The sequence below is a fragment of the Eurosta solidaginis genome, chromosome 1 (assembly GCF_040869045.1).
Source record: "Eurosta solidaginis isolate ZX-2024a chromosome 1, ASM4086904v1, whole genome shotgun sequence".
In the NCBI taxonomy this organism is placed as follows: Eukaryota; Metazoa; Arthropoda; class Insecta; order Diptera; family Tephritidae; genus Eurosta; species Eurosta solidaginis.
The window spans coordinates 252028878-252300257 of record NC_090319.1 but is presented as its reverse complement, the minus strand read 5'-3'; the positions used below and the strand labels follow the sequence as shown (position 1 = coordinate 252300257).

The window sequence follows — 271380 nt, the reverse complement described above, 5'->3', positions numbered from 1 at the left end:
GAAAATTGGACTTTGTTTATGGCGATGATGCCATAGTTTCATATTTTATTGACACTTTTTCCCCGTGCTCTGGGATGTCTTAACAATTTTTGTTGTTATATCGGCCTACTGATTTGTAATATCGCGAGTTAATATCGAGCTCAAGGCCTTCTTCTATTCTAATTTAAATTTTTTTCAATTAAGAAAAAAATATATTATAACAATAATAATGATAAAATAATTATTGTTAGGCCTTGAGCTCGATATTAACTCGCGTTAACACATATTATTATTAACTTTTCGATAACGACTTCAACTTTTCCCGATGCTTGGAAGATAGCAAAAGTTACTCCTATTGCTAAAAAGCCATCGGTTGTTTTGCCAATAGATTTTCGGCCGATAAGCATATTACCCGCTCTTTCTAAAATCTGGGAAAAGTTAGTGGTGGCCCAAATCACCGAATACCTCAATAAGAACAACCTTCTCTCAGAATGCCAGTCCGGTTATAGAGCGAGCCATAGTTGTGCGACGGCTTTACTCAAGGTAACTGAAGACATCCGCCCTGCCTACGATAGGGGTGATTTGACTGTGATGGCACTTTTAGATTTTTCGAAAGCCTTTGACACAGTAGATCTTTCCATTCTCTTAATGAAATTACGACACTACTTTGGATTCTCTTCTAGCGCTTCAAGATTGCTCGAAAACTATCTTACAAATCTTTGGCAGAAGGTAGTAGTTAAAAGTGGTTGCTCAGAGACGAAGTGCCTGTGCTCGGGGGTGCCTCAGGGATCTATACTTGGACCAATTTTCATTAACGATATTACTCATTGCTGTAAGAGTGTTTCAATACATCTATATGCTGATGATGCACAAATATATTTATCTCGCCCTATTGGCTTATCTGAAGATTTGGTTTGTAGGATGAACGAGGATCTCGGAAGCATCTCTTCGTGGTCAAGTGATAATAATTTAAATCTAAATGCGTCTAAAACAAAAGCTATTTGCATTTCGCACTCTCCGCAACTAGTAGAGAATTTGCCATCGGTTATACTACAGGATATTACTATTAAGTATGAGTCGGTCGTTAGTAGTTTAGGGTTCAAACTAAACTGTGTTGATCATATTAACTACGTTTTATCAAAAATTTATTTTGTGTTAAGGAAATTGTGGTACACAGCTGCTTTCATTCCTCCAAATGTCAAATTAATGTTAGTCAGATCACTAATAGTTCCTTTCATTTCGTTGGGAGGGTTAGTGTTTGGTGATATAGACTGCAGGTCTAGAAATAAGCTACAACTTGCATTGAACAATTGTGCAAGATATATCTACTTGAAGCGTAAATTTGACCACATATCAGAGTTTTCGTTTAAAATACTTGATTGCAGTCTTACTACCTTCCTAAACTATCGCAATCTAATTTTCCTGAATAAATTAATTTATAAAAAACAACCAGAATACCTATTCCGAAATTTATGTTTTGCTAGATCTGACAGAACTTGTAGCCTCATCGTTCCACGCCATAAATATCTCTCATCATCTAGAATGTTCTTTGTCAGTACTATCAAAGTATGGAACTCATTACCTAATTTTATTAAAAATGAGCCCAATGCATCGCGCTTTAAATTGGCTTTGTCTGAATTTTTTGATATACGAAAAACACTATTCTAGCTATTTTCTCGAATCTACATTGTCTATTTCTGTTATTTCTTTTATATTAATATAAATATTGTTATACTCACATTATTATATTGTACACATATCCAAATATCGATGTACTTTAAGAGACAATAGTCTCACTTGTACAAATGTGTTAAATAAATTGAATTGAATTGAATTGAATTCTAGTATAATCCGAAATAACATAAAGGTCCAAAGCCCTTTTCCCAATTCTTCCCACCTATCTTGCCACCTAACTAATGTTCGTCGCCTTGCGATTTTCTTGGCATCTTTAGATGGACCACCGATTACAATACCAAACAGATCGGCCATCTCACTTGAATAGATCTGCTACAGCTTCGTTATATAGTGCTTGGAGCAGATCCAGTTTCTTGGCCACTGCTACTACGACAATATTATCTGCATAACCGACAATTTGCGTGCCTACGGGAAAATCAATTTGTAGCACACGTTCATACATCGCATTCCATAGCGTTGGCCTTAGAACAGATCCCTGAGGGGCACCGCCGTTGTTGTGCTTTCTTGATCCCTCATGCATATTAAAGAGGAGTACTCTGTCGGCAAAATAACTACCAGTTGTTCTGAGCAGGTAAGCAGGTGTGCCAAAGTTTCGTAGCGTGGTCATTATCTGCATCCATTTCGCGGTGTTAAAAGCATTTTTAATATCCAAAGTAATCATTTCAGACAGCTTCCTTGTATTTTGGCCTCCGATTATGGTTCCACGGGCTTTATTAACATCTGTTAGTATTGCATCTATGATGGATCTTGATTTTCGAATCCCAAACTGACTATTACCTATGTAGCTTTTATTAGCTTGGGTTGTACATAATAGAGATATACGCCGCCGCCGCCGATTTTCGTCGTTTTTCGCACGCCGTCGCCGAATGTCAAACAATTTTTTTTTTCTACTGTCGTTGTTGTTGTTGTTGCGATAAGGACACTCCCCGAAGGCCTTGTTACTGATGGTCCTTTTCCGGCTGCAGATCCGGTATGTTCCGGTAACAAGCACCATAAAGGCACCAGTCCGACCATCTCGGGAACGATTTAATATGACCACATGAAACCTTCAAGGCCATATCGCCCTCCCAACCCCTAGGTCCGTGATATCGCCAGAGCCTCGGCTCCTTAAGTAACAGGATTCTCCACGGGTAGGTGAGGTTGACAATTGAGTTGGAGAAGCTATATTTTGCGCTAGCAACACCTTGAAAGGGTTGCGCTACACAACCCCTTGAGTCAATTTGGTAATTTAGTCGCCTCTTACGACAAGCATACCTGCCGTGGGTATATTCTAGGCCCCTGACCCTCTGGGGGTGGTGGCCAAGAACTGCCAACCCCCTAATACAGGGTGTTATGCGGACCGTGCCTATTGGACGATTAGAAGCCAGGAGATAAATTCGGCTGTAATCGAACGGATCCTTCCCGATACAGGGCCACCTCGGGAGTATTGATGGCCTTACCACAGTAAGGGGCGCTGCTGTGGCGGACGGTTCTTTCCCCGTATATAATACTGGACCGCTGAGCCCGCCTTGTCCGGCAGGTGGTCGTATGACCAAGCCGAACGACTCATTACCTAATTGTAATAAGGACGATGATAAGAGGAGGACTGGGTCGCAAGCCAAGGACGACAAATACGCATTAAGCGATGCGCCGGAGTCGGGGAGCGAGAGTAGTGCTGATTCAATGAACTCCGTTTTGGAAAAGCATACAAATGAAAACAGGGTAGAAGAGTGGAGAAGGGTATGGAGCAGAGGAACTAAAAGAGCTCTCTCGCAGTACCGTGCATCACTAAGGATTGTCCAACGCCTGGGAGCAGTGGTCGATCCAAGAGAAGTGGAGATCGAGCGCTTGAAATGGGCTCATGAGGCGGTAGAAGTAGGTCGAAGGTAGTTCAAAAGGTTTGCTGCTAGAAACCCTTGGTTCTGTGAAGATGATAGCGTGCGACAACATCACGAGCTTGCGGTGGCTGGAGAAAGTGGTTCCAAACCTCCAAAGGCAAGGCACGAACGCGCGGTTTGAGGTGGTTGATAAAGCGCAAATACCCACGGTACCCAAAGGTTAAGGTATGGATACCATGCGTGATGAAGTCGGAGGATACACTGCGACTATCCCAGCGGGTTAGGGGGTCAGAATATACCCGTGGTAGGTATGCCTGTCGGAAGAGGCGACTAAAATACCACATTCAAGGGGCTGTGTAGTGCAACCCTTCAGGTTGCCAGCGCAATATATAGCTACTCCAAACAAAATTGTCAACCTCACCTATCCGCGGCAAATCCTGTTTAACTAACAGACGAGGCTCTGGCGACCCCAAGCTCCTCATGGAACTTGGGGGTTGGGGAGGGAGGGGATGGCCTAAAGGTTTGATGTGGCCACATAAATCGTTCCCGAGATGGTCGTGTTAGCACCTTAATGGTGCTGTGGTACCGGAGCGTACCGGATTTGTATCCGGCAAAGGACCATCACATCGAGAACACTCCCCAAAGTCTTCGGGGAACAACCTTATCGCTACAACAACAGCAACAGCAATACACTGCGAGTTCTGAAGGATCTGAATCCGAACATACCGACACAGTATTGGAAAGTACTTTCTGTATCTCGGCCTACGGAGGAAGGTCAGTTCTACATCTTCCAAATAAACAAGCAGGCGGATGATACATTGTACACGCAGCTTGGCAATATGTCCTTTGGTAGAGGCAAAATTTAACAGCGACTCAGGAAAAGAAATCCCGAGGATAAAAATCCTAACAAGATAGAAGTGGGCAAAGACGAAAAGGCCTAAGAGAAAAAAAACAGGTAGAGGCAGCCGACGTAACCACGAAGGTGTTAGAAGACCAACAACCAAATGGTGCTGCGATTCGCATAGAGGAACACCCGGCACAGCAGTTACGAGAGACTGAAGGGGGCAAGGGAAGGACGACGACGTCACGATGAAGGTGTTGGAGTGCTGCAAGTCCTACAGATAAACCTCCAACACAGTAAAGTGGTGTCGAGCGAACTCCTCCTAACCCTTGAGGAGGGATCGTTTGACGTGGCGCTGATCCAGGAGCCGTGGCTCTCATCGGGAGGAAAGGTTTCTGGACTTAGCGTGCGCGGTTTTGGCGTTTACTACGCACAAACGGAAGGATGGGTGCGAGCTGTATTAATGGTACGAAAACAGCTTCATTCATATATGCTGCCTAATTACACTACTGAGGACCTCGTAGTGGTGGCCGTTGAGCAAAAGAATAAGCAGGCATTTATCCTGGCATCCTGCTACATGGCCCATACTGCGGAGGTTCCACCGATGGAGCGAAAGAGGCTAGTACAGGACGAAGGGCGGTTGGTCATAGGCGCGGATGCAAATGCGCACCACAATGCGTGGGGGCTCCTCCCCCGAACGAGAGAGCGAATCTCTAATTTGTTACATTTTGCAAACCAATTTGCCGATAGCCAACAGGGGAAATGTCCCTACATACATTGGTCCAACATCCAGCAATTTTCTGGATATTACATTGAGCTCCGAACGTGATATATCAAGGTATGATTGGATGGTTCTTGATAGACCATCCTTCTCCGACCATGCGTATATCAGCTTCAGCATCCCCCTAAAGAGGGTAGAGAAGGGAGGAACCTTTAGAAAGCCTAGGTCAACGAACTGGACTAAATTCCAGAAACAGGTAGAAACAAAACTGGGACAACCCAATGAGGCTGCCAATGTGGAGGAACTGGAGGAGTCTAGTGAATTCCTAAGAAGGACGCTTATGGCTGCGTATAACAATGCTTGCCCTCTAGAAGATTCAGAGGAAAAGCAAAGCCGCCATGGTGGAGCAATGAGCTGTGTCTTCTAAGAAGACAGGTAAAAGAAATGTTCAAGCTAGCAAATACCGCGGAAAGCGAAACGTATCGGGACGCGTACAGGGATCTACTGAGTATCTACAAGCGTGAAATTTCCAGGGCGAAGAGAATATCATGAAAAAGTTTCTGTACGGACATAGAGTGCTCCAGCGAAACAGCACGGTTGAAAAAATGCCTAGCAATGGGAAACATAGTTCAGGGACTAATAAAGAAAGAGAACGGGGAATGGTCACGTAATAGTGAGGAATACCTTGAGGTGCTTTTCGATACACATTTCCCATCGAGAGATGGTTTAGAAGAGCCACCAGACAGAACTCACACTTCGATCACGGAGCGGGTAGTGCCGAGCTTCGTGGCCGATACCAAGGTCGAATGGGCAGTGAAGACGTTCTCTAAGTTTAAATCGTCGGGCCCAGATGGTATATTCCCGACCATGCTACAAGTTTCAAATAGAGCGGTCGTGGAATGGCTTAAAAAATATTCGATGGGTGCATAAGACTGAATCATGTACCGCACTCTTTGAGAACTGCTCGTGTAGCTTTCCTACCCAAGACGGGGAAGATCGGTCACGTGTATCCCAAAGTCTATAGACCCATTAGCTTAATATAATTTCTGTTCAAAAGCTTTGAGAGGCTGATAGATGTGTACATACGTGGATGAAAAGCTTCTCTCCACAACACAACATGCGTACACCAAAGGTAAGTCGGTAGACACCGCATTGCACAGGGTGGTAATAAGCATAGAGAAAGCCCTAGAATATAAAGAATATTCTCTAGGAGTCTTCTTAGACATTGCCAGGGCTTTCAACAATGTTTCTAAATGGGCGATTATGGATGGTCCTAATTACATTAAAGTACATCCAGCCTTAACCAAATGGATCGGCTGCATGTTAAATTGCAGGAAGATTACATTACAATGGGGATTGTACGAGGCCACGAAATCAGTGAGCAGGGGCACACCGCAGGGAGGGGTACTATCACCTCTGCTGTGGACGCTGGTCATCAACCACCTCCCCATCGATTCGATGTGGGACCCGTAAAACGTATGGCTTAAGCAGATGACGATGGAAAGTGCCTTCCAACGATTAGCTCTTTGGTGGATCGGGCGCTTCGGGATATTCATACCTGGGCATCTAATGTCGGGTTGAAAGCCAACGCGGAGAAGACGGATATGGTCTTGTTTACAAAGAGGTACAAGGTCCCAAATTGTCATGGAAGCTCAACGTGGAGGAGAGGGTGAAGAAGGCCTCAGCGGCACTTTATGCATGTAAAATAATGCTGGGGTGTACGTGGGGCTTATCGCCCTCTCTTTCTCACTGGGTTTTTACATCGATCGTGAGCCCTATTCTATACTATGGAGTTCTTGTTTGGTGGAAAGTCACACAAAAAACAAACTACCCCCAAAAATTAGAGGGCGTATGCAGACTATCAATGCTCAGCATTACGGGAGCCCTGAAAGCTACCCCGACGGCTGCACTGTATGCCATTATGCACATTCCACCTGTAGACCTGGTAGCAAAGAACATAGTGTTAACAACTGCAACCAGGCTCGGTGCCTCAGGGCAGCTTGAGCGCCGACCATACGGCCATAGTAGTACCGTCGTCAATCACAAGACGAGAAGACTACCTGATTCCCTATCTGCGCTTCCAGGGAGATGATAGGGCCTCAATAGAGGTGGACGGTTGGCGCAAGGGTGCTCAAATGGCGGACGAGGCGATACATGTGTACACAGATGGTTCCAAAATAGTGGAAGGAGTAGGGTCTGCGGTATGCGGAGCAGAATGCAAATTCATAAAATATAATAACAAATTAAAGTGAAGCAATCCTGTTTTTAAGCGGTTTTATTTAGCTTGACTTGACAGGCAGGCTGCATGCACGGCCGTTGTGAACGAACTTTGTAATTGAAATTCAAATAACTTCCTGATTCAAATTCCTACAAGCTTGAAACTTGGAATATAGTTCAGAACCCGATGACAATGCAATAATAAGAAAAAAATCGCCGCTAGGTGGCGCAAGGATCGAGATATTCACAAAAATCGTATTTGTGGTCCGATTTGGCTCATATTTGGAACACATATACATACGAGAATGGAAAGCGACCTATGGAAAAAAATCGCCGCTTGATGGCGCAAGGATCGAGATATTCACAAAAATCGTATTTGTGGTCCGATTTGGCTCATATTTGGAACACATAATACATACAAGAATGGAAAGCGACCTATGAAAAAAATCGCCGCTAGGTGGCGCAAGGATCGAGATATTCACAAAAATCGTATTTGTGGTCCGATTTGGCTCATATTTGGAACACATAATACATACAAGAATAGAAAGCGACTTATGAAAAAAAGTCGCCGCTAGGTGGCGCAAACATCGAGATGTTCAAAAAAAAAATCGTATATGTGGTTCGATTTGGTTCATATTTGGAACACATAATACCTACGAGAATAGAAAGCAACCTATAAAAAATCGCCGCTAGATGACACAAAGTTTGAGATATTAAAAAAAAATCGTATTTGTGGTCCGATTTGGTCCATATTTGGAACACATAATACATACAAGAATAGAAAGCGGCCTATGAAAAAAATCACGGCTAGGTGGCGCAAGGATCGAGATATTCAAAAAAATCGTATTTGTGGTCCGGTCGGTTTGGCTCATATTTGGAACACATAATACATACAAGAATAGAAATCTACCTATGAAAAAAATCGCCGCTAGGAGGCGCAAGGATCGATATATTCAAAAAACGTGTTTGTGGTCCGATTTGGCTCATATTTGTAACACATAATACATACAAGAATAGAAAGCGACCTATGAAAAAATTCACCGCTAGGTGGCGCAAAGGTCGAGATATTCAAAAAAAATCGTATTTGTGGTCCGATTTGGTCCATATTTGGAACACATAATACATACATGAATAGAAAGCGACCTATGATGTCCGATTTGGCTCATATTTGGAACAAATATTACATACAGTCCGGTAGAAGTGACATCAAAATATTTTGGAGTTGGAGGAGGGACAAGCATACGTGGCGCAAAGTCGAGTAAAGTCTTCGGAAGGATTATGTATTGAGGACTTAGATTGTAACAAATTGTCAGGAAAGAGTCGTTGTAATAATGAGTCAGGCTAAAAACTTCAAAATAAAAGAATTTAAACAAATTTTTAAGTTAAACGGTTTTATTGAAAACAATACTTACATGAAGTAATAATAATACTAAAAGCTAGAAAATAATTAGGTAGGTCCTAGGTACTAGTCATCACAATCCTCATCAATCTATGGCGTTGATCAGACAATTAAATTAAAGCGTTGGACGCGTCAAATTTCTATTGATAGTCATATATAAGACCAATTGAACCTTAATATGGTTATGCTACGCCTCACATTTTCAGAAATTTCACGCGCCCAGCGTATTTATATAATATTGTTTTCAATAAAACCGGTTAACTTAAAAATTTTTTTTAATTATTTTATTTACATTATTATCGATATTTAGACCACCAACCAAAATTACAAAGCGATTGAAGATTCAGCCTCAAAAAAAGCAACCACAAGTTCGAGACACGCAAAGGAGCACTTACACTTGAAAGGAACCACCCCATATTCCAGCACCCAAATTACACCATTCGTTAACGCTAAGGCTCCATCGCTAAATATGAGCACGTTAAAAAATATCTAACCCTTTCAGACCCATGGGTAAACTACTTGCGCGATTTTTAAAATTTTTGCTTATATTATTGTTTGTGTGCTCCATAAATAGAAATAACTCATTTTAGCAGTTAATCCAATGACCTTCCTACACTTTAAGGATTCGCACAATTGATGCACGTGGGCCCATCTTGCATTAAAAAAACGTACACTTTACACTGATACACTTACCTCTATTTTTCATAATCTTTCCAGTAGCGAATATTCCCTTCGCCAAAGGTCGATCTAAAAGAGGCAGAGTTGTAAAATACTGTAACGAATTTTGGGAAATTCCGCTTATTTGCAACCTTCTACTAACGTTCGAATCACTAAACTGTTGAATAAATAACTCCACTATTCAATAATGCAAAATGACCTTTATTAAAGTACTTCACAATAACACTTCTACTTCTCGACAGATAGCGTGCTTAAATCAAACTGATTACGGATTCTCAGCTTTACCTCCTTTTATACCCTGTGATTTACTCGTTTGGATACATCTAGGCGTTTCTAGAATTTAACTTAGTTACCAGCTATAAAATTACCAGCTATAACTACAGATGCGCGTGCATATGTGAGTGATACTTGCTCAAATTATTGCCTACTTTTGTGAGCATCTCAGATAAGATATATGCATGTGTTTGTGCGTTTTCTCTCCGCTCAAAAAATACTTTGGAACCTTTAGGAAGAGTTTGTATAAGTCGCAAAACAAATGGTTGGCCAACTTCTAGATCTTCTTTTGTAATCGACGTGATATATTTTAAAAGCCAGCACCATCCTTCTGATGTTGGGAGCTCTTCATTTTTCAGTCCGATACCTTTTGGTTTATTTGGTAGGCTTTGTTTGACCGGGCAACGACCGGTAAATGGAATCATTTGTTCGTCAATTGGATACCGACTATGCTCGGTCCCAGGAATACGGTTCGGAATTTTCTCTGTCAGTGCTTCACACGGCAAGTAATTTTTGTCAGCAGCTCGTCATCACTGCTGAAATCTTCCAAACCGGAATCTAATAAAGCTTCAAGAATATCTTCCTCTGGCAATATTTCTAAAAAAAAATGTATATACTTTAACTGACATGAGGCCCAATGAGCACAATTGATGCGCTTAAAAAAGTTATGATCGAAAACTTCACTATTAGATTAAAAAATTAAACATTCTTTTTTTAATACAAAATTTAGTATATGTTTAGCTAATTAAGGCATAATTCACTTTAAAAACACCGCTAATTAATTTTTAATTAATTTGACAACTTGAGCGGCTCATATTCACGAATAACGAAATCACAATTACCACGATGTGATTTGCGAGCCAGCGGTACCTTACTGGCCAGAACGTTTTAACAGAGAATTTATACACAATGAGAAGGAGTTTCTTTGGCATCCACTGGTTACGATCCATTTGCATGTGACACCAGGAGACACGTGTTGCACTTCACCACTATTCCCCAAATTCATGTTAACTTAACAGGGTGCAAGACGTAACAGAAAATTCTCTTAACGATTTTCTCTGTTCATCTCTTACCAAAAAATTCTCTGATCAGAGCAAATATATTGCAAATTTTAATGATCTGATTTTTTGAAAGTAAATTATGATGATTTGTATTGTTTAATTGTAAATTGACTTACCCCATTAAGTAAGGTCTTAGGAGGCAATTATTCAATAGCATGTTTGGTGCAGATTGTTATGGAATCGCATCTACGATGGAAGCAGTAAGGAAGGCGTTCGGCATGATGTGTTGGTGCACATTGGCTAGTCATTGTCGGCTGGGGCGGGTCCTTGCCAACCTTACTGTTCCTGCGCCATAAACAGAAAAAGTTCCTATCATGCCTATCAAAACGAGCAGCTGTCAAATTCAAAACAAACTGACAGAAGCGCAGAGACCGACTCAAAACGCTTATAATTCAAATTAAAACGACATCCGGTCGAACCAGATGCCACGGACAAACCGTTAACATTCCAACATTTAAAAATTCAAATTCAAAAAAAAAGACTGACGCAAGAAAATTTACCGAACCGGACATGGCCGGTTACTACTCTGAAATCAAAATAACCGCTGAAAATTAAAAGAAACCAAAAAGGAAAATAAACGGGCCGAATATACATAGGGGCGCCGCGGGTGGTGTTGCGACGCCCGGTGCTATGTCCCACCCTCAAAAAAAACCATGGCCACCGACGCACCTAAATTTCGGTGGCCCCTTACCTGTTCACCCTACGTGCCTTCTAAATGAATGGTGACGCCAGCATTCCCATATTGTTAACAGATTTATTCAATATTCATTATTACTAACATAGCTTTTCTTTTTCTTTTCTTACTGCAAGGTTTTTTTGAATATATTTATGCTTATAAATAATTTTATAAAAAAATAGCAATCGAGAATGCGTGCCTAATTGAAGAGGAACTCTATTCCTTTTTGTAATTTTTTAGAAAAATTTATTGTGAGCTGCGTTTCGACGGTTCATTGAAAGTAATAATTGGTTTGTTTTATAATCTAATATACTATATACATAATTAAAAAAATCCTTTTTTTTTGTAGAAATTTCGTTAAATGCCCTTTTCTCTTTTTTCTTTTTTACAAACTTATCTTAGGGCTGTACAGTTTGGATACACTTCTGATAATTGGGGCCCCCTTACAAAATTAATAGGTTGTTGTATTAGACTTACTTTGAGTTTAACAGAACATCAATTTGGTATTACACATAGTCTAATGACACTAATATGTACTATGCACTAAGAAATTTGTTATAAACGCAACTAGGACTAAACTTGGGGTAAATCTTACTCCTCAAAAAAATATTGTTTCACAAGTTCAAGTAAAACGTAAGCTTTTAAGTTCATGGAAAAATTTACCGGAGTCATTCACCTGTTCAGGTAGAACGTGAACTTTTAAATTTATTGTAAACTCAACGAAATTGTTTTACAGGTTCAGGTAAAACATTAACCTTTTAAACTTATAGTACAATTAATGAAATCGTTTTACTTGTTCAAGTGAAACGTAAACTGTTTTACATGTAACAGTCAGGGTTGGTATTGTTTCGGGTTTAGTTCAACTCAGTCAAAAAAAAATGTATACAAAAAAAGTTTTTTTTTTGATAATGTAAGCTAATCCGCATTACTTGTTATTTGCGTCTCTTAATATAGATTTAATGCATTTTAACTGATAATGCAACTGAACTTGAATTACCAATAAAACTTTATTCCTTACCGAAACAATATCAATACTTTTTGCTCATTCCAAAATCATATCCGCAACGATTGCATCAATTAAAAAACGTAATAGTAAAATTCTACCGTAACGCAAAGCAAATTTTAATGCCTGAAACACTTTTTTTTTTGTTTCACAGGTAGTATAAAATGCACACCTATGACCATTAAGATATGCTTTGTTTTTTTGTTTGTTAATTTTTTCAGTATGCAATAATTTCGAACGTACAACAAGAATTGCTTTTTTTTTTGTTTACTTTTCATTTCCTTCGGTCATTATGCATATTGCATTCGTATTCACATTCGTTTTAATTCTACACTAGGGTGATAGCCTTAAATTTGAGTATGTTGGTATATTAACATTATATAATGTTGCAGAGTCAAAAATATAATTTTAAAAGACAAGGTTAAGGCTACAAATACATATTTTTAGTTCAGTATTGAAACGAACTCACCGCTTTAACCGCTGATGTTCGTTATCGCAATTGGAATGGCCGCAGGCCTATATTCGCTGCCCTGTGGTTGTCATTGTAGCTGGTTTATTGTAGCCCATATGGTCGTAGCTGATAAGGGTTGCGCTAGTATTGTTATAGCCGGTATGGACGCAGCTAATAAAGATGCGCTAGTAGTATTATCGCCGGTATGAACGCAGCTAATAAAGATGCGCTAGTAGTATTATCGCCGGTATGGACGCAGCCGATAAAGATGCGGCTAATATTGGGGTCGGTGGTACCGCCGGTTATAGGTGTTAAGATTAGTGGCCTCGGACCTATGTTCGCAGCCCCGTTGTGTGCGTTGCAACCGGTGGTGGCGTTACGTCTGGTGGTTGTTGCGCTCGCGGTTGGCGCTAGTAAAAGATTGGGGAAGGTACTACCGATGGTGATGCTCGTAATAATAGTGGGCGCCGTTGTGGTGGTTGGCGCTTTATCATATGCTACTGCGTATGGAGGTTGTGGTAGTTTTGGGGTACTATGCAGTCAGCGCAGACCACGTCACAATAGTAGGTGGCCGTTGTATGTTGCCATAACGAAGAGTGAAATTGCGGTCAATAGTAAAACAGTCGGAATGGCTAATGTCGGTAAATTAAACAATTTGAAAAGGAGACTGCGGAGCTGATTGTTGCTACATCTCCTTCAGTCGGGTTACGATTGCGATTTAAATGGTATTAGCTGTGGCATATATTTCTTCAGGTGGCATAGTAAGTTGAAGGCGATGCTCCCTACATCCACTGCTATGCGTATTTTTCCAGGTGATCGCTAGTCAATGTATCGGTCGTGTAATTTAAAGTACGCTTGGCCACAGCTAACCACAAAACCCAGCTCAAAAAGGAGTATTGGGTTGTTTCCATAGGCACCTTGCTTATTGACTTAAAACAATTCACTTTTAAGTACCTTTGCCCTTTACCCACTCCGCTCGGAACAAGGAAAAGAAAGAATTTTTTCTTCCTCCGGAACTCGTGGTTTTTTCATTTTTTTTTTCTTTTTCGTTAGCGATTGCCCGTCTGTCTTTTCCTTGTTTTTCGATACTTTTTATCGCAACTTTCGCCACATCACTAGGTGTGTTCGCGTGCACACGCTCCCAAGTGGATCGTAGCCGTAGACCGTAGCAGCAGACCGTAACAAACCTGCTTCGCTTTGAAGACCTGACGATGAAGCGAACAGGAAACCGGATCATCTGTGGGAAGCTACTGGCAGGGATCTCCGACGACAAGCAACGTGGGGCACGACTCACCCCCGAGATAAGAGTCTCAAAGTCCTACTACGAAGCTAGCCGGGCAACATAGGTCTATCAAAAAAAAATTAAGTCAAGTTGAGAATAATTTCTGTTTCCTAGTTAAAAGGGCTTTGCGGCAATTAGACATTTGTTATGGAGAACTCGTCAAAACTCCGAAAGATGATTTCTAGTGGGTATCGCTCCCACAGGAATGCAAAACCAAAAAAAAAAAGGTGTAGACATTTTGATCTGGAGAACTCGTCAAAACTCCGAAAGGCTAGTCCGACCTAAGTGTGGACTGCCAGGGTGTTCACGGTTCTCGGTGAGTACGCGCGTGAACATCCTATGAGGTCAGTGCTCGGGGAGAATACTGGGCGAGATGTCCCCGACCGCCAAAACGCCCAGACAAAAAAGTCCAATTGGTAGGTATATAAAAAAAGTCAAATTGTAATTTGGCAAGGAAACGTTTTCTGGTTCATTGCGGACGAATGTCCGAAGCGTGAAAGCGACCTATCAATTTCCCGTTTAAGTCCTCGAGATCATACAATGCATTGCCTATTTTTCGGAGCACACGACACTTAAGGTATTTCGGCAGGAATTTGGCGTTAATACCCTGTTTAAAGTTACTTAGGGCAAAGTTTCTTCGGAAAACTTCCTGACCTTCCTTGTAGTTGACTTGCCTAGAGTGCTTGTTATAGGTGGTTACTCCCCTATCCTTAGCCTGATCTAAATTTTTACGGATTTGCTCACGAATATTAGTCAACTTGTCAGTTCTGCTTACTATCGTAACTTGGTCTTCCCGAAGGCTGCCGAGCTTCGCTAAAATTTTGTACGTTGCGGCATGTTGGACCATATTTTGGCCATATAATGCAAAGTATGGAGAACACTGAATCGCCGTATGAAAATCACTTCTCAAAACTGATAAAATTTCGGGTATATGCTTATCCCAATCGGTGTGGTCAGGCTTATCCTTCAGGAAAATCCTAATCTTAAAAACAATTTCTCTATAGACGCGTTCGGATGCGTTCGTTTGGGGAGAATATAGCCCCGTCCTCACGTGCGTCACCCCGTAATTTACTAAAAATTGGTTCATTTCCTTCGAGATAAACTGTTTACCATTGTCACTATGGATAAATTCAGGAACCCCTACAGTCGGAAAAATTTTCGGAGGCGAAGTAATTTATAACGCTAACAGTGGTGGCTTTTTGCATGGGCTTTAGCCAAACGTATTTTGAAAGATGGTCTAATACTATAAAAAGAAATTGATTACGCCGCTTAGATCTTGGATACGGCCCTAGAAAGTCGCAATATAACCGCTGAAATGGCCTTTCGGATTCAAAGGTACTCCCTATAGGTGGTCTCGACTGCTGATTGGTGGGTTTTACCGTTTTGCAGGTGTCACAAGGCTGGACGTAGTCCCTGACGTCCTTAGCCTGCTGCAGCCAGAAGTACTTCTGCCTAACACGTTCTAAGGTTTTCTGCCATCCGCCATGGTAACTCCGGTTAGCGTCATGTGCTAATCTCACTGCTTCCTCAGTCAACCCTTTTGGCAACCACAAACGCCACAGCGAGTCTTCTTCCCCTTCCATTCCCTTACGAAATTTAACTCGCTTGAAAATTACCCCGTCCACAACTCGTAAATCCGGCAGTGATTCCTCGTTTTCGGCGACGGTCCGAATCAAGTCTATATACTCGTTGCTGCTAAATTCGGGAGAGACTAAATCTATTTCTCCGGGTGTGGTAGTGAAAGTTAACTCGTCAGCATCAAAACGCGACAGCGCGTCTGGTACTACATTCAGGGTGCCCTTACGATGTTCCATTCTAAAGTCGTATCTTTGCAGTAAGAGTGACCATCTCGCCAACCTCCCGCTCAAGTCTTTTTGTGTCATCAACCACTTGAGACTGGAGTGGTCCGTAATAATCCGAAAAGGTAATCCTTCGACATAGGGTCGGAAACGCTTCACGCTGATTATGGCTGCAAGACATTCCAGCTCGGTTACTGTATAATTGCGTTGAGCATTATTCAGCTTTTTCGACACGAACGCGATTGGATGCTCAGCGCCCTCATCATCGACCTGGAACAACACTCCGCCAACAGCTATTTTGGAAGCGTCGCATTGTATTACGAATTCTTTGGAAAAGTCTGGTTGGGCCAAGACAGGCGCCGAACTCAAGGCTACTTTTAGTTTTTCGAATGCCTCTATAGCTTCAGGGGTAAGCTTAAACGGGCCTGCTGACTTGCGGAGACAGTCGGTCAAGGGACCTGCCAAGTCAGCAAAATTGGTAATAAACGCTCGGTACCAATTCGCCATGCCCACAAACCTACGCACATCCGAAGGGGCTTAGGGATCGGGAAGTTTTGCATTGCTTCTATTTTTCCCGGATCCACCTTCAAACACCCGCTGCCTATCAGGTACCCTAAATAGCGTATTTCTTTCTGGCAAAATTTACTTTTCTCGACGTTTATTGTCAGACCTGCGTCTCTCAAACAGTTAGCCACTTCCGCCAGCAATTCCAGGTGGTCTTCAAAATTTGTACTACACACCATTATATCATCTAGGTAGACGAAGACATTCTCTCGCAGACGCGAAGGGATTGCCTTGTCCATCAGCCTACTCATAGTCTGCGGTCCATTGCACAGACCAAATGGCATCACCTTGAAGTGGTACAGAGGCCTCCCCGGAACTGCGAATGCTGTTTTTTCCTTAGAGGACTCTGTCAATTTGATCTGGAAGAACGCGTCCTTCAGATCAATGCCACTAATAAAATGCGTATCTTTCAGTCTGCTCAATAAGCCGTTGATATGAGGCAGGGGGTACGAGTCTTTCTTAGTCACCGCGTTGACCTTCCTGGAATCTATGCACAGCCTAACTTTACCTGGTTTCCGGACCAGTACTACAGGACTACACCACGGGGAGTTGGATTTTTCTATAACTCCTAATTCGAGTAACCTGTCTAGTTCTCTAAAAGCTTCGGCTTGCCTCGGTGGTGAAAGAGGGAAATGTTTGCTTTTTAAAGGTACAGCATCACCGGTGTCGATGTGATGCTCCACTAATTTGGTTTGTCCTAGGCCTAATTTCTCGTATGAAGGAAACGTCTCGATGACCTTTTGCAATTCTAATTTTCGTTCTGGTGACAATTCATGGAGGTTAGGTTCCTCTTCCTTTTCAAGTCTAATCTCTATGCACTCTACGCTTGGGAATATTTCGGGAGCTAACGCAAATGCTCTCCAAAAATCTACCCCGAAATACGCTTCTTGGAGCAATGAGGGAACAAGGTAAAAACGAATAACCTTTGTGATATTTTTGAAGGTGACTGGTAGGGATACTGAGCCTAAAATTGTTTGCTTGTTGCCGCCCGCGGTATATACGAACGCATGTAGGGGCTGATATTCGAAGCCGTTATCCTCTAGGAATTCTAATCCATTTTTCCCTAAGATGGAGACGTTGGCTCCCGAGTCCAACAGCCCTACAAAAAAGCTATCTCTAATTTTAGCCTTTACTAGAGGCCTTTTATCCTCTGTAAGCGTTAACGTGGTGGCTTGCAGCAGTCTACGCTCCTGTACTCTCCTGTGGTATCTCTTCCTACACTTCAAAATATTGTCCGATACCGGGTATTGTTCGAAAATGGTATGTCTTATTTGTTCAGACCTATGTTCCCTGTCTTCTAGGTTTGGTGGAAATTGCGTTTGGCAAGCGACATCCCTATGCTGGCGTTGCAGTATCTTGATACGCTCGCCTATCGCGGATGAGGACGTTTGACTCTCGGATTCGGAACTATTCGAATTGTCCGTACTGTCAGGGTAAGTTATTATCACGTTTGAGGGCTAGGGCCAGGGTACTACTGCACCTCGGAAGCGTATCACCTCCATGCAGAGATTCACCCTCTGGTTCGGTGCACGGGACGACGCCTCGAGCACTGGATGATGTGGGAGCTATGAAGCCGAACGAGGTTCCCCCGCCTTCTCGCTCGGGTACTGGTTTCCCTGCCTGCGATGGTCCCTAGGGCATTTAGGAGTAAATACACCCTTATACCCACATTTAAAACAAAAAGGATTTTTTATGGGTTCCTCACAATATATATAGGAGTGGCCCATTGCCTGGCAATTCCAGCATTGGATTCCGGAATAGTCCGGTCGCCTGCTGCGTAGATATTCCAGCACCTATATGTGCGGATCCATCTCGCCGTCTTCGCTTTCCATCCTCATGCCCGGGGTTGCCACGCGTGCTTCGCTTACATGCCGTCCTGGGTAAGTGGCTCCCAGCAGCTTGCTTTCTTTCAGCACTTGTTCGCCTCTGCGTGCTACATCGCGTAGATCATGAAGGGTCCTTACGTCCGCATTAAAAAGCATTAGCTTAAGGCTACTGTTGACGTTCCTTTTTATTATGTCAATCAGTAAAAGCTCCGACATTGGCTCTCTTAAGCGCGCGTTCAAGGATATTATGTCCGTGTGAAACACGTCATAACACTCACTTGCTTTTTGCTTCCGCATGGAGATCTCCATCACGATCTCGTGGTCAGTCTTCGAAGTACTAAATTCTCTTTTTATTGAGTAGCACAAACAGGCATATGTCGCGTTAGGGTTTTGTTTGGTGAATAGCCAGTACCACTCATCGGCTCGTCCAGAAAGGAACAAGTGGAAACTAGCCATTATTTGTTCGTCAGTGCATTGTGTGCGCTCACACAAGGTGTTCAGTTTAAACAGGAAATCGGCTACGCTCCCAGTGCCGTCGAACGAGATCTTCCACTCCTGCGGTTTCACTGCTATGCTGTTCGGAGTCGGGTACATTGGTGGTACTACCGATGGCAATGGGTTACGGTCCATCCTACTTAAGTTCCTGTGTTGCTAGTTGGATTGCTGCGCGTATTCGAGAGCGGCGTATAGCTGGTCCATATTGCTTCGAATTGACCCCATCTCCCTCCGCATCTCTTCCTGTGAGGTCCTGAACAGTTGGTGCAATACTTCCACCCACGAGTCTCCCTGATTAGCTTCGTTACGATTTCCTGCGGTATTTGCCCCATCGCTTGCAGCGTCTCCAAAGTTTCCAACTTCATAATTTGGTAGTAAAGCACCAGCTCCATCTGGTGCATAGGTCGACACATTGGTCATTGGCCCCGAGATGTCCTGTGCGTTTAGTAGCGGCGCATTTAAATTGCTGGTGCTTACAGGTCTGTCCAGTTTCTCGCGAGGGTCATTCAGGTCCGAGCTCATGTTTATTAACGCGGGATCTCCGTATTGTCCGCCTATTGGGGTGTGCACCACCAAGGGACGCCTGGCCTGAGAGAAGGCCCCTCTATTTTTATTACCCCGTTGCTGGTTTCTTCGGGGATTCCCCGTACTCCCGAACGGAGTGTTCCGGTCCGGTTGCCCGAATGACTGGTCGCGCGACATATTCAAAGAAAAAATTTGGTCAAGCAAAAAAAACTTTTGCCACGTAAGGCGCTTAGGGATACAAAAAAAAAATGTATATATAGAAAAAAAATTGAGCGAAAATAATTGCGGAAAATAATCGATGCTCGTATCGACAGACAAAAAAAACAGCTGAAAGCAAGTTAGTAGTTACGTTAAATATTAAGTGCAAGTGATCAATGGGAAGCTGGCAAAAAAAAAAGATTACATGAATTCATTCATACTTGTCCCTAGTGCTCCCAACCGCAATGCGAGGGGGTCTTGAGGCCCCCTCCGAGACTGGTTGGTGCCACTAGGGTCGGTTCCAGACACTCACGGGTTGGTCTCAACACGCCCAGCCGCAACGCAGGGGCAGTCTCCAGGGGCTTGCCCCTGGGACTGGTTGGGGGTGTCGAGGCCTCTCGTTCATTCTTACCGGACACCCCTCCTGCATCCGCCGCAATGGGTGGAGCGGTTTCGGAACCGCTCCCCCAGTCTGGTGGGACAGGAAGGAGTGCCACTCTGAATCCCAGCTCAACCCGTCACAGTCCAGGTGGTATTCGAAACTACCACCTGGGACGTGGGATGAGTTGGGGTTCTTTCAACACATACACACACACACTCACTCTAATAACACAAATTCGGCAGATAAACTAAAAAAAACTACTTTACAAAAAAAACCCAAGTTAGCGGACACATTTATTTCCAAGCCGACTAACGGACCACATTCCGGGAACTAAAAACCCCACTTACAAAAAAAAATAAAGTGCGTGCAGCACTGCCTCATCGGGTGAATACAAAAATCCGGAGGACTTGACGTTCAATCCCGTGGCTCCGTCAGCTACTGCCCCCGAAGGCCAGCCCGGACAGCCTGATCCGTCCAACCATCCCACCGCAACGTAGGTGGCAGCTCCTGTGGCTGCTCACTCGGACTGGTGGGATGGTCAACTTCACAGGTTGACCCGACTGACCCTCGCGGCCAGCGCCTCGGGCGCCGCGTTGGGCGCCATCAGTTATGGAATCGCATCTACGATGGAAGCAGTAAGGAAGGCGGTCGGCATGATGTGTTGGTGCACATTGGCTAGTCATTGTCGGCTGGGGCGGGTCCTTGCCAACCTTACTGTTCTTGCGCCATAAACAGAAAAAAGTTCCTATCATGCCTATCAAAACGAGCAGCTGTCAAATTCAAAACAAACTGACAGAAGCGCAGAGACCGACTCAAAACGCTTATAATTCAAATTAAAACGACATCCGGTCGAACCGGATGCCACGGACAAACCGTTAACATTCCAACATTTAAAAATTCAAATTCAAAAAAAAAAGACTGACGCAAGAAAATTTACCGAACCGGACATGGCCGGTTACTACTCTGAAATCAAAATAACCGCTGAAAATTAAAAGAAAACAAAAAGGAAAATAAACGGGCCGAATATACATAGGGGCGCCGCGGGTGGTGTTGCGACGCCCGGTGCTATGTCCCACCCTCAAAAAAAACCATGGCCACCGACGCACCTAAATTTCGGTGGACCCTTACCTGTTCACCCTACGTGCCTTCTAAATGAATGGTGACGCCAGCATTCCCATATTGTTAACAGATTTATTCAATATTCATTATTACTAACATAGCTTTTCTTTTTCTTTTCTTACTGCAAGGTTTTTTTGAATATATTTATGCTTATAAATAATTTTATAAAAAAAATAGCAATCGAGAATGCGTGCCTAATTGAAGAGGAACTCTATTCCTTTTTGTAATTTTTTAGATAAATTTATTGTGAGCTGCGTTTCGACGGTTCATTGAAAGTAATAATAATTGGTTTGTTTTATAATCTAATATACTATATATATAATAAAAAAAATCCTTTTTTTTGTAGAAATTTGGTTAAATGCCCATTTCTCTTCTTTTTTTTTTTTACAAACCTATCTTAGGGCTGTACAGTTTGGATACACTTCTGATAATTGGGGCCCCCTTACAAAATTAATAGGTTGTTGTATTAGACTTACTTTGAGTTTAACAGAACATCTATTTGGTATTACACATAGTCTAATGACACTAATATGTACTATGCACTAAGAAATTTGTTATAAACGCAACTAGGACTAAACTTGGGGTAAACCCTACTCCTCAAAAAAATATTGTTTCACAAGTTCAAGTAAAACGTAAGCTTTAAAGTTCATGGAAAAATTTACCGGAGTCATTCACCTGTTCAGGTAGAACGTGAACTTTTAAATTTATTGTAAACTCAACGAAATTGTTTTACTGGTTCAGGTACAACATGAACCTTTTAAACTTATAGTACAATTAATGAAATCGTTTTACTTGTTCAAGTGAAACGTTAACTGTTTTACATGTAACAGTCAGGGTTGGTATTGTTTCGGGTTTAGTTCAACTCAGTCAAAAAAAAATATATACAAAAAAAGTTTTTGTTTTGATAATGTAAGCTAATCCGCATTACTTGTTATTTGCGTCTCTTAATATAGATTTAATGCATTTTAACTGATAATGCAACTGAACTTGAATTACCAATAAAACTTTATTCCTTACCGAAACAATATCAATACTTTTTGCTCATTCCAAAATCATATCCGCAACGATTGCATCAATTAAAAACGTAATAGTAAAATTCTACCGTAACGCAAAGCAAATTTTAATGCCTGAAACACTTTTTTTTTTGTTTCACAGGCAGTATAAATTGCACACCTATGACCATTAAGATATGCTTTGTTTTTTTGTTTGTTAATTTTTTCAGTATACAATAATTTCGAACGTACAACAAGAATTGCTTTTTTTTTACTTTTCATTTCCATAAAGCACTTGTATCAATTTATTTTTTATTTCTTCAACTTGCGGTTCAAATGCCGCTCGTTGTTTTATTATTTATATATTGGTCCCATCCATTCGTTACCATGAATCAGGAAAGGTGCCCATTTTTCCCAAAACAGCCGATTTTACCAGGCCATCGGAAAAAGGGAACAACATATTTGCTCGAATAATATTACCACAAATTCCCCACCCTCAACTAACTTTTGAATATCGAATTTCCATATTGTCATCTTCCTCACCTGCAGACAATTCATGTTACCGTCTTATTCATTTGCATACAATCTGATACAATTTTATTCATATCGAATTTCCGCACTTCCTATTGTTTTGTCACCTTCCTCATTTGCATACAATTTTATTTTTCCCTCTTCCTCCCTAACATATCCTTCGTCTTATTTATCGAAATCATATGGTATATGGTTAATTGCCTTATGCTGCGCGCACAACTTTTATAAACTCTGAGTTCGACTACCGCGTCAACTCCATGATATTTATTTATTTTTGTATTTTTTCTGCTTTGTTGGTTGAAAATCAATCAAAAATCAATAAGCAAATTTATAAGCTACAGAGGAAGGCAGAAAATTTGAAAAAGAGCCCGATTCACAAGGCCATCATAAAAATTTGTAGGGTTACTGGTTAATATAAATTGCATTTCGCATCTCTAATGAATGCTGCTAAGTAAAAAGTACTATACAAACCATTGAGGATAATAGATCTATCTCCTTTGTACAAAAAATAAACGAGTTTTCTTACAATATCAAAGCAAAATTTTTTGCAAGAATATATAAATGTGCTAAAACCATTCGACAAAATCAAAAGCTAACCAAATTAAAACAATTTTTGAATTACTTTCAATTGTTAGAAATTGTTCTCAAAGCTAAAAAGGGCATTTCAAGACCATTGAAAGCTGGCATGGTAATAGGCGACCATATAAAATAGCAAATGTCGCTAAAATGTGCAAGCATTTTTCTTAACTCCCATACCCGCCTTCGCCTCATCAACAAGTACAAAAGTCAAACCAGCGACAAAATCTTAAATTTTGATTTTGTGTCGATTCCTATTACCAACACATTTAAACATTTCGTCCGGGGACAAGAAACATTTTTATATTACCAGGCGCTCATAAAAATTGGGGCGTGTGTGAAATGTATGAAAATAGTATTTTGGCTTTCGTATGCACACATGCCATTCCTTTTACGCATGAGACTATACCACACAAAACTTCATATTTCCATTTCTTTTCTGATATTTCGAAGTTTCGAATGAGGGGAAAATCTTCTTTTTCTTCACCGCCTTCACCTGACTAGCAAACAAAATAACAAAAGCGAAATATTTTTGAAGTCGTTCGCACTTGCAAGCGCAATGTATTTGAAATTATGCATGGTCAGTTGATAAGGTCCGAACAGAGAATTAATAAGGTCAGAATAAGAGGTAATCAAAGATTTTAAACGCAAAGTAGTCAGAAAGGGAAAAAATTGCCAAAAATCGGCGGAATTTTTTAGGAATTTGACATTTGCATTTTGTTAGGATAGAATTAAAAGGGGTATAAAATTGTATACTTGAAATATTATTTCAAATTACAGAAAAAAATTCAAACTTAATAAATATAATTAACAAAACTAAATTTTTTCATACATTTGTATTTTTATTTTATTTATATATGCTTAACAAAAATAATTTAAAGAAGCCTGAAACACGAAAAGAGAAAATAAGATACAAAACAATTAGAAAAGGGATGTAATAATAATTATTTAAAAACCTGAAAGGAAAACAAGAATAATTAATAAAACAGCTGGAGAGAAAAAAGAATTATTAAAAATCTGAAAAGAATAAAAAGGAAAAATTAATTAAAAATATTTAATCAATTAATTGCAAATTGGTATAAATAGACACGATTTACGAATTCGCCAGACTCTTAATGGCGAATTCTCTCAGGATATAATCAATTAAGATTAAATCAGTTCTCAGAGAAGCAAAAGTGCATATTCTCTGATTTTTTCACCTGGTTTACAAAAACGACTAATATAATCGATTTTGAAAACCTAGGCTCGTGTGTCAAATGTTTATTTTAGAGATTTTTTAAAGGTATACACGATTTGCGAGTTCGCCTAACACTTAAAAGCGAACTCTCACACGATGTATCAATGAAGAATACATCGTTTTCACCTGACACCAACTCGTCTAAGCTCGTGTTAGCTGAAAAAAGAAAATAATACATAATTTAATAAATGTTTTTTAAATTGATTTTATTACCACAAATGAAATAAATAAAAATTAATTTTTTATACTAAATCTACGAAACTTATTTAAATCTACATCTACGAAATTAATTTAGATCTACATCTACGAAATATATTTGCATCTAAATTTACGAAATTTATTTAAATCTACATCTACGAAATATACGTGTTAAGAAAATGATCTGAAAAGAAAAGAAAAAAACTGTATCAGTATTTTTATTAAACATTTAAATATACATTAAACTTACTATCCGATTGTCCCTAGCAACTACTACTGTCAATTACGCTTGGCTATGGATGAGCTAAATTTTCCTAGGTTGAGCATCTAGTCGTTTTAATTTATTGCTTTTATGGCGCTCTCGAGTAGTAATCAAGTCATCTCTAACCATCCATCTCGCATTTTTAAATAATAATACAACAACTAATGAATCTAAAAAAGGCCTTTCTTCCATGCCATGTCAATGCCAACTGACACGGAATTACTAAGGACTTGTGTCGCCCGAGACACACTCATCTTTTCAAAACAATTCCGATCTATACGAGTAGAAGTTAGTTTTGGGCATATTTTAAAATTGGGATTTTTTTTGTCTTCCTCATATAACTTCCGAATGACAGCGAAGCTGGCTAATCCGTTTCCAGTAACGAGATTGTACTTATGTAAATTATTTCGTACAGATTTAATCAGATGACAATAGTCATACATGAAATAAATTTTTTTTCCTTACAAGAATAAACGGATGATCCTTTGTGACATTTAGACCTTGGTACATTGAAACATTCGTCTTTGCCTGGTCACAAATTACTGCTTTAAGAGATAGACCTACATCCTCAACCGCTTGAATATTTTCAAACAAAATTTCACGCAATTCTTCTGCCTTTAGACCATTTTTAACGCTGTTAATTTTGAAAGGCATGATAGGAACTTTTTTTGTTATGGCGCAGGAACAGTAAGGTTGGCAAGGACCCCGCCCAGCCGACATGACTAGCCACTGAGCACCCTCAGATCATTCCGACTGCCTTCCTTGCTGCTCCCGTAGAAAATGCGTTATTCCATAACAATAGAGCTTTTCGTTTAATTTAAAAGTTTTGCAAGCCGCGAATCAAATCCCGTCGATATCACTTTGCAATTTGACGTAAATATTGTCCTTGGTATTATATATTTATCTGAGGGAAATCGGATAAAGATTAAAATTTGGTAAGTACATAGTTCATGTTTATGATAGGAAATGTTGTATAGCCTCTTACGAAACACGATATTTGAATATGTATAGCTAGTTTTTTTTTAAATCATTTCGTTCGTAAAGTTTCCGTTTAAAGTTATCCTTAAAACATGGGTAAAAGCAGACAACTGGGTATATAATGTTCGGTTTTGTCCAACTTTAAACTTCCTTACTTTTTTTCTTCTAAATTCGAAACATACGGTCTCGTTTAAAAATAGAAAAGAGGTTCTTCACTTTTGGTAAAAATTCGGAAGTACAAACTTGGATCTAATATACTCGATACCTTTTACTGAGTATGAGTACTAGGATCGATACTTTGATCCGAGTATTTTAAATGAGTGCCGGTATCGACACTTTTTCTAAAAGTTCTATCACTATACAAGCATAAAGCCCCCATTACTGATACTTAGCATAGACTTGCCTTGGCGTAAACTTGGCAACTTGGCCACGATTATACTCCACTTGGCACATACAATCTAGCATCATAATCAGCGTTGAAATTTATTTTTAAATAAATGTCAATTTGTATGACAAAATGTCAAAATGAAATGGAAACAAACAAATGGCATCTCAAAATGTAAACGTCACTAAGAACTTACATAGAAAAACAAAATTCAACAGACTTCTAAGCCAAGTTAAATGTTGCCAAGTTTTGAGTAATCAGTAACATGTAATGTTCATTTAACAGAACTGTAAGTGACAGTTCTCAAGTCCAGTCAAGTCTATGCTAAGTATCAGTAATGGAGCTATGATACTTAGCATAGACTTGACTCGACTTGAGAACTGTCACTTACAGTTCTGTTAAATGAACATTGCATGTTACTGATTACTCAAAACTTAACTTGACTTAGAAGTCTGTTGAATTTTGATTTTCTATGTAAGTTCTAATTGACGTTTATATTTTGAGATGCCATTTGTTTGTTTCCATTTCATTTTGACATTTTGTCATACAAATTGACATTTATTTAAAAATAAATTTCAACGCTGATTATGATGCCAGATTTTATGCGCCAAGTGGAGTATAATCGTGGCTAAGTTGCCAAGTTTACGCCAAGTCAAGTCAAGTCTATGCTAAGTATCAGTAATGGGGGCTTTAAGACCGCTGCTATATTGTGTGCCGGTGTTATTGGTGACTTAATCCAAAAAATGTGAAAAATCATGAAAGATAAAAACAATATGAGGGAGCATTTTAGAGTGGTAGGTAGGAGGAATTCACCATACGTTTTGCCCCTGCTTCGTTGAACCCCAAACCCCCCCTCACCCGATATATCCGCAAATTAAAAAATATACGGCTGTACTAGAATAATTACTCTATTCACTTTTAAACCCCCTTTTAAAAAAATAGCATTAATAGCAATAATGAAAATGCGAAAGAATAAAATTAAATAATATTTCACACTGAGAGAAGTTATTGGTAGTCCTTTTAAAATATCGAATTTCGCATTATTTTCATGCTCAGTCATCTCATTTTCGTATGTTTCACCTGAGTAAAGCCACGTCAAAACCGCCAATGTAATTTCATTGATCTCTGCTATTTCAACAAAGACTGCAAAGATATGTAGGAAATGCCGATACAAAAATACACTTGAGCGATTTTTCGAGATTCCGCTTCGTTTGCAAGATCCAGTGTTAAAAAAAAAATAAGGAATATTGTGACTAATATTAGTGACACTAAGTGATACTCCCATCACTAATCTGATACTAAGTAAATAAAGCCACAACAACAATGAAGCAAGCTGCTACACTTGTATGTACGTAAACGAATAAATCATTATGTCTACACATATGTACGTACACGCAGCACAGAAGAGATGCACAAACACATGCAGATATCTTATCTAAGATGCTCCCAAAAGTATGCAATTGTAATTGTGGAAGTGTCGTTCACAAATGCACGCATATGAGAAGCTATGTACGTGCATCTGTAGTTATAATTATATGGCGGTAACTAAGTAAATTCTGGAAGCGCCTAGAAGATGCCACGACGAAATCACAGAGTATAAAACACCAGCGGTAGAGGTGCTAGAAGCAGTTTTCAGTTAAGCACGCTATCTGTCGGGCAATAGAGTAGTTTCATTTAAGCTATCAGTCAGTTTGATTATTAAGCAAGCTAGTTGCAAAGTATAAGTGTTATTTTGAAGTACTTTAATAAAGGTCATTTTCCATTATTCAATATTGGAGTTATTTATTCAACAGTTTAGTGATTCGAACTTAGTAGAAGAATGCAAATAAGGGGAATTGAGGTAAATTCGTTACAATATTGTAATGAAAAGTTAATAACTCACAGGCTTTTTGCAATAAATGTATAACATTTTTTTTGAGAGTAGGCAAATGTTTTGTCTACAAAAAGAATTTACAGGCGAGTTATTAACTTTTCACTAAAGTGTTCCATTAAAAAAAATGTTTTCTTGCGAACAAAGAACAGTCTCGAAAAATGTAATTTTGTATCGACATTCCTATACATTTTTGCTTCGTTGTTGAAATTCTAGAGATCAATTAAAAACATTTGCCGTTTTGACGCGGCTTTACCCACCTCTCATTAAAAATGCAATGAAAGAAATATCTCATCAAGTAAATCAAATGAAAATATGATCAAGAATATTTTTTTTGTATACGTCATAATAAAAAACATAGCAAAACTTTTTCAGGCATTGTTTGACAATCCCAAAGGAGGAGCGACCAAGCACGCTCATTGATGCATTAACTAATTGTTCCGTGTCTTTTTTCCCTACGGTACATCGATATATCTCTGGCAAATTAAACGATGCACTAACTAATAGTGGTACCTTTGCGGCTGTTTGTTCTACGTCACCAATGTTGATTTCGCTGGACTCCCCAATTCATCCTACACCTCCACCGGTATTTTTAGCTCCAACAATAACAGTTACCGATACTGGGGTTGTTGTTAGCGATACAAGTGTACCTGAAAAAAATAGTACGGGCTCGATAACCAACGCTATAACGGCCGCACCTTCCCAGCTCTCTGGTGCGCTATCCGCTACTCCTTTGCAGGTGACTGCCGTGCCACCTCGTAGGGCTGTATTTGTCCCGATTACACGCCTCGCTTACCGAAAATGACATTGCTCATTACGTTTGCTCTAAACTTGGTGTTGCACCCACTAGTAACATCAATGTGTATAAATTTAACTTTAAATATGAGAGAGACATCTCCTCATTTAAAATATCCCTTTCAGATGAATATTTCGATAAGGTACTTGATTCCTCTTTTTGGCCCAAGCATACTGTGGTTCACTTGTTCACCAGAAAGGCGAGGGCCGAACCTGTTTTATTACAGCCATAAAACGGTATGACGAACACAGTAATAACAACACAAAGGTAATTGCTGATCTGTCCCGTCTTCTCATTAATTATCAAAATGTTCGTGGTTTACGATCAAAACTTGGTCCATTCTTCCTTAATTCTTTCAGCTTTTCTGCACAAGTTGTAGCTTTTACGGAGACCTGGCTAAAGCCTGATAATTACAATTCTGAGGTTTTTTCAAATAAATATGCTGTTTATCGGCGTGATCGCATCTCTAGAGCGGGAGGTGTCCTTATTGCTGTTGAATCTAACCTATCGTCTGAGTTGATTTCGCTGGACAATATCTCCCATATCGAATTCATAGCAGTTAGGCTTTCATTCGGTAGCTATAGCGTAATTGTTTGCTGTTCGTATATACCACCTCTTTCGGATATGGATGTTTATGCTAGTCATAGCTCGGCCATCTGTGATTTGCATTCGCAGTTGGGAGATAACGATCGACTTGTTGTTGTTGGGGACTTTAACTTGCCAACAGTTAGTTGGGTTAATATAAGTGATTCAAACTTTTTAACTCCCACTGCTCAACATGAGTTTCTCAATTGCTTGTTAGACTCATCTCTTTTACAGATTAACAATGTTCCAAATAGTAGAAATAAAATGCTGGATTTAGTATTTGTGGATGGCTCGGTGGGTACTGCCCTTACGCAAATACCACCTTTATCCCTTCCAGAAGACCCTCTTCACCCTACGCTAGAGATAACACTTGATATCAGCCTACCCCGTAGGATTCAAGTACAGTCTCGTCCCCGATCTAGATGCTTCTACAAAGCGAATTTCATTATGCTCAATGATCTGTTGGCTTCCCATGATTGGTCGGATCTCTATGCTTGCACTGATGTCGATTCGGCTATCTCTATATTTTACAGTACGCTTGATAGCTTCTTTGATACCTGCATTCCTACTCGCTATACCCTATGTTCGAATAAGCCCCCTTGGTTTTCAAGGCAACTTATCAGACTTAATAACATCAAATCTAGGCTTTATAAGAGGTTCAAGATCTCGAGCATCTGCTGACCTCTCTAAATATCTAATAGCTCGTTCTAAATTTCACTGTCTTAATCAGCTTTGTTATAAAAATTACTTGAGTTGTTGTAAAGCCCATTTTTTTAGAAATCCAAAAAAGTTTTACAGTTTCGTAAATTCAAAGCGGAAAACTTCTGGGTATCCTTCCTCATTAACCTTTGGAGGTAAAAAAGCTTGCACTGATGACGACGTTGCTTAACTATTTTCTGAGTTCTTTAAGTCCACGTATTCATCCAGTGGTTTTCATTCTGGTCAATATCCCTATCGCTTAGATAGCTCGAATTACAGTAGGAATCCTGCTATTGATGGTAATATTGTTCTTCAGAGTCTTCAATCTTTGAAGCCCACCTTTTCTCCGGGAGCGGACGGTGTTCCTAGCTGCGTGCTTAGGTACTGCGCCGAAAACATGTATGAGCCTATTTTAAAATTATTTGAGCTATCTCTGGGATCTGCGTCATTCCCGGCACTTTGGAAACAGTCTTTTATTATACCCCTGCATAAAAAAGGTAGTAGGTCAAAAGTTGAAAACTACAGGGGTATTGCTAAACTTTCAGTCATTCCTAAAGTCTTTGAACAGATTGTCACTAATCAACTGCAATATCAGTGTTCTAGTCTTTTATCTCCATGCCAACACGGTTTTATTCGTCAAAGGTCAACCACTACAAATTTGCTTGTATTCACCTCTATAGTTATGGAAGGATTTTTAGCGAACAAGCAAACGGATGTCATCTACACGGACTTCAGCAAAGCATTTGATACCGTCAACCACGAGTTGCTTATTCATAAGCTTGATTTACTGGGCTTTCCGTTTCACCTATTAATGTGGCTGAAAAGCTATCTTTCTAACCGGACCCAAAAAGTCCTGTTCAAGTGCAATCTGTCGGAATCGTTCGGAGTTTCCTCCGGCGTACCCCAGGGAAGTCATCTAGGCCCTTTGCTCTTTGCCCTTTTCATTAATGACTTGCCACAGACAATATTATATTCCCATACTATAATGTATGCGGATGATGTAAAAGTTTGCTACACTTACTGTCCTACCGATTTGAGTTCCTTGGATCTTCTTCAGGCCGACTTGGACTCGTTCCAATGTTGGTGCACAACAAATTTATTAGCTTTAAATGGCTCTAAATGTAAGCATATGACATTTCACCGAGTGAAGCCAGCATTGAAATCTTATGTAATAGATGGTACGCCTTTGGAGCGTATATCTATTGCAAATGATCTAGGTGTCCTTTTTGATCCGAAATTGAATTTTAACATGCATATTTCATCTATAGCCAACAAAGCGTTGGATTTACTTGGATTTGTTAAAAGATGGGCTAAAGAGTTCGATGATCCGTACCCCACTAAGGTTCTTTACACATCGCTGGTTCGTCCAATACTCGAGTATTGCTCATGCGTTTGGTCCCCTGTTTCTCAAAAGCATATAAAGCGTCTTGAGTCAGTTCAAAAGCAATTTTTGATATTTGCATTGCGCGGCCTTAATTGGGACTCAAGTCTCCACCTTCCTCCATACAGAAGTAGACTTCTTCTTATTAACTTACCCACTCTGGAAATCGGAGAATATTACTGGGGGTATTGTTCATCCATAAGCTCATTATTGGAGAAATTGATTCCGCGGACCTCCTTAGCCGCTTGTTTTTTGCGGTTCCCCCTAGAGTATCCAGACACTACGTTCCTTTCTATTTACCCCTTTGTCGACGAAACTTTGCTAAAAATAATCCTCTCCTTATCTGGTGCGCGCACTACAATGACTTGTATAGCTGCATCAGTCTTGAATGTACTTTTGCCACTATACGTAATGCAATACTTGCCTATCTAATTTAAGAGATACAAGCTAATTTAATTTGCCGGCATTTTATTCCTTCGATAAAAAAACAGGAACTATCTCGCTTAAGGATGGAGGAACATTTATCAACATGTCTCATTAAGAAGGAACAAGACAGTACTGTGTTGATTGGAATCTGGTGCATTCCAACAACGTAAAAAACATGCTTTTTCAAGAGTCACTGACCGCAATCGTATGCATTCCGGCAGTATAATCTTATGGGTCAAGCATCGAGCTGATTGGAATCCGGTGCATTCCAACAACACAGGTCATGTTACTTTTTTATGCCTTGTGATGGCGTATCCTCATTACACTACTCTTAGCACTGCCGGATTCCCATGACATGCTGATTGGAATCTTGTTGCATTCCAACAGGGAGATTGGAATCCACTGCATTCCGAAATCATGCTGAGCGGAATCTGATGCATTCCGCCAGTATAAGATTTCGGCATAAGATCTTATTTCTGCTCATATTTCTTATTATTATTATATTCTGAAATTAAATAGTAATGTTCATTAATATTTCTTTGTTTGTAATATAACATTGTTGAAAGCTCGATATATCTTAAATTTTATCTTTTGAGTTGTATATTTATATATCTTTTATATTATGCAGTCGACCATAGTTTGTCGTCGACTTTAAATAATAAATAAATAAATAAATATAAAAATTGCGGCGATGCTTCCAGTTTCCGTTGGTCCTAGCGAACGCTCTTTCTCTTCCCTTCGAAGGTTAAAAACTTATATAAGAAATACAATGGGCCAGGAGAGGCTCTACTCAACAGCCACTCTACTATTGAAGTAACTCATGAAGAAATCTTAAACAAAATGGCAAAACAAACAAGAAAAATAAATATTGTAACGAATTTACTGCAATTCCCCTTATTTGCAATCTTCTCCTAACGCTGGAATCACTAAATTGTTGAACAAATAACTCCAATATTGAATAATGGAAAAATGGCCTTTATTAAAGTACTTAACAATAAATAATACTGCTATCGATCGTCAGATAGCGTCTTAATCAAAACTGCTTGCAGCGCTTCTACTGTTCATGGCTTTTATACTCTTTGATTTCCTCGTTGCATCTTCTAGGCGCTTCTGTTCTAGAATCTACTAATTGGTTATCTGCTATAATTATAACTACAGATGTACGTGTATATCTCTCCTATGCGCGTGTGTTTGTGAGCGAAACTTCGACAATTATAATTGCATATCTCAGATAAGATATCTGCATGTGTTTGTACGTTACTTCTCTGCTGCTCAAATGGACATGGGTGTAGACATAATGATTGAATTATTGATGTGCATACAAATCACTGTTTAGCATCGGCTTAGAGATGTCAATACCCCTTAGTGTTGCTAATATTCGTAACACTGCCCTCCACCTAAGTCCGATCGTCCCGATCAGACAAATCTCTCGATCTAAACACCGCTAACATCTCCAAATGTACCACTCTTCTACTTCGTGGTTTCCCAATGGTTTGTATGCGGTGGATGGTGTCACTGATCTTCTTCACAACTTTATAAGGGCCTTCCCAACTGTACCGAAATTTGGATGGAACACCTTTCCGCCGGTGAGGGTTGTATAACAGTACCAAATCTCCCTCCAAGAAACCTTCCGAATTAAAGTTCTTATCATGCCAGTGTTTGATCTTACTACTCATTACCCTGGGCCGTTCCCTCACACTCTGTCGTTTGGCCAATGAACTACTTCGTAGAGCTTGCACTTGACGGATTGGCTTCGCATAATCAGTATCGTTCCCAAGTTTCACAACAGTAGTGCGCTCCCGCTTTGAAACTACCCTCGCCTTTTTTCTGGGAAATTCGTTGCTTCGGTTTTGTGCGTCCATTAGATTTTGTCAATGCCAGTGTTTCTCTCGCAGGTACTTTTGATTTTGCTTTATTTGGCCCATTCGATCTATCAACCTTTGCCTTTGAATTTCGTGGTCTTTGTCGAGTCTTCTCCACCAGTACTCGATTACTACTGACCCTTTCTGCAAACTGAAGTTAAGTGGTATATCCTGTTTCTTATAACGCATCACCCTTCTCTGCATATCGATCTTGATGTCATGGTCGACCAAGAAGTCCACTCCCAATATGACTTCATCAACGATCTCCGCCACAACGAATTTGTGTAGAATTGTGACCTTTCCAATCAAGACTTCACATACCACTTCTCCCTGGACTTGGTTATACTCGCCAGTGACCAAACGCAACCTTGCTCCAGGTAACGTTTTTACTCTCCTGTTGACCAAGTCAGATCGAACTAAGGAATGAGATGCGCCGTATCTACAGTCAGTACACGTTCTTTGCCATCCACATTCCCTCTGACGGTAAGACTGCTCGATTTTGTACCAATTTGCGACTCAGATATCACAGGCTTCAATAGCTGGAGCTAGCTCTCGATCTCTACATCTTACTCGCTCTTGCTCATCCTCTCCAGCTTTGTTATTAAGACCACCCATGCTGTTGAAGCCACTAGGATCAAGATCGCAATGATGTGCAATGTGACCGGGCTTCCCGCATTTGATAACTTTTTCACTCCGCTTTTGCGATCCTTTCAGCGCCTCCAATACTGCGTCTACCCACTCTGGCCTTTCTATTTTCACACGGCGTGCTTTGAAAACATGCTTCATGCTTACACAGAAGCGACGCTGTTTCCTGAATCAGAGCATGTGATACCGTTTCTGCGAATGTTGGCTTTGGGTTTGCGTATGTAGCTCACTTTGTTTTACCCTTTCAGTGTATTCCACGGTTGTGTCCGCATTCGCTAAATGTGCCAGCCTTTCAACATCCGACGCAAACTCTTGCAATGTCTCACCAGGCTTCTGGAAGCGGTTCAGTAACTCCATTTGGTATATCTGTCTCCTTTGTTCAGTTGCGTATCGTCTCTCTAGAGCACCTATCAATGCTTCATAACAGTTCCGTTCGCCCTCTGGAATAGTCTGTAGGATTTCAGCAGCAGATCCTTTCAATGCCACGAATAGTGTAGCAACTTTATCTTCAGAACTCCAGTTGTTCACTGCTGCGGTCTTTTCAAACTGAATCCTAAACACCTGGAAAGGAACAGAGTCGTTAAAAGATGAAGTTTTTACATTCGTATTGCTTGCTGAAACAACTGGGCGATTTAGTTGCAACTCCTGTATACGACCTGTCAAAGCATCCACTTCGGCTTCGATTTTTCCTCAAACTGCGTTATTTTCTCGTCCATACGCGCTACGAGCTTTGATAATATACGCGCCTCTTGCGCTTCGACTTGTACTGTTATGCGTGCCTCTTGCTCTTTCAGTTGTGTTTCCATCTTTGATGTAATCTGTGTCGACATTTCTGAAATACGCGTTTCTTGTGCTTCATTCTTTGATGTTATGCGTGTCTCCTGCGATTCCAGTTGAGATGCCATATATGTCTTCTGTTCTGCCAGTTGAGATGACACTGTCGATATTTGAGCAGATATTGCAGCTAAAATCATGTTCAAGTCTGTGCTCGTAACTGTCTGCGATGTTTCATTTTTCTCTTCAATTTTTGTTGTCTCCTCGCCATCAAGAGGAAAGACATACTCTTCCACGTTAATTCTTTCTGCTTCCATTGCCTCTCGTAATCGTGCCTGAAGTTCGAGTTTAATGCTTGTATTCAATCCACGGCTCTCCCACTCCTTCTTCAGTTGCTGGATCTTCAATTCACTGAACTTTGCCATGTCCAAGTTGTATTCAAATTCTTCGGAATTTATTCAACAATTCCTCTTCTGACACCAATTGTAACTAATTTACTGCAACTCCCCTTATTTGCAATCTTCTGCTAACGTTCGAATCACTAAACTGTTGAATAAATAACTCCAATATTGAATAATGGAAAAATGGCCTTTATTAAAGTACTTCACAATAAATAATACTGCTATTGCTCGCCAGAAAGCATCTTAATCAAAACTGCTTGCAGCGCCTCTACTGTTTATGACTTTTATACTCTTTGATTTCCTCGTTGCATCTTCTAGGCGCTTCTGTTCTAGAATCTACTAGTTGGTTAGCTGCTATAATTATAACTACAGATGTACGTGTATAGCTCTCCTATGCGCGTGTGTTTGTGAGCGAAACTTCCACAATTATAATTGCATATCTTAGATAAGATATCTGCATGTGTTTGTGCGTTGCTTCGCTGCTACTCGTATGGACATGGGTGTAGACATAATGATTGAATTATTGATGTGCATACAAATCACTGTTTAGCATCGGCTTAGAGATGGCAATACCCCTTAGTGTTGCTAATATTCGTAACAATATTGTTTTGTAGAAAGAAAAAAAATTTAAATAAATAAAAGTATAAATGTGTAATATGTAAAAATATAAATATGTGTATATTTACAGGTAATTATTTTTTTCTGACACAGTTACATCTGGATATAATGCGTATTGAAATTTAGTATTACACATTTTATGAGCAGCAAATTGAGAGGTGTATTTAAAGTTTGACGCTTAGCAGTCCATATAAAGTTTTAGCGTATAGACGTTTACGTGTAAAAAAAACACGGCTATAGACACATATTTCAGTAGCATCTCAGTATAATGCGTATTGAAATTTAGTAGTACTAATTTTATGCGCAGCAATTTCAAAAGAGTAGATAAAGTTTGACGCTTAGCAGTCCATATAAATTTTAAAGCTCTATAGATAAAACATAGCTAATGTTTCACACGCGTATACGTTTACGCTTATCCTCGCTAAGATAATACTTAGGAGACCCATCTAGCGGCAGTGGTTAAAGAACTAGCTACAGCACAGAGTGTACCGAAAAACGGAGACACAACCCTCCGATAGTCATAGTGTATAACATATAGCTGAATCAGTTGCGATGAATTGTGGAGAAGCACCACTTTAAGAGGTGATATATAGAATTAGTGTAGAGGTGAAACATATGCCGTCTTTCAGTGAGTTTTACCGCTCCGGCTCACGCTCAATTCTCACGGGAATGCTCTGGATCATTGAGAGACTTGAGACGCAGATGTCGTGAAATTTTCGCAACGTGAAATGTGATAGGCAGATGTCGCCGCTGTTTTTCATTTAATTCATACGGCGAAAGGCTAAGCAGCGACATCTATTTTTGAAAAGGCCGCGTTGCCAACATAAAAAGAAGTAATTAACAAAATATCTGGCTCACAAATTGAACCAGACTTCTATCTGGATTTATCTGGCTCAAATCGTTGTTGTTGCATTTACATGCAAAATTATTTATCTGGCTCAGGATTTTGCCACCGGATGATAGCTATAGACACATATTTCAGTTACATCTGAGTATAATGCGTATTGAAATTTAGTAGTACTAATTTTCTGCGTAGCAATTTCAGAAGAGTAGATAAATTTAAACGCTTAGCAATCCATATAAAGTTTAAGGGTAAACGTAGATAGATGTAAAACAAAATACGGATAATATCAAAGAATGCCCCACATGTAATTGCTTTTTTGCAGTCCGGCTACATTACAAATAAAATATACTGGCAGCACTTATAATCAGCTGAAAACAAAAAAAACATTTATAAACTTTTTAACCATTGTTTACTATATAGTTTGGCAGCTTAAGTAGAGGTTATGTTGCGAATAGTGTGGAAGGCCGTGGACTAGGCAGTCGAATGTCATATAATGAAGGAATGGTCTTCGGAGATTTTTCAAAGTTAAAAAAAAAAATGATAAAAGCTTTAATATAAATAAAAATTTTGTTTTAATAACAAAAAAAAACGCCATATATATTCTGTATACATAAATTTGTAAGGATTATCTCACTTTAAAATTTGAATTAAATAATCTAAAGTTTTTTTTTGAAACTGAGTCGAGAACTGTGCATGTGAATGTGCGAATTTTCACCGATCAGCTGTTAGTTGCGCTACTTGGTAAAATTTACAATGTTTTTAACTGTAGCGGCCAAATGCAAATTACTGTATCGTTGTCAAGGCAACGAAAAAACAATTTGGCCAACACAGGACCAAAACCGAAAAATCATTTCCTTTCGGCCATAAATGAAACAATTCGGGGCTAAAACGGAGGATTTTATTCAATTGTGCCCATAAATTGAACTCTTTTAGATGGATCGGGGTGCGTGTAGCGCAGTGAGTACCATATTGTAATATTAAAAAAAATATATATATGTATGTATATAATCGTTTATGTATTTGCTTGCTTTATTTAATTGGTGTTAATTACAATTATTTTAGGTACTCGTAGTACGTCACCACATCTTTGGTCAATCCGAGTCTCATTAAAATTAATTTACTTTTACACACAACACGGCCTTAAAATACGCCTTATTATATCTCTGGGATACAAATTTAATTAATTGGCCATTCAACTGTTGTTTGTAAAGTGAAAATAAGGAAGGTGAGGTTGATAAGCTAGATACTTTCCATTGCTGATATGCCTTTACTTTAGTAGTTGATATAATGTTACATTGGATATTTCAGCTGATCCTGGACAATTAAGAGTTAAACTTATTTTAGTATTCAGATCGAAGTTGAGTAGAGTTACGCGCGTCTCCCTAGGGAGATTGCTTCCCTCATCTGTGATTTCAGGGCAATTGTCTTTATGAACGGGGTTCACCGGAAAACACCTGGCACTGATCAGCATTTCACATCTCTCCCTGTTTAGATGATGTTCCTGAGGAATAAGAAGACATCCCGTGGCAGTTCTGAGTGCGGTGGTTTGGCAGTACCCTCCAGTGTGATTCCTATAGGCTCTTCGACCATATTGGGGGTGCTTAGATTACAAACGGCCGTTTTTGATTCAAGCTGCAATTTATGTGTTGATGGCGTTTGGCGCGGTATTAGTGTTATGTAGTTTTCGAAACCATGCTGATGAAGACGCAAGTTTGCGGTGAAACAGGGAGCAGAATGGCTTCGAGTGACTTGGCAACTGTCGTTATGAGAGATATCGGACGGTACGATTCTCCCACGTTAGCTGTTTTTAAGGCTTTAGTAGCGATACAAACCTCACCATTTTCCATTTTTGGGATGGCGAATGTGGACAAAGATAGGTTTGACTTTTGCTAGATGTTCGAAACTATCATTGCCAAGGTTGTAAAGCATCAGCATAACTATACCGCCTGGGCGTACTGCTTTGGATTGTTTGGCATGTTCGACGGGCCCGTCTTTGGCGCTGATGGTAATGGGAACGCGTAAATGCTGCAATCAGAACTGCCACCGGAAGTCTCTTTATGACGCCCGAACACCACCAACATAGTGAGGCCAAAGAGCTCAATAATAAAGACCACAACAAAACGCTGAACAGGCAGTTTTGCTAAATTGTCACAAACCAGAGCATCCTAGCAAACAACTGCCTGATCTGGTCCCGCTGTACTGCTTGGGTACTGTTCTTTGAGTACTGGATTCACCGGGCAATTCGTGGCATAAAGGTCCGACGCCTGTTTGTGGAATTCAATGAGGACCTGCTTGTGTTTTTTTGCTTCATACGGCTGAGTTCTCAGGTGCCGGATTTCCTCATAATGCTTACAGAGATGACTCCTTGATCCCCTGGGCGGCGTTGGCTCATCAATCAGATGTCTGTTGGGATGCCCAGGTTTCTGGGTATTCAACAGGAACTGTTTGGTTAGCATCTCATTTCTCTCCCTGAGGGGAGTATTCTCGCCTTCTTATGTAGATGATGTTCTGGGGACATAAGACAGCCCGTGGCGGTTCTGAGGGCAGTGTTTTGGCAGTGCTGTAACTTCTTCCAGTGTGTAGTTTTTAGGTTTGGCGACCATGTAGGAGATGTGTAGCATGCAATCGCCTAGCCAATTGCTTTGTAAGTGGTAATGAGCGTTTCTTTGTCTTTTCCCCAAGTACTGCCAGCAAGAGATTTAAGGATTTTATTACGGCTCTGGATTTTCGGTACAATTGCGCCTGCATGCTCACCAAAACATAGATCCTGATCAAACGTCACACCCAAGATTTTGGGGTGTGGGATAGTCGGAAGCGTAGTGCCATCGACATGGATGTTCAAAATGGTCGACATTTGGGACGTCCATGTTGTAAATAATATGACCCCCGAACACCACCTACATTGTGAGGCCAAAGAGCTCTATATTAAAGACCACAACGAAACGCTGAACAGGCAGTTTATGCTAAATTGTCACAAACCAGAGCGTCCTAGCAAACAACTGCCTAAAGTCCCGCTGTACTGCTTGGGTACTGTTCTTTGAGTACTGGATTCACCGGGCAATTCGTGGCATAAAGGTCCGACGCCTGTTTGTGGAATTCACTGAGTTTTTTTTTTCTTCATACGGCTGAGTTTTCAGGTGCCGTATTTCCTCATAATGGTGTGACGTTTGATCAGGATCTACATTTTGGTGAGCAAGCAGCCGCAATTGTTCCGAGAATTCAGAGCCGTAACAAAATCCCCAAATCCCTCGCTGGCAGTACTTGGGGAAAAGATAAAGAAACAAAGCAATTAGCCAGCCGATTGCGTGCTACGCGTCACCCATATGGTCGCCAAGCCTAAAAATCACCCACTGGAAGAAACTACAGGCCTGCCAAAATACTGCTCTCAGAATCGCCACGGACTGTCTTCTTATGTCCCCAGAACACCATCTGCATAATGAGGCGAGAATACTCCCCATCAGGGAGAGAAATGAGATGCTGACCAAACAGTTCCTGTTGAATACCCAGAAACCTGGGCATCCCAACACACATCTGATTGATGAACCAGCATTTTGAGGAAATACGGCACCTGAGAACCCAGCCGTATGAAGTGAAAAAACACAAGCAGGTCCTTGGTGAACTCCATAAACAGGCGTCGGACCTTTATGCTGGGAATTGCCCGGTGAATCCAGTACTTAACGAAAATTATCCAAAACTCGCGGAAGAGGAACGCATACTCCCCAGGGAAACGCGTGTCACTCTTGCTCAACTTCGTTCTGGATATGGTAACAGGTTAAACACTTACCTATCCAGAATCAACCCCGACATACAAAATGTATGCCCCGCTTGCAATGTGTCCCCACATGACACCAACCATCTCTTCAATTGTAATGTGGAACCAACGCCTCTAACACCCCTTTCCTTATGGTCCACCCCTGTTGAAACGGCAAGTTTCCTTGGACTCCCGTTAGAGGATATTGATGACAATTTGTGATCGGTCGCGGCTTTTAGGTGGGGCGAGCATTGCTACAACAACAACAACAACAACCATCGGCTGCCAGTTGACGCAGTTAACGAGTCCTCTGATCACGACTGAAATGTCTGGCGAACTGTGACAGTTTTCTTACGTGTGGGGCGAATGTCGGTTCTTCTATTTGGTTCGAAAACATCTCGTCCTTGCTGTAACCCTATAGAACAGAATTCCACTGGGGCAACAGGTGACAGGAGGGATGTAGGTGTTGATGATTTCTAAATATGCATCGCCTGGCCGGACAGCTGCTTTCCAAGGCAGTCGGTTCTATGTACTGGAGCGACTCGGGATTTTTCCCGTTCAAGGACTGTCATTTCAGTGTAACCCCATTTAATTTGTTGCGTCCCTCCCACAAATTGTCATCCTCCCAGCAGCTCCTTGCAGCGGGACTGCTCCATATTCTCTTGCTCCGGGAAGGTATCGAAGCCAATCCGGGTCCGTCTCCTGACCCCGGACCTGAGAGATGGTTTTGGTGCATCTGCCGGAAAAGAATCTTTTTGGGACGGTCGTACTCTGTTCAGTGTGTCTCGTGTAAGGGATGGTTGCATCGGACAGGTTGTTCTGGGCTTGATCCCAAAACCCGACATCCACGTAACTTTTATAAATCTTTTGTGGCTCCTTGCTGTTCACGTCCAAGGGCGTCTCGTAGTCTACGCCTTAGCGCCCCCACTACCTTCCAGCAGCCCAGTTGCTCAGCAAGCCACAACTAGTACCCGCTGCTGCTCGCGCCCTGCGGCGCCAACAACTCAAACAGCTGCTACCACTTTTTATGAATATATCATGGATATTCAATTTATCTATATTTGTTCAATAAGTTTTTTATAATTAAATAATCACGATATATTTTTAATAATTATATTCGTTCAATAATCAATTCAAAAACCATATAATATATTTTTCACATCAAAAAATAACATGAAATATAAAAACTTGAAACTCGATTTTTAAAGAAAAATTAAAGTTTTTAACAATAACAAGTATTTCATAACAACGTGTAGTAAATCCCTACACTACTCCTCTCTTCCAAATTGTTCCATATTTAACAAATTAAATGTAACTCTTTTTGTTTTATCCAAACAACTATATTTACTCGCATCCAAATATGCAGGTTTAATTCTGTCTATAGAAATATTCATGAATTTATTATAATAATTAATTTTGAACCACTTTGGTGTTTTCTCTATTACCTCAAATGGTCCTTCATATGGCTCTTGTAAACCGGTTCTCTTTCTATCAACTCTAACTAATACAAACTTGCAATCACTTAAATCTTTTGGAACATAAACTAGTGAATTTTTATGATGAGATATGTTTGATGCACAATTCTTTAAATTTTGTTTTAATTTTAACAGAACATCAGATGAGTCAAAGTTATTTTCAGATCGAACTACCATTTGCGAAGGAAGTCTTAGATTTTCCCCATATACCATCTCTGCAGCTGTAGATTGAATGTCTTCTTTATAGGATGATCGCAAACCTAACAACACTATAGGTAACTCCTCATACCATTCAGCTGCACTTCCACTTGCCATAATTGAAGCTTTAAGTTGCCTATGAAAGCGTTCAACTATTCCATTAGCTTGCGGATAATAAGCAGTGGTTATGATTTTATGACTTCCTAATAGTTTTGAGAGCTCTGTAAAAACCTGCGATGTAAATTGCGCTCCCTGATCAGTTGTAATTGTCAACGGAACTCCAAATCGTGATATATACTCACGAAAGAAAGTTTCTGCCACATTTTTCGCGGAAATATTTTGAAGAGGATATGCTTCCGGCCAACGAGAATTCCTATCTATTAAAGTTAATATAAATCTAAAATCATGTGATGGAGGAAGAGGTCCAACGATATCTAAATGTACATGTTCAAAACGCCCTTTTGGAATTGGTATTTTCGAAACTTGCGATTTTGTATGTCTATAAATTTTACTTTTTTGACAATTAATGCATTCTTTCGCCCACTGGTTTACATCTTTATTCATTCCTGGCCAAAAATATCCATTAGTGATTAACCGGCGTGTTGCTTTAATACCAACGTGGGCTATACCATGTAATTTCTCAAACACTAATTTTCTTAACACTTGAGGTATATATGGCCTTGTTAAATTAAGTGATGTCTCACACCAAATTTGAATATTTAAAAATGGAACTGATATTAGTTCTAATTTATGTCTACAATTTAGATTTTCTACTAATGATTTTATTTCATCATCTTTTCCTTGTTCAATAAATAACTCTTTTAAATTTACATCAATGGTTTCTAAAGTTAAAACTTCGGGTATCCTTGACAACGCATCCGCAACATAGTTTAATTCCCCTTTTATGTATTTAATGTCACTAGTAAATTGGGATATGAACTCCAAATGTCTTGTCTGTCTGGGACTTCGATCTACCTTTAAATTCAATGCAAATGTAAGTGGCTTGTGATCCGTATAAACCGTAAAAGATCTACCTTCCAACCAATGTTTAAAGTGTTTAATAGTTAAATAAATAGCGAGTAACTCTCTATCAAAAGTACTATATTTACATTCAGACGGACTAAGTTTCTTAGAGAAGAAAGCTAACGGTTCTTTAGTATTGTTGATTTCCTGTTGAAGAACTCCTCCAAAATTTTATGAAATTCCAGATATAATGAACACGCACTATTCATATATTTGAATTCAATTATATTTGTTCAATATATTAAAACCCGATTAAATAATAAAACGTTCCGAGTTATGTTTATGTAATTTAATAAAAGTAATTGAATTTGACATTTATGTTTAAAGAAAGAATAGAAAATAGAAATTCATATGCCGATTGTCGTGAGCTTATGCACGCTCGCACGTCTGCACTCTTCGAATGTTCACCCGTAACTAACTGTCTTTGACAGCTCGGCCTTTCCTGACATTCGTCCTCCTAGGACGTCTCATCCTCGGTACTTTCGTTTGCTTCATTATAGTCGCCTTCGAGATCTGGACTTAAACGGCACCATGGTTTCATATGGTCGCTGGAGACTACATTACAGTATCTTCGTTGTGTACGTGGTGCGTCGGGTAGATCTTCCACAACGTATCGATCATGAACCAGCTGTTTTGTGACAATATAAGGCCCCTTGAATTTCGGATCGAGTTTGTGTGTGTCACCTGTTGCGGTTGGTACATGGTCAATAACGACCAATTGTCCTTCGTTGTATACTGGTGGACTCTGATGCTTTTGGTCGTATCTTTGCTTCCATTTTTGCCTCTCGTTGCTGATATTCTGTATGGCGTTCTGTAGCTTCTCCTGTTTGTCGTCGTCATCTGACATGGATATTTCGTCGCTTAGTGCTTGTATTAGTCGATTATCGCTGACGCATCGTAAATCGAAATTGAACACAAGTTCGTTGGGAGTTATCTTTGTTGTGCTATTGTTTTGCGAGTTAATGCACCACTGGATGTTGGAAAGGGTGCTGTCCCAATCTTTGGTGGTCTTTGTTGAGCATCGAATTGCTGATAATATGGTGCGGTTGACGCGCTCTGCCTGGCCGTTTGCCGTGTGCTGAATCCCAAAGCGTGTCATAAAGGATTCGAATTCCTTTGATGTAAAGGCAGTTCCTCTGTCAGTGGTAATCCGTAAAGGCTGCCCGAAAATTGCCATAACTTCTTGCAGCATTGATAGGACTGGTGTCGTCTTTGTGTTACGTACCGCTTTCAATATCGTGTATTTGGTGAAACCACAAACTAAAACAATGACGTATTGGTTTCCTCGTTTGCTTTTGGTGAACGGTCCGAGATGATCCATATACATTGCTCGAAATGGAATTGGTAGAACTTCGGTGAGATGCATTTGACTTTCCAGTTTGCCTCCTTTAATCTTATTTAAACAGCATTCGGGACAAGCTGCGATATAAGACTTTACGTATCGCCTCATTTGCCTAAACCAAAAATACTTTTGCAGACGTTGTAATGTTTTCTCGACTCCAAAGTGGCCAGCGTCGTCATGACAAGATTTGGTGACACGCCACCTGATAGCCTGAGGAATAACTAGTCGTCGCTCATCTTGGACAATTCGATATAATCGACCGTTGTGAATGATGAAGTCATCCCGGAACTGAGATGCTCCATCGCCGTTTGTTTTCAAAGCTGTAACAATTGTTTTCACATGTTCATCCTGCATCTGCATTGTATAAATCCAGTCGTCGCTGTTTTCACTGGTTATAGCTAGAACTCTTTCAGCTACAGTCTCCGGCTCAGATGGAGGTAGGGTAGGCGAACGGCTTAAGCAGTCGACGTGCTGCATCTTCGAGCCTTGACGATGCCTATACTCAAATTCATATTCTTGTAGGCGTAGCCACCATCTGGCTATACGTGGTGGTAATTTCGACGTTGCTTTTGTTGTCACGATCGCATTGCAGTCCGTACCTACGGTGAACTTCGTGCCTAATAGATACATTCGGAATCTGTCTAGTGTTTCCACTATGGCTAGGACTTCTAATTCATGGCTTGCATAGCGTGACTCTGCATCATTGCACTGACGGCTATAAAACGACACTGGTTTAAGACCATCAGCTTCCTCCTGCAGCAATATGCCTGACAAACCAAGGTGGCTGGCGTCCGTATGCACCTCATGTGATTTACTTGGATCGTACAAGACTAGTACTGGCTTAGACGTGATTGCTTGCTTTAGCTGGTCAAACGCTCTGTCTTGTTCTTCTGACCAAATGAAGACTGCGTCTTTCTTTAACAGCTTTGTTAGTGGTGCTGCGATGTGGCTATGCTTCTCTACAAACTTTCTGAAGAATCCGGTCAGTCCCAGAAACTGACGTACTTCTACGACATTCGATGGTTTGGGAAAATCGCTGATGCATTTCGTCTTGCCATCACCTGGACTTATGCCGGTGACACCTACATTGTGACCTAGAAATTTAACGGTCTCGCAAAGGAAGTTACATTTGGAAGGTCTGAGTGTGAGACCACATTGACGTATCGCCTCCAAGACTTCTTTTAGCACGATCTTACCTTCGTCCACTGTTGGTGTTGCTATTATCATCTCATCGACGTAGCTGATGACTCGGTCTCGATTACATAATTTTGACGTTACTTTGGTGATCATTTCCTGGAAGTACATTGGGGCATTGACTAATCCGAATGGCATGACATTATATTCGAATAATCCATCATGAGTAAGGAAGGCAGTATATTTCTTGCTGCTTTCATCCATCGGAATCTGGTAATAGCCAGAGGTCATGTCCAATGTAGTGAAGAATTTCCCTCCAGCTAACTTAAAGAGTTGCTCTTCGACCACAGGCATTGGGAAGTTCTTACGTTCAGTGACGGCGTTCAGTGCCCTGTAATCGATGCACATTCGGCTCTCTCCGCTGGCTTTGCGTACTAAAAGTGCCGATGCAGCGTGTGGTGATGTACTTGGACGGATTATATCGTTGACCAATAAGTTGTTTAAAATTGACGTTAATTCTCGTTGTTGCGATAGTGGAACCTGATATCGTTTTCCGACTATTGGTCCCGACTGTGTCACTTTAATTTCCATAGTGGTAGTGTTACATCTTCCCAACGTTGACACATCTTCCGCAAAGCAATCTTCATACTCATGTAACATGGACTTTATATCGTTACGTTGTGTATCATTCAGCTGATCGTTGATTTTAAACATGTTCGATTTGACTTGTAACTGTAAAGACCCATTGTCGATGACCAGCCGTTTGTTGGCTCCGTACAAAATATCTCGTCCAAGTAGTAGGTCATACCCAAGTGTATTGCCCGGTACTACGTATAAGTTTGCGTGGACATTTTCGTTATTGATTATTAACTTTACGTCGGCCTTTCGTGTAGATTCCACAGTTGAACCTCCGAAACCTTTAAAGCGCTTATATGCAGGGATGCATTGCATCGTTGGTATTACTTGTTCGCTTATTAGTGAGTGGTCGCTGCCTGTATCGACCAATGCGTCGTAAGATTTACCATCAATTGTGACGTGTTGAATTATAGGTGGCACTTGCGAAGGTTTTTTCGACTCCACAATTTCTGCTACGTTTGGCTTGGTGTTTACTCGACATTCCTTGCTGTCATGGCCCACTTTCGAGCACTTAGAACAGCGTTGTTTCTTTTGTGGTTGCGGACATTTAACAGCGATATGTCCATGTTCATTGCAGTTGAAGCACTTCACTGATCTTTGCGATTGTTCAGAGCATCCACTGCGCATGTTAGTGCTAGACGTTGACGTTGGGTTTGGCTGTATCGAATTTGTTGACTGTACCGTTTGTAAGTTTTCTAGTGACTGTAGCAGCTCATTGCTGGTATTTAGATTCATTGCTAATAGCGTACGTGTTGTTTGTGGATCGCTTATACCATTGATCGTATAAAAGTTTATAGATGCGTCATCTAAATTACCCCGTCTTCCGAGCGTTAACATCTCGTAGTAATATTCAATCAATGTCTCGCCAGATTTTCGCTTGCGTCGGCCAAGTTCCCTGTGAATTTCCGCAGAATTTACTACACACGGAAAATCTTTCAATAGCATACTCACCAAATCAGTCCAAGACTGGAACACCGGTTGAGCATCCAGGCAGCTTTTTGCTACGCCTACGAGCTTTTGTTGTGCCGCAAAAAGTAGCAAATTGTCACTCCATAAGTATGTTCGTTGCAGCTGCTCTGCCTTCGTTACAAATTGTTGTGCAGTGATTTAATTTCTTCAACGGGTTAAACTCTGGTAAGATTCCAACGATGTCTTGTATTTTGTACGTGGATGCCTGCTGTGTGGTCGATTGTACATTGGATTCTCGTACTGTTTCTTGGGATGTAACAGGTTCAACGGATGGTCGTGATGCATTTTGCGTTTGCAATGACCTTGTTAATTCCGTGATCATATCCCTCAACTCACTGATTGGTCTTTCCCAAGGTTCTTCCTGATCGATCTCATTGGCATCAATTTCATCAGAATCAAAATGTTGAATTAATGCTGCAACTTTGTGTGCTTTATTGCCTGTCGCTGAAATATTTGCGTTTCGCAATAGTTTATTTATTTGTGCCACGGTTAAAGATTCTATTTTTATTTGCATGGTGACTTTTGCTTCAGTTTTTTCCCTTTATTTTACAAGCCGTTGCTTAAGCAATTAACTTTTGCTTTCTTTCGTCGCCGTTGCTTGCCAAAACTGTCCGTTCTTGTCGCTGTCTGCTTGCCACTCCAGTATTTTTCCACTTCGACCCCAAGCAAGCATGCCAACAACAACTTTCGTTTGTTTTCCCGTTAGGCAGAACAATTCTGCGTAGCGTCTGCTGCCGTTGTCCAATTCCTGTAAAGCTAGATCGCTGCGCCGTCTCTGCGTTAGCGTTGATTTGCGCCGTTTAAAACGTTGAGTAGTGTTTATGTGTATGTTCGCTTTACTGCTTCGTTTGCACCCGTAACGTTGATTGTCGTTGGCCTGTACACACATATACACATGTGACGTTGCTGCCTTGCCTTTAGCAGACTTAATTCGCTGAATTTTGCACTGTCTTTCGCTACAACAATAACGTTGCTGTTTGCTGTGAAAGACTAGCCGTTGCCAGTACCGTTTGAAATATTTTCCGTTGAGCCAAGTACGTTGCTCCTTTTGTTAAGCTTTTCGTTTTAAGTATTTCGTTTGAGCAGAGAACGTTGCTCTATTTTGGTACATACATCTGTACGCGTTGAGGAGAAACTTCGTTTTTGTACATTCGATAGGTAGACATATATGTATGTACGTATGTCTAAAATATTTTGTAGGCCCGCGCGAATCCTACTTCTGAACTATTAAAACCCGATTAAATAATAAAACGTTCCGAGTCATGTTTATGTAATTTAATAAAAGTAATTGAATTTGACATTTATGTATAAAGAAAGAATAGAAAATAGAAATTCATATGCCGATTGTCGTGAGCTTATGCACGCTCGCACGTCTGCACTCTTCGAATGTTCACCCGTAACTAACTGTCTTTGACAAATATAAATTCAAAAACCAAATAATATATTTTTCACATCAAAAAATAACATGAAATATAAAAACTTGAAACTCGATTTTTAAAGAAAAATTAAAGTTTTTAACAATAACAAGTATTTCATAACAACGTGTAGTAAATCCCTACACCACTCATAACTACTATCTTCGTAGTAGAATCGGTAGCAATGCCGAGCATCAGCCCCTGCCACCGTCTTCTCCCCTCCCCCCTTTTCCGGCAGCAATCGTGTAGGTCAGGGAAACATACTCTTAGTCCCTAACCCCGTTTGCACCGTTTGCCAGCACAGAATATATATGTTTCCGACATCCGTCCAATGCAGCTCCTGCCTTGGGCGGTGCCACTTTCCTAGATGTTCTGGTCTCCTCGATGGCAACCCCCAAAAGGGTTTCATTGCGCCATGTTGCCAGGTCGCAAACCCCAATCTACCGGGTACCCCAAGGACGCCCAGTCCCAGGGCCACAACAGCAGTTGCGTCCTGGCCTTCCTAAACCCAGGCGTAGTCACCCAAACTTACTCCCAGAGTGGCGACGTCTCCCCCTATGCACTTCAGAATTCTGCAGTTAAACTGTAATGGATTAACTGGGAAGATCACGGCGATAGTCGATTTCATAAAGCGGCACAACATCCGTATTGCTGCGATTCAAGAGACTAAACTCACAGCAAGATCTGCACTGCAAACCTGTTCTGGGAATAATGTCCACAGAAAAGATCGCATGAGCGGAAATGGAGGCGGCCTCGCGTTTATCATACACCACTCTGTGCAATATCATATATTTGATCCTGGCATCGACCGCAGGGACAATGTTTTAGAACGTCAAGGCCTATCTGTCCATATCATATATTTGATCCTGGCATCGACCGCAGGAACAATGTTTTAGAACGTCAAGGCCTATCTGTCCGGTCAGGCGATGCAAACCTAGAAATCGTCAACATTTACATCCCTCCTGCCACATGTTGCCCCAGTGGATACCGCCCTAATATTAGCCCCTTACTCACTGGCAACAATCGCATTATCTTAGGCGACTTTAATGCCCATCACGATCTATGGCATTCAAACTTGCGGGCGGGCGAGAGGTGAGATGTTGGCGGATAAAATAGAAGAAACGACGTTCTGCACAATATACGGAGACGCCCCCACACGTATGGTAGGAAGCTGTAACAGTTCGCCGGATATCTCAATCGTGGGCGCAGAACTCGTAAACTGCGTCAACTGGCAGCCGATGGTAACATTGGCATCCGACCACTTGCATATACTTATTTCGTTCAAGCGTACCGCCGACTTCATCGTTACAGAAAAACGCACTTTCATAAACTTTAAAAAAGGAAGTGGGAGGAATACAAATCTTTTACAGACAACCTCTTTGGTGCCCTCCCTATCCCGACTGATGCCCGCCAAGGGGAGCGTGCTTTCCGCAAGGTCATTGAATCCGCCTCGGCACGTTTCATTCCCGCCAAGAGAATTCCCGAAATTTGGCCCCACTTCCCGGCGGAGGCCGCAAATTTAGCGAGAGCACGTGACCTTATAAGACAGCTCGACCCAGGCGACCCCCAAATAAGGGATATAAACCAACGCATCAGATTGCTTGTGGATGAACACAAGCGGGCGAAATGGGAGGAGCACCTAAGAGGTTGTAACCTCTCTGCCGGTGGGGGTAAACTTTGGTCCACCGTAAAGTCCCTATCGAATCCGTCTAAGCACAATGACAAAGTTTCCATCGCCTTCGGCGATAAAGTGCTGTCGGATTCGAAAAAATGCGCGAGCGCTTTCTGCCGTCAATATGTAATGCATTCTACGGTCGACAAAGATAGACGGAGGGCCAACAGACACGCACATAAACATAAATTCAGCGCGTCACCAATTACCATTACCGCCAGAGAGGTTGAAGATGGCATTGGTCACGCTAAACCATCCAAAGCAGTGGGCCCAGACGGCGTATCCATGCCGATGCTTAAAAGCCTAGGGAAAGAGGGTTTCAAATACTTAGCACATGTCTTCAACCTGTCTCTTTCCCACTTTTGTCATACCCGAAAAATGGAAAATGGCCAAGATGGTCCCGATACTAAAGCCATGGAAACCAGCTAACATAGGAGAGTTGTTGTTGTTGTTGTAGCAATGCTCGCCACACCTAATAGCCGCGACCGATCACAAATTGTCATCAATATCCTCTAACGGGAGTCCAAGGAAACTTGCCGTTTCAACAGGGGTGGACCATAAGGAAAGGGGTGTTAGAGGCGTTGGTTCCACATTACAATTGAAGAGATGGTTGGTGTCATGTGGGGACACATTGCAAGCGGGGCATACATTTTGTATGTCGGGGTTTATTCAGGATATGTAAGAGTTTAACCTGTTACAGTATCTAGAACGAAGTTGAGCAAGAGTGACACGCGTTTCCCTGGGGAGTATGCGTTCCTCTTCCGCGAGTTTTGGATAATTTTCGTTAAGTACTGGATTCACCGGGCAATTCCCGGCATAAAGGTCCGACGCCTGTTTATGGAGTTCAGCAAGGACCTGCTTGTGTTTTTTCACTTCATACGGCTGGGTTCTCAGGTGCCGTATTTTCTCAAAATGCTTACGGAGATGACTCCTTAAGCCCCTAGGCGGTGCTGGTTCATCAATCAGATGTCTGTTGGGGTGCCCAGGTTTCTGGGTATTCAACAGGAACTGTTTGGTCAGCATCTCATTTCTCTCCCTGATGGGGAGTATTCTCGCCTCATTATGCAGATGGTGTTCTAGGGACATAAGAAGACAGCCCGTGGCGATTCTGAGAGCCATATGGGTGACGCATAGCACGTAATCGGCTGGCTAATTGCTTTGTATGTAGTCATGAGCGTATCTTTATCTTTTCCCCAAGTACTGCCAGCGAGGGATTTGAGGATTTTGTTACGGCTCTGAATTCTCGGAACAATTGCGGCTGCGTGTTCACCAAAATGTAGATCCAGATCAAACATCACACCCAAGATTTTTGGGTGTAGGAAAGTCGGTAGCGTAGTGCCATCGACGTGGATGTTCAAAATGGTCGACATTTGGGACGTCCATGTTGTAAATAAGGTCGCGGAAGATTTAGTCGGTGATAATGCCAGGTTTCGTGAGGCGAAAAAACTGAAGAGATCAGGGAGGTAGCCGTTTATTCTGTTGCAGAGCTCATCGATCTGTGGGCCTGGGGGTGGCCATTATTGTGCAGTCATCGGCGTATGAAACGATAGACTCCTTCTGGTGGTGAAGGTAGCTTAGATATGTAGAAATTAAACAAAAGTGGGGATAGGACACCACCCTGTGGCAACCCTTGTTTAATTCTCCTTGGTTTTGATGTTTCGTTTCTAAATCGCACCGATGCCTGCCGACCACCCAGATAATTTGCGGTCCACCTTTTGAGACATGGGGGAAGGGTAGACCCTTCCAGGTCTTGCAGTAACGAGCCATGGTTGACCGTATCAAAAGCTTTTGATAGGTCTAGCGCTACGAGTACTGTTCTATGGTGGGGGTATTGATTTAAACCGCAATTTATCTGGGTGCTAATGGCATTTAGCGCGGTGGTAGTGCTATGGAGTTTTCTGAAGGCATGCTGATGAGGGGCTAGCTGCAAATTTGCTTGGAAATAAGGGAGCAAAATGGCTTCAAGCGCCTTTGCCACTGGCGATAGGAGAGATATCGGAGGATACGACTCACCTATGTTAGCTGGTTTCCCAGGCTTTAGTAGCGGGACCACCTGGGCCATTTTCCATTTCTCAGGTATGACAAAGGTGGAAAGAGACAGGTTGAAGACATGTGCTATTTGAAACCCTCTTTCCCTAGGCTTTTAAGCATCGGCATGGCTATGCCGTCTGGGCCCACTGCTTTGGATGGTTTAGCACGACCAATGGCGTCCTCAACCTCTTTAGCGGTGATGGTGATTGGTGACGCGCTGAAGTTGTGTTTATGTGCGTGTCTATTGGCTCTCCGTCTATCTTTGTCAACCGTAGGATGCATTATATATTGTCGGCAGAAAGCGCTCGCGCATTCTTTCGCGTCCGACAGCCAAAGGCGATGGAAACTTTGTCTTTGTGCTTAGTCGGATTTGATAGGGACTTTACGGTGGACCAAAGTTTATCCTCCCATTTCGCCCGCTTGTGTTCATCCACAAGCAATCTGATGCGTTGGTTTATATCCCTTATTTGGGGGTCGCCTGGATCAAGCTGTCTTATAAGGTCACGTTCTCTCGCTAAGTTTTCGGCCTCCGCCGGGAAGTGGGCCGGATTTCGGGAATTCTCCCGGCGGGAATGAAATGTGCCGAGGCGGATTTAATGACCTTACGGAAGGCACGCTCCCATTGGCGGGCATCAGTCGAGATAGGGAGGATAGCAAAGCGGTTGTCTGTAAAGGATTTATATTCTTCCCACTTTCCTTTTTTGAAGTTTATGAAAGTGCGTTTTTCAGTGACGATGAAGTCGGCGGTACGCTCAAGCGAAATAAGTATGGGCAGGTGGTCGGATGCCAATGTTACCATCGGCTGCCAGTTGACGCAGTTTACGAGTTCTGCGCTCACGATTGAGATATCTGGCGAGCTATGACAGCTTCCTACCATACGTGTGGGGGCGTCTCCGTTTATTGTGCAGAACACCGTTTCTTCTATTTCATCCGCCAACATCTCACCCCTACTGTCCGCCCGCAATTTTGAATGCCATAGATCATGATGGGCATTGAAATCGCCTAAGATAATGCGATTGTTGCCAGTGAGTAAGGCGCTGATATTAGGGCAGTATCCACCGGGGTAACAGGTGGTAGGAGGGATGTAGATGTTGATGATTTCTAGGTTTGCATCGCCTGACCGGACAGATAGGCCTTGACGTTCTAAGACATTGTCCCTGCGGTCGATGCCAGGATCAAATATATAATATTGCACAGAGTGGTGTATGATAAACGCGAGACCGCGAGAGATTATACCCAGAGCAGGTCTGCAATGCAGATCTTTCTGTGAGTTTAGTCTCTTGAATCGCAGCAATGCGGATGTTGTGCCGCTTCATGAAATCGACTATCTCCGTAATCTTCCCAGTTAGTCCATTACAGTTTAACTGCAGAATTCTGAAGTGTATAAGGGGAGACGTCCCCACTCTGGGGGTAAGTGACGGGTGACTACGCCTGGGTTGTGGAAGGCCAGAACGAAATTGCTGTTGTGGCCCTGGGAGTGGGCCTCCTTGGGCAAGCATTGGGGTACCCGGATGATTTGGGTTTGCGACCTGGCAACATGCCGCGATGAAACCCGTCATGGAGTTGCCGTCGCGGAGACCAGAACATCTAGGAAAGTGGCACCACCCAAGGCAGGAGCTGCACTGGGCGGATGTCGCAAACCTATATATTCTGTGCTGGCAGACGGTGCAAACGGAGGTAGGGACTAAGAGTCTGTTTCCCTGACCTTCACGATTGCTGCCGGAAAAGAGGGGGAGAAGACGGGGGCAGGGGCTGATGCTCAGCATTGCTACCAACTCTACTACGAAGGTAGTAGTTATGAGTGGTATCAGCTGTTTGAGTTGTTGGCGCCGTGGGGCGCGAGCAGCAGCGGGTACTTGTTGTGGCTTGCAGAGCAGCAGGACTGCTGGAAGGTAGTGGGGGGCGCTTAGGCGTAGACTACGGGACGCCCTTGGGCGTGAACAGCAAGGAGCCACAAAAGATTTATAAAAGTTACGTGGACGTCGGGTTTTGGGATCAAGCCCAGAACAACCTGTCCGATGCAACCATCCCTTTCACGAGACACACTGAACAAGTATGACCGTCCTAAAAAGATTATTTTCCGGCAGATGCAGCAAAACCATTTCTCAGGACCGGGGTCAGGAGACGGACCCGGATTGGATTCGATGCCTTCCCGGAGTAAGAGAATATGGAGCAGTCCTGCTGCAAGGAGCTGCTGAGAGGATGATAATTTGTGGGAGGGACGAAACAAATTAGATGGGGTCACACTGAAATGACAGTCCTTGGTCGGGAAAAATTCCGAGTCGCTCCGGTACATAGAACCGACTGCCTTGGGAAGAGTCGTATCGTCCGATATCTCTCCTATCGCCAGTAGCAAAGACGCTTGAAGCCATTTTGCTCCCCTACTTCCAAGCAAATTTGCAGCTAGCCTCTCATCAGCATGGCTTTAGAAAACTCCATAGCACCACCACCGCGCTAAATGTCATCAGCACCCAGATAAATTGCGGTTTAAATCAAAACCCCCACCATGGAACAGTACTCGTAGCGCTAGACCTATCAAACGCTTTTGATACGGTCAACCATAGCACGTTACTGCAAGACCTGGAAGGGTCTACCCTTCCCCCATGTCTTAAAAGGTGGACCGCAAATTATCTGGGTGGTCGGCAGGCATCGGTGCAATTTAGAAACGAAACATCAAAACCAAGAAGAATTAAACAAGGGGTGCCACAGGGTGGTGTCCTATCCCCACTTTTGTTTAATTTCTACATATCTAAGCTACCTTCACCACCAGAAGGAGTCACTATCGTTTCATACGGCGATGGCTGCACAATAATGGCCACAGGCCCAGGCCCACAGATCGATGAGCTCTGCAATAGAATAAACGGCTACCTCCCTGATCTCTCCAGTTTTTTCGCCTCGCGAAACCTGCCATTATCACAGACTAAATCTTCCGCGATCTTATTTACAACATGGACGTCCCAAATGTCGACCATTTTGAACATCCACTTCGATGACACTACGCTACCAACTGTCCTACACCCCAAAATCTTGGGTGTGACATTTGATCAGGATCTACATTTTGGTGAGCACGCAGCCGCAATTGTTACGAAAATCCAGAGCCGTAATAAAATCCTCAAATCCCTTGCTGGCAGTACCTGGGGAAAAGATAAAGAAACGCTCATTACTACATACAAAGGAATTGGCCAGCCGTTTACGTGCTACGCGTCACCCATATGGTCGCCAAGCCTAAAAATTACCCACTGGAAGAAGCTACAGGCCTGCCAAAATACTGCTCTCAGAATCGCCACGGGCTGCCTTCTTATGTCCCCCGAACACCATCTACATAATGAGGCGAGAATCTACATAATCAGGGAGAGAAATGAGATGCTAACCAAACAGTTCCTGTTGAATACCCAGAAACCTGCATTCCAAACAGACAGCTGATTGATGAGCCAACACCGCCTAGGGGCTTAAGGAGTCATCTCCGTAAGCATTTTGAAGAAATACGGCACCTGAGAACCCAGCCGTATGAAGCAAAAAACACAAGCAGGTCCTTGGTGAACTCCACAAACAGGCGTCGGATCTTTAGTCAGGAATTGCCCTGTGAATCCAGTACTCAAAGAAAAGTACCCAAAACTTGTGGAAGAGGAACGCATACTCCCCAGGGAAACGCGTGTCACTCTTGCTCAACTTCGTTCTGGATACTGTAGCAGGTTAAACTCTTACCTATCCAGAATCAACCCCGACATACAAAATGTATGCCCCGCTTGCAATGTGTCCCCACATGACACGAACCATCTCTTTAATTGTAATGTGGAACCAACGCCTCTAACACCCCTTTCATTATGGTCCACCCCTTTCATTATGGTCCACCCCTGTTGGAACAGCAAGTTTCCTTGGACTCCCGTTAGAGGATATTGATATTGATGACAATTTGTGATCGGTCGCGGCTGTTAGGTGGGGCGAAGCACTGCTACAACAACAACAACAGGGGACTAGTATCAAAGACGGCAATCTCCACCATTTTCAGTTTCGAGTAAAGCGCAAAAAGAACTTAAGGCAGTTATTATTTCGAATATCATAACAAAAATTATTTCTAGTGCAAAAAAGTGCTAGACTACATCGGATTATATAGTAAAACCACCTAAATTCTCAACAGGTTTTGGGTAAATAAGTAAAAAGGTATGGAGAATTCCGTGTTTGATACTCACACCTGGATAATGCCGCTTTTTTATATTGAACCGTTTCCAATGACAATACTATAAGCATTATATCTAATATTGAAATCTATATATATAAAAAGAAGTGTACATTTTGATTCACTCCATAACTCGAGAATTTTTAGGATAACTTAGTAGGAACCCGGAGAGTGTTTGTGAAAAGTTTTTTTTCGGGGAAGTAGACCAGGGACCGATTTATTCTAAACTATCGTATATATGGCTCGATTTGTCTGAAATTTGGTATGTAGGTAGCGTTATATCTAGAATACAATATCGGATAATTTTTCTTCCGGGAAGTGGACCAGGGACCGATTTATTCTAAACTATCGTATATATGGCTCAATTTGCCTGAAATTTGGTATGTAGGTAGCGTTATATCTAGAATACAATGTCGGATAATTTTTCTTCCGGGAAGTGGACCAGGGACCGATTTGTTCTAAACTGTCGTATATATAGCTCGATTTGCCTGAAATTTGGTATGTGGGTAGCGTTATATATAGAATAAAATGTCGGATAATTTTTCTTCCGGGAAGTGGACCAGGGACGGATTTATTCTAAACTATTGTATATATGGCTCGATTTGCCCGAAATTTAGTATGTAGGTAGCGCTATATCTAGAATAAAATGTCGGATAATTGTTCTTCCGGGAAGTGGACCAGAGACCGATTTATTCTAAACTATCGTATATATGGCTCGATTTTCCTGAAATTTGGTATGTAGGTAGCGTTATATGTAGAATAAAATGTCGGATAATTTTTCTTCCGGGAAGTGGATCAGGGACCGATTTATTCTAAACTATCGTATATATGGCTCGATTTGCTTGAAATTTGATATGTAAGTAGCGTTATGCCTGGATTAAAATAACAATAATTTTTCTTCCGGGAACTGGACCCGGGACCGACCTAATCTAAACAATAATTTTTCTTCTGGGAAGTGAACCAAAAACCGGTTTATTCTAAAATATAATATTCGTAATGCGATTAGTTGAGTTTTGTAAATTAGTAGCATTTTGTCTTAATTAAAATATAGCATAATTTTTATAGAATAGAGGTCCTAACAAATGTATACTAACTATTGTTTTTCGCACATATACCTATGCCTGTAGTGTTTACTCCAGAATGCATAATTTGCTTCCCCTATATTCCTATACAAATATCATTTCACAACATTCATGAATAGAATACCTACACAGAAAAAGGTTTTTTACCCGAGTAACAAAAGGTTTGAAAGTTTAAATTTTGAAGCTGGAAATTGCTTCCACTAATATACTATTAGCCTTTATTTGAAGGTTTTAGGTATTTACAAAATAACATTTACCTAAATAATGATCTTACCCTTGGAATTTTCCTAAATACGTATGCATACATACATTCGTATGATAAGTACCTGCAGAGAGTATATAAAGTCGCACAACTAATACATTATCTCATAACAAATTAAGACGCTGCACAAACGGTAGTGAAAACGAATACGAAATATTATTATTGACTTAAATTTATAAAAAAAAAAAGCAAAAATGCCACCAAAGAAAGCATCTCTTGGAAGAAAAACGCCCAAAACAAGACACTTGATGGAATACAGAGCAAATGAAATGGAAGCCCAACGATATCTTCGACTTGAACAAAATCGTATACGAGCTTCAATCTCCAGAGACGATGAAACGGAAGCCCAACGAAATCTTCGAGTTGAACAAAGTCGTATACGAGCTTCAACCTCCAGAGACGCTGAAACACTGGAGCAAAGGGAATCTCGACTTGAGCAAAATCGTGTGAGAGCTTCTACCTCCAGAGACGATGAAACGGAAGCCCAACGAAATCTTCGAGTTGAACAAAGTCGTATACGAGCTTCAACCTCCAGAGAAGATGAAACACTGGAGCAAAGGGAATCTCTACTTGAGCAAAATCGTGTGAGAGCTTCTACCTCCAGAGACGATGAAATGGAAGCCCAACGAAAATTTCGACTTGAACGAAAATAAAGCACAAAGGCAATCACTAACTATCGCTGGCTTGGATTTGATAAATTCATGTTTTTCACATGGCCAATTATACGTCGCCTGTTCACGAGTCGGATCACCAAAATATTTATTTATTTACACACCTACTGAAAAAACCAAAAATATTGTTTATCCGTTAGCATTAAGATAAATAAAAATTTCCTTAAATGATAAAATCTAATTCAGATGTTTTTTCTTTGGCGTAGCAACGCACGCCGGGTATTGCTAGTGAATTCATAAAGTGAATGTAATGCAATGTTCATAAGGAGTGAGAATGATGTAATTTAAAACACGTAACTGAGCATTATGTTAAACTAGTGTAGAAGGAAGTTTTCCGATATATTTGCAACACGCTTCTTCGTATACTTCTGTTACTGGCAATCTAGAGTCTCTTTTTTAAACAGTTTTATTTAGCTTGACTTGACAGGCCGGCCGGCCGGCCGATGTGAACGAATTATGTAATTAAAATTTTAGTAACTTCCCGATAAGCTACAAGCTTGAAACTTGGAATATAGTTCAGAGCCCGATGGCAATGCAATAATAAGGAAAAAACTCCGATAGGTGGCGCATGGATCGAAATATTTCAGAAAATCGTATTTGTAGTCCGATTTGGCTCATATTTGGAACACATAATACATGCATAAATAGAAAGCGACCTATGAACGAAAATCGCCACTAGGTGGCATAGGTATCGAGATATTAAAAAAATCGTATTTGTGCTCCGATTTGGCTCATATTTGGAACAAATATTACATACAGTCCGGTAGAAGTGACATCAAAATACTTTGGAGTTCGAGGAGGGACAAGCATACGTGGCACAGAGTCGAATAAAGCCTTTGGAAGGATTATGTATTGAGGACTCAGATTGTAACAAGTTGTCAGGAAAGAGTCCTTGTAATAATGAGTCACTAAATGAACTAAATAGAATGAGAAATAATAGGCAAATAAATAAAGACTAAAAACTTGAAAAAAAAATAATAAAAAAAAATGTTTAGTTAAACGGTTTTATTGAAAACAATACTTATATGAAGTAATAATAATACTGTAACGAATTTACTGCAATTCCCCTTATTTGCAACCTTCTGCTAACGTTCGAATCACTAAACTGTTGAATAAATAACTCCACTATTCAATAATGCAAAATGGTCTTTACTAAAGTACTTCATAATAACACTACTATTGCTCGCCAGATACCGTCTTAAATCAAACTGATTGTCGTGCCTCTACTGTTGCTGCCTTTTATACTGTCTGATTTCCTCGTTGCATATTTCTAGGCTTTATTATTTCCAGAACTTACTAGTTAGTTATCAGCTATAAAATTACTTAGCTGTAACTACAGATGCATGATTTTATATCTTCTCTCAAACCCCATGCGCTTGTATGTGTGAGCGACACTTGCACAACCATTGCATACTTTCGGGAGTATCTCGGATTTATGCATGTGATTGTGCGTTGCTTCTCCGCTGCGTGTACGTACGTATGTGTAGACATAATGATTAAATTATTGATGCACACAACTCACTGCTTAGCATCGGCTTAGAGATGATAGTATCCCTTAGTGCTGCTAATATTCGTTACACTGCCCTCCACCTAAGTCTGATAGTCCCGATCAGAGAAAGCTCTCGATCTAAACGCTGCTAGCATCTCCAAATGAACCACCCTTCTATTTCGTGGTTTCCCAATGGTTTGTATGCGGTAGGTGGTATCACTGATCTTCTTCACAACTTTGTACGGGCCTTCCCAACTGCACCGAATTTTGGATGGAACACCTTTCCGCCGGTGAGGGTGGTATAGCAGTAAAAAATCTCCCTCCAAGAAATCTTCCGAACTATAGTTCTTGTCGTACCTGCGTTTCATCCTACTACTCATTAACCTGGGTCGTTCCCTCGCACTCTGTTGATTGGCCAATGAAGAACTACTTCGCAGAGCTTGATCTTGACGGATTGACTTTGCATCATCAGTATCGTCTTGAAGTCTCACAACAGTAGTGCGCGCTGGCTTTGAAACCACCCTTGCATTCTTTCTGGAAAATTCCTTCAGTCGTTTTAGTGCGTCCATTAGGTTTTGTCAATGCCTGTGTTTTTCTCGCAGGTACCTTTGGTTTTGATTTGTTTGGCCCATTCGTTCCATCAACCCTTTCCCGATCTGCTGCCTTTGACTTTTGTGGTTTTTGTCGAATATCTTTCACCAGCACTCTATTACTGCTGAACCCTTTTTCCAAACTGAAGATAAGTGGGACATCTTGGTTCTCATAGCGCATAATCTTTTTCGGCATATCGATCCTGTTGTCATTGTCAACTAAGAAGTCCACTCCCAATATGACTTCATCAACGATCTCCGCCACAACGAATTTGTGTAGAACCATGACATTCCCAATTAAGACTTCACAGATCACTTCTCCCTGGACTTGGTTATAATCGCCAGTGACCGTACGCAACCTTGCTCCAGGTAATGGCTTTACTCTCCTATTGACCAAATCAGATCGGATTAAGGAGTGAGATGCGCCCGTATTTACAGTCAGTACACGCTCCTTGCCATCCAGCTTTCCTTTGACGGCAATACTGCTCGATTTTCTTCCAATTTGCGATATAGATATCACAGGACATTCAACAGCTGGAGCTAGCTCTCGATCTTTACATCTGGCACGCTCTTGCTCATCTCCTCCAGCTTTGCGTTTACGGCCACCAAGTTGGAACCAGGACCGGTGCTGCAATGTGACCTGGGTTACCGCACTTGAAACATTTGATTGCACCATTATTCTTCTGTTGCGTTCCTTTTAAAGCTTCTAAAATTGCGTCTACCCACTCTGGCCTTTCTAATTCCACACGGCGTGCTTTGAAAACTGGCTTACACAGAAACGACGCTGTTTCCTGAATCAGAGCATGTGATACCTTTTCTGCGAATGTTGGCTTTGGGTTTGCGTATGTAGCTCGCTTTGTTTCGACGTCCCGCATTCCATTTACAAAGCTCTGAATCTTTACCCTTGTGTATTCCACGGGTGCGTCCGCATTCGGTAAATGTGCTAGCCTTTCAACATCCGACGCAAACTCTTGCAATGTTTCACCGGGCCTCTGGAAGCGGTTCCGTATCGTCTCTCTAGAGCGCCCATCAATGCTTCATAACAGTTCCGTTCGCCCTCTGGAATGGTTTGTAAAATCTCAGCTGCAGGCCCTTTCAATGCCATGATCAGTGCAGCAACTTTATATTTAACATTCCAGTTGTTCACTGTTGCGGTCTTCTCATTGCGCGTTGCTTCTCCGCTGCGTGTACGTACATATGTGTAGACATAATGATTGAATTATTGATGTGCATACAAGTCACTGCTTAGCATCGGCTTAGAGATGATAGTATCCCTTAGTGCTGCTAATATTCGTTACAATACTAAAAGCTAGAAAATAGTTTGGTAGGTCCTAGGTACTAGTCATCACACTCCACAATATAGGGCGTTGATTAGACAATTAAATAAAAGCGTTGGGCGCGTGAAATTTCTAAAAATGTGAGGCGTAGCCGAACCTGTTTAAGGTTCAGTTGGTCTTACTTATGACTATTAATAGAACCGAGCAGGACCCGTGCGCATTTTGCGCAACAAATGTAAAAGTCTCATTTCAAATATCAACAGAAATCAGCGCTGCCATCTGGCGAACGTTAGCAACATCCGGTAATGCTAATAGTGCCATAGTACAAATATATTCCTTTGCGTGCTCAAAATCGTTTATTTTCAACAAATTATTTTAATAAAATATAGCTAAACAAAAGCACTACGGCTAATAATGCCCAAAGCTCGCTAATAGCATGAATCCCCATCTTTACAACCAAAACTTTATTTATTGATTTGGATTCCAAATAAGAGCGAAAAAGGGACCTCTACATAAAAACAGCAATTAGAAATAATATATAAGATTTGACGAGTCAAAATGTTTATGTTTGCTGGGGAACAATAAAACAGTTAGGGTTCTTCATATACAAGCAAAAGGCCAACGTCTCAACGTACTCGAAAACATTCGACGGTAGAATAATAAACGAACAGATAAACACAATATTCGAGCCTTTAAAACTTGTTTACAGGTACAACAGACAAACAAATAAACACAAAACAATTAACACACCAAAACAACAAACCCACAAAGAAGGTCAAACGACTAAAATTACGGATTTTTACCTACCCCAGTCAGCCACACAAATCGATTATTAAACCACCCTCGGTTCTGAATGAACACACAGCACATACACATAACTAAATATACACAAGCATCAATTTTGACAATACCTGCTCATGTACCTACGAACTATAATTACAGGACAAACGACAACAACAGATCAGAACGAAAATCGACACTGATGATGGCACAACGCCGAAACCGGTTTGTCTCAAAACCAAATTTGACAAGGGATGACGGAAAATCGTTCCAATATACATCATTTATCCACCCCGTCGGAAAATCAACAAAACAAGATAAGTCTTTTATTTAATTGTCTGATCAACGCCCTAGATTGATGAGGAGTGTGATGACTAGTACCTAGGACCTACCTATTCAACAGTTTAGCGATTCGAACGTTAGCAGAAGGTTTGGAATAAGCGGAATTCCCCAAAATTATTTTACAATATATTTTAACGAATTTTGGGGGATTACGACTATTTTGCACCTTCTGCTAACGTTCACATCGCTGAACTGTCGAATAAATAACTCCAATATTCGGTATTGCAAAATGTTTTTTATTTAGAGTACTTTGAGAGTAGTACAATTATACTAAACTATCACGTACTTCACCACAGCGTGTTTAAATCAAACTGATTAGTTATTCCTCAGCTTGTCGCTTCAAAATATATAAGCAAAAAATAGCAAATTTTTCTGTCTCGACAAAAACCGCTACACTACTTTGGCTGCTCATGATTTCAAATAATTACCCATCCAACAATTTTCAGATCATTTTATCGGCGATGGCCAAGAAGTAAATAATTCGATACGTTTTACAGTTACCAAGGCAATATGAATTTATTTTAAAAACAAAAAATACTTTACCAGAATTTTTTCTCCCAAGCAGATATTTAGGCGATAGTAAAGGGCGACGTGTTGATTTTCCTTAATTTCGATAATTTTTCGGAAATCTTTTTGTCAATTAAATGTTTTTCATCTGTATCCAATTAGCGAGACAATTAAATACATATGATAATATTGATATAATAGTGAACAACGGAAGTACTGCTAATAAAAGCAATACTATCAGCCCAATTCTAAACGAAAATTCCGTGCGAGTTTTTTCCCTTCTCCCATTCTTCGTATTCTAAATAAAAATTCCTTGTTAGTTTTTTCACTTCTCCCTTTCCTCCTATTCTGAACAATGTTCGAAAAAGAGGAAACCGGTTATGGGAGAAAAGTAGGTATTATGAATGTGAGCGAGAGGGAGATTTCTTTGCCATTTCATAGGAGTTTTTTCACTAGTTAAATTAAAGGGAATGCATCAAAATAGTTAAAGGAAATTCGTTCTTTTAAGAAAGAACACTTATTTGTACAAATTTGTGCTAAAATATGTATTTACATTCTACCACAATATTCTCACTGTTAATACAACAACAACCACAATATTCTTTATTTTAAGTCGAAAAGTATATCATAAGCAACGGAAGAGCTTTGTATATTTGATGCAGCCATCCAGAAATTGCCCAAGGATTTTTTAAGAAGGCTTAATTAGATTTTGGCATATGGCGAAAGGCGAACTCAACTCGAAGTGGCCGCCAGAAAATTGCTTTGCAGAATGAAAGCAGGCAACTCCGGCGGATTTGTGTTATCCCGCAGGTCTTCTTATGCTCCTCTGTTGATGTTGCTGTGGCACCAATTCATTACTCTTTCAGTGAATACCACATGAAATGCAATAATGTGCATTGTTTATGCCTTATATCTTAATTTCAAACAAATTCGCAACAATAATTAAACTTTTAAATTTTTATACAAAATAAGAAATGCGCAACGAAATTTCAATTGACAAAACAGCTGCCTTCGAAATTCCTATTCCCCAATTTTTCTTCTCCCTAGGAGAAAAGAATTGGAGGAATTTTTGCGCGGGAATAAAAAAATCCGCGAGAATATTTAGAATTGGTCTGTATAACAAAAAAATCTAATGTTACTAAGCTCTTAAGCGCGCCTAAAAATATTCGACGCAATTAGGATTAAAAAGCATATAGAATTAGTATGTACCTAAATGGTGAATAAAGGAATATCAGCACAAAGGCAGTACTTAGAGACCAATTGCAAAGCGTTCAGCTGGGCATTCATATGGCTGAGTGGTTGAAGGCATCTGCCTTTACACTAGTATAAAGTATTATTGTTGAAGATTCGAGTTCAATACTCAGCTCCCGAGAAGTTAGCTGATGAAGAAGTTCAGAAACATGTCATAGTAACCATTTCCGTTTGTAAACTTTGCAATTTTTCTTTAATATCAATAAAAAAAAACAATTATATAAGCAGTATGAGCATTTTTCGCTAATTAAATACAGTTTAACTTTTTTAGGAAAATTTTATGTAACGATTCGGGATAAAAAAAGGTTGAAAATAAGAGGTACCCTATTACTTGTACACATTCGTTGAATGCGGCCCACTCTCATAGTACTGATCCTGATCGTTCCGGTGAGATTTGATCGTGATCCCGAGCTCGATGACGCAATGAACTCAAACACGTTTGTAAAGGAACAAAATATTTAAAAGGCTGCTCCAACGTAGACAAAGTTCTGGTCGAAAAGAAGCGATAACGGGTTCAATGAAGATAATTCCCATTCCAAAAATCTCTAGAACGAAAATCAAAACTCTGTTCCCAATATGCAGAGAATGGACGAGATTCTACAACATTAACTTTTAACAGCAAAACTTGAAAATTGTTAATAGTTTCAGCTTGGTATTCAAACTTCTTAAATTCAATTCCTAACATCTAAGATCCTTTCTGAGATTATAAAAAATACATAAATAGCTGTTCTAAAGGCCCTTGGTGTTGTCTAAGGATGCTATTATATATGTTATCCATTTAAAGGAAGTTTCCATGCAAAAGTTACATAATTTTGTTTTAATAGTGAAATTCTTCGAAAATAACAACACTTCGAAACTTCAAAAATCCCCACATACGTCAAAAATTTTAAACTTGAACTATCATCTTTTTCATACCATGGTCCAAACAGAAATTTTTTTTTTTCAAATATTAAAAAAATTGAGCAAAACCCAAAATTTGTTTCTAATCACGAATTCATTTTTGGTTCACTTGACTTCCAGAGGCGCTTCCCGTTAACGCAGCTTTGACAGGAAATTGGCGAAGGTATCTCTCTCTCAAATGGCTTCATAGGTTTCTATCCACATCCGCCGAATGATTTTCTCACATCAGTTTAATATTCTCTCCAATTTCCGCTTCCCAAAGTATCCTATCGAATAAGATACTTTGGTCATAAAGAGTACTATCTTCCTCGACACTTTTCGTCTTATAGCGTTAGTAACATAATGATTAAATTATTGATGCACACAACTCACTGCTTAGCATCGGCTTAGAGATGATAGTATCCCTTAGTGCTGCTAATATTCGTTACACTGCCCTCCACCTAAGTCTGATAGTCCCGATCAGAGAAAGCTCTCGATCTAAACGCTGCTAGCATCTCCAAATGAACCAGCCTTCTATTTCGTGGTTTCCCACGCTAATAGCATGAATCCCCATCTTTACAACCAAAACTTTATTTATAGATTTGGATTCCAAATAAGAGCGAAAAAGGGACCTCTACATAAAAACAGCAATTAGAAATAATATATAAGATTTGACGAGTCCAAATGTTTATGTTTGCTGGGGAACAATAAAACAGTTAGGGTTCTTCATATACAAACAAAAGGCCAACGTCTCAACGTACTCGAAAACATTCGACGGTAGAATAATAAACGAACAGATAAACACAATATTCGAGCCTTTAAAACTTGTTTACAGGTACAACAGACAAACAAATAAACCCAAAACAATTAACACACCAAAACAACAAACCCACAAAGAAGGTCAAACGACTAAAATTACGGATTTTTACCTACCCCAGTCAGCCACACAAATCGATTACTAAACCACCCTCGGTTCTGAATGAACACACAGCACATACACATAACTAAATATACACAAGCATCAATTTTGACAATACCTGCTCATGTACCTACGAACTATAATTACAGGACAAACGACAACAACGGATCAGAACGAAAATCGACACTGATGATGGCACAACGCCGAAACCGGTTTGTCTCAAAACCAAATTTGACAAGGGATGACGGAAAATCGTTCCAATATACATCATTTATCCACCCCGTCGGAAAATCAACAAAACAAGATAAGTCTTTTATTTAATTGTCTGATCAACGCCCTAGATTGATGAGGAGTGTGATGACTAGTACCTAGGACCTACCTATTCAACAGTTTAGCGATTCGAACGTTAGCAGAAGGTTTGGAATAAGCGGAATTCCCCAAAATTAGTTACAATATATTTTAACGAATTTTGGGGGATTACGACTATTTTGCACCTTCTGCTAACGTTCACATCGCTGAACTGTCGAATAAATAACTCCAATATTCGGTATTGCAAAATGTTTTTTATTTAGAGTACTTTGAGAGTAGTACAATTATACTAAACTATCACGTACTTCACCACAGCGTGTTTAAATCAAACTGATTAGTTATTCCTCAGCTTGTCGCTTCAAAATATATAAGCAAAAAATAGCAAATTTTTCTGTCTCAACAAAAACCGCTACACTACTTTGGCTGCTCATGATTTCGAATAATTACCCATCCAACAATTTTCAGATCATTTTATCGGCGATGGCCAAGAAGTAAATAATTCGATACGTTTTACAGTTACCAAGGCAATATGAGTTTATTTTAAAAACAAAAAATACTTTACCAGCATTTTTTCTCCCAAGCAGATATTTAGGCGATAGTAAAGGGCGACGTGTTGATTTTCCTTAATTTCGATAATTTTTCGGAAATCTTTTTTTCAATTAAATGTTTTTCATCTGTATCCAATTAGCGAGACAATTAAATACAGATGATAATATTGATATAATAGTGAACAACGGAAGTACTGCTAATAAAAGCAATACTATCAGCCCAATTCTAAACGAAAATTCCGTGCGAGTTTTTTCCCTTCTCCCATTCTTCGTATTCTAAATAAAAATTCCTTGTTAGTTTTTTCACTTCTCCCTTTCCTCCTATTCTGAACAATGTTCGAAAAAGAGGAAACCGGTTATGGGAGAAAAGTAGGTATTATGAATGTGAGCGAGAGGGAGATTTCTTTGCCATTTCATAGGAGTTTTTTCACTAGTTAAATTAAAGGGAATGCATCAAAATAGTTAAAGGAAATTCGTTCTTTTAAGAAAGAACACTTATTTGTACAAATTTGTGCTAAAATATGTATTTACATTCTACCACAATATTCTCACTGTTATTACAACAACAACCACAATATTCTTTATTTTAAGTCGAAAAGTATATCATAAGCAACGGAAGAGCTTTGTATATTTGATGCAGCCATCCAGAAATTGCCCAAGGATTTTTTAAGAAGGCTTAATTAGATTTTGGCATATGGCGAAAGGCGAACTCAACTCGACGTGGCCGCCAGAAAATTGCTTTGCAGAATGAAAGCAGGCAACTCCGGCGGATTTGTGTTATCCCGCAGGTCTTCTTATGCTCCTCTGTTGATGTTGCTGTGGCACCAATTCATTACTCTTTCAGTGAATACCACATGAAATGCAATAATGTGCATTGTTTATGCCTTATATCTTAATTTCAAACAAATTCGCATCAATAATTAAACTTTTAAATTTTTATACAAAATAAGAAATGCGCAACGAAATTTCAATTGACAAAACAGCTGCCTTCGAAAATTCGAAATTCCTATTCCCCAATTTTTCTTCTCCCTAGGAGAAAAGAATTGGAGGAATTTTTGCGCGGGAATAAAAAAATCCGCGAGAATATTTAGAATTGGTCTGTATAACAAAAAAATCTAATGTTACTAAGCTCTTAAGCGCGCCTAAAAATATTCGACGCAATTAGGATTAAAAGGCATATAGAATTAGTATGTACCTAAATGGTGAATAAAGGAATATCAGCACAAAGGCAGTACTTAGAGACCAATTGCAAAGCGTTCAGCGGGGCATTCATATGGCTGAGTGGTTGAAGGCATCTGCCTTTACACTAGTATAAAGTATTATTGTTGAAGATTCGAGTTCAATACTCAGCTCCCGAGAAGTTAGCTGATAAAGAAGTTCAGAAACATGTCATAGTAACCATTTCCGTTTGTAAACTTTGCAATTTTTCTTTAATATCAATAAAAAAAACAATTATATAAGCAGTATGAGCATTTTTCGCTAATTAAATACAGTTTAACTTTTTTAGGAAAATTTTATGTAACGATTCGGGATAAAAAAAGGTTGAAAATAAGAGGTACCCTATTACTTGTACACATTCGTTGAATGCGGCCCACTCTCATAGTACTGATCCTGATCGTTCCGGTGAGATTTGATCGTGATCCCGAGCTCGATGACGCAATTAACTCAAACACGTTTGTAAAGGAACAAAATATTTAAAAGGCTGCTCCAACGTAGACAAAGTTCTGGTCGAAAAGAAGCGATAACGGGTTCAATGAAGATAATTCCCATTCCAAAAAGCTCTAGAACGAAAATCAAAACTCTGTTCCCAATATGCAGAGAATGGACGAGATTCTACAACATTAACTTTTAACAGCAAAACTTGAAAATTGTTAATAGTTTCAGCTTGGTATTCAAACTTCTTAAATTCAATTCCTAACATCTAAGATCCTTTCTGAGATTATAAAAAATACATAAATAGCTGTTCTAAAGGCCCTTGGTGTTGTCTAAGGATGCTATTATATATGTTATCCATTTAAAGGAAGTTTCCATGCAAAAGTTACATAATTTTGTTTTAATAGTGAAAATCTTCGAAAATAACAACACTATGAAACTTCAAAAATCCCCACATACGTCAAAAATTTTAAACTTGAACTATCATCTTTTTCATACCATGGTCCAAACAGAATTTTTTTTTTTCAAATATTAAAAAAATTGAGCAAAACCCAAAATTTGTTTCTAATCACGAATTCATTTTTGGTTCACTTGACTTCCAGAGGCGCTTCCCGTTAACGCAGCTTTGACAAGAAATTGGCGAAGGTATCTCTCTCTCAAATGGCTTCATAGGTTTCTATCCACATCCGCCGAATGATTTTCTCACATCAGTTTAATATTCTCTCCAATTTCCGCTTCCCAAAGTATCCTATCGAATAAGATACTTTGGTCATAAAGAGTACTATCTTCCTCGACACTTTTCGTCTTATAGCGTTAGTAACTTCTATTTCTATCGAAATGAATTCCAAACGCTGTGTCGCTTTCGTATCTAGATGTCTCTTCACTTTGGAGGAACAGTTCTTCCCGAAAGTCGAATAAGTGACTTGCGCTAAATAAAGTGTTGGCAGGATAAAAGGCACATTCAATTTACATTCCCATACAGAATTTTTCTTGTACAAATTTCAAAAAGTTATATCAGTGCCTCAATATTTTATGGAACGAATGAAATTAGAGGCCAAGATCTACGCTTTATCCTTTTAAAGTTCTCCAAAAACTTTTTATCAACTTTTCGTCATAAAAATTTTCAGGTCACAGAGTCAGTAGTACAAAGTTAAAGCAAATATTTGTTAGGTGCAATATCTTAAAATAACATATGCATTTTATTTACATTATCTACAAATTCAATAGAGTAATTAGTTGTCATCTTTCCATATGAACTGTTTTTTATAAAAATCCAAATATTTCTTGGCGGCCGCCGTGGTGTGATGGTAGCGTGCTCCGCCTACCACACCGAATATCCTGCGTCCTCGCCCCGGACAAAGCAACATCAAAATTTTAGAAACAAGGGTTTTCAATTAGACGAAAAATTGTCCAAGCGGGGTCGCCCCTCGGCAGTGTTTGGCAAACACTCTGAGAGTATTTCTGCCATGAAAAGCTCTCATTGAAAACTCCTCCGCCTTGCAGATGCCGTTCAGAGTCGGCATAAAACAAGTAGGTCCCGCCAATTTGTAGAAATAATTAAAGGGAGCACGACGCAAATTGGAAGAGAAGCTCTGCCTGAACTCTCTTCGGAGGTTATCGCGCCTTACATTTATTTATTTTTTATAAAATATTTCTTTAAGACTGACAATTGTTCGTTATAAAGAAAGCTGCTGTGGGAAAGGGAAATTTTTACTATTTCATTAAAAATCTTAGTAATTGCATGAAGCTATGTGAAATCGGTATGTATAAATCAAGGAAGATATAAAAACATGATTGTACGTTCATCGTGAGAGAAACATTTCATGATAAGCTCCTTTCATCGCTTCCAAAAGCAATTATAACTTTTAAGCTATCTACAGTTATCAAATAAAATCATCAAACTCAACAGCTTTTTAATCCGTAATGCGAAACATCAAATAAAATTTTCCAAATAAAACGCGTCAAGCACAAGATGACAAGATTGTTTTAAAACTTTTCTCAATTAATAAAGTTGTTTATGCTTGTTATACTTATTTATATATACAAACAACAACCATTGCAATACAAATATTATTATACGAATATTTACCACTTTAAGCTCCACCATAGCGAAAAAAAAATAAATATAAAATAGATACCTGTCAGAAATAGTGAAATGCGATTTTATTTCACATAGCTGGTAGGCATAACTGCATGGTCCACCGCCCATTAAATGTGCGTGTGTCAAGCCGTATGCACCACCAAAGACCGTGCGCTGTCATATCGACTTTTCATCGAAACTTCTACGCGTGGTGATTTGACGATGTGCCAGGTGTAAAAGCAGCGCTTCACTTAGTTCTCTTAAACTCAATAGGACACGGAGCTTGTTTGTTTAACATTATATACCCACCTGTGTACTCTCACAAATATAAAAAGTGTATTTTAAACGGAAATGCCAATGACATTAAATAATTTGCAATCTGAAATATACTACATAAGTAAGAGGCGGTGTAAAATTTAACTTAATAAAATGACTGTTTTTATCGAATTTCGTTAAAAGGGGTCGAATAGTTTCGGAGAGACTTAACTAAATAAATTAGTACATTTAACATTTTTTATTTTTTTTTATTTTCGCACTTTACCCTAACATATCCCTACTGGCAATGTAGTCACGTAGCATAAATGTCCACACCATACATTTACAAAATTTGAAAAAAAATTTTAACGAATCCCATTCACTTTCTGGGTCATTTCGAATTATTAAATTAGCAAAAGAAAAGGTAAACCTTTCCTCCGCTAAGTCAAGTTTAAAGTGCCAACCGCACAAAAACGTAACAAGAATGTAGTTTTCCCACTGTACATTTTTTACTGTAGTATGGTCGCGGTATTTTGATAAGTATATACATACATACGTGGCTTTCACCTAGATGCCATTACTCTCTGTCACTGTGTTTTGGATGTAATGTAACAATTAAATAAAATAATTTAAAAAAATTTTTAAGTTAAACGGTTTTATTGAAAACAATACTTACATTAATTAGTAATAATACTAAAAGATAGAAAATAATTAGGTAGGTCCTAGGTACTAGTCATCACACTCCTCATCAATCTAGGGCGTTGATCAGACAATTAAATAAAAGCGTTGGACGCGTCAAATTTGTATTGATAGTCATAAGTAAGACCAACTGAACCTTAATCAGGTTATGCTACGCCTCACATTTTCAGAAATTTCACGCGCCCAACGATTTTATTTAATTGTCTGTTCAACGCCCTAGATTGATAAGGAGTCTGTTGACTAGTACCCAGGACCTACCTAATTATTTTCTATCTTTTAGTATTATTATTACTTAAGGTAAGTATTGCTTTCAATAGAACCGTTTAACTTAAACATTTTTTTTATTTATTTTATTATACTGAAATTTGACTAGCAAAATTTGAATTTATCTATGTGCTCCAAAGTATTCTGACCTCAATTCTACCGGGAAATGAATTTTTGTAATGAAATTTCACTAACAGAATTTGAACTTATGTGCTCCAAAGTATTTTGATGTCACTTCTACTGGACTGTATATAATATTTGTTCAAAGAGCCAACTCGGACCACATATACGATTTTTGTGAATATCTCGATCCATGCGCCACCTAGCGGCGATTTTTTATAGGCCGCTTTCTATTCTTGTATGTATTATGTGTTCCAAATATGAGCGAAATCGGACCACGAATACGATTTTTGTGAATATCCTTGCGCCATCTAGCGGCGATTTTTTTCTTATTATTGCATTGTCATCGGGTTCTGAACTATATTCCAAGTTTCAAGCTTGTAGCTTATCGGGAAGTTACTTAAATTTTAATTACAAAATTCGCGCTGGCCGGCCGGCCGTGCAGCCTGTCAAGTCAACCTAAATAAAACCGTTTAAAAAAAAATAAATGCAATCATAATGCAAGCGATTGTGAGCAATTCAATAAAGGATAACGAAAGCTTGTTTTCTGAGGGCGAAATATAAGACGAGAAAACCTCATCAAAAACTGATTTTCTTTTAGTAATAGTTAAATTTTTAGGTATCCTTAGCACTTGACGCGATTTATTTTACCCTTTAAACCGCGACGTCATATTCATACAACATTCGATTGAAAACGCCTCGGGGTTTTCCTGTACATGTTTTATTTCCAGCAAAGGAAACATGCAATGTGTTTGCTAAAAGTTCTTCCGGAGAACATTCTTAACAACCCCTCGCAGATAACTCACGATTACAAAAACAATGTTTAATGGCGGTATACCTGGCGAAAAACGAGGTGGTGATAGTCAATCAAATATAACGAGCAATATAACGATATACACGAGAAAAAGTTATTTAGTTTTTAAAGGCGCTTCCTGCTAATGAAAGCCGTTATAATCGAAAGAAGTCAGTTAGTTGTAATCTACCAAGTCACCCGAATACTTAAAAATTTGGAAAAATGTCGTTAACTTTAAAACGTTTTTGTAGAACGCATTTTAAACACTAAACATTGGATTCACGCAAGGGTTGAAAAAGACTTAAGAAAAGGGTGTACTTTGTCAAACCGATGAAGTATTACTAAATTTATTCCAAACATAGGATTGTCAGAACATTAGGGGAATATAGGCATCTGCACGACGTTAAAACATCAACTCAGTGTTTCAAGCCTATAACCGAACATGAAATTTCAAAAATGTGAAAATTCGAAGCTATGAGTATCTCGGGACTTCCCCAATCAAACCGAGTTGTATGCTCGATTCATCAACGAGAAAAGACTGTCACAATTTAAATGTACATTGGCGCATATAGGAGAGGCAGTCAGTTTTTCGCGTTTTCTTTTTTGAGTTGATCGCTGTTTTGATCTAGATGTGCGATATATATATATATATCTTAAAGGAGCTATCAACAACCGTCAATCCGTGCTTAAACGCTGGAACATTTCTTAAACGAATATCATGAAAATTATTTTTCCTACTTGAAGGGAGAAAGATTTCAGAAAATTTCCCAAGGTAAAAAAATAACACTAGAGAACCTGCGGGATATATCCAACTTATTGCAGAAATTGTATGTGGCTGCATGGAAAAATAATGAACGACTTGAGCTTTTATAAAAAGTTATTGGGCGAAGGGCAATGGCTGATTTGTAAAAATTTGCAATAGAAAAACTATGTATTTTGGGGCGAAAAAGATCGTTCTCATAAAGTTTAATAAATAATATTCAACAGAAATTCTGCAATAGACTAACCATGGTTTAAATTATGGACCCCTTGTTACATTCCAAATTTTTATGTAGAAATAAAAAGGATGATGTAAATGTCGTTTTGGTGTGGACCTCCACAAATAAATTGCAAGTTTTGTTGAGATTAAACCTTAATGCAATTTTTTTTTTAATTAGGCGTGGTCGCCGAACGACCCATTTTCCAAAATTTTACTATATTTTTATTTTGCTTCATAAAGTTAATCTACTCGCTTAGTTTCTCTTCTTTGTCTGCATTTGCTAATGCATTATCCCATTTTTTCAATTTCGATTGTGAAAAACTAGGCGTGGTTATAATCTAATATCGCCTATTTTCAATGCCAATAGATTATCAGTTTAGATACGCTTGTGTACTAAATTTGGTGAAAACATTTTCATTTTCACTGATGGATTGCTGACATGAAGGCCCGGCTTCCAACCAATTTTTCCCATTTGCATTAGAATTGGTTGATATTTCTTAGATTTATGGTATTAATAGTATCATAGAGAAAATGCCTTAGTGGGCTTACTCCCACTTCAAAAAATTTGTTAGCTCTCGGACCTTGCTTCATGTCACTACTGGGACGGAATATAAATAAATTGTTGTTATAAACCGAAAAGATTTTACATTTTTTTTTTTTGTAATAACGACCTAAAAAATAATTTAAAGTGGGCGTGGTCCACTGTACACCGTCTTTGCCATATTTTAACATCACATATTCAACGGCTTTTGATTTCTGGCTAACATTTTTTTAAACTTTCAAAAGGAAATTCTTTAACGTCCGATTTCGCACATTTTCAATACTAATCTATTCTGGCTACAGCTTTCTCAGTGTTTGCTCAGGTTTTCATATTAACGGGCGGACGGACATGGCTCCATCAAAATATTTTTTGATAGTCAGCATTTTGATTCAAAAATAGAAGTTGTTGATAGAAAGTTTCCCACAGGCCAAACAATTACAAACAGTTTTAAGTTTGTTGAAATAGATACGGATGAAATAATAAGAATTGGCAGAAGTCTTAAATATAAAATAGGCGGAAATAATCTTCTAGCGGAAGGAGTCATAAAAGATGCGATAATATATTGTGGGTTTTTTTAGATGCAAATAATCAACGAGAGTTTGAAAAATGGCGTGTTTCCAAACTTATGGAAAACTTCTACAGTTGTGCCAATAGAGAAAGTGGCGAAACAATTAGAGCCGATGAGATGAGGCCCATAAACATATTACCGAATGAGGAAAAAATACTCGAACGAGTGGTAAAAAAAGAAATTAGTGCAATATCACGAATCGAACCAAATATTAATCCCGCAACAATCTCGCTTTAGGAGAAAGTACTCTTGCGAAAGTGCCCTAAATCTAGTTATTGCCCGTTGGAAAGAAGAGTTGAATTGCAATAAATACATCATAGCTATTTTCTTGGATCTCAAACTAGCGTTTGAGACAATAGATCAAAACTTGCTTCTAAAAAAGCTACTTAATATAGGTATAAGTGGTACTGAACTGAAATGGTTCGAAAGTTTCACAAAGAGTCCTAAACAAAGAACTGTAGTTGGTTCGTCAGTATCTGAAGATAAGAACATTACGATTGGACTGCCACAAGGATCAGTATTAGCGCCTATATTATTTAATATATATATAAATGATATTTCAAATTGTATAAAGTATTGTGATATCAATCTTTTCGCGGATGATACATTAATAATGATAAGCGGTGGAAATGTGAGCGAGATGGCTGCAAAGCTACAATCAGCCCAATTCTAAACCAAAATTCCGTGCGAGTTTTTTCCCTTCTCCCATTCCTCGTATTCTAAATAAAAATTCCTTGTGAGTTTCTTCACTTCTCCCTTTCCTCCTATTCTGAAAAATGTTCGAAAAAGCGGAAACCGGTTATAGGAGAAAAGTAGGTATTATGAATGTGAGGGAGAGGGAGATTTCTCTGCCATTTCATAGGAGTTTTTTCACTAGTTAAATGAAAGGGAATGCATCAAAATAGTTAAAGGAAATTAGTTCTTTTAAGAAAGAACACTTATTTGTACAAATTTGTGCCAAAATATGTATGTACATTCTACCACAATATTCTCACTGTTAATACAACAACAACTACTACCACAATATTCTTTATTTTAAGTCGAAAAGTATATCATAAGTAACGGAAGAGCTCTTCGTATATTTGATGCAGCCATCCAGAAATTGCGCAAGGATTTTTAAGAAGGCTTAAATAGAGTTTGGCATATGACGAAGGACGAATTCAACTCAACTTGGCCGCCAGAAAATTGCTTTGCTGAATGAAAGCAGGCAACTCCGGCAGATTTGTGTTATGCGGCCGTCTTCTTCTTATGTTCCGCTGTTTATGTTGCTGTGGCACCAATTCATTACTCATTTCAGTGAATACCACATGAAATGCAAAAAATACTGTGCACTGTTTATATTTTATTTCTTAATTTGCAACAATAATTAAACTTTTCAATTTTTTAAACAAAATAAGAAATGTGCAACGAAATTTCAATTGACAAAACAGCTGACTTCGAAAATTCGAAATTCCTATTCCCCAATTATTGTTCTCCCTAGGAGAACATAATTGGAGGAATTTTTCCGCAGGAATAAAAAAATCCGCGAGAACAAAATTCCGCGAGAATATTTAGAATTGGTCTGAATATGATTTGGATGAAATATATAAGTAGCTGTGTTTGAACAAACCTGAACTTAATATAAGCAAAACAAAATTGATGGTCATATCGAGAAGAAATTTCGATGTAAATGACCTTATTAACATAAATATAAACCATCAAACTATAGAAAGAGTATCAAGTATTAAATATCTGGGTATTAAAATCGATGAAAAATTAAGTTTTAATGATCATGTCGATTACACCGTCAGCAAAATAGCAACAAAGGTATATTTTATGCAACGCACTTGCAAATTTCTAAAGAGGAAGTACAAAATAATGGTATACAGAGCAATAATTGAACCTCTTTTAAATTATTGCCCAACCATTATTTTTTATAGTGAATGATAGCCAAATTTATAAATTGCAAAAGCAACAAAATCGAGCAATGAGATTCATTCTTCGTAAGCGCTATGACACGCCCATCAGGGACATGTTGTCGGCTCTTAACTGGTTAAGTGTTAAACAGCAGCACTTTTATTATACAATGATATTTGTTAATAAAATGTAGATGGTACCCTACCAGACTACTTAAGGGTCAATATAAATTATGGCAATGATATACACAACATAGACACTCATAGAAGAAATGATTTTAAATTACCTGCGTTCAGATGTGAGTCAGATAAATGCAATCTTTATTACAAAGGGCTAAAATTTTTTAATGAATTACCAAATAACATTAAGCAATGCAATAGCATAACTAAATTTAAAAGAAATTTGTTTGAATATTGTAAAACTATTTTTACTTCTTAGATTATAGCAAAGAGTTTATCTCATATTTATAAATAATTTTTTCTCTCTCTCTCTGCAGTTATAAATATTGTTTCCCCTCTTCATTTATGTTTTACTTTTGTTTCCGTTTACTTTTAAAACTTATTATGAATGAATGAAAGCATATGCTTTATCCCTTGAGTTCCTATAGGCTTAAGTTACTTGTAATTAGTTTTAAGCCTACTCTGTAGAAATTTGTTTTGATCTAAACTCAATAGAGTCGTAATAAATAAATAAATAAGGAAGTGTGTACCCTGTAGTTCTGCAGGTCAGCAACTGGGCATGAGATATGGTATAAGAACCCGTTGTAGCAGGGGCTACCCCCGCATACATATACACATGCCTTTTAACATTAGCATGTCATTGAAGGTAGCATCCTGCCACACGTAACAAACTAAATAGCTTGAGAAATATCACACTCTTGTCCTTGAAGCAAAGGCTTCTTGTCACACATATGTATCAGGCTTTAGGGTACACTTTTTCACAACATACCACACACTTCAGACTTTGGGACATGCTTTTTTCTCAACATACCCAGCATGGTAAACTAAATGTCTTGAGAAATATCCACCGAAGAGGCTTAATAAATGGTATCGTAATAGGGACATGGGAAAAGTTTTGTCGAATTGGGTATCTTTCCATTGCTAGAAGAGCAGTGTATATGTATATCCGGATTATTTTATACCATTACAAACATCTTTTATCTGATTATAACACCCTGTGTACAGGTACAGCTGGGTATAAAAATGCTAGCTTGCATTTAGAGGTTTCTGATCAAACTAATTCGAAAAGGAAGCCCAAAATACAAACAAATTTAAAGCCTTGTATACTGTGCTTTTCCTCAAAACTACGAAAATCCACCACCATCATAACGATCACTAATAACTTTTCATCTATTTTGGACAATTATCGTCTCTCGTTCTTCTTGTATTCGAGTTACAAACTAGCTAGCTAAACGAAAACAACGTAACGATCAGCCAATACCGTCTTGCCAGACGAACGATAACTTACACAATACAAATAGACGAACGATTCGCATCGTAGACGAAACGAACCTTTCGCTTTGAGATACACAGTCAGGCTGCTAGCCTTGCGAGCGCAGGGCCCGAAAAAAACGTGCTCCATCGTTTAATCCCTCACCCGTACTTCTTACATCTGCTGTCACTGACAAGGCCTAATTAAAAGCATGTGACGCCAGAAGGCGGTGCCCAGTCAGGATACCTATCATGAGCCTACAGTCCTCTCTTTTCAATGAGGAGAGTAACTTTGTTAATCTGAGGTTGTAAGGCCTGCACAGAATTTTCGGTACTTGGTTGTATTCGAACGTCTATGGTGCAACCTTCGAACTATGCGCCCTGTTTAACTAACTCATCGTTTCCCATATTCACATGGGTCCAATATAGATGTATGTTTCTCCCTATTTCGATTCTTTCTTGTGATTGCTTAAACTCTTAACACTTCAAGATGTTGTGCTATGAGGGATTATAGCCTTAATTTCTTCTTGGCTGTCGAAGTAAAAATTGACGTGGCTGCGGTTTAAGCTATTTTCCTTAAGTGTTTATACTGCTTTAATTACGGCTACTACTTCTGCCTGGAAATCTCTACAGTAAACTATCAGAATTTGTTTCTTTCCGGATCTGCACCCTTCTCTTTTTACTTTAGAACCATCGGTATACAAGTGTATCGCCTCGTCTGCCATTTGAGCGCCCTTGCGTCAACCTCTATTGTGGCTCTAAGAGACCTATCGAAGTTGATTCAACAGCCAAGAGCGATGGATAAAAATTGCCAGAAATATCGGTTGATTTGACCCGTAATTTGGTTGGTTTAACAATTTTAAACAAGGCGCGCCAGTCGCTTCTTCGCTCTGCCAACTGGCGCCAATTGGTCACACCAAGGGAGTATAAATCGTTTTCCACCTGGTCCTTCCAACGGAGTGGGGCCGCCGTCTTCCTTGCTTCCATAGCTGTCATGGTCTATGCTTCTGCACCATATAGCAGGACGGGTACGATAAGTGACTTGTAGAGCATAATTTTCCTTTGCCGAAAGAAGACTTTACTTTTCAATTGCCTAGCTAGTCCAAAGTAGCTTTTATTGGCAATAGTGACTCTTCGCTGGATTTCAGAGCTGATGTTGTTAGTGTTAATGCTGGTCCCCAAATAAACGAAGTCTTTTACTATTTCGAAATTATGGCTGTGAACAGTAGTGTGGTTGCCAAGGCGCATATGCGCTGACTCTTTGCTCGATGACAGCAGGTACTTCGTTTTGTCCCCATTCACCATCAAACCCATCTTTACCGCTTCTTTTTCCAGTTTGAAGTAATCAGAACTTATGGCGCGGGTGTTCAGGCCGATGATTTCAATGTCAACGTAGCAAAATAGTTTAAGTAAATTGTGCCTGGTGTATATTTCCGTCATCCCTTGTCAAATTTGGTTTCGAGACAAACCGGTTTCGGCGTTATGCCATCATCAGTGTCGATTTTCATTCTGATCTGTTGTTGTCGTTTGTCTTGTATTTATAGTTCATAGGTACATGAGCAGGTATTGTCAAAATTGATACTTGTGTATATTTATGTGTATGCGCTGTGTGTTCATTCAGAACCGAGGGTGGTTCTTACTGATCGATTTGTGTGGCTAACTGAGGCAGGTAAAAGTCAGTAATTCTAGTCGTTTGACCTTCTTTGTGGGTTTGTTGCTTTGGTGCAAACCAAATAACTCAAATTGTGTCTTATTAAAAAAAAAAACTAACATGTACTAACATATATTAATATTCTACCATTACCCTCTTTATTTTAAGTTGAAAAGTATTTAAATAAACAACAGATGGAGATCTTAGTAAATTTGACTCAAAACCATACAGAAATGGAGTAGGATTCAAGCAGCAACAGAGTTGAACTCGTCAGGGAATGGAAGAACGCAACTACAGCGGATTTGTGTTATCGCACATCCTTCTTCTAATGCTCCTCTGTTGATGCTGCTATGGCACGAAATCCTTACTAATTTCGTCCAATACTATCGGCCCAATTTTAATTGTTTCCTCGGAATTTCGGTCTCGCGGATTTTTTTATTACCGTGGAAAAATTCCTCCAACTCTTTACTCCTAGGGAAAACAATAATTGGGGAATAGGAATTTCGAAATTTGGACGAAATGCGTAATGAACCACAGCAACATCAACAGAGGAGCATACGAAGGAAAATAAATAAATGTAAGGCGCGATAACCTCCGAAGAGATTTTAGGCGAAGCTTTTGTTCCATATAAGTCGTGCTCCTTTTTAGTTTCTCCTACAAGTTGACGGGACGGGACCTACTTCTTTTATGCAAGCTTTTCATGGAAGAAATACACTTGGAGTGCTTCCCAAACACTGTCGACGGGCGACCCACGTTTGAAAAGTATTCTTCTAATTAAAAAAACTTGTTTCTAAAACTTTTGATGTTGCTTTGCCCGGGGCGTGAACCCAGGAGCTTCGGTGTGGTAGACGGAGTATAAGAAGAAGACTGCGCAGTAACACAAATCTGCTAGAGGTGCCCTCTTTCTTTCAGGAAAGCAATTTTCTGGCGGCCATGTCGAGTTCAACTGCTCTTTCGTCATACGGCAAGCCCCTTTAAACCTTCTTAAAAATCCTTGGCCAACTCTGGATGGCTGCATCAAATTGACTAAGAGCTCTTCCGTTGGTTATTTTTTATATACTTTTCGACTTAAAATTAAGAGTATTATGGTAGAATATGAATGTATTTTAGCACAAATATGTAAAAATAATCGTTTTTTCGTAAAAGAAAAATTTAGCTTAACTATTCTGTGCGTTTCCTTTAATTTAACAAGTGGAAAAATTCTTTAAAAATTGCAGAGAAATATCGCTTTCAATCACATTCTCAATACCTAATTTTCTTCCTTAACCGGGTTTCCCTTTTTCGAACATTGTTCAGAATAAAAGGAAAGGGAGAAGTGAAAAAACTCGCAAGGAATTTTTGTTTAGAATTGGGCTGTGTATGAATTGAAATGCTGTGCATTGTTTATATTTTATTGATCATTTTAAAAAAAAATTCTCCACAATAATTAAACTTAAATTTCTAAACTGAAAATAGAAACTCATATCAAAATGTGATTTGACAAAACAGCTGACTTCGAAAATTCGAAATTGCTCTTCACAAATTATTGTTCTTTCTAGGAGAAGAGAATTATAAGAATTTTTTTGCGGGAATCTCATTCCAATACTTTCAATAGACTTTCAAACGTTATTTGGTTTCTAAACTAATATGGTAGTTTGGCCTATAGAACTACTTCTTTCTCCCCTTTCCCTCTAAAGAAGTACTTCTTTCTCCCCGAAACACCAAAACTGCCTGCAACTGAAGAAATCGCTGGCAGAGCCTTAATTAAACCTACCGAAATCATGATAATAAAGTATAGAATGTATGTTGACCATTGGCCTGAAGCAGACTGTATATCCGGCCGTTTTTATTGGGGATATTCAAAATTTGTACTAACAAGTAACGGTGTCTAAGTTCGGTGTAACCGAACATTATATACTCAGCTTGAGTTTTAATTGCACAGTTCATTTCAGATAAATTAGTTTTCCAATCCTACTGCGGCATATTTTAAACACAAACTATTCCCGAAAAAGTAAGGGAGTCTTAAGTTCCGGTATAACCGAAGTTAGATTTATGCTGCTGTTTATTTTACATATTTATTTACACATCTGCATTTTAGGGAAACATGCCTAAACCTTGAAGCTTTCCATATGTTTCAATATTATGAATGATAAATGGGGTTTTCCAAGAAAAATGTTTCCTCAAGTTTATAAAAAGTGATAGAGCTTCAATATGTTTTAGTTCGGACATAACTTAATATTGTATTATCAACAGTAAGACACAATCTAATAGTTAATTTTTCTATATATGTATATTGAGATATAATACTTTTCCAATCCTACTGAGGCACATTTTTGACAAAAAGTATTATCAAAAGAGTGTGTAGCAATTAACTTATATTCTTCATTATAAGGGAAATATGTGTACCATCTTATGTATACGTCAAGGTTCATGCCGTCATGGACTGGACCAGGAGTAAAGGTCTATCGGCCAAAACTGAACTGGTTCTGTTCACTAGGAAATATAAGATTCCTGTGTTGCAGCTGCCGGTGCTAGCGGGTACGACCCTGACGCTGAGGGACTCCGCCAAATACCTAGGAGTAATTTTGGATAGGAAACTATCCTGGAGGGAAAACGCTCAGGAGCGTGTGAGGAAAGCAACGGTGGTACTGTACAGCTGTAGGGGAGCTGTTGCACGAAGACGGGGACTATTGCCGGATATTACCCTGCGGCTCTACACTGCTGTGATTAGACCAATCCTTCTATACGGGGCTTTGGTCTGGTGGACGAGCTTAGATACAAAATCGAATCTACGAGTATTCCAGAAGGTACAAAGAAGTGCTCTAGTCTGCGTGGTGAGCGCTCTACGCACCACCCCTGCGGAGGCGCTGGATACTATTTTTAATGTGTTACCAATAGATTTAATGCTCAAGCAATGTGTGGCCTTTTCTGATCTACGGCTGTGAAGTTATCCGGGTGGAGAGACAATGTGGTTGGCCATGCAGCCATGCTTAAGAATCTGGATACGCCTTCGTCGGACTATTGCGCTCCAACTGTATTTTTCGATATGAAGTACGAGGTTGTTATCCCGGATAGAGACTATTGGTCGAAGGTGCCGCCGGACGTGAGCGATAGGCTGCAGATCTATACTGACGGCTCCAAACTGGATAAAAAGGTGGGCAGCGGAGTCTTTGCACCTCAACGTTGAATCTGTCCTTTAGCCTACCCGATCATTGCAGCGTCTTCCAGGCGGAAGTGGCCGCTATAAATGAGCCCGTTGAACACCTGAGGAATGCTGTTCACGGCTATAATAAAATTTTTATTTACTCTGACAGCCAGGCTGCACTAAAAGTAAGTCCAGGACAGTGGATATGTGATCGCTGAGCAAACTTCCCTCAGTCTGGTATGGGTGCCTGGACACTCGGAAATACCGGGCAATAACATGGCTGACGAACTTGTAAGAGGGGGTACATCTGTTCCGCTTTCGTCGTCCTGGAAGGGATTGAGCATGCCGCTCGCTACCTGTAAGCTCACTTTGAAAGGAATTTTCCTTAAGGAAGCGGGTGTGAGATGGAGCAATCTCGTATCCTGCTACCACACTAAGCTCGTGTGGCCTGAATGGGACGCGAAAGGTACAAGAAGTCTCCTTCTTCTTGGAAGGGGGGACATATCTCTGGTGGTTGGACTTATAACCGGCCACATAGCAATCAGGAAGCATGCACAATGGCTGGGTGCTCCTTATAATGATTTCTGCAGCAGCTGTAAAGATGAAGAGGAGATAGAAACAGTCAAGCATTTTCTGTGCGACTGTCCTGCGCTTTGGCGCGAGAGGAAGAAATCTGCGGGATCTTCCTTCTTTGACGATCTTTGTGATCTGGTTAAGTTGGAACCTAAGAAATTCCTAACCTTTGAATCGACCTGTTGGTTTGAGTAGGGGAGAGATCCACGTGGTACCACAATGGGACCTTTTAGGCCTAAGTTCACTGGTGCTCGCACCGGTGGCCACTCTAACCTAACTGATCATGTATACGTCAACTCTTCTTTAAGTTACAGCTCCAAAAACGTGAGATATTGCTTGGAAAAAAAAAAGGGGGGGGGGGGGGGGAGAGCCACGCCCTTTATTTTTTATTTTTTTATCTTCCTTTATCTTGTTATAATGACACTGAAAGTACAATATCACTTATATAAAACAATGTTTCGATTGGATTTTACATATTACATTCATCGACGAGATTTTCCAAAATATCTTAAATAAAAGTGGGCGTGGTCTTTAACCTATCTAGGCCATCTTTACTAGAAATGTTTCATGCTATTAGCTTAACATGTGTATCGAACTTTGTTACGAGGGTTTTTTAGACTCTAGAAATGTGTAGTGCTGGATCGAAAAAGGGGCGTGGCACCGCCCATTAAAAAAAATGTCTCCCAATGTCCTCTTACAATAAAACTTGGTAAGTGAAATATCATGTATTCCTAATTTTGTTACAATAAGTTAATTTTTCTTCGAGTTATGGCTCCCGAAATATAGTAAATTGTTTAATCTAAAAAGGGGGCAGTGCCACGCCCATTTTCAAAAATGTTAGTATTTTCTAACTTCTTGTTGTAATTTCATTTAAAAAGTAAAATACCTTCGATATTAACCTTCGACAGCTTAATATATTCGTCTACGATCCTTTTAAAAGTCTTTTGTGAAAACGTGAACGTGGTTCTTAACTGATCTCGCCCATTTTTTCTAGAAATATTTTCGACTATAAGGAAAATATGTGTACCCAATCTTATAACGATAATTTAATTTTTCTTCGAGTTATGGCTCCCGAAGCTTAGAAAATGCTTAGTCATAAAAGGAGCGGTGCCACGCCCATTTTCAAAAATTTGAATTCTTTTCTTTTTCTTGTTATAATTTCAAGAAATACCATTGATATAAAGTCCTTTTTTGCAAAGAAATAGCTTATCTTTTTCTTCCACGACCCTTTTAAAAAACTTTTTATAAAAGTGGGCGGGGTCCTTAATCGTTAATTTTCTTCGAAGCATTCTTTATAGCGAACGCAACCTCTCTGCCGAATTTCGTTATGATAGCGGTTTTTGATTTATGATTAATAATATTTGTAAAATTGATTTTATCACAAGTGGGCGGTGCCACGCCCATTTTCAAATTTTTATCGAAGGTGTCAATATCATTCCACACATGAAATTTCAGTATTCTAGGTGTATTATTTACTGAATAATTAAGTTTTTTACGTTTTCCAAAATCTAATACATATGTATACTAGAAGACCCGGCAGACGTTGTCCTGCCCTAAATTTGGCCTATCTGCATACCTTTTAATAAGCTTTTTCCGTCTGACTCTGCCCTCCCCCCTCTTCACGTTTTCCTAATCCTTTTATTCACTCCTCCCTCCGTCTTCCGCTTCATCTATCTCCATATTCGTCTCATTCTATCTCTTTCTCAATCTCCTCTCTTTTTTCTTCTCTCAATTCCTTCTCATTCTTCTGCATCCCTTATTACCTGTCCCAGAGGGTGGTATGTATTTTATTCCAGTCCCAGTCCAAGTTCCACACCGAGTCTCAGTCCCAGTCCCACTCCGAGTCTCAGTCCCAGTCCTAGTCCTAATCCCAGTCCCAGTCCGTCTCTAGATAATATATTACTCTGTACTAAAGCACTCATAAACAGCTTTCATTTGATATCCATATTGTATAAACACTGTCTAGGCATTCACTGGCCCACGTTTTGGCCTATATCTCGAGACCCTAGTCACCCAGGGGTATGAAAATTACCCTCTACTAAAGCACTCATTAACAGCTTTCATTTGTTATCCATATTCTATAAACACATTCTACGAGTACTCGGGTCCACGTTTCGGCCTATATCTCGAGACCCTGTACGTCGATCGCAACCAAACCTATGTAGTAACCACCGCGTGAGGTTTACGCAACTTGTGTGAAAGTTTGAACAAAATCGACCGACGCATCTCTTCAAACACCGGCGACCAACTAACACACATTTTAGCCTTTCTTTTTATATATATAGTTTTTTATTTTTCACACTTCACTATAATATTAAAACGAAATGCAGATTTTCGTTGCTTTTGATCGTCCCGATCAGACAAATCTCTCGATCTAAACGCTGCCAGCCTTTCCAAATAAACCACTCTTCTACTCCGTGGTTTCCCAGTGGTTTGTATGCGGTAGATGGTATCACTGATCTTCACAACGTTGTACGGGCCTTCCCAACTGCACCGAAACTTGGATGGAACACCTTTCCGCCGGTGAGGGTTGTATAGCAGTACCAAACCTCCCTCTCGGAAACCTTCCGAATTATTTTCCTTGTCGTACCTGTGTTTCATCTTACTACTCATTATCCTGGATCGTTCCCTCGCACTCTGTTGCTGGGTCATTGAACTACTACGCGCTTGACGGATTGGCTTCGCATAATCAGTATCGTTCCCACGTTTCACAACAGTAGTGCGCTCTGGCTTGAAACTGCCCTCGCATTCTTTCTGGGAAATTCGTTGCTTCGGTTTTGTGCGTCCATTAGGTTTTGTCAATGCCAGTGTTTCTCTCGCAGGTACTTTTGATTTTGCTTTATTTGGCCCATTCGATCTATCAACCTTTGCCTTTGACTTTCGTGGTCTTTGTCGAGTCTTTTCCACCAGTACTCGATTACTACTGAACTCTTTCTGCAAACTGAAGTTAAGTGGTATACCCTGGTTCTTATAACGCATCACCCTTCTCTGCATATCGATCTTGATGTCATGGTCAACCAAGAAGTCCACTCCCAATATGACTTCATCAACGATCTCCACCACAATGAATTTGTGTAAAACCATGACCTTTCCAATTAATACCTCACATACCACTTCTCCTTGGACTTCGTTATACTCGCCAGTGACCGTACGCAACCTTGCTCCAGGTAACGGTTTTAATCTCTTGTTAACCAAGTCAGATCGGATTAAGGAATGAGATGCGCCCGTATCTACATTCAGTACACACTCCTTGCCATCCAGCTTTCCTTTGACGGCAAGACTGCTCGATTTTCTTCCAATTTGCTACACAGATATCACAGGGCATTCAATAGCTGGGGCAAATTTTCGTTCCTTACATCTGACACGCTCTTACTCATCTCCTCCAGCTTTGCGTTTACGGCTACCCACATTGTTGGAACTATTAGGACCAAGATCGCAATGACGTGCAATGTGACCGGGCTTGCCGCATTTGAAGCATTTCATAACTCTTCCACTCCGCTTTTGCGATCCTTTCAGCACCTCCAATATTGCGTCTAACCACTCTGGCCTTTTTACTTCCACACACCGTACTTTGAATGCTGGTTTACTCAATAGTGAGGAAGTTTCCTGTGTCAATGCATGTGATACCGTTTCTGCAAATGTTGGCTTTGGGTTTGCGTATGTGGCTCGCTTCGTTTCGACGACCCGTATGCCATTTATAAAGCTCTGAATTTTTACCCTTTCGGTGTATTCCACGGGTGCGTCGGCATTCGCCAAATGTGCAAGCCTTTCGACATCTGACGCAAACTCTTGCAAAGTCTCATTAGCTTTTTGGTAACGGTTTTGCAATTCTATTTGATAGTTTCCTGTTTTCGCTTCCGTAACGTCTCTCGACAGCAGCCATCAATTCGTCATAACTGTTCCGTTCGTACTGTGGAATAGTCTGTAAGATTTCCGCGGCAGGCCCTTTCAGTGCCACGAACAGAGCTGCAACTTTATATTCAGCATTCCAGTTGTTCACTGCTGCGGTCTTCTCAAATTGTAGCTTAAAGACCTGAAAAGGAACAGAACCGTCAAAGGATGGTGTCCTTACCTTTGGATTACTCGATGGAACTGTTGGGCGATTTATTTGCAAATCCTGTATACGACCTCTCAAAGCTTCTATCTCGGCATCCATTTTGTCCTCGAGCTGTTCAATTTTTGTATTCTGTGCTTCTAACTGCGAAGACATTTGTGCCACCTGCAATGATAAGCGCTCCTCTTGTGCTTCCATCTTGGATGTAATCAGTGTCGACATTTCTGAAATACGCGTTTCTTGTGCTTCAATCTTCGATGTTATTTCTGACGACATTTCTTCAATACGTGTCTTCTGTTCTCCCATCTTGGATGTTATACGGTTCTCCTGGGATTCTAGTTGAGATGCTATATATGTCTTCTGTTCTGCCAGTTGAGATGACACTGTCGATGTTTGAGCAGATATTGCAGCTAAAATCATGTTCAAGTCTGTGCTCGTAACTGCCTGCGATGTTTCATTTTTCTCTTCAATTTTTGTTGTCTCGTCGACATCAAGATGAAAGACATACTCTGCCACGTTAATTCCTTCTGCTTCCGTTGCCTCTCGTAGTCGTGCCTGAAGTTCGAGTTTAATGCCGGTTGTATTCAATCCACGGCTCTCCAACTCCTTCTTCAGTTGCTGGATCTTCAATTCACTGAACTTTGCCATGTCCTTGTTGTCCTCTGGAATTTATTCAACAATTCCTCTTCTGACACCAATTTTAACGAATTTACTTCTAATCCTCTTATTTGCCCTTTTGCTAAGTTCGAATCACTAAACTCTTGAATAAATAACTCCAATATTGAATAATGGAAAATGGCCTTTATTAAAGTACTTCACAATAACACTTATACTTTGCAACTAGCTGGCTTAATAACCAAACTGACTGATAGCTTAAATGAAACTAAAACTCTCGCGCCGCTACTGTCGCCTTTTTATACTGTCTGATTTCCTCGTTGCATACTTCTAGGCTGTTCCATTCCAGAACTTACTAGTTAGTTATCAGCTACAAAATCACCAGCCACAACTATGTTTATTGCTTCTCATAATACTTGCACAAATTATTGCCCTCTCTTGTGAGCACCTTAGATAAGATATCTGCATGTGCTTGTGCGTTGCTTCTCAGCTGCGTATACGTACATATGTGTAGACATAATGATTGATTCGTTTATGTAGATACAAGTGACTGTCTGCTTTATTGTCGTTGTGACTTTATTTACTTAGCATCAGACTAGGGATGTGAGTATCACTTAGTGTCACTCATATTCATCACAATATGTATAGCTTCTCCAACCCAATTGTCAACTTCACCTACCCGTGGCGAATTATGTTTCTTTAACAGCCAAGGCTCTGGCCACGCAAAGTTCCTCATGGGTCTAGGAGGTGGGAGGGCGGGATGGCCTAGAAGGTTTCATTTGGTCATACCAAATCGTTCCCGAGATGTTCGGGCTAGTAACTTTATGGTGATTTTTACTTGAACGTACTGGATGTACATTCGGCAAAGGACCATCAAATCGATAACACTCTGCAGGGCCTTCGGGGAGTGGGCTTAGTGCCACCTCTTCAGAACTGTCGAAGAGAATTCAAAGGAAAGTTCGGTTTTGACAACAACAAATCAATAATATTTTATACTTCCCCACTTAAGAACCAAGATCAATCAAAAATTAATAACACGTGACTCGTTTGATCAAATTTGATGAACTTTTTTTGAGAGTTCATGAAACTTTTGCCCTTATAGTAGAAATATTGGCAGAACAAATTTGCATTTTAGGCATTTTATAATAACAAAGGTAGAAACAGTTGCCATCATTGAAATAATAGTGTGCATCTTATGCAATGAAGGATAATTTTTTGTTTTAACTCATGATCTTTAAGGTGTAACCGTGATATTTTTGAAGCAGTGAACTGTGATTTATGTAACATATTGAGTGAGTGAGTACTGAATAAAGAAATTAGCAAAATTTTATATTATGCCAATAAGCCAGATTTTTTGGAACAGAAAATTACAGATTGTAATCAACTAAGCGGTTGTATGGTAATAATAATAGAAACTATTTTTTATTACCTCCACTATCACTGCAATCGCGAAAGACGTAAAGTTGTGCAGACTGTGACATGGCAAAACATACCCGAGATTAGAGGGAGTCATCAGCCGATCCACCACCAGAATTCGTGAAGAATAACCTAAGAACTGAACTGGTTCTGTTCACTAGGAAATATAAGATACCTGCGTTGCAGCTGCCGGTGCTAGCGGGTACAACCCTGACGCTGAGGGACTCTGCCAAATACCTAGGAGTAATTTTGGATAGGAAGCTATCCTGGAGGGAAAAGGCTCAGGAGCGTGTGAGGAAAGCAACGGTGGCACTGTACAGCTATAAGGGAGCTGTTGCACGAAGATGGGGACTATCGCCGGATATTACCCTGCGGCTCTACAGTGCTGTGATTAGACCAACCTTCTATACGGGGCTTTGGTCTGGTGGACGAGCTTAGATACAAAATCGAATCTACGAGTATTCCAGAAGGTACAAAGAAGTGTTCTAGTCTGCGTGGCGGGCGCTCTACGCACCACCCCTGCGGAGGAGTTGGATACTCTTTTTAATGTGTTGCCAATATATTTAATGGCCAAGCAATGTGCGGCCTTTTCTGCTCTGCGGCTGCGAGAGTTATACGGCTGGAGAGACAATGTGGATGGCCATGCAGCCATCCTTAAGAATCTGGATTCGCCTTCCTCGGACTATTGCGCACCGACTGTATTTTTCGATATGAAGTACCAGGTTGTTATCCCGGACAGGGATTATTGGTTGAGGGAGCCGCTGGACCTGAGCGATAGGCTGCAGATATATACTGACGGCTCCAAACTGGATAATAGGGTGGGTAGCGGGGTCTTTGCACCTCAACTAGGGTGGAATTTATCCTTTAGCCTACCCGATCATTGCAGCGTCTTTCAGGAGGAGGTGGCTGCTATTAACGAGGCCGTCGAGCACCTGAGAAATGCTGTTCACGGCTATAACCAAATTTTTATTTACTCTGACGACCAGGCTGCACTAAAAGCGCTTGAATCGGTATCATGTAAGTCCAGGACAGTAGAGAATTGCCGCAAATCTCTCAACGATATCGCTGAGCAAACTTCCCTTAGTCTGGTATGGGTGCCTGGATACTCGGATATACCGGGCAATGAGATGGCTGACGAATTTGCAAGAGGGGGCACATTCGTTCCGCTTTCGTCGTCTTGGAAGGGATTGAGCATGCCGCTCGCCACCTGTAAGCTCACTTTGAAAGGGATTTTCCTTAGGGAAGCGGGTGTGAGATGGAGCAATCTTGAATCCTGCTACCACACTAAGCTCGTGTGGCCTGAATGGGACGCGATACGCACGAGACGTCTCCTTCTTCTTGGAAGGCGGACATATCTCTGGTGGTTGGACTTATAACCGGTCACATAGCAATCGGGAGACATGCACAACGGCTGTGTGCTCCCTATAATGATTACTGCAGGAGCTGCAAAGACGAAGAGGAGATAGGCACAGTCAAGCATTTTCTGTGCGATTGTCCGGCGCTTTGGCACAAGAGGAAGAAATCTCTGGCATCTCCTTTCTTTGACTATCTTTGTGATCTGGTTAGCTTGGAACCTTAAAAATTCCTGATGTTTGCTAAATCGACCTGTTGGTTTGAGTAGGGGAGAGATCCACGTGGTATCACAACGGGGCCTTTATGGGCCTAAGTGCACTGGTGCTCGCACCGGTGGCCACTCTACCCTAATCTAACCTAACATAAGACAACAAGCGTGATAAAGGATCTCTTAATCGAATATTGTCGCTGAAAAACGTACGGCGGTTCTGATAAAGGTCAAAGATTTGGCCAACAAGGTAAACTGTTTAAAATATGATTGTCTTGATACTGGTATTCACAAAGGATGTAGATGATCTTAAAAGCACATCCTGAATGCCCAAAGTTTTTATAAGGAATCCCCCGAGTTCATCTAAAATTATCCAAGCGATAAGGGAAGATTATTTAGTCGACGGATAGACTTAACCACTTTTTATTGAGATGCAATCTTCAGAAAATTTGCGAGATATTATGCGTACGTGAATTATAATCACGATGAACCTTGGCGATTTTAAATCATGGAAAACTAGATACCATTATATGGGGTAATTTTTCATTCAACTGCGTTAAGTTAGTGTATGGGCCATATATTATAGCGGACTTATGCGAAATCATGAGAATTGTTCGAGACCCAGCCCTTTACTGAAAAAGAAATGCTATTCAGATTGGTTTTGCAACAGCTTCACTACTGGCTAGATTTAAGCGTCCTGGCCAAGCTCTGATTTTTGGATACTGGTATAAAGTTAATGGGGGCCAGTTTAAATTCCTGACTTTAATCTCATCTAAGAAACTCCTAACCGTCCTTAAGAATGTTTGACCTCCGGTCCAGCACGGAAGAACAATGGCCCTGACGAAATGTTAAAAGCGTTTCGGGAACTCAATTACAGATGCGGAGAGGTTAACAAAAATAACATCCCCATAACTACGCTGTCATAAGTAGTCCTAGGCTTTATGTAACCAAATAATTGGTTTTCTTTTCAAATGTTATGCGAATTATAACACCAAGTGCTTGTGTTAATAAATATTTTTAATTTAGGCTTATAATTACTTACTTAATTGGCGCTTTTCTCTGCCGACCGGCGCCAATTGGTCACACCAAGGGATTTTAAATCGTTTTCCACCTGGTCCTTCCAGCGCAGTGGGGGTCGCCCTCTACCTCTGCTTCCATAGGCGGGTTCCGATAGATAGTCTTATAATTACCACATGGCTTATCAACTTGACATTAAAACAACTTGACATAAAAACATTAACTTGAGCAAACTCAGAAAAGAAAATTGCAATGTGCCACTACTATTTAAATGAACACAACTGTATTTATGTATATGTTTCTTCAAGTCCTGCGATTGCAGTGAAATTTTTTCTGAATATGCTCTGAATTATTGTTTCTAAATACCAAAAAGGAAAAAATTCTACTTCGAATAGTACACCTAGAAACAAATACGTAATAATAATAATGTTAATTAAAAAAAAAAAACTATTTTTAATGGCATTATTGTTGCTTCTCAGATTGTCAACTAAGAAATTTAAGTTATCTCCAAAGTTTGAAATATGTTGAAATATGAAGATTGAAGTTTTTCAAGTTTATCCCAAGTTTAAGGGATATTGGTGTGTTTTTTTGTTGGTATTTAATTAGCTGCACTTGTGTATGTAAGTTTTTTGTTTATATTTGAACTCAAGGGTGGAATTTTGCTGTTCACGATTCTATAAGACAGACTGTATCATTGTAAACAAAAATTGGTGGTTTGTTATAACGATAGTTAACCACCTTTTTTTCTTGGGCTAAGTAAGCCAGCAAGTTGGCTAACATACAACTACAACATCTGCAGGAGCTGTTACAATTGCAGCTGCTATTGATCGTTGACATGAATATGCATACACAAACACATTTACATGCCATAGAAATTGAAAAGTATAAAAAATTGTGTATGCAACCAGGACAGCATGCTCACTTGCATTTAGAATCCTTTCAACATATGCGAGCAAATCAACAGCATACACACAAAAAGCAGTAAAACAAAAATTAATATCCTTCCAATAAGTTTGTCCTCAGTCCTAGTATTGAAATGTTTCTCCCACAAGATTCTCTTGCTAAAATTATTCTGAATTATATCTTTTGGACCGTATCACATACCTACATACATATGTATGTATCTATGGCAGTTCATATTCAAAATGGTAAGGAAATAAAAACTATTCCCCTTCAGTATCGAACAGGAAAGTCCTGTCAATTAATCAGCAAACTGCCGATCATTCGATCGGTCTATGCAAAAAAGAGTGAACAGTTTGCTACAATATGTATGTAATTTCCCCTTGTACTACGTAGATAAGTTGCCAACTTCATTGAGACCTTAATTCGTGTGTGCCAAAATGGGCCCACTGAGGCTGCCTATTCTTTCGTCGTTGCCCATTGATTCACAGAGCCAAGTTACCGCATAACGCATATAAGTTGACTATGCTGTTCAGTTTTCGCGAACGAGGAAGCATTGGTCGGGTTTGAATGTGGGCGCACAGAAAGAAGTATAACCATACTCCCATTAAACTTCATTTTTGCTATGTTAGAGGAAATCGAAATTTTGTTTATTGGTATTTGAGAAAAATTAAAAACATTTTCACACAGCTATGATTACTTCATTATAATTTGACAATTTTTAACATTTGGATAGTGTGACGAAGACGTAAGGTCAGTTCAAAGTTGATAACAAGATAATTGGAAAATCTGAGCCTGTCCCCCTAATCAGGTTCTGTTTGTTGCTTTTATTTTGTACAACACTACACTGCATATATGTACATATGTACTATAATATATTCTCCTATATGTACATATGTACTTACATACACAAATGCATTTTTCTTGTGATGTTTTTATTCAAAATGCATCAGTTGCATAAATTCTCTCTAACGAAGCAAAAGCTAATCGCTCGGCGTCATCGTTACCTTCGTCTAAGTTTTTCTGCCGTTTTGAAATACCCTAACTCGCGTTTAAGCTATCAATTTTCAAAACCGAAATATTTTCACCTAGCATTTCAAATTTCCTCGGTATTTTTTAACCATTTCAAAAGACGATCCGTGTAAGTGCCCTTTTGGCCGTCGCTTTTATAATCGTTCCTGTAATTTATTTGATCAATAATTCCGATTTTCTACATTTCAATACGCGTTTCCTTCACGCCATATACATATGTACATATGTACGTACATATCTATCTAGCATTAGCGTCGGCCCACCCACTCCATTAAATATTAAGAAAGTTTACCTGTTCGATGGTAGTCTAACGGCAAGTGTCCGCTAGGAAAACATTTATCAGGACTTACTCAAATATTTCATGGTGTTTGTGGTGGTGGCTTATGAGAATCGCGTGCTTAGTCACATTTTTACATACCAACATTCATTTGTACACGCTTTCTATATAAATTGTGTTTTTGTTTTACTACATAAAAATTCTATAAACTGTACAAGGAGTAATAAAATAAAGCGAGAATTTGTTAAAATTCACCACTTTGCAGTTGAATAAAGAATTATTTAGTTGCATTTGAATTATTTGGCGAACTGCACTTCATTTCCTTCCGTCAACACCAATATGAAGTATGTACATACATATTTGTGGAATTTTGTACTAAACAAAGTGCGAGGGTGAAATCATGTTGCTGTTATTGGTTTAGTTTTTATTTCACATCCTTTTTTTTAACTCGTTTACTGTTTATAAACAAACTTGAGTAAACAAATCAGAAGGAATCGAACGGAAATAGCACAAAATCATCTATCCTTCCGTTTATGTGTGACTACAATTCATATTCATTCAATTTTTTGTGTTTTGATGTGCAGTTCTTTTGCTGATAAGTGGAAAATTTGTGTGGTACGTATTTAGAAATTTTCGAAATAAATGTAAAAGGGCCAATGAATGTTGAAGTGTTTTGTGAAACTGATATACAAAAAGATTTAAAATTATACAACAACTACAGTGTTGCGCCATTGCCTCTACAATACAAAGTAAAAAAAATATATATATATGGACATATGAGCGAATCCAATTTAAGTTCCACCACGAACCGAAAATAAAAAGTGGTCAGCCTTTATTTCATCACTTAGCATTAACCCTTTCGCTACTGCAGGGCCACTGGTATCCTACAGCATGTTCACTTGCTGTTAGGAATAATTAAAATTTATCACTATCCGCATTCCATACAGTTTCGATCGCGTTTGGTTTTGATTACTTGTTTGTGAACAGCAGCTAATATTGCATTCATTTTACACGTAATTTTCATAAAATATTACGTATATATCTAAGAGGCGTTTATTTTTCTAAAGCAAAAGATTGCCCTAATACTGGTAAGTGAAAATATTTATTTTCATAAGCGTTTTATGAAAATATTCAGTAATAAAGGGACATATCGTTAGCTTAATGTGAAAATGTGCTAAGTCACTTTTTTTGAAAAATTGTATTTTAATGCAGTTTTAAAACTGAATTCATAATACATCGATCACAAGAAAAGAAAATTTTAATTTTTAATGTTTACGTGCTGTTTGCAATGATGTGTAAATGTGCTAAGTCGTCAACTGTTAAAAAAAATGTGCTAAGTCAAGCAGTCAATAATATCAATCTGACTTACTAGTCATTTCTTTGTGCCCGCATTCTATTTACTTATTTAATTCATTCAGTATAAAAGTACATGCTTTGTTGTTGTTGCTGTATTAGCGATAAAGACAGTCCCCGAAGGCTTTTGGCCGATGTTGATGGTCCTTTGCCGCATATAGATCCGGTACGTTCCGGTAACAAAGCACTACTAAGGTACTAGTCCGATCATCTCGGGAACGATTTATATGACCACATTAAACCTTCTAGGCCATCCCGTCCTCCCCACCCCTAGTGCCATGAGGAACTTGTGGTCGCCAGAGCCTCGGCTGTCAATGAAACAGAATTCGCCACGGGTAGGTGAGGTTGGCAATTGGGTTGGAGAAGCTATATATTGCGCTGGGAACCCCTACACAACCTCTTGAAATTGGATTCACCTAATTGAGACATACCTTTGGTGTTTGATAAATGCTTTGCGCTGACCATAAGCTACTTCAATTCTTATGTCTCGATAACTACATGCGGTTACAGACTAGTTAAAAATAGAAAACAATTCAAGCTTAAACTAATATAAGCTGTTATTAAAATTAAGGATACTACTGAATTGATTTGCTAGATGTATAGTCCTAGTTATAGGTTCATTCATAGCATAATTCGTTTTATTAGTTATTTAGATAAATAATATATTATGCCGCAGATCACGCATTGGAATATATGGAAGGAACAAATTAGATAAATCAGAGCAATTCGTGTTAAAGTTTATTACATTATAGGCAAGCATGAGTGAGATAAAAGCTCTTCTGTCATGCAAAGCCTGAAGACCAAGCAATTTGTGCCTGCTGGTATATGATGGGAGGCCGTCTGGCCAGTGAAGCATACGTAAAGCAATTTTGTAAAAATTTTTGGTACTTTCTCAATTTTATAGGAGTTAGATTCATAGAAAGGATTCCATATTATTGAGCAGTATTCAATACCACTTCTGACCAAGGATATATAAAGTGCATTGCGTCATAGGGTCCTTAAAATCACTGGTGTTACGTCTACTGAAACAAAGAAGTCAATGTGACTAGAAAAAGAGAGTTTAGAGTTAAAAATTACACTCAAGTCTTTACTCTCTTGACAACGATTAAGAGATTTAGTATTTATTTTGTAGATAAAGTATGTGGCAGTTGTCTTTTTGGAAAAAGACACAACACAGCATTTGTTTGAATTTAAATATAAATTGTTGTCTGCGCACCATCCGGCAAAAGAGTCCAGATCAGAACCGTTAGAAAAAGTTTGACAAATAAATAGTATTTTTTGTGAAATATATAGTTTTAGTGTTTTATTTCAATCAGGTGAGGAGTGATGGGAAAACATATTGAGTAAAAAGTGCTAAGTCAGGAGAAAAAATGTGTTATGAGTGCGAAAATTGTGCTAAGCCATAAGTTAGCTGCTGGGTTGGCATACATGATTTTTATTTATCTTTTTCAAAGCTTCTATACTCAAAAGCATTGCAATTAAGGTATCCTCATTCACAGTTTTGTAAAAAGAAGGTTACTTCGAAAGTTATTAATTTTTTTCGTCTCCTGTAAAATTCGTAAAAGTTCTTTTAGCACGTTTTCACATTAAGCTAACGATATGTACATATATGCGCCGGCTTGTATTATGCAGTTAATTTTTTATACCCAGCTGTGAATTTACACACATATGCACATATTATAAGTTTGATTGGATAACGGTTGGTTGCACATGTATAAAGGAATCGAGATAGATACAGACTTCCGTATATCAAAATCATCAGTATCTAAAAAAAAATTTGATTAAGCCATGTCCGTCCGTCTGCCCGTCCGTTAACACGATAAATTCAGCAAATATTGAGATATCTTCACGAAATTCGGTATACGAGCTCAGGTGGACCCAAAACAGATTGGTATTGAAAATGTGCGAAGTCGGACGATAACCACGCTCACTTTTTCGATATGGAAAATTTAGAAAAACGGAAAAAAATTGATAATTCAAAAACGAATACCAATAAACATAAATTCACAACGGCGTGGCACCGCCCACATTTAGAAGAAGAAAATTCGGAAGCTTAACAAGTCGTGAATCAAAAGCGGTTAAAGATATTACATCTAAATTTGGCAGAGACACTATCCTTGCCAAATTATAATCAAAATCGGTTAAGTATCACGCCCGATTTTCCTAAAGGTTTAACCAATAAAGTTTGCAATAACTTTATGGTATTTAACTACATTTCACTGATATTCTACCTAAGTAGTGGCATGTTTGAGCTAAGAACAAAACTTAAACAAATTTTGAAAATGGGCGGGTCACGCCCATTTTTTTGTTACTCTTTCCATAATATTTTTAATGCCATAAGTCAAACAAAAATCTCCCAATCGGACCGAAATTCAGCATTAACAATTTTCTCATAGCTACAACTGTTTGGTCTGAAAAAGAGCGAAATCGCCTGAAAGTCACTACTACTGTGGAAAATCCCCATATCTAAAGGAAAACTGCATTTTTACCCGCTCAAGCTCATTAGTGGTAGCCTCTGTATCCTTTTTGCTTCTTTTGAACGAAGATGATTTCAGAATAGCACCATATATGTATTATTGCGCGGCCTTATAATCCATTAACCACACAAAGCAAACAACAACACCGTTTCAAGTGCACAGCTGGGTATGTAAAATTCGGTTTCGGCCGAACTTAGACTTTGCTACGTGTTCTTTTTTCAACGCCGTAAACTGAAATGAGCTCTGTTATAAAAAATGGAATATGGAAAAGGGTTGAGTTTCCACGCCCTGACATCATAATGAAATGTCGTGGAAAGACAAAAATTCTTGCCTGGTTTTTCATTTCCATTCTATACATAATTTTTCTTTTCATCACATTCAGAAGATACAATTGAAAATAATTTGTTATTACAGAACAAGTTTTTATATTTCCTGCATGTAGTTTGTATCTTGTTGGGACAAAGAGGTCCCTTTCTGAAATACTGTTAAGACATAGGTGTCAGTGTTAAATAGCTTCTTTAAACAAATTCAATTATTTTTTGCGGAACATTCGAGTAACAAATTGTATTGGCGTTTAAATTTGCCGCGTAGGCAGCCCCTCTATCATAGGTTGAAACGTATGTTGGCCTATAACTATATTTTTGTTCACAAACAAAGAAAAGAAGACGTTTTTTTATCTAAGCCACGATGCAATAAAACCAGACATGTGAAGTAGTAGAACAACAAAATTTAACGGCCCTCGTATTTTTAATTAATTTTTGGTACTATTTTGCTGTTTTTTTACTACTTTACTAATGCAATGTGCAGAAAAAAGCCATCATCACATTGCAAAAGGGAAATAGAAAGAAAAGGAAAAGCCGAAAGAACAAATGGAGAAGAGAAAGACGAGAAAGTTGGAGGGAAGATGGAAAAGTAAAAGAACAACAGGGAGAGAGAGTAAAAGAAATAGTTAGGGTAATAATTTGAAAAAAAGTAGGAAAAATAGGTAATAGGAAAAGAAGGAATAACATAAGGATAAGATAAAGAGTAATACTGAGAGTCAGATTCAGATAAGAGCAGGAAGAGTAAGAGAAAAAGGGGAAGATTTACGGAAGAATGAAAGGGATAGGGAAATTGAATGAGCCGATTAAGATAAACTAAGAAATGCAGAGGGGAGGAAGAAGTGGGTGAGATAGAGGGAGGCTGGTGGATGGATAGAGAAAGTCAGAACAGTCGGCCTTCATCATACGGCTGGTAGTATTTTATCGTTACTGCAAAATATCCGCTATATATTTTTACACCATCCACTAGAGCATAACTCAACACTTGCTTTACATCGATAAATGTTGGGTCTTAGGACCTTACACCGTCAATCCCGAGTTGTTACAAGCCTCCCAGATACTCATCCGCAACTTCAGGATATTTGTCTAGATCGTAAATCATCTAATTGAAGTCAACAGCTTGTTTCTATATTCCTTAGTTGTCAGTTGTGTCGTGAGAGAGGGGCAAGGGGGGAGGGCATCTTGCCCCGGGCGCTACTCACAGCTCCAAATGGTCCGCAAAGCAGAGCTGCTTCCTGGATAATTTGTATTTTTATTATAACTGATTTCTGGAAAAAATTTTCTATGCATGCATATATCCCAAACACTTGCGGCAGGTTGTGGAATAATTGAAAGCGTATATCTTTTTTTCTCACGTAAAACGTTACGATGGGAATTATTAAAAAATGACTTAACAAAAACTGTCAAACGTGAATCTGAAACACGATGGAGCGCCAGAATACAAGCGGTTAGCGTTATCGTCGATGCGCTAGAGAATGTAGTAGAGCTCTTAGAACAATAAGCAGAGCACACTAACACCACAAGTGACACCACAAGCGAAGCTACAATTCTGTTGCAAAACATACTAAATTTTAGTTTCATAACATTAGTTAATTTCTGGTATGAAATCTTAAGGAGGATTGATCGTGTGCAGCTCAGATTACAAGAACATGAACTATCCGAAATTCTAGAAACTCTCTGGGAAGAAGCAATAGAAAAAGCGAAGACTCTTTGTGAAAAACGGGATATTGCTGTAGTGAAACGTGAAGGCTCCTCAAAATGCGCCGAGAATCGGCTAGAGATGTTGGTCTTTCCGCAGAATGTGAAATTTCTCGCGTTATGAAAAGTGTTCTCGATCGTCTCGAACAAGAATTACACAGATTTTTCAAAAGCTTTCGATAAGAGTGTCTCATAGTGTTTTAATTAACAAATTGTGCTATATCCGTTTTCATTCTACATTTCTGCTATGGGTAAGTTGCTACTTATGCAACAGGTATTATTTTGTTACTATTGACGGCGTATCCTCCAGTTCCTTCAAAGCGACATCTGGTGTTGCCCAGGGAAGTATTTTAGGTCCCCTACTATTCATTTTATTTATTAATGATATTGTTAGTTGTTTTTCATTTGCTAAGTGTTTAGTGTATGCTGATGATTTTAAGTTATTTTCAAAAATGAGGGCACCAGAAGATGCCGTGAAGTTGCAAAACGATATCAATAAGCTACATCTGTGGGTCGAGAAATCTCGTTTCTTTTTGAACACGTCTAAATGTTTTCAAATGACTTTTTCTAAGTCCGTTAACCTTTTGAATACAAAATATAGTATATCTAATTGTGACCTTCAATCCGTTACTGAGATTAAGGACCTTGGCGCAATCTTTGATACTAAGTTTTCTTTTAACAACCATATTAATTACATAACTTCTAAGTCATACTCCATGCTTGGTATTGATAAACGCAATAGCTCGAAATTTACTGACCCCTATACCATCAAACTGCTCTATACCTTTTTTATAAGGTCTCATTTAGAATATGCTACTTTTATTTGGAGACCAAGTAATCTTACAGCTATAAACAGAATTGAGAGAAAGGCTTTCTTAAATACGACCTTCGGACGTTAAACTTCTCGGAACCCATCCCTTCTTAGACTTAGGCATAAGGCGAGCCGAAGTCTTATGCTCTTAAGTTTGAAGTCTGTTGAAAGTCGTAGATCCATACTTTGCTTATCCTTCACGTATAACATTATTAATAGGTTCATTGACTGTCCATATTTGTTCGAAAAGATTAATTTCAATGTTAAATTTCTCCGGAATTTTTAGCCTTTCTAAGGTGATAACTTTAGAACCAGTATGCAAATAATGCCCCCCATTAATCGCGCTATTTTGGCACGGGCGCAAGAAAACCTCACTACGCCACTGTTAGTTGTGGGCAATGTGATGTTCTGAAGATGCAGCCTTTCAGTTCCATTGACTAAACCTAACAATTAAATAATGCCCGCAGAATTAAAATAAAAGTTAAGCCCGTGGGCCTTATTTCTTATGCAAAAGGTAAATAACACCCTCCCACAAAAGGAAATACAAACCGGGCGTTATTTTCCTTTGCGTTATTTCTTCTTCAGAATGACTTTAATTTAGTATTTTTGTGATAATTAAAAAAAAAAAAAAACAAGAAGTAGCACTTAGAGTTATGAGGACGAGTATTGTCAAATGCGACTCCATTTTGTAACATTGACTTCACCTGTATGATTTTATTGCATCATGATCTAGGCGGTGTACTAAATGTTAATTTAATTTTCGAAAAAAAAAAATATTTACAAAACATATCGAAAATTAAAATCTTTGGATAATTTGAAATTTATGCAAAGCTTTTTTAAAAGATACGAGCGGCCGTAAAAAGCGGCCTTTCTTTTTAAATAGATAAATCACAAAAAAAAAAAAAAATTTAAGGCGCGATATACCTCCAGAGATTTGGGCCAAGCTTCTTTTCAAATTTGCGTCGTGCTTTTATTTTTTCCTACAAATTTGCTGGACGGGACCTACATGTTTTATGCCGACCGCGGACACCATTTGCGAGGCAGATGAGTTTTCACTGAGAAGCTTTTCATGACAGAAATACACTCGGAGTGTTTTCCAAATCACTGCCGAGGGGCGAACTTGCTTAGAAAAACTTTTTTCTAATTAAAAGAACTTTATTCTAAATTTTTTATGTTGCCTTTACTGGGAATGGAACCCAAGATCGTCGGTGTGGTAGGCGGAACACGCTATCACCACACCACGGCGGCTGTTAGTTAAATACGAATTTTAAATCATCCTTGCAAAGATGGTCCTATAAAACTTTAGCTTTGTTGCTTTATAAATTAACATTGTTCTACCCGGGTTATAAAGTTTCCGGAAGTCTACATTCGTAGCAGGCATGCAACTGCTTGTAAAACTAATATAATGTTTAGAAAAAAATAGTTGTATGTAAGTTGTTTTACTTGTTCGAGTACACTGCTAAAGTTTTTCCAATGCGAGTTTAAACTACAGCTAAGGGTGAGGTCAATTTAACCTTGCCACTAAATATGCTTTAATTTTACTTGTCATCAGCGTTAAAGAGCCAAGAGACCGTGATAATTTGAGTTATCACAAACAGTCCAGAAGGTGGGCAACGTTGCTTTTCGCTGGATGTAACAGAAGTCGCAGAAAAGGATCGCTTTAGTGCCGTTTCGATAGTAATACGTGTTTGTTTCATTCTGTCGTCTGAAGCTTCTTCTTTCTGCTCTCTCCTTCATGTTAATACAAGGTATCGGAAGGATTGCGCTAATGCAGCCGGACATACCCTTTGACTGCAAATTATCCGTCATAGTCACAGGTCACCGAACACCCGCCGCCCTCCTTATACGCAGAATTCGGCTAAGCTTTCACAGCATCGACAAGGTGCTTACCATAGTGAAAGCCTTCAGGAAGCTGTTTCGATAGTTTGATTCAACAGTACGATGGAACTTTCAATACATTTTATATAGTCTACAAATAGACTACCGGCTGGAAGATAAGGGTTTTTTTTTTCAAGTGGGCCAGGAAAATAACAGTTTGAATGATTTTATGCATTTAATAAAGCTTAGAATATATAACTAGGAACGGACAATAAACCTCGGGCCCTGTTTTTTCGAACGTTTTATTTTATTTAACTTTTTCCAAATTCGCTACAAATGTATGTTTCGCTACAAAAGTATTTAATTATCAAACAATTATATTTTGTTTTTAAATGATATATATAAAAAGTAGGAGTTATTGCATACCTATTATTCCTTTTTCTAGCAGGAGTCTTAGTCGCGATCAGAAGTACTAGTATAGTTCCTTTTAGTATAATTGAAAAAATTTCAATTACGTTTTCAATTCCTTTCAAAAGTACCCGGGCAGAAATTATATTTTTATAAAGTAGTATTTTTTTATTTAAAAAAATGCTTCCGCTATTCACAACTCATTACCCTTGCAGTCAAAATGGGATACAGTCGGACAAAACACCAGTTTCACACTACAGGCTTAATGACTACCTCGGAACAGGTGCTAATCGGATGCAGAGCGGAACAGTGGGTAGCCACACTTGTAAAAACAGAGCTTTAGTCGGGGCCATATGAATTTAATTTAACTACACAAAGACAGCAGCGACTATTTCAAAACCACCTTCCATCGAACCAGTTAAGAACGCGTTCGAAAGCTCTGCAAAGGGGGTCATTGGCTATTTCGTAGGACATCACAATGCTAAAAGTGTAAGTTGACAGCACATCCAGGGGACAGAATTAGAACTAGTATCGCCTCTCAATGAGATGGTTCTGCGCTAGTTCGGATTTAGTGTGACTCCATGCAAGGGCAACTCTTGTAGACACTGCATTGTGTTGCATATCCAACTTAAATGTGTGGCTTCCCGGCATAACCGAAAGTCACTTTTTTTCGAGTTATTGCACGATTCGATATATGGAAATGACACTTTTCAAAAAATATCAATTTACACCGTAATATTCAACATTCAGTTCATAATATAGACATTGCTCAACCAAACAACTGCATTTTTCCCGATGTAACCAAATAACTCAGCGTTTTCCATACATACATTTATAAAAAATAAAAATTAATTTATTTTAAATATTCTAACTTTGGTAACCCAAACAGTGATGCCAGATAAACTATGTGAAATAATTACTGACTGAAATTAAAACAAGTAAGGAAGGTTAAGTTCGGGTGTAACCGAACATAACATACTCAGCTGTGTGCTTTGGAGACAAAATAAGGGAAAATCACTGTAGGAAAATGAACATTGGGTAACCCTGGAATGTGTTTGTATGACATTGGTATCAAATGAAAGGTGTTAATGAGTATTTTAAAAGGGAGTGGGCCTTAGTTCTATAGGTGGACGCCTTGTCGAGATATCGCCATAAAGGTGAACCAGGGGTGACTCTATAATGTGTTTGTATGATATGGGTATCAAATTAAAGGTATTAATGAGGGTTTTAAAAGGGATTGGCCCTCAGTTGTATATGTGAAGGCGTTTTCGAGATATCGACCAAAATGTGGACCGGGGTGACCCAGAACATCTTCTGTCGGGTACTGCTAATTTATTTATATGTATATGTAATACCACGAACATTATTCCTGCCATGATTCCAAGGGCTTTTGATTTCGCCCTGCAGAACCTTTTCATTTCCTTCTACTTAATATGGTAGGTGACACACCCATTTTACAAAGTTCTTCTAAAGTTATAGTTTGCGTCAATAAACCAATCCAATTACCATGTGTCATCTCTTTTTTCACATTTGGTATAGAATTATGGCATTTTTTTCATTTTTCAAAATTTTCAATATCAAAAAAGTGGGCGTGGTCATTGTGGAATTTCGCCCATTTTTAATACCAAGATAAAGTGAGTTCAGATAAGTACGTTAACTAAGTTTGCTCAAGTTATCGTATTAACGGCCGAGCGGAAGGACAGACGGTCGACTGTGTATAAAAACTGGGCGCGGGCTTCAACCGATTGCGCCCATTTTCACAGAAAACGGTTATCGCCATAGAAGCTATGCCCTTCCCAAATTTCACAAGGATTGGTAAATTTTTGTTCGACTTATGGCATTAAAAGGATTCTAAGCAAAATAAATGAAAAGGGCGGAGCCACGCCCATTTTGAAATTTTCTTTTATTTTTGTATTTTGTTGCACCATTACTGGAGTTGAATGTTGACATAATTTACTTATATACTGTAAAGATATTAAATTTTTTGCTAAATTTAAAATTGTTAAATTTTGTTTTTTTTTTTTAAGTGGACGGTTTCGTCATCCGATTTTGCCAATTTTTATTTAGCACAAATATAGTAATAGGAGAAACGTTCCTGCCAAATTTCATCGTTATATCTTTTACCACTGCCAAATTACAGCTTGCAAAATTTTTAAATTACCTTCTTTTGAAAGTGGGCGGTGCCACGCCCATTGTTCAAAATTTTACTAATTTTCTATTCTGCGTCATAAGGTCAGCCCACATACCAAGTTTCATCGCTTTATCCGTATTTGGTAATGGATTATCGCACTTTTTCGGTTTTTCGAAATTTTCGATATCGAAAAAGTGGGCGTGGTTATAGTCCGATTTCGTTCATTTTAAATACCGACCTGAGATGAGTGCTCAGGAACTTACATACCAAATTTCATTACGATCCCTCAAAAATTACTCAAGTTTTCGTTTTTACGGACGGGCGGACGGACATGGCTAAATGCATTTTGTTTTCGCCAAGATCATTTTGATATGTCTATATCTAATTCTATTAGTTTATGCCGTTACGGGGTACCGTTATGCGAACCAAATTAATACACTCTGCGAGCTCTGCTCAGCTGAGTATAAGAATTCCCTAATTTCTCACATCTGGCATAAAAAAAATCGCATGATATTCCCACAGAGTTTAAAATATTGTTACGAATATTAGCAAAACTAAGGGGCGCTGCTATCTCTAAGCCGATGCTAAACAGTGAAATCATGCACATCCATAGATCAATCATTATGTATCTACATAAACGAATCAATAATTGAGTCTGCACATATGTACGTATACGAGCAGCGGAGAAGCAATGCACAAACACATGCATATATCTTATCTGAATTGCTCACAAGAGAGGGCAATAATTTGTGCAAGTATTACTCAAATTAGAAGTTATAAACGTAGTTGTGGCTGGCGATTTTATAGCTGAAACTAACTACTAAGTTCTGGAATGGAAAAGCCTGGAAGTATGCAATGAGAAATCAAAAAGTATAAAAGGCGCGACAGTAGAGGCGAAGAGTGAGTTTTATTTGAGCTATCAATCAGTTTGGTTATTAAGCAAGATATTTGTTGCAAAGTATAAGTTTTATTGTGAAGTACTTTAATAAAGGCCATTTTTCCATTATTCAATATTGAAGTTATTTATTCAACAGTTTAGCGATACGAACGTTAGCAAAAGGGCAAATAAGAGGATTTGCAGTAAATTCGTTACAATTGGTGTCAGAAGAGGAATTGTTGAATAAATTCCAGAGGACAACAAGGACGTGGCAAAGTTCAGTGAATTGAAGATCCAGCAACTGAAGAAGGAGTTGGAGAGCCGTGGATTGAATACAAGCGGCGTTAAACTCGAACTTCAGGCACGGCTACGAGAGGCAATGGAAGCAGAAGGAATTGATGTGGACGGATATGTATTTTATCCTGATGGGGACGAGACAACAACAAAAATTGAAGAGAAAAACTAAACATCGCAGACAGTTACGAGCACAGACTTGAACATGATTTTGGCTGCAATATCTGCTCAAACATCGACAATGTCATCACAGATGGAATCCCAAGAGACACGAATAACATCGAAGATTGAAGCACAAGAAACGCGTATGTCAGAAAAGTCGACACAGATTACATCCAAGATGGAAACTCAACTGGAAGAGCAGAAGACATATATGGCATCCCAACTAGAATCGCAGGAGACACGCATAACATCCTAGATGGAAACTCAACTGGAAGAACAGAAGACATATATGGCATCCCAACTGGAATCGCAGGAGACACGCATAACATCCAAGATGGAAGAGCAAGAGGAGCGCTTATCATTGCAGGTGGCACAAATGTCTTCATAGTTAGAAGCACAGGAAGCAAGGGTAACATCAAAGCTGGAAGCGCAGGATGCAAAAATCGCTCAATTTCAGGCAGAAGTCGATGATTTCAAGGGTCGTATGGAGCAGTTACAACTAAATCGCCCAGCTGTTTCAGCGAGTAATCCAAAGGTAAAAACACCATCCTTTGACGGGTCTGTTCCTTTCCAGGTCTTTAAGCTACAGTTTGAGAAGACCGCAACAGTGAACACCTGGAACGCTGGAGATAAAGTTGCTGCACTCTTCGTAGCATTGAAAGAACCAGCTGCCGAAATCTTACAGACTATTCCAGAGTACGAACGGAACAGCTATGAAGCATTGATGGCCGCTGTCGAGAGACGTTATGGAAGCGAGCATAGAAAACAGATATTCCAAATTGAGTTGCAAAACCGTCAACAAAGAGCGAATGAGACTTTGCAGGAGTTTGCCTCGGATGTTCAAAGGTTGGCACATTTGGCAAATGCGGACGCACCCGTGGAGTACACAGAGAGGGTAAAAATCCAGAGTTTTATAAATGACATACGGGACGTAGAAACGAAGCGAGCGACATATGCAAACCCAAATCCTACATTCGCAGAAACGGTATCCCATGCACTGACTCAAGAAACAGCGTCGCTTTTGAGTAAGCCCGCATACAAAGCTCATCGCGAGGAAGTGGAAAGGCAGACTGGGTAGACACAATTTTGGAAGCATTGAAGGGTACGCAGCAGAGGAATAATGATGCAGTCAAATGCTTTAAGTGTGGAAAGCCAGGGCACATTGCGCGTTATTGCAACACCAACCCTAACAGTTCCAACAATGTGGGTGGTCGTAAACGCAGAGCTGAAGGAGATGAGCAGATCTCCAAGACCAATCAATCGTTAAACTAAAGCGAGTCAGCCGCAAGGGGCGACAGCTGGCTCCCTCAATTGAATGCCCCATAATCTCTATCTCACAAATTGGAAGAAGGTCGTTGGAGGACATGTGGATGAAAAGGAACGTTTACTGACTGTAGATACGGGTGCATCAATTCCATTATTCGAGCGGATTTAGTCAACAAGAAGATAAGATGGAGCAAGATTGCGTACAGCCGCTGGAGAAGACAGCACAGTTCTAGGAGAAGTATCATGTGAAGTCGCAATTGGGAACTTCACGATAGTACACAATTTTATAGTGGCAGAGATTGTTGATGAAATCATTATTGGAGTGGACTTCTTAATCGACCAGGGCATCAAGATCGACATGCAAAGCAAGACGATGCGATATAAGACCATGGATGTACCACTTCATTTCGGCTACGAGAGAGACTACAGCAGTAAACGAGTGCTGGTGGAAGAGAGTCAGCAAATACCACCAAAATCCGAAGCAGTCATCTGGGCAAAGGTTGATGGAGATTGTGGGACAAACAAATTGTGTGTTGTCGAAGCAGCAAACAAATCAGCACCGAACATACTTGTAGGAAAAACCCTGGCTATGACAAAACAAGATGGACGTATTCCGGTAAGAGTACTCAATGAGTTCAAGTCACCACTCAAACTGACCAAAGGAGCTATTTTGGGAAGATGCCAAGAGGCTGAAGGAATTATTAACTGTGAACAGTTCCAGGAACACGTTTCATCTAGTAATACTGATCTTTCAAATGACATCACTGCATGGGCGGAGAGGCTAGAGGAAGATTATCAGAGTAAGGCAAAGCAACTGCTCCTAAAGTACGCAAACATATTTGACCAGGATGGTTCCAAACCAGGCCGCACCAATGTTGTGAAACATCAAATTGACACTGGAGACGCGAGGCCGATACGTCAAGCTCCACGTAGTGTTCCACTGGCGAGGCGGGAAGTTGTGAGTCAAATTATACAAGAAATGGGCGACAGGGGCGTCATCGAACCATCAGCTAGTCTCTGGAGCTCACCGGTAGTACTTATAAAGAAGAAGGATGGAAAAATGACGTTTTGCGTGGAGTACCGGAAGTTGAATGACGTTACGAAAAAGGATGGCTACCCATTGCCAGGAATTGACGACGCTCTGGACTCGCTCTCTGGTACGAAATGGTTTTCCACACTGGACTTGAAAAGCGGCTACTGGCAAGTGGATGTGAAGGAGGAAGACAAAGAGAAAACAGCCTTCAGCGTCGGAGATGGTCTTTGGCAATTTACAGTAATGCCCTTTGGACTATGTAATGCACCAGCTACTTTCGAGAGACTCATGGATCAGGTATTGAAAGGACTACATTGGAAAACATGCTTGGTGTACCTGGACGACATTCGCATTGGGCAAGAACTTTGATGAACATCTTAAAAACTTAGAGGAAGCTTTCCAGAGAATAGCTGGCGCTGGTCTGAAGTTAAGTGTGCGGTGTTTAAAAAGGAAGTAAATTATTTGGGTCACAAGGTAACGACAGAAGGTATCCGTACAGCGAATGAAAAGTTAGAGGCAGTAAAGGATTGGCCAAGACCACAGAATCTGCATGAATTGAGAAGTTTCCTTGGGCTGTGCACATATTACCGCCGATTTGTACCAAATTTTGCCAGCGTAGCCCATAGTCTCCATGAGCTTACAAGAAAAAATAAAGCTTTTTAATGGAAGAAGTGGCTTTCCAAACATTGAAGAAGCGGTTGTGGATTGCCCCAATGTTAGCATATCCGATTCCAGGAGCAACATTTATTCTAGATACAGATGCGAGTGGATATGTTATAGGAGGCGTTTTATCACAACTGACCGATGGGCAGGAGAAGGTAGTTGCATATTACAGCCGTTCAATTGGACGAAAGAACAAACAGAGAAGAGATGTTAGCAGAGAGTCCCATTGCGAAGTCATATTGGGGACAGTGGAACAGTTTAGAATTGATATCCAGTTGCCTTCATCGAGTATGGGAGAGTGAGGATGGTAAATGCAAGAAGAAACTGATAGTTGTTCCCAGAAGGAGGATTCCTGACGTGCTCAGCGAGCTGCATAATGGTCCAAGTGGAGGTCATCTTGGAATCACGAAGACGCTCGAGAAAATTAAGCAGAGATTCTATTGGGTTGGTTGCCGTCAGTCGGTCACCAGTCGGGATTGCCAACTGCGAGGTTTGCAACAGAGCGAAAGGGCCCAAAACACGAAGTCATGGCCAGATGAAGCAGTATAATTCAGGTGCACCATTTGAAAGGATCGCCATGGATGTCGCAAGTCCATTTCCTACTAGCAACCACGGAAACAAATACGTACTGGTGGTTATGGATTATTTCAGTAAATGGCCAGAGGTATACCCAATCCCAAACCAAGAAGCAGAAACAGTAGCAGAAGTGGTTACAAACGAATGGGTTGCAGGGTATGGTGTACCAATGGAGATACATTCTGACCAAGGCAGGAATTTTGAATCAGCTGTGTTCCAAGAAATGTGCAAGAAGTTGGGCATTCTAAAAACACGGACAACTGCATTGCATCCTCAGTCCGATGGTTTGGTGGAACGTTTTAATAGAACATTGGAGGAGCATTTAAGGAAAGTAGTAGACAAGTACCATAAGGACTGGGATACACATATATCATTATTCTTGATGGGCTACCGATCGGCAGTACATGAGACAACGGGCCAAACTCCCGCAAAGGTAATTTTTGGCAATGACCTTCGACTGCCAGCTGATTTGAAGTATGGGATAGATGCCGATGCGGAGAGGAATGTCAAGAAATCCACTGGTGTCTTGGAAGAAGAGCTAAGAGAGATACACGATCTGGTAAGGCAACGAGCACAAATTATGAGTGACAAGATGAAAACGAGGTACGATAAAGCAATTAATTCGGAAGGGTTTCAGGAAGGTGATTTGGTGCTGCTATACAACCCACCACGAAAAAAAGGTTTGTCCCCGAAATTGCACTGTAACTGGGAAGGCCCATACAAAGTTGTAAAACGGATCAACGATGTATTGTACCGCATACAAACCATTGGCAAACCACGAACCCAAATGAAAGCGGTTCATTTGGAGAGGATAGCAGCGTTTAGATGGGGAGATTTATCTTATCGGGACGATCAGACTTAGGTGGAGGACAGTGTTATGAATATTAGCAAAACTAAGGGGTGCTGCCATCTCTAAGCCGATGCTAAACAGTGAAATCATGCACATCCATAGATCAATCATTATGTATCTACATAAACGAATCAATAATTGAGTCTACACATATGTACGTATACGAGCAGCGGAGAAGCAATGCACAAACCCATGCATATATCTCATCTGAATTGCTCACAAGAGAGGGCAATAATTTGTGCAAGTATTACTCAAATCAGAAGTTATAAACGTAGTTGTGGCTGGCGATTTTGTAGCTGAACTACTAAGTTCTGGAATGGAAAAGCCTGGAAGTATGCAATGAGAAATCAAAAAGTATTAAAGGCGCGACAGTAGAGGCGAAGAGTGAGTTTCATTTGAGCTATCAATCAGTTTGGTTATTAAGCAAGCTATTCGTTGCAAAGTATAAGTGTTATTGTGAAGTACTTTAATAAAGGCCATTTTTCCATTATTCAATATTGGAATTATTTATTCAACAGTTTAGCGATACGAACGTTAGCAAAAGGGAAAATAAGAGGATTTGCAGTAAATTCGTTACAGTATGTATTTGTTATCTTGGAGGTTGTGGCAGTGCACTGTCCTCGAGTGGCACAAAGAAATCAGGCTTGTCCTGTTCATATTTTTTTTTCAAGTTTTTGGTGGGCACAGTTGTCATGCGTTGAGATCTAAAGCTGCTCAGCTACAGAAGCGATATCATCAGCTGAGCGCAATACTTAAACCAATAGAATGGGCACATATATACAAAATTAATTATTAAGAAAGTTCCTTTTTATATAAAAAAGAGAATCCCAGCTATAAAATATTTTTGAGTGAGAGTTGAAATGATGCATTCCACATCTTACAAAATGCTTTGAATGGATCGTCCGGCACAGATTCCAACCAGCCACTGTACTTTTCCTCCTCCTGAAAACGCTTTTTCTTTATCAAGCAAAACAAATAATGAAAATTGTTTCTGGAGTTGCGAAAAATAGAATTGTGTAATTTAGTAAAATTGTGTCAGTGTACAGTACGAATGAAAATCAACTAATAATTTTATAGTATTGCATTATGATCAGCTTTTCACACATACATAGGGAAATTTACTACAAGAAATTCCCTTTTTTAACATGAAGGGCAAAAAATATCTTTTTTTTTCTTTTTTTTATTAAATTTTACAGTGAAAATCCCTCAGAAAGGTGTCACTGAACCCAAATAAAAAAAAAAGTCATGAAAGTTTGAAACTTTTGACAAATACAAATACTGACAATTTATCAGTGGTTAGTGCAAGATTCCTTGGTGTCCGCATTCATCCCGCATTGTCCTCATAAAATTACTTGTGCGCGGCCACTTTAGTAGCTCCTAGTATATTCAATAAATTGACCATAAAATCAGAAAAATAATGTTACGGAACTATACAGCTGAATAGTTAGTGGGCAAGTGTAATTTTTTTACCTGCTATATATGAGCCGTTTATTTTGAAAGTGGCATAAGTCATTTCATGTCGTTTAGGTTCAGTGGTAATTTGTTTGTATCTCTCCTCGCCTCCAGTTTTTTAGAGTCCAATATCCAAAAGATGCAATTCTTATTATTATTTTATAATTGTAGAACCATCTATATATGCATTCGTTCAAAAATAACAATGCATTTAAGACCATGAGTTGGAAATGACTTATGCCACTTTCAAAATAAACGGCTCATATGTATATTGTACTATTTTTCATAAATTTGCAAAGAAGCAACAGCTGCTGAATTGTATATAAATTAATTCAAAATCCGTATATTCGGGTCCATTGTAAAGGTTTACAAGTAAGATATGTATCAGCTTGTGACGAATATTAGTGACACTATGTGATACTCCCATCACTCATCTGATACTAAGTAAATAAAGCCACAACAACAATAAAGCAAGCTGCTACACTTGTATGTACGTAAACAAATCAATCATTATGTCTACACATATGTACGTATACGCAGCAGAGAAACAACGCACAAACACATGCATATATCTTATCTGAGGTACTCACAAGAGAGGGCAATAATTTGTGCAAGTATTACTCGCGCGCATATGAGAAGTTATAAACGTAGTTGTGGCTGGTGATTTTGTAGCTGATAACTATCTAGTAAGTTCTGGAATGGAAAAGCCTAGAAGTATGCAACGAGAAATAAAAAAGTATAAAATGCGCGACAGTAGAGGCGCAGAAAGTTAGTTTATTTTAAGCTATCAATCAGTTGAGTTAAGCAAGCTATCAGTGAGCGAAGTATAAGTGTTATTGTGAAGTACTTTAATAAAGGCCATTTTTGCATTATTGAAGATTGGGGTTATTTATTCAACAGTTTAGTGATTCGAACTTAGCAGAAGGTTGCAAATAATCGGAATTGCAGTAAATTCCTTACAAGCTGTTCGTTCACTGCTGCGCTCACCTGATAAAAATGCTTGCTCCTCATCTTGTTTTGTAGAGCCCATTCGACAGTGTTGTACTTTTTAGGTACAAAATAGTGTAGCAGCTGTAGTGTAGTAGCTGTAGTACTGTTATTTGCTGATAACTTTTGAAGAGACGGAAAATTTTAATTCCGTACTTGGGTTCTTAATGTTGATATAACTACCCGTGTTTTTTGATATCCCGTTTTTCGACTTTGTAAAATTTTCGATAGGTACCATAATGACAATACATTTTCTTACTAAATTTGTCCAAAAAAGGTTATCACACCAGCAACCTATATTTGAAATTCCACTCTTTTTTTCGTTACTTTATGCATCCCTGCGTCGATCGCGAGTTTTTGTGTACAGTCTAAATCATGCAGTTCTATAGCCACACTGACAAGGTCTATTCATCATTTCGGTGGTGGTAGGCTTCATACTTTCTTACTTAATTGGCGCTTAACCATTAAACGGTTGTGGACGCCCAACAAGGCGCGCTAGTCGCTTTTCCGTTGGGTTAACTGGCTCCATTAGGGCTAACTGGGGCCGAGGGAATTGAAATTGTTTTCCATCTGGTCCTTCCAGTCGAGTGGGGTCCGCCCCTCCTCTGCTTCCATAGTTCCGATAAAAATATTTTTTTAGTCGGAGTATCATCTTTCATTGGCATAACATACCCCAGCCAGCGTAGCCACTGTTTTTTAACTAGCTGGACTATGTTGAAGTCTGCTTAAAGGTCGTACAGCTCATTATTAAATCTTCTTCCGTACTCGCCGTCGTCAACGCGTAGAGGTCCGTGAATATGTCTCTCGAACACACACATAGCGGCCTCATCTGACGTTATCATGGTCAATATAGCAGGAGGGGTACGATAAGTGACTTGTGGAGTATGATTTCCGTTTTCCGAGAGAGGACTTTACTTTTCAATTGCCTACTTAGTCCAAAGTAGCATTTATTGGCAAGAGTGATTCTTCGTAGCTGGTGTAGCTGGTGTTCTTGGTATCTTAATGCTGGTTCCAAAATAAGTAAACTAAGTACTTTACTATTTCGAAATTATGGCTGCCAATAGTGGCGTGGTTGCCAAAGCGAAAATGCACTGACTCTTTGCTCGATGACAGCAGGTACTTCGTTTTGTCCTCATTCACCATCAAATCAATCTTTTTCACTTGTATTATTTTCTCCAGCATCAAACTAAAGAAATCTGAAACCTCCATCACTTTCGCGGGAGGCTTCTGGTGTCTTACTTTTTAGTTATTTATTTACTCACGCCACGCCCCTGAAATAGTATGATATGTGGCACGTTTTTAAATTTTTGTTAGGTAAATGTATGCCCTTTTTCCAAGAAAACATATATATGGTGATGTATTCTTTGATTCTTCTTTAATTTCGCATGCTTTGCTTGATGCTTCATTATTAGAATAAAAATGCAATTACGCTACGAATTACTGGTTTTGGCCAAAAAGTATTCCAATTAAAGTTGAAAATGTGGAATTTGACATTTGTTGTACTTACAAATGTGCGAGTTACATAGGTTTAAGAATAAAAAATCAAAGCGACGCGCATTGGCGTCCTAGCGACGGTGTCAGGTGGCATGGGAACGGATGTGCTCAATGTCTAAAAATATATATAGGTGGAGGTGGGGGTTGAAGTAAAGATGAATATCAAAAGGTAACAAAGAATACCTACAAAAGTTAAACTTCATAGCAACACCCCAGGTGAATCAGCAATCGGGAGTCATCATTAGCAACACCCACCCCTCCGCGAACATCACAACGCACACATAAATATGAATGTACATCACGTTTTTGCTGCAATTCACAGACACACTGCTAATACTTGAATAAATAAAGTGGACGTATATAAAGTTTTATATTAATAAAAGTTGTACATTGAAAGTGAAATTTATTACCGATACATTTACATATTCATACCTACTAATATACTCTTTTTATGATTTTATTTTTACAGATGTAATCATCAAAGGAAGCTACCAAAAATACGAACAAACTGTTGCCTTCATTTGTAAACTAAGATCTAGTCAAGATTATTAAAACAAAACAAAAAAAAAAAAATAATAATAATAATAGTAATAAACACCGAAACAAAGCTCAATATATCACTCCAAATAATTTATATACTCGCAATTAAGTATATATACACGCACACATCTATATATTTACACATATATATGTATATGCAAATACATATGAATGAAAAAAAAAATTAATAATAACTATCTAAAATAATTATCTGTACTAAATATTAAAAAAGTAGTATGACCACTCGCCTGGCAACACAAAGAAATTTTATTCTTTCAACTGAAACGGTTGTGACCCCAACTACAACCGATACCACTGTTGCAGCCACATCCGCAGATGCTGTTAACGTAGATGATGTGAACGTTACCACTTTGAATGTACCCACCAGAAATGATATCAAAGATGAGGATGTCTCCATTGAAATCGCAAATGCTTGTTCTTCCTCGTCCAACGATGACCACTTTGAATACATCGAATCGTCTGTGGAAGCTGTAGATGTTATTCCAGAGGTATTTTTATTTGTATTGGCTCATTCCACAGTGTAAAGGTGACATTTCAACTAAAGTTATAAAACAAGTTTAATTAACATTAATATACCATTTTTATGCAAGCTCATACTACTGCATTCACACTTGAGCGTGATTTTGGTCGCAATCTTATTTTGCTCAAACTTCATATAACGTAAGTGATTTCACCTTGTATTATCTGGCTTAATACAAATCAAGACCGACATAAGAACAACTTTCGTTCCTAACACAGTTTGAGACACGAGGCAATTTTAAACTCCCTTTGAAATATTTTTACTTTAAACCAGGCATGGCCTCGGTTGTAACTTTTATTAAAAAACTCGCTTTTTAATTGTTAGTTTTCAGTTCTTTTTTAAAAAATATACTATAATTGTTTTTTATACTCAGTTGAGCAGAGCTCACAGAGTATATTAACTTTGATTGGATAACGGTTGGTTGTACAGGTATAAAGGAATCGAGATAGATATAGACTTCCATATATCAAAATCATCAGTATCGAAAAAAAATTCGATTGAGCCATGTCCGTCCGTCCGTCCGTCCGTTAACACGATAACTTGAGTAACTTTTGAGGTATCTTGATGAAATTTGGTATGTATGTTCCTGGGCACTCATCTCAGATCGCTGTTTCAAATGAACGATATCGGACTATAACCACGCCCACTTTTTCGATATCGAAAATTTCGAAAAATCGAAAAAGTGCGATAATTCATTACGAAATACGGATTAAGCGATGAAACTTGGTAGGTGAGTTGAACTTATGACGCAGAACTGGAAACTATGAAAATTTTGGACAGTGGGCGTGGCACCGCCCACTTTTAAAAGAAGGTAATTCAGAAGTTTTGCAAGCTGTAATTTGGCAGTCGTTGAAGATATCATGATGAAATTTGGCAGGAACGTTACTTGTATTACTATATGTCTGCTTAATAAAAATAAGCAAACTCGGAGAACGACCACGCCCACTTTTTAAAAAAATTTTTTTTTAAATTCAAATTTTAAAAGAAAAGTTAATATCTTTACAGTATATAAGTAAATTATGTCAACATTCAACTCCAGTAATGGTGCAACAAAATACAAAAATAAAAGAAAATTTCAAAATGGGCGTGGCTCCGCCCTTTTTCATTTAATTTGTCTAGGATACTTTTAATGCCATAAGTCGAACAAAAATTTACCAATCCTTGTGAAATTTGGTAGAGGCTTAGATTTTAGGAAGATAACTGTTTTCTGTGAAAAAGGGCGAAATCGGTTGAAGCCACGCCCAGTTTTTATACACAGTCGACCGTCTGTCCTTCCGCTCGGCCGTTAACACGATAACTTGAGCAAAAATCGATATATCTTTACTAAACTCAGTTCACGTACTTATCTGAACTCACTTTGTATTGTCATAAAAAATGGCCGAAATCCGACTATAACCACGCCCACTTTTTCAATATCGAAAATTACGAAAAATGAAAAAAATGCCATAATTCTGTACCAAATACGGAAAAAGGGATGAAACGTCATAATTGGATTGGTTTATTGACGCAAAATATAACTTTAGAAAAAAACTTGGTAAAATGGGTGTGATACCTACCATATTAAGTAGAAGAAAATGAAAAAGTTTTGCAAGGCGAAATCAAAAGCCCTTGGAATCTTGGAAGGAACACTGTTCGTGGTATGACATATATAAATAAATTAGCGGTACCCGACAGATGATGTTCTGAATCACCCTGGTCCCCATTTTGGTCGATATCTCGAAAACGCCTTCACATATACAACTATGGGCCACTCCCTTTTAAAACCCTCATTAATACCTTTAATTTGATACTCATATCGTACAAACACATTCTAGAGCCACCCGTGGTCCACGTTTATGGCGATATCTCGAAAAGGCGTCCACATATAGAACTAAGGCCCACTCCCCTTTAAAATACTCATTATCACCTTTCATTTTATACCCATATCGTACAAACAAATTCTAGAGTCAGCCCTGGTCCACCTTTATGGCGATATCTCGAAAAGGCGTCCACCCATAGAACTAAGGCCCACTCCCTTTTAAAACACTTATCAACACCTTTCGTTTGATACCCATATTGTACAAACGCATTCTAGAGTCACCCCTGGTCCACGTTTATGGCGATATCCCGAAAAGGCGTCCACCAATAGAACTAAGGCCCACTCCCTTTTAAAACATTTATTAACACCTTTCGTTTGATACCCATATCATACAAAAAATTCTAGAGTCACCCCTGGTCCACCTTTATGGCGATATCTCGAAAAGGCGTCCACCTATAGAACTAAGGCCCACACCCTTTTAAAATACTCATTAACACCTTTCGTTTGATGCCCATATCGTACAAACAAATTCTAGAGTCACCCCTGGTCCACCTTTATGGCGATATTTCGAAAAGGCGACCACCTATAGAACTAAGGCCCACGCCCTTTTAAAATACTCATTAACACCTTTAATTTGATACCCATATCGTACAAACACATCCTAGAGTCACCCCTGGTCCACGTTTATGGCGATATCTCCAAAAGGCGTCCACATATAGAACTAAGGCCCACTCCTTTTTAAAATACTCATTAACACCTTTCATTTGATACCCATATCATACAAAAAAATTCTAGAGTCACCCCTGGTCCACCTTTATGGCGATATCTCGAAAAGGCGACCACCTATAGAACTAAGGCCCACGCCCTTTTAAAATACTCATTAACACCTTTAATTTGATACCCATATCGTACAAACACATCCTAGAGTCACCCCTGGTCCACGTTTATGGCGATATCTCGAAAAGGCGTCCACATATAGAACTAAGGCCCACTCCTTTTTAAAATACTCATTAACACCTTTCATTTGATACCCGTATCGTACAAAAAAATTCTAGAGTCACCCCTGGTCCACCTTTATGGCGATATCTCGAAAAGGCGACCACCTATAGAACTAAGGCCCACGCCCTTTTAAAATACTCATTAACACCTTTAATTTGATACCCATATTGTACAAACGCATTCTAGAGTCACCCCTGGTCCACGTTTATGGCGATATCTCGAAAAGGGGTCCACATATAGAACTAAGGCCCACGCCCTTTTAAAATACTCATTAACACCTTTCATTTGATACCCATATTGTACAAACGCATTCTAGAGTCACCCCTGGTCCACGTTTATGGCGATATCCCGAAAAGGCGTCCACCCATAGAACTAAGGCCCACTCCCTTTTAAAACACTTATCAACACCTTTCGTTTGATACCCATATTGTACAAACGCATTCTAGAGTCAACCCTGGTCCACTTTTATAACGAATTTCCGAAAAGGCGTCCACCTATAGAACTAAGGCCCACTCCCTTTTAAAATACTCATTAATACCTTTCATTTGATACACATATAGTACAAACAAATTCTAGAGTCACCCCTGGTCCAACTTTATGGCGATATCTCGAAAAGGCGTCCACATATAGAAATAAGGCCAACGCCCTCTTAAAATACTCATTAACACCTTTCATTTGATACACATATAGTACAAACGCATTCTATAGTCACCCTTGGTCCACGTTTATGGCGATATCCCGAAAAGGCGTCCACCCATAGAACTAAGGCCCACTCCCTTTTAAAATACTCATTAATACCTTTCATTTGATACCCATATCGTACAAAATAAATTCTAGAGTCACCCCTGGTCCACCTTTATGGCGATATCTCGAAAAGGCGTTCACCTATAGAACTTAGGCCCACTCCCTTTTAAAATTATCATTAACACATTTCATTTGATACCCATATCGTACAAACAAATTCTAGAGTCAGGCCTGGTCCACCTTTATGGCGATATCCCTAAATAGCGTCCATCTATAGAACTATGGCCCACTTCCTCTTAAAATACTCTTTAATACCTTCCATTTGAGACACATGTCATACAAACACATTCCAGGGTTACCCTAGGTTCTTTTTACAACATGGTGATTTTCCCTTACTTTGTCTCCACAGCTCTCAACTGAGTATGTAATGTTCGGTTACACCCGAACTTAGTCTTCCTTACTTGTTTTTTTTTTTAGTTTTTTACTTCCCTCGAAAAATAACAGTTTTATTTCGATTTTTTAATCAGTATTTTTTTTTTTTGCTGAGATAATAAAAGGTTTGGTTTCTTCATATTAGATAGCATCTCCATCGCAAGAAGAACATTCAGAAATTTAAGAAAAAACTTCATTAAATTGTATACATAAAACTAAGCAATCTAATTTCAGAAACATTTTGTATATAATTCAAGAAGTTTTTGAAAATCTGCCTGAGAATTTCTAATTTCTTTATTCAGACTTTTCAAAATTATGCAGTTGTGTTCTCAAGAAATTCCAGCTAACAAATTTGAAGTTACAAACCTCTCTCATTGATTGTTGACAACTTTTTTCGTAAGGTGTTTCATATTTTATTCTATACGAAGAGCACAAAATTTGCTGTATTCTGTAACGGGAGTAACATATTCAGTTCTGTACTCTCTGGAAAATTTTGAAAATAACACTGCCACAATGTTGACGAATTGCTTCTTCCTTGACAGTTTAAATGAAAAGTACTGCTTTTTCTTGAAGAGAATTTACATTTCAAAGTTTATGAAGTCAAAAAACTGATTTTGCGATGAATTCAGAAATTTTGGTTTTCAGTATTTGAAAGTTGGACTTATTTAAAAAGAAAAAAAAACAACTATTGTAAGGCGCGAGAACCTCCGAAGAGATTTTAGTAGGGCGAGCTTCTATCGAGAAAACGATCGAGCACGTTTTGTGCTCGTTCCCTGCGCTTGACAGGCTAAGACTCCAACTATTAGGAGTGATACAACTGTCAGATCTTAAAGCAGCATGGAGCAAAGGTTCTAAAAAGCTTATAGTATTTGCCAAGGGGACGGATTTATTTTATAACATAGGTCCTCGTTTTTGATAGGGTTTTTCAGTTGGGTCGTTAAACAAACTTCTGGTAACACTACGAAATCATCCAGTCTATGTGAGGTCCTCATGGACCGGCCAGTTCAGCCTTACCTAACCTGATCCTTTTTATTTTTTCTACAAATTGGCGGGACGGAACCTCCATGTTTTATACCGACTCCGAACGGCATCTGCAAGGCAGTTGAGTTTTCACTGAGAAGCTTTTCATGGCAGAAATACACTCGGAGTGCTTGCCAAATCACTGCCGAGGGGCGGCCCCAATTAGAAAAATTTTCTTCTAATTGAAAAAAACTTGTTTCTAAAATTTTGATGCTGCTTTGCCCGGGGTTGAGCACGCTGCCACCACACCACGGCGGGCTTATTTACACTAACTATAAATATTAAGATAACTCACTCAAACTAGCAATTGCCTCATACCCGTGGAACCTCGCAAAGGAGTATGCCAGATTTGATGAGTAGCGCATTGCTTGTTAGACATGATTTCCAGTGTTGTTTTCTATTGGCGTCAAGTACTGCCAAGAAGGGATTACCGTCGCTATGTCGTTAAGCCCCAGCCATTTATATACAATGCCAATTTCAGACGCGGGCTTAATGAAGTAATTAGTGAGGTTTTCTACATTAAGGCTATTTTTGCACTCATTCTTCCATGCAATATTTAAATTCTTAATTATCTCGTTATTGCTTTATTGAATGGAGTGAAAAATCTATTCGGCTTTCCTAGGTATTTCGGATTATATTGTCAACGTAGCAAAATAAATAATTGTCAATAATTGGCGAAAAATAGAAAATCATAAGAAAAATGCAACTTACTTTTGCAACATTTAATATGGCTTTTTTAAAACTAGGCACATATTGGGTTAGGCGGAACATCTATGAATTTATTTTGATTGCCTTTAAAGTTAAAGAGAAAGGGATTGCTATCCATTTTAAAGATTTTTTGTAAAAAGCATAATAATTTTTTGGGGCTGCTGACAGATGTTCGTAAATGAAGCAAAATGCTCTATGAGAAAAGGAAAAGCTAATTATTTATTTCAATGAAATTGTGATTTCCTAAATTTTCTGTGTGAAACGAGTATAATACACTTAAAGTCGTAATTTATGCAATTATTATTGCTAAGATTAGTTTTTAATAATATTTGCATAAATTATGGTATAAAAAAGGCTTGAGTACCAAGTACTCATGCAGGTATACGTTTAGGATAATAATGTTTTTAAGTTAAGTAGAACTCACCCAGGGGTTAAGGTAAAACCAAAACGGAGGTAACTTTGCCAGAAACAAATAGTTTCGGAATTTTAGATAAAAGCTACGTGAGCTTCTTATCGGGAACAACCAATATCGACAAGCTATTTTTGTTTTATTATCGAATTTTATTGATAGCAAATTATTATCTTCGAGATCTCGATTTATCAGCTTGTTATTGTCCTCGCATTGGTTTATTAATGGCTTTCTATCGAAGGATTATATGTTTGTCATCGATTTTATATTGAAGTTTTGGAGGTATGTGTTTCATAACAAACCTGTGAGTGGACGGTATCGAATCGATAACATGTCGATAACAAATTGGTAACCCTTAATAAATCAATAACATTTCTATAACAAATCGATACTTTTTTAATAACAAAATCTGTAACTTGTCGACAGCACGCTGATAACAAATTACTAACACTCCGATAACAAATCTGTTTCCGAATACATATTGATGTTCTTTCAATAAAAAACGGATCCCTAGTCGAATAAAAATTGATTAAATTTAATTTAGTTTGTATGAGTTAAGCCCTCATTGCTTTAAATGTATGGAAACATTTATTTGAAACAATTTTTAATTTATAATTTATTTAATTACTTAATTGGCGCTTAACCGTTTAAACGGTTATGGCCGTCCAACAAGGCGCGCCAGTCGTTCCTTCTCTCTGCCAACCAGCGCCAATTGGTCAAAACAAGGGAGTTTAAATCGCTTTCCACCTGGTCCTTCCAACGGAGTGGGGGCCGCCCTCTACCTCTGTTTCCATAGGCGGGTTCCGATAGGAACACTTTCTTGGACGGAGCATCATCTTTCATTCGCATAACATGGCCTAGCCAGCGCAGCCGCTGCGTTTTAATTCGCTGGACTATGTTGATGTCTGCGTATAGCTCATCGTTAAATCTTCTTCGGTACTCGCCATCGCCAACGCGTAGAAGTCCATAAATCTTTCGAAGAAGTTTTCTCTCAAGCACTCCCAGAGCCGCTTCATCTGCTGCTGTCATGGTCCATGCTTCTGCACCATATAGCAGGACGGGTACGATAAGTGACTTGTAGAGTATGATTTTCCCTTGCCGAGAGAGGACTGTACTTTTCAATTGCCTGTCTAGTCCAAAGTAGCATTTATTGGCAAGAGTGATTCTTCGCTGGATTTCAGAGCTGTTGTTGTTGCTAGTGTTGATGTTGGTTCCCACATAAACGAAATCTTTTACTATTTCGAAATTATGGCTGCCAACAGTAGCGTGGTTGCCAAGGCGCATATGCGCTGACTCTTTGCTCGATGACAGCAGGTACTTCGTTTTGTCCTCATTCACCATCAAACGCATCATTACCGCTTCTTTTTTTATTTAATAGTTTGGGAAAAATTTAAACACTTGTAACACTTCAAAAGAAAAGAAGTCCCGAGGTTAAAAATCCGAACACGCTGGAAGTGGGCGAAGTCGAAAAGGACCTCAAAAGCCTAAGGGAAAAAAGACAGGTGGAGGTAGCCGACGTCACGACGAAGGTGTTAGAAGAGGACCAGCAGCCAGATGGCGCTGTGAGTAGCACAGAAGAACACCCGGCACAACAGTTACAAGAGGCTGAAGGGTGCTTCGAACACTCTAAACCAAAAGGGCAAGGGTAGGAAGACGACCTCACGATGAAGGTGCTGGAGGGGGACAAACAGCCCAATGGTGCTGCGAGTCCTACACATAAACCTCCAACACAGTAAAGTGGCGTCGAGCGAACTCCTCCTAACCCTTGAGGAGGGTTCGTTTGACATGGCCCTGATCCAGGAGCCGTGGCTCTCATCGGGAGGATAGGTTTCTGGACTTAGCGCGCGCGGGTTTGGCGTTTACTACGCGCAAACGTAAGGACGACTGCGAGCTGTATTAATGGTAAAGAAATAGCTGCATTCATATATGCTGCCTAATTACACTACTGAGGACCTCGCAGTGGTGGCCGTTGAGCAAAAGAATAAGCAGGCATTTATACTGGCGTCCTGCTACATGGCCCATGCTGCGGAGGTTCCACCGATAGAGTGCAAAAGGCTAGTACAGGAGAAAGGGCGCTAAGGGCGGTTGGTCATAGGCGCAGATGCAAATGCGCACCACAATGCGTGGGGAGGAGCAGATACGAACGAGAGAGGCGAATCTCTATTTTGTTACATCCTGCAAACCAATTTGCAGATAGCCAACAGGGGAAATGCCCATACATACATTAATCCAACATCCAGCAATGTTCTGGATATTACATTGAGCTCCGAGCGTGATATATCAAGGTATGATTGACTGGTTCTTGATAGACCATCCTTCTCCGACCGTATATCAGCTTCAGCATCCCCCTAAAGAGGGTAGAGAAGGGAGGAACCTTTAGAAACCCTAGGTCAACGAACTGGATTAAATTCCAGAAACAGGTAGAAACAAAGCTGGGAGAACCCAAAGAGGTTGCCTATGTGGAGGAACTGGAGGAGTCGAATGACTTCCTAACAAGAACGCTTATGACTGCGTATAACAAAGTTTGCCCTCTAAGAAGATTCAGAGGAAAAGCAAAGCCGCCATGGTGGAGCAATGAGATGAGTCTTATAAAAAGACAGGTAAAAGAAATGCTTAAGCTCGCAAAGACCGCGGAAAGCGAAGCGTGTCGGGACGAGTACAGGGATCTGCTGAGGATCTACAAGCGTGAAATTTCCAGAGCGAAGAGAATCTCATGGAAAAGTTTCTGTACGGACATAGAGTGCTCCAGCGAAACAGCACGGTTGAAAAAAGTCCTAGCAAGGGGAAACATAGTCCAGGGACTAATGAAGAAAGAGAACGGGGAATCGTCACGTAATAGTGAAGAATTCCTTGAGGTGCCTCTCGACACACTTTTCCCATCGGGAGACGGTTTAGAAGAGCCAGCAGACATCACTCACACTTCGATCACGGAGCGGGTAGTGCCGGGCTTGGTGACCGATACCAAGATCGAATGGGCAGTGAAAACGTTCTCTTAGTTTAAATCGCCGGGCCCGGACGGTATATTCATATATATACAGACTACCTGATTCTCTATCTGCGCTTCGAGGGAGATCTTAAAGCCACAGTAGAGGTGGACGGTTGGCGCAAGAGTGCACAAATGGCGGACGAGGCGATACTTGTGTACACAGATGGTTCCAAAGTAGTGGAAGGAGTAGGGTCTGCTGTATACTGTGCTAATCCGGAAATAAGCAGATCCTACAGGCTGCCGGATTACTGTAAGTTTTCCAAGCGGAAATATTAGCCGTAACCAAATCAGTAGAAACCCTGGAAGAGAATAGCTTAAGCTGCAACCGTGTTATTTTTTATATTGACAGTCAAGCAGCAATTAAGACAATAATCTCGCATAGCACAGCATCTAAATGCGTGTTAGAGTGTAAGCAGTCTCTGGAGAGAATCGGGACGGGGAGCAGCATACATCTATATTGGGTCCCAGGGCATATGGGAATGAAAAAGCGGACGAAAAAAAAAGACGCATCCCTTGAAGCTTGCTCCGTAGACGACCCAATTAGACTGGGCGAGATTAAGCGAAGGCGAGAGGTGCACATGATCGACCAAGCGGGAAAGGCGTGGGATCAAGCGCGGGGCTGTAAAGTGTCGAAGATTATGTGTAGGTGTTACAACCTTAGACTAACAAAGTTGCATCATTAAAAAGAGAGGACTGTAGACTCATGACGGGTATTCTGACTGGACACTGCCTTCTGGCGTCACATGCCTTTAAATTTGGCTTGGTCAGTGATAGAAGATTTAGAAAGTGCTGGCTGGAGGAGGAAACGATCGAGCACGTTCTGTGCTCGCCAGGCTAAGACTCCAGCTGTTGGGAGTGATACAGCAGTTAGAAGCAGCAAGTGGCTTAAATCCTATGAAGCTTCTAGTATTTGCCAAGAGGACGGAGTTATTTTGTAACATAGGTCCTGGTTTTTGATAGGGTTTTTCAGTTTGGTTGTTAAAACAAACTTCTAGTACCACTACGGACTTATTCAATCTATGTGAGGTCCTCATGGACCGGCCAGTTCAACCTCACCCAACACTTCAACCATCGCAGGAGTGCGGGTTCAAAACCCACTCCCGGGAGAAAAGGCTTTGAAGAGATTTACCAGGTATAATCGAAACAGCTGTCGCCTCGTCCGTCCTGATGTCACGTTGTTTAAATTTTTCCCAAACTATTAAATTAATGTAGTTTAGTTTAATAAAATATTCTTTAGTTTAAATTATTTTGGCTTAATTTATTGAACGTTATTTTAATTAAATTAAATTAAATTTTATTTCATTTTATTTTGTTTTACTTTATTTTTTTTTTACTTTACTTTATTTTATTTCATTTTATTTTACTTTATTATATTTTATTTTGATTTATTTTTCTTATTTTTTATTTTATTTTTTTAACAATTTTTGTTGTTATACTTATGGCCTACTGATTTGTAAGATCGCGGGTTCGAATCGAGCTCATTGCCTAACAATAATAATTAGAATAGAAGAAAAGAAAAATTTAGACAACTGCCAAAGCTCGTTGTATAGATCCATTTCGGGAACTGCTAAATTCCTTCACGGGCAACGTTTAGGCGCCGCTGCTATAACCATACAGATATCACAGCGGTTATTTGTTTGTCTTCATTATTTCTACATCTATCCTGTTTCTTGCCAATTGATTTTCACAGCGCTGCAACATCTGTTGCAGAAACGAAATGAAAATTGGACTCGTTTCATGGCAATGATGCCATTGTGTCACATTTATTGACACTTGTTTCCCCGTTCTCTAGGATGTATTAACAATTTTTGTTGTTATATCGGCCTACTGATTTGTAAAATCGCGGATTCTAATCGAGCTCAAGACCTAACAATAAATATTTTATCATTATTATTGTTATGATAATTTTTTTCTCAAATGAAAAATAACAATTTTTTGTTTCTTCTATTCTAATTAAAAAAAAAAAATTTCATTTAAGAAAAAATTTATCACAACGATAATAATGATAAACACTGGCGCTTACCCGTTTAAACAGTTATGGCCGTCCAACAAGGCGCGCCAGTCGCTTCTTTCTGCCAAGTGACGCCAACCTGTCAATTGCCTACCTAGTCCAAAGTAGCGTTTATTGGCAAGAGTGATTCTTCGCTGGATTTCAGAGCTGATGTTGTTGTTAGTGTTAATGCCGGTTGTTAGGCCTTGAGGTCGATTCGATCCCGCGATTTTATTGTTTATTTTTTTAAATTCAGTTTATAATTTTTTGTTTTCGTTTTTTCGTTGAGCAACTTTTATTTCGTATAAATTGTATTTTATTTCATTTCACTTGATTTTGTTTTATTTTATTTTGCTTTGCTGTATTTAACTTAATTTTTTTCATTTATTTTTATATTTTATTTTATTAGATTTGTCATTTTGTTTAATTAAATTTTGTGTTAACTATTTTGTTTTTTTCTTTGTGGAACTATTTTTTTCATTCAAATACCAAACCACGTGCTTTGTTTTTGTAAAGACTTTGTGTATCAGTAATAGCAGTCACGCATTCGCTCATATTTTCCAGAATATCTTTTAATAATATATCTTTAATATCTTTATTTCCAACATAACAGCGGTCTATACATCTCTTGCATTTGCATGCACTCAAATTGTGTAAATGCTTAGAGACTTTAATAAATTTGTAGGTGACGTGTTTGCCTTGAATTGCTGTGTGATTTCGCTCAACTCTACCACGCACCATGTTGTCGCATTACGCTACAGTGTAGTGACTGCACTTACGATCACGAGCTCATTCTTTATTACTCCATACAGCATACTTTTACCACACACTAAGCATGTGCTAACACATTCTCTTGTACTCCATACAGTTCATATAAAAAATATTACACACTACGCCTGCACTTACATTCTACATATCCCCCATATAGCATACCACTTACATCTTACGGTTATGTTCAGGAAGACCCATACCGTGAGCAATGATGTTGACACATCAAAAACTCGGCATATTTTGATATTACAAACTCAATAAATTAGCAGGCCAATGGAAATATCAGCAAGAGTGGTTTTTAGCTTATGTTAGATATATATGGGGTATTTCATCCCATTTCGACCAATTTTGAACCCGACCCCTTTAGAATTGGCTGAAAGTTTTTCTTCTTTTTCTAGCTTACGAAAGAGGTTTTTCAGAATTTTTTCAAATTTTTTCATCCAACTCAAAAAAAGTTATGAATTTAAAAAAAACACCGTTTTTTTTTCAAAATGCTATAACTTTTTCAAAAATTGACCGTTTGGGATCTTTTTTTTTTTTAATTTGTTTTTAAATGTACTTTTCGGAAAAAATACAAAAAAATGTTTAAAGGTTTTTTCAATTAAATAAAATAAAAAAAATCGGCCCACTCCGGGATTATAGTGGGGATGATTGCAGAATTGATTGAAGTTTTTTTAAGAGAAAAAAAACAAAATGACGAAATTCGAAAAATCTCGAAAAACTGGAAAATTACAAAAAAAAACTGTTAAAAATTTTTTTGTATTTTTTCCGAAAAGTACATTTAAAAACAAATTAAAAAAAAAAGATCCCAAACGGTCAATTTTTGAAAAAGTTATAGCATTTTGAAAACAAAAACGGTGTTTTTTTAAAAAATCATAACTTTTTTTTGAGTTGGATGAAAAAATTTGAAAAAATTCTGAAAAACGTCTTTCGTAAGCTAGAAAAAGTAGAAAAACTTTCAGCCAATTCTAAAGGGGTCGGGTTCAAAATTGGTCGAAATGGGATGGAATACCCCATATGTATTGTGGAATGAGCCATATACAGCATTTGAGTTCTAGAAATATCATTCATATAAGTTGTTTTAATTTATTTAATATTTACCTAATTATTCAACCTAAATTAATTTAGCATCAAAAGAATTTGCTGCAGCAAAACAATGAAAATGAAGCTGTCGCGCTTATTAGGGTTGTGGTACCCATGGATGCATCTGACTCGACGGGCAGTGATATGCATGGCAATATTTCCGATTTAAGTGCAATTAAAGATAATGTTGATCTCGCTCAACAAGTGGCCAGTGGTCAAGTAACATTGGTGCAAGCGGAACCAGCGGACGGAGACGATGGTACACCTCAGTACATTGCAGTTACAGGTAAATATACAGTTTACTAATCTTATATAACCGTGAAATTGTCGTAAGATAAAAAATACCCATTAGAAGTAAGATCGGTCTGTCCGAGAGCACGGGGAAAAAGTGTCAATAAAATATGACACTATGGCAGCATTGCCATCAAACAAGTCCAATTTTCACATTCATTCTGCAACAGGTGTCGCAGTGTTGTGAATATCAATTGGCAAGAACCAGAATAAAAGTAGGATTAATGAAGACAAAAAAAAAAACGCTATGATGGCTGAATGGTTATAGCAGCGGCGCCTAAACGGTGCCGATGAAGGAATTTAGCAGTTCCCGAAATGAATCTATACAACGAGCTTTGGCAGTTGTCTAAATTTTTTCTTTCTTCTATTCTAATTTAATAATTTTTTCAATTAAGAAAAAATTTATCATAACAATAATAATGATAAAATAATTATTGTCAGGCCTTGAGCTCGATTCGAACCCGCGATCTTACAAATCAGTAGGCCGATATAACAACAAAAATTGTTCATATTTCTTTGTTTTAAAGCTTGAAGCTCATTTTACACAATATAATACAAAATTTTCAATATCGAGCGGTTAAACTTTGCTTAACTCGACAAGAAAATTGTGGAATGTAAGTTAAGTCGCCACTGTAAAAACGGCTATAAGAGTGTGTTATGGGAAATATAAGTTCTGTGTTCACAGCGAGAATTTTAGTACACTCATCGGGGGATTTAAGTTTATTTAATTTTTGTATAGAATTTTATTCGATTCAGTCAAGTTTTTCATTCTCAACAGCATTATTTGACGCTTAATCGTCTAGTCGTGTTAGGCCGTTGTATAGAAATTCAGATCAATTCTAAATATTCTCGCGGAATTTTGTTCTCGCGGATTTTTTTATTCCCGCGGAAAAATGCCTCCAATTCTTTTCTCCTAGGGAGAAGAAAAATTGGGGAATAGGAATTTCGAATTTTCGAAGTCAGCTGTTTTGTCAATTGAAATTTCCTTGAGCATTTCTTATTTTGTTTAAAAAATTGAAAATTTTAATTATTGTTGCGAATTTGTTTGAAATTAAGAAATAAGGTATAAACAATGCACATTATTGCATTTCATGTGGTATTCACTGAAATGAGTAATTAATTGGTGCCACAGCAACATCAACAGAGGAGCATAAGAAGAAGACGGCGGGATAACACAAATCCGCCGGAGTTGCCTGCTTTCATTCTGCAAAGCAATTTTCTGGCGGCTACGTCGAGTTGAGTTCGCCTTTCGCCATATGCCAAAATCTTGGCTTAAGCCTTCTTAAAAAATCCTTGCGCAATTTCTGGATGGCTGCATCAAAGAAGCTATTCCGTTGCTTATGATATACTTTTCGACTTAAAATAAAGAATAGTGTGGTTGTTGTTGTTGTTGTATTAACAGTGAGAATATTGTGGTAGAATGTAAATACATATTTTAGCACAAATTTGTACAAATAAGTGGTCTTTCTTAAAAGAACGAATTTCCTTTAACTATTTTGATGCATTCCCTTTAATTTAACTAGTGAAAAAACTCCTATGAAATGGCAAAGAAATCTCCCTCTCCCTCACATTCATAATACCTACTTTTCTCCCATAACCGGTTTCCTCTTTTTCGAACATTGTTCAGAATAGGAGGAAAGGGAGAAGTGAAAAAACTCACAAGGAATTTTTATTTAGAATACGAGGAATGGGAGAAGGGAAAAAACTCGCACGGAATGTTCGTTTAGAATTGGGCTGATTGTGAATGTCTGATTGTTAATTCCTCTTTTTCGAACATTGTTCAGAATAGGAGGAAAGGGAGAAGTGAAAAAACTCACAAGGAATTTTTATTTAGAATACGAGGAATGGGAGAAGGGAAAAAACTCGCACGGAATGTTCGTTTAGAATTGGGCTGATTGTGAATGTCTCCCTCCACCGCAGAAGTCATCCCCTACATCTACGGATGTTTCTCACTTTCTCCACCGTCAAATTAAGATGCTGATAGGATTACTTTCCAGGCCGTATCGTCTGCATCTAGTCGCATCACATGGTCTAGCCATTAAGGCATTGTGATTTAAAAGTGATAGAAGCGCAGTATGATAACGTTTGCTGCAGGTAAACATCTGTTTTTAAGTATTCACATTTGTGCGTCTGGTATAGTTTTACTTACATCCACATTCTAAATTGATTCCTTAAAGTGCGACTGCGCCATCTAATGCCTCATATTCGCTTCATAAATCAAAGCTTCATTGATCCAGACTGTCGCATCTAGTTGCTCGAGTGACGAGAGCTGTGATTTCGATTGTCATCATTTACGATTGTGAACGAGAGATAAATGCTATTGCATTCAGGCAATCATAGCGATTTATCTGAAGCTTTCGCTGCGATATACTGTGATCTTTCAGTCGCTGTGACAAAATCATACCTCCACAAATATTTTCCGACTTTACATTCGACATTGCCCATGATTTCGTGCTTTACATCAGAACGGGTATGATGATTAGAGACTGAGATTAGGTTGAACTGGCCGGCCAATAAAGACCCCACAAAGACTGAATGTGTTGGTAGTATTACCAGAATTTGTTTTACGACCAAATTTAAAAACCCCAATCAGTTGCCAGGACTTATTTTATAGAATAACTCCGTCCTCTTGGCAAATATTAGAAGTTTTCTAGGATTTGCTTAATTGCTGCCTCGAGATCTGGCAACTCTGTCGCCCCTAATAGCTGCAGCCTGGACCTCGCGAGCGCAGGGCACCAACATAGAACGTGTTTAACCGTTTCTTCCTGCAGCTCGCACTTCCTACGTTTGCTGTTACTGACGAGGCCTAACTTATAAGCATATGACGTCAGAAGGCAGTGTCCACTGAGTATGCCCATCGTGAGTCTTAAGTATTCTCTCGTTAGAGATATGAGCCACTTCGTGAGTCTAATATCGTAGGATTTGCACATGATCTTAGAAGTTTTGCAGCCCCGCGCTTTTGTCCACGCCTTTCCCGCTGTATGCATCTAATGCAACTCCTGTCTCCTTTTGATTCCTCCCAAACGGATTGGGAAGCTTACCATCGATGTGCTGCACCCTCCTTTGCCAACTCATCGGTCTTTTCGTTACCTTCTATCGCTTTATGACTGGGAACCCAGTACGAGTATATGCTCCGATACGAGCAAAGTTTCTCCAATGCTTTGTATTCCACGACACTTCCAGATGAAGTACTGTGTGAGATTATTCCTTTAACCGCCGCCTGACTATCAACATATATTGACGCGACTGCAGCTTGAGTACGCTTCCCCCAGGAATTTCTGCTGCTTTCTTCACGGCTATAATTTCCACTTAAAAGACGCTACAGTAATCTGGCAGCCTGTAGGATCTAATTATTTCCGGATTGACAAAGTTAACAGCAGACCTGAACCCTTCCCTTAACTTGAAACCATCAGTATACACGCGTATATGTTCTACCATTTCTGCAACCTGGTGCCAACCCTCCGGCTCAATTGTCGCCCCAGATCTCTTTCGAAGCTCAGGCACCAGAACCATATATCGATTGCTCGATATTTGATGGTGCTATACTGCTATGGCATATGACCTGCACCCAAGCTGCCATGAGGCCTAAGTCTTGTTGCAGTTGTTAACGCGATGTTTTTGGCCATTAGGTCTGCAGGCGGCATGTGTAGAATGGCATGCAATGCTGCTGCCTGGGTAGTTTATAGGGCTCCCGTAATGCTAATCATTGATAATCTGTATACCCCTTTAGGCTTAAAGAGCGTACCTTTTTTTCGTCGAGTGACAAGTTTACATTTCTTATATCTACTCAATTCAAAGGAGCAAAATAAGTGATAACTTGCTGCGCGTTGCTTAAGACCAATCAACAGGATCTCCAGCTTTCACGGCGATTTGTAGCCAAATAAACTGGCTTCTTTAAAGAATAAATTTTTCTGTTTGAATTTTTTATAGTCATAGTTTTATTTTATTTCACAATTATTTATGCACTCTTAAAATGTTAATTTTATAAAACCTTTTGTCAATAAGTCCCAGGTGCAGTAGCAGGATCTTTATTTAACCAAATTGTAAATAGATAATTATCAGTGAAGCATTAATTAATTCAACCAGCAACTTTTATCAGCTGCGCGATACACTTGCAACTAAAATCGGATTCCCTTTGTATTCTATGTATTATACATACATACATATGTATGTACATATATATTTAATCCCACTTGAAAATAGATATCGTCAGTTTTGTTTTGGCTATTTCGGGTTGTTTAATACTGATACCGCAATTAAAAAGACTTAATTTGTAATGAATCTTACCTCCAACAATCGCACTGCAGGCTGCAATACGGACGACAGGCACGTGCGTCACATAGATAGATAATGTTTAAGCATACATACATACATACATATAAATGCATCGTTGAGATAATAACAAATGAAACTGGCGTTGAATGACACAAACTTAAATTACATACCCTTCAGTCAAAAACCAAACTAGTCAGAAAAAATGTGTGCCTAATATCAAACTAGTCCGAAAAAGACCAACCAAGTAAAACTCAGAATTTTTGCTTATATTGTGTCCACAGTTGTAAAATTTATATTACAACTTTTCATTTTAATTTTGCTGTTTTCGCTCGGCGGCACTGAAAGTTTTCTTATTTATTATGACACTGTGCAACATCCGGCGATGTATATATCATACATATATTTTGGAGGTTTAGGCGACCCCAAGTTCCACAAGGAACAAGGTGGTGGGATGACCTAGAAGGTTCAACGTGGTCATATCAAATCGTTTCCGGCACAGTACTAGTTACCCGAAACACCGATAACACTCCCCAAAACTTTCAGAAAGAAATGGATCCATTATCATGCAAAAAATGTTCCTCTTTTTTAAAGTTAGCATCCAAAACGGATTTTGTCTATAAGGCAATTCTAAAATGGAAATGATGTTTCCGAATTCCAATTTCCAATCTTGATACCAACTAACGGTTTCGTAAAATCCAACTGACTATTTTAAAACCAATCTAATTTTTTCTAAAATACAGTTGACACTCTAAAATCCATCCTGAAATGATCTGGCAATGGGAAAATGACAATTGGCTGATTAGCTGGCTTAGGAATCATAGTATATATATTCACTGCGTGGTAAATGTGTACTTATTTTTGAATCGAATCATATCGCACTCTACGTCTGATGAGGAGTTTTGTGTGAAGGGTTACTCTATTTGTTATGACACCCATGCGGGTATCTGATGAGAGTCGACGGCGGCTTGCACATCAGCGGATCACAGGTTTTGTTAGCGTGTAATTATTATATTTTTATATCCAAAATACCGCATTGCCTTTGTCCTTTCCATCGTTCATCAAATGTATCATATTGTATACTTTTGAAAGCTGTCAGGTATGGATGTGCTTCGGTTAACTAACATACCAACAGTACACACATATCCATATATACGCACTGAATAGGTAAATTGGCCCTGCCCTATGTCTATTGAAGATATTGAATAAGATGGAGATTTATTTTAATAAGGGTTTACCGATTTGCACATGATAATTGTTGCTGCCACACTTACAAATGTGTGCATATAAAGGGTAAATCATATGGAAGTTTCTTTTTGAAAAATAAACTTTTTACTTTCGTTATGTAAAAAATAGATGTGCTTGAAGATCAAGTTGCCTCAATGAAAAACTTGTTTTAGGCAACAATTTTGAACAAAGGACCAAAATTATAAAAAATGTATGAAAGTTTTAATTGATTGGGGACAGCATTTCTGAGCCATTCGAAACCAAATGAGGCTTCAGAAAATTGCTGGCGTATGCTGATGATATTGATATCGTAGGCCTTAACAAACGCGCCGTAGGCTCAGCCTTCTCTGGATTGAATAAAGATGAAAAAAGTGGGTCATAAAGTGAGTGAGGACAACAGGAAGTATTGGCTGTCATCATAAACTGTTAACGCATAAAAATTCGAAATTGTGAAGGGCTTCGCATATCTGGGAATAGACATTACCACCGAAAACAATGCCATCCTAGAAATTCAACGGCGATTAACACTTGTCAACGAGTGCTACATTGGACTGAGTAGGCAATTGGAAAATTCAATATTCTCTTGACGAAAAAAAATCCTGATACATGTCCTGATGTTTGGCTCGAAATCATGAACGGTGTAGAGGAATAATTTATGGTTCCGTATGTGAGGCCGCCGGCGTGTTTTGAAGGAGTTATAATGAGAAGCTGTACGAGGTTTACGCAAAAGCGTCACTGACTATGACATATTATAAAAAGTTATTAAGGCGCTACGGCCCAGAAAGGTTTCCAATCGACAATCAGAGAGACCGGCGAGATCTCTACTGAGCTGGGAAGACGATGTAGGAAGACTTGATCAGCCTTGGTACTCGCAATTGGTGTCAATTATCGAGTGACTGGGGTAGCTAGCGTGACATTTAACACAACGGCCAAAACTTCCTAGCCGGTTAACTGCCAATTAATGGTAATGGTTGGATGTTTGGTCGAAACGGTAATTTCCCATATGGTGTATATGTACATATTGCACATTTTATTGTAAAAATATGAAGATCTCCTTGCAAAGCTTTTAAGTAATAAAATAATTCAAAGGTTAGGTCGTATACTTTTAATGGTGGGTTCGTTTTTACGGCGGTCTTAATTAAAAATTCAGTATGCAGGGGTATACTTACAGTTGGCCCGATTACAAGTTCTTTTTTACTTCCCTCTCAATAAGGGTATGCACATCATTTTCAATATGACCTCTTATTAAGAACATGTGTGTTATGCTTTTAATTGTTTAACTTGCTACGACAAATAAATATAAAGATGTAACATACTTATTTTTATTTTGAAGGCAACACCCGTCGGATTAAAATAACTTATCAATTCCATTCTCTCTTTGGTCGCTTAAGTTTTTAAAGTAATGTCATACATGAGACTATCTCATAGCCCTTCGCTTTGCCTCACTTTCGAACTAAAAATAATAATGTGCGTTCTCGTACGGCATTTAGGGCTATTTTCTATTTAATATTTTATTTATGAAGAATTATTGCCTCGAACATTATAAAACTACCTTCAAAAATACATATGTAGCTACTTTTAAGATATTATTTACTTTATTACGATCATTGACCATTTCGGATCTACTTAGATCCTTTGCTTAAAAATGCAAGTTATTCCTCTAACTCGTGATTTGGGTTATATGCGACACAGAGATCACACTGATCCTTTTTGGGTTCTTGCAGTACAATATGAAATTATGTTATAATATTTTATAGTAGCTTGCATATCATCCAGATTCTTGCCATTATCTGCTTCATATATTTTAAAATCGCTATATAAATATCGGATAGTTTTTCTGCCATCTATGTTATCTTTAGAAGAAGAAGCTCTTACACTGAAAGAAAAAGACTGGTAAAATCAACCGAAATGCGGGTCAATTCAACCGAAATTTCTGTTAATTTTTATCCATCGCAACAAGATGTTGAATCAACTGTGCACAAATCGTTGATTCGTAATTGACCGTTCTAGTAGTCAAATGAAAAAAAAAGTTGTTGCGACAGCTTTGTACGAAAGTACCTATGTTGCCATATACATAAATAAATAAATGTAAGGCGCGATAACCTCCGAAGAGATCTAAGGCCGAGCTTCTCTTCCAATTTGCGTCGTGCTCCTCTTGATTTTCCCTACAAATTGGCCGGACGGGACCTACATGTTTTATACCGACTCCGAACGGCATCTGCAAGGCAGATGAGTTTTCACTGAGAGCTTTTGATGGCAGAAATACACTCGGAGCGCCGAGGGGCGACCCCGCTAAGAGAAATTTTCTTCTAATTGAAAAACCTTATTTCTAAAATTTTGATGTTGCTTTGCCCGGGGTGCGAAGCCAGGGCATACGGCGTGACAGGCGGAGCACGCTCTCATCACACCACGGTGGCCATATTCATATATACGTAATAACGCATAAAAACGCATGCCTGCTACATATACATACATATGTACGCACTTAACAAAATGTTACTAACTTTGGAAAAATCCTGTTCGTTTAAACAAAACTTTTGCAACAAGAGGGCGCAATTTTGCATTTCGCTTGGAGGAAAAGTTGCAAAATTGTACCCGATAAATAGGTGTCCCGGTATCTCATAATTTTTTGCACAGTAAATTCATAAAAGCGTTTTTCGTTTTGTATTGATAACTGAAAAACTAGTTTTTGTTGTTTTCCCCATTTTGTATGTTTTTTCGATTTGGTGGTTTTCTTATTTTGGTATTTTTTTTTTTAAACAAGTGGCACCATCGTCATAAGTACAAAGTAGATAGCGCAGTGAGCGTAAAATTCTCTTTGAAATTTTCTCATGTATTGACTGTTGACCGCTGTTGAAATGACCAGTGAGATCAGTTGTGTTAACAGAAAAATCAGTTAGATTGATTAGGAATCTGTCACAGAATTTTGTTAACTTAAGAGCGACAATTTCTTTTCTGTTGAAATGACTAAACTAATTTGTTCGCTTGACAAAGAACTCGGTCGAATTAACCATAATTGGACCAATTTCACCGAATCTCCGTTAAGTCAAGAACAACAGAACCGATTTGTTGATTTTACTAGCACCATTTCTTTCAGTGTAGGTCGTGTGATTCGATTCGAGGCATAGAATTTAAATGTTCTTTTATATTACGACTAGCAGACCCGACAGACTCTAAATTTGATCTATCTGCATATATTTTAATAAGCTTTTTCCACCTAACTCTGCCCTCGCTCCTCTACACTTTTTCCTAATCTTTATATTCACTCCTCCCTCCGAATTTTTCGCTTTATCTTTCTCCATCTTCGTCTCATTCTATCTCTTTATCAGTCTCCTTCTCTCTTTTCTCTTCTCTCAAGTTTTTCTCATTCTTCTTCATATCTTATTGCCAGTCCCAGAGTGTGGTATGTATTTTGTTCCAGTCCCATTCCGAGTGTCAGTCCCCGTCCCACTCCGAGTGTCAGTCTCAGTCCCAGTCCCAGTCCGTCTCTGGTGTACTTCCCGGAAAAAGCATCGTAAATACTAATATAGGCTAATTTATATACCAAATTTCAGGCCAATCGAATAGGACGTATGTAAATAGATATGTGGGTATAATTAATTCATGTCTTTATTTCGGCTTCGCATGCATATTTATCAGTTTTGCCAGGTTGATGCGACTAAATCGAATATCGCAATGAAATTTACTTTAAAGCTCTCAGAAACAGCTTTCATTTGATATCCATAAGACACACACATTCTAGGGGTATCCGGGTCCATGTTTTGGCCTATATCTCGAGACCCTAGTCACCCAGCGGCATAGAACTTACTCTGTGCTAAAGCACACATCAACAGCTGCAATTTGATATCCATAATGTAAAAACACATCCTAGTGTTATCCTGACCCACGTTTTGGCCTATATCTCGAGACCCTAGTCACCCAGCAGTGTAAAACTTACTCTGTACTAAAGCACAAATCAACAGCTTCAATTTGATACCCATAATGTAAAAACACATTCTAGGTGTATCCGGGTCCACGTTTTGGCCTATATCTCGAGACCCTAGTCACCAATAGGTATGAAAACTACCCTGTACTAAAGCACTTATCAACAGCATCAATTTGATACCCATAATGTAAAAAACGCTATCTAGGCGTTTACGTTCCCACGTTTTGGCCTATATCTCGAGACCCTAGTCACCCAGGGGTCTGAAAATTACCCTCTACTAAAGCACTCATCAACAGCTTTCATTTGTTATCCATATTCTATAAACACATTCTAGGGGTACCTGGGTCCACCTTTTGGCCTATATCTCGAGACCCTAGTCGCCCAGGGTTATGAAAATTACCCTTTACTAAAGCACTCATCAACAGCTTTCATTTGATATCCATATCCTATAAACACATTCTAGGGGTACCTGGGTCCACGTTTTGGCCTATATCTCCGAGAGCTTAGTCACCCAGGGGTATGAAAATTACGCTCTACTAAAGCACTCATCAAGAGCTTTCATCTGATATCCATATTCTATAAACACATTCTAGGGGTACCCGGGTCCACGTTTTGGCCCATATCTCGAGACCCTAGTCACCCAGGGGTATGAAAATTACCCTCACTAAAGCACTCATCAAGAGCTTTCATCTGATATCCATATTCTATAAACACATTCTAGGGGTACCCGGGTCCACATTTTGGCCTATATCTCAAGACCCTGTGCGTCGGTTCTGAATTTTCTTTGCTATAAACCTCGCGGAGCCCGAGACCTTTCCAACGAATACAAAACAGTGGCGTTATAGCGTCAGGAAGGAAACCCGACTTATTTTTATATTATAGATTTATTGCAGGGTTGTTAGAATTGAAATGTTTTTTTTTTTTAAATCTGGCAAATGAAAGTGATGCTCTTTTGTCTTTAGTTGAATCAAACTCCGTTTTTAATATTAGGTATCGATCAATGAAGTAATATTATTGTTCTAATTTATTTTTCCATAATTTGCGTTACTGCATCATCTCTTAAGGCTTGGTTTCCTCCAAAAGCGGTACCGCTATGTTACGACCGCTTAAGAGCGGCCGGTATACTCACCCTTTCTAGCGGCAACGCTTTGTTGGAAACTACGAACTGTTACGGCAGACGAGTTGCAAAAGTTAATTTTACACGTTTGCATGTTTTTTTTTAGTTTTTTTTATAATTTTTCTTTTAATAAACTCACAAGAAAAAAATTTCAATTCAAAAATGTTGTTTATTTTATAAATAATTTGAAATATTTGACAAAATACTCACCGCTTTGACAATAGCGGTGGGAAAAACGGTTATGAACGATTTTCTACCGTCATGACGGCAAGGTGGTTTTATGCCCGGCCGATATATTACGTTACGATGAACTTCACCGTCTTCTTAGTTTCCACAAATTTATAACACAAAGATGCAAATGTGCGATACTGGAATTACTCTTAACAAACCTGAATTTCTTTGTTGGTGATCAGCATGTATGATTAATACAGAGGCAAATGCTATAATAGGTTTCTCTCGTTTATCTGGTGTCTTCATCACTTACACACCCTATGAAGAGAAGGGTAGAGCTTATCTGTTGTAGTAAACTTGTGACGTTCTAAAATCTGCGTTATGCCAGAAATATGCTGTCGGTCAGCTTAAAAAAACGGTCGAAACAAGAACCATTGGCGTGCTCCCCATTCTTAGAGGAGCTGGCATGTTTATGATTGGCATACTATAGCTGAACTTTACAGTTTTCACAAAAACGCTATCGGTAATAGTTTTATAATTATTTGGTTGTCGTTCTTTTTTATATAGTATTTTTCTTGTTACCAAGGTTTTGGCTCCTTTGTCGTATATTGATCCGGTACGTTCCTACTACTTACTACTAGTCGACCATCTTGAGAATTATTTGATATAACCATGACGAACTTTGCCTTCACCTCAGAACATAGCCGTATGAAGCAAAAAACCACAAGCAGGTCCTCAGTGATATCCACAAATAGGCGTCGGACCTCAATGCCAGGAATTACCCGACGAATCTCGTAGAAGAGGAATGCACTCTCCCCAGGGAAACGCGCGACACTCTAGCTCAACTTCGATCGGGTACTGTAACAGGTTAAACACTTACCTATCCAGAATAAACCCCGGCATACAAAATATATGTCCTGCTTACAATGTGTTCCCACATGACGCCAACCATCTCCTCAATTATTATGTGGAACCAAGGCCCCTAACACCCCTCTCATTATGGTCCACCCCTGTTGAAACTGCAAGTTTCCTTGGACTCCCGTTAGAGGATATTGATGACAATTTGTGATCGATCGCGCCTATTGATGGGGCGAAGCACAGCTACCACAACAATAACACCAACGAACTTTGTAGGTTATCTCAACGCCTCCTTTCTTTACGCGTCCCTTATCTGTTCATTGGTATTGGGTGGTATTCCGTAATGCGTGGGAATTATCTTATCGATGAACGGCGGTCAATTTCGGTATGGTTAAATTGTAAACTCCGAGGATTTAAGACTTCAATAGTTTCGAAATTTCTTGAGTTCAGTTCGATTAAATTTTTTTCTTGCTGATAATTCATTTCATTAAGTTTAAATATTTATTGTTCTTTTGCGGTTGTTATTTAAACTATAGCACCAATACGCTTGTTTAGTTTTTATAGGGAGTGTGGGACAGAAGTCACTATTTCAAAGTGAACAGCCCCACAACCTTTACCCAAGGCTCCAAAGTGTTCGGTGATGATTGCGAACCCACCCAATAGATATGTCCAATGGCGTCGAACCGTAGAATATGAGATGGTTACAAGCCAATTTTCTTTGTGGAAATTTCATTTCGGCAAACAGTTTCATGAAATAAACGCACTGCTTTATGATTGATAATAACGACTTTCGATCGAGATTTTCCGCTGCCCAAATAATATTTGATAAAATGAAAAAAAAAAAAAAAAAAACAATATGAGCCACCCTCTATCGCAGTAAGTGCATATGTTTGTTGCATTGTTTAGTGCTTCTCAATCAGTATTGTTGTTAGTGATGATACTTGATTTTACTACAAATCCCCACCCTATCAAATTATACGCACCTTTTTTCAAATAGTTGGTAATAGATACCCCTGCCCAGCGCTGGCTTTGTGTGCCTTTAGCAAGCGGTTTGCTCATTGATAGAATTACGAAGGTGAATGAGCGGCTCGGCGACACAACGACTCGCTAATAACCTCCCGTTGTGTGCGTTGCGTTCATTTTGTTGTTGTTGATACTCTTGATTAAGTTACAGGCTTACTAACAAATATATTTGAAGAAAAACAAATATTTTTACCTTTGCAGAATGAATGAAAAATTTGTAAACAACGAACTGTGGGCATTTTTGTTGAGTAATGAAATACATATTTTACACTTTTTGTGATGACTACATAGATATTTTTTTGAAGAGTGAGAATAAGGATAGAAAACGAAAGAAAAAATATAATATCTAGCCGATTTAAATAAAGTTTTGCTAAAGTTTAAAAAACTGTGGCAGAAACTCCATGTACTGCCTTCTATTGAACTTTGTTATAACTGAATCAACCAATCGAGTATGTCGAATAATCACAACTTGCTTACATAGTGAACTAAAGTCATATACTACATGTGAAATTATTTAAAGGGGCTAACTTTTTCTTTAATTATAATTCAATAATTTTGATTAATCAGAAAATAAAGAAATCAAAATCTGATTAAAGACGACAATTTTTGATATTATATTGTTACGAATATTAGCAAAACTAAGGAGTGCTGCCATCTCCAGGCCGATGCTAAGCAGTGACGTGAATTCACATCAATAATTCAATCATTATGTATCTACATAAACGAATCAATAATTGCGTCTACACATATGTACACATTCCGACGAGCTACATTTACATACAAGGCAGCGAGAGATGAGATGTCACACACAGATGAATTTACTTATACGGTTATGTGTGTGCGGGAGACTGTAAACTACAAACTCACATATGTACATCTGAGAAGCGCTAAAAAATAGACAATTGTAAACAAGTAGGAACTATATGAGAACTATACACACACGAATATAGTTGGTAAGTTCTGGAAATGGAAGAGCCTAGAAGTATGCAGCGTAAACAATTATAGCGGGGCAGGCGAGTAAGAAGTAATTCAGTTTGATTTGAGTTGTCAAGCAGTTTGATTAAGACGATATCTAGCGAGCAATAGCAGTGTTATTTTGAATAGTAGAGTTTCATTGAGCTATCAATCAGTGTGGTTATTAAGCAAGCTATTCGTTGCACAGTTTGTTATTGTGAAGTACTTTAATAAAGGCCATTTTGCATTATTACAAATTGGAGTTATTTATTCAACATTTTAGTGATTCGAACGTTAGCAGAAGGTGGAAAAAGCGGAATTTTCTCTAAATTCGTTACAATTGGTGTCAAAAGAGGAATTGTTGAATAAATTCTAGAGGACAACAAGGACATGACAAAGTTAAGTGAATTGAAGATCCCGCAACTGAAGAAGGAGTTGGAGAGCCGTGGATTGAATACAAGCGGCGTTAAACTCGAACTTCAGGCACGGCTACGAGAAGCAATGGAAGCAGAAGGAATTGATGTGGAAGAGCATGTCTTTCATCTTGATGGCGAGGAGACAACAAAAATTGAAGAGAAAAATGAAACACCGCAGACAATGGCGAACACAGACCTGAACATGATATTGGCTGCAATATCGGCACAAATGTCCGAAATGTCATCACAAATATCTACCAACATGTCATCACAATTGGAAGAACAGAAGACACATATTGCAGAAATGTCGTCAGAAATAACATCAAAGATTGAAGCACAAGAAACACGTATAACAGAAATGTCATCACAAATATCCACAAATATGTCATCACAGCTGGAAGAACAAAAGACATATATGGCAACCCAACTGAAAGAACAAGAGACACGCATAACAGTACAACTAGAAGCACAAGAGGCGCGTATATCATCAAAACTCGAAGCGCGCATGGACGAAAAAATAATGCAGTTTGAAGAAAAATTCGAGGCAGAGGTGGATGCGTTGAGAGGTCGTATACAGGAATTGCAACTTAATCGGCCGGCTGCTTCAGCGAGTAATACAAAGGTAAAAACTCCATCTTTTGACGGTTCTGTTCCTTTCCAGGTCTTCAAGCTTCAGTTTGAGAAGACCGCAGCAGTGAACAACTGGAATGCGGAAGATAAAGTTGCTGCATTGTTCGTGGCATTGAAGGGGCCAGCAGCGGAAATCCTACAGACGATTCCCGAAGGAGAGCGGAACAATATGAAGCATTGATGGCTGCTGTAGAACGACGTTATGGAAGCGAGCATAGAAAACAGATATTCCAAATTGAGTTGCAAAACCGCTACCAAAAAGCAAATGAGACATTGCAGGAGTTTGCTTCAGATGTTGAAAGGTTGGCTCATCTCGCAAATGCGGACGCACCCGTGGAATACACCGAGAGGGTAAAAATCCAGAGTTTTATAAATGGCATACGAGACGTGGAAACGAAGCGAGCTACATACGCAAACCCAAAGCCAACATTCACAGAAACGGTGTCACAAGCTCTGATTCAGGAAACAGTGTCGCTTCTGTGTAAGCCAGTTTTCAAAGCACGCCGTGTGGAAGTAGAAAGGCCAGAGTGGGTAGACGCAATATTGGAGGTGCTGAAAGGATCGCAAAAGCGGAGTGAAAAAGTTATCAAATGCTTCAAATGCGGGAAGTCCGGTCACATTGCACGTCATTGCGATCTTGGTCCTAATAGTTCCAACAATGTGGGTGGCAGTAAACGCAAAGCTGGAGGAGATGAGCAAGAGCGAGTAAGAGATAAAGAACGAAAACTTGCCCCGGCTATTGAATGTCCTGTGATATCTGTGTCGCAAATTGGAAGGAAATCAAGCAGTCTTACCGTCACAGGGAATGTGGATGGCAAGGAGCGTGTACTGACTGTAGATACGGGCGCATCTCATTCCTTGATTCGATCTGATTTGGTCTACAAGAGAGTAAAGTCATTACCTGGAGCGTGGTTGCGTACGGTCACAGGCGAATATAACCAAGTCCAGGGAGAAGTAATATGTGAAGTCCTAATTGGGAAGGTCATGGTTCTACACAAATTCGTTGTGGCGGAGATCGTTGATGAAGTTATATTGGGAGTGGATTTCTTGGTTGACCATGACATCAAGATCGATATGCAGAGAAGGGTGATGCATTATGAGAACCAAGATGTGCCACTTAACTTCAGTTTGGAAAAGGGGTTCAGCAGTAAGCGAGTGCTGGTGGAGGAGATTCGACAGAGACCACGAAAGTCAAGGAAAGTAGATCGAGCAAAGGTTGATGGTTCGAATGTGCCAAATAAAGCGAAATTAAAAGTACCTGCGAGGAAAAGACCGGCATCAACAAACCCTAATGGACGCACTAAAATGACTGAAAGAATTTTTCAGAAAGAATGCAAGGATGGTTTCAAGCCAGCGCGCACATTTTTTTTGGGAAACGTCAGAACGATACTGAGTATGTGAAGCCAATCCGTCAAGAACAAGCTCTACAAAGTAGTTCTTCATTGGCCAAGCAACAGAGTGCGAGAGAACGATCCAGAATAATGAGTAGTAAGATGGAACACAGGTACGACAGGGAAAATAATTCGGAAGGTTTCCGGAATGAAGATTTGGTACTGTTAAACAACCCTCACCGGCGGAAAGGTGTTCCAGCCCAATTTCGGTGCAGTTGGGAAGGCCCGTACAAAGTTGTGAAGAAGATCAGTGATACCATCTACCGCATACAAACCACTGGGAAACCACGGATTAGAAGGGTGGTATATTTGGAGATGCTAGCGGCGTTTAGATTGGGAGATTTGTCTGATCGGGACGATCAGACTTAGGTGGAGAGCAGTGTTACGAATATTAGCAAAACTAAGGAGTGCTGCCATCTCCAGGCCGATGCTAAGCAGTGACGTGAATTCACATCAATAATTCAATCATTATGTATCTACATAAACGAATCAATAATTGCGTCTACACATATGTACACATTCCGACGAGCTACATTTACATACAAGGCAGCGAGAGATGAGATGTCACACACAGATGAATTTACTTATACGCTTATGTGTGTGCGGGAGACTGTAAACTACAAACTCACATATGTACATCTGAGAAGCGCTAAAAAATAGACAATTATAAACAAGTAGGAACTATATGAGAACTATACACACACGAATATAGTTGGTAAGTTCTGGAAATGGAAGAGCCTAGAAGTATGCAGCGTAAACTATAAAAGCGGGGCAGGCGAGTAAGAAGTAATTCAGTTTGATTTGAGTTGTCAAGCAGTTTGATTAAGACGATATCTAGCGAGCAATAGCAGTGTTATTTTGAATAGTAGAGTTTCATTGAGCTATCAATCAGTGTGGTTATTAAGCAAGCTATTCGTTGCACAGTTTGTTATTGTGAAGTACTTTAATAAAGGCCATTTTGCATTATTACAAATTGGAGTTATTTATTCAACAGTTTAGTGATTCGAACGTTAGCAGAAGGTGGAAAAAGCGGAATTTTCTCTAAATTCGTTACAATATTATCACTGACAGCAAATTCCCTTTTTAGGTTAACCATAAACAATCCTAACTATCGATTTCGAAGAAAAGAAAAAAGGGCTTCCTCAGCGCGATATGTTTTTTGGTGTATTTTCGGTGATACTTTTTCTTGCGCTCATAGAGATTAATTAGTGTGATTTATTACCAAAGTTATTCGAGCAACTGTTATTTAGCGACACTAACAAATTTCAGGAATATTACATCTCTCACCTTCTTTCTTAAACTTAGCATAATGTAAACTTAGGATTAGGTTTTTATCAAGATCTGCAAATAATTATTATTAATTTTGGGATCATTCCGGAATTAAATTCGATATTATTTCGGGACTATGTTGGATATTTTTCATGATTGTTAGATTGAATAGCACATCATTCCGCGGCTACTTCGAGATATTATCGCGGCTATTTCTAGAACTGTTTGGGATCATTCCGGTACAATTTTAAGATAGTTTCGGGATTTCTTTCGTCACTGCATCGGAAATATTCATATAGAATCATATCGGTCCACTATGAGATCGTTCTTGTTGATTCTTGTAAAAGTTTAGCAGTTTTTCGGGGATATTTACGATATAATTTCGGGTTATCGTAATTCATTTGTTTTTTTTGAGATCTGATTTTCAAAATTGATATGTAATATTTTTCGTCTTTCGACAACTGCCGAGATCCGAAGGACATTAGAAGAAATTATACATTTTCTCAAGACCAAAATATTTATGTTCAAACGGTGTTGGAAAAAAAGAATAGGGGCAAATCGCTGAAAAACAAAAATCAATATCAGCAGTACTTCAATGTTTTTCTGGGCATGGTGCACAGTTAAAGGTTGTTTTTTTGGAATAAATTGCATTCCTCCAGATTCCAAATTTGGCTTAAAAAATAAATAGGGACAAAACATGTTTGCTAACATTTTTGCCCTATAAATGGTAAAAAAGTAATTTTTGAGAATTATTATAACGTATTTAATGCATGTTAAGCAAATTAAAAAAATAATATATGTTTTTGAACCATAAAATATAATCAAATAAGCCGAATTGGACACTGCACAAAAAAGGAGAAGAATTTAGAAATAATTCTAAGGCAAAAATATTATGAGATAAGTGAGATATGGTGAATTGTTTCAAATTGGTAGTGGTCAAGTCGAACCCTTGTGTACGAATTGGCCAAAATTCTACTCAGAAAACCTAGAATGAGACTGCCACTGAGCCTTACCAACAAAAACCAACTGACTTGCTTTGACCCGAAAACATCTTTTGCGTCAAAATCGAGGGTGTGTTCACAATGTGTTCGTTTAGCGCCTTACATAGTTATGACCATCTATTTCAAGCATACCAATTCAGGACCTATCAGAACGCTGATACTACTTTGTTTTGTGTCTTCGTATGAAATCGTAGAAAACAACAATATAACCTTAATTAATCTTTGAAATGTGTATCTTGTTGGAAGCAAAATTTACTGTAAACTCTCTTCAATAATCCTTTTTATATACACGTAACCAAAATAATCAGGAAAACCGTTATACAAAGTAAACAAGTGATTCACTGCATTAAGTTTTCAATATATTTTGTACAGTTTCTCTGATATTTCTACATATAAATTAACAAATTGTACATTGCTGGAGGTCGTGCTTCTGATGACATAAAAGTTTTGCTCGTAGACCAAACAGAAATAAAGTTATAAGCCAATATATGAATCAACCTACGAAAACGGGGTTTTTGGCACCTAACTGCAGAGTTTGGAGGTATATATATAATTTTCGTTAAGTTTTGTTGCTGACCTTATTAAGCTCAGAAAACAGAAATCCGCAAGAAAATCTGAGGTGGCATGACTTCGAATTAAGACATAATTCAGGAACCGCGTGTACAGCCGCGACATTCACGATTTTCTGTTATATTCACTACCTAGTTTCGTCTTGAGAACTTCGTTCCATAACAAAACTATTTATGTGTGTATATTATTTGAAAGCAGAACTATAACTTTTAAAAACCAGGACCAGTTTAATAAATCTTACGCCATGTTGTGGCACACCTGCGAAGAAGTATTGAATCAACTCGGGGCCTGAGAACAAACTCTTCCCAAGATCTACTAATCACCTCACATTTTCCATTTCCTCATTGCTCGATAATTCTCAGCAAGGGCTTTGTATAGGCAAATCGACTGACGTTATATACACTGATTTCAGTAAAGCATTTGGCAAAGTAATCTACACATTACTTCTCTATAAACTGGACTTGCTTTGCTTTCAACCTGGTTTCATTATTTGGACTCCTATAAAATATTTGTTCGAATGTCATTAATGTTCCCTCGGTTGTTCCTCATAAACCATATTTCCACAACTAAAAAAATATTCTAAAATCGTATTATATGCCGGCATAACTCTGGAAAGTGTAAATGTTTTTGTCCACTTGGCTGTTAAAATGAAGTGCAAACTTAGGTTCAACAGTCATGTTAATTGCACAGTCAATAAAGCGAGAAGAGTTTTGGCATTTGTGCAAAGATTTTTATAGTCGTCCTCTTTACTTACACTAATCAGTTGAACCTTATAAATCTTCCAACCCTTGCAAGTCTTAGGGAAAAGCAAGGAGTAACTAATATTTGTGGGTAAACTATTAAATGGATCGATTTCACGCTGGTTTTTTTTTTTTTTTTTGAACAAAGTCAAACTGAATTTCTAGGCATTATAAATCTAAAAGTCTTAAACAATGTAGAACCAATTTCCAACTAATCGAACCATTTCAGTGTTTGTAAGATTATAACTCTCACCCGAGAACTGTTGATGTTTCGGGTTCGCTTTTATAATGGAACAACTTTTAGAAACCACTTCCTTTGAAAGACTCGGAAAAAATTTAAATTAAAAATAGTGGACAGGATTAGCTTGGTTTCATTGGCCCACTTGAGGGCAGTGCGCTGCCACAACGTCCAAGAAAGAAGTTTAATTAAATAATATCTTCCTACCATGAAAAATGGTTACGACAAATATGCACATTCATTCAAATTTTGGATTAATAGTAGTACCTGACCGAAATTCTGGTTAATATATTGCGGAACTGGCTCTCGATAACTAAGCGCAATTATCCAAACTCTTACGTGAGTACATTCATTTTTTTAACACAAACTTTCTTAAACTCGACCCACCGTATATGACGGTTACCTACCCCACATTGTTACAAATAAGCGTAGCCTCGCAGAACGCAGACTGAATATCCTCACATTGATTAAATTGCTCTATGAGTCATTAAACCATTAGTGCAGAAAAGCTTACAACTTAATCCAACTGTGTATGGCATGAAATAGGTATTTACGAAAAAAATTAAAAAAAATATGTACGCAATACCAAAACCTGCCATTAAAAGCAGATTATATTCTTGTACTTCCGCTTAATATGTCATGCGTGTTTTATACCAAATCTGGAAGTACCTACCTACACAAATTATCGTAGCACGTGCGTTCTTCACCAATTTTATTTATATATTTATTCGTTTTGTTTTTTATGAAGTAATTTATTTGCTGTGAAAGTGATCAAACCATTACACATGTTGGGTTTCCTCTATTAATTGTCCATCCAAACATCAATTGATTTAGATACCATCTAACATTTTGTTTGTTGTCTCCCTTCATATAACGAATGTTTGTTTGTTATGTCTGCACATACGATTTGAAATCACTATTTTACTATCACAAACATACATACGGATTTAGCTCACCCTTTTATTGAACCCAAGGGTTGTATATCAGCATTTTGAATCTTCTAGCAATTCACGGCATAATAAGAAACCGTACAGTTAATAGACATTTTGCGTCCTTCCCCTTGCTGCTGATGCTTATCTACACATTTCATAATTTCGAAATATGTAGATGCGACAAAATATGTTTTTTTTTTTGTTTTGATATATTGATAACAATTCACCCAATTGAAATATTCAGTCACAAGTGGTTACCTTTATGCTCATCCTTTCAATGGTCAAATCAAAATGTACATTAGGGTATGCAATATTTGCTTAAAATTGCAATATCACTGCAGTGTTTTTGAAAATCAAAGGAACGTATTACCCTGAAGTCAAACGAACTTGTTGTAAACTTCACAACTATAAAGGAAACTGCTTAAAGACAATGCTGATGATAACTTCAAAGAAAAGCTTAGGCTCTTTAAAAAGTTTAAGCCTCTCAATAGTGTGGTATAAAATTTGTCTGAGAATGGCAGCGAATCTACTAGAACCAGTGATTGAAAATGCTGTATTACTCTGGAGTTTTTCTTTGCTATTGCTACGGCTCTGAACATGAACAAAGCAAGAAGAAAGATCCGTAGCTTATAAAAGATATAATTTCGTATGCTTTTTTACGAGCTACAACGTGTTTTGAAAGAAGGCAAGTAGCAGGAAGAAAACCTCAAACGGAATGCTATTTGTAGTGGAGTGAAAGCAATATGCTATATACACTAAATCAGTTTTGCTGAAAATTACGTCGATAATAGTAGGCAACACATTACCGAATATTATCGACCTAAAATTACACAACTAATTTTTTAGACATGTTGTTGATTTTTAAACAAAATAAGTGTAAAATTTTACACAAATTATGTCTAATTGTTTAATAAAAACAAATACAAAGATACTTATGTATGTATACATATGCATATATACAGTACCGAGGGAAAGAAAAGTAATCAGCCTATTTTCTAAAGGTATATTTTCATTATATATAATATAGTTAATATAAAATAGGATGATTGCTTTACGATAACACGGTACAATTTACTTTTTGAAATTTTATTTTACACTAATATAAGACAAACAAGAATTATAATTACATTTTTAAATGTTCTTAGGAATAAGGAAATACTTTTCATAAATTTCGTTACAGGTTTGGCCAATTTTGTCATATTAAAGCTTAAAAAATTCAATTTTATCAGGAAAGAAAACTACATATATCTTTTTAGATAAAAATTAATATTCATTTGACAGCGCAAGATTTTTTGTGTTAAATAATAAAAAAAGGAAATGCAATATTTACCGCCTTTGGCAATGATTTACTCAGACTTACTAAGGCTTTATTTAAATATAACTTAAGGGAATTTTTTAGATAACTTGGTCTAGTTTTCTAATAAGTGTATTAATTTTTCTTAAATTGTTTATATATAGTTTTTTTCCTCGCATTTGTGTGGGTAAAATCAAAAAAAATATCTCATTAAGAATTCAAAAGTTTGTGATATTTGCTTAGGGTAAACTACATTAAAAACTACATCCATAATATTAAAATCTTCCTCCTTAAATGTAATTTCCTTTTCAAACCAAATATAAGCTACGTGGGCACAGCTATCCGGTGGTTATGTCGCTAGGAATTAAAAAATATAAAAAAATTAAATTGGAAAAATGTATAACTAAGGTCGTTTTTAGAATGGAAATTTACCAACTATTGATATCCAGGGAGTTGGTTCTTCTATGTCGCTTTTTATTTCTTCGATTGTTGATCCAAATTATAAATAATGAACAACGGATCTGTGTATTAGAAAACAACTCTTTCTCTCGGAATCCCTTTTTAATGGGGTGACTTGGGCTGAAATGCACTTCATAAGAATTATAATTTCCCACATTTTGAAAACAAACACTTGAACATCTTGACCTTTTCATCTTGGTGGCTGTACAGATGTAAATGATAATTTCTTAAGTTAACAACTTAATTGTATTATGCGTATAATAACAGCAACCAGCACCGAATGAATATGCTCCAAAAATTATATAGACAGGTATAATAAATTCTGGAGAAATTAACTTTTTAATTGCTGCTAATTGACGCGCACTTCTACGAAAAATTCTGCGAATGACAAAATGGTGAGATTCATCACACCAATACTTAAAATTCAACAACATTTGCCCAAATTCAAACACTTTACGTGTAAATTTGTATTATTGCGGAAAATTACGCAAATTGTGATTAAAATTAAACAACATCTACCTAAATACAAACAATTTAGGTGGGAAATTGGATCGGAAATTAGGCAAATTGGGTTTTTTTATTTCGACTAGAGTGAAAATGATTGTGTTTTTAGACAAGGAGCACATTTTCAACAAAAATTTACACCTAAAATGATCCTAAATTTTGGTAAAAAATTTAGAGTGTACTCTATTTGGCATTGATATGCAGACCTTTTTCTTTTCTCGCGCTGCCTAAAGCTCATAAAGAACTTTTCTCTTCATCTGATGTTGTCATGGTCCATGTTTTTGCTTCATATAGCAGCATAAATAGTTTTCTATTTACAGCAAAAATAATTCTGTAATTTAAAGGGAGCGAATTTAAATTTTGGAATCTAAATGGTTGTCAAAATGAAGAAGAATAATATTAGAGTGTCGCAACACAAAAGTAATGCGCTGCATATTAAAGCGAAGGCTTATTTTAAGATAAATTCATACCTGTAGGTATTAAAATTGGCTCGAAAATTATCATATCATAAGGGAAAAATGAGTGGCGACGTAAAGATACTAAAGTGCAAAACATGACAAACAGATGTCGAGAGTACAGAAGCGTATATCCTCCATCTAAAAGTATGTATATAAAATTGTTACACAAAATGAATTATGAATGACTCATACGTCAAAGGAGACGTCAAGACACTATCCGGATAGGGTTCAATATTATACAACAACGGGGTCAATATTATACCAAAAAGAGCAACCCAACAAATTGCCTAAAAAAATGTGAAAGGGTACTCAAAAAGTCAATCAAACAAGTGAACAAGAATGGAAATGGCATGCTAAGGGGAAATCTCACGAGCTCTTCAGAAACTGTTTTTATCGAAAATGCATAACTTACTACCAAATCTCCATTATTTAAAAAAAATATTACACGAATAAAATATTGATAGTCATTGCTTGCTTTATAGAAAGAAGCAAATATATAAGCAACAGGGAGGTAGGTATAATGAAGAAGAAGAGCTTCCCATCACACAATAGAGCCATAAGTACATCAGCACCGGTCCCACCACTGCCTCATATAGCCATTTTCGGCTTGAGACCCCATTTCTTACCCCACATCGATTCACAAACGTAAAAAGCAATATAGGCTTCCCGTACCTTTCATATTGTAACGAATTTAGTGAAATTCCGCTTATTCCAAACCTTCTGCTAACGTTCGAATCGCTAAACTGTTGAATAAATAACTCCAATATTTAATAATGCAAAATGGTCTTTATTAGACTACTTTAACGTACTTCACAATAACACTTATACTTCGCAACTAATTGCTAGTTTAAATCAAACTGATTGCCATGCCTCAGCTGATGCTGCTTTTATACTCTTCGGTTTCCTCGTCGGCATACTTCTAGGCGTTTCCCCTTCTAGAATTTACTACTTGTTTACCAGCTATAAACTACAGATGCACGTTTATAGCTTCTCATATGCGCGTGTATATGTGAGTGATACTTCGACCGATGATTGCATGCTTTTGTGAGCATCTCAGATATATGCATGTGTTTGTGCATATCTCTCCGCGTCTTGTATGTACATATGTGTAGACATAATGATTGATTTGTTTATGTAGATACAAGTGTCTGCTTAGTATCGGCTTAGAGATGATAGTATGCCTTAGTGTTGCTAATATTCGTCACAATGTGTATACGATTTCTAGTTCAGTTTGCTTTTAGCTCCACATAATTGCTTTTGTAATCCAGAAGTAAGTGGCTTGTTCTTCATCGTGAAAAGTAGTTAATCCGACTTTTCCGGACTCAGCTTAAGGCGACATTACTGCTTGGTTCTGACAACGTTCTTTTAAAATTTCACTCATAACGGGGGGAAGGGGCCAAAACCAATATCGCCACACTTAAAGCAGGTATGCTTGTCGTAAGAGGCGACTAAAATACCCAAATGATTCTGGGGTTGCCAGCGCAATTTATAACTTCTCCCACCGAAATTTCAACCTCACCCACTCGTGGCGAATCCTGTTTCTTTAGAAGCCGAGGCTTTGGCGACCCCAAGTTCCCCATGGAACTATGGGGCGGGATAGCCTAGAAGGTTCAATGTGTCGGGCTTTCGATTTTTCGGGTTTCGAAATTCTTGCTTGTGTTTGAGAAAAAATCTTAAGCCCTAATTTCGATGCGCTTAATCCGAACCCAACATCAAAAGTGACCTAGCTTTTTTCTTTTATAATTTTTTAAACAAATAAAAAATAAAAAAAATTGGGATTAGTCCAATTGGAAAGCCAATTCCTGTTTTTGTCGCTAATTTCGACAGATGAAAAATTGATAATTTGCTTTTTTTACATTTTGCTGTACATTTTCTATACCAGGAAGGTCTCGTCAGAACAAGGAGGGGATCGAAACGAAAACACTGTAAAAAAAATACAACTCCCTTTTGGGAAAAATCGCGTGGTCCCATCAGTATTGGCGTTCGAAATGCTGACAAAACAGCCTTGAACACCTATCTACTTTTCTCTCAATTTTGTATAACAGTAATGTAAAATCGTGTCAGAAAATAAGAAAGGAGTTAATATAAACGTAACTTATAGCTTTAAATTATCTACAAATACTAACTTACTTAAGTGTACTAAATTTCTTTAACAAATTAAAAAAAAATCTCTAGGCAAAAATAAGATGGCACACACTTTCACTCAAAAGCAGTAGCAAATGAATTCAGAATATGCATTCATCAGAAACAAATACTTAATATGCCACATCAGGAACAAGCTCGCAAAAATACACTTTGATTTCCTACACCATTTTTATATGAATGTGATGCCTGCATGTGTATTCGTTGGCTTAGCACAAACATATTTACATTTACAAAAAATTCATAAATCGGTGCATTTGGCATTATGCCACTTATTATTTAGTGGCGCTTTCTGGCTTTACGGTTGGCTGAGATGTCAAGCAAGATAATGTTGAATGCGAACACCAGCCACCAACCACCAGCTACATCCTCAAATCAGTCAAAGCTATACCAGGGTTGAAACACCACTTATCTGTTGTTAAACTCCCAACAGTATCCAACAATCACCAGAGTGAAAAAGAAAAGAGATCGACTAAGGCCGACATCTCTCACAGTGTGTGTGTATGGAGAAACCCAACAAAGAAATTTCGCCTTATGTAATGCTTAATAGCAAAGACATGTTTTTTCTGAAGAGTAGGCCAATCTCTTATTTGGACAATAGGTTAAATGGGATATATGCGACCGATCTGTATGATCGGTTGTATAGAATACGAGCCGGACCCGTGCGCATCTTGCGCAACCAATATAAAAGTCTCATCAAATATCAAAAAAATCAGCTGTTCTATCAATCAGTTAAAACCTACAGCTTGCGCTGCCATCGAGCGTATGATAGCAACTTCCAGTAATGCAGTGCAAATATTCACAATAGTGCCATATATTTCTTTGTATGTTCACAATCGTTTATTTTTAACAAATTATTTTAATAAAATATAGCTAAACAAAAGCTCTACGACCAAAATTGCCCAAAGCTCGCTAATAGCCCGAATCTTCATATTTACAACCAAACCTTTATTTATAGATTTGGGTTCCAAATAAGAGCGAAAAAAGGACCCGTACATAAAAACTACTACAAAAAACTACAATTTTTTCAGACAAGAATAAATGTCGTACACGTAAGCATTTGGTGAAATTTCCGTCTTCTAGCTGTTAAGGTGTGGCAGAAATAAAAAGAAGCTTATTATCCAAACAATTGGTTGTATGGGATACGATCGATCTCTACGATTTTTTCAGCCAACAATATGTGCCATATACAAAAGCATCTGACTGAAATCTAAGGCTTCTTTCTTATAAATTGACGATGATTTGCCAAAAAAAAACAAAATTCTTCTAAAAATAAGTTTTATGGGAGTGGCTGCTACAGTGATCCGATCCGGTCGGTACCGACAAATGTCTAATCGGACACCAAAATATACAAGCCCACTTAATTTCATCAAGATGTCTTAAAAATTGAGGGACTGGTTTGTGGTCAAACAGACATACGGGCATGGCTAAATCAACACAGATCGCCATCCTGAGTATTTCGGTAAACTTCTTCTTAAAATACTTACAATGTTGATATTCGTGCCAAACTTAATATACCATATCATTTTCATCAAAGGTATACAAATATATTAGGATGTTTTCATTTTCGAACATCGAAAGCAAATTGATGCGGATTGAATAAAGAACCCCAGCAAAAGCTTTTCATACAGTAAATCAAGGCACGTTACTGCAAGATTTGGAAGGGTCCACCCTTCCTCATAATCTCAAAAGGTGACTGCAATAATTAAACAAGGGATGTCACAGGATGGTGTCCTATACCCGCTTTTGTTTAGTTTATATATCGAAGCTCCTTTCACCACCTTAAGAATTTATCATTATATCCTAATCCGATGGCCGCACTATAATGGCAACAGATCTCGGCCTACCCATTGATGAGCTATGCAATAAAATAAACGACTATCTCCGTGGTGTGATGGTAGCGTGCTCCGCCTAACACACCGAAGATCATGGGTTCACGCCCCGGGAAAAGCAACATAAAAATTTCAGAAACAAGTATTTTCAAGAAAATTTTTCTAAGCGGGGTCGCCCTTTGGCAGTTTTTGGCAAGCACTCCGAGTATATTTCTGCCGTGAAAATCTCTCAGTGAAAACTCATCTGCCTCGCAGATGCCGTTCGGAGTCGGCATAAAACAACTAGGACCCGTCCCGCCAATTTCAGGAAAAATTAAAAATGAGCTCGACGCAAATTGGAAGAGAAGCTCGGCCTAAAATCTTTTCGGAGGTTATCGCGCCTTATATTTATTTTTTTTATCCAAGCCTTAGGGATACACACTGGAAGAAACTACAGACCTGTCAAAACACCACTATCAGAACTGCTATGGGTTGTCTTTTTATGTCCCCAGAACACTACGCAGTGAGGCGAGAGTACTCCCCATAAGGGGAAAAATGAAATGCTGAATAAACAGTTTCTGCTGAACACCCGGAAACCTGGGCATCCCAACAGACGTCTGATTGAAGACGTTTCGCCTCCCAGGGACTTAAAAGTCATTTCGCAAACATTATGAGGAAACACGCCACATGAGAACTCAAAGAACTTCAATCTGGATACTGTAATAGGTTAAACTTTTACTTATCTAGAATCAGGCCCGACATACATAGTGTATGTCCTGCTTGTAAAGCGTCCCCACACGACACCAACCATCTTTGCAATTGCAGTGTGGAACCAACACCTCTAACACCCCTTTCTCTCTGTTCCACTCCTGTTGAAACTGCAAGTTTCCTCTGACTCCCGTTAGAGAATATTGATATGACAATGTGAATGGTCGCACCTATTAGATGTGGCTAAGCACTGCTACAACAACAACCTATACATTCGACGCTAACTTCGTAAAACGAAGAAATTCCTTTTTTGATTACTGATCATTCTGTAAGAAAAATGGGCATGGTCTATTACCCAGAAAAGCAGTGAGTTTGTATATTTATTAAAAATTAATTGTGAGGAATTCTTCCACACTTGTACCTAGGACCTCATTTTTGGTATTTCAACTATTTACGTAAAGCGCCACTGTTGCATGCGAGTTTTAAAAACCAAAATTAAGTCCATATAATTTTGCTGTTGATTTTCTTTTATTCGTTGTTGAACCAGCTTCTCTTTCTCCCTTGAGTGGTGAATTATAAGTGTAAGAGTGGTAATAATAAAATTGAGATAATTAAGCAATAACGAAATAAAAATCTAGCTATAAGTGAGCATTTTCAGTGAGCATCACTGTTGCCTATCTTATTCCTTATAACTGCTAGTATGATTTTCTTGTGGGAACCACACATATAAACCACCCATCAGCACGACATGGATGCTGTGTGCAGCAGCCAACGGATATGTGTGCATACTTGCGTGTTTGTGTAAACTAGACATTTTGTTGCAGGGGAGGTGCTTATGGCATTCATAACGGTCGTGTTGGATTGGTCGACCTTTTTTCGGTAGTTTTAGTTGCCAATAACTCACATTCATATGGCCTGGGGCAGCGTACCAGCATAGAATGAGAGCCAAAATGGTGGTGTTACCAGAGGAAGGTAATTTTTTTGGCTTACGGGTTGTTGTAAATGTTGATATCCGTACTGCGCTGCTAATAATTTAGCTGCTGTTCATGATTATCCTGGAATTAGCTATGGCGTAGCAAAATAAGAAAGAAAAATATGCAACAAAAAAAAAAACATGTATATATGTATGTAGCCAATACTTACAAAATTGTTCGTATGGATTTGTGTAATTTCTGCGCTTCTATTTTATTGTTATTGGAGTAGGATAAAATTTTCACCAACAGCCAGAGTATGAGTGAGTGGTAAACAGTGCGTATACGCAACTTAGTCTCATACACAAGCCAACGACTATGCATATACACACATCCAGACATCTTTGTTTGAATCAAGCATTGATTACGAATGTGCAGATAAACAAAACTGTGTAACAATTTCAAACCCCTTGCCTATAGTTGCAAATATGCCAACTTAAAAAGACAGTGACTGCAATTACGCTGTACAACTCGCCCGTTATACCTGTCCTGATGTATGGCTCGGAATCATGGACGGCGTCGAGAGATTAGATGGCTCTTGAAGTGTTCGAGAGAAAAGTTCTGCGGTCCTGTCCATGATGCCGACCGCGAGTATCGAAGAAGTACAATGATCAGCTTTATGAGCTTTACGCAGATATGACGATAGCGGCTGCTGGCTAGTTCATGTCTTGCTACAAAACTGCGAAATTCGCGTAGGTGGTTAAGCGACAATTAATGATGATGATGACAACTGAAATCGTAAGATTCTGAGTCTAATTATTGTGATTTAATTTGGGTACAAGCTTACTGCAATATTTTACTGATGTAGAAGTTTTCAATCCCAGCTAACTCGGAACCCCTTTCTGTGTCAGATACCGAACAGATTGGTATTGAAAATGGCCGATATCAGACGATAATCACGACCACTTTTCCGTGTCCAAAAATTTAAAAAATGGAAAAAGGTGATTGATTGGTTACCTAAGACCGATGAAAATATGAAATTTAAGTTTTGGATAATAGGCGTCGAACCGCTCACATTTGAAAGGAGAAATTTTAAAAAAGATGTAAATCACGTTTTCAACCTCGCCCACTTCTTAGTTTTTTTTTTAGGTTTAGACTAAAAAAACTCAATATCTTTGCAGTATATCTACTTTATACTTATATTCCACCTCAGAAGTGATTCTGGCGATATATTTGAGACGCTTTAGAACCATTCCGTGTTTATTCCATAAAACACTTTGGAATAATTTACAGAATATTTTAAGATTATATTTGTGAGCATTATGAACAATTTCTATGCTATAGCGGGAGCACATTGAACCATTTCGAGACTCTTTTGGGATGATTTCGACATTATTTTAGATTCGGCCTCAGTTAATGTGTCGGTTTAGGATTCGGACTCGAATATACAATTTATAGAGCCGATATTATTTTACCTCAGTTAAGGGTGAACTTAAGGTAGCCCCGTGATTTATCTCATTTGTAAAGCACTAATCCATAAACGGAATTCAAGGCGTATTAATTGAACGGAGGAGCACGTTACCACTATATCACGGCGGCCGCCAATTCATTTATAAGTTTTTTTTTAAGTGTAAAAATTTTTGTAAGGTGTAAAGTGTAAGCGTAAGCGATGTATACTGTATGGAGTAATACATAATATAAGCGGAAGTGTAGTCACAACACATGGTAGAGTTGATTTGGCCGAAATCAGTCAGCAAAACAAGGCAAGGTAATGACTCGACGATAGTAAGTCGAAAGACTGTCCAAATCCGACATTTTTGTGTTCGGTAAGGTTACCCTTGTTGTGGGCTTTAGTTAGTTTAGAAATGTAAGTTTTCTAGACTTGCATCTGTATTTTTACACATCGAACTTCACGCGTACTTGGTACTCATACCGTTTTTAACATTTTATTTGTGATTTGAAAGTTCGACCATGTAAAAGATAAATCTCATTTCTAAGAAAAGAGTCTCTCTGGACTCTGCAAATTAAAAGTATCTTTGATTTTATTGATGAATCAAACTTTTTGTTAAAAGTGAACTTTGGATCAAAAAATTTATCAAAAATTAAGCAACTCTGCTCCGCAGCATTTTATTTTGATTCAGAATCCTTTTATCCCCAAAAATACTGTTGCAATGTGTAGTAAGCCACTATAACTGATTTACAGCAAATGTTTAATGGTAGGTGGTGGGAATTGTTCTTAACGGTTACTAAAAAGGGGCGGGTAGTTTTGAAAAAACGTGCAAACGCACACCACCTTTTAACGTCAGCGGCTAACCAAAAAGCCCCAGCCACTACTACTCAATGTACAAATCTGCCTTCGTTAGCGTAGATGCCGCCACTACAGCTGCCGCTATTGCCTCTACTACCTTTACCGCCGCATCTACCATCAGCGCCACCCACCACCAACACCACACTCAGCAGCTTTTATCAGCATTAACGTCGGAGGCTTATTGCTAGGATAACATTTGAGTTTGGTTTCAGTTGTAATTCTACCGTTCATCATCGTCGTTGTTGTTAGCGCGCATCTCCAAGGTTGCTAGGCGCAAATTGTATACACTTCATATAACCGAAAGTTAGTCTACCGCCGTCTGATAGCTATGGAAAGAGGCAAATAAGCTCACCAAACTCGAATGGCCAATAACTCAAACTCTTCACTGCCACATCGACACACACATTTTCGTGCTTGGTAAGCTGATGAGACCGGTACGACGGCAACGAAAGTGGACGCTCTCGGCAAAATACATACAACTTTCACTCTCAATTGGACACTCGAGGCTGCCGCACCTTGTCGACATTGACATCAACAACATCGATAACAACAATAGAAGCAACATGCATAGTATTATCTCACGCTAAAATTCGGGAGTGTTCTTAGTTGTGTGCGAATCGCTTTAGTCAAACGTTCGGTCGGTCGGTCGGTCGGCTAGGCAAAGTATCGGTTGATTGATATCTTGTTGGTCAGATGGTCGAACGTTCGGACGACGGTCTCTTATCATAAGTACAACAGCATCGTTGTCAGTGTCATTGTCACTATCATTTCACCGAAGTTGTTGTCACTATTTGGTCTGCGCTCAAAGTCAGGACGTTTGGGACGTTGTAGCTCCCTTTTTATCTATGTCGTGCCGTAGTAAATCGTTCGATACACACATAAAATTGACTATACTACATATATGTTTTGTTCCGGTTTCCTAGTGTCGTAATTGTTATATTACGTTGATATCAATTTCGGTCGTTTTCAATAAGTGATGTCACTTGTGCAGAGATCTTAACCATTTGGTGTCATTGAACCAGAGAAGATATGTTGTTGTATTTTATGAGTAACATCTATGTTTAAAATTCCCTGAATTGTTGTGCGTAAATTAATATTTGAGTAACCATGACTAAACGTGATTTATATGATTTCAACTGAAGTAAGAAGTGTGTGATAATCTAGATAAAAGTCAATTTGGTATGTTTTGCTAGTTCGAGATTACGCTGAGCTTTACGTAAGGTTGTGAAAACAAACAAAAAAAAAAACGTAACGAATGCATTCGAAACTTTCTTTGGAACATTCACAGCGTCACTTGCAGCAACATTTAAATACATCATCTCTAAATTATCAAATTTTGGACAAGTGTCGCTGCAAATCCCATCATTCACAGAATAATTGTCATCAGCAAATTTTACAGCATTCCGCACAACAAACACAACAATTACCTCCACAATTTCAACTGCACCAACAACAATCTCAAATACCGCATCATTTACATCATCATCACCATCATCATCATCATCACCATCAAACTTTTGTAGCAACAGCATCTTGTTTTTCCGCCAACTCTTCAACATATACCTCATCGTCGGCAGCGTCACTATCTGCCACATCATCCAATATGTACCGTCGACATAATAATCTTTCTTATTGTGGCGGTAAATATAAAGTATTCGTAATATTATCAAATTTAAATACTACCGAAATGCGGGGTCGTTTAGGATATCCTTGTACACTCAGCGAAATAACTATGTATTTTGTAGGGCCTAGCTTAAAAGCTGTCTCCAGACCTCGCGCGCGTGAGACACGAACACAGAACGTGCTCGCCCGTTCTTTCCTGCAGCTCGCGCTGCTGTTACTTATGTGGCCTAACTTATAACCATGTCACGCCTGAAGGAAATGTCTAGATAGTATGCCCATCATGTGACTTATGTCTTCTCTTTTATAGATATGAGAAACTTTGTAACTCTTGCCGCTGAGAAAGTCCCAAAATTCAGATAGCATGATGTTAAATAATGTCCTTTCGCCCTTTGTTGTGAAAATTGTCAGATTCGTTACATATACTACGCAGCAAAATTGAAATGCTTCAATCCAAAAAAAAAAAACTTTGCAGAAGGATGGACGATATGCGGCCAAAACCTTCTTAATTGCAATGCCCTGACCAAAGTAGCACAATAAAGACGAAGACAATATTTTACAATATTTTAAATACATAAACGCAAGGCGCGACACCCTCCGAAGAGCTCCTGTTCCAATTTACATCGTGCTCCTATTAATTTTTTCTACAAATTGACGGGACGGGACCTACATGTTTTATGCCGACTCCGAACGGCATCTGCAAGGCAGATAAGTTTTCACTAAGAAGCTTTCAGGTGTTAAATATTCTTTTATTTTGCTTTTAAAATGACATTCATACAAATTTCGAATTATAAAAGCTTTATAACTCTACTTTATGGTTTGTGGATAAATTATTTGTTCTATATAATTTACCTTCGTACTTTTTTTTAATGGAATCCTAGTAAATTTTTAGTACAAAAGGTGAAAGGATATTCTTTAACAATATGCATCTTTATCTTGTTGTAATTCTCGGCGGCAAGAAGTAAACGGATTTAACCACTGATTGATTAATGATAGAAGAATAATTATTTTTTCGTTGTGCTATATACAAATCTTTTTTGCAGAGTGGATAGACGAAAATTCTTCTAGAATTTTCCCTCACACATTTGAAGTTCGACAATAGTCCGAAATATGCGAGAAATATAGGCCAAAGAAAATATAAAAACATAGAAGACTCACAAATGACTCATGGCTGCATCGTACAGCGCTCGGCGGAGTATTAGGCCTAGTAGTTTTTATTTTTCGAAGTTTTCGGTTTTCGAAGTTCTGATGGGACCTTTGGCAACGGTTTTTCTTTCTACCTCACAAATGGCTTCCAAGGTTTCTGTCGGCTTCTGTCCAAAGAATTTCTCATTTCAGTATGAATATTCTTTGCCAACTGCAACTTCCCAAACTACGCTACATACATACATATATACTTAAGTTACTTTCGCGATACAAAAATATTATCTTCCTTGTACTTTTCGTCTTGCCGCTTTAGCAGCTTCCATTCATATCAAAATAAGTAGTTTCCAAAGCTTCGTATCTAAATGTCGTTTCGCTTTTTTGGTTCTTCTCGAAAGGTAATTATAATTCGGAACAACAACGAAATCTCCGGCGATCATGTCTCCAGAAATATCGTATCGATTTAGTGACGTGCGATAGAAAATTTTTGTGTTGATACATGATTCAATCACAAGAGGTTTGCTCCGCAGACACATTTTTTGACAATTGCAGCCATTTTGCTCCCAAATCGAATTGACATCCGTTAACTGTGTTGTTTGTTTGCAAATTTTCGAAAAATATTAGTAGTAGAAATAGGAAGCAATCAGTTTACAAATACCAGATAAGTACTGAACTGCATAATTCCTTAGAACATTTATTTTAATTTTATGATGAATTTATTAACTATGCCATGATCGATTAGTGTGGCTGAACATAGGTTTTATGAAAAGTTCGGACACCAAGAAATCGTGCACTTTCGTAAACCTATGAACATACGAAACCTAAAACAATTCAAAATTCATCGTTCAACGTCAAAACCTCGACTATTAAATCGATTCCCATAAAAATGTCATTAGTAAATAATGGAGATGCCATAACGAAATGTACTCATTGGGCATGTTAACTTATTCATGTAAAAGTCTAGAACAGGAGTCTACTGCTAATACGCGTCCAAAAATATCGAGAGTCACCTCTCTCTCGACAACAATAATCCTAAGGCAGAAAATAAAAATTGTATCTCTGTCTGGAGATTTTTGCAGATATAGTTGGCAATTTTCATTTGATTGTTGTAATGTTTTTGTGCACTGAAAAAGATCGGCCAGGGTAATTTTTTATAAGCTCGGCTGAAGGCCGCCAACGCAACCCGGGGTAATTTTTCGGTTTTTCGTCAATATCTTTTGAACGAGCGAAAATGTTTATTTCCGTCTTCGAATTATTGTTATCGAGGTCAATACGCGTCTTGACAAATCTCTTGATATTTTTGGGCGCGTATTAAAAGTCGACCTTCTGTTCTATTATTCCGTATGTTCGGAACATTCGTCTCCATTTAAGAATTTAGGGAATCGGTTTATATTTGGAATATTTTGTATACACTTATTTGATATATTCGGATCTCGTGAGGTAGTATCAAATGAACGTATTCCGAATATTCTAAATTAACGGTTTATCCGGAACGCTTCCATGAATACTTAACGGAAAAGAGCTTTCCGAAATTTCAGAATAAAATGGTGAATACTTTCTGTGTAGCAGGACACATACAAAAGCCTAACTTCTATGAAAGTCAAGGTAGGAATATAAAGTTCTAAGACAATAAGCCATTTTCTTTTATTTTTGATTTTGTCATTTATTGCGGTTGCTGAGTAGCGTATCCCCCCATATCGGCTGCCTGTTCAAAATCGTGCTATCTCAAAATATTTTTCAAAAATTTACCAATTCAGGATTTGTCACAAAACCGCCCTATAATAGAGTTAGATTGAAGAACGCTTCATCTCAGAATGTTTTTTATTAACTCCCTCTTATGACAAAATGCATTGAACTTATGCTGATGTAGGGAGTTTTGGAAACCAATATTGATATAGTGCATTTTTGAATAAAATTATAACGTACGGCATTGTTCAAACAATTTCTGAAAGAATGACCAAACCAACATAACTTTATCAATTCACGAAATATTTAGTAGAAAATGAATTATTTCCCCAAAAACTTTTGGCATTTACAAATTTATTATCACTACTAATATACTACCAAAGATACTTTTCTACTACAATGTTCACTGAAGGGGATTGAATTATTCCCGGTTTTCCTTACTTCGTAAAAGCAACATGTCCAGAATTTTTAAATTTGGGAGTGTCAAAGATCTGTCATTATTGGAGAAAAACCTCTATTAATTGAATCATGGTGTTGATAAAATTAAGAAAGTGAAAATGTAAGCGAGGCCTTCATTATTTTCTTATGAACTGTATGATTTTTTTAAGCTTGAATTCGAGATATTTTGAGGGGTAAAAACGCAGATCTTCGAAGAAATTCAAAGCGATAAATTACAGAGGTACACACAAAAAAGCAAACGAATTTGATGAGCCACGCAAGTATTCCAGTACATTTTGATCCGCTGAATCCGAATCTGCCACCACAATCGGCCTTAGTGGTCGTGGTTTGGCCATAACTTTAAAACTCGGAATATATCAATACCCGATGGGCGTTTCTGGAGGTTGCCAACAGAGAAATACACACCTAGTTGATAGCAGTAACGAAGCGTAATTAATCAAAAATAAATTATATAGGCGGCCGCCGTGGTGTGATGGTAGCTTGCTCCACCTACCACACTGAAAATCCTGGGGTTCACACCCGGCAAAGCAAAGTTAAAATTTTCGAAACAAGGTCTTTCAATTAGTAAAAAAATTTTCTAAGCGGGGTGCCCCTCTGCAGTGTTTGGCAAGCACTCCCAGTGTATTTCTGTCATGAAAAGCTCTCAGTGAAAACTCATCTATCTGCCTTGCAGATGCCGTTCGGATTCGGCATAAAACAAGTAAGTCCCGTCCCGCGAATTTGTAGGAAAAATTAAAAGGAGCACGAAGCAAATTTAAGAGAAGCTCGGCCTAAAATCTCTTCGGAGGTTAGCGCGTTGTATTTATTTATTTTTTAAATTATATATGTTTCATTTTATGTTCGTGAAAATACTGTAGTATGGAATCTTACATTTAAGTCCAGTTAGATAACCACAAGTTGTTAATTAAATTTTTTCAACTTCGGTAATAGCATTTTTTGCTTTACATATATAAAATTCCCTCTTTTACTGAGTACGCTATGATTCTCGAGTTGAGCAACTGTTTCGAAACAATTCTTGAGATTTTAGAAGTATGCCTAGTTATCAACATGAGCTCTAACGGTACTCAAGCCCAAATGATTGTTGGGTATATTCGACACCATTTGGAACGAACGCAAATCACCGATAGGTTAACTAGAGTTTAACCCTGTCAGAGCGGTCGCTTAACCACAGCTTAAACTTCAGTTTAAGTTGACTGGAAAACTGCAGGATAAGTTTGAGCGTTGTTTAACTGACAAACTGAGTTGAACTTGTAATGAAAAACTATCATTTTGCTATGACTACAGAATGTTGTCCAACACTATCGATTAATAATTTCCCATGTAGACAAATAAAAAGTTATCAAAAATTAACATTCAAGTTCTAATTTTTTAAAAGCTAAGCTATGGGCCGTGAAGTTTCTTCGTTTTATTGATGTTGTTTTCTAAGGATGCAACTATATATGTATCCCTGGTTTGTGGAACATACAGTAAAGGTTCGGCCATTTATTCATAGAGGTGCGAAATAAGAAAATATGTAGCAGTGAAAATTATTTGCAAATTTTATCAATTACGTTCTGTTGTTTATTTTCGTTAATTTTACAAAATACTTGGCTTTATTGTAGCTGGGTTATTTGACATCCGATTTTTGATATTGATACACCATTTTTTGGTCTTGTCTGCGTTTAATGTCTTTCGAGGTACCAAGTCCTTTTCACTTGACAAAGTCTCTTAGTTGAGTTTCATCCTCCCTTAAGTATCTTTTTTTACCACACGAAAGTATTTCCGAATTCATGACATTGTTGCTTTCGAAGCTTTCCCCTAAGTCAATAAACTGAGATGTTATAGCAATTTTAATGTTATTTATAGCTACTAATTAACCCGGCTCTTGTTATTGACTCTGTAAGTATAAAAACAACATTGATAAATTTTTTTAAATGTATAAGGCTTATTTGCAGCATCGATAATTGTTGGAATAAATCTTGACGCCGTTGTGTAGTGGAAGCGTGCTCCGCCTACCACACCGAAGCTCCTGGGTTCAAGTCCCGGGCAAAGCAACATCAAATATTTTCAAAGCGATTTTTCAATTAGAACAACTTTTTCTAAGCAGGGTCGGCAGTAGTTTGGCAAATACTTTTTTTTTTTTCAATTTTGACGCCAATCAAGTCTTTTGTGTTGTTCGCGTCTTTCTAGGTTTGCCAAAAATTCCCGATGCGCTTTTCGTCACTGACAGCATTTGCAGACTGACTCAACACGAAGATCGCTTACTAGTTTAACTAAGTAAACTTTTAGCCTTACTGATGATACAAACAATATAAGGCTTATAGTGAATGTGAGGAGTTCGAAACCAAAACGCAATAAGTGACTTGTAACAAGCTCCTAGATAAATAAGAAAAAGTGCGTAGTCTTTAATGAAGGAACATTTTCAAATGATAATTATGATATTACAGCAGTTATGGAATAACATACAACCAAGAAATCACATTTATCGGACAATTAGATTTTGAGTGTTTGTAATTATTGCGTGCGAATAGTGTTTTGTATTTATGCAATAGAGCGTTTGTGCGACCCTGGAAAATTGGTTGCATCATCTGTAACTTTTTTTGTCAACTGAGTGGTCCAGCTCTTGTTTGAATTTTTGAAAAGTAAATGACAGTAGATGTTCCATCGAGTACTATGAAGGAGCAGGAGTAGGGGATCCTGGCCAAGGATATCACAATGTAAATTGGATCAAATTTTTTATATCGTTATACAAAATGAACAAGTGATGCACCACGTTGAATTTTCAATATATTTTGTAACTGTCATTTCTAAACATAAATTTACAAATTATACATTGTTGAAAGCGCAAGAATGTCTCTTTTCTGATGACACAAAAGCTTTGTTCGTAGCCCCAAAAAAATAAAGTGAAAAGCGAGTTTTTGGCCCCTTACTCCAGAGTTTGACGGTATATTAGAAAACCTATTACGTAGGGCTTATGTCCTCGACTAGGCCTACAAGCTACGGTACATATGGCCAAGAATATATTTTCGCCGTCAAACAATGCAATTTATGTTACATGATGATGCACCAAAATGCAGTTTTCTCAAAAAGTGCTCGGGGAAATTCCGTAAAATCTTACTGCTGAGCTTATTTTAGCTCAAAAAACAGGAATCCGTAAAAAAATATAGCGTGGTCTGACTTCGAATTAAAATATATGTAGCTCAGGCACTCCGTGCATTCATATAAACATAACAAAATTTTCAACGTAGAAAATGTAATAATAATAATGAGTTTTGGTTGAAACGTAGTTTTGGGAATGTTCCAGAATGGCTAAGTTTGCTGATTTTTTTTTTTACTAAGGTAATTAGATAGGTTTTAGAAAGTCTAAAAAAAATTTGGTGTTACTTTATTGCCCTTTGGTTTGGAACTTGACAAGATATGTCAATGCATAATATGTTAAATTTTTTTTACACGCACATACTCAATAACATGTAATAAGAGTCAGGTTGATACGTATCTATAAATAACATTAAAAGTGATATAACTTCGTTGTTTATTAACCTAGGGAATTGAAAAACAATTTGGAAAAACTTGCGTCTGGTAAAACAAAAAGGATACTTTAGGGGGGATAAAATCCAATTAGATGACCTTATCATGTGAAAGGGCTTCATAGCTCGAAAGAACATTAAAAGCAAACATGCCGATTTCCAAGACCAAAATAATGACGTATCAATTTGAAAAATCGGAGGTCAAATGACCAAGTTACAATGAAAAAACAATTTCGGCTGTGTTTCGAGTGATCAGAAAAAATAAAAAAATTTGTTTTCAAAACTCCAAAACTATCTCAGCATAAGCTCCAAATTTGGGGCGACTTTCACAACTTATTTTTTTCGTATGAGGACCAACCCCGGTCTAATAGGCACCACCACAACAACTAACACAGAATTGTAATTTGAGTGGATTAGTCCATCAAAATTACTCAACGGTGCGTTCAGAAAGTTATAACTCAACAATTGCTCAATTGTGTTCCTTTTAGCGAAAGTGCGAATTAATCCAGATTAACATAAACTGTCCTGCTCATGTACATAGGAACTATAAATACAAGACAAACGACAACAACTGATCAGAACGAAAATCGACACTGATGATGGCACACGCCGAAGCCGGTTTGTCTCGAAACCAAATTTGACAAGGGATTACGGAAAATCGTTCTAATATACATCATTTATCCACCCTGTCGGAAAAACAACAAATCAAAATAAATCAAATAACAAATAAAACAAGTAAGGACGGGACTGTCTTCGGCTGTGCCGAAGACTTCATACCTTTCATGAATGGGGCTGAACAATAATCTTATCCCTTTCGTAATCTCCAAATAATCGGATGTATAAGATAAGAAATATATGGTGAACATATGCACATACCTATACCATTTTTAAGATAAATATAAAATAAAAAATGGCAAAAAGCCCTCCTATCTGAACGATCGGTTGTATGGGATATATATTATATATAGCTGCGATCGAAATGATTTTCACAGGAAATCTATGATATATTAGAATATATATCACCAAGTTTCACGTTTTTATATTGGAAACTAAGGGAGAAATGGCCAAAAATCTGTCTATCTGAACGTTCGGTTGTATGGGATAGGTATATACTATATACATATAGCTCCGATCAAAGTGATTTTTTCATGAAATCTACTATGATATATTACATTTTTCTAAGCGGGGTCGCCCCTCGGCAGTGTTTGGCAAGCAGTTCGAGTGTATTTCTGCCATGAAAAGCTCTCAGTGAAAACTCATCTGCCTCGCAGATGCCGTTCGCAGTCAGCATAAAACAAGTAGGTCCCGTCCGGCCAATTTGTAGGAAAACTTAAAAAGGAGCACGACGCAAATTGGAAGAGAAGCTCGGCCTAAAATCTCTTCGGAGGTTATCGCGCCTTACATTTATTTTTTTATACTCAGTTGAGCAGAGCTCACAGAGTATATTAACTTTGATTGGATAACGGTTGGTTGTACAGGTATAAAGGAATCGAGATAGATATAGACTTCCATATATCAAAATCACCAGTATCGAAAAAAAATTTGATTGAGCCATGTCCGTCCGTCCGTCCGTCTGTCCGTGAACACGATAACTTGAGTAAATTTTGAGGTATCTTGATGAAATTTGGTATGTAGATTCCTGGGCACTCATCTCAGATCGCTATTTAAAATGAACGATATCGCCCACGATATAACCACGCCCATTTTTTCGATATCGAAAATTTCGAAAAACCGAAAAAATGCGATAATTCATTGCCAAAGGCGGATAAAGCGATGAAACTTGGTATATGGGTTGATGTTATGACGCAGAATAGAAAATTAGTAAGATTTTGGACAATGGGCGTGGCACCGCCCACTTTTACAAGAAGGTAATTTAAAAGTTTTGCAAGCTGTAATTTGGCAGTCGTTGAAGATATCATGATGAACGTTACTACTATTAATATATATGTGCTAAATAAAAATTAGCAAAATTGGATGAAGAACACGCCCACTTTTTAAAAAAAAAAATTTTTTAAATTAAAATTTTAACAAAAAATTTAATATCTTTACTGTATATAAGTATATTAAGTCAAAATTCAACTCCAGTAATGATATGATGCAACAAAATACAAAAATAAAAGAAAATTTCAAAATGGGCGTGGCTCCGCCCATTTTCATTTAGTTTGTCTAGAATACTTTTAATGCCATAAGTCGAACAAAAATTTACCAATCCTTCTTAAATTCGGTAGAGGCATAGATTCTATGACGGTAACTGTTTTCTGTGAAAATGGGCGAAATCGGTGGAAGCCACGCCCAGTTTTTATACACAGTCCACCGTCTGGCCTTCCTCTCGGCCGTTAACACAATAACTTGAGCAAAAACCGATATATCTTTACTAAACTTAGTCCACGTACTTATCTGAACTCACTTTATCTTGATATAAAAAATGGCCGAAATCCGACCATAACCACGCCCACTTTATCGATATCGAAAATTACGACAAATTAAAAAAATGCCATAATTCTATACCAAATACGAAAAAAGTGATGAAACATGGTAATTGGATTGGTTTATTGACGCAAAATATAACTTTGGAAAAAACTTTGTAAAATGGGTGTGACACCTACCATATTAAGTAGAAGAAAATGAAAAAGTTCTACAAGGCGAAATCAACATCGTTTGGAATTTTGGCAGGAATACTGTTAGTGGTATTGCATATATACATAAATTAGCAGTACCCGACAGATGATTTTCTGGATCACCTGGTCCACATTTTGGTCGATATCGCGAAAACGCCTTCACATATACATCTAAGGGCCACTCGCTTTTAAAACCCTCATTAATACCTTTAATTTGATATCCATATCGTAGAAACACATTCTAGAGTCACCCCTGGCCCACCCTAATGGCGATATCTCGAAAAGGCGTCCACCTATAGACATAATGCCCACTCCCTCTTAAAATGCTCAGTAACACCTTTCGTTATTTACCCATATCGTACAAACATTCTAGAGTCACCCCTGGCCCACCCTAATGGCGATACCTCAAAAAGGCGTCCACCTATAGACCTAATGCCCACTCCCTCTTAAAATGCTCAGTAACACCTTTCGTTTGATACCCATATCGTACAAACATTCTAGAGTCACCCCTGGCCCACCCTAAGGGCGATATCTCGAAAAGGCGTCCACCTATAGACCTAATGCCCACTCCCTCCTAAAATGCTCAGTAACACCTTTCGTTTGATACCCATATCGTACAAACATTCTAGAGTCACCCCTGGCCCACCCTAATGGCGATATCTCGAAAAGGTGTCCACCTATATATCTAATGCCCACTCCCTCTTAAAATGCTCAGTAACACCTTTCGTTTGATACCCATATCGTACAAACATTCTAGAGTCACCCTTGGTCCACCTTTATAGCGATATCTCGAAAAGGCGTCCACCTATAGAACTAAGGATTACTCCCTTTTAAAATACTCATTACCACCTTTCATTTGATACCCATATCGTACAAACACATTCTGGAGTCACCTTGGCCCACCCTAATGGCGATATCTCGAAAAGGCGTCCACTTATAGACCTAATGCCCACTCCCTCTTAAAATGCTCAGTAACACCTTTCGTTTGGTACCCATATCGTACAAACATTCTAAAGTCACCCTTGGTCCACCTTTATGGCGATATCTCGAAAAGGCGCCCACCTATAGAACTAAGGATTACTCCCTTTTAAAATACTCATTACCACCTTTCATTTGATACCAATATCGTACAAACACATTCTAGAGTCACCCCTGCCAACCCTAATGGCGATATCTCGAAAAGGCGTCCACTTATAGACCTAATGCCCACTCCCTCTTAAAATGCTCAGTAACACCTTTCGTTTGATACCCATATCGTACAAACATTCTAGAGTCACCCCTGGCCCACCCTAATGGCGATATCTCGAAAAGGCGTCCACCTGTAGACCTAATGCCCACTCCCTCTTAAAATGCTCAGTAACACCTTTCGTTTGATACCCATATCGTACAAACACATTCTAGAGTCACCCCTGGCCCACCCTAATGGCGATATCTCGAAAAGGCGTCCACCTATAGACCTAATGCCCACTCCCTCTTAAAATGCACAGTAACACCTTGCGTTTGATACCCATATCGTACAAACATTCTAGAATCACCTTTGGTCCACCTTTATGGCGATATCTCGAAAAGGCTTCCACCTATAGACCTAACGCCCACTCCCTTTTAAAATTCTCAGTAACACCTTTCGTTTGATACCCATATCGTACAAACATTCCAGAGTCACCCCTGGCCCACCCTAATGGCGACATCTCGAAAAGGCGTCCACCTATAGACCTAATGCCCACTCCCTCTTAAAATGCTCAGTAACACCTTTCATTTGATTCCCATATCGTACAAACACATTCTAGAGTCACCCCTGGTCCACCTTTATGGCGATATCTCGAAACGGCGTCCACCTATGGAACTAAGGATCACTCCCTTTGAAAATAATCATTAACACCTTTCATTTGATACCCATATCGTACAAACATAATCTAGAGTCACCCCTGGTCCACCTTTATGGCGATTTCTCGAAAAGGCGTTCACCTATAGAACTAAAGCCCATTCCCTTTTAAAATACTCATTACCACCTTTCATTTGATACCCATATCGTACAAACATATTCTAGAGTCACCCCTGGCCCACCTTAATGGCGATATCTCGAAAAGGCGTCCACCGATAGACCTAAGGCCCGCTCCATCTTAAAATGCTCAGTAACGCCTTTCATTTGATACCCATATCGTACAAACAAATTCTAGAGTCAGCCCTGGTCCACCTTTATAGCGATATCCCTAAATGGCGTCCATCCATAGAACTATGGCCTACTCTCTCTTAAAATACTCTTTAATACCTTCCATTTGATACACATGTCATGCAACCACATTCCAGGGTTACCCTAGGTTCATTTTCCTACATGGTGATTTTCCTTATTTTGTCTCCGTAGCTCTCAACTGAGTATGTAATGTTCAGTCACACCCGAACTTAGTCTTCCTTACTTGTTTATTTTAAGTTTCACGTTTTTATATTGGAAACTAAGGGAGAAATTGCCAAAAATCTTTCTATCTGAACGATCGGTTGTATGGAATATATACCATATATAGCTCCGATCAAAGTGATTTTTTCAGAAAATCTTCTGTGATATATTAGAATATATATCACCGAGTTTCACGTTTATACTTTCTAATTTAGGGAGAAATGGCCAAATATCTCTATCTGAACGATCGGTTGTATGGGATATAACTATATATAGCTCTGATCAAAGTGATTTTTTCAGGATATCTTCTATGATATATTAGAATATATATCACCGAGTTTCACGTTTATACTTTCTAAATTGCGGCAGGAATGACCAAAATCGTCTTATCTGAACGATCGGTTGTATGGGAGATATATGTTTTAGTGGTCCGATCCTACCGGATCCGACAAATGTCTAATATAATACAAAAATACATCCTTGTGCCAGATTTCATTGAGATATCTCAAAATTTGATGGACTAGTTTGCGTTCAAACAGACAGACGGACGGACGGACAGACGGACATGGCTATATCAACTCAGTTCGTCGCCCTGATCAATTCGGTATACTTAATGGTGAGTTTATCTTCTATATTTCTCAACGTTACAAACATCGGACCAAAGTTAATATACTGTAACGATTTTACTTAAATTCCCCTTATTTGCAATCTTCTGTCAACGTTCGTATCGCGAAACTGTTGAATAAATAACTCCAATATTGAATAATGGAAAAATTGCCTTTATTAGAGTACTTCACAATAACACTTATACTTTGCAACGAATAGCTTGCTTAATAACCAAACTGATTGCTAGCTCAAATGAAACCAGGCATGCTTAACCAACGAAGCGATATCATTTCGTTACGATAATTAACGTTAATAAACGAAACAAAGTCATTTCGTTTCGTTTATTAACGTTAAGAACGTCAAATTAACGAAATGATTTTGTTTCGTTTACTGCCATATCAAAACGAATCAAATCGTTTATGTTGATTATAAATTTCAAACTATGCTGGCAATGCAGAGTCATTAAAGGTGAAATCATTACCCAAGCTGATTGCAACTTTTCTCATGAATTTTGACAGTACGAACATTTCTCAGAGTATTTTTGTCATTACCACCAACGAATTACACAAACAAATTACATGGTTTTTGTGTGTTTGTCCGCTCGCTGTTACCACCTTACGGTTTCACCATGGCTATAGCATTTCCAGCACAATTCAAACATAATCAGCCCAATTCTGAACGAAAATTCCGTGCGAGTTTTCTCCCTTCTCCCATTCCTCGTATTCTAAATAAAAATTCCTTGTGAGTTTTTCACTTCTCCCTTTCCTCCTATTCTGAAAAATGTTCGAAAAAGCGGAAACCGGTTATGGGAGAAAAGTAGGTATTATGAATGTGAGGGAGAGGGAGATTTCTCTGCCATTTCATAGGAATTTTTTCACTTGTTAAATTAAAGGGAATGCATCAAAATAGTTAAAGGAAATTGGTTATTTTAAGAAAGAACACTTATTTGTACAAATTTGTGCTAAAAGATGTATTTATATTCTACCACAATATTCTCACTGTTAATACAACAACAACTACAACCACAATATTCTTTATTTTAAGTCGAAAAGTATATCATAAGCAACGGTAGAGCTCTTGGTATACACATTTGATGCAGCCATCCAGAAATTGCGCAAGGATTTCTTAATAAGGCTTAAATAGATTTTAGATTAGGACGAATTCAACTCAACTTGGCCAGAAAATTTCTTTGCTGAATGAAAGCAGGCAACTCCGGCAGATTTGTGTTATGCGGCCGTCTTCTTCTTATGTTCCGCTGTTGATGTTGCTGTGGCACCAATTCATTACTCATTTCAGTGAATACCACATGAAATGCAATAAATACTGTGCAATGTTTATATTTTATTTCTTAATTTCCAACAAATTTGCAACAATAATTAAACTTTTCAATTTTTTAAACAAAATAAGAAATGTGCAACGAAATTTCAATTGACAAAACAGCTGACTTCGAAAATTCGAAATTCCTATTCCTCAATTATTGTTCTCCCTAGGAGAAAAGAATTGGAAGAATTTTTCCGCGGGAATAAAAAAATCCGCTAGAACAAAATTCCGCGAGAATTTTTTTGAATTGGTCTGAAAATATCACGTTTTTGTTAACGTTTTTAACGTTAACGAAAGCTTTTCGTTTCGGTTAAAAACGAGATACAATTTATCTTGATAATTTCTTTATCGATAATATTTCGAAGTGTTTCAACGGAAACGGTGGAAATTTTTTGATAAATTTGGAGGAATTTTTCCGCGGGAATAAGAAAATCCGCTAGAACAAAATTCCGCGAGAATATTTAGAATTGGTCTGAAAATATCACGTTTTTGTTAACGTTTTTAACGTTAACGAAAGCTTTTCGTTTCGGTTAAAAACGAGATACAATTTATCTTGATAATTTCTTTATCGATAATATTTCGAAGTGTTTCAACGGAAACGGTGGAAATTTTTTGATAAACGATTAGCTTAACGTTAAGGTGCATCTCTGAATGAAACTGATTCTCGCCTCCTCTGTTGTCGCCCTTTTATACTGTCCGACCACCTCATTGCATATTTCTAGGCTTTTCTAATTCCAGAACTTACTAGTTAGTTATAATTTCTCAGCTACAACTACAGATGTATAATTTTTATAGCTTCTCTCATACCCCATGCGCTTGTATGTGTGAGCGACACTTCCACAATTGTAATTGCATACCTTTAGGAGCATCTCAGATAAGATATCTGCATGTGGTTGTGCGTTGCTTCACAGCTGCGTATACGTACATATGTGTAGACATAATGACTGATTCGTTTATGTAGATACAAGTGACTGTCTGCTTTATTGTTGTTGTGACTTTATTTACTTAGCATCAGACTAGGGATGTGAGTATCACTTAGTGTCACTCATATTCGTCACAATACCATTACATGTTTATGGTATAAAAATACTTTTTATTTGGATGTCGAATCAAATAAAAAAAATATCTTTGATTTGATTAATTTACAGTTTGCGGTTTATTAATAATTATATCGAAACACGTTTTCCATTTCTCTCAAAACTGTTTTGGACGTGTTTTGGCAATTAAATTAAGAATTACATGTAAAAAAATATTTTTTTTTGGAAATAATGTTTTCTTGTTCTATACTGTAAAGAAAAAAATGAACAGCAGAAACACCTGCCATGTTTGTCGTCATCCCCCGGCAGCGACGATAGAAATAAATCTAACCTCGCAAAATGCAGTCGCGTAAATTTCGGTCCACGCTTTCATTGTGCTCACCTTCATATAATTATGGGGATTCTATTTTTGACCAGGCGAAGTTCGTCGCGTTCATTTCGCCGCGGAAGGACATGTTTGCAGCCATGGTGGAATAACCAGGTGAAGTGAAATTGATAAATTTGGACGGCTTGCTTTTACGAAGGAAGGAAAACGGGGAATAATTCAACCCCCTTCAGTGAAATTGTAGTATACAAGTATATTTGGTAGTATATTAATAGTGATAATAAATTTGTAACTGCCAAAAGTTTTTGGGTAAATAATTAATTTTCTACTAAATATTTTGGTTTGGTCATTTTTTCAGAATTTGTTTGATGAATGCCGTACGTTAGAATTTTATTCAAAAATGCACTATCTCAAAATTTGTTTCAAAAACTCCCTATATGAGCAGAAGTTCAATGCATTTTGTCATAAGAGGGAGTTAATAAAAAACATTCTGCGATGAAGCGTTCTGCAATCTAACTCTGATATAGGGCGGTTTTGTGACAAATCCTGAATTGGGAAATTTTTGAAAAATATTTTGAGATAGCACGATTTTGAACAGGCAGCCGACATGGGGTGATACGCTACTCAGCAGCCGCAATGAACTGACAAAACCAAAAATAAAAGAAAATAGCTTATTGTCTTAGAATTTTATATTCCTACATTGACTTTGACAGAAGAGTTAAGCTTTTGTGCGGTCCTGCTACACAGGGAGTATTCACATTTTTATTCTGAAATTTCGGAAAGCTCTTTTCCGTTAAGTATTCATGGAAGCGTTCCGGATAAACCGTTAATTTAGAATATTCGGAATACGTTCATTTGATACTACCTCACGAGATCCGAATATATCAAATAAGTGTATACAAAATATTCCAAATATAAACCGATTCCCCAAATTCTGAAATGGAGACGAATGTTCCGAACATACGGAATTAATATAACAGAAGGTCGACGCGCCTAAAAATATCGAGAGAAGTGTCAATAGACGCGTATTGACCTCGATAACAATAATTCTAAGGCGGAAATACAAATTTTAGCTCGTTCAAAAGATATTGACGATAACCCGAAAAATTACGCCGGATTGCGTTGGCGGCCTTCAGCCGAGCTTATAAAAAATTACCCTGGCCGGTCCATCAATGAGGTGGGATTAAAATTATATGCGTGCAAAATCCCTTTGTACTCAAAATCTTTTTCAGTGTACAAAAACATTACAACAATCACATGAAAATTGCCAACTTCTACTGCAAATATCTCCGGACAGAGATACAATTTTCTTTTCCGCCTTCGGATTTTTGTTGTCGAGGTCCCCTCTCGATATTTTTGGGACGCGTATTAGCAGTATACTCCTGTTCCAGACTTTTACCTGAATAAGTTAACATGCCCAATGAGTACATTTCGTTATGGCATCTCCATTATTTACTAATGACATTTTTACGGGAATCGATTTAATAGTCGAGGTTTTAACGTTGAACGATGAATTTTCGATTGGTTTAGGTTTCGTATGTTCATAGGTTTACCAAAGTGCACGATTTCTTGGTGTCCTCACTTTTCATAAAATTACCTACATATGTTCAATGTTCAGCCATACTAATGGATGGAGGCATAGTTAATAAATTCACTATAAAATTTAAAAAAATGTTCTAGGGAATTATGCAGTTCAGTATTTATCCGGTATTTGTAAACTGATTGCTTCATATTTCTACTACTAATATTTTTCGAAAATTCGCAAAGAAACAGCACAGTTAACGGATGTCGACTCGATTTTTGAACAAAATGGCCGCAATTGTCAAAAAATTTGTCTGTCGAGCAAACCTCTTGTGATTGAATCATGGTTGTACCCCCGAACAGTGTGGTTTTTCGTTGAAGGTGTTGCTTTTATGAGAATTGTTCATGTGGGTGTGGGGAATTTTCGGTAAATGTGGAAAAAAAGTTGTGTATTGCAACATTTAATATTTTTTTGACATTGTGCTCTAATTTTCGTAAGAAAAAATTCGTTATTATTTAAATTACCGCGATTTATTTTTGAATATGCCAAAACCGAGCTGTGTATTGTGTAAAAGGACGTGGACGGCGGAGAGTTTTAGCCTATTTAGTGCTCCTGTGGAGGAGAATAGGCTGAAATTATGGAGCGAAAGCAGCGGTGTTGCGCTGAAGCATAGCTCCAGAGTGTGTGAGCTGCATTTTGCTGAAAGCGATTGTAGGCAAGCAGCGAATCCAGCAAAACGACATGTGCTCACCAAAGAAGCAGTTCCAATGGCTGTGGAATTTTTATCATGTTCGGATTATGCAAATGTAAGCCCTTTTGAAAAAGATAACATGGCAACGCGGGCCAGGTAAACTCTTAGAGAGATATCGAAAGGCGTGTTTCGATATAATTATTAATACGTTTCACACATTTTTGTAAAGTGACACATTTTTGCAAATCCTGAAATCTTTCTAGAAATAGGCCTAACTCACCATTAAATCTTAACGAAAATAGTGGCAGGATAAGCCGGACACTTGTAAATCAGTCATGTATGCAGAAATACAACAAAAGTGTTTTGTAAGAGCAATATAATTGCAACCTCATATATCTTGTGATTAAAGAAGCCTTAAATGCTGAAAGTGGGAAGAAATTAGTATTTTGTTAAAATTTTCAAGCCATTTTACAAAGCAACTGCTGTAATGTAGGGATAAAAATGTGACAATTTAGCTAGTTCGTCCTTTGGTTCATCGTATTATTAAAACTCATATGGCAACAAGCCCAACAGACGATACATATTTGTTTAAATTTTAAGAAACGTAACTCTCTCTTCGATAGACTCAATATGGGTTGCGTTGCAGGTGAAATTTTGGCTTCCTTAAATGCAACAATTTAAGACCCTCGATATAGGAACCTTCTTATGAAAACTATTTAATGGCGTTTCCTTTTCTAAAAATAATGTCGCCCTGCTATTTCCCACTTAATAGGAAACTGAGTACCAATCTACAAATTCAGCCTTTTAGTTAAAAAATTAACATCTAAGAGTGCAACATGGAGGTAACATTTTTTCCAGGAAAAAACGCCATAACATTGAACAGGTGTATAATTATGTCAAGCTTCAAGCAACCAAAGTCATTTCTTAAGATTGGGTAAACATGTCGAGATTATTCTTTTTTCAGAATATTTGCTGTCATTATCTCAAATGCCAATAATAGACTTAGTGACTTCTGCCTAGAGGCCGACGATATTCATACCTTAAGATGTTTGGAAAACCACCTTACGGTTTATCTTCAACTATACAGTTTGACGAGATAGTATCTATGGATTACAGTTAAATCAACAGAGCCTGAGCGAACTTTCTCCATAGCTGGAAATATTTTCGTTTAGCAGCGATTATTCGAATAGTCGCCACTGAGCATAATTTTTATACTCAGTTGAGCAGAGCTCACAGAGTATATTAAGTTTGATTGGATAACGGTTGGTTGTACATATATAAAGGAATCGAGATAGATATAGACTTCCATATATCAAAATAATCAGGATCGAAAAAAAATTTGATTGAGCCATGTCCGTCCGTCCGTCCGTCCGTCCGTCCGTCCGTTAACACGATAACTTGAGTAAATTTTGAGGTATTTTGATGAAATTTGGTATGTATGTTCCTGAGATGAGTTCTCGCTGTTTAAAATGAACGATATCGGACTATAACCACGCCCACTTTTTCGATATCGAAAATTTCGAAAAACCGAAAAATTGCGATAATTCATTACAAAAGAGAGATAAAGCGACAAAACTTGGTAGATGAGTTGAAATTATGACGCAGAATAGAAAATTAGTAAAATTTTGGACAATGGGCGTGGCACCGCCCACTTTTAAAAGAAGGTAATTTAAAAATTTTGCAAGCTGTAATTTAGCAGTCGTTGAAGATATCATGATGAAATTTGGCAGGAACGTTACCCTTATTACTATATGTCTGCTTACTAAAAATTAGCAAAATCGGAGAACGACCACGCCCACTTTTTAAAAATTTTTTTTTTTAAATTCAAATTTTAAAAGAAAAGTTAATATCTTTACAGTATATAAGTAAATTATGTCAACATTCAACTCCAGTAATGATATGGTGCAACAAAATACAAAAATAAAAGAAAATTTCAAAATGGGCGTGGCTCCGCCCTTTTTCATTTAATTTGTCTAGGATACTTTTAATGCCATAAGTCGAACAAAAATTTACCAATCCTTGTGAAATTTGGTAGATGCTTAGCTTCTAGGACGATAACTATTTTCTGTGAAAAAGGGCGAAATCGGTTGAAGCCACGCCCAGTTTTTATACACAGTCGACCGTCTGTCCTTCCGCCCGGCCGTTAACACGATAACTTGAGCAAAAATCGATATATCTTTACTAAACTCAGTTCACGTACTTATCTGAACTCACTTTGTATTGGTGTAAAAAATGGCCGATATCCGACTGTGACCCCGCCCACTTTTTCGATATCGAAAATTACGAAAAATGAAAAAAATGCCATAATTATATACCAAATACGAAAAAAGGGAAGAAACATGGTAATTGTATTGGTCTATTGACGCAAAATATAACTTTAGAAATAAACTTGGTAAAATGGGTGTGACACCTACCATATTAAGTAGAAGAAAATGAAAAAGTTTTGCAGGGCGAAATCAAAAGCCCTTGGAATCTTGGAAGGAATACTGTTCGTGGTATTACATATATAAATAAATTAGCGGTACCCGACAGATGATGTTCTAGAGTCACCCCTGGTCCACGTTTATGGCGATATCTCGAAAAGGTGTCAACATATAGAACTAAGGCCCACTCCTTTTTAAAATACTCATTAACACCTTTCATTTGATACCCATAACGTACAAAAAAATTTTAGAGTCACCCCTGGCCCACCTTTATGGCGATATTTCGAGAAGGCGTCCACCTATAGTAGTAAGGCCCACGCCCTTTTAAAATACTCATTAACACCTTTCATTTGATACCCATATAGTACAAACAAATTCTAGAGTCACCCCTGGTCCACCTTTATGGCGATATTTCGAAAAGGCGTCCACCTATAGAACTAAGGCCTACGCCCTTTTAAAATACTCATTAACACCTCTCATTTGATACACATATCGTACAAACAAATTCTAGAGTCACCCCTGGTCCACGTTTATGGCGATATCTCGAAAAGGCATCTACCTATAGAACTAAGGCCCACGCCCTTTTAAAATACTCATTAACACCTTTCATTTGATACCCATATCGTACAAACGTATTCTAGAGTCACACCTGGTCCACCTTTATGGCGATTTCTCGAAAAGGCGTTCACTTATAGAACTAAAGCCCATTCCCTTTTAAAATACTCATTACCACCTTTCATTTGATACCCATATTGTACAAACGCATTCTAGAGTCACCCCTGGTCCACCTTTATGGCGATATCTCGAAAAGGCGTCCACCTATAGAACTAAGGCCCACTCCCTTTTAAAATTCTCATCGATATCTCGAAACGGCGTCCACCTATGGAACTAAGGATCACTCCCTCTTAAAATACTCATTAACACCTTTCATTTGATTCATTTGATAGAGTCAACCCTGATCCACTTTTATGGCGATATCCCTAAATGGCGTTCACCTATAGAACTATGGCCCACTCCCTCATAAAATACTCTTTAATACTTTCCATACAAACACATTCCAGGGTTACCCTAGGTTCTTTTTACAACATGGTGATTTTCCCTTACTTTGTCTCCACAGCTCTCAACTGAGTATGTAATGTTCGGTTACACCCGAACTTAGCCTTCCTTACTTGTTCGATTTAAGCTAATCGAACTCTGAAAATCGAATATGAGGGCATTCGAAGAATTCGAATATCACACGCTATAACACAGGGTAGCATGTCGGAGTCCTTTCTACACTCAGAAAAAAAATCGTTCTTAAACGAACGAAAGAAGTTCAAAATTAAGAACATTCGTTGACAAAAGTCTGTTAGATACGTTTTTTCTTAACTCGTGACCTACGGGATTGTTTTAAGAACAGTTTTTCCAAGCTCGCCGTTCGTATTTTATGACCAGTTTGGGTTTGAGGAGTGAAAAGCGTTACCGCGAGCTTCGAAAAAAATGTATAAATTTCCAAGCAAAAATTTATCAAAATGTATCAAACTCATAAGCGGCAACCATTTTTATTATTTTTTCTTTAAAAATAAATAACACTAGATATTAAAAAAAAAATTCATATTTATTTTAGTAATATCTATTTATATATCATTTGTCCAACAAAACCCTCTGATTATTTGCACAAATTTACACATCCAGACTTATAAGACAATGTTTTTTATGCATAGGTACATGGAAAAAAACGTATACATACAAATTAAATTTTTTCAAAAAACAATTCATGAAATAACGGTTTTAATTTTTTGACAAAGACTTAAAAAACTAGAATTAACAAATTTTCTTACTCGTATTCATTTTTAATTTGCTTCGCAAATATAACAGCTTCAGCCGTTTCTACAATATACTTATTTTTTAAATTTGTTTTTATCAAACTAAATTGCGAAAAAATACGTTCAGCCACTGCTGAACTATGAGATAAACTCATTACTTTCGATGCGAATTCAAACATGTCTTTACACAATGGATATTTTTCTGAATGTTTTATATTACCTACATTTCCCCAAAAGTTTGTATCAGCCCTATTCTGCATTTCGACTTGGATTGGAATTTTTTCGATTTGGCAATGTTGGTATTCTGTGTTCCAATCTCTTTCGATCCAAAATCGATGTGTATTCTGCATTTCGATCGTAGTTCCGTTTTTCTAAGTTACAAATTTGTTGGCGGAAAAATATTTTCTTTTTATTTTTTTTTATTAATTTATAACAGAATTTAACAAAGTAAGTAAAACTTGCTAAGAAACGTAGCCTTTGATGATGATTGTTTTTTATATGTTTCCAGGTCAAGAACAACATGTCGATGTCGAAGTCCTTGGACGTGTTTGCCCCGCAAAAGTATCTAACACATACTTGAAAGCATCCTTGTTAAGTCGAAAGTTTTTTTTTAACCTTAGTAAGAAAATAAGTCATTAAACTTGACCACTTTTAAGATCAATTTCTTACAATTCGTCACTCATCTCAAATGGATTACACAAATCTCGCAATATTTGCCTTTTCATTCTCTCCTGGCCATTTTCGTATGCGTTGCTTTCCAACTCCACAAATAATGCCGCGGCTATTGATTCCAATATAATAGACATCTATAATTTGTGTCTGTTCGTTGGCTCCAGTTATATGCCAAAGCAAGCTGCCGGAGTAGAGGAAGGTGAAGCGAAAACGTGAACAATCCTTGCGGAAAGAATAAATAAATCTTCATAAAGTATTTTAAGCCAGTGCAATGAAATTAGCATCCATAAAATTCAGAAAATGTCAACTATATTCGTGCAGGAATCCGTTTTAACAAAACTTGGTGGCCACGGTTGGGAATTGGCCAAAAGAACGACAAAAACACACTTACAATTATGAAAGCACTTCACTTAAAAAAATATAGCACTGCGGCAATATATTCTATTGCTTTTTTTTGTACAAAATGGCGTGGATAATAAAATATAAACGTTTTTCAGTGTTTTTTTTTTCAAATTTTCTTTAATTTATTTTGTTCCAATGTTCTCACATTCCGTACAAACAGCTGATTTCGAAAAATCATTTTCTCTTCCTCTTCTCGTTACGATTCCGTCGTCGCCAACTTCGATTAAAGCGGAGCGTAGAACGGGAACGTAATCGGAATGCAGAATAGGGGTGTATATATTGAACATACTTTTCCTGCAGTATACACAAATTGCATTACCATTTTGTTCATCCAGCCAATGAAATAATTGCTTCCAATTTATCCTGATACGCCGTTCATATCTATGCTTTGGGCGTTGAAGATCTAAATGAGTGGTTAAATATATTACAAAATTAAGTGAATGTATGTATGCATGGAAGTGTATATTTTACAATTACCTTTCTTTTTCTATGTTTTTTGTTTCTTTCCCTGTGGGATCCACCTTATTTTCAGTGTTACTGATATTTTTTGCTGTTTTTTTTTAATTGTCCCTATGCAAATTTAAAATGAATTTAGAGAAATAAGCAAAATGTATCAAAATAGGACATTTCGTAATTAAAAAGTATCTACGTATCAAATCACTAAATTTGGAAAAAAATGTATTAAGAATGATACAATTGTAGCAAAACGGCAACGCTGGGTGTGAACCTTCTGTGCTCATTTCAAGCACTAGTTGTGCTTGATTTAAGATTTTTCGTTCTCACGCTTCGAGAACGATTTGTAGTCGATTTAACAGTTTTCGTTCTCAGTTCAAGAACGGTTTGTGCTTGATCATTGGTGGGAAGGTAATTTTTTAATAGGTACCTATTTATTTATTTATTTTTTTTATTAATAATAACTCTTTTGTTATTAATAAAAAATATTAATAACAAAAATACTATTATTGAAATCAAAAAGTTTAAGATAAAACGCATAATAAAAATTTTTTCATATATTTCTCTTATTGAAAATTCTTATTTGATGATGTAATCTGCATATATACTTAAAAAATGTCATGACACGTTTGAGAAATGCCTGTGCATATGTGAATGGAAAATCGAATTGAACGAAAAATAAGTAAAAAAAATATTAGAAGATACAAAATTTATTTTAAAAAATTTCAGAGTTTGACGGTGATCTAACTCGCTCCACGCGATTGCAACCGCAACATTTTCATTTCATTTCATTTATTTATTACGACTCGAAGAGCCTAGCTTATACAATTGAAAAAAAATATTATTGCATTAATTAACAATAGGTACAGTAGTTTAACAATAGGTACATCATAACCGCTGGGCCACTACGACTGCTTGATAGCTTGTGCCAAATTTTGTATTAACATTGTAGTGCACACGAATTATACCGTTTCTTTTTCTTTAACTTACTTAAGGAACATTGTTCTCATTAATAGAACATTTGTTCATATTTCAAGACCAGCCGTTCTCTTTTCAAGAAAATGGTGTCAGTCCAAGCACAAAGTTGTCGTTTTAAGAATTGGTCGTTCGTTTTTCAAGAACAAAAAAGTAAGAACATGAAAAGCTTGAACTGAGTTCGGTGGCGCTGGATATTAGAACGGCGTTTTTCTCTGAGTGTAGGTACACATTATGTAACAAATTATGCTCATTTCGAAAAAACATCGCGAGAATAGAAATACATTCATTTCAAACTCTTACTAGAATGTAAATATCTTTTATGACTCATTATTGGATCGGAATGTTTACTGGATTGCTATTTTTCATGAATCTTAATATGAGTTATTTTACGATTCTTTTAAAAATCTTTTATTTAAGAGTTAATTTTTTTATCACGCGAATATGGATAGCATAGGCTGAGCACATTACAGGTTATCATACCTAAAGAGGGCTCTGGTCCAAGTATATGGAAACAGTGACTTCCGGAAGCAGACGACCTCGAAAAGCCACCTAACATTTAAAACTGTTTCTGGAACTACTGTAGATTTGAATCAACGGAACAGCAGATTCACTTGCGGAAAAATTATTATACATGGTTTTTTTCATCCTGACCATTTACCATTAATTCAACCGCCTAAGCGATTTTGGCCATTTCTTGCTTTCAAAGGGCAATGTCGATTGAAATACTTTCTTGGCCAGAGGGACTTTATCCATTCGCATAACATGGCCTAGCGACCTTGGGCTTTTATTCGCTAAACTATCTTCATATCACTGTGGCCGTCGTGGTGTACTGGTAACGTGCTCCGCTACCACATCGAAGATCGTGGGTACAACTCCCGGTCAAAGCAACAGTTTTTTTTTTTTTTTTCAATTAGAAAAAAGTGTTTCTACGCAGGATCTCCCCTCGGTAGTGATTTGACTCTCCGAGTGTATTTTTACCTTGAAAAGCTTCTCAGTAAAAACTCATGTGCCTTGCAGATGTCGTTCGAATTCGGTGTAAAATCATGTGAGTCATGTCCCGCCAATTTGTGGAAAAAATTAAAAGGTGCACGACGCAAATTTTAAGAGAAGCTCGGCCTAAATTCTCTTAGGTGGTATACGCACCTTGTATTTGCTTATTTTTATTTATCTTCATATCTGCGTAAAGCTCATACAGCTCTTCATTATACCTCCTTCGATATCAGCTGTCGGCTTCGGGTACAGGAACATAAATCTTCCGGAGAATTTTTACCATACTGTGCACATTCTTATGTTATTGCGATCGGAATATGAGAGCAAGAAATTCTTCTCAAGAATTCCCACTATTGAAAATGTTTAGGAAGAAGTTTCTCGATTTTTCATGCTACTTTTTAAAACAATTGTTCATCCTCATGCGAAGTAACTGAACTTTTCTTTTCTAACAGTACGTTAACATAGCATATTCAATAATTGCCGCTCGATGGGTCTAACACTCCTTTGCACGCCTAGCCTAGAGAGGTTCAAACAAGCATAAGCCGTGTTAAAAAAATATTGAAGTAAAAGTCAACCACAGTTTTTTCTGGATCTCTTCGCAATATTTTAGAATTTTTTTAACCCATATCGTCGCATTGTTGATAAATCGATTAGTAATTTTTTTTGTTTTTTTTTTTTTTGTAATTTTTTCTGAGCATTTATTTGGAAGTAAATTTCGAAATTTCGACGTTCTATTTTAGTTTACTGTGTTTCCTATTATAACGAATTTAGTGAAATTCCGCTTATTTCCAACCTTCTACTAATTCGTATCGCTAAATTGTTGAATAAATAACTCCAATATTCAATAATGCAAGATGGTCTTCATTAAGCTACTTTGAAAGTACTTCACAATAACACTTAACTTCACAACTAATAGCGTGCTTAAATCAAACTGATTACTGACTACTCAGCTTGTACTGCTTTTATACTCTCTGCTCCAAATGTCTAGACGTTTCTTCTTCTAGAATTTTCTACTTGGTTACCAGCTATAGGCGTGTGTATTCGTAGTTTATAGCCTCTCGCGTGTGTATATATGAGTACTACTTCGACTGATGATGACATGCGTTTGTGAGTATCTCTCTGCTGCTTGTATGTACATATGTGTGTACATGATGATTAATGTGTTTATGTAGCTTGCTTTAAGATTTTTGTTGCTGTGCATTTATTTAGTGATGTGAATATTCGTCACACTATATTATTACGTATAATTATTTTTAGTCACCTTTTCCCATTCGTTTGGCAGGACAAAGGAAAAACGTCCTAATTTTTAAATATTTAAAAAGGGAGCGTGTCATTATTCTGTATTACAAAATTCTGGGTGACAAAATTCTGTAAATTGCAAAAAAAATTCTGCTTGAACAAAATTCTGCTTTTTTAAAATTCTGCTCTTTAAAATTCTGCTTTCTAATATTCTGCTTTTTCAAAATTCTGCATGTTTCATTGTGGAAGTCAAAATTCCGGAATCATGGCATGGCGTAGCCGGTGGTGGATCGGCTAAGAGTTATTTTTTTAAAGTGCGGCCGAGGGCCGCCTACGGAGAAGGACATCACCGTGGCGGTAGCCACGGTTATACCACACACCCGGACTTGGCGTGGCGTAGCCCAGGGTTATTTTTTATAAGCGCGGCCGAAGGCCGCCTATGCAGAAAGGTGTTCTACGCAGAATTACTGTGCATGGCGCACTTTTTCAAAATAATTACATGACCTCTTTAACATTGTTATCATTATATTTTAATACAGAATTTTGTCATACAGAATTTTGAAAGCAGACGTTTAAAAAAGCAGAATTTTGTTTTTAGAATTTTGTACATACAGAATTTCAAGACCAACCCATTTAAAAAAATACCTTTTAATAATAAAAATTCGAAAATTGGAAAACCAGCTATAAGGTTTTGTTGTTTGTTTTTACTTCTGCTTGAGAAATTTATTCGAAATTTAGTTGTGGTGTCTGTATTCGGTTTCTGGCTACCAATATAATTGTGTGCAATATGGGATCAGGCGATAAGTACGACAAACAGGTTGGACATTACATTACGGTTGCTATAGAGTCACAATCAACTTTTCCATATATGTATATGCGTCCGCCGCAATCTTATGCATGATGACACTGGCGCCACCTGACATAAAATAATATAATTATTTTCCTCACTTGTTGGTACTTCTTTAAAATTTTTTTTAGATAAAAACTGCAATTTAACAAATAAATAGGACACAAAATATGTTAGCAAGTATTTTTCTTGAACAGTCAAAATGTTTACAATAGTGCTTGGCGAAATTTTATATGTGAATGGGCCAGACGAAATAGGCTTCAATTGCTAATTCTAAAGTTCCTTTATCTTGCGTGATTGTGGCGATGTATAAGATTGCGTTATGCTAATGTTGCTGTAAAAAGATGGAATAAGCAAAAATCTAGAATAAGGGGGAAATTGTTCAACCTATTAATTGCCTATTCTTTTATAATAAATGCTATTAACAAGAGCTCCGGAAACGCTGGAGAGTATGAAGAGAGCGAGCTTAGTTATTTTTCAGGATACTCATCCAAGAAATCTCCTAAAACTTCATGGACACCATCTTATTGTGAAAACAATAAAAATTGAGCTGCAAATTGGGCCCTTATCCCAATTCTTTCATATGCAAGAGATATAACATCGATTTTGTTTTTTGTCATCCTATTTAAAAAACTAAACTGGATCATTATTTTTGTTAATTATCACTTTTTAAATATTATTTAATTAACCATTATCTCGATATACATATAACCCCACTTGTTTCCAGTGTTCGAGTAATCGAACACCTGGTACTTCAAAAATTGGATTCAGCGACCCATTTTTACCTAATCTACAATTTTCATTCACATACTCGCGGCCACCGTGGTGTGATGGTAGCGTGCTCCGCCTACCACACCGAACGCTCTGGGTTCACACCCCAGGCAAAGCAACATCAAAATTTTAGAAATAAGGTTTTTCAATTAGAAGAAAATTTTTCTAAGCGGGGTCGCCCCTCGGCAGTGATTGGCAAGCACTCCGAGTGTATTTCTGCCATGAAAAGCTCTCAGTGAAAACTCATCTGCCTGGCAGATGCCGTTCGGAGTCGGCATAAAACAAGTAGGTCCTGTCCGGCCAATTTGTAGGAAAAATTAAAAAGGAGCACGACGCAAATTGGAATAGAAGGTAAAATCTCTTCGGAGGTTATCATGCCTTCAATTTATTTGACCTTAAACTTGTCGTCCCTTCTATCCACCTATTTCGGCTGCCAGTTCGAAAATGTCCCAACAGTTGCAAACAATGATGTGTATTGTTAAAGAAAAAGTCATTAAAGTTTGCTACTTTGGACAAACAATTCAAAAGCCTTAAGGCTGGTTTTTCTCGAAAACAGCTGTAATTGACTTCTTTGGCTATGCCTCAAAGCCACTAAAATTTATACCCGCGCCCTTTTTCCATTCGAATTTTTTAATTTAAATTTTTTTTTGCGAAGAAACAATTCACAAGGTCTTCTATTCGCCGTATGTGCTAGGCTTCAATCAAATTTTATTTTGGAAACCGTGGAAACAACGCGAAATCTTAAAATTTTAATTTATTTTGCATACGTCACTCTTGTGAATTGCCCAATTTTAAAGTTGTAAACTTTTTGTTGAGGAAACTTGTAGAAATAATGATAAAATTACACGATGAAGCAGTCTGAAAAAATGTTGTTATGAAAGAAGAATATTTTAGGGAGCATTACCCTTAAACTCTCCAAGTTTTTTACTTATGGTCAAAAGAGTCACCTTTTATGTCCTGAAAACTATTCAATTAGAGATAAATTCTTACTGGTTGAGAATGTCAATTCATTTCTGCTCTGAGGTCTTCATTTTGTATTTATTATTTATGACTGATTTATTATATTAATTACAGTTTCGGCACAAGACGCTGGACAAAATTATCAAGTGCAATATGTGGATACGGAATTATATCACGGCAATTCCAATCAACCGCAGATGTAAGTCCTTTGGGAAATGCTCTATAAGTCGGAATATATAACAAAAATGCAAAAATAATTCATTGATCAATTTTTAATTCAATACACAGGACATATCCCTTTTGTCCAGTTGGTGATTACCAAAACAATGGACAAACCTATTATTCAACAGGGCCAACGAGCAATTACACCGCAGCATCTGTTGTAAACACGCCCACCACGCACTCATCATCATTGCCATATTTAGTACCGCTAGAGGATGGATTATTGCTCAATGCATCTGCTCAATCACACAATCGAGACTCACCGCAAAGTTTAACGGTAAGTGTTGCAGAACCACAGACTATGCAGCAAATGCAAATTTATTTTCACCCATAGGAAGTGGCTTACATTCAAGAAACTCAAAGCACACCTCAAACACCCACCTCAACAACAACAAACTCTGTAAGCGGTGGCAGTATAGGTACAGGCGGTGGTGGTGCATCACCGGAGAGTGAACAAGGTGGTTTGGTCACACCAAACAAAGTAGCCTCGGCAACGGTAAATTACAAATATAACTTCAAATTAAACTACCCCTTGCCTTAAACATTCTCATTTTAATTGATGAATTCCTAAACAAATTTTGCATTTTGTGTTCAAAACCTAACTCTCATCAAACTTCCTACGTGCGGCAACTTTCCTCGAACTACCAGCGCACACAATTGCAAAATTTGATTTGATTGAATTCCAGCCCCAAAATTTATTGCTATTTGTTTTATATTGCTTTCCCTTTTCTTTACATTCATAACTTTGCATTTGGGATGCTGCTGTTTGTGAACTGACAATACAGATCAAATGGTTGTCACGTAACTATGAGACGGCTGAAGGTGTCAGTCTACCTCGTTCCACTTTGTATAATCATTATATACAGCATTGCAATGAAAATAAATTGGAGCCTGTGAATGCTGCAAGTTTCGGCAAATTAATTCGTTCTGTGTTCTCCGGCTTGCGCACACGTCGTTTAGGTACACGCGGCAATTCCAAATATCACTATTATGGCATACGCGTCAAACCGGATTCCATATTGAATCATATGATGGATGAAAAGCCGGCATTTTCCACACATTCTGTTAATAGCGTGGCAGGTGGCAATGGACATTCGAATTCTGTTGGTGTTGGTGGTGGTATAGTTTCTTCAAGTGGATCAGGTGCTGGTAATTTATCGGGCAGTGGAAATCGCAATTCGAAAAAGTTTAGCTTCAAACCAGAAACGTATGAAACTTGTGCCCAGGTAAATTCCATAATATGTAATAATCAAATTTGATATATCATTTTTATACTCAGCTGTGCTAAGGTATAGGGCAAGAAAATTGTGTGCACCTAACAATGGATTTTAAGATAGAAATTATACCGATTGAAAACGCCGTTCCGATACCGGTTTAATGGAGTATTTCGGTTATGGTTCTCGTTTTGTTTTTATACTCAGCTGACAAAGGCTCACAGAGTACATGGAAATTTTCTGGATAAATGAAAGACCTGAGAAGTAGAGTTCGTGATATTTTTGTACACATGAGCCTTGATAGACAGGTGTGGCTGTTGCGTTTCATTTAACACATAAGGCTAAATGCCAAGCAGCTACATCTGTTTTTGAAAAAGCAGGTTTATTAAAGGCAATGTGGCCAAACTAAAGATAAGAAATTAACAAATTATCTGCAGTAACATGCAAAATTATTTATTATGGCTCAGTCCTGTGCGCAAGTTCTCGCTTCCGGGTTCCCTCGTGCAACAGTTTGAAAGTCCAAAAAACCATAAAACTTGACTTTGTCCTACAAAGTGGCCTTTATGCTTTTATAAGGGAATGCATGGACTTTATTTGGAGCGAAAATTAAAAAAAAATGGAAAAAGTTAAAATTTTTTTATTTTTATTTTTTTTGTTAATTTTTTTGCAATGCGCACCAATTTTAACTTTTTTAGTGTTGTAAAAAAAAAGTAGAAACTGTAGCGCCATGATATCCAAAAGCTTTAAAGCGAAAAAACGCAGACAAATTGATTGTTATTGCCCCACAAAGCGACCTATGTATTTTTATAGGGGAGCAATTGGGCTTTATTTTGAGCACCACTAAATAAAAATTTAAGCAGCCTTATTTTGCAAAAAGTTGCAAGAGTTTTTTTAAGTCTAGAAAAATTACTATAAAAAGCATCCAAACCTTTTTTTTGACGTTGAAACTTAATGGTCTAATTTTCGCAAGGCATAACAAGCCCATTTCAGACACCCTGTATCATCGCAATCCGTTCATATTTCGGTCACTCCTTTTGCACAGGTGATGTACCCTACAATGACAACATTTTCACCAACCTTGGTGAATTTTTGAATTATCAAGTTTTTCGAGTGGGTCAAGTGTTATTGAACTCTAAAAAAGCAGCAATTTAATATTAGCTATGATTTTACGTAGATATACAAACATTAGCGTTGGCGACTAAACAAATGTTTATTCGCACTGTGTTCAGTAGTGGTGTTTGTTTTTCGTTAATGGTAGAGAGGATAGAAATAATAAGAGACGTCAGTTTGTACTTTTTGCGAAATTCATTTGTAATGTCCGATTTGCGGGGTGATTTTAAATTGCTTCTGCACATTGTCATGAGGTATTTTTGTTTGTTTTAAGGGATTTAGTTAATTAAACAATTCATCCTCTTTCCAACAATCACAATATATATTAGTATAAACTTCTTAAAAATGTGTAGAAGGTAATTTTCTAATACCCGCCAATCAGGTACATTACAAATAAATATCGAACTGCCGCCTCTTATTTTTTCTCTCCTCTCTAGTAATGGTAAATAATTCGAATAACAACGACATGCCCTTTTTATCGCGCTTATAGCGAAACTCCATTAGCACGCGTAGACGTGTACACGCGTAGGTCAGACGGAAAAAGCTTATTAAAATGTATGCAGATAGGCCAAATTTAGGGCAGGACAACGTCTGCCGGATCTTCTAGTCTATAATATAAAAATAAGTCGCTGAATTGTGAAATAAGTGCCGATCTCGAGAACGGTTGGACCGATTTCGATAATTCTTTTTTTAGAATATCCCTTGAGGTACGAGGATTGTTCTTACGGGCAGAGAAATCCTAAAAATTGTCTAAAAGAGTCTAAAAACTCCACTTTTGTAGTAAAAAATCATAACATTTTTCTTTACACAGCTATAAATTCAAAACGGATGGATCAATTGGAATATTTCTTCTTTGCAAAAAAAATTTTTAAATATTTACCTTCGTTGTGCATAAAGAAAAATACTTGATTCCTTTCTTATATCAGCAAAATTATTTAAATAATAGTAACATTTTTATCAAAAAATGTAGAGCGTGTGGTTGTTCGCTGTCAATTGTGCTCGCAAATTGCCTTTGAGTGAGGCATGATGCGACACATACGTACATACATGCATAGCATTCGCTGCGTTATTTAACTTCGGGCGTAGGTTTATAGGTATGTATGGATGTACATATGTATGTATTTTCATTTCATATCAGCTTGACATACATATTTATGCGTGTTGCCAAGTTAATGCAACATAAATGGTTAAGATGCATACATCTATTGAAAAATACTCATTCGTTACAAATTATAAACAAAAGTTCTATTTTTTGGTATATTTGTATACATATGCTAATGCCTGGCACTAATAAGACTTAATTCTTCAATACATTTTTATGCTAATTTGTATGCTGATCGTAAAGACAAAATGACTGAATATTAAATTTTTATATTTTTTCATGGCAGCCCTAAATGTGTTTTTCCACGAATTTTCTTATTAAAATTTGTACGTAATTTGTGTAGGCTGTGCTCATCGCGAATTAATTTTATCATAGCAAAAGTGATATTTTTTAAACAAAAATAAATATGTAGCCCGAACGAAATGATTACAAGTAATCAGTTTTTTTCGCAGGTAAAGTTTAAATTATCGCGTACATTTATCAAAATAGTTGCAAAGGTGTTCAGTGAACTTTTCTGAAAGGAAAGAAAAGAAACGAAAGTAAAGAAGAGGAAAGGAAAAGAAAGAAAGAAAAGAAACTGAGAAAGAGATCGAGTTAGATGAAGATATACAGATAGAGATAGATGGAGCGGAGGAGTAAGGAGAGGGAGGTAGAGAGAAAAGAAGGGTGGGAAAAGCAGAGGGGGAGAAAGAGGCCCAGAAAGATAGAAAGGCAGAGAGAGGAGTGAATAAAAGAATAGAGAAAGTGTGGAGGGAGGGGGAAGGAGAGTAAGAATAAAAACTTCCTAAAAGTTATGCAGATACGAGTAGATCAAAGTTAGGGTAAAACAAAGTCTACCGGAACTGTAAGTCCATAATATAAAAATGAACGGTTGGACCGATTTAGGTATTTCTCTTTTTTTTTAGAATATTTCTTGAAGTACGAGGATTATTCTTTCCAAGAAGTGGGCCAGAGACCGATCCATTCGAATGACTTCTATTCACGCTTCGATTTGCCTGAAATTTAGGGTATAGGTAGACCTTTGCCTAGATTAGTATTTACGAAACTTTTTTCCGGAAAGTGGAGCAGGGATTCCTTCGATTTGCCTGAAATTTCGTATATAGGTGGTAGCCCTTTGCCTAGATTCGTATTCACAACACTTCGGGCCAGGGACCGATATATTCCAACAAGTTCGGTTCATAGTTCGATTTGCTTGAATTTTGGTATATAGTAGCCCTTTGCCTAGATTAGTAATTACGATTCTTTTTTTCGGGAAGTGGACCAGGGATCGATCTATTCAAACAAATTCTATTAATCGTTTGATTTGGTATATTGGTAGACCCTTGCTGGGTTAGTATTTACGGAACTTTTTTTTCCAGGAAATGGACCAGGGACCTACTGGGAGTGGGATTTGGACTGGAACTAGAATTGTACCGGGATTGGGACTGGGACTAGTACGAAGTTGCAAAAATTCACCGCAAATTAATTATGTTTACTTAACAAGGAAATAACAAGACGCTGCTAATGAAAACAGCTTGAAGTTGGCTGCTACACGCATGAAAACGTCTGAAAGTAGACAAAATGTTACATCTATGCACTCGAGCGCGTTTTCGGACTTTACTTCGAATTTCGACACGTATACGTGCGAGTACGTATGTGCCTATGGAGTCCATCCCGTAAGAATATTCGTACATATTTAACTCATCTGTCAAACGCACGCTTACGTCTTCGCGTGTTATGGAGTTCCACTTTTACATATATTCGCTTCGCTTGTACGTTTGTGAGCATGTAACTCTCCTTTGAACTAAGAGCAAGAGGCTTTTACTATTGGCCATGAGGCTTATTGCTGTTATTATATCCCACCAATAAAAATACCCGGATCCGAAAAGTACCCGTATCCGAAAAAGGACGTGGTTATAAAAAACTACTAGATTTTTAATAAGTACTAGGAACTGAAAATGTCCTCGTTTTAAAACTCGAAAATTTACCAGGCTTTAAAAAATATCCAGATTAGGAAAAGTACTCGGTTTTGAAAAGGACCCGATTCCAAAAAAAAGTTTCGAAAAAGTGCCCGCTTCTAAAAAGTGCTAGGTTTTTATATTAGTATGTCGCTCAGGATTTCTCAGTCAAAAATAATTTTGAAAAAGTTTTGGGTAGTGTTATCGAAAATTGATGATCCTTTGCCGGATGAAGATCCAGGACGTTCCGATAACAAGCATCTCATTAAGGTACTCGTCCGACCATCTCCGGAACGATTTAATGTTGTTGTTGTTGTATTAACGATAAAGACACTCCCCGAAGGCTTTGGGGAGTATTATCGATGTTGATGGTCCCTTGCAGGATATAGATCCGGTACGTTTCGATAAGAAAGCACCATTAAGGTACTAGCTCGATCATATCCCACCCCCTAGTTTCATGTATATAAAGCTTTGTATTGCGTTTATCAACCCCTTGAATCCTGCACGAAAATACGCATACATAGGTTTCAGCAAGGTTTCATTGCACGGATTGCATATAATTCTTTGCGTGTATTTTGTTAGTGTGACTTTACAATCCGTGCAGTCCATGTTTTGCAAGACAAAGCGAATCTCTTCAGTGCATAACGCATACTCACATAAGACACATAAGTATATTTAATTTGCAGTACTCTTTTCTAAATGCAGATGCACATACATCTATCCGCTTAGAAAAAAATACAATTTTATAATAAAAGGCGTACATCGATCAGCGCAAAGTCAGTTGATATTTTCCTTGAAGTGCTAACGCAGCGCGGAATATAGTTCTATTACACCATTCTTACATTCTATACATTTTATATTTGTTCTCTCATATGTATTCTAAGGATACTTTTAGAAAGAAATATCTCCAACATAAAATGATATGAAATCTGGAACACACTTCCTACACATACGCAAATATCGTCTTCTGTAAGCAGCTATAAAACAGTTGCTGTGAAAGAAACAATGTTTCTACCAAATCTCGCTAAATTTGGGCGATTTTTTCCGACTTTGATATTAAAAGTTTTGCAAAGAAGGGCTTAATTAAAGGAAACGTAACAAGACCACTTACAACTTTTTTAACTATCGTACTCTGCGCTAACATATCTATAATGGTAATGTCTTTGGTTGCATAAATATATTTCATATTTTCAGTCCGTAATGTTACCAGAAGTTTGTTTTTAACGACCAAACTGAAAACCCTATCAAAATCATATGTTATAAAATAACTCCGTCCTCTTGGCAAATGCTAGAAGCTTCCTAGGACTTAAGCTAATATCTGGAGTTTTAGCCTGGCAAGTGCAGGGCACGAGCACAAAACGTGCTCGATCGTTTCATCCTCCTACCCGCACTTCCTACACCTTCTATCACTGACCAAGCCTAATTTAAAGGCATGTGACGCCAGAAGGCAGTGTCCAGTCAGAATACCCGTCATGAGTCTACAGTCCTCTCGTTTTAATGATAGAAGCAACTTTGTTAGTCTAAGGTTGTAAGACCTACACATAATCTTCGACACTTAACAGCCCGCACTTGAACCGACGCCTTTCCCGCTTGGTCGATCATGTGCACCACTCGCCTTCGCTTAATCTCGCTCAGTCTAATGCTTATTTCCGGATCAGCACAGTATACCGCAGACCCTACTCCTTCCACTACTTTGTAACCATCTGTGTACACATGTATCGCCTCGTCCGCCATTTGCGCACTCTTGCACCAACCGTCTATCTCTATTGTGGGCTGAAGAGCTTGACTGTCCATATAGTTAACACGGTTGCAGCTTGAGCTATTCTCTTCCAGGATTTCTACTGCTTTGGTTGCGGCTAATATTTCCGCTTGGAAAACGCTACAGTAATCCGGCAGCCTGTAGGATCTGCTTAATTCCGGATCAGCACAGTATCCCGAAGACCCTACTCCTTCCACTACTTTGGAACCATCTATGTACACATGTATCGCCTCGTCCGCCATTTGCGCACTCTTGCGCCAACCGTCCACCTCTATTGTGGACTTAAGATCTCCCTCGAAGCGCAGATAGGGAATCAGGAATTCTGTTCGTCTTGTGATTGATGACGCTATACTACTACTGTGATAGTTGACACTTAAAGCAAGTTCTTTTTAAAGTTGGCGTGATCGTTATTGCATATTGTAATGCTAATGGCTTCTGATTTACGCCTTGCAAATCCTTTTAGTTTTCTTCTCCTAAATGTGGGCGGTGCCGCGCCCATTTTCCAAATTTTTATTTTGCGCTGTAATGTTAATCCACCCGCTAAGTTGCATCAATTTGCCTGTATTTATTAATGTATTGTCCCATATTTTCCATTTTTAGAAGCTTTCTATATCAAAAAAAGAGGCGCGATTATTATCTGATTTCGCCCATTTCCAATACAAATATGTTTTAGTAAAGATAGGCCAGTGAACTAAATTAAAGCCAAAAAAAAAAAAATTCCTTATACCAAATTTCGTTAGGATAGGTAGATTCTTGCTCGATTTATGGCATTTATAGTTTCATAGAGAGATTACCTTAATTCTATTTACCAAATTTCTATTTTTTGTCGAGAAGTTCACTCAGAAGTCAAGTTTCATCTCTATAACTATCTTTGGTAATGATTTATCGCATTTTTTCCATATTCCGAAATTTTGATAACGTTTTTTCTTTTTTAATGGAGCTGGTACCCAACCATTTTTGTTAATTTTCATAGAGCTTATATCTGTGGTCACAAGTCATAACCGCCTAAGTCTGTTTTTAAATTTTTTCAGGATAGCAATTTAAAGTTTCAAATCATTACTGCAATTCAGGGTATGATATTGTAACGAATTTACTTGCAAATCCTCTTATTTGCCCTTCTGCAAAGTTCGAATCACTAAACTGTTGAATAAATAACTCCAATATTGAATAATGGAAAATGGCCTTTATTAAAGTGCTTCACAATAACACTTATACTTTGCAACTAGCTGGCTTAATAACAAAACTGATTGATAGCTCAAATGAAACTCTACTATTCAAAATAATACTGCTATGGCTCGCTAGATAGCGTCTTAATCGAAACTGCCCATAGCGCCTCTACCGCTGATGCTTTTATACTCTGTGATTTCCTCGTGGCATCTTGTAGGCGCTTCCAGAATTTGCTTAGTTGCCGTTATATAATTATAACTACAGATGCACGTATATAGCTTCTCAGATGCGTGTATTTGTGAGCGACACTTCAACAATTACAATTGCATACTTTTGGGAGAATCTCTTCTCTGCTGCGTGTACGTACATATGTGTAGACATAATGTTTTATTCGTTTATGTAGATACATAATGATTGATCTATGGATGTCATGCAAGGCGCTCCTTAGCATCGGCTTAGAGATGGCAGCACCCCTTAGTTTTGCTAATATTCGTTACAATATTTATTGCTAATCGTTTAATAAATACACAAGGTGTATCTGTGTTCTTTTTAACTTTGCAAGCAAACTGTCATGTGTTTGCTTAATTTGAAAGATATAAGGGAAAAAAGCAGTTAGGCTGTTATGACTTCTTGAATGAAAAAATTTAAAATGTTTTAGTTTGAGTTGGGCTGTTATTCCGAATAAAAAAACTTTTAGAAGTGCCTAAAGTTGAAATCTTATGTGTAGTTATGCTATTATTCCTTACTTTTAATTTATTAATTTTATTCACTTAAGTCAGTTTTATATAGTAAATCTTGAAATGCGATATGACTCACAGTAAGTTTATTTATTATTTCCAAAAATACTGGAATACAGACATATAAGGGCATATTTATAGTAATTTTAAGTTAGTTGGAGCACTTTTGACAGATAGCACATATAAAATTGTGTCAAAAAGCTTTAACTGACTTAAAATCATATTCTTTTTCAACTATAACTATGCCCAATAGTTTCTAGAACTAAAATTAAAAACTTTTATCAATATTAAGGACATTTTATTCAATTCAGTTAAAAATTCATATGTACATATTTTCATTATAAATACATAAAAATATTATTTCAAAAATCTTCGTCGCTGTCACACTCCGTCAAATCGGGATGGGTATTAAGCTGCTCTTTCTTTTTTTCTTTAGAAATGCATGGTAAGTTCTTTATATTTTGCATTTCTCCAAATCCTTTTATAGAACACCCTCTTCTGCCCACCTTTAAAATTTTAAATGGTTCTTCATTATCTAATGAAGTTTTGTATTGGACTTTGTTGGACATCTTGGTATAACATAACGAAGCCCATACAAATTTTTCGCCATCCTCATTGAAACGTTTCCAAGAAAGATTCGATATGGATAAGTTCGAAAAGTTATAAAAATCATTTGGCTGCATTTCAATTGTTTTCAATTTGGGTCCAATAGTATTTACGAATTGGTACCAATCTCTTGGGGTCTCAATTTCGACATTTGTTTTTTTTTTTCTTTTTCTTTCGCTCGATAAGGGCGTGATCACTATCGCACTCCATATGTGTATGGCCGGGTTCGAGGAATTTGTGGACAATATGATCCAATTTAGACGCATTGGAAATAAATGAAATGAACAAGGCAGAAACAAACGAATTTTTATTTTGCCCTGCGCACGAATCGCTATAAAATGTAACTGTTTTCGTTTCTGCTGGCAACATTTTTAGCAATTTAAAAAGACACGAGGAAATTTCATTTCCACCACGTCTAACCATAGCTTCGTGCCTCATGAAGCATTTTGCTGAATTAGTTGCAAGATCGTGAACCGTTAAATAAAACGTCCATAGTTGTCTTTTGTAGAAACTGATAGAATTTCGAAGAAAAGGTGTTGGTAAACATTGCTGTAAATCGAATGCAAAACTTTTAATAGTGTTCGATTCCACCGAGCGCTCTTTATCTTGTCGTTTAGATTCATAAGCCAATTAAGCTTTAGCTATATGAATTTCTTTTTGCTCAATCAATGAAGCTTTTTCATCTTCGGTTAGAGCGATTTTTATTTTTGCAACGTAAGTGTCGCAGTTGCTACAAGTGTCTAACTTAGGTTCTTTAAATCTAAGACCAAGAGTTTTGAAAATTTCATAGTATATAGAAAGGCTTACTGGATTGCTTAAGCCGTGGTTACTCACGAACGTACGTAGAAAAAACGTGTCAGCTGACACGACCTATCTTATGAGTGTGCAATGTAAACGAAAACTCACCGACGTGCAACGCCCGTACGTGCGTGCCCGGAACGTAGAAATCAAAACAATTTTGATTTTTTCCGTAAGAACGTGTCAACTGATCGCTCTCTCACTAGACAGAGTTGCCCAGTAAACTTTTGTGCGCTAATTTTTGACCGTTTGCAGTCTTATACAAAAAAACCTAATTAAAGTTTGAAAAATTGTGAAAATAATTCGAAATAATTATGTAAAAGTGCAGATTATAAATATGTGATCTATTTATATTTAATTAATATTAATTCCAGCCTTTTACAACATCAAAAATTAAATTGGAAAAAGTTGATGTTTCCATAAACATGCATGCAAAATGGTCAATGGCAACAGTGCTTATCTTTAAACAATACACACACAAATATGTTATGTACATGTACACAGACGCACACATTGACTCCTACGGGCTTGAGGGTTCGGTCAAACGTGTTTCGTACGACAAACGTCCCTACGTACGGCACACTTCGGTGGGTAACTGCCGCATTACTTTTTCCCGGTAAAGGCGGTGCATAGACGATAAATTGAGACTAGCAGGTAAATATTTTTGAGAAGTATTGCGCCGGTTGTAATGGCTTTCGTATGCAGGGAACTTAAAATGTGTTCTTTAATTTCCTTTTCCATCGAAGCATCAATCTTAGATGTAGGAGTATGCTCGTCTCGATGATCACTGAATTGCATAGACGGACAACTAATTTTTTTTCTAACGACCGATTTAATAAAGCTATCACTTTCATCGAAACATTGCCTAAAATGCTTTTTGCATACTTTGATTGTATTACTATTAATCTGGACTGAATATTGCATTGAATTTTCTCGATTTGGTTTGCGTTCTACTGCATTGCATAGTGTGTCACATTTTTTATTCCCAACAGCTACTAATGATCCAATGTACAAAATTCTTTGGTCATAACTTCCCAGAGACCAGTAATGTTTAAATAGAGATTCTATTTGTTCAGTTGTAAATTTCTCTTTACATTTGTTTCTACATAAATCAAACGTTGGATTGCAGACCCTGGCTTTAACTTTCCTACCTGAACGCGTTGTGTATGATTTTCCCCTATTTCTAAGGTCACGGCGAAGCTTTTTCTTTGACTTTGATTTTGGTTTCGCAAAGCCGTTTAAATTATCAGGCTGGTGAGAAGTTTCTTCGTCGTTTGATGAGCAATCCATACTAGTAGCAGATCGTGATAAATTAAAGTCCGGATCCCTTATGGAGTTGTCTGAGTCAAATTCCCCACTATGAGGAAGGACGTCTTCATGTGCCTCATGACTAAGTTCTTTTGGATTATGCAAACCTAGTTAAAATAAAAGTTACCCTCGTAAGTTTTAGTAATAAATACTTTTAAACTCTGGCATAATCTGCATAAAATGCTTTCTTTCAATAACAGCTAAATTAAACTCGATTCCTTCGATTGATGACATTGTTTCATTTTGTACACATGGCACAAAATTGGAATAATAATTTTGGAATCGCCCATTGCAAGGCCCTTCAGGAATAAAGTTTTCTGCTTCGCTAGCATTTCGGTCGTGACTCACTTGGATCTCCCGAGGAGCTATCCAAGGTTGAGATCGGGATCATTCGGAACTTTATCGTTGCTACCCAACGATTCTCTAAGTAGTTATATCTACGTCACCGTTAGTTTAGTTTATTATATGTGGTATCACAACGGACCGTCATGTTGTCCAAGTGAGCTTCCTCTATCAGGGAAGCACCACCCAACCTAACCTAACCTAGCATCTCGGTATTTTTGAATGTTGGTGCTGGCATTTTCGACATGAGATGTTCCACTTGTACCAAGAGTGACTATAGTAAAATTGAAAACAATTGTTTAGTTTTTTGTTTGGGTTATAGATAAACACAACATTGCAATCTAAGGACGAAAATGTTTAAAATTCCGAGGGTGCTTACACGTTTTTATTTAAAATATTAAAAACGACACTAGGAATAAGGTTGGTTCTGCGACAATAAACATGTTTGGCCTTGGGGTTATGTCACTCTTTCAATTTTCAAATTACATGCCAATAATTTTGATTTGCAAAATAACAAGGACAACCTTATTTCATTTAATTAATTTTATTTACTTACCTTCGTTGTTTCGATGCTCTGCTAATGACCTAGCCAATTCAACCATTTTTGCTGCTCTGTCGGACATTTTTTTATGACTTTTCACAAGAAATAATTGCTATATAAGCTGCACAACTCTCTGACACAACTTAACTCAATGATTCGTTTAAAAAAATATAATATTGAATACAAAAACCTATGTCTACTTAGGTACAGGTTGTTTTGAAATAAAATTTGAAATAAGAACGTAATTCAATATAATATTTTCAAAAAGTCATGGCTTCCTATGGAAAAATAATTTAACTTAATTTATGCTACCCAATGGCGGTTATTGTAATTCGGAATAACAGCCTAACTCAAGATACAAAAAAAATATATTTGACGCTATGTTTTGTAATAACGACTTAAATTTCTATATGTCGTAATGGAAAAAATAAGTTACAATCTTAATTTGAAATAGGCTGTTATACCAGACAAAGGAACTAAATTATGAAAATGCTTAACTTGAGCGAGGATACTTTGACGGAGAGTTTATGAGTTAGGCTTTTATGCCAAAACAACCAAGCGAAAAAATAACTTAAGCTGTTAGGTTTTTTTAATAACTTTTTTCTAAAAAAAGATACAGACATAAAAAGTGGATGACCCATAGAATTGATTACGCTGAACATGCTGGCACTATTAACTAAATTTTTCCCTAACTCGAGTTAGGCGATTATGGTTTGTGACCACAGATATATAACAACAAGGAAAACCTCCACGCCCAATTTCAACATGATATCTATATGATTTTCGATTTACGGATAGTAAAACTTTAAAATTTTCTTCTTTTAAATGTAGGCGGTGCCACTCCCATTTTCAAAAACATTCATTACTCGGTTGCCTCTTTGGTCCATTGGGACCAAAAAAGGCCCTTCTAAAACCCTCTTCGGTCCGATTGTCCCTTTTTGTCAGTTTTGGTCCTTATTAGCTAGGAGCGACGAGCTTGGTATACTTCTTTCTTCTACTCTGCGTTAAAAATGCAGAACGCGCCCCAAATTTTGGCTGTTTAAGTTCCTGTTAATTGCAAGATCAGCATATTTCAAATCCTCATGGAACACTAGCATGGTCAATGTTCGCGTGGGAAATTGGCACAGTTTGTTATTTGCTTGAAGGAGTAGCACATGCAACTCACAGAGTTCATTTTCAAGCTATGCGTGCAAGCATACTGAAGATATTGAGAGTTTGTTAAGGAATGTATCGACGTGCTAGTTATACAAAAAGTGACACTTTCAACATTTTGTGGTGGATCCCTTCGTAAAGATTTGAAAGTCTTACATATCGTGATATACGCCGATATATGTATACAATTTTCTCACATAGCCCAAAACAAATCAATGAGTTCAAAGATCTTTAGGACTATTGCGGTGTTAAGCCATACTTATATTTAGCATTTTTGTTACTCGCTCTCTCACGTACTAAAAACCCTTGAGGTGATTCGTCTATATTTTCTATACTTGTGCCTCCAATCAAAAAAAAATCATCCAGCATTTTAATATCATCTAACTAAGGTACATTTGGAGCCTATTTTTAGAAGTATGTGCATAATAACAATTTAAAAAATATTGAATTAACTTTCCGTTGTTACAAAATGGAAACTTGTCAGACAACGGATATGGATTTTCCATTGCTCTTTTAACATTGGCATGTTATTGGAGGTGGTATCCTGACACATATAAAAAAAATGTTTCTAAATAAAATAAATGTAAGGCGCGATAATCTCCGAAGAGATTTAAAGCCGAGCTTCTCTTCTAAGCTCAGATTCGAAGGGTAAGCAGTGTCAGTGTTCATAAATTTATAGCTTCTCTGCAATGTATATGTGTTTGTAAATAAGAGGGTAAAGCTCTGGCGTTAACACAGTTGCCAGATGTAGTGCGATTGCTAAACAAATCTAACTAACGGCGAGTTATTTCACGGGTTTCCAGAAGGTAATTTATTTCTAGTTTACCGCACAAGAAAATTAACAACTAGAAGTAAGGTCATGAAATGTTCCAATGCCAATTAGTGTTGTATTTGAGAAATCGGAATAAAATTAAATTTAAATAATATGTATATATATTTATTTTGCGCCAATTTTTGGTCACAATTATAATTATTTGGAGCTTTTCGGCCGATAAAATAAAGACAAAACACAAAGTTTTTCTTTTCCTCGTACGCATTTCGATGAAATTTTTCCATATTCATCGGGGAAACTATATTTAACATAAAATATGACCTAAATTGAATGTAAGTAGAATGTTATAACAGAGTTATGTCAATTGTGTAATTCTGATTAATGTGTTAATGTTTGTTTTGTTTTATGTTATATTTTATATTAAATATACAGTCTCCCTGATGAAAATGAAAAAATATCATCGAAACGCGTTGAAGGAAAATAAAATATTTTTTTTTCGTCTTATTTTATCGGCCGAAAAGCTCGAAATAATTCCCACTCAGCATTTAGGTGATTCGATTTTGCATTCCCCTACATATCAATACAATTTGCTTTCTCTTTCTGACTAAATAATGAGTTATCATACAATAGAACAAAAGAAATAATCAAATATGAATACTCTTGACGATCAAAAACCGAAAATCATTTTTCAATCACATTTTGAAATCATATTTGAATCAAATGTGTTTACTTTAGGTGATCAAAAATTTGTAATCATTTTTCATTCAGCTTTCTGAATATTTTCTGACTATATTTGTTGACTGAATAATGAATTTTATACTTGTTGAAATTTTACTTTTCATTAAAAATCTTATTTTTTTCTCATACACATATTTTTTCAATCATGAAGCCAAGAAAAATTTTATTATTTATGCAAAAGGTATTCTTCAAGACAAAAAATAATTTAATGCTGCTCGTGACCGAAGATTTCCCCAACCATTTCTCCACCTTCGTCTTCCCAGAAAATACATAATGATTGGACAATACATAGGTTGTGAGCTATTTGAACCCCAGGTAAGTGAAACTATCTTGACATATGTAAGTGGATACGTGTTCAACATCCCGTATCGTATCCGTATTTTAAGACGCAGACGATAATGCTGATGTTGGATGCTGTAGTCGCAGGGGTGGCTCAAGCTTGTTTGCTAGTTACCTGTGGTTCGAATAGCTCGCTTTCGCATGCTTTCTTCCCCTGATGAAATAAGATTATTATGTAGTATCATATTTTGAATGAGATATGAAGAATAAATGCATTATAATGGCATTCAAAAATGATTCAAAAATCTCAACCAAAACGATTGAAATATATTCACGAATATTATCAGAAAATGACTGTGAAAAGCAGTCAAATATTACTCTAAAACTCTTAAAGCTCAATTTTACAATGATATCAAATATGAATAAAAAGCGTTTCGAAATAGGAATCATTAAAGATTGTTCAAGAATAATCACATTTATGGTACATTTTTCTCCCGACGATACGTTAATTTTCGAACAGAAAATGCTTTTAAATTTCAACGTTTTTAATCATCTTGGGGTATGATATTTAAATAATTTTTGATCAAAATTTTCAAAAAATGCTGGCTGGGTTAAATTTAAATAATTTTTTAGTAAAAAAATAGTTTGTTAGAAAAGGTTTATACTAGAAAATTTTAGTATATTTTTTATATCAATTGTTGGACTTAAAAGAATTCTAAAAAAAATTGGAAAACAAAACAAATGTTTCGACTCCTTCGCCCATCTGATTTTATGTTTTCAGAGTAAAAGCCATTTTTGTTTCGCTTGCCGTTCGATGTTGTTGTTGTAGCGAAAAGGAGAAACTATATATTGCGCGGGCAACCCCTTGAAAGGGTTGCGCTACACAACCCCTTGAATCTATTTGGTCTTTTAGTCGCCTCTTGCGACAGGTATACCTACCGCGGGTTATTCTAACCCCCTACCACGCTGGGGATTGGATGTGATACACTGCAGCTAGTTCTGATTTTTTCGAATCACTAAACTGTTGAATAAATAACTCCACTATTCAATAATGCAAAATGCTCTTTATTAAAGTACTTCACAATAACACTTAGACTTCGCAACTGATAGCTTGCTTAAATCAAACTGATTGTCGTGCCTCAACTGTTGCTGCTTTTATATTGTGCGGTTTCCTCGTTGACATATTTCTAGGCGCTTCTATTTCCAGAACTTACTAGTTAGTTACCAGATATAAAATTACTCAGCTATAACTACAGATGCACGATTTTATAGCTTCCCTCATAGCCCATGCGCGTTTATATGTGAGTGATACTTGCACAAATGATTGCATACTTTTGGGAGTATCTCAGATATATGCATGTGTTTGGCCGTTACTCTCTGCTGCGTGTATGGACATATGGGTAGACATAATGATTGATTTTTTGATGTGCATACATGTCACTGCTTAGTATCGGCTTAGAGATGATAGTAACCCTTAGTGTTGCTAATATTCGTCACAAAATGTAAGAGAAGTTCATACATCGCAACAAAATTCAGTATAGGTACCTCCTTATTATGGAAGATATTTCTGCTAAAAATTGGTAAAATTGGTACTTTACATAACCTTACATAACCACGATTAGAAACACGCAAGGCAAACCTATATATAATGGCAAAGCGAATTCAACCAATTCGCCGTGCAGAAGAATGTCAAATCAAAAGAAAATGTTCATTGATTTCGATTAAGGCGTTGTATTGAAATTAATCAGGTATATGCAATCAGCTGTTGGAATAAAAACACCTGGTACTGAATTCGCTTGGAAATACGTTGTTCTATTTAAAAAAAACTCTTCTCTGAATTTTTGATGGCCTTCGGTGTGGTGGGCAGAGCACGCTACCACCACATCAAGGTGGCCGCCTGCATTTAGAGAATTGATTTAAAGGTTTCAAATATTGTTTTGTTGTTGTTGTAGCAGTGCTTCGCCCCATCCAATAGTTGCGATCAATCACAAATTGTCATCAAGGAAACTTGCAGTTTCAGCAGGAGTGGACCATAATGAGAGGGGTGTTAGAGGCGTTGGTTCCACATTACAATTAAAGAGATGGTGGCATGTGGGGACACTTTGCAAGCGGGGCATTTTGTATGTCGGGGTTGATTCTGGATAGGTAAGAGTTTAACCTGTTACAGTATCCAGATCGAAGTTGAGCTAGAGTGACTCGCGCTTCCCTAGGGAGTATGCGTTCCTCTTCCGCAAGTTTTGGGTACTGTTCTTTGAGTACTGGGTTCACCGCGAAATTCCTGGCATAAAGGTCCGACGCCTGTTTGTAGAGTTCGCTGTTTTTTTGGCTTCATGCGGCTGAGTTCTCAGGTGTCGTATTTCCTCATAATGGCTCATCAATCAGATGTCTGTTGGGATGTCCAGGTTTATGGGTATTCAACAGGAACTGTTTGGTTAGCATCTCATTTCTCTCCCTGATGGGGAGTATTCTCGCCTCATTATGTAGATGGTGTTCTGGGGACATAAGAAGACAACCCGTGGCGGTTCTGAGGACAGAATTTTAGCAGGCATGTAGCTTGTTCCAGTGAGTGGTCTTTAGGCTTGGTCCCCATATCGGGGACGCATAGCATACAATCGGCTGGCCAATTGCTTTGTAAGTGGTAATGAGCGTTTCTTTATCTTTTCCCCAAGTACTGCCAGCAAGAGATTTGAGGATTTTATTACGGCCCTGGAGTTTCGGTACAATTGCGGCTGCATGCTCGCCAAAATGTAGATCCTGATCAAATGTCACACCCAAGATTTTGGGGTCTAGGATAGTCGGTAGCGTAGTGCCATCGACGTGTATGTTCAAAATGGTCGTCATTTAGGACGTCCATGTGGTAAATAACGTCGCGGAGGATTTAGTCGGTGATAATGCCAGGTTTCGCGAGGCGAAACAACTGGAGAGATCAGAGAGGTAGCCGTTTATTCTGTTGCAAAGCTCATGGATCTGTGGGCCTGGCCCTGTGGCCATTATTGTGTAGTCATCGGCGTAGGAAACGATAGTAACTCCTTCTGGTGGCGAAGATAGCTTTGATATGTAGAAGTTAAACAAAAGTGGGGATAGGACACCACCCTGTGGCACCCCTTGTTTAATTCTTCTTGGTTTAGATTTTTCGTTTCTAAATTGCACCGATATGACTCTCCTATGTTAGCTCGTTTCCCAGGCTTTAGTAGCGGGACCACCTTGGCCATTTTCCATTTTTCTGGAATGACAAAGGTAGAAAGAGACAGATTGAAGATATGTCCTAGATATTTGAAACCCTCTTTCCCTAGGTTTTTAAGCATCAGCATGGCTATGCCGCCTGTGCCACTGCTTTGGATGGTTTAGCATGACCGATGGCGTCCTCAACCTCTTTGACGGTGATGGTAATTGGAGACGCGCTGAATTTATGTTTATGTGCGCATCTGTTGGCCCTCCGTCTATCTTTGTCGACCGTAGAATGCATTATATGTGACCCGGTCTATGAAAATGTGGCTTATGACTAAAAAAATTGGCGGCCACCGTGGTGTGATGGTAGCGTGCTCCGCCTATCACACCGTATGCCCTGGGTTCAACTCCCGGGCAAAGCAACATCAAAATTTTAGAAATAAGATTTTTCAATTAGAAGAAAATTTTTCTAAGCGGGGTCGCCCCTCGGCAGTGTCTGGCAAGCGCTCCGATTGTATTTCTGCCATGAAAAGCTCTCAGTGAAAACTCATCTGCCTTGCAGATGCCGTTCGGAGTCGGCATAAAACATGTAGGTCCCGTCCGGCCAATTTGTAGGGAAAAATCAAGAGGAGCACGACGCAAATTGGAAGAGAAGCTCGGCCTTAGATCTCTTCGGAGGTTATCGCGCCTTACATTTATTTATTTTTATTTTTTGACTAAAAAAATCCGACAGCATTTTATCGCCAAAGGCGATAGAAATTTTGTCGTTGTGCTTAGACGGATTCGATAGGGACTTTATGGTGGACCAAAGTTTACCTACACCGGCAGAGAGGTTACAAACGCTTAGGTGCTCCTCCCGTTTCGCCCGCTTGTGTTCATCCATAAGCAATCTGATGCGTTCGTTTATATCCCTTATTTGGGGGTCGCCGGGATCGAGCTGTCTTATAAGGTCACGTTCTCTCGCTAAATTTGCGGCCTCCGCCGTAAAATGAGACCGAATTTCGGGAATTCTACCGGCGGGAATGAAGCGAGACGAGGCGCATTCAATGATCTTGCGGAAAGCACGCACCCCTTGGCGAGCATCAGTCGGGATGGGGCTGTCTCTAAAGGATTTGTATTCATCCCATTTTCCTTTTTTAAATTTTATGAAAGTGCGTTTTTGGTGACGATGAAGTCGGCGCTACGCTCGAGCGAAATAAGTATAGGCAGGTGGTCAGATGCCAATGTTACCATCGGCTGCCAGTTGACGCAGTTTACGAGTTCTGCGCTCATGATTGATATATCCGGCGAACTGAGACAGCTTCCTACCATACGTGTGGGGGCGTCTCCGTTTATTGTGCAGAATGTCGTTTCTTCTATTTGATCCGCCAACATCTCACCCCTATAATTTGTTTTATAAATTGGTTTTGTTGTATTAAGACTTCATCTCCTGGAAAGTCAGGGCGGCCCTGGTAGGGTCGGTAGGTACATACATCTGCAAAGTTTAGGAGAATCTTCTTGACTTATATACCTGTATTTCATAAACAAAGGAACCAAAGCCTGAAATTACTCTGGACTGATGAGCTTATTGGCGTTCAGTGGATAATGAATTTAGGGCCAACGTCTAGGGTGCTTATTTCATACATATGTACATATGTTTGAACGGGGTTAATATTAGTGAGGGTATTTTACTTCTTTGCCGCTGCGCCTGGCCTTTGAAAATGTGCTATTCAAATTGTAGCTGTGCATGTGGAGCAGCCGAAGAGAACTAATAAGCGCAGTTTATGTGCTACAAAGTTAGCAGCGACCGATCGCGCAATCACGAATATAAAGCACATATGTATGTATTTTCGAAAACATATTTTTTTTTTTTTTTTTTTTTTTTTAATGTACGTACACATAATTAAATTACTAGAGGTTTTTTCTCCAATAATGACAGATCTTTGACACTCCCAAATTTAAAAAGTCTGGACGTGTTGCTTTTACGAAGTAAGGAAAACGGGGAATAATTCAATCCCCTTCAGTGAAAATTGTAGCACAAAGTATCTTTGGTAGTATATTAGTAGTGATAATAAATTTGTAAATGCCAAAAGTTTTTGGGGAAATAATTTATTTTCTACTAAATATTTCGTGAACTGATAAAGTTATGTTGGTTTGGTCATTCTTTCAGAAATTGTTTGAAATTTGCTGTACGTTAGAATTTTATTCAAAAATGCACTATCTCATGTTATGTTTCAAAAGCTCCCTATATGAGCATAAGTTCAATGCATTTTGTCATAAGAGGGAGTTAATGAAAAACATTCTGAGATGAAGCGTTCTTCAATCTAACTCTAATATAGGGCGGTTTTGTGACAAATCCTGAATCGGTAAATTTTTGAAAAATATTTTGAGATAGCACGATTTTGAACAGGCAGCCGACATGGGGGGATACGCTACTCAGCAGCCGCAATGAACTGACAAAATCAAAAATGAAAGAAAATGGATTATTGTCTTAGAACTTTATATTCCTACCTTGACTTTCATAGAAGAGTTAGGCTTTTGTATGTGTCCTGCTACACAGAAAGTATTCACCTTTTTATTCTGAAATTTCGGAAAGCTCTTTTACGTTAAGTATTCATGGAAGAGTTCCCAATAAACCGTTAATTTAGAATATTCGGAATACGTTCATTTGAAACTACCTCATGAAATCCAAATATATCAAATAAGTATATACCAAATATTCCAAATATAAACCGATTCCATAAGTTCTTAAATGGAGACGAATGTTCCGAACATACGGAATATAGAACAGAAGGTCGGCTCCCAAAAATATCAAGAGATGTGTCAAGACGCGTATTGACCTCGATAACAATAATTGGAAGACGGAAATAAAAATTTTAGCTCGTTCAAAAGATATTGACGAAAAACCGAAAAATTACCCCGAGTTGCGTTGGCGGCCTTCAGCCGAGCTTATAAAAAATTACCCTGGCCGATCTTTTTCAGTGCACAAAAACGTTACAACAATCAAATGAAAATTGCCAACTACATCTGTAAAAATTTCCAGACAGAGATACAATTTTTCTTTTCCGCCTTCGGATTATTGTTTTCGAAGTCACCTCTCTCGATATTTTTGGACGCGTTCTAGACTTTTACCTGAATAAGTTAACATGCCCAATGAGTACATTTCGTTATGGCATCTCCATTATTTACTAATCACATTTTTACGGGAATCGATTTAATAGTCGAGGTTTTGACGTTGAACGAAGAATTTTGAATTGGCTTAGGTTTCGTATATTCATAGGTTTGCGAAAGGGCACTATTTCTTGTTCAATGTTCAGCCATACTAATGGATCGACGCATAGTTAATAAATTCACTATAAAATTTAAAAAAATGTTCTAAGGAATTATGCCGTTTGTAAACTGATTGCTTGCTATTTCTACTACAAATATTTTTCGAAAATTCGCAAAGAAACTTCACAATTAACGGATGTCAATTCGATTTGGGAGCAAAATGGCCGCAATTTTCAAAAAATTTGTCTGTCGAGCAAACTTCTTGTGATTGAATCATGGTACATACATACATATGTATCAATTTGTTTCCTCCGGTTCTTAAAATTTAATTTTGACAAGACTTTCGCCTTCACGATAGCGCCAAAGTAAATCAAACAAAGTGAAACTGACAACTGAAATACTTTGTTTTGCTAAAATGAGCATTTGTGGCCATAAATTAAAACAGGGTATATTTGTTTATCATCCCGACGCGTTTCGACATTACCTTACGTCTTCTTCTTTGGGGATCTGTTTAATGTTAAGTATATAAAATTAAATACATAAAACTTTATTTTAAGATATCTAACAATAAACATAAAACTGGCACATCACTTAACACGTATTTAGCTTACATTAATATTCACATTAATAATTATGTTTTTCCAGGTACTAATATAATTTTGCACAACATTATTAACATAGGTACATTAAAATGACATTTGTTTATTTTTTACATTCTCTTGCATCTCTGTATAATAGCTGAGTAGGCGCTGCTTATGTTGTCAAAATCTTCTTTGAAGTTCATCGCGTTTTGTAGTTGTTGTTGAATGCGAATACTTTCCAGCGTCATTCTCGTTTGTAAGGTGTTGTGCTAGACCGGTCGACGTTTTTTTGTTTTCTGCATCTTTCTTATGTTCATTAATTCTTATACCTAGTTGCCGTTTTGTTGTACCGATGTAACATTTGTTACATTTTTCGTTTTCGTTGCCATTGCAAGTTATTTTGTAAACAACATCTGTTTGTTCTTCTTTTGTAATTGGGTCTTTTGTTCTAGTGAAAATTTTTGTGAGCGTGTTATTTGGTTTATGCGCGTAATTAATGTTTTTGTTATTTATAGTTTTATGTAATATTTCATTTTCTGTAAGGTCCGGGATGTAATTTACGCCGATATATTTCTTGTTCGTATTATCTTGTTGTGTGTTGTTATCTTTTTGGTGAACTCTGTTCACCGTATTTTGGATGAGTCTATCCGTAAGAGAACTTGGATAGCTATTTTTAAATAGAATTTTCTTTATCTGTTTAATGTTATCCGTCAAGAAATCCTCATTGCTAAGTAATATTACTTTTCTTATTAAATTTGTTGTTGTGTTGATTTTTTGTTTCCATGGATGGTTTGAGTGGTAATTTATGATTCGTCCCGAGGCAATGGATTTTGCGTACCAATTCATTAGTAAATTTTTATTTTTTCTACTCACTTCTACATCTAGGAAGGCTAATTTGTTGTCTTTTTCCGTTGCAATCGTGAATTTTATACTCGTGAGTTGAGAATTTAATGTGTTTAATATTTCTTCCGCGTCCTTAGATTTGATTATTGCGAATACATCATCTACATACTTGTTGATGTATTTGATGTATATGTCCTTTTTCTTCAATTCAGCTATGCTGTCGTCAAGAATTTTGTCTAGTACTATATCCGCTATAGTTGGCGATAGTGGATTTCCCATTGGCATCCCGTAGGTTTGTTGATACAATTTTGAATTGTACATGAAATAATTGTTTTCTCGCAGGCAAAATTCTAGTATGGTTTGGAATTGTTTCTTTGAAATATTTGTATTTGTAGGAACTCTTCAAAAAAAAAATTCAAACAAGCCCATTAACCCTTTGTTGGCTAACTATATATATTGGGTTGTGCGAGAATAATTTCGTATGTCCGTAAAAGGGATTAAAATAGATTTTTTGGAGGGAGAGTTATTTGGAAGGTTTATGGACTTTTGCATCCGGCAAACGGTGAGTAGGGAAGATTTGACGGCACCCGACAATGGTTTTCTTAGCACAACTATATTTAAAGAAACACCATTAAAATTTTGGTTCGAAGATTAATGAATAAGACAGGCGGCTCGATGATCCCCAGCATGCTTTTCATAAGAGGAGCCTTAAACAAATAGACCCAAAGGTTCCAGAGGCCAAACAAATTTGTAATTGTTGTAAAATTGTTTAGTTGAAAATGAAAATTGGCATTCTTATCTGTCATGCCGGCTACAAATACAGATACAACTCCCTCAAATTGTTTGCTTCCCCCCTCTGTTTTAAGTTCCGCCTTTACCAGGCACATCAAGCATGCAGAATGGCACGCTGTCTGTACAGTACAAATGTGCTTAGTTAGCCCGCCCCTAATGTTAACGGACGGGCGGGCTAAATGAAAACCCCTTTTAGATGCTGATAATGTTTATATAAAGCAGTATATATCTATCTCGATTCCTTTGTGCCATTACTTGTGTCCTATAGCCCAATAATTCAATATAAGTAGTTAATTGTACAAAGGACGTGAACCTCTTGCCAAAACAATCATTTTTTATGTATTTAAAACATAGATGTTAAGTAATGATTAGATAATGCTAATGATTGCTAATTAACCTTCATTTGCGAAATTCTCTAATTCATTAAATAACTAGAATTAGTTCAACTAATTCCCATTTGATAATTGAAATTTTTATTCTAATGGTAAATCTAATTGCAATTAGTTGCCATTAGCAAAAAAATTGGTTTACCTTTACAATTATAAATCTAATTGACTTCTGCTAATGCAATTAGATATTCAATTAGCTTGGAATTAGAATCAATTATTTATATTTATAATATTACAATATATTGTCACGGATATTAGCATCACTAAGTTATCCCATCACTAAGGCGATGCTAGGGCCACGATAAGCAGTATTTACGTCAATAATCAAATCATGTATACACATATATAAGGCAGCCGAAATAAGTCACACACAGATGCATTTACTTAAACGCCTATGTATGCGCGAGAGACTGTAAACTACAAACGTTCACATCAATAATTCAATCATTATGTATCTACATAAACGAATAAATAATTGCGTCCACACATATGTACGTATACGAGCAGCGGAGCGGCAATGCACAAACACATGCATATCTCTTATCTGAGTTGTCACAAGAAAGAGCAATAATTTGTGCACGTAGTTGTGGCTGGCGATTTTGTAGCCGAAACAAACTAGTAAGTTCTGGAAATCGAAGAGCCTAGAAGTATGCAGCGTAAACCAAGTGTCGGCAAAAATGTTGTGTGGATGTATTAGTGAGAGCGCTTTGATCGCGCGAACCAATTGATTCACTGATCATTCGCTTGTAAAACTGCAACGGCTAAGCACGCAATAAATAATAAATTATTGATGCGCACAATGGCAAGCGAATATTTTATGTTGAACAACGCCTTTGGGCAAATTCAATGGGGTTTATGCTACAAAACATTTTCAGCGACGTATGTAAATAACATCAAACGACATTTTGAAAGTTCGCATAAAAACTTAAATAAGTTGAATGCAACAAAAAAATTAAAACTTTTTGAGGAGAGTTGCATTTTTTCATATTAAATTAGTTAAATTAATTCATATTAATAAAATGTATTTACGTAAATACGTGCATACATTTTTCGCTGCGCAACTAGCGATACCAACACTCGATGTTGACACGCCAACTGCTCATTGCAGACTGAACCATTCACTAAACAAAGAGCGCAGGCTATCTGTGTGAGCTGCTCTCCATCTTAAGATGTATGAAACGCCGATGCCTGGCGTAAACTATAAAAGCGGGGCAGGCGAGTAAGAAGTAATTCAGTTTGTGTTGAGCTATCAATCAGTTTGCTTAAGCACGCGATCTGGCGGCCAATAGTAGAGTTTCATTTGAGTTATTAATCAGTTTGGTTATTAAGCCAGCGAGTAGCAAAGTATAAGTGTTATTGTGAAGTACTTTAATAAAGGCCATTTTTCCATCATTCAATATTGGAGTTATTTATTCAACAGTTTAGTAATTCGAACTTAGCAGAGGATTGCAAATAAGCGGATTTGCAAGTAAATTCGTTACAATTGGTGTCAGAAGAGGAATTGTTGAATAAATTCCAGAGGACAACAAGGACATGGCAAAGTTAAGTGAATTGAAGATCCCGCAACTGAAGAAGGAGTTGGAGAGCCGTGGATTGAATACAAGCGGCGTTAAACTCGAACTTCAGGCACGGCTACGAGAGGCAATGGAAGCAGAAGGAATTGATGTGGAAGAGTATGTCTTTCATCTTGATGGCGAGGAGACAACAAAAATTGAAGAGAAAAACGAAACATCGCAGACGGTTACCAGTACAGACTTGAACATGATTTTAGCTGCAATATCTGCTCAAACATCGACAGTGTCATCTCAACTGGCAGAGCAGAAGACATATATGGCATCACAACTAGAATCGCAGGAGAACCGTATAACAGCGAAGATTGAATCACAGGAGACACGTATTTCGGAAATGTCAGCACAAATTTCAGCACAGATATCATCTCAGATCTCCACACAACTAGAAGAGCAGGAAGCCCGTATATCATCTAAACTGGAAGCGCATATGGAAGAAAAACTAACCCAGTTTCATGAAGGCTTCAGTGGTCGACAGGATAAAATCGAGGCCGAGGTGGATGCTTTGAGAGGACGTATCGAGCAGTTACAACTAAATCGTCCAGCAGTTTCAGCGAGTAATCCAAAGGTAAAAACACCATCCTTTGACGGTTCTCTTCCTTTCCAGGTCTTTAAGCTACAGTTTGAGAAGACCGCAGCAGTGAACAACTGGAATGTGGAAGATAAAGTTGCCGCACTCTTCGTAGCATTGAAAGGACCAGCTGCCGAAATCTTACAGACTATTCCAGAGTACGAACGGAACAGTTATGACGCATTTATTTCTGCTGTAGAACGGCGATACGGAAGCGAACACAGGAAACAGATATTTCAAATAGAATTGCAAAACCGCTACCAAAAGCTAACGAGACTTTGCAGGAGTTTGCTTCGGACATTGAAAGATTGGCTCATCTTGCAAATGCGGACGCACCCGTGGAATACACTGAAAGGATAAAAATCCGGAGTTTCATAAATGGCATACGGGACGTGGAAACGAAGCGGGCTACATATGCGAATCCAAAACTAACGTTTGTTGAAACGGTATGGCATGCACTGACTCAGGAAACAGCCTCACTTTTGAGTAAGCCAGCGTACAAAGCTCATCGCGTGGAAGTGGAAAAGCCAGACTGGGTAGACGCAATTTTGGAAGCATTGAAGGGTACGCAGCAGAAGAATAATGATGCAGTCAAATGCTTTAAGTGTGGAAAGCCAGGGCATATTGCGCGTTATTGCAACACCAACCCTAACAGTTCCAACAATGTGGGTGGTCGTAAACGCAGAGCAGAAGGAGATGAGCAAATCTCCAAGACAAATCAATCGTTAAACTAAAGCGAGTCAGCAGCAAGGGGCGGCAGCTGACTCCCTCAGTTGAATTCCCCATAATCTCTATCTCACAAATTGGAAGAAGGTCGAGCAATCTTACTGTCGGAGGACATGTGGATGGAAAGGAACGTTTACTGACTGTAGATACGGGTGCATCTCATTCCATCATTCGAGCGGATTTAGTCATCAAGAAGATAAGACCATTGCATGCAGCAATATTGCGTACAGCCACTGGAGAAGACACCCAGGTAATTGGAGAAGTAGAATGTGAAGTAGCAATTGGGAACGTCACGGTACTACACAATTTTATAGTGGCAGGTATTGCTGATGAAATCATAATTGGAGTGGACTTCTTAATCAACCAAGGCATCAAAATCGATATGCAAAGCAAGACGATGCGATATAAGAACATGGATGTGCCACTTAATTTCGGCTACGAGAGAGGCTACAGTAGTAAACGAGTGCTGGTGGAAGAGAGTCAGCAAATACCACCAAAATCAGAAGCAGTCATCTGGGCAAAGGTTGATGGAGATTGTGGGACAAACAAATTGTGGGTTGTCGAAGCAGCAAATAAATCAGCACTGAACATACTTGTAGGAAAAACCCTGGCTATGACAAAACAAGATGGACGTATTCCGGTAAGAGTACTCAATGAGTTCAAGTCACCATTCAATTTGACCAAAGAAGCTATTTTGGGAAGATGCCAAGAGGCCGAAGTAGTTATTAACTGTGAACAGCTCCAGGAACACGTTTCATCTAGTAATACTGATCTTTCAAATGATATCACGGCATGGACGCAAGAGCTAGAGGAAGCCTATCAGAGTAAGGCAAAACAACTGCTCATAAAATACGCGAACATATTTGACCAGGATGGTTCCAAACCAGGCCGCACCAATGTTGTGAAACATCAAATTGACACTGGAGACGCGAGGCCGATACGTCAAGCTCCACGTAGTGTTCCACTGGCGAAGCGGGAAGTGGTGAGTCAAATTATACAAGAAATGAGCGACAGCGGCGTCATCGAACAATCAGCTAGTCCATGGAGCTCACCGGTAGTACTTGTAAAGAAGAAGGATGGAAAAATGAGGTTTTGCGTGGACTACCGGAAGTTAAATGACTTTACGAAAAAGCATAGCTACCCATTGCCAAGAATTGACGACACTCTGGACTCGCTATCTGGTATGAAATGGTTTTCCACACTGGACTTGAAAAGCGGCTATTGGCAAGTTGAGGTGAAGGAGGAAGATAAAGAGAAAACAGCCTTCAGTGTCGGTGATGGTCTTTGGCAATTTACAGTGATGCCTTTTGGACTTTGTAATGCACCAGCTACTTTTGAGAGACTCATGGACCAGGTACTGAAAGGACTACATTGGAAAACATGCTTGGTGTACCTGGACGACACCATCGTATTGGGCAAGAGTTTTGATGAACATCTTAAGAACTTGGAGGAAGTTTTCCAGAGAATAGCTGGCGCTGGTCTGAAGTTAAGTCCCAAAAAGTGTACGCTGTTTAAAAAGGAAGTAAATTATTTGGGCCACAAAGTAACTACAGAAGGTGTCTGTACAGTGAATGAAAAGATAGAGGCAGTAAAGAATTGGCCAAGACCACAGAACCTACATGAATTGAGAAGTTTTCTTGGGCTGTGCACATATTACCGCCGATTTGTACCAAATTTTTCCAGCGTAGCCCATAGCCTCCATGAGCTTACAAGAAAAAACAAAGCTTTTGAATTGAAGAAGGAGCAAGAAGTGGCTTTCCTAACATTGAAGGAGCGTTTATGCACTGCCCCAATGTTAGCATATCCGATTCCAGGAGCAACATTTATTCTAGATACAGATGCGAGTGGTTATGCTATAGGAGGCGTTTTATCACAACTGGTCGATGGACAGGAGAAGGTAGTTGCATATTACAACCAGAGAGGAACTACAGTGTTACGCGGAGAAAGCTGTTGGCATTGGTAGAGTGCATTAAACATTTTCACAAATACCTCTACGGCCAGCGATTCCGTGTCAGGACAGATCACGCAGCGTTGAAATGGCTTCTGCAGTTCCGTAATCCGGAAGGACAATTGGCACGGTTGATCGAGCGACTACAAAGCTACGACTTTTCCATTGAGCATCGGAAAGGTAGTACCCATGGGCAGATGCAATGTCACGAAGACCATGTAGTTTGGAATGCAAGCACTGTTCAAAAGCCGAGGCTAAAGAAGACATTATAGATGTCCGGCTAATGAATATAACATGTACAGATGAATGGGACAAGGAACAGGTAAGAAAGTGCCAGCTAGAAGATGCAGATCTGTCACGTGTTATGCAAGGGCTCGAACGAAATGAAAGACCAAACAGAGAAGACATGTCAGCAGAGAGTCCCATTGCGAAGTCATATTGGGCACAGTGGAACAGTTTAGAATTGATATCCGGTTGCCTTCATCGAGTATGGGAGAGTGAGGATGGTAAATACAAGAATAAACTGATAGTTGTTCCCAGAAAGAGGATTCCTGATGTGCTCAGCGAGCTGCATAATGGTCCAAGCGGAGGTCATCTTGGAATCACGAAGACGCTAGAGAAGATTAAACAGATTCTATTGGGTTGGTTACCGTCAGTCGGTCACTGAGTGGATTGCGAACTGCGAGGTTTGCAGCAGAGCGAAAGGGCCCAGAACACGAAGTCATGGCCAGATGAAGCAATATAACTCAGGTGCGCCATTTGAAAGGATCGCCATGGATGTCGCAGGTCCATTTCCTACTAGCAACCGCGGAAACAAATACGTACTGGTGGTTATGGATTATTTCAGTAAATGGCCAGAGGTATACCCAATCCCAAACCAAGAAGCAGAAACAGTAGCAGAAGTGGTTAAAAACGAATGGGTTGCAAGGTATGGTGTACCAATGGAGTTGCATTCTGACCAAGGCAGGAATTTCGAATCAGCTGTGTTCCAGGAAATGTGTAAGTCATTGGGCATTCGAAAAACACGGACAACTGCATTGCATCCTCAATCCGATGGTATGGTAGAACGATTCAATAGAACATTGGAGGAGCACTTAAGGAAAGTAGTAGACAAGTACCATAAAGAATGGGATACCCGCATACCATTATTCTTGATGGCTTACCGATCAGCAGTGCATGAGACAACGGGCCAAACCCCTGCAAAAGTAATTTTTGGCAATGACCTTAGACTGCCAGCTGATTTGAAGTTTGGGATAGATGCCAATGCGGAGAGAAATGTGAGGAAATCCACTAGTGATTTGGAAGAAGAGCTAAGAGAAATACATGATCTGATAAGGCAACGAACAAAGATTATGAGTGACAAGATGAAAGCCAGATATGATAAAGCAATTAATTCAGAAGGTTTTCAGGAAGGAGATTTGGTGCTGTTATACAACCCACAACGTAAAAAAGGTTTGTCCCCGAAATTGCAGTGTAATTGGGAAGGCCCATACAAAGTTGTAAAACGGATCAACGATGTAGTTTACCGCATACAAACCATCGATAAACCACGAACCAAAATGAAAGTGGTCCATTTGGAAAGGCTGGCAACGTTTATATCGAGAGATTTGTCTGACCGGGACGATCAGACTTAGGTGGAGGGCAGTGTCACGGATATTAGCATCACTAAGTTATTCCATCACTAAGGCGATGCTAGGGCCACGATAAGCAGTATTTACATCAATAATCAAATCATGTATACACATATATAAGGCAGCCGAAATAAGTCACACACAGATGCATTTACTTATACGCCTATGTATGCGCGAGAGACTGTAAACTACAAACATTCACATCAATAATTCAATCATTATGTATCTACATAAACGAAAAAATAATTGCGTCTACACATATGTACGTATACGAGCAGCGGAGCGGCAATGCACAAACACATGCATATATCTTATCTGAGTTGTCACAAGAAAGAGCAATAATTTGTGCACGTAGTTGTGGCTGGCGATTTTGTAGCCGAAACAAACTAGTAAGTTCTGGAAATCGAAGAGCCTAGAAGTATGCAGCGTAAACTATAAAAGCGGGGCAGGCGAGTAAGAAGTAATTCAGTTTGAGTTGAGCTATCAATCAGTTTGCTTAAGCACGCGATCTGGCGGCCAATAGTAGAGTTTCATTTGAGTTATTAATCAGTTTGGTTATTAAGCCTGCGAGTAGCAAAGTATAAGTGTTATTGTGAAGTACTATAATAAAGGCCATTTTTCCATCATTCAATATTGGAGTTACTTATTCAACAGTTTAGTGATTCGAACTTAGCAGAGGATTGCAAATAAGAGGATTTGCAAGTAAATTCGTTACAATATTATAATATAACAAAACCCAAAAATAAGAAATAATAGGCAATTAAATAAAGACTAAAACTTGAAAATAAAACAACTTAAAAAAATTGTTTAGGTTAAACGGTTTTATTGAAAACAATACTTAAAAAATTAAAAAAAATAAATGTAAGGCGCGATAACCTCCGAAGAGATCTAAGGCCGGGCTTCTTTTCCAATTTGCGTCGTGCTCCTCTTGATTTTCCGTACAAATTGGCCAGACGGGACCTACATGTTTTATGCCGACTCCGAACGGCATCTGCAAGGCAGATGAGTTTTCACTGAGAGCTTTTCATGGCAGAAATACACCCGGAGCGCTTGCCAAACACTGCCGAGGGGCGACCCCGCTTAGAAAAATTTGCTTCTAATTGAAAAACCTTATTTCTAAAATTTTGATGTTGCTTTGCCCGGGGTGCGAACCCAGGGCATACGGTGTGATAGGTGGAGCACGCTACCATCACACCACGGTGGCCGCCAATAACAACAACAATACTTACATGAAGAAATAATAATACTAAAAGCTAGAAAATAATTAGGTAGGTCCTAGGTACTAGTCATCACACTCCTCATCAATCTAGGGCGTTGATCAGAAATTAAATAAAAGCGTTGGACGCTTCAAATTTCTATTGATAGTCATATATAAGACTAACTGAACCCTAATCAGGTTATGCTACGCCTCATATTTTTAAAAATTTCACGCCCCCAACGCTTTTTTATAGTTGTCTGATCAACGCCCTAGATTGATGAGGAGTGTGATGACTAGTACCTAGGACCTACCTAATTATTTTCTAGCTTTTAGTATTATTATTACTTGATGTAAGTATTGTTTTCAATAAAACCGTTTAACTTAAACATTTTTTTTTAATTATTTTATTTTGTAATAATAAATTTTTTAGCTCATTATTCCTTTTTGTTAGTCGGGACTAATTATTACTTTGTTTATTTCTCATGTGGAATAATAATATTGAGAACCATTCCTCAAGTAAAAACTGGTATTAGTTAACTATATTTTTTTTAAGAAAGTAACCATAATTCGACCTTTACAGCTAAAAGAGCAAATTATTGAATTATAAGTTAAAGTTAACTAGAGTTTAACCTTGCCACTTTCTTCGACAACATAAAATATTGCTGCTCATCTCAGCTTCGGCAGCCAAATTGGTAGGGTTAAACTCTAGTCAACTGTAGTTTCAACTCACACTGAAAACCGGGCCTAAACAAATGTAAGTCATACAAAGGAATGCAAAAGATTGCGGAATACAATCCTCCGATATTGCAGTCCAATGAATGCAATCCATGGCACAAAAAAATAGGAATAATTAGACCGGAATACAGAAATGAATAATGATTAAAAATTTTTATTTATTATTCTGGACTAACAAAGGAAAAATTATTCCCAATGAAATGCATTCCTTGACAACTCTGCTTGTATACATATATGATTTTTAAGAACTATCGCGTTTACAAAAAAAAAAAAAAAAACCAAATGTCTGGTGCAAAAAAATTCATTCAGATATAAAATATAAAGAAGTTCAGAAGTTTGTGTCAATGGTCTAGCATCAATGCATTGCAAGCTTGCGTAAAATATTTTTACATTACACTAACAAAATACACGGCTACTTATTGCAAAAACGCAACATCAAAAACCGTAGTTTATATTTCAATACTAAATAGCTAATCAGCACTGCCAATATAAAACAAGATGTCTAAAGAAAAAATTTAAAACGGAAAAAACTTATTCACGATTTGTAGCTTATGTTTGCTATAGCAACATTTCCAACATCAAATGCACGTATCTCTTAACTAACTTAATATTTTTCTTGATGTAGTAAAATTTGATCCAAGTACTAAGACACTTTTTTCCAAAATACATATTAATAGTTTCTCTGAAACTTCACCTTATTCCTTGAATCTGGTGCACAGAAGCAGTCCGGTAAAAATTAGAGATGTAACAAAGATTCGATTCCGATACATTGAAAGTTCCGATTGCTTTAAACTATCGACTTCGGTGCAGACTGGTATGGAATCGGATGCATAACTGTAGTTGACTAGTGGTGTCTTTATACAGAAATATACATATATAGAGCTTAGTTACGCAACCGTGCGTTTGGTTTGTCAGCTGGAAAGATTTTTTCTCTACATTTTTTCCTCTGAAAGAGAAGCACAGATTGACACCCAGAAATACATGTAAAATAAATCATATCGCATTTATATTTTTTATCCAAGCCCGTGTAGGCAGACCTACGGCACGTTTGTTAAGGTCAATAATAAAATCATAAGAAACGAATTCAAAAATATTTGAAAATGTGCGTGGCCGCGCCTTTTTACTTAGTCTCTCTATAATACACTTTTTAATCGTATAAAACATGGCTAATGAAATTTTTTGAGTGCATTGTTTTTATGATGATAACTGTTTGTTGTTTGGCGGCCGCTATGGTGTGGTGCTATCATGCTCCGCCTACCACACCGAGGGTCGGTCCTTAACTCCCGCGCAAAGTTACGTCAAGAATTTAGAAATAAGTTTTTTCAACTACAAAAAAGTTTTTCTAATCGGGGTTGCTATTCGGCAGTGATTTGGCAAACACTTCGAGGGTATTTCTGCCATAAAAATATTCTCAGTGAAAATTCATCTGCCTTACATGGAACCTACATGTTCCATTTGTAGGGAAAATTAAAAGGAGCACGACGAAATTGGAAGAGAAAGTCGGCCCAAATCTGTTTGGAGGTAAATGGAGCAGAGTATTTATTAGTTTTTTTAACCGTTTGCTGTAAAACTGGACGAAATAGGTTGGAAGCTACTTTCACTGTTTTACCCAGCGTCTATTCGTCCAACCGTCAGTTAACACGATAACTGGAGCGAAAATGAAAGTATCTTCACCACGACTTATCATCTGCACTCATCACAACATACATATATTAAAATGGCATACATAAAATTATAACCACGCCCATTTTTTCGATATCGAAAATTTCGAAGTATTAAAATCATGGTGTAATGAACTAGCAATTGCTGATAAAAAGGTAAGGCTTGGCAATTGAACTGACTTTAAGACGCAAAATAGAAATTAAGTAAATATTGGAAAATGGGAGTGGCGAAAAGAAATTAAGTAAATGTTGAAAAATTATAAAATGCGATAGTGTTGCAATTCGTAAATCAAAATCCATTGAAAATATATTGAAATTTGACAGGAGTATAGTTTTTGTTATTGCATATAAACTTGCGACCACTGCTTAAAAGTTGAATCTAAACAAAACTATCAATAAAGTTAATTAACACTTTCTGATTTCTCTTCTATTATTTCTTCTTGATTACTATTCACCTTAAAAAATATATATTAAATAAAAGAAAATGTTTTCTTAAAATTTCAAATTTTTACAGTATTTAGGAGATGGCGCTGGCGCGATCCCTTCATTTCCTACAATCGAATTGACTCAAACATATAGCAGTGAACTAACTCAAGATGACTTGGATACATTTCGTGCAATGTATCGTGAACATTGCGAATCATTTGTGGATGCTATACTCAATTTAGAATTTACCACAATTGAATTCTTGTTCCGTGATTTTTGGCGTGCAACAGACAACAACAATTTAGATGAATGTGAAGAGGAAAAATATCTTAGCAAAACCAAATTATATTCGTTATGCCATTACGCTGAAGTGCAAAAATTTATAAAGGAGGTAAAATTGTGTTTTTTTTTTATATGTATTTAAATAGCGAGACAGGCTAATATTGCTTTATACAATACAAAGTGAAGAGTGGAAGCATTGCATATAAAGCACTGCTATAAATATCAAATGTCACTAATACAATTCGAGCCAACTACATATAGAATATATGGGGTATTCCATCCCATTTCGACCAATTTTGAACCCGACTACTTTAGAATTGGCTGAAAGTTTTTCTTCTTTTTCTAGCTTACGAAAGACGTTTTTCAGAAGTTTTTCAAATTTTTTCATCCAACTCAAAAAAGTTATGAATTTTTAAAAAAAACTTTTTCAAAAATTGACCGTTTGGGATCATTTTTTTTTTTTTTTTTTTTTTTTTTAAATATGTTTTTAAATGTACTTTTCGGAAAAAATACAAAAAAAAATTTAAAGTTTTTTTTTCAATTAAATAAAAAAAAATTCTCGGCCCACTCCGGGATTAGTGGGGATGATTGCAGAATTGACTGAAGGTTTTTTATGAGAAAAAAAGGGCGAAATTCGAAAAATCTCGAAAAACTGAAAAATAACAAAAAAAAAAACTTTTAGCCAATTCTAAAGGGGTCGGGTTCAAAATTGGTCAAAATGGGATGGAATACCCCATATGTACCAAAGTGTATAACAAGGAATATCAACTTGGAGGCCAACTACAAAGCGTAAGACGGATATTCATATAGTTGAGCGGGTAAAGGCTTTTATACTAGTTCCCGAAAAGCTAGCTGATGACGAAGTGAAATTTAGAAGGATGTTCTAGTAATAATCGCCGTGTGTAAATTACAAACTGTTTTCTTTTTTTCTTTTTTATAAAAGTATTTAAGCAAATATTTGTATAAGTACATTCGTTCATTTTGTTTTACTGTTCAGGTGGACTATCAATTCTACCAAAATATGGTGGATGTTATAATTCCCGATGTTCTACGTTCAATACCAAATTCTTTAACACAAGCCATTCGTAATTTTGCTAAAAATCTGGAGGTTTGGCTGTGTGATTCTATGGTCGGTGTTCCCGAACGTATGGTACAAATAAAATCAGCTTCTGTCTCAGCTTTTTGTCAAACGCTAAGACGCTACACATCACTCAACCATTTAGCGCAGGCAGCGCGTGCTGTTCTTCAGAATAGTGCGCAAATAACTCAAATGTTGCACGATCTAAATCGTGTGGACTTCCGTAATGTACAGGTTAGTATTAAAAAAAATTGCTGCTGGAATGAATATGCATCATCATCATACATACATATAAACAGGATTCTAGAGGGGGTTTTCTAATTTCTTTATTACTTGGGCGATTTGCCTTCGAGAAGGTTAAGGCCGAGCTTCTCTCCAATTTGCGTAGTGCTCCTATTAATTTTTCCTTCAAATTGGCTTCAAGGCAGAAGAATTTTCACTGAGAGGCGACCCTGCTTAGACACCTGACGCACGGTTTCAACCTTTCGTTAAAATCATTTGTCATTCCCGAACATGGGAAAATGCCAATGGATAATTTCACTACACACACCTGCAAAACCAGCTAACATTTCACAGCGAATCTTCGCTCAGCATCTTATCAGCATGGCTTCCACAAAATTTATAGCACTACCACCGCGCTAAACACCCAGATAAATTACGGACTGAACCAGCATAAACCTCATCATAGGACGGTGCTCGTGGCACTTGACCTGTCAAAAGCTTTTGACACAGGCAACCACTGCACGCTACTCCAAGATATACAAGGTTCACCCCTTCCTGCTTGTCTTAAAATATGGCCCGCAAATTATCCGAAGGGTCTGCAAGAGTTTTTCTAAGCGGCAGTGATTATTCAAAAACTCCGCGTGTATTTCTGCCGTGAAAAGCTTTTGGTGAAAACTCTTCTGCTTTGCAGATGCCGTTCACAAATTATCTCCGATTTGGAAAAAGGAAAGGAGCACGACGCCAATTCGAAGAGAAGCTCGACCTTAATTCCTCGAAGGTATATCTCGGCTTGAATTTTTTTTTTAGCAAAGCTGCCTTACGCACAGAAGAAGTTACTGTAATTTATTACGCCGACGACTGCACGAAAATGGCAACAGAACTTGCCCCCCCCCCCCCCCCCCCCCCAGGTTCTAGAATAAAAAGCTATCTCTCCAATATTTCTGATTTCTTCACCTCGTGCGACCTAGTACTATCACCGACCAAGTTCACGTCGATGGTGTTGTCCGACAACACTCTCATTTTCAAGGCGTACCCCCCGAAATGGTATCCAAAGTACAAAGCCGGGGAAAAGATAAAGAAAATTTGCCAGTCACTTAGAAAGCAATTGGCCCACCGCTCATGTGCTACGCATCTAAAGTTTGGTCGCCTGGTCTCAAAAACATACAATGGAAAAGGATGCGTGCCTGCCAAAATGCTCCACTCAGAACTGCTACGCGATATTTTCCTATGACCCCTGAACAACATCTACATAGTGAGGCAAAAGAGCTTAATATTAAACAAAATACTGAACAGACAGTTTTTGCTAAATCGTCACAAACCGTAAACCCTTCGGAAAATTCTCCTTAAGGACTATGGTGAGATCTGGCACCAGCTTATACCGCCTTTTTATCCAGATAAGAATAAAGAGGACCTAAGGAATCCACCCATAATCGGTTAACACCTTTGCTAGGTCGCGCCGGGTGAACCCCGTTATCAATAAACACTGACCTAGCTTTGCAGAAGAAACAGACTACCAAAAGAGACACGAGTCACCGTGTCCCAACTTCACTCTGGATACTCTAACATGTTAAACTCTTACTAGATCAGAATCTACCCCGGCATACGTAATGTATGTCCTGCATGCCTGCATGCGATGTGTCCCCACATGACAGCAACCATCTTTCCAATTGTAATGAGAAACCAACGCATTTAACAGCAACTTATCTATGGCCCGTTCTGCTGAAACCGCTAGCTTCCCAGAACTTCCGTAAGAGGACGTTGATGACAATTTGTGCGTGGTCGCACACAATGGGACGAAGCACTGTTAACAAAACAACATCACCTGCTTAGAAAAATGGTTTTCAAATTGAAGAAACTTTTTCTTAATATTTGATTTGGCTTTTGCGTAGTTGAAACTAGGATCGTCGGCGAAGCACGCTATCACTATGACGGGCGGAGTAATTTTAAGCACAGGGTATCTACTGTTGGACAGCGCGATAACTTGTATTTGTGACCTTCCACGTGAGCTACCTCGCCCCACGACCAATCTAAATTTAGTACATCGAGAGCTTTTTTTCACTTTTTTATACTCAGCTGAGCGGAGCTCACAGAGTATATTAACTTTGTTCCCATAACGGTAATCCGTAACGGCAAAAACTAATCGAGATAGATATAGACTTCTATATATCAAAATGATCTGGGTGAAAAAAGAAATTTATTTAGCCATGTTCGTCCGTCCGTCTGTAAACACGATAACTTGAGTAAATTTTGAGGTATCTTGATGAAATTTGGTACTTAGGTTCCTGGGCGCTCATCTCAGATCGCTATTTAAAATGAACGAAATCGGACTACAACCACGCGCACTTTTTCGATATCGAAAATTTCAAAAAACCGAAAAAGTGCGATAATTCTTTACCAAAGACGGGTAAAGCGATGAAACTTGGTAGATGCGCTGACCTTATGACGCAAAACAGAAAATTAGTAAATTTTTGGACAATGGGCGTGGCACCGCCCACTTTTAAAAGAAGGTAATTTAAAAGTTTTGCAAGCTGTAATTTCGCAGTCGTTGAAGATATGATGAATTTTGGCAAGCACGTTGCTCCTATTACTATATCTGCGCTAAATAAAATTTAGCAAAATCGGACGACGAACACGCCCACTTTAAAAAAAAAATTTTTTAAGTCAAATCTTAACAAAAAATTTATAATCTTTACACTATATAAGTAAATTTTGCCAACATTCAACTCCAGTAATGATATGGTGCAACCAAATACAAAAATAAAACAAAATTTCAAAATAGGCGTGGCTCCGCCCTTTTTCATTTAATTCGTCTAGAATACTTTTAAGGCCATAAGTCGAACTAAAATTTACCAATCCTTGTGAAATTTTGGTGGGTGCGTGGGTTCTATGACGATAACTGTTTTCTGTGAAAATGGGCGAAATCGATTGAAGCCACGCCCAGTTTTTATACACAGTCGACCGTCTGTCCTTCCGCTCGGCCGTTAACACGATAACTTGAGCAAAAATCGATATATCTTAACTAAACTTAGTTCACGTACTTATCTGAACTCACTTTATCTTGGTATAAAATATGGCCGAAATCCGACTATGACCACGCCGACTTTTGCGATATCGAAAATTACGAAAAATGAAAATTTTCCAACTTTACCAAATATGAAAAAAGAGATGAAACATGGTAATTGGATCTGCAGGGCGAAATCAGAAGCCCTTGGAATATTGGCAGGAATACTGTTCGTGGTATTACATATATTAATAAATTAGCGGTACCCGACATGATGTTCTGGGTCACCCTGGTCCATATTTTGGTCGATATCTCGAAAACGCCTTCACATATACAACTAAGGGCCACTCCCTTTTAAAACCCTCATTAATACCTTTAATATCGTACAAACGCATTCTAGAGTCACCCCTGTTCCACCTTTATGGCGATATCTCGCAAAAGCGTCCACCTATAGAACTAAGGCCCACTACGTTTTAAATAATCATTAACAACTTTCATTTTATACCCATATCGTACAACACACATTCTAGAGTCACCCCTGGTCCACCTTTATGGCGATATCCTGAAATTGCGTCCCCCTATAGAACTATGGCGCACTCCCTTTCAAAATACTCTTTAATACCTTCCATTTCAAACCAATGTCATACAAACACATTCCAAGGTTACCCTAGGTTCATTTTGCTAAATGGCTATTTTCCCTCATTTTGCTCCAAAGCTCTCAGCTGAGTATGTATTGTTCGGTTACACCCGAACTTAGCCTTCCTTACTTGTTTATATTTTGACTCGATTTTCCGATGAGCCAACTGAAGAAAATATTTCTATTATATTGGTGGCACCTAAGGCTCTGAAGCAAAATAGGGTTTTGTAGGAAGTTTGCATTTTTGAAAAATGCCCCTTCGCGGATTTATTGCACATTTTTGTCGGGATATTATTAAACACTTACATTCTCATAATGTTTGACAAACGAGACACTTAACGAACGGTACCTGCGTTCGTGTGGCGATATCGTCTACTAATAGTACTGTGAAGCTTACGTTGTCGTTTATGTTGTTGTTGTAGCGATAAGGACACTCCCCGGTGGTCTTGGGGAATGTTATCGATGTCGATGCTCCTTTGCCGGGTGCAGATCCGGTACGTTCCGGTAACAAGTACTATTAAGGTACTAGCCCGACCATATCGGAAACGATTTGGTATGAACACATGAAACCTTCTAGGCCATTGCGCCCTCCCACCCCCTAGATCCATGAGGAGTTTGAGGTCGCCACAGCCTCGGCTGCTCATGAAATTACAATTGGGTTGGAGAAGTTATATAGGGCTGGCAACCCCTTGAAAGTTGCGCTACACAACCCCTTGAATCAATTTGGTATTTTAGTCGCCTCTTACGACAGGCATACCTACCGCGGGTATATTCTGAGCCCCCTAACCCGCTCAGGAGCATGGTCGTTTATCGTCTAGCTTTGCGTCATTCGTCAACTACAGGAAAGTTGTTGTTATATAAAAAAAATAGGAGAGGTTGAAATGCTCGGTCCATGAGAACCTCATGTAGACTGAATGAATTCGTAGTCTTACCAGACTTGTTTAATGACCAAACTGAAACCCCCTATCAAAACCAGGAACTATGTTATAAAAAGCTCCGTCGTCTTTGCAAATGCTAAAACTTTCTAGGACATATACCACTTGCCGCTTCTAGATCTGATCTGTATCTCTCCTAATGATGCCCAAAGGCAGTGTCCAGTCGGAAAATCCGTCATGACTACAGTCCCCTCTTTTTAATGATAGGAGTAACTTTGTTAGTCTAAGGCTGTAAGACCTACACATTCTCTTCAACTCGCGCTTGGGTCCACGCCTTTCCAGCTTAGTGGATCATATGCACCTCTCGTCTTCTCTTAATGTCCCCAAACGTCTACGGAACAAATTTCGAGGGATTTTCACTTTTTAGCTAGGTTATCCGCTTTTTCATTCCCATCTATTTCCATAAGCCCTGGGACCTAATATAGATGTATGCTTCTTCCTGTCCCCATTCTTTCCAGGGATTGCCCACTCTCTAATACACTTTAAAATGCTGTGCTATGCGAGATTATTACCTTAATTGCTGCTTGGCTGTCAATATAAAAGTTAACACGGCTTTAAGCTATTTTCTAAAGTCTAAGCTATGTTCTTCCAGAGTTTCTACTGCTTTAGTTACGGCTACTACTTCGGCCTGAAAACCGCTACAGTGATGTGGCAGCTTGTAGGATCTGTTTATTTCCGCATCAGCACAGTATACCGCAGACCTCACTCCTTCCACTATTTTGGGGCCGTCAGTGCACAAGTTTACCACCTCGCCATTAGGGCACTCTTGCGCTAACCATCCACCTCTATTGTGTCTCTTAGAACCCCTTCGAAGCACAGATATGGAATCAGGTAGTCTTTTTGTCCTGTAATTGATGATACTACTATAATCGTATGGTCTGCGCTCAAGCTGTCCTGAGGCACTGAGCTTCGTTGTTAACGCTATGTTCTCTGCCACCAGGTCTACAGGTGGAATGTGTAGAATGACATTAAGTGCAGCCGTCGGGTTGTTTTCAGGGCTCCCGTAATGCTAAGCATTGATAGCCTGCATACCCTCTAATTTTTTGAAGGTTTCTCCTGCAGGATCACCCCTGCTAACTTAGGCCTGGTCCAATTTGGGACCTAGTAAACAATACCATATCCGTCTTCTCTGCGTTGGCTGTCAACCCGTCATTAGATGCCCAGGTATGGAAATCTCGAAGCGCCCGATCTATCAAAGAGCTAAGGCACTTTCCACTTGTAACAATTGCAACGTCATCTGTGTAAGCCGTAAGTTTGACGGCTCCCTTATCGAACTGCCTCAGCAGTTGGTTGATCACCAGCGATCCACCAGAGGTGATAACACCTCGCCCTGCTGCGTGTCCCTGTCCACTAATTTCGTGGCCTCATACAATCCCCATTGTGAAGTAATCTTCCTGCAATTTAACATGCAGCCGAGTTATCTGGTTATTGTAACGAACTTCTCCCGAATGTTGCCGTTTACTAATGAAAAGGGTCAGGCGCATGCTTCCGAGACGGGGCGGCATACCTTGCTATGCTACGGTCTGGCTCAGGGAAATGAGAGTGGGCTTGTCTCGGTCACATACAGCGAAATTCGTACGAAACAAAATTTGTATGCAGGATATTTAACACTACTTACCTCATGAACGGAGATAAAAATCAAAAAAAAAAAAAAAATCTGCGAAATTCAAGCAGCGAAACAAAAATAATTTATTACAACAGCGGAATCAAAAAGGTTCATTGCAACCAGCGACGGAAGGATTGGAAAGATGGCATTTTCCCTCCTCGTCTTTACCCACCCAACCTGTTAATGTATCCTGACTTTACGTACATTAACCCAAGAGAACATTTAAACCTGGTATACTAACCTTTCCCTACATTTCGTCATCAGGATAAATGAATCAGGAATCCATTTTTAGTTTACACTACAAAGATTTCTTACATTTATTGAAGTAATAGTAATAACTAACATTATTAGATCAAGTAATTTGAAGGTAAGAATATAACAAAAAAAAAATTAATCCATCCTATTCTCAGTATTTAGGTATTTTTATCAATTTATTCAAAAGCCAATTACTTCCTAAAATTAAAAGACATATAATTAATCGATATATTTAATATTCGAATATACGAGCTCTCGATGGTTTGGTCCGTTTATAATAATAGCTTTATATATACTTATATAAATTTTAATTTCAAACATTCGTAAATTTCTTTGGGAAATCTTATTATTTGCAAATTCCCTCAATATATGGGCAATGTTTTGAGTTATCAACTCGATTTTGGTGCTAAAATAAAATAAGCATACGCAACGACTAAAGACACGAACTCGCCCACAGGTAAATGAAACAGGTTGTGAGTGTGTTAACTTTATGATCAAACGCAATCAAACTTAGATTTTAAACCGCGGTTCAAAATGTCAGGGCAAAAAGGGATATTTTCACCTAATTATTACCCATAGAATGATATATTTGCCTAATCTAACATGTCGACAAATGTTTCTACTATAAAAAAATACAATATGTATGTAATTGAATTATAACTTGTTTTTCTTTCTACTTACTTGGTCTCCATCGATGCGACGGTGAGCTCAGCGACGATGATGAGAATGTTGTAAGTTCGATGTATCATGTCTAGCGACCATGTCTGCTAGTGCTGTAATTAATTTGAAAGTTCTAAATTTTCGGGAAAGCAATATGTTGACCATCTCGACGTTTGTTAGGAATCTCGGCATTGGAGAGTTGATATATGTTGCGGTTGATCCTTCACCCGCGTGATGATTTTATTCAAATTTTCTTCTTATGTTTCGTTTCACTTTTTCTAAAGTTAGGTGGGCTCATTGGCCTCTTAGTTTTCCCTTTTTCCATATCTTCTCTCCTTAGGTATAGGTCAAACGGCATCATCGCCTAATCTTCCCGTTAGACATTGATCTTATTTTCTTTTCTTCTTATTATACGTTTGTACAGTCATATCAGACAGTGGCTTCTTTACTTGAATCGAGAGATGAGAAATACCGTCATGGATCACGCCATCCAAATGTGCTTCACAAAAAAAAACAGGAATATACCAGCATAAATTCGTACTGGTACAAAAAGTTCATTGAAAATTTGCGTCAACCATAAACAAATCATCTACGTAACTGTCGATCGTTGAGTAGAAAACAACCAAAGCTAAAATTTTATATTTCCCCATATCCTCCTCTTAGGGTTCGAACTTGGTAATTTTTTCTGTCGGGTGCTTCGCCCTCTTTCCCCTGGCGTATATAGGCTATCTCATCTTAAATACGGACAGAGATTGTTCTTGGTAATCCGATCCGGTTTGGGACTGTTATTGTATGATCGAAATCTGCTATACCTCGAATACAGCAAAAAAAATCTACCAGTTTCTTGTAAAAAAAAGGCCAAAAAAAGGACAGATGAAGACTAGTTTGGCATAGCATTCATACTGGTAGTGCGATAGCTTGCATCATTGGATTTTCTGCATGATATGTATGTATGATTTGTGCCTTAACATCATCTGGTAGTTCTCTGTTCCACTAGTTGAGCGCCACCTTCGTTGTGCGCATGTGCGGGTTTTCCAAGTATTAGTGCATGCTCACTAATTCCAATCTACATATATATACCTATATGTGTACCTACAATTGTACAATATCAAGTGGGTGTGTTAGTGATTGCCTTACCTGGGCTTTTAAGTTACGCTCGCCCGCTCACAAGCAATTAACTTTGTTGGTTCGTCAGAGCACATCGACGCTAAGTATATTTTTATGTTGTTGCACTGAGCATTGGTCGTGACGAACTTTTCGAACCAATGTTCGATACAATACAACTAACAAGTAGATCTGCAACACACAATTATAATTTATGTTGTGATAATGATACCGCCCTGTGATGTTCGCATAGTACGCCGAGAGGCTAATATCATTGTGATGCTCGTCATATTATGGCTGGATGTACTTTCAATACCATTTGACTTGTGACTGTAAGCAAACTGTGAGGGCCGTTTTGACATGGCCAGAACATGTGAGAAAGGCGAAGAACATTTGTCGGAGAAAGGCTACACACAAGGAGGGAGGAAAAGCGGTCGCAAATCTAAGATTCCCGCAAAAGAACCGCCTGCCTGAAATTGATTTCTGAACAGTGTGTAGATGGAAAAATTGCCGAAACATATCCCATTTTATGGGTTAGGATATATTTCCCCACATAATTTGCGCTCTAATAACCCGAATACTTTCACTTGCAGTCATTAAATGACGAGGCGAGGATGGCACATCCCAGCGAAGGAATACGCGTCGAGCTGTTCGAATAGGACCATGAGTTGGTAGATATCTGATTGGAATTTAAGTATGATCTGCCCAATCCACAACTGCACTAAATACCGCGGATTCAGCCTGCTTTAATGACTGTCAAGGAATTCGTCTATCTGGTAAGCAGAATTAGCAGTGAAAACAAAGTCAACTAAGAAATCAAACGCAGAATATCTCTTTTCAACAAGTGTTACCTCGGACTGATTTGGCAATGGAAATGTTAAGTCCTCTCACGGCGAACAAAAATCACACTCTACAAATCGCTCATCATACCTGTCCTGATGTATGGCTCAGAATCATGGACGGTGTCGACCATCACCGCCAAAGAGGTTGAGAATGCCATCGGTCATGCTAAACCATCCAAAGCAGTGGGCCCAGATGGCATAGCCATGCCGATGCTTAAAAGCCTAGAGAAAGAGTGTTTCAAATATTTAGCACATGTCTTCAACCTGTCTCTTTCCACTTTTGTCATTCCCAAAAAATGGAAAATGGCCAAGGTGGTCCCGCTACTAAAGCCTGGGAAACCAGCTAACATAGAGTCATATCGCCCAATATCTCTCCTATCGCCAGTACCCAAGACGCTTGAAGCCATTTTGCTCCCCTATTTCTCTCCATAGCACCACCACCGCGCTAAATGCCATTAGCACCCACATAAATTGCGGTTTAAATCAAAACCCCCACCATAGAACAGTACTCGTTGCGCTAGACATATCAAAAGCTTTTGATACGGTCAGCCATGGCACGTTACTGCCCTTCCCGCATGTCTTAAAAGGTGGACCGCAAATTATCTGGGTGGTCGGCAGGCATCGGTGCAATTTAGAAACGAAACAAGAAGAATTAAACAAGGGGTGCCACAGGGTGGTGTCCTATCCCCACTTTTGTTTAACTTCTACATATCAAAGCTACCTTCGCCACCAGAAGGAGTCACTATAGTTTCCCACGCCGATGACTGCACAATAATGGCGGCAAGCCCTGGCCCACAGATCGATGAGCTTTGCAACAGAATAAACGGCTACCTCCCTGATCTCTCCAGTTTTTTCGCTTCGAGAAACCTGGCATTATCACCGACTAAATCCTCCGCTACCTTCAACATGGACCGACCATTTTGAACATCTACGTCGATGGCACTACGCTACCGACTGTCCTACACCCCAAAATCTTGGGAGTGACGTTTGATCAGGATCTACATTTTGGTGAGCATGCAGCCGCAATTGTACCGAAAATCCAGAGCCGTAATAAAATCCTCAAATTTCTTGCTGGCAGTACTTGGGGAAAAGACAAAGAAACGCTCATTACCACATACAAAGCAATTGGCCACCCGATTGCAAGCTACGCATCCCCTATATGGTCGCCAAACCTAAAAACTACTCACTGGAAGAAGCTACAGGCCTGCCAAAATACTGCTCTCAGAACCGCCACGGTCTGTCTTCTTATGTCCCCAGAACACCATCTACATAATGAGGCGAAAATGCTCCTCATCAGGGAGAGAAATGAGATGCTAACCAAATAGTTCCTGTTGAATACCCAGAAGCCTGGGCATCCCAACAGACATCTGATTGATGAACCAACACCGCCTAGGGGCTTAAGGAGTCATCTTGCAAATATGCATGTGCTATACACATATTTAGCGGTCGAGGCTCTGGCTACCCCAACTTCCTCATGGAACCACAGGATGGCCTAGAAGGTTTAGTGGTGCTTATTACCGTAATGTACCGGATCTATAACCAGCAAAGGACCATCAACATCGATAACACTCCCCAAAACCTTCGGGGAGTGTCTTCATCGTTAATACAACAACAACAGGCAGGTGGAGAAAGACTTGGCCTCCGTTGGCGCTCCCAGTTTTTGCTAGTTATCGCGAAGGCGCCAGACAATGAAAATGTGTCTCACATTCCCTGACTGCCTGTCTAAGTACTGCCACTGAGTGGTGTTTTACGATGTCACCCCTATTTAGAAAATTTTTTAATTAAATTATTTGTGCAAATATGGGTAGTAAAAGGGAAAGTGTTTTATGTCGTATTTCAACAAAATTATTACAAAGAAAAAGATTCTTAAAATATATTTATTCCTTACAATATTATAAATCGATATTTGCAATGGTAGACTATTTCTGAGACCTGAAGATATTTGCCCAGGGATACCTGATTTAAATATGGTTGAAGAACGCCCTATCTCAGAATTTTTTTCATAAACACCCCAGCTTATGTCAAAATGTATTGAAATCTGAGATAGGGCGTTCTTCAACCGAACTCTGAGATAGGCCGTTTTTGAAACAAACTCTGAAATAGGGCCTTATTTAAACGCTGAGATCCCTATCTCATATCATATTGGAAGCGGCAACCGAGATAGGGTGATATTCCACCCAGCAGTCGAAATAGTCTATTCTATTCCGATCGACACTCGCAGTAGGGGAGTTATAAATAAGTTCTTTACTCCACTCACTTTGCTTTCATTCAAATTTTTTTATAGGATCAAGCCGCTTGGGTATGTCAGTGTGAGACAGCTGTGGTGCAACGTTTGGAGAATGATTTCAAAGCAGCACTACAGCAACAAAGTTCCCTTGAACAATGGGCATCGTGGTTACAATTGGTTGTTGATTCTGCCTTACAGGAATATCGTGGCAAACCAAGCTACGCAAAAGCAGCGCGTCAATTTCTACTCAAATGGAGTTTTTACAGCTCGATGGTAATACGTGACCTGACATTACGATCTGCCTCTAGTTTTGGTAGCTTTCATTTAATACGTTTATTATATGATGAATATATGTTTTATTTGGTCGAGCACAAAATTGCTGAAGCTCAACAAAAAACGGCAATTGCAGTTATATGCGATCGAATGGTATGAGGTATTGTTTGGTATATTTCAATTTTGTTTATTTTATTTTATTAAAGCACAAGGATGCCGATTTTGAATTTGATTACCAGTTGGAATTTATTAGTGATAATCATGAACAGCAGCAGCAACAACAGCAACACCAAAATAATTCAGCTAATATTAATGATATTACAACTTCTGTTGCGGGAAATTCTGCAAAACGTTTAAAACATGACTGAGAGAGCGCTGTCGTGGGGCTACAAAACGTACAACGATCTGCAACAACAAACAGTATTCAGTGCAGCGATGTTGGGGCTTTACAAGCAAAATTCACCGAATATCTTTGCTTGTTGGCATCCTTATAGTAGTAGTAGTTGACAAATTAAGATAGTAAGTAGTTATAAAAAGCGCCGCCATATTATAAAGAAACGAATATACCAATAACAAAGATTTATTAGCCTATTTAAGTACTACATGCGTAGATTCCTACAAATTTACGCAATAATAAATAAAATATATGTTGTATGCTGCAACTACACCTTTTCAAATCTGTAATGAGAAATCGTAAATGTATAATAGACAGACGTTAATTGACCTGATAAAACATAACTTTACCTTGAGGAAACTTAAAGCTTTGGGAGGCAATTGTGGCTGCGCCAAAAAATTTGTTGTTTTTCAGTAACTAAGCAATATTTAGAAAAAAGGCAGTTGGGGTCTTTGTGAATGAAGCTATAATAGTTGCCCTAGATGGCAACTCTGTGCAAAAATAGCTTATTTAGTTCTAGAAAAAATCAGTAAATGACAACCTCGTAAAACCACTCTCAGTGGCACCCGATGAGCAGAAAGTTATTGAATGTTGGAATAGAATGTCATCCAAATCGGTTGAGCCATTCATGAGCTAGAAGCTGGTATTTAAAGAAGTTAATATAATTGGAATAGTGATTAAGCCTAGATGGCAAATCCACTTGGAAATATTTTTCTTGAAATACCACGTAAAATACTGTTCGTTTGATACCCACATTGGCATACCTAATTTAATGATAAAAATTCAAATAGGTGGTAACATCGTAAAACCATCCTTAGTGACAATTTATGATTATAATGCACTATCTATGCAGCACATAACATTCAAATCAGAGAGCCGGGTCCGACATTTTTTATATTAAGGCACCAATAACCGATGCCAATCGATATAGTTAAGTAAAAATATATATATGATGACTAATGGCGTTTTCTTTTCTGATAATAATATCGCTCTGTTGATTCTTCTTCGCCCTCTCGTGAGATTTTGTGTTCCTTTAACAAAATATTTTTCAATGAATAAGGAAAAGGGTGCCATTACCTACAAATAGAGCCATTATGCATAGCCCCAGGTGATCTAGTTCAAAAGTTATAATTTAAGAGTGCAACATGAGGGCAACTTTTTTTTTTGAAAAGAAGACACCGTAAGACAGCTTGACTATGTCAACTTTGCCAAGGTCTTAAGTGATTTTTTCCGATTAGTAACAAGTCACGTCAGCTATAGCTGTTTCGCGATAACTGAAGCCAATTGGGAACACCAATGGAGGTAAAGTCTTCATCCACCTGCTACTCCCAACTCAGTGGAGATTTCCTCCTTCCTCTGCTTCCAAACTGAAATACTTTCTTGGCAAGAGCATTTTCGCCCATTCGCATAACATGACCTAGCCAGCGAAGTCTTTGGGTTTTAATTCGCTGCATTATCGTTATATCTGCGTAAAGCGCAAACAGCTCATCATCGTACCTCTGTCGACATCACGGACAGGACCATAAATCTTAGGACCACTTTTCTATCAAACATTCGAAGAGCCATTTCATCTACTCTCGACACCGTCCATGATTCCTAGGCATACATCGGGACTGGTATGATGAGCGACTTGTAGAGCATGATTTTTGTTCGTCGAGAGAGCACTTTACTTTTTAATTGCCTACCCAGTCCAAATGAGCACTTGTTGATTTGTAAGCTGACATTTTTTTTTTGCTGTGAATGCTGACACCCAAAATGCACCAATTCTTTGCATGGTGTTATACAATCCTTGATCGAAATCTATTTTTATATCACAATAGCTCTGGAATGGTGAGTCCTTGGAATGAATGGTTTACTAGTGACCATGCGTACTCATTGGGCCCGTGTTTTGTTAAAATGTTTACAAATAATTTGACAAAATCATGTTTATCATTTGAGTGAAACTGGTTTTTCGTATCAGTAGGTACTGTTTTTCCTACAGGGCACTTACTTTTCCTAATTTTTTAACAAAAAAAAGTTATTTCCTCAAATCCGCCTGCTGCTGTGAGGCTATGCACTGCGACTTATTCTATTTGCTGTCTTTTTCTTCACATCATCTCTTCTAAACTGAGTTCCCTTAGGAAATCCAGAATGGTGCTTGGCTTTAGAGAGTGTATCCAAAGATCCTTAGATCCTATTCTTCTCGCGACTGTATCGCATTCGAGAAGTATGTCGGAGACTGCGGAACTCATCCTCGTTGTCGCACAACTGACGGAGGCTTGTAGACCACATACCCAATTTGCGCATGTGGCGAATTAGTATGCAGTGGACCTATAAGTATGCCTGTTAAAATTTTAAGGCTGCTTTGTGCTCGTTATCAATTTCGTTTGTCATTGTAAACTGACGTTTTCTCATTACTGTTTTGAAAATATGTTTAAAATTTCCAAGCATTTAAATGTTAATAAAATTTTGCTTAAAACACAAAGGACATAATATTGTAAAATTTTACTTATACAATTTTTCACGCATAATTTTTTTAGAAGGTAAACAACTACCAATTGTAATTGCAACCAAATAGTGTTAAGCCGTCCAATACAAATGAAATTGTGAACACCCCAACTACATATACCTATGTAAACTTGTAACGTACGTAAATATGTACATTTGTAGAGGTGTATATGGGATTGCATAAATGAGTTGAATGTAAAGCCTTTTATCTTCAAGGACTTGGATGTTATACAAAAAATTTAATGTTAATTTTAGGTGTATTAAATAGTATGCATATTTGTATGTACAGATATCTGTTGCTTATTTATTAAAAAAATACATACGTGCGTAAGTTTATATGGCTATATACTATATGTTTTTATACTAAGGAAAATATCCAGTGTCAGTTTTGTAAGGTTTCATACAAAATGAATACCATTACTTGTCGGATAAAATTATCAAACACATTCCTCATTAATTACGAAGTAGTCACATTTGTCCGATAAAATAAATAAGTATAGGTACATTTACAACAACGGGCAAAATTTCCTAGGCGTTTAAGCGCCAATTGAATGATGATATAGATAACAATAAACCAAACGAAATGTCTTGCTGTCCAATATTAATTTGCGTTGTGAAATGATATAAAAAAAACACACATAACACGAAAAACTGACTACTTACATGTGCACACACACCTATATATCTGTAGTCACATGCAATAATAGTCCTATACTTTTACATGGGACTCGAGCGCTTATTGCTTACGACCACACATATGTAAATCGAAAAGATTATTTCTTATTAAAATTAAAAACAGCTTTATTTGTTTTCTAAAAATCATCGACAATGACACATAGTACACTACTACTGGAGAAATAGTGGCAACACAAATAGGTCCCACATTACAATTGAAAAGATGGTTGGTGTCATGTGGGGACACATCACATGCAGGACATACATTACGTATGTCGGGCTTGATTCTGGACAAGTGCTAGTTTAACCTGTTACAGTATCCAGAACGAATTTGAGCCAGGGTGACTCGTATTGCGTATTAATAACGGGGTTTACCGGGCGCGTACTGACAAAGGCGTTTACCGATTCTGTATAGATTTGGCTAAGGGCCTGCTTATGCTTGCCTGGATCAAACGGCTGTGTTGGCGGCTGCCGGATCTCGTCATAGTGTTTTAGATGTTCCTTAATCCCCGTGGAGGCGGTGCTTAGTCAAGCAGTTGTTTGCTAGGATATCCTGGTTAAGCAAGAACTGTTTGTTCTGCATTTAATTGTGCTCTTTAATATTGAGCTATTTAGCCGCACTATGTAGATTGTGTGCGGGAGTCGTAAGGAGACATCCGGTGGCAGTTCTGATTGCAGCATTTTGACTGGCCTGTAGCCTTTTCCTGTGTGTATTTTTAAGACCAGGCGATCAGACTGGTGACGCGTAGCTCACGAGCGGTCGGCCAATTGCTTTGTACGTGGTTAGCAGTGTTTCTTTATCTTTTCCCCATGTGCTGCCGGCAAGCGACTTGAGGATTTTGTTGGGACTTCGTACTTTAGAAACAATCTCGGTGGCATGAGCCTTGAAGGTTAGAGTATTATCGAACGTTATCCCTAAGATCTTTGGGTGATTGACAGTCGGTAGTGTGACACCATCGACGCGTACGTCCAACATTTGCGACGTCTGTTCTTTCCACGTCGTAAACAGGGTGGCCGTGGATTTTGTCGGTGATAATGCCAAGTTGCGTGAGGTGAAGAAACCGGAAAGATCGGGGAGATAGCTGTTTGTTTTAGAAACTAATTCATCAACTGAAGGGCCAGCTCCTGTAGACATAATCGTGCAGTCGTCAGGAAATGATTGTCACTCCTTCTGGTGAGGAAGGGAGTTTCGATATGTAAAAATTAAACAGGAGCGGGGATAGGACACCACCCTGTGGAACACCCTGTTTAGTTTTTCTAGGCTTAGAGGTTTCGTTCGTAAATTCAACCGAGGCCTGCCGACCACTCAGATAATTAGCGGTCCATTTTTTTAAACAAGTAGGAAAGTGTGAGCCTTCTATGTCTTGGAGTAGCGTGCTGTGATTGACTGTGTCAAAAGTTTTTGACAGGTCAAGTGCCACGAGTACCCTCCTATGATGGAGTTTTTGCTGATTTAATCCGTAATTAATCTGAGTGGCGAAGATTTGCCATGAAATGAGGGAGCAAAACGGTTTCCAATGTCTTAGCTACTGCCGAAAGGAGTGATATCGGTCGATAAGACTCGCCTTCGTTGGCTGGTTTGCCAGGCTTTAGTAGCGGGATTATTCTTGCCATTTTTCATTTTTTGGGAATGACGAAGGATTCCAGGGACAGGTTGAAAACGTGTGTTACGTATTTTATTCCCTCATCGCCAAGGTGTTTAAGCATTGGCATGGCTATTCCGTCTTGGCATATCGACCTGGAGGGCCTGGCCTTACGGATGGCTGTTTCAACCTCTGTGGATGTGATGGTAATGGGTGGGACGTCGTGTTTATGGTTATGGGCTCGTCTATTAGCACGACGTCTGGCTTTGTCTACAGAAGAATGCATTATAAATTGTCGGCAAAAGCCGCTCACGCATTTCTTCGAATCAGATAAAGTTTTATCACCTAAGGCTATAGATACTTTATCATTGTGTTTAGTGGGATTAGACAAGGATTTGAGGGTAGAGCACAATTTATCAACACCCGCAGAGAGGTTGCAGTTCTTTAGATACTCCTTCCATTTGGTTCGTTTATGTTCATTTACCAGCCGCATGAGCCGTCTCTAGGGCTGAGATGTCTCGCAAGGTCACGTTCTCTTGCTAAATTTGCGGCTTCGGCCGGGAAATGCGGTACGATTTCAGGTATTCTACCGGCCGGGATGAAGCTGAAGCGATGACCTTGTGGAACGCACGCTCGCCCTGCCAGACATCGGTCGGAACGGGAAGGCAGCAAAAGATTGGTCTGTAAAGGTTGTGTAATCTTCCCAATTGGCTTTTTTAAAATTAATGAAAGTCCGCTTTTCAGAGGTGATAAAATTGGCAGGTCGCTTAATTGGAAGGAGTATGGGCAGGTGATCAGAAGCTAAAGTAAGGATCGGTTGCCATTCAGCGCAATTTATGAGCCCTGCACTGACGATTGAGATGTCAGGTGAGCTGTGGCAAATAACTGCAATTCTGATGGGGGCATCACCGTTTGCCGTGCAGAAAGTCGTATTGTCTATTTGCTCTGCTAGCTGCCTGCCTCTGCTGTCGACTGGCAAGCTAGAATGCCAGAGATCGTGGTGAGCGCCAAGGATAAGACGGTTTTCGCCACAGAGTAGCGTACTGATATCAGGGCGATAGCCACTTGGACAGCAGGTGGAAGGGGGAATATAGATGTTAATTATTTCTAGGTCAACATCGCCTGACCGGATTGTTATGCCTTGACTTTCTAAGGTATTATCCCTGCGGCTGATGTTAGGTTCAAATAGACTATATTGCACGGTGTGATGAGTGATAAAGGCAAGGCCACTACCATTACCCCTTGTGCGATATTGCCTATGAATGTTGTAGCCATCGCAAGTTCGGAGGTCCGATCTGGTAGTTAGCTTTGTTTCTTGAATTGCGGCAATACGGATATTATTTTTATTCATGTAGTCAACTATCTCCGCGATCTTACCAGTTAAACCGTTACAACTAAGTTGCAGAATTCTGAAGTGCATAGGGGGGCAGTCGTCACTCTGGGAGTCGGAGATGGATGAAGGCGCCTTGAAGGATATAGGCTTTGTCGAGTGTGCTGTCCGATTGCTGCTGGTGTGCCTTATGTCAATGAGTTGGTAATAGCGTTTTGGCAGCAAGGTGCAACGAATGTGCCGGTCGGACGATTTCCGTTTGTAAGCCCAGAGCATCTATGAAGGTGGCATAGGCCAAGGCATGAACTATATTAGGCCGATGCCGCGATCGTAAATACTCTGAGCTGGCATACGGAACACACGGTGTGGGGGACAAGGAGTTTATGACTCCTTCATGCGTCATTAAGAGTGTCGGAAAGGGAGGGGAGGGACGGGGGTAAAAGCTGGTGCTCGGCATTGCTACTATCCATTCTACGTAGATTGTAGTGATGGTTGTAGCGGCCGCGTTAGATGGAAGAGCCGTTTGGCGCGAGCACAAATTTTAAGCGCAAACATTTTCTAAGTGTAGATAAAGTTAAGCACTTAGCAAATATTTAATCTATAAAGGAGACAAACCCCAAGTTTGTAATCTTTATTATTGGTGACTTTTATGCTAGTCCAGATACACAATTTGGCGAGTTTTCACCATGTAACACCAATCAAGCACGATTTAGAGTGAGAATAACTGCTGTTGAAAAAGCATGAATGTGGCATGTACCCACTTTCGTATCAACAATCCGAAATCGAATCGAAAATTGCATTTGTGTCAAGAGATATTTTGCATTAAAAAGTTCCAAACACAGAATTCGGGTTTAATGGAAACGTAGCATTATACAATAGAGTTAGTTTTTTTTAGTATTTGTTTTTGTTTTGGGTTATTATTTATTTTCCCAGAAAATATATACTACTACTATATTCAAGGCATACATATGTTACAGAGCGCAAAATCTGCATACTAAAAACTATTTTAAAACTATCGATATAGCTCTAACTTGCGGTATATATGATTCAAAACAATACAAACCGAAATTGGACAAAATCAGTCAAAAAATTCAAAAATCGAAACTTCGTAACATCCTCAATATATGCAAATCATTACCTATATAGAAAAACTCCAAACTCTTGACAAATTTACAAAAAAAATTTAAGTCAGCGCCCAAGTTTATATGGAAAAGGATTTTTCTTCATATAAGGAGAATATTGATGGAAAGCTCAACACTTCGAACCATATCAGTATATATACAGTTATTTTTACATACATGCAGATATTCGACTGTATTCGAAAGTACAATTTACAAAAATCTAGGTACATCATGCATATAAAATGTTGTACATGGATGAAATTGCTACATACATGCGTCTGCATTAATATATGCATATCGGTACCTTGATTCACAAAGGCTCCAACCAAGAAAATTTTCGAAAATGCGTTTTTCACAGATTTTGGTGTATATATTGAAACACCGTCCCAGTTTAAATATGAAACTCTTAGGACCAATAATAAACGATGTTATGCCACTTTTAAATAACCATATCAGTCAACTAGAAAATAAAATGTTTTTTTCTCCTGTAAAATTTTAAAGTGGGTTAGCGCCTTTGTGAATTAAGCTAACGTATGTGTATGGAACAGAAATTGCTCAACAAACTTAAGAAAATTTAGTAAATGTTAAATGTACGCTTTTTTTATTACCTACAATTTTACAATTTTTTTTTATACCTACAATAACAAAATTCCAATGCTCAAATTCTTATATTACAATATAACGCACATATTTATGCATGCAAAAAATTACTACACGGTTGAAAGTTTGAGCCTAAATTTTAATCCATTAATCGGTTAAAGCAATTTTTCAACTTCTTTGGACCTAATTTGGAAACCTCTTAATCTACTACTATGTTTTTATACCCAGCTGTACTTGTACACAGGGTATTATAACTGTGATTGGGTAACGGTTGGTTGTACAGGTATAAAGGAATCGAGATATATATAGACCTCCATATATCAAAATCATCAGTATCGAAAAAAATTTTGATTGAGCCATGTCCGTCCGTTCGTCCGTCCGTTCGTCCGTCCGTCCGTCTGTCCGTTAACACGATAACTTGAGTAAATATTGAGATATCTAAAACTGTGGTTTTATTCAACGTAGTTTTATTGACCTCGAGCCAGCTAAAGTTCAATATATTTACATATAAAAAGGTCGCTAAAAACATTCAGTTAGCCAAATTTGGTACACGAGCTTATCTGGACCCAGAATAGATTGGTATTGAAAATGAGCGAAATCGGATCATAACCACGCCCACTTTTTATATATATAACATTTTGGAAAACACAAAAAACCTGATTATTTATTAAATAATACACCCAGAATGTTGAAATTTGACGTGTGGACTGATATTGACACTTTATAAAAATTTTAAACAATTTTTTAAAATGGGCGTGGCACCGCCCACTTGTGATAAAATCAATTTTACAAATATTAATCATAAATCAAAAATCGTTGAACGTATCTTAACAAAATTCGGCAGAGATGTTGTCTTTACTATAAGGAATGCTTTGAAGAAAAATTAACGAAATCGGTTAAGGACCAGCCCTCTTATATATAAAAGATTTTTAAAAGGGTCGTGGACAAATAAAATAAGCTATATCTTTGCAAACATTTGCTTTATATCAATGGTATTTCATTTCTCAAGTATATTTATAACAATAAATAGGAAAAAATTCAAATTTTAAAAAACGGGCGTGGCACCGCCCCTTTTATGACTAAGCAATTTTCTATGTTTCGGGAACCACAACTCGAAGAAAAATTAGTTCAGAATAGAACCATATGTATATGTATTATTGCGCAGCCTTGTAACACTATTAAGCACACAAAACAAACAACAACAGCATTTCAAGTGTACAGCTGGGTATGCAATGTTCGGTTTCACCCGAACTTCGACTTTAATTTCTCAAAATTGTTTTAAAACTAAACCTAAAGTTTAAAAAATTTAATATCGAAGGTTAGCTTACGTTGAACTGGCCGGTCAATAAAGAACTCACATAGACTGAATGTGTCCATAGTGTTACCAGAATTTGTTTGACGACCAAAGGGAAGAACCGCAATCAGGTGCCAGGACACATGTTAGAAAATAGCTCCGTCCTCTTGGCAAATAATAGCAGCTTTCTAGGACACAGCTTAATTGCTGCCTCAAGATCTGGCAACTCTGCCTCCCCTAAAAGCTGGAGCCTTGACCTGACAAGCGCAGGACAATAACACAGAACGTGCCAAACCGTTTCTTCCTGCAGCTCACACTTGCTGTTACTGACGAGGCCTAACTTATAAGTATGTGACGTCAGAAGGCAGTGTCCAGTCAGTATGCCCATCGTGAGCCTTAAGTCTTCTCTCTTCAGAGATATGAGCCAATTTGTGAGTCTAACATCGTAGGTTTTGCACATCATCTTAGGAATTTTGCAGCCCCGCGCTTTTGTCCACGCCTTTCCTGCTTGATGGATCATATGCAACTCCTGTCTCCTTTTGATTTCTCCCAAATGGATTGGGACGTCTGTCGTCGACTCAGCGAGTGTTGCACCCTCCTTTGCCAACTCATCGGCCTCGGGGAACCCAGTAAAGATGTATGGTCCGACCTGAGCGAAGTTTTTCCAATGCTTCTTTGCATTCCAGAACACTTCTTGATGAAGTACTTTGTGAGATTATTGTCTTAATCGCAGCCTGACTATTAATATATAAATTGACGCGACTGCAGCTTAAGCAAGTTTCCTCCAGAATTTCTGCTGCTTTCTTCACTGCTATAATTTCCGCTTGAAAAACGCTGCAGTAATCTGGCAGCCTGTAGGATCTACTTATTTCTGGGTCGACACAGTAAACAGCGGACCCAAGCCATCCCATTAATTTGGACCCATCCGTATAGACGTGTGAAGCATGTTCTCCCATTTCTGCACCCCGACACCAACCCTCCGGCTCAATTGTGGCCCCAATATCTCTTTCGAAGCTCAGGCACGGGACCATATATTCCGTTTGTCCGATATTAAATGGCGCTATACTGCTATGGCATAAGGCCTGCACTCAAGCTGCCCCGAGGCCTTAAGCGTTGTTGCTGTCGCTAACGCGATATTTTTGGCCTTAAGGTCTGCAGGCGGGAGTGTAGAATGGCATGCAATGCTGCTGTCGGGGTAGTTTTTAAGGCTCCCGTTATGCTAATCATTGATACTCTGTATACCCTCTCAAGTTTGTTGGTATACGTACTTTTTTGTGTGGCTGTTCACCAAACAAGAACCCCATAGTAAAGTATGGGTTTGACAATTGCCGTAAATATCCAATGATAGAGTTTGGGTGATACACCCCACGTGCATGCTAGCATCCTCTTGCATGCATAGAGTACCGCGGAGGCTTTCCATGACAACTTACTATCTAGTATGACTCGTAGATAATTTGTGCTATATTTTTCTTGCAGGGTTACCCCTCAAAGCTTAGGCTTAGTGCAATTAGGGACCTTATACTTCATAGTAAATAATACTAGATCGGGTTTTCCACATTGGCGGTTAACCCGACTCCAGATGCCCAGGCATGTACATCTCGAAGTGCCTGATCCATCATAGAGCTAAGTGTTGTTAGGCATCTGCCGCTTATGATGACAGAGACATCATCTGTATATGCCGTAAGTTTGACTGGTCCTCCGTCGAGACGCCTAAGCGATTGGTTTATAACCAGCGTCCACAGCATTGGTGATAAAACCCAACCCTGTGGCGTTCCTCTGTTTACAGATTTCGTTGCCTCGCACATAACCCATTGCGATGTGATCATTCTGCAGCTCAACATGGAGCCGATCCAATTTGCTAAAGCTGGATGAACTTCAATCGAGTTGAGACTGCCCATGATTCCTCTTTTCGGGACATTGTTTAAAGCCCCGGCAATGTCCAGAAAAACACCTAGGGCATATTCCTGGTGTTCCAAGGCCTTCTCTATATTCATAACCACCCTATGCAATGCAGTATCGACTGACTTGCCTTTGGTATAAACATGTTGTGCTGAAGAGAATAATTCCTCGTTCATTTTTGATTTTATATACACATCTATTAATCCCTCTAGGGTTTTGAGTAGAAAAGATGTCAAACTTATAGGCCTGTAGTCTTTCGGGTGCAGATGACTGGCCTTTCCCGCTTTCGATATGAATACTACTCGAGCCGTTCTCCAAGACTGCGGTACGTGGTTCAGTTTTATGCAACCCTGAAAGATTATTCTTAGGTTTTTGTAACACAGACGTAAAAGCACAGTGGGTGGCGCACACTACTGGAATCCGGAGCTAGTCGGATCGAAACATGGCTACCGGCCACTAAATTTTTATTTTTGTAACTCCATGTGTAGACTTCTCTGGTTTAAAATTGAAAACAAGTTAGGAGCACTCGTTTCCCAGAAAAATTCAGACTCAAACGTTTAACCTTGTTTCTACCTACATACATACTATGATGTTAGTATGTATGCGTCAACGGTGCACTTGCCGGTCATGCATGTTCGCTGTTCGTCTGTCTAAAAATGTTCGAACAATTTCGAAAAAAATTTTGGGGAATTTTAAGCTGTTATGAAAATAACCAAAAATAATAAAAATACTAAGCGATAAACATATAATATACTTGCATACAAAGATATACACAAATACAAAACACAAATAAAGAGATGCGACTAAAACTAAAAAGAACAAATTAAAGCATTAAAGAGAAACATTTTTAGAAAAATAAAATTATTTACATACTATGCGTAAATTTCAACTGTGTAATAAAAATAAATTTATTGAATATGAAAAATGCAACATTTATTTTTTATTTAACTTCCAAATCAAACGACTTGACTAAACCAATGAGCGTCAACTTCGCTCAGGGGTTGAAATTAAACTACAATAAAAAAGGTCAGGCTTTGATAATACCATCGGTAACAAATGAAATCGACAATATTGTGTTATTATCAGTATTGTTAGCGCATAAGTATCGTCGAGTTTTCGGTTTGTTATCAGCTGGGTGTCAATTCCGTAACTGTGAAAAACTGAAAAATGTACACTCATTGAAAACTCATTTGCACACACAATTTACACTTTAAATTTTCATGCGATTCTGTATATTATTGTGTACATTGTGTTGTTGAATGAGCGCTGAATGTAAAAATCTTATGTCAGTGAGAATATATTCATCAAACGCCATGAAAACAAAAAAGTCATTCTGCAACAGTGCGTATGAGTTTTGAATGTCACAATAGTGTACACTGGCTGCCAAGAAAACTCACGAAGTTTTTATCAGTGAGTTTTTTGTTCACAGTTTTGCTTTACAGAATCAGAATTTCAAAGTTTACACAATTTCTTGTGTACACTTTAAAACTCACAGTTAGCGAATAGGGCCCCTGGATTGTCTTTTTATTGATTTCTTTCGACTTGTTATAGAAAGGCTACACATGTGCCATCGAGTTTATATTGAAGCTTTAGAGGTGTTTGTGTCATAACAAACCGATAAGTCGTCGTTAACAAATCGACAACTAATTGTTAACACTGCGATAAGAAATCGATAACTTTTCGATAACAAATCGCTAGCTTTTAATAACAGATTAGGTTAGGTTGAATTGGATGGTCAATGAAGACCTCACACAGACTAGCTGTGCCCATAGTGTTACCAGAATTTGTGCGAGCATAGGACACGTACACAGGACGTGCCCAACCGTTTCTTTCTGCAGCTCGCACTTCCTACATGTTACTGATAAGGCCCAACATATAAGCATGTGACGCCAGAAGGCAGCGTCCAGTTAGTTTGCGCATCGTGAGTCTTCAGCCTCATCATTTTAGAGATATGAGATATGTGAGTCTAGCTTCACCAGATTATATTTTAGAAATTTTAAAGTCCAAGCCTTTCCTCCCTTTCCCTTCCCTTTCTCTTCCCTTTCTTTGATGGATCATATGCAACTCCTGTATTCTCCCAAACGGATTGGAAAGTTACCGTCGATTCATCGAGTGCTGCACCCTCCTTTGCCAACTCATCGAAATTTTCGTTACCCTCTATTACTTTATTACCGGGAGCCCAGTACAGATGTATGGTCTGTGCGAAGTCTTCTTGATAAAGTAAAGAGATTATTGCTTTGATCACCGCCTGACCATCAACATACATATCCTCCAGAAATTCTGCTGCTTTCTTCATAGTTACAATTTCTACCTGGAAGACACTGCAGTCATCTGGCAGGCTGTATGATCTACTTATTTCTGGGTTGAAACAGTTAACAGCAGACCAGACTCCTTCCTTTAATTTGGAATCATCGGTATTCACGTGTAGAATTCGTTTTACCTGCAATCAAGCTGTTCCGATGCCTTAAGCCTTGTGGCAGTTGCTAGCGCTATGTTTTGGCCATTAAGTCCGCAAGTGGGATGTACAGAATAGCATGCAGTGCTGTCAGGGTAGCTCTCAGGGCTCGTTTTATGCTACTCATGAATAATCTGCATACCCCTCAAGTTTTTTGGTAAACGTACTTTGTTGTGTGGCTGTTCACCAAACTAGGACTCTGGTAAAGTATTGGCTTGGCAATTGCCGTAAATACGTAATGTGAGAGTTTGGGCGATAAGCTTCATGTGTATCCTAGCATCCTCTTCCACGCATACAGTGGCTTGAAAGCTTTTTTCGCTAAGTCATGTCACGAATGGACAAAAACGCTCTTACCAAGAAAGTATTTTAGTTTGGAAACAGAGGGAGGGGGAGACCTCCATTGAGTTGGGAGAGGCAGTTAGAAGACGACTTGACCTCCCTTCGTGCTCCCAATTGGCGTCATTTAACGCGAAGCAGGGATAGCTGGCGCGACCTGTTACACCTGATCCATAAGACGCCTGATTGTTGGTAGACATATACCGCTTCATCATCATCATCATCTTCCTCAACTCCTATTGGAGCATAGGGCCTCGACCACCTATTTAAGTCGTATGCTGTTAGGTGCGCTTCTTGTGATATCATTCCACGTGTATCCTGCGTCTTCGAGTTCTTTATCCACAGTTCTGCGCCAAGTTTTCGCAGGTGTACCAGGTCGTCGGCTTCCTTGTGGATTCCATCGCAATGCTTGTCTGGCTATATTTACAGGAGGTCTTCTTGTGACCAATCTACGACCATTTACGCTTGGTTATTTCTGTGGCAGCCTTAGGTTCATTTGTTCTAGACCATAAGCCGTCATTTGAAATTCTATCCGGTCATCGAATTTTCAGGATTCGGCGCAGACATTTATTAATAAGAACTTGTAGACGTTTCTGAATTAAAGTTGAGCTTTTCTACGTCTCGCAAGCATAAAACAGTACTGATTTAACATTCGAATTAAACAGTCGAAGCTTCATTTTTGAAGATATTTGACTGGACCTCCACACGTTTATCAGTTGCCCAAAAGCCATTCTTGCTTTGTTTATGCGAGACTGAACGTCCTCATCTGCACCGCTTTTATTTGAGAAAATACTACCAAGATAAACAACGGACTCTACACCTTCGATTTCATTTTCGTCAACTGTAAGCATTAATGGCCTTGATGAAATACTATAGCCGCATCTTATGACTTTCGTTTTCGCAGTATTGTTGCTTAGTCCGGCCTCCTTTGCACATGTGTTGACAGCATCTAAATTGTGTTGAAGGTCAGTAATTCTGTGACTTAGCAGACAGACATCGTCTGCATATTCTAAGTCCCCTAGCTGAGTGAAAGGCGTCCACTGTACACCGTGTCCACCATTTTCTGCGTTCCTCATAATCTCGTCTAATGCCAAGATGAACAAGAGCGGCGAGAGTATGCATCCCTGTCGTACCCCGCTTTTAATTTCAAGGGTTCAGAGAGGCACCCCTCGTGACTGACCCGGCACTTAAATTCGGCATACATTGCCTTTATAATGTTAATTATTTTATTAGGCATCCCTCGTTTTCGTAGTATTTCCCAAATGTATTTCCTGTCGAGGCTATCAAAAGCTTTTTTAAAGTCAATAAAAAGTAAATAAGCTGATGTTCTGTATTCACAGCATTGTTCATTAATGATTCGGACGGTATTTATTAGATCAACACTGGATCGGTTATGTCTAAAGCCAAACTGATTTTCTCTTAGAGTTCCGTGCACCGCCTCTTGAATTCGGGGCAGTAAGATCGTGGAGAACACTTTGCTAGGAATCGAGAGTAAGGTGATACCTCTGTAATTGTTACAATCAGAGGTATCTCCCTTTTTTGCGACTTTTACAAGTATGCCTTCATTCCACTGATGAGGGTAGGATTCTTCTTCCCATACCTGACGGAATATTGGAAGTAAGGTTTCAGCTGCGGTATCTGGATCTACTATAAGGTATTCAGCATATATGTCATCAATTCCTGGGGCCTTTCTCTTTTTTAAGGACTTGATTGCTGAAATTATTTAATTTTTCGTAGGGGGCGCGCTGTTTACTCCATTGAAGTGGGGTTGGTTGTTGCAGTTTGCAGCATTAGTGTTGGAATTTAAGGCCGCTTTACCTACAGGATTATTTAATACTTTCTTGAAGTGTTCCACGCATACACTCATCATATGAGCCGTTTATTTTGAAAGTGGCATAAGTCATTTCCAACTCATGGTCTTAAATGCATTGTTATTTTTGAACGAATGCATATATAGATGTTTCTACAATTATAAAATAATCATAAGAATTGCATCTTTTGGATATTGGACTCTAAAAAACTGGAGGCGAGGAGAGATACAAACAAATTACCACTGAACCTAAACGACATGAAATGACTTATGCCACTTTCAAAATAAACGGCTCATATGCCGCTTATGATGATTGAAACATCATCTGCATACGCCGTGAGTTGGACTGGCCCCACATTACACGAACCGTCTCTTTAATTGCAATGTGAAACCAACGCCTCTAAAACCCATCTCACTCTGGTCCATCCCTGTTGAAACTGTAAGTTTCCTTGAACTCCCGTTAGAGGTTATTAATGACAATTTGTGAGTGGTCACACCTATTTGATGGGGCGGAGCACTGCTATAACAACAATTGGTCTACCTTTGGTTTAAGCATGTTGTGCTGAAGAAAATAAAGCACCATTCATGTTTGTCTTTCGGGTGCCGATGACTGGTTCTTCCCGCTTTCAGTATGTAGACTACGCCAGCCGATCTCCAAGATAGCGGCCGTGGTTCAGTTTTAGCCACCATCAAAGATTGCTGTAGGCTATTCTACAATCGTTTCACCTGCCAGGTGCAACATAGCAGGGAATATCCCATCTGGACCCGCTGATTTGAACTTGGCAAACGTTTTTATCGCCATTCAATTTTGGTATTTGTTACGTTGTTACCAAATCTTCAGCATCATCTCCTGATGGGAAGTGTGTGCTGAGTACTGCCTTAATGGACTCTTCACTACTGCGTGACTATTTTCCGGCTTAATTTTTTTATCAGTCCCTGGATTGTATCTCCCTTAGATAGGACTTTTCTCAGTCTTGCCGCTTAGTAATTTTTCCATAAAACCCTCTTTGACCTGTTGGGTTCACGTTTATATATAACAGATCTTTATATACTTCCTACCACTCCTCGCTTTCCGCGTCTTTTGCCAGTTAAAGATATCCTGCGCCTGCCCTCTAAGAAAACTCAACTCTTCACTCCACCATGGCGCGTTTGTGTTTTCTTTGAATCTTCTCAGAGGACAAGCTCTATTGTACGCAGTTGTCTGCGCTTTTGATAAGAAATTGTTGCACCCCTCAAACTCTTCTACGTGGTATCTTCTTTAGGTAGCCCCAGTCTTCCTACTTTTTTCAATTACAGCAGTCGTGCCGTACAGACGTGTTTGTTATCGCTATGCAAACTTTATTTTATTTTATCTGGTTTTCTGCCAATATTGGTGCATGGATAGTTTCTGTGCTAAGTGTGATAAGACTTTTGGCCGAAGTGAGACTCAAATTGTGCCGTGCGATGGTTTTTGTAAAAAAATTTTCCATCGTACCTGCTGTGAAGGCAACATTTCCGCATACGATGTAGAATCGCTAATTAAGAACCGGCATCTCAGTTACTTGTGCACTGAATTTTAAATTCTTAGGACAAGCTTATTTTGATTTGTTGATTTTCCGACCGGGTGGATAAATGATGTATATTGGAAGGATTTTCCGTCATCTATATACATATATATATAAATCAAATTCTTTGTGGGTGTGTGCTCGCTATGGAAACGTATTTCCCACACTTCAATCATCACCAAATTTGGGCTATAGGTTCCTTCGATCAACATGAAGGTTTTAGGCTAAAAATAATTTCGATATATAAAAGGGGCGTTGCACCTCCCATACAAATGGAATTTTTGGCATAACTCTGAAGGTATACATCCCAGAACATTAAAATTCAGTAAGGAGTTATATGAGGTCAATCCCTAACACCACCAAGAAAATGTGGAATTGGGAAAAAGGGGGCGTGGCACCTCCCATACAAATGGAATATATCATACTGCATATCTCTGGATGTAGTAATGGTAGGATAATGAAAATTGGTAAGGAGCTATATGACGTTAAGTCCTAACACCTCCAGTAAAATGTGGAATTTGGAAAAAAGGGGCGTAGCACCTTCCCTACAAATGGGATTTTTCAGAACTATGGCTGCCGTCCTACTTAGATTATGTTAACACCTAAAGTTTGACTGCATTGTTGAGTTTGGCTGTTATTCCTTTTGGACGTTTAGTAATCTGCCGCCGTTAAAAAAATGTGTTAGCTTCAGTCTATCTACATCTATATATGTATATAAAAATCAAATTCTGTGTGTATATGTGTGTGTGTGTATGTTCGCTATGGAAACGTATTTCCCACACTTCAATCATCACCAAATTTTGGCTATAGGTTCCTTCGATCAAGACGAAGGTTTTTAATTGTTTTTTTTTGCTATGCTATGACATGTAGCAGCATGCACATACACAGCCACGCTCACCTGATAAAATGCCTGTCCTTGTTTTTTTTTTTTATGCTATTTGGCACTGTTGTAATTCTTAGGCCCAAGAAAAGTGTAGTAGCTGCTAACGAAAACTGCGTAAAATTCTTATTGTTATATTGCAAAAAAATATTCTTATATACTTTCAAACGAGCACTTAATTACATCTCTCTTTAAAATCCATATGTTTTGGACAATTTTAATTAACAAATTGTGATACTTTATTACCGAGGACAAAACGCGTCTTTTCATTTCTCTTTGCACATTTTTGAATGGGTTATTGCAGTCGACCTCGGTTTCAAACTGTTCGCGGAGAACTTTTGAACGCGCCCTCGGATACCCCAATTTAAGACTTTTGTGTAATTATCTGTAGGACCCATGGTACATTACATTTTCATACTAAATTCGTTCAAAAAAATTTACCATCACAGCAACCCATATCTGATATTCCGCTCCCTTTTTTGTTTCCCTGCGTTCAGTGTCATACGCATGTTCCACACAGGTTCCACTGAGTTCCACAATAGTTTGACACTGACCGAAGTGTCAAACGCAAGTTTGTTAGAAAGAGAAAGGAATTGTTTCCTTCTCATACACATCATACTTGTAAACCTGTACTATGGACATGACGACAGATGGTATCACCAAAACATCAAGTGTTCTCAGCTCTCTCAATACTGCGAGGACGTTGCGCAATGATATCAATAGCAGCGATGGGCAAAATGGCTCGTATGAGCCTTTTGCTCATACGGGCACGCTTTGCACATTTAAGTGCTAGGTGAGGGACGACCAAGCAGGTATGTGGGGCGAAGAACACAGGAAGAGAATAATATATAAAGCAGGCGTAGGCAGATTTGTAAATGCAAGTGTATAGGTAAGTGAGAGCGCATTGATCGCGCGAACCAATTGGTTTTCATGTCAGTCACTGATGACCTGTGTTTCTTTCGCACCCAACGGAAAATAATCTCACCTCAATGATTCCAATAAAACAAATAAAAAATAAAAAATCAATCACCACTTTTTTGTGTTTATGCAAAATCCAAATTTAATCTGACAGTCCCCGCCAGGGCTCCCAGACCTTTTTTTCTTTATTAAAATTGGAGGTTACCAGATCTATCATATGATAAATGTTTCCTAGATACTAAACACTCCCGCCCAAAACCTACGGTTTTCCAGCGACATTCTTATTTGGTTAAACACCCTTCAGCGACATCAACAGGCAGAATGCAAATTTTTTGTACTGGCTTTCTAAGTGTATTCGCTGCTGTCTGAATGGTTACTGATCGTACATGACTGTCCTCGCTTGGATGGAGATGGATTATGCGTCCCATGGCCCATTGAGCAGGCGGGAAATTTTCGCTCCTTATGAGAACTAGCTGGCCCAGCTGCACCCTTTCAGACGATCTGCGCCATTTTTTGCGCTCTTGGAGTGTTGCCAGATACTCATTGTGCCACCGCTCCCAAAAGGTTTTCACCATTCGCTGTCGCTCTTGCCACAACTGCACTCCTCTAGAGGATGATTTCTCGGGCACCGAAAAAGGTAGGGGAAGAACAAGCGGCTCCCCCTTCAAAAAATGACCAGGCGTCAGTGCCTGTAGATCGTCAGGATCATCACTTAATGGATGTAATGGTCGAGAGTTGAGTATCGCTTCCACTTGAGCAAGTAGTAATCGCAATTGCTCAAAAGGCAGCACTCTGAGTCCAATGACGCGAACTAGGTGGTGCTTCATCGATTTCACAGCGGCTTCATATATTCCTCCTTGGTGAGGCGCTGCTGGTGTCATGAATCGCCACTCCGTTTCCTTCGATGATAACTGCTGGAAAACGTCTTCTTTGTGCCATCTGTTCATTGCCCTTTTGATCTCTTTTGCTGCTCCTACAAACGCTGTGCCATTGTCGCTGTAAATTCGTTCACAACGGCCGCGGTGGGAAACAAATCGCTCGTAGCAGGCTATGAATGCAATCGTGGTTAAGTCGGTAACCACGTCTAAATGCACCGCTCTTGTCTTCAAGCATACGAACACGGCGATCCACACCTTTTGCCTAACAATTTGCTTGCCTTCTCTGTCTATCATTTTGATGTCTACAGGTCCTGCATAATCTACGCCAACATGCAGGAATGCCTTGCCTGGAGTAACGCGATCAGATGGTAAGTCCGCCATGATTTGGGCTTCGACTCGATGGTTATGGCGTACACAAGCCAAGCATTTGTGCAAATAATTTCGCAGTGAACTACGCAGCCGTGGGATCCAGTACGTTTGACGTATGAACTGCATCATGTCTTGCACTCCTCCATGCTTCGTTTCACGATGTGCATGATCCATAATAGGCCATGCTAACCTTGAACCATCGGGAATAATGACTGGATGACGCGTACTCTCATCCAAGTGGGCATTTTTCAATCGTCCGTGCACCCTTAGCAACCCGTCTTTTAGCTCTGGTTTGAGAGACTCAATCCTACTTTTATTTGGAATGCTTTTTCCAGATTCTAGGCATACGATCTCCATTTTATAATACTTCTTCTGTTCCTGACTAAGCAAGAGCCACATGGCTTTTGTTCTATGATGGTTTGCAAGTGATACATTTATACTTTCCGCCCTCTTCTTCTTTGCCCGCGTCGAACCTGTTTTTAAATTTGATACAAATCTGTACACGTAGCCAATGATATTGACGGCTTTCTCCAATCTATGGACGTACTCTATCAAGTCTATCCTGTCCTTTGTTGTTTTCGTTGTAATGGCCAACTGTTCCTCCACTTCCGCTGCCACACAGGCCTTAAATTCAACTTCTGCCTCCCCCGCTGTGTTTGTCACAAACACATTGTCTGGCCACTGATTCAAACTCTGACTAAGCCATGTCGGACCGTGTACCCATAAGCTACTTTGGATGATTTCCGAAGGCTTCATGCCCCGACTCAGCAAGTCAGCTGTATTATCTTTGTTATTGATGTACCTCCACCTTTTCACATCACTGTTGGTCTGTATCGATGCAACACGTTTTGCTACAAACGTCTTTAGACTTCGGGGAATTTTGCCAATCCAGTGAAGAACTACCTGGGAATCGGTCCACAGTGTGTAGCTTACGTTTGCGTACTCCATCGCTCTCCTGACGTAAACCAATAACCGTGATAACAACTCTGCAGCTGCCAACTCCAACCTTGGAACTGAAACGGTCTTCATAGGAGCAACGCGTGACTTGGACACCAAAAGCGTACTCTTTATCTCCGTGTCGTCATTTTCAACCCGCCCATAGATGGCTGCACCATATGCTACAGTTGACGCATCTGAGAACCCATGTAACTCCACCTTTCGCCCATCCCCTGTGCCAATCCACCTCTCTAGTGCAAACTCTTCCAGATGTTTTATACCTTCCCAGTATACACGGAAGCCGTCTTCTATATATTTGGGTACGGGCTCGTCCCATTCGACGCCGAGACGCCACAAGTCTTGTATGATGATCTTTCCCAGAATTGTCACAGGAGATATAAATCCATTTGGGTCATAGAGCTGTGCAATGCAGCCTAAAATCTTTCTCTTGGTCACCAATCCCTGAACTTCTGGTGTCTTTACAACAAACGAGAACACATCTCGGCTGATCTTCCACTTTAATCCTAGCACCGAAGTTTTTTCGTCATCCATGAATATGTTTGCTTTTTCTTCCTCCGACCGCATCTCTTTTATAAGTCTGCTTGAGTTTGACTTCCACTTCTTCATTTCAAATCCTCCTCCAGCTAATACATGCTCCACTTCTTTTGCCATCACTATAGCTTGGCCTTCGTTTTGCGCCCCAGTTATACAATCATCCATGTATAAGTCACCTTCGATGATCCTTGATGCCTCTGGGAACTCTTTGCACGCATCCCTAGCCCACTGCACCACTGCCCGCACTGCATTAAAGGCGGAGGAGGTCATTCCGTATGTAACCACCTTCAACCAGTATTCTTTCATAGGTACGTCGTCGTGTTCTCTCCAAAAAATCCGTTGTAAATCCCATTGATCTTTACTAACTAGGACCTGTCGGAACATCATTTTTATGTCGCCTATGACCCCAACCTTGTGCCTTCGGAATCTCATAATTATTTCAGCCAAATCCCGTTGGAGCTTTTCTCCTAGCATTTGCACCTCGTTGAGGGAAATGCCTCTGTCCGTACGGCAGCTAGCATCGAATACTACCCTGAATTTTTTAGTAACGCAGTGATGAGGAATGTGATAAATCATTTTTCCTGGCGCAGCGTCATCAGAGACCAACTGCATGTGTCCTAACTGCTCGTACTCCCTCATAAAATCTATATACTGCTGCTTGACTTAATCTTTTCTCTAGAGCCAGGAACCGACGCAACGCAGCCTGTCTGGAGCTTCCAATATCGTCTATGTTTGGTTTTAGCGGTATGACAACGGTGAATCTTCCAGTAATATCCCTAGAATACGTGCTTAGAAATAGTTCTTCGACGTATTGTTCTTCCTCGGTTCGCTTTGGAAAACTTCTAACTTCGTCCAGCTTTCAAAATCGTTTCACCAATTCACCCAGGTCTTGCACTCCCGTACAATGTATATAAGACCCTTCTTGTACCATATCTTCACTAGTGTGGGTCACCTGGGATCCACATACGACCACTCCTAAGCAAGCCTGAAGTAATGCCATCCCCTCGTGCCTGCTAGGCAGCGTCGCAATGAGAATCTTCGCAAATACTTTAACGTTAAGGACTACCTGCACCTTGCTTGGCTTCCAATATTCCGGATCAGCTAGTGGACTCGACGAATCCCCTAAGGGCTCAGCTTCACCCAAAACTTCCGGCAGCATAGGTTCCCAATTGTTGTATTTCGGTTATATCCAGAACTCTTCTTCGATACAGGTCGTGGAGTGGAACCACGGCTTTACTTTCATGACCACACGCCGACTAACCCCGAATGATTTCCCATACATACCAACCATCTTATGGCTAGTTGGCGAAACAGGGAACTTATGTTGGACATAGAGACTAGACGCAATTAAATTCGGTTGCGCCCCACAATCTAGTAAAGCCCTAACTGGCCCAAAGCATTGACCAATCACCTCCAACCTAATCATTATCGTTGGCAGCAGCGCATTTTTCTTATCTTTCCTAAAGTCAAAGGCACCGCCATAATTCTCATACAAGTTTATTTCCATTCCCTTGTTCTCATTACAATTGTTTACTTTTTCTGAAAATAGTTTGCGTTTTTTAATCAGTTGCTCTCGTTTATCCAGTAGGCTTAACTCTTTGTCCACCTTTTTAATCTCTTCGTCAATGGCATCGCTTCCTCCTACATGAACATACTGTGCTGTATAAATACGATCACCAGTAGAATTTCTCTGTCTCTTCCCTGGACGCCGTTCTGTACCATTTCTGAAATTTTGCCGGCTACTCCTGCCTGATTCCTTGATCACGAGGGCCTGTTTGGAAATCTCCTTCATTGGACATAAAAGACTGTTATATTTCATTTGACCCGGGCAGCGTACGCATGAACCTTTGAAAACAATTATCAGCACCATGACCCCGCTTGAAGCAGTTACGGCAAAGACTATTCCTATTGATCAACTCCTCTCTTGCGCGCAGGTTCAGTGCCTTGAATTCATCGCAAGACCATAGCGCATGATGGCGTTTGCATGCCACACATTGACCTAATTGCCTTTCCATATTGCCACTTGAATCTTGACCACGCTTTACCCTATCACCGTTGCCCATCTCTCTTTTATTGTTCGGTGCTGCACGCCTGTCAGGTGTACGCTTGCAATGCATATCAGCCACATTTGCCAAAGCTGCCGCTTGACGATCTAAAAATTCTAGCATCTGCTTGATAGTGGGTGTCTCCGTCTGTCGTTGGAGCTCCCACTGCTTCCCGGTCTCAGAATCTAAACGCTCGTGAAGAAGATGAACCACCATCATGTCCCAACCTTCAACCGGGTTGCCCTGAGCACGTAGTTGGCGTAGTACTTCATGGGTAACATTCGGCATGCGCTGTAAATCAATTGGACGCGGAGCACCCTCAATAGCAGGAAGTCTTAACAGTTGCCTCAAATGCTCCCGACAAATAGGTTACTTCCTATCGTACAACTGCTTAAGCCTATCCCATGCTTCCATATAATTATCATCGGTCAGCTGCCATTCACCTAAGGTACGTGCCGCTTTTCCCACGAGAGATTTCTTTAAGTACGAAAATTTGAACGCTGACGAAACGTTCTCATTGTTGTGAATAGCTGCTACGAATCTATTACGAAATCCTGACCATTTGGTCAGTGTTCCGTCGAAATCCCCCCACGTATTCTTCATATCGTGCTGGCGGTACGGTAGGTTCACTTGCACTGCTAATGGGGGTTGTGTCATTTGTGCCATCATCGGCGCAGGAGCGAGTTCCTTTATTTTAGCTGCTAATGCCGCTTGTGCAGCAAAATAGCTTGTTTCAACTACTGCCGCAACATCATCATACGTATTGGCTTTCTTTGCATCCCGCTCCATTTGCTTTTGATGCGCATTGACAAATCGTTCATAGTATATTTCTAATTTTTCAGCTCGAACCTTCACCTGCTCCAAGGTCGCCTCTGAAAACTCTGCAGCCCTGGTATATTCTTCAATTCGCGATATAGACTTGCGAATGCTTTCTAGCACACCCGCCATTTTGCCTGAAAGTCGAGAAAAAAGGTATAAATAATCGAGATTAATTTTATTTAAATTTACTTCAGTAATTTCACTTAAGTCTCGGCCGCAATATTCAAACCACTCCACCTTACTTTATTCGAAGCATAAGCCGAACGACTCACTATACATTGGCACTTTTGTCACCTGTGTATATGTATACATGTGTTCAACCCCACATGCCCAAACCATTCTTTCTCATTTACATAATGTCCAAGTAATCTTACTACTATATTGGATTCTTTCTCTTTAACCCCCCAAAGGGATCTTTCCCAAATGTCCGGCTGAATCAATGTCAACATCGGGCTCCTTCTCTTTTGCCCGAAAGCATCTTTCACATTTGTCCAGTTGAATCTATGTCAACATCGGACTCTTTCTCTCTTGCTCGAAAGCATCTTTCACATTTGTCCAGTTGAATCTATGTCAACATCGGACTCTTTCTCTCTTGCTCGAAAGCATCTTTCACATTTGTCCAGTTGAATCTATGTCAACATCGGACTCTTTCTCTTTTGTCGTTAAATTAAATTTTCCAAACGCTTCAAGAACTTTCTCGAAACTACACACATACGCAAAGTTCTTATGGGCTATGTATGTACTCTGTCAAGAGAACTTCACCTTCATACCCCCATAGATCACATAGAGAACGGGTGAATCATCCTGCATCCAGCCTTGCACATGTATACTTACAAAAAAACAGCTCCCAATCCACGATCCAGACGAACCTGCATACACTTGAATGTAATTGTGTACACAAAAGCCAACAGCGAAATCACACAATGCACTCCTGATGTTTAAGCTTATTCAGTCCTCGTTTGCTTCGCGATTACAATCCGGCTCTACATGGACCAATGTTTCTTTCGCACCCAACGGAAAATAATCTCACCTCAATGATTCCAATAAAACAAATAAAAAATAAAAAATCAATCACCACTTTTTTGTGTTTATGCAAAATCCAAATTCAATCTGACAGTCCCCGCCAGGGCTGCCAGACCTTTTTTTTTCTTTATTAAAATTGGGGGCTACCAGATCTATCATATGATAAATGTTTCCTAGATACTAAGCAGATACTAAACAACCTGATACGAAACATTTATTCTCTCTCAATTAGTTTCCAGGAATGGGTCTTGAAGTTCATTCGATTGTAAACAAAAGTTCATTCGATTCCAAGAATGGGTCTTGAAATTCATTCGATTGTAAACAAAAGTTCACTCGTTTCCAAGAATGGGTCTTGAGCATCAGATGGCTATAGAGTTGCCTAAACTACCAAAAAAAAAAACTCCAGGAAATCCGTTCGGTTTCATTATTTTCAAAAATCACAGCAAGTAAGGTGATAAAAACTTAATAAAATTTATAAAAAAGGCAAAGTTTTGTAGAAACATTTTGTGGTGGATAAGTGAAAAAATATGAAATAATATATTTCGATTGCGTTGTTTTGCTTTGTTGCGCTGGCACTGCAATAAGATAACCATGAACGGCTGCGCCAAAATGTTTATGTACATACATATGTATGTATATCCACATATACAATAAAAAACGCAAACAATTTATAAGAAATGACGAAACTAGATCACTTGGTGAAGTATCCGCGTTGTCGTCCGCAAAAGGCTGTTAATTATACGTGACGCGTTAACCTATACGTATACCTATAATTTATCTCATCTGTCAAAAGTGGAATGTTGCAATGCTCCACAAAAACCTGGCCTTTATGCATCCATTTACATCAATGCGAAGACTAAGAAGCTGACTTTTTCACCAATCGAAAGCTGCTACCAAAACCCGTTTCGTGTGCAGCCCTTCGATGAAAGGTGTTGTCACTGATACATTTTCCACGGGTGAAAAGTAGTTATTTTTTCTTCGGATTTGTAATCCTGACAAAAATTTGAGTTTTTAGATATCCCATTTGACAATCTTGAGTAAGTTTTCGAATTATAAATTAAACCTTTACCATGTAAAATACCCCAAAGTTATTCTGAAATGCCCAAACTTGGTTTTGAGCATGATGGTATCTATGGCCAATATTATAAAAAATGCTCATTTTCACGCGCTCTCAGAGAGCGAGAAGTTTCATATCAGGCCATCAGTGATAGCCACACACGCCCACTGATGACCTGATACGAAACATTCATTCTCTCTCAATTCGTTTCCAGGAATAGGTCTTGCTTCCTTGGGAGTTTTTTCACTTCTCCCTCTCCTCCTATTCTGAACAATGTTCGAAAAAGCGGAAACCGGTTATGGGAGAAAAGTAGGTATTATGAATGTGAGGGAGAGGAAGATATCTCTGCCATTTCATAGGAGTTTTTTCACTAGTTAAATTAAAGGGAATGCATCAAAATAGTTAAAGGAAATTGGTTATTTTAAGAAAGAACACTTATTTGTACAAATATGTGCTAAAATATGTATTTACATTCTACCACAATATTCTCACTGTTGATACAACAACAACCACAATATTCTTTATTTTAAGTCGAAAAGTATATCATAAGCAACGGAAGAGCTCTTCGCATATTTGATGCAGCCATCCAGAAATTGCGCAAAGATTTTTTAAGAAGGCTTAAATAGATTTTGGTATATGGCGAAAGGCGAACTCAACTCGACTTGGCCGCCAGAGAATTGCTTTGCGGAATGAATGCAGGCAACTCCGGCGGATTTGTGTTATCCCGCCCGCCGGTCTTCTTCTTATGCTCCTCTGTTGATGTTGCTGTGGCACCAATTCATTACTCATTTCAGTGAATACCACATGAAATGCAATAATGTGCATTGTTTATACCTTATTTCTTAATTTCAAACAAATTCGCAACAATAATTAAAATTTTCAATTTTTTAAACAAAATAAGAAATGTGCAACGAAATTTCAATTGACAAAACAGCTGACTTCGAAAATTCGAAATTCCTATTCCTCAATTATTCTTCTCCCTAGGAGAAAAGAATTGGAGGAATTTTTCCGCGAGAACAAAATTCCGCGATAATATTTAGAATTGGTCTGAATATATTTCGATTGCGTTGCTTTGCTTTGTTGCTCTGGCACCGCCATAAGATAACAATGGACGGCTAGCCCCTTTTTTCACTTTGATGCGACCAAAACGTTTATATACATACATATGTATATCCACATAAAATAAAAAACGCAAAAAATTTATAGGAAATTACGAAATTAGATCCCTTGGTGAAGTATCTGCGTTGTCGTCCGCAAAAGGCTGTTAATTAAACATGTTGCGTTAACCTATACTCATACCTACAATTTATCTCAGCTGTCAAAAATTGAATGTCGCAACGCTCCACAAAAACATGGCCTTTATGCATCCATTTACATCAATGCGAAGACTAAGAAGCTGACTTTTTTACCAATCGAAAGTTGCTACCAAAACCCGTTTCGTGTGCAGCCTTTCGATGAAAGGTGTTGTCACTGATACATTTTCCACGGGTTAAAAAGAGTTATTCTTTTCTTCGGATTTGTAATCCTGACAAAAAGTCGAGTATTTTGATATACCATTTGACAAATTTGAGTAAATTTTCGGCGAAAATCATAAATTAAACCTTTACCATGTAAAATACCTCAAAGTTATTCTGAAATTCCCAAATTTTATTTTGAGTATGGTGGCATCTATGGCCAATATTATAAAAAATGCACATTTTCACGTGCTCTCAGAGATCGAGAAGTTTCATATCAGGTCATCAGTGCTTGTTCAGCGATGACTAAATCATTTGGTAAGCAAAGAGCGCAGCCTGTCTGTGTGAAGAGCGTAACCTGTTTGTCTGATCAATTGATCTATGAAACGCCGATGTCTGATATAAACACACAAAAGATTGATTATGTTCAAATTATTAAGCGTTTTAGGATAAACTAGCCTTTACCGGCGGCTTCGCTCGCACTAAAGGCCTCAAATTTGTAATATCGCTTTTGTGTTTCACAACTCGAACTGGTTTTTCAGTTGCAATTTTAAAAGTTCCTTTATAATTCAAATCATAAACAAAGCAAGTTTTAAAATTAGAAAAATGTTCGCCGTAAATTAAGCACGGCGGCCACCGTGGTGTGATGGTAGCGTGCTCCGCCTATCACACTGTATGCCCTGGGTTCAACTCCCGGGCAAAGCAACATCAAAATTTTAGAAATAAGATTTTTCAATTAGAAGAAAATTTTTCTAAGCGGGGTCGCCCCTCGGCAATGTCTGGCAAGCGCTCCGATTGTATTTCTGCCATGAAAAGCTCTCAGTGAAACCCCTCTGCCTTGCAGATGCCGTTCGGAGTCGGCATAAAACATGTAGGTCCCGTCCGGCCAATTTGTAGGGAAAAATCAAGAGGAGCTGTTGGTAAGGCGGAGGTGGCACTTGGCATGCTGGCAAGCCCCTGCTAGCTCGTCGGGCGGGTTGAGTTTTTGCTCACCCGCCTTACCTACAGTTATGCAAACAAAAAAACAAAAGTTTCTTGCCTGAAATCTATGAAAAGAAAAGGAAAGCTGGAAGAAAAGGTCTGTTCGTGTCAGGTGGAGTCATCCCTCCCCTTCTGCGTAAAACCTTGACGCAGCCTTGGGCGTTGCACTGACTCCGGAACTTTAGCAACGCCCCTTTAGCCTGACATGTGTCCGTCCGTTATCGTCCCATGTTCCTATCCGGTTGTGTCTGTCCTAGTCGCCCCACATTCACACCCCCCCCCCCCCCCCCTCTAATGAACCAGTGCACCACCCACACCAATCAGTTGCTTAACTAGCCGGACATGGCTTTAATCTCTCACCCCATAAAAAAAAAAAAAAAAAGATAAGTAAACAAGGTGAGGAGGGTTTCGTTATAAAACTTCTCAAGCTTAGGTTATTTTAGACAATAATATTATGTAAAAAAATGAAAAAGAAAAAAAACGTGATGAAGGGGGAATGAAAAAAATCAAGGTCTAATCTAACTTAAACACCTAAACTTAAATATACGATTTCAAAAAGGTAATCTACCTTCAGGTAGGTATAACTTCAACAAATCTTACCGCTCTAAAGTTTGATAAAATCTCTGAAATAACTAAACTAATAGGAACCCAAATAAAGCAATGATATCAAAAATTCAACAAAAGGAATTCAATGAAATCAAAAAAATAATTAAAGTGGACTACGAAATTTTGATGCAAAAATAAAAATAAAAAAAAAAACAATGGGGAATAAATGAAGGAAAGAAAACTAAAACGACAAATAATAAAAGTGTGCAAAGATGAAAAAAAGGACTAAAGCGCAATGCAATATAAGATCAATTTATAAACTAAAATGCAAAAGTAAAATTTACTCGGTTAAAAATAATAAAAAAAGCAAAACAAAATGTATGACAAATGATAAAACCGTGGTATATCGGACGACCCTCGTGCGCCGATAGCTTCTCTACCGCACTCAGCTTCCAATACTTTCAATGTTTATATACGTAGGCAAGCAATTTTTGTTTTGGTAAATATACCTTATCATCTAGTACTCACCGATCTTTCCTGTGACAGAGGCGCCTGCGTCGCGGAGAGAGGGGGTGCTGAAAACAAAAAAAAAAAACAACGCGCATACATATGCACATCTAAATGCTGGAAGTTGTTCCAATGCCCACTTGAAGGTGGGAGAGCTAACCCAAACTAGGTTGGAAGTTATTCGGATGCGCGGGTGCCGTCCGAATCAAAGGAAAATAATGTGCCCTAAATTATAAGAAAAAATGACTGTCTTGCGGCAAAAAAAAATAAAGAAATCAATGGGGCCAATAAAGTGAAGACTAATAATTTAAGTTCAACAAAAAGAAATGGAAATAAAAACAAGAAAAACGCGAAATAAGAGAATGAAGATAAAAGTGTTTAACCTTTTGCTGGTGAAGAAAACGAAGAGTGATGCAACGGAAAGGGGG

General features: G+C 38.6%; 3 protein-coding genes across 3 annotated transcripts; 1 reads left to right on the top strand and 2 right to left on the bottom strand.

Annotated features, from left to right (window-relative positions):
- Positions 1–37812: 37812 nt before the first annotated feature.
- Positions 37813–244140, top strand: Rfx (regulatory transcription factor Rfx). Its single transcript, XM_067760363.1, has 12 exons — positions 37813–38018; positions 38124–38286; positions 116428–117007; positions 130025–130265; positions 192179–192263; positions 192353–192563; positions 192621–192782; positions 193072–193512; positions 227423–227725; positions 228614–228928; positions 240241–240609; positions 240663–244140. Exons 3-12 carry the CDS (start codon positions 116735–116737, stop codon positions 240822–240824), a joined length of 2562 nt encoding a protein of 853 aa, XP_067616464.1. The 5' UTR covers positions 37813–38018; positions 38124–38286; positions 116428–116734; the 3' UTR covers positions 240825–244140.
- On the bottom strand, positions 184779–216187 carry LOC137237107 (uncharacterized). Its single transcript, XM_067760364.1, has 3 exons — positions 214877–216187; positions 186304–186396; positions 184779–186229 (listed from the first exon to the last, which is right to left on the bottom strand). Exon 1 carries the CDS (start codon positions 216008–216010, stop codon positions 215027–215029), a length of 984 nt encoding a protein of 327 aa, XP_067616465.1. The 5' UTR covers positions 216011–216187; the 3' UTR covers positions 184779–186229; positions 186304–186396; positions 214877–215026.
- A 15757-nt stretch (positions 244141–259897) lies between the features above and the next one.
- LOC137237105 (uncharacterized) lies at positions 259898–266512 on the bottom strand. Its single transcript, XM_067760362.1, has 2 exons — positions 266219–266512; positions 259898–265518 (listed from the first exon to the last, which is right to left on the bottom strand). Exon 2 carries the CDS (start codon positions 263157–263159, stop codon positions 260064–260066), a length of 3096 nt encoding a protein of 1031 aa, XP_067616463.1. The 5' UTR covers positions 263160–265518; positions 266219–266512; the 3' UTR covers positions 259898–260063.
- Positions 266513–271380: the final 4868 nt, after the last annotated feature.

Excerpts from the sequence above, each read along its gene's own strand:
- Rfx (XM_067760363.1), top strand. The coding sequence starts at position 116,735 with ATGACCACTCGCCTGGCAACACAAAGAAATTTTATTCTTTCAACTGAA. Across the intron at positions 130,266-192,178 it reads TCAGTACATTGCAGTTACAG|TTTCGGCACAAGACGCTGGA; the intron begins GTAAATATACAG and ends TATTAATTACAG. Across the intron at positions 193,513-227,422 it reads CGTATGAAACTTGTGCCCAG|TATTTAGGAGATGGCGCTGG; the intron begins GTAAATTCCATA and ends AAATTTTTACAG.
- LOC137237107 (XM_067760364.1), bottom strand. The coding sequence starts at position 216,010 with ATGTACAATTCAAAATTGTATCAACAAACCTACGGGATGCCAATGGGA.
- LOC137237105 (XM_067760362.1), bottom strand. The coding sequence starts at position 263,159 with ATGAGGGAGTACGAGCAGTTAGGACACATGCAGTTGGTCTCTGATGAC.